General features: G+C 37.9%; 1 protein-coding gene and 1 pseudogene across 2 annotated transcripts; one reads left to right on the forward strand and one right to left on the reverse strand.

Annotated features, from left to right (window-relative positions):
• Positions 1-36,506: 36,506 nt before the first annotated feature.
• On the reverse strand, positions 36,507-242,540 carry ntrk3a (neurotrophic tyrosine kinase, receptor, type 3a). The gene is made up of 16 exons (XM_081355621.1): positions 242,018-242,540; positions 192,236-192,310; positions 189,448-189,519; positions 159,206-159,274; positions 136,655-136,809; positions 135,747-135,889; positions 135,220-135,361; positions 132,071-132,367; positions 129,132-129,193; positions 127,237-127,339; positions 78,663-78,851; positions 57,248-57,378; positions 53,180-53,352; positions 48,613-48,856; positions 39,713-39,871; positions 36,507-37,044 (listed from the first exon to the last, which is right to left on the reverse strand). Exons 1-16 carry the CDS (start codon positions 242,260-242,262, stop codon positions 36,859-36,861), a joined length of 2,445 nt encoding a protein of 814 aa, XP_081211747.1. The 5' UTR covers positions 242,263-242,540; the 3' UTR covers positions 36,507-36,858.
• LOC308684215 (olfactory receptor 52N5-like) lies at positions 193,288-194,097 on the forward strand (annotated as a pseudogene). Its single transcript has one exon. The product of its transcript is annotated as an olfactory receptor 52N5-like (transcript).
• Positions 242,541-243,793: the final 1,253 nt, after the last annotated feature.

Genomic DNA, 243,793 nt, shown 5'->3' on the forward strand with positions numbered 1-243,793 from the left:
AACCTTGGAAAAAAGGTTACAGGATGCACGGGACTGAATGGAATAGGGGTGTTATACATTGCAGAGACACCAGGTGGAGGTACTTGAGGTATCAGAGGTCGCACTGCTGGTGGCCATACTGGAGTTGCAATGTCTGGGGGTGACTCCATTTCTACAAAGGTAGATGGGGAATGAGGGGTTGCCGCCATATTTATTGTGTTCACGAGTGTGATTGAAGTGTTGCAGTGTTGGCAGAAAATCAGTAAATGTAAAATGTAAATCAGGAATAGTGTTTGTGTCAATTTTTCTCACACCATAGTTCACAGTTTTCACAAAACCACACAAAGTAATGTTTCACAAAATACTTTTCCCCAGTACAAGTAATTATCCCCTAGTTAGACCACTTAAACACAGTTTTCTGTCAAAACACGTCACAGGATTTGAGGGATTGAATTTTCAATTTGAATGTTCAACAAGTCACAATCACTTTTAAAATGTTAAAGATTTTGTAGCAGGTTCACACAAAGAAAACAAGAGGTTTTCCTTTTAAGGTACACACAACCTCAATCCGGAAATGTCTTTTAGGTTGCAATAATCCCGAGCAAAAAAAATAATAATAATTTTCACAAAAATACAATGTTCATGTTCAAGTCCCTGTTCGGGCGCCACTCTGTAACGGTGGTGACCACCCTGGCACAAAAAGTCTTTCAAAGAAATAATATATTCTTTCTGTTCGGGCGCCAGCCAGGAATTTCCTGACAAAGATGGTATTTTTCCCCGGATAGCAAAAACCACCGGTTACAATATTTACAAAAAAAAAAAAAAATTGTCAGCGACAACTGTTAGCAAAAAGAAGAAATTTATTTTTTAATGTCCCAAAAACAACACAAACAACCTTCAAGAACCAAAAAAATAAACAAAAAAAAAATAAAATAAAAAAAACTGTTCAACAATGCAATTCAAGGGTGAAAAGAAAAAGAAAAAATCCCTGTAGCAATCGCCGCGTCACCTGTGTCACGTTTCCAATAGGCAGATTCGCGTCCAGGACCATTCAAAAAAAAAAACATAGAATAAACATTCTGTTAATTAGTTCAAATTTACTAACATCAACAAACTTAAAAGGTACAATAATCAATAAACAATCACAGTAATACTTATAAACATATCAAAAGTGCGTGCGTGAATGTTTTGCGAGTGCGTGCATGAATGAATGAGTGGGTGTAATGGCGACGCACAGGTACTGACCAAGTTTGTTGCTTATGAAGGGATCTAGGGGGTGTTGTTGTCAGGCACCGTTTCGGCGGATTAAGCAGCCCATACTTGTCTTCAGCTTTATTAAAACCAGATGATCAGGATGTGCAACGCAGTGAAGTTGAGTGAACTCCGCGACGCACCAGACATCACTCACAGGAAACCTCAGCTCACAAGCGGCCGTCTCTCCCCTTCATACGGTAATACCAATCCAAACAAACACTCCCACAGCTTCAAACCTTCGGATGACGCGACCTCTCTCAGGTACGAACCCACATTTATATCCTCCTTGCCTCCTCCGTTAATTGAAAAACGCCTCCCCATACACGCAAAGTGAAAGTAAAAATAAAAGTAAACAAAACGAAGATGTGGCGTAAAGCTCCTTTTTTTTTTTTTTTTTTTTTAAATCGCCACAAAGGTATAATAACACAATGTATTATTACACTGTAATAAAGGTTTAATAGCACAATGTATTATCACACTGTAATAAAGGTATAATAACACAATGTATTATTACACTGTAATAAAGGTATAATAACACAATGTATTATTACACTGTAATAAAGGTATAATAAGACAATGTATTATTACACTGTAATAAAGGTATAATTCACAATGTATTATGGCACTGCAAAAAGGTAGAATCACAATGTATTATTACACTGCAATAAAGGTATAATAACACAATGTATTATTACACTGTAATAAAGGTATAATAGCACAATGTATTATTACACTGTAATAAAGGTATAATAACACAATGTATTATTACACTGTAATAAAGGTATAATAACACAATGTATTATTACACTGTAATAAAGGTATAATAACACAATGTATTATTACACTGTAATAAAGGTATAATTCACAATGTATTATGGCACTGCAAAAAGGTAGAATCACAATGTATTATTACACTGCAATAAAGGTATAATAACACAATGTATTATTACACTGTAATAAAGGTATAATAGCACAATGTATTATTACACTGTAATAAAGGTATAATAACACAATGTATTATTACACTGTAATAAAGGTATAATAGCACAATGTATTATTACACTGTAATAAAGGTATAATAACACAATGTATTATTACACTGTAATAAAGGTATAATAACACAATGTATTATTACACTGTAATAAAGGTATAATAAGACAATGTATTATTACACTGTAATAAAGGTATAATTCACAATGTATTATGGCACTGCAAAAAGGTAGAATCACAATGTATTATTACACTGCAATAAAGGTATAATAACACAATGTATTATTACACTGTAATAAAGGTATAATAACACAATGTGTTATTACACTGTAATAAAGGTATTATAACACAATGTGTTATTACACTGTAATAAAGGTATAATAACACAATGTATTATTACACTGTAATAAAGGTATAATAACACAATGTGTTATTACACTGTAATAAAGGTATTATAACACAATGTGTTATTACACTGTAATAAAGGTATAATAACACAATGTATTATTACACTGCAATAAAGGTATAATAACACAATGTATTATTACACTGTAATAAAGGTATAATAGCACAATGTATTATTACACTGTAATAAAGGTATAATAACACAATGTTTTATTACACTGTAATAAAGGTATTATAACACAATGTGTTATTACACTGTAATAAAGGTATAATAACACAATGTATTATTACACTGTAATAAAGGTATAATAACACAATGTATTATTACACTGTAATAAAGGTATTATAACACAATGTGTTATTACACTGTAATAAAGGTATAATTCACAATGTATTATGGCACTGCAAAAAGGTAGAATCACAATGTATTATTACACTGTAATAAAGGTATAATAACACAATGTATTAAACACTGTAATAAAGGTATTATAACACAATGTGTTATTACACTGTAATAAAGGTATAATAGCAAAGTGTATTATTACACTGTAATAAAGGTATAATAACACAATGTATTATTACACTGTAATAAAGGTATAATAACACAATGTATTATTACACTGTAATAAAGGTATTATAACACAATGTGTTATAACACTGTAATAAAGGTATAATAGCACAGTGTATTATAACATTGTAATAAAGGTATAATAACACAATGTATTATTACACTGTAATAAAGGTATTATAACACAATGTGTTATTACACTGTAATAAAGGTATTATAACACAATGTGTTATTACACTGTAATAAAGGTATAATAGCAAAGTGTATTATTACACTGTAATAAAGGTATAATAACACAATGTATTATTACACTGTAATAAAGGTATAATAACACAATGTATTATTACACTGTAATAAAGGTATTATAACACAATGTGTTATAACACTGTAATAAAGGTATAATAGCACAGTGTATTATAACATTGTAATAAGGTATAATAACACAATGTATTATTACACTGTAATAAAGGTATTATAACACAATGTGTTAGTACACTGTAATAAAGGTTTAATAGCACAGTGTATTATAACATTGTAATAAATGTATAATAACACAATGTATTATTACACTGTAATAAAGGTATAATAACACAATGTGTTATTACACTGTAATAAAGGTATAATTTCACAATGTATTAGTACATTGTAATAAATGTAAAATTTCACAATGTATTATTACACTGTAATAAAGGTATATTTCACAATATATTATGGCACTGTAAAAAGGTAGAATTACAAAATGTATTATGGGACTGTAATAAATGTATAATACCACAATGTGTTATTACACTGTAATAAAGGTATAATAGCACAGTGTATTATTACACTGTAATAATATAATTTCACAATGAATTATTATATTTTAAAGGGTACATAACATGCACAGTTTCACCTAATCTCATGTTAATCTTGAGTACCTATAGAGTAGTAGTGCATCCTTAATATCTCCAAAAAGTGTTTAGTTTTATTATATTTATAAAAGAAAAATACAGCTTTCCGATTCTCTCCGGAAAAAGCCAAGGTCCTGGAGGCGGAGCTATAGAGTCAAGCGGTAGCGCTGATTTCCAGCAAAAGACAGAAATCTGATCCAGTTGTACTTATATGAATGGGGTCTTTTATCACTGGGACCGCTTCACGTTTTAATAGCAAACGATTTGCAAATCCAGCGTCGACCTGGGCCTTGTTAATAAAATATTCGTCACTGAAATGACCAGAACACACAACCGCACTTGCTACACTCCGTTGCTGCCCCGGAAAAACAAACTGCATCCACTGTTCCTGTAACACTGGGTTCTTTGGGAAGCTGAACACGGTAAGCTTTCCCTCACATCCAAATACACACTTTTTTGGAGACATTCTTGAACAAATCCTATGCAGATTTCCTGTTGAAGCGCGTTGATGTGCGCGGTCTCGCTCTCCTCTGGTCGACGTGTGCGCGGGCGCGCTTTTCCGAGAGAAATGCTCATATAAGGAGTTCCACTCTCATCTACGTCATTAGATCCACGATCGAAAAAAAAAACAGTCGAAACTTGTACCAACCCGGAAGTAAGATTTTCGGCACAGAAATTCTCCTTTATTCGTCCAAAATATATTTTTTTAAACTTTGCCCATGTTTAGCATGAGAATCCATCTCTTTAACACTGTAAACAACTCTGAATACATGAAACCCCATTGTACCCCCACCCCCCCTTAATAAAAGTATAATTTCACAATGTATTACATTGTAATAAATGTATAATAACACAATGTATTATTACACTGCAATAAAGGTATAATAACACAATGCATCATTACATTGTAATAAAGGTATAAGGTGTAATGATGCACTGTGTTATTATACCTTTATTACAGTGTAATAATACATTGTGTTATTATACCTTTTTAAAATGTAATAATACATTGTGAAATTATACCTTTATGACAATGTAAAACATTGTGAAATTACACCTTTACACCTGTAATAAAGGTATAATTTCACAATTAATTATTATATTTTAATAAAAGTATAATAACACAATGTATTATTACACTGTAATAAAGGTATAATAACACAATGTATTATTACACTGTAATAAAGGCATAACGACACAATGTATTATTACATTGTAATAAATGTATAATTACACAATGTATTATTACACTGTAATAAAGGTATAATAACACATATTATTACATTGTATTAAATGTATAACACAATGTATTATTACATTGTAATAAAAGTATAATTTCACAATGTATTATTACACTGTAATAAAGGTATTACAAGACAATGTATTATTACACTGTGATAAATGTATAATAGCACAATGTATTATTACATTGTAATAAATGTATAATTACACAATGTATTATTACATTGTAATAAATGTATAATAACACAATGTATTATTACACTGTAATAAAGGTATAATTTCACAATGAATTATTATATTTTAATAAAAGTATAATTTCACAATGTATTACATTGTAATAAATGTATAATAACACAATGTATTATTACACTGTAATAAAGATATAATTACACAATGTATTATTACACTGTAATAAAGATATAATTACACAATGTATTATTACACTGTAATAAAGATATAATAACACAATGTATTATTACACTGTAATAAAGGTATAATAACACAATGTATTATTACACTGTAATAAAGGTATAAATACACTCTAATCAGAGGTAAAATTAGGCCAGGTCCACAGGTCCACAACACACCCTGCCGGAGCTCAGCTCCGTCTCGTTCAGCACCAAATATTTTTATTCCACTTGAATTATTTTTCATCTCCTGGCAACTACATGGCATATGATATTGAATAATTAGCAAGACTACACAGAGACACCCAGGCTACAGTATATGGAATTATCAGACGTCATAATGCATTAATCTCTGCGTTCCCTGGTTCAGCACCCCGCCCACAGTCATTACATTGCTCAGGCCCAATTTAAACTCTGATTACAGTTTATACTTTAATTACAGAGTAATAATAAATTGTGTAATTATACATTTATTAAAATGTAACAATAAATGTTTAATTATAACTTTATTACAGCGTGATAATACATTGTGTAATTATACCTTTATTACAGTCTAATAATAAAGTTATTACAGTGTAATTATAAATGTGCGATTATAACTTTATTACAGTGTAATTATACATGTATTACAGTGTAATAATACATTGTGTAACAATGCCTTTATTACGATGTAATAATGAATGTGTAATTATAACTTTATTACAGTGTAAGTATACATGTATTACAGTGTAATAATGCATTGTGTAATTATACCTTTATTACAATTTTATAATAAATATCTAATTATACTTTTATTACAGTGTAAAAATACATTGTGTAATTATACCTTTATAACAGTGTAATAATAAATGTGTAATTATACCTTTATTGCAATGTAATTATACCTTTATTGCAGTGTAATAATACATTGTTTAAATATACCTTTATTATGTCCTTCGGATGAGATGTTAAACCGAGGTCCTGACTCTCTGTGGTCATTAAAAATCCCAGGATGTCCTTCGAAAAAAAAGTAGGGGTGTAACCCCGGCATCCTGGCCAAATTTGCCTCTTGGCCTCTGTCCATCATGGCCTCCTAATCATCCCCATACTGTATACTGATTGGCTTTATCACTGTCTCCTCTCTAGTAAGTAAGCTGATGTGTGGTGGGCGTTCTGGCACAATATGGCTGCTGTCACATCATCCAGGTGGATGCTGCACATTGGTGGTGGTTGAGGAGATTCCCCCTTCCATGAAAAAGCACTTTGAGTACCTAGAAAAGCGCTATTCAAATGTAACAAATGATTATTATTATTATTATTATTATTATTATGAGCTTTTTATAAATGAGCTTTCATTTGACCCAGATATCAACAGTGACATCCCTTTTTTAACGCCTCTGTTTCCGAAGTGATTTCCCCCGTTCAATATGTCTGTTGACGTTTCATTAAACTGCTGATATAAAGAGTTTTAAGTCTGGAACCAAGGCAGCCAGCTACGAGATGAATCGTAACCATAAAACATTTGATTCGGACAAAAAAAAAAAAAAACTTTTGAAAACTGCAAAAAATAAAATAATTCAAGACTGTAAACAGAGGACTTCAGTGGTAGCTGCTCGATCGCTCTAGCTGTTTGCGGGTTTCCATGGTAATGTCGCTGTTACGCTTACAATTGTGACAGTTTTCCTTTGATGACTGTGGGCGGGGTGCTGAACCAGGGAACGCAGAGATTAATGCATTATGACGTCTGATAATTCCATATAGCCTGGGTGTCTCTGTGTAGTCTTGCTAATTATGCAGTCTCATATATGCCATGTATTTGCCAGGAGATGAAAAATAATTAAAGTGGAAAAACAATATTTGGTGCTGAAGGAGACGGAGCTGAGCTCTGTCAGGGTGTGTTGTGGACCTGACGAGGTGTGCTCCTGCCCAATTTAACCTCTGCATATGAGTATTGTGAACTTATATATATTGAGTCATCAATCGGTTTGAGTTGAGTTAACTGGTTGGGTTTTACATGGGCTTTAAATATATACTAATTCATGCAAAAATTGGCTTTGTAAAAATTGGTTGCAAGTCAACAGGAGAGAAGTCTCAGTCAGTGGATGGCAATGAAAAGTCAGAGTAACACATGCGTTCTGTAAAAAGAAACAAGTATTAATGTTAAATGTTAATGTTAACTAAAATGTTAATGTAACATAATGAGTAACACAATACTGTAGCGTTACTTTAAAAGTAACATTCCCCAACACTGCTTGTGAGATTATAACAAAATTGAATAGCTTTCAGTAAGTCATGTTGTTTTTTAGGATTGCGTGTTTTAACCACCCAGCATGTCCTCCGATGAACAGAAAGTCAACAATGTGGTTCTTTTTTCTGTTGTCTACAGACACAATCTGCAAACATAACAAGATCAGAAGCCTTTGCTGGTTCCCTGATCTACCGCAGGTGACCCTGAAATGGAAAACGCTGAAGTGTTACAGAGCTGGTTACCCACATTTGACTCGTTCACCTTGAACAAGGCTTACAATGTTCCTATGGTGAAAACAGACGAGTCTGCTATTGCCTGTGACCTTGGTAATGAAAGCCAGTGTCTCTCCACTACCCTGTTTAATAGGAATGATGCACATACAGAAGATTAGAGTGAAATTACCCTGGAGGAGCATTTACAGATAATTATATCTTATTAATTATTAAGGCAAGCATCACTGTTATTGCTCGTGCTTACCTGAGTCATACACTTGGGATGCAAATATCATAGAGACTTTGAGGGTGGGCAATAAGAAACCAACAAAAATGCCCCAGCAACCACATAGAACACCATTCCGATTAAAACGTGTAGAATGTATAATGGTGTCAATCTGCAGGCAAGTATTTCTTTTCATAATCTAGTTGGAGGGAGTTACAACTCATTTAATTAACGTTCCAGTGCATATGCGCCCAGGACCCAGTCGGTGCCAACAAACAAATTAATTACGTTGAAATGATCATCTGGGCTGGGCCACCATAAGTGTTAGATGCAGTATGAAATTACATTCTCAGTACCCTACAAATCCACCAATCAAGACACTCGTGTACAATCCTCTGGCGTATTAATACAGGCCGAACAATGACAACAAAGTACAAATGATATCAGTTTGACTGAAGAGTCGAAGGGGTTCAAATATTTGCATGCTGTCTTGAACTTTTTCTGTATTAAATAATAATCAATATCAATATTTTTTAATGAGTGTCTAGATATTTGTTCTTTAAAGTAATAAAACACACGCTAATGGAACCGTTAAGGTGAACTGAAACCTGAACTGGAATCATTTATGATTCTCATCCCTAATAAGTGATTCAGTTCTACTCTCTATATGACATCACAACGGATTTCATCACATCTCCAACCTGTGCTCTGGCAGTGATCTCTTTATTCATAGATGATTGAACTGCTGAGTACAGCAGACTGCAGTTTCTTCTGACAGCAACACTGTGACAGTGATAAAATCCTTTTCAAATAATTTAATAGCCTAGAGCATTCTCCTGTTTCTCAGCAAATATGATTTGGATAAAGACACAGTTAAAATAAAGAATATGATGTATTATATAGATAACTCACTCAGATCTCAGGGTTCATATCTTGATATATACCATTCCTGTAGTTGCCAGCACAGATTTTCCGGGAGAGATTTATCAGAGGTGGCAAGGAGGGTATTCATATTTCTTGGCTTCAAACATTATTTGCTGATGTTGAATCTCTTTGAACTGATAAATTAGCCCCTGAACCCATATGGCGACAAGATTGATGGAAAGCGAATGTCATTCACTTTTTCTTTCTCAATTACGGATCTTTAAAGAGGTTAGATTGAGGATCTCAGCTTTATGGCCTATATTTGTTCAACATTTTTAGTTTACATGTCAGTCAGTAGTCAAGTAAACTAGAAATTCACTGTAAAACCAGTGAGCATCAGACCTTCACTACCAGAAATGCCATCAGAAATAAAGCATGAGAGCAAGTTTATGCCAGTCAATTAACTGCTACAATGAAGCTGCACGATAAACAAACAAATGAGGTACGTTACACAGCAGTGTTGTTCATAAATACGGGCTACGTTTTAATGCACAGCCTCGTAATCCTGTCACAGTTAATTAAGTCATCAGTGTCCCAGTGTTTAGTGGATCAAGGCCCTTCTGTATATAGCCTTTCTAATAGTTATGTTCAGTTTAGTTTCATTGTCACTTGCCGCGTCCCAATTTGCCTACTTATACTATGCCCTGAAAATATGTTCTGTTTTTGTGAAGAAAAAGTACATACTTTTGAGTGTGTATCAGAAGAGTAGGCAAGCTTTGGGACGTAATACTTCCTCATAAGTGTATCTTTAACAGACAGCTCGGTCGCTTAGTTATGTGCATCCTGTCACCGTTTAAACTGTCCTGTCAATCATCTTGTCACAGTTAAAATCCTCCACATGTAATTGAATTCAATTTCCTACCGTTTCAGAGAGGAACGTAGTAGCAAGTCGAACTGCCTGTCGTGAGTCTTTCATGCAGAGAACTCCCCTCATGTGTTTGCAATTTGCATAATGATGCATATCTTTGCAAAAGTTCACAATGCTGTTGCAGATTACGTTTAATGTCGATACTGATTATCAATCACTCAAATCCCTTTTATCTAAACCCTTTCTACTTAACCGTTGGACTCGCACATCCACCATGTTTGTAGTTTTTTAACACTTTTTATTTGTGTTTGTAGTTCCAATTGAATCCTCATCCAACGCACAATGGGTTGAGGGCAATAGTAGCCATTAGAGTGTGCATGGGTCTGCACTTCATATTCTAACTGGAAAAAAAATAGACAATCCGGGTATCTTTGGAATACTCATTTCAAAATGCTATGCTTTGGGACACACTCATTCTGTTCCTGTTCAGCCTGTTTTAGCTCTCTAGTCAGTGTTCCTTTGTTCTCATTTTCCCGCCACTAGTCTCCTTGGTTACTCATTAATTAGATCACACCTGCTAGTATTCAGTTCGTTATCTCGTATAAGCCTTCCAGTTCAGGCTACGTTTACACATGGCTGGTTATTTTCATAAACGGACATTTCACCCTCTCCGTTTTCAAAAATAACATTGTGTACACCTGTCAGATTTCAGAAAAGTGTTCGTTTACACGAACCCGTGTATATATGCCGTCAAGAGCATGCCAAACCTGTAGGTGGCAGTGTAACGAGAAGCTCATGTCCACGTTAGCGGAAGTTAGAGAAGTTGTTGCAAAATTGCTGACCTCCTAGCACTCATTCGTCTCTCCTCCTCGACATAATAGCTGTATTTGCAAATGCAAACAGACGAAAAGGGTTTGCACCAACATAAATGCGACTGCTACTCTGAATGCATCCATGATCACCATAGCCAAATGAAAATGTAAACATAGGTCGCACTTTTGACGCAGGTGCAAGTTCTGTCGCATACTGTCACGTCGGCTGCCTAAAACAAACAAAGTTTTCCAAAAAGTTTTTAGAAAGAATCGCTTTCAGAGGCGAATTCTCCGTTTGTGTGTAAACGAAGGGCACAAACGAAGGGAAATAACCATGTACGTGTAAACAGGGCCTCATTCTGTTCCTTTGTCTGGTATTGTTTGGACATGGCACACTGTTTCGTTGAGTTTGTACTTTTGTGAATTTTGTGAGTTTGCTCATTTTAATAAATAGACTACCATTTCATCCTTTCATCCAAATCTTCATCATCATCGGATTGTGAATCTGCAAATCACACAGAAATGAATCGTTTATTTGACATGTGAATCATTTTTTAAATGAACTGATTCAATTAATTGTATTGGATTCTTTTCACTGCACAACTTGGATACAACAAAATGTAAGAAAAAATAACTTGTTATCCAAAGAAACTACTGGAAAGTACTGTAAGTTATTAGCATTGCTACTTTTAGTTAGTTAGCCTACTCCCCAAAACTGAGCACCAGCAGTGCAAGCAACATGCAGATAAACTAACATTCATGATTTTCTACCTGCATGGCCGTAACAGTCATTACCAGAACTAAACAGCAAGAAAACTCAGAGTTCTGATTTCAAAAGAGCCCAAGAGAGTGATGAATGGAAACAGGACAAAAATACAATATCTCTTCCCACAGTCACTCGCTGCCCTGGGTTCTACTAATCCAAGCAGAAATGGGCACAAATGCTCTTAAATTGCCATTCCACGTGTGCCAGTAAGCCCTCCAGAAAAGCACAGGATTTCTTAGGCCTCTTCAAAACTCTCAGTGCTGCCTATGGATATCCTGCAGTGGCAGGCGTTGAAAAGCAAGATGATAGACGCTGCACCTGTGGGTTTCTTCCCACGTGGGTCGGGTACCTCGGGGAGATTATTTTTTTTGACTGTCACTCTTATTACCTGTCAGCTTAATTTTTTCATCCAATTTCACTGGCCCAATTTTCCACCTCCACAGAAATAAACATCAGTAGACATACAGAGAGAAAAGCTGGAAGGTCCAGTAATTGATAAAGAATAATTTTTCGGCTTTTGAGTCAGACATTTTTAAAACTGGCCTCTCAAAGGGTTATGAGTAATGATGAGCTGAACTTGCCATTTGGCGTACAGAATGGGAGAAATAAATAGGGGATCGTATTACATCTGGGAATTACTATGCCCTACTCTTTCAGGTCCTGTCGTCCCAGCAATATCAGGCCACTTTGACACTCTAGGGAGGGCCATTGAAAAAAATATAGAAATAAGAGAACATCTGATATATATAAGATTAAGGGCTCAAAGTAATCCTTTCTCTCTCTTTCCTTCTCCCCAGCATGAGAAGTCTCAGTTTTGAGGTATCGGATTTTTATCTGAGGTCTTCTCGTATGCAGTCGCCGATGACATCATGACACCGGCCCTTAGACAAGATGGGGATCTTATTTGTCCTCATAAAACTTTCAGGGCCTTATCTGGGCTTCCAACTAGAAAATTATGACCAAGATGTGATGGTCACGAATGGAAAATTTAGTGTGTCTGTGGAAAAAAAAAAAAAGGTTATGAGATGAATTACCTGTCCAGCGGTCATGCATTCGGAGTGCTCCTAGATAAAAATGGTTGGAAAAGAAAGGCGAAGACAACCCTGAGAGCGATGTAGAGTACCTATTTTCATGCATAATTGATGCCTTATCAGTGTCTCCATCCCCAATGTACCAGCCTTTCTGATAAGTCTGGCAGCTTAGATGTGCCCATAGCCACACACCAGCTGCTCGGTCAGCCCTGAGATGGATCAAATGTTCGACATTGCACTCCGATTACCACACTGGTACTGTCAGTGTGTGTGTATGTGTGCGACACACTTTTGAAGCCAATGCTTAACTTGGTTCAGCTGTGAATTGCATTTGTCTGGACAACTTCAGACGCAATGAAGCAGAATTAGATGAGGTCTCCAGACTTGATTCACTTTGATAAGCAAACCCTGCTTTTGCTTCTTCCACGCACATGAAAGACACAAAGTCATTTCACAGTTGTTTCACGAAACATCGACTGTAGAAAAATGAAGCAGTAATGAGGAATGTTCAGATGTAAAGTTGAAATGCCTGTGCCTTTGTCTGCTTTGAATTAGGAGAAGGAAATAACAGCATGCCAGATATCCACAGTTTTCAGGTATCTAGTTAACTGCAATGTGTGATCATTTCGAGTCTCTCTGTTGGCCCGACTTACCATCTGAGATAATAGCAACTTTCATTCCCCTTGCTGTGTCGGTTAAAATCGTCTGAATGTCAGAATGTTAAATCAAGCAGTTAGAACATAAAATGCAGCAGTTTAATAACATTTTATTGATAATTGTTAGTGTAGTAATTGTTATTATTAGTAGGCAATTTATTTTATTGCATTATATTATATTATTATTAAATCAAAACCTTTTATATGTAACTCATCTCAAACCATTTGTGGACATGGACTTTAAAATAAATGCATTGATAATTATTAGGGATTTATTAGTTATTAGTAGTAGTTGGCAATTCATATTATTGCTTTCTACTTAAATATTTAAATTTATTATTATTATTATTATCCCAAACCATTTGTAGACATGAATTCATTCCTAAAATCATGCAACTTTTTGCGGAGAGGTTTTACTTTTCTAAATGATTAGAGGATTTTCACCTGACAAGTAATAATAATAATAAAAACCATTCATGACAGATTTTCCTTTTAAACTGACAGCGCAGCCTAATGGGATCCATTGGGTGTTTCTCCTTAAAGTATTATAATAGTTTTCACAAACTTTACACAGCAGGTGGCTACCCTTTTACACATTTTTTAAAATGGATTAAACACAATTACCTTGAACTTGCCATTATGTAATCAAAGGCAAATATGTCAAAATCTGTTAACTTAGATATAAAACATGGGCAAAATGTTGGCCACACGGTATGACGCGAAAATAAAAGAAAAAAATTACAGCGGAAATTTGAGGTTGGTAAAAAGGTCAGTCAGAGTGACAGATACACTCTCGTCCACAGCCTGTGCACTCCTAGCCTGGTAATACCAGACTCTGCTACTTTGCATTGCTTCGTAGAGAGAGTCTGGAGTTCTGTAATAGAAAAACGTTTTCTTTACCGCCTGGCAAGGGTGTAGATTTGGTTTGAACATTGGGGGGGTTGAAGTTTGGGTCTGCATATTTTTCATGTGATCACGGTATAAATATCGGGGGGGTTGTAATGCATAGATTTAAATATTGGGGGGGTTATCTCCCCCCCAACCCCCCCACAAACTACGCCCCTGCCGCCTGGGGGCGCTAGTCTGAAGCTTAAAATCATTGGTTACCCGTAAGCCAATCACATAACGTTGGGTTATGGCGTGTGTTATGCGCATGCTCAGCCGCATCTAACTTCCACTGTAAACACATGTATGATGCGAAAACAAAACCATCGAACGAAATTTCCGGAGTGAACATGGCTGTGAACGACTTTTGCAGATTATGTGAAGTAAATCTACGCATCCAGGGTACAATCAGCTCTCAGCCCGCCCTCTGTTCGTTGATTGGCCGGCTGTTTTCAGGCCGGAGGAAAACGGAAAGCTATGACGCGGTCTCAGACTGAGTACAGAAGCGAAATGAAATTGAGCGGAAGTACGAAGTCTGACTTAGTCAGGCTAGTGCACTCCAGCGAGTGAGGGAAAAAAGAAATAAAACACTAGAATATGGGGAAATTAAACTTCAAGCAAATAAATAAAAACCACATAAAACTTTACACTGCAATCACTGAATTTCTTAAAAATATATATGTATTTTTCTATTGAAAGATGAGTGAGGTCTTTTCACAGAATTTCATGCAAGTTCCTCTCAAGAACTGCTTTGAGTGTTGTAGACTCAGGAGATGCCCCCTCTTTGATTTCTATAGACACACTGTGAGCGTTGAAGAGGTTCGCTGCTTTGTTCTTGCCTGAGAATGCAGCGTGGGTGTCCTTTCTGCACGCATTAATGATATTCATGTAACCTCAAAGTCATCCTTTACCTTGAGTATATTGTGTATGTGTTAAGCATATGTAGGCTACCTTTTAAGAAAGCCTCATTCATCCATGTAGGCAATATCATCTTATGTAGATTTACTGTATCTAAAAGCAAGTGATAATGTTTAAAAGCTCATTAACAGTAAACTGTTATCGTATTATTCTAAGGTGCTGCAAAAACCTAGGCTGTAATAATTATAGTAATTAACCCTAACCCTTTTTTTGAATACCTAGTATAAAGATAAAAACTGGAAGTAACAATTTTGTGTTATCTACCGGTGTTTTAATTGTTAAGTATATCTTCCTTTTGCTCATATATTAAGTGGTACTGTCACTCTAATCATAGTATAATGCAGAGGACTTGCCACACAGTGTCCTCATCACTACATCCTTTATTGTACACATTTTTATTGATTTCTGTACGTTTAGAGCATTTAGCACGTATGAAAAGAAAAGGTGCACTTTTGAAGAGCATTTATGTGCAAGTGTTGTTCATCTGTGGATGGTAACTCATCTCATTGACAAGCAGAACTGCAGGTAGAACAATCTCAAGTGCTACGAAGATCTTGTGAGGTAAAGGAAGACACACTTACTGTAGAGATGGGAAGAAAGAAAGAAAGAAAGAAAGAAAGAAAGAAAGAAAGAAAGAAAGAAAGAAAGAAAGAAAGAAAGAAAGAAAGAAAGAAAGAAAGAAAGAAAGAAAGAAAGAAAGAAAGAAAGAAAGAAAGAAAGTCCAAAAAGGAAGAGAAGAAGGAAAAACCCAGGAAGGAAGAAAGTACACAGGAAGAAAGGAAGGAAGGACACAAAGGAAGGAAGGAACAAATGAATGAACAAAAGGACTGAAGTAAAGAATGAAAAAGGAGGAAGGGAAGGAAGAGAACAAAGGAAGGAAGGAAGGAAGGAAGGTAAACACAAGGAGGAAGAATGAAAGGGGGGAAATGAAGGAAGATTACAAAGGAAGGAAGGACACAAAGAAAGTAAAGAAAAACAGGAAGGAAGAATGAAAAAGAGGAAAGGAAGGAAGGAAGGAAGGAAGTGGTGAAAACAGGAAGGAAGAATGAAAAATTAAGGAAGGAAGGAAGAACATGAAGGAAGTGCAGAAAAACAGGAAGGAAGAATGAAAAATTAAGGAATGAAGGAAGAACATGAAGGAAGTGCAGAAAAACAGCAAGGAAGAATGAAAAAGGAAGGAAGGAAGAAGGAAGGAAGGAAGGAAGTGGTGAAAACCAGTAACAGTAAACTGTTATCGTATTATTCTAAGGTGCTGCAAAAACCTAGGCTGTAATAATTATAGTAATTAACCCTAACCCTTTTTTTGAATACCTAGTATAAAGATAAAAACTGGAAGTAACAATTTTGTGTTATCTACCGGTGTTTTAATTGTTAAGTATATCTTCCTTTTGCTCATATATTAAGTGGTACTGTCACTCTAATCATAGTATAATGCAGAGGACTTACCACACAGTGTCCTCATCACTACATCCTTTATTGTACACATTTTTATTGATTTCTGTACGTTTAGAGCATTTAGCACGTATGAAAAGAAAAGGTGCACTTTTGAAGAGCATTTATGTGCAAGTGTTGTTCATCTGTGGATGGTAACTCATCTCATTGACAAGCAGAACTGCAGGTAGAACAATCTCAAGTGCTACGAAGATCTTGTGAGGTAAAGGAAGACACACTTACTGTAGAGATGGTAAGAAAGAAAGAAAGAAAGAAAGAAAGAAAGAAAGAAAGAAAGAAAGAAAGAAAGAAAGAAAGAAAGAAAGAAAGAAAGAAAGAAAGAAAGTCCAAAAAGGAAGAGAAGAAGGAAAAACCCAGGAAGGAAGAAGGAAAGTACACAGGAAGAAAGGAAGGAATGACACAAAGGAAGGAAGGAACAAATGAATGAACAAAAGGACAAACGACTGAAGTAAAGAATGAAAAAGGAGGAAGGGAAGGAAGAGAACAAAGGAAGGAAGGAAGAAAGGAAGGAAGGAAGGAAGGAAGGAAGGAAGGAAGGTAGATAAACACAAGGAGGAAGAATGAAAGGGGGGAAATGAAGGAAGATTACAAAGGAAGGAAGGACAAAGAAAGTAAAGAAAAACAGGAAGGAAGAATGAAAAAAGAGGAAAGGAAGGAAGGAAGTGGTGAAAACACAGGAAGGAAGAATGAAAAAAGAGGAAAGGAAGGAAGGAAGGAAGGAAGGAAGGAAGTGGTGAAAACACGAAGGAAGAATGAAAAATTAAGGAATAAAGAACATGAAGGAAGTGCAGAAAAACAGGAAGGAAGAATGAAAAAGGAAGGAAGGAAGTAAGTGGTGAAAACACAGGAAGGAAGAATGAAACAAGAGGGAAGGAAGGATGGAAGGAAGAAAGTGGTGAAAACAGGAAGGAAGAACATGAAGGAAGTGCAGAAAAACAGGAAGGAAGAATGAAAAAGGAGTAAAGGAAGAAATATTACTAAGTAACTAAGGAAGGAAGGAAGTGCAGAAAAACAGGAAGGGATGAAGGAAGGAAGGAATAGGGAAAGAAAACACACGAGATGGAAAAAGGAAGGGAAAACAATAAAGAATTTTAGGAGTACACAAAAAGGAAGGGAAGACAAATAGAAGAACAAGGAGGCAGGAAAAGAAGAAAGATCACAACGGAAACAAGGAAGAAAAAAGAAAATAAGAAGGAGAGAACATAGGAAGGAAGGATGGATGAATTAATGAAGGAGGGAAGGAAGGAAGGAAGAACACAAAGGAAAGAAAAAAGCACGATGAAGGAATAAAAAAAACGTAAAGGTCACTTTGAGAAATTTGTCTGTTATTGTATGAATGGACGAATGGACAAATGATCTGATCTGAATATGAAGTAAGCGAATTAACATAAGATCAATCACAGTTTTTTTTTTTTTTTTTTTTTTTTCCATTGTTTAAAGTCACTTATCATGCATGATTGATGTGAAAGTTCCACCCATGTTGCAGCGAATAATCTTCTCTTACCATCTCACTCTGAGACCCTGCCGCTGAGGAACAGGGAGGTTTACATTCACTCCATGTTCTTAGCTGAAATCCTCAGTAAAAATCTCATGAATCATTTCTCATGTGTGAGTGTGGTGAGGTGAGTTAAGGATTTGTTAAAGCAAGCAAGATGCCTCCCCCCCCCCCCCCCCAAAAAAAAGACCTCCTGAGTTGCTATTCACAGTTTTGCACTTCTAACTGTCCTAGAAATGTTTTTCTACAACACATGCAAGTTACTATTTTTAATATTAATAATACACATATTGCATTTCCCACAAATATTGCAAGTAAGATTTCGAGGCAGCATAAAGTTAAATTAACATTAGGAAAGTTCATGGGAACGGGAGTCTTGGGAGACCAGCACGGAAGTCTTGCTGAGAGTCTTAATTAAAGATTGGTGTACTCAGGTGTGAGGCATCAACAGCTCAAGGAGAGTAAACAGCAAGCTAATACAGGCAAGGATTAAGAAGATCAGTTTCTTTATGGGAAAATGTCAGATATTTGCTATATGGACCATTCGCGGTTGCAAATCGCTCTGACTTTGTAGTTTTGTTTCCGCTTGAAGGCATATCGTATTGCTGGAGGCGAGCCAAACATACGAGGAATGAGTCCTCCACACCTGTTCGCTCCTGCTAAAACATACAAACAGATTTAGAGCAATATGTATCCACGTTGTACCTAGTGCAAATGTCTCTAGCGGAAGATCAATAAAGATTAACAATGTAGAGAGGTTGAAACAGCAAGTGTCCTCTTGGGAATAAAACGCAGCCGTGTTTTCTTTGCCAACGGACATGAGTTTAACAAGCTGGCGCCGTCATGCCATTGGGTTGTCGATACTCAGGGTATTGAGGCCAGCCAGGATGACCTCCTATGAGTTTTCCTTACATCATCTCACTCTCTCGCCTGGTTCACTGTCCATTCCGGCAATGAAACCGGACATAGCAACAACGACTCGAAAAATAACTACAGAGGAACCTCTCCAACCATATCAACTAATAGGGCTGGAGGAGAACAGAGGGCTCTGCTGTCTGATGAGGTCATATCAGACCGAAGCCGACACGCACTTGTGACATATCAAGAGACATCCAGATCAAAAGCAGAGATCTGCTCTGAAGCCACCAGTCTTCAATCTCGAGGGTTGTTTCAGGCAAGCTGCTGGTTTGGCAAAGCGACTGAAGCATATAGATGTTGTGGGACTTCAAGAATAGTCATTTTCCATTCTTTTTGTCACTATATAGTATACTGTCTTGCAGTCTTGCAGACGTGCTGTGTGTGGACAAGTGAGCAAGCTTAACCAGCCTTGCAGATGAGAAATGAAAAGTAAACATATTTCGGGAGGAGGTGTTTATCATTGTAAGCACATTTTAATCACATTTCAAATCTGCTATCGACCATGTTTTCCTGCTACATTATGAGGCTGAGCTTTGAGTTTACTCTCTCTATCTATATTTCATCAGATCCCTCTCCTGCCCTCCTGGGCTATAAAGTGGAGTTTATATATTACCCATGATGCACCTCACTAGAAACCTGTTATTAGATTTACGCCGTTTGAAGTGGCCTCCGGGAATGTAAATTAATAGAGTGAAGGGTGGTTTGCGTCTTATATCATACTTTTTCTTCAAGACCTCCTTGACATTCAAATATTGCACTTGCATTCCTGAGATGCCACCCTGTTCCTCCATGAAACACATTATAGCTAAATACATAATCCATAATCATCTAAAAACATCCACTTCAATTCTAGCAATTAAGGTGGAAGCTAGCAAAATAGCTTTTTTGAATACCAAGTCAACGTGGAAGATCACATTCTTATCCCAGAGAATAAGCAATTTGTGAGTAAATTTCCCTCAAAAAGTGTAAATATTGTGATACTTCTGTGTGTTTGAGTATCCAGACCAGCAACAAGCAACACTGGCTCATCCAATAGCTTGAGTTGGGGGTGTGGCTATCTGTTTGTCTCAACCAGTAGTAATCAAGGTGAATTTTGGTATGTTTTAGCTTACCTCAAGAGCATCCAAGATGTAGGTGTCTTTGTTTCCGCAGTAGTTTCAATTTTGATATTTTTAGGTCAAACCGTTCTTGTCTGTCAGTCATATAATGCAGGTCTATGGTCACCACCTCAAAGAGCATGCACAGAGAAGTCCAAGTTAAACAATTCCCCATCGTAAGTACACATTGATGGCCTAAGACACGAAACGAGCGGTTTGTGTGAGAAAACGAACAGTATTTATATCGTTTTTACCTCTTGTACACTTTCCGGCGCTTGCCCAGACTAAGCCAGAACGCGTGCACACGTCACACACCAGGAAGCGCGCGCGCCCTCAGATCACTTGGACGTAGTTGTGTTAAAGAGGTAAAAACGATATAAATACTGTTCGTTTTCTCACACAAACCGCTCGTTTCGTGTCTTAGGCCATCAATGTGTACTTACGATGGGGAATTGTTTAATTTGGACTTCTCTGTGCATGCTCTTTGAGACAGTGACCATAGACCTGCATTATATGACGGACAGACAAGAACGGTTTGACCTAAAAATATCAAAATTGAAACTACTGCGGAAACAAAGACACCTACATCTTGGATGCCCTTGAGGTAAGCTAAAACATACCAAAATTTAATTTCAAAGTGAACTATCCCTTTAAGCCATGCGTTTATCCAAAGCTGTTTTGAACCCCACTGACTATGATTGTATGGGCAAAAACAGTTGAAACATTCTACAAAATATCTTCTTGTGTGCGATACAGGGGAAAAAAGTGTCGTACAGGTTTTTAACAACATGAGGGTGAGTAATATTGACAGAATTTTCTTTTTTGCACTATTCTATTGATAGATCTTTAGTTTTTATTTTTTTTTTCTGGAAATCAAATAGAAAATACAGATGCACAAAGCCATTCCTTTGCAGGGTAGGAACTCTGTTAATGTACATGTAGGCCTGAACAAACACACTACCTCAGTGTAGCATTATGCAAGTAGTGAAGTGTCCTACCTTAGGTGGTAGAAATCCATGTTTAGGTTTGACTGCACCATCGCTAACAGTAAAAAGTGCTTTGTTTTCCCGTTGATATTGTGTGCCATGAACCCTTGGGGGACGTGCTGAAAAGGGACTGCTTTATAGTGGATGAGAAATGGCAGCCTCCCTAAGCGTATGCCGGGGGGCCATAACCAGATGCATTATGGTGCTGCTGTATTATTTTCCTGATATAAAAGCGTGGAGGACCCATATTGATCATGGCACTCAGACGAGCCTGCTGTCTCCCCCTGGGGAACTCCAGCGTCTCTCTTTTCCGTCGCTTCTGATAAGGGGAAGATGCTCTCACTTGTGAAACACAAGAAAGCCTAGAAACACAACAGCTCTGAGTAAGTGGCCCCATTTAGGTGTTGGACGCAATCCTGGCATGAAGGAACAATAAACGGAGAAGACGATGAGCCGTCTGGAGTTGAAACCAGAGCCTGCATTATTGGTGAGACCACTGTTTGATCAATTCACTGCGGTAATGCCATTGCATCCCTCATTAGTGAAACTAAGTGACCACTTGATTGAGTCAAAGACAATTATGAGGTTTTGTGTAACATCTTTAATTAATTTTCACTTGTTTGAATGGGAAAACAATCAATGCAGCAGTAGGTCATGGCACTTGTAATTTTGAAATGTACACCAAACAAGACATAGTTGTGCACAAAGAATCCAATTATTGAGCTAATCCATAGAACTTATCAGTCTATCCAGTCTTATTCGTAACTCAGGAATTTTGTGTTTTTGATACGCTTGTAATTTTAGTCGTCAACCTACCCATGTTTAATTCTCAGCCAATTGAGAAATGTATGGGGTTCAGCATGCTGTTTATAACACAAAAGCATAATGGGAGATTTAACAGCACAAGGGCCTAAATCAATTCAAAATCGCAATGCAACTTAAGCACCACAGTATAGCCTCTATTCAATTAAAATCCATTCTCCATGCTAGATTAATGCTAAGAAAGGGCAATGAGCTAAAATCACACAGAAAAGAAAATGTGTCAATACTGTATTATCCTCACGTAGACATGGAACTTTGGTTTTCATATAGTTTGACTGAATGAGGGCTGCCGTTCTAACCCGTAACACTTTTTATGTACCCAAAGGAGATTGCAGACTACATGCCCAGAGGAATATCCAACAATCCTGACACATTTCTAGCAGCCTGGTCTTATAGTGTCGGCAGATGTGTGAACGTCATGATGTGCCTGATCTCCGCCAGCACCTGGTAATCCCATGGATAAATGCGGTGCATTAAAAGGTACATTAAAGCAGTGGAGAAAATAGCTCACTTTCTGAAATGTTAATGGGACCTCAGGTTATGCGTTTTTAATAAATCATAAAGCAGCCGTGGTTTCGTAAAGAAAGCGAGCGCTAGGAATTGCCCTGGCCACCTTAATTTATAATTTAATTCTTGGAAAATAGCCTCTTTACTTACCGAAACCTGTCAGTGTAGTGTTAATTGAATGCTTTGATGCTGGCATTTCATAAATGAGGAGGAATGGAATGGAGGGAAAAACATTTACAGACTTTTATTTTATCCAGGCCATGAGAAATATGTGTCATGAACAGCCTTTTTCTTATCAGGGAAACCTTCAAGTCTTTCAGAACTTGTATTAAAGGAATAGTTCATGAATAGTCATTATTTACTCACCATCATGTTGTTCTTAACCTGTATGACACTATTTCTTCTGTAGAACTCTTTTCCATGCAATTACAATGAATTAGGACTAATAGTTTATGATTAACTAGTTCATGAAAGAAGTAGCAATGTCAGATTCATGAACGAATCATTCTTTTGAATCTTTCCAATGAATCGGTTGATCCAAACTGTACGGTTCATTCACAAATGGGACTGATCTGGTTCCTAATGAAGGGCAAGACTAGCAGTGAATAAAAACTTTATGATTTTTGTATGATTTGTTTAAAAAAATTGGACTGATCCGGTTCCATTGGAGATCAAGATTAGCTGTGAATAAAGACTTGAATTGGATCCATTCACATAAAGATGTCGTATCGCTTTTGCATTGTTTTTGAAGCCTGAAAGTTCCTAATTCATATCCTTTTGTGTTTCGTGGAAGAACCAAAGTCATGCAGGTTAGCAATGACAAAAGGATGGGTTAATAAGACTGGGCTGTTGGGTGAACTGTACCTTTAAGAAACTCAATTTTGTCTTTTGATTTTTGAATACTAAGTAAACATGTCTGGATTTCAACAAGGGGCAATGCAAATTACCCTCCTAAAGATTGCCACAGATATTATAAACAAAAACTATGATATGCTGTGGTAATAGATATAATAATGCAGTAATCATTGGGGGAATAATGCGTTAAATTAAACCATCATTGATGCTTTGCACATGCCTCCCCTGTCGCTCGCACACAACACCTCAGTTTCTATTGTGCAGTGTGTACCCGGGAGAAAGCCGACTTTCACCCTCCTTGCCAACCTTCAAAGGCTTGTCAACTCAACCTGTCTGCATAATTCATTACCAGTTTGACTTGCATGGTGTTTGTAATGTCTGATCTGTAAATTGCACCGACGCAGGTCTGGTCTGATTCACAGTTGCCTCTCATTGCACTGGGAGTTCCATGGTGAGATAAATTACCCAAAGTCTTGTTGGGAATCAGAAGTGGCTGTGAATGAAGAGTAAATTGAAAAACAGCAAAGGAATGAACATCAAACCAAAGATAAATGCCATGCAAAATTAACTTTCTGATTAACAACACTTTATAAAGGCCTTATTATGTTAAAGCTGTTTATTTATCACTGGTGCCACCAAACAGAATTGCAATGCATTAGCCTGAGCAGCCTGACTTTGTGTATTCATTCATGCTATAAGTGAAGCTTAGCAAATATGTTACATAAATGTTCTGTTCTCCACCACAGACTGCATTCAAGAGGTGAAAGCGAGGAACGGGGTCATTACGGATTTAGAGTGGCAGGTCGGCTTTATCTTATCTTCAGTCGCCTGGTGTGCAGCAAGAGAGAAGTGTCATGTTCATTCCTCAAGACGATCTCACACTGTCTTAATTAAAGACGAAGGGCTCCACGGCCTGCATGTAAATTAGAGATCTATTAAACTGCTGTCTCTCACTTTATGTTGGGTCAGAACGATGGCAGGAGATACTCAAAAAAAGATTTACAGCTATCAATCACACCATAACGCTTTGGATCAGAGGGCTGCAGGCAGAGGTGGAGATGAGAAGGGCGACCTCATTAACGACGAACTAATCAAGATTTGACAGGTACCATATTTTGGATGATTCATTAAAAAAAAAATGTTTTAACATTTTTTAGCATATTGTTCCTTTCGCAACATACAGGAGTTCAGCTATAGTGAATCTGCCATCACTCGATCTGGATCACAGTAGATAATTTACTGTCCTGGTTTTATTATTTTCTGTTTGGATCCACAGTAAATACATTTCAACTTCTAGGTACAATTAGCAACACTCAATCATATTAATAATTGCATCTTTGAACTGCAATTATCACTCTAGTCTTCCTATCTTGTTCGGGAAGCAGACACTCTCTGTCAGTTTTAAATCTAGACTAAAAACACATCTCTTTAACCTGGCAAACACATAACACATCAATTTCTATTATTCAAATCAGTTAAATGATTGTTAGGCTGCATAAATTTGGTCAATCGGAACCGGGAACACTTCCTATAACATCTGATGTACTTGTTACATCATAAGGAGAATGGCATCTATGCTAATATTAGTCTGTCTTGCTCATCCTTATCCTGAGGTTAGACAGATCTGGTCTATATCCAGATCAGATGGTGGACCTGCACCTAGACACGATCAAAACGCAGCCCTGAATGTCAGCAGAGATCCTGTCAATTGCACAATCCCCTGTGAAGGCCTCGTCGACATGACAGCCATTAGCATAGATCCTCAGCGAAGACCACAAGACCCAGACAGGTCCTCCGCACAGACCCTATGACCAGTTTCGGCTCCATACCGGCATGATGAATCAATCTTCAAGCAAAAGGAACTGGATGAATATTTGAATGCTACCGATCCCGAACTGAATTCTGACTTGTGATGCAGCCTGAATCATAATCACTGTGTTCGTTTGTTGGCCAGAGGAGAACTGGTCCCCTGACTGAGCCTGGTTTCTCCCAAGGTTTTTTCTCCAATCTGTCACCTGATGGAGTTTGGGTTGCTTGCCACTGTCGCCTCTGGCTTGCTTAGCTGGGGACACTTAATTTTCAACAATATTATTGATGGATGTGGTATAACAAACGTATAACCACAATCAAAGTGAAGCCACAATGTGGTCACGCTTTATTTCAAATCTGAGGATGATATCTCTAAAACTATGCATTTTATGAAACATTTTGTAAGACCATGTCATGTGAGTTTTTAGAGAATGCTGATAAGTTGCTTAAAGGAACACTCCGACTTTTTGGGACTTTAGCTTATTCACAGTATCCCCCAGAGTTAGATAAGTCCATACATACCTTTTTCATTTCTGTGCTTTCTGTAAGTGTTATTTGACGCACCCACCGCTAGCCTAGCTTAGCACAAAGACTGGATGTAAATGGATAAGGTAGCATACTAATCCCAATAAGTGACAAAATAATGCAAACATTTTCCTATTTACATGTTGTGATCTGTATAGTAACAGCGTGTGCAAATAACAAGGCTATATGAGACAGAGACCATTTTTAATCGTATAAATACTCGGAACTATATTCTCACTAGGCGTAGGAGCACAGCTACTTGGGCGGAGTGGCTACTTGGGCGGAGTGATTAGCGCAGCACACGAGACGCCCTGTTGATGGTTCCGTAAACAAAACAAACGTGACTAACTAGCTAGTAGCGAACGTGACTCGTGATCATGGCTGACTTTGAGGAATTGTCAGAGGAATTTTACTGGGTATCAAACCAAGATCCAGAACCATAAAGTTTTGAGCCAGAATACACAGACGAGGAGTTACAAACTTTGGAAGCTGTAAGACAAGATACAGCGAACACCCATGATTGTAAACTATAAATTCACTATCTAGTAATTGCTGACTCTATTACTCCAACTCTGAGCGAACTCTCTGCTCCTCACCACAGGGCGTCTCGTGTGCTGCGCTAATCACTCCGCCCAAGTAGCTGTGCTCCTACGCCTAGTGAGAATATAGTTCCCAGTATTTATACGATTAAAAATGGTCTCTGTCTCATATAGCCTTGTTATTTGTACACGCTGTGACTATACAGATCACAACATGTAAATAGGAAAATGTTTGCATTATTTTGTCACTTATTGGGATTAGTATGCTACCTTATCCATTTACATCCAGTCTTTGTGCTAAGCTAGGCTAGCGGTGGGTGCGTCAAATAACACTTACAGAACGCACAGAAATGAAAAAGGTATGTATGGACTTATCTAACTCTGGGGGATACTGTGAATAAGCTAAAGTCCCAAAAAGTCGGAGTGTTCCTTTAAAAAAATTGTTTACTACCCTGTAAACACCCATTTGCAATCTATTGTCTAAAGTATGGCAGGGAGAACTGCTCCATTCATGCTTCAATTGTTCTCACTCTACGTACATTTCACACCTCTGCCAGTATGATACTTAATCTTTATTATTCTTTTATCAATTCAGCCATTATTGGGATCAATAAATAAATACTGATACAAAAAGACATAAGAAATTGATTTGAGATGCACAACACTGGCTGACGCACACAACGGTGGGCTGTTTATGACAGGTTCATGTGAAAGAGCCACTAACAAATCATTTTTCACACAATGTTCCTGCTCTTAAAAACAAAACAAGTTTTGCCAGTGCAAAAAGCTTGTGGTTACCAAGGTGTTGCTAAGGTGTTCTGATTGGCTCTTACCTTTTATGCAGTTGCTAGGCTGTTCTGTGTCTTTGCCAGGGCATTGGTTTTCTAAGTGGATTTTAATGCATTGCTCTGTGGTCACTTGGGCGGTTGCCATGGCATTGCGAAGATGTTTTTAGTGTGTTTTAGCACATTACTAAGTGTTTTTAGCACATTGCTTGGGTGTTTTGAAGAAATAAGGGAATATTCCAGTACAAGTCTATGAATTTTTCCTCTAGTATGCAGTGCTCCAATGCAGCCCATATAAATAATTATGAAAAATAGACCCCAGGGTTCATATAAGGTCTAATTTGCTATTGTCTCTGAACCATGCTGCTGTAGAGGGTTCAAAGAGGACGGTGCTTTACACCGCGTTCTCTGGAAAGGTCACGACTAAAGAGGTTATCGCCACACTGCAGGTAGAAGAGCTTAATGCCTCCTCCTTCCTTCCCTGGAGACAGGCTGTCGTGGATGCAGAGTGATTTGGGTGCATATAATATATGGCTGTGATGGCAGCAGTGGCTATATCATGTTCTCCGGCCCACTGTGTGTGAATGAGGAGACCGTTATTTCTCTCAAGGTCAGATGGCAAAGCAGCTAAAGGGGTTTTAGGATCCAGAAAAGGTGCCCTGTTTGCTCAGATGACTTTAGGCTGTAATTCAGGTATTGTACAGCTTCAAGAGTGATGTTAAAATAAAAATATTGCCAAGAATCGGTGACAACAGTAAATATGGTCGCAGGTCTGTTCTGATGGTGTCAGCTTTTTTTCTTTTTTTTTTAAATAAAGAGTTTTCACTGTATTTTTGATCAAATAAATGCAGCCTTGGTGATTATAAGAGATTTCTCTCCAAAACATTCTCTTAATGAAATCAATTCATTATGAAACCTAATATTTAAATCCAGAAAAAAAAAAAAAATCACACAAAGGGAAGTATATTTTTTCTTTTTATTTATAGAATAAGTCTACATAAATCATCATAGGATACATAGTTAGTTACAGCTGTTTTTAGTTTATAGATGGATCAGTAAACGGAACACAGGTGGATTAACGATGAGTTACAAATAGAGGAACCGTGAGATTTTTTTTTCACACCTCGTTCCTTCGTCATTATAACGAGGGTTCGGACAAGATGATAGAAATACTCAAGAGAAATCGTAAAGTCAGCACTTCAGCTAGGACTTCTCAGATGGAAAATACATTACTGTGAATGCCAGAGGGTGTCACAAAGTTATTATATTGAAACCATACACAGCTCAGTGGCAATGAAAACACAAAATATCTGCACTCATCACACATAAATATTCAGACATTTGTACTCGACATTGCCCGACTGCTGTTCTTGCATTTGCCCAGATGAAAAAGACCACATATATAAACAGATGTGTAGCTTAAATGTCTCCCATAGTTGAATATTGCAATGGAATTTTCTGACACACAATTCACAGGAAGAGAAATATATTAGGTTGAAAGATGAATACTACAATGATAGTGACACACACACAGATATTGCTAATGAGTAATATGAGTTTCATTGAACATGGTTTTATGAATCGCTTAGCTTTGTTTACTGTATATACTGCCCATGTGACATCAATACCAAAGGCGTCAATGAACAAGCTGTTGAACAAAGCGTCCATTTAAAAAGACATGAAAAACTATGAAAACTTGTTGACATGGATTTGAGGCTAATGCAATACAGCCTCCCTGTAATATATTTCTCTTCCACCAATATCCACCAGTGTTGTGATTGTTACTGGAAACACATGATTAGGATTATATCCGCTATCCCTGCATTCCAGATCCCTGTCCGGCCTTTCCTCTAGAGCCCAGGCACCATGACAATAAGATCAGCTCAGACATCTACTTTTCAAGAGCATGTCCACTACCTGGAGGGCCAGGATGTTAGAGAGATGAAAAGATGGTCAAAACAATACATGGTGAGCCATATTGTTTGGACGAGAATCCTGTTGCCTGCAGAGTTTAATATAACTGAGGTTGGCTTTTAAAACGAGGTTGGAAATGTCAGTTCCTACTGTGGCTTTTTAGGCATCGATTGGATTTAGCACTACAAGAGTAGGGGGAGGACAACATTTCCTTTGCTTCCACTGCATTATCTTTTTTTTTTTATCTGTGTATCTGTATCTGTATTATATCCATTCCAGACCCTCAACAAATTTCCCAATAATTTTTCCCTGTTTCACAAACAATAAAGCTAACTGGTCCGATAGAACATAATTTAAGCACGTGCATATACTTCTAACGTGATTCCTATAACATACTTCCTCATATGGCTTTAAATACCAAATAGACTATCTATCTATGGCTTTCATTACAAGATTTACATTATTTAGCAAAAAAAGAATGTTTGATCTGAAATTCTTAAAAAAAAAAAAAACCTGTTTTACAAAGAAAGAATCCTCCGAATCTTAATATTAATTGTCATTCTTTAATCACCAGTCTTCATCTGAGAAACAGATTTAATAATAAAAATAAATTTGCCAAGAATTCAAATACTCTTATATCCAATGACTTGCATCAAAGATGACACTGCTGTATCACTATCTCTTCATATTATGATGGATTCTAAAAAGATTTAGTAAAAAGGCCAGAAATTATAAAGATTTTAGACAACGTTGCCAGACCTTTCGAGAAAAAGAAAGTGTAACTAAGAAAGCAGCTGTCACATTTCCACTAAAAGCTACTTAAGTTCCCATCAAAAACATCTAGCAAGTCTGATGATCGAAACACACAAAGCTTGAAACTTGATGCTAACATCTTAGCTTAGCAAGCTACAGTTAAAAAAGTCAAATCCCAGTGAGTCTTAAGCTAAATTTTTTGGTCCTCAGCAGCGACTATAACCAGAATATAGCGTCCGAAATACGTACTACGATGTTCGCTTAATATTTAAAGTTTATATTATCCCACTTTTATGAACAGAGCTATCCTCATACCAACTCTTCAACATACTGTACAAAAATGCTTCACTGATAAAATTGTCAGTTTCTAAAAGCATTTGATATCTAAAAACATCCCTGTGTAGAATAGCATGGTAGATGATTGTTACGCCGCCACAGAAAATAAAGCATATGTGTCCTACATTGCTACTACTTTGACCTAAGGCCAATTTATAATTAATTCTGACCTTCTTCTCTTGCTGTCGTTCAGCTATCAAACACTCTCTGATAGCAATGGCCTAAAATGCTAGTCTCTAGGGTCTGCTAGAGTAATAAATAACTGTTTGCATAATCGCATTAGCATTACGTGCATCAATAAAAGAATACGAGGAGACACTGACACAGATTTCACCACATTTCTATTTAGGTTGTGTCCTGATCTCATGAAAATACGCTAAATGTGTCATGAACTATAAAGTCAGCTCTATCATGATAGGTTTCATTGAAACTGATAGGCCATGATTTAAACGTATGGTGTTGTGGGTGGCAGTGCTAGTGCAGACGAGCTGTGATCTGAAATGTCACCCAAGTTCTGAGGCAAACGTGGGCAGCATGGAGTGAGTCACAAACTCGCCACCCCACTTCTGCTCTATTCATCCTTCTCACTATTTTTAGTCAGGTTATTGTATGGGTGGATCCCTGCTAGCACCCTCTTAACTCTACTGTTAGCCATGCCATTAAGGAAGACATTTAAAGCAATCTCTCAGCAGTTACTCCTCGAGTCAGAGAGCCCTGATTTGTTCATTGGCTCCATTAGTTAAAGGCAGTGTTTTGAACGGTGCTTTTACAATTACAACCATGCTTGCAACAACCTAAAGGAGGTATGCTGGTCTTAGTTGATCTCCCAGTTCAACTGAACCAGCTGATCGAAGATCAGTAGGGTTTAAGCTGTTGTTTTTAGCAGGACAATCTGCTAAACAACATCTTGGCAAGGCTGGGACTAGCTAAGACCAATTTCTTTCAGCAGCAAAACCCTTATACACAAGCATACTGCATCAAAGACGTTTGGAAAGGCTACAGCTAGAAAGAAAAAGTGACTTATTGGCTCCTTATTGAGTTGACAACTGGCAGTTTATTTTACAAACTTGGCCAACAAAAGGGTAACGACTAATCGTCATGCTGTTTAGATATTGAGCTTTGACCAACAAGGTTACAGTCATTATCTGGCACAAATGAAAAGAAACAATTACAAGCGAAATAACTTTTCACTCAGAGTTGGAACTGCCTTGTAGTAATCACCTCTGTAAAACATCTTTCTCCCACAGTTTGACCAGAGAGTGGAACGAGGTTGAATAATGCATTTAAGAGACTGAGCAAAGAGCTCAAAGAAGCTCAGTCCTTTTTTGTTCTGATTGACAAGTATTCTTCTGTGGAACAAAGGTCTCTATTAGGAAATAAAACAGTTCTGTACAAAAAGACAGAGAGAGAGAGAGAGAGAGAGAGAGCGAGAGAGAGAGAGACTTTCACCTAGACCCTTTGGCATATCTATACTTGCTGGTGGACTAGTAAACTCAGGGAAGGGTGGCAAGGCTGGGACAGATCGCCATTTGTTCAACATTTCCCACACGGACACACATACGGACCTCCCTTGGATCAGTGTGTATGTGCTGGCTCATGCTTCCCACTTTCCTTTTCACACAGGGAAAGAGGGGGCCAAGGTACCTTTGGAATAGAAGATCCGAGATGCTTCTTGCATCCTAATGAGAGCCGTCAGCACGCTCACAGCAGCAAGGTTAATCTAGATGTCAAAGTCTGCTGACAGTGCAGGAGATTGCTCTGGGGTGACATCCCCATCTGAAGTCTTAATGCCGCAGTCAATTTTAACCTCCCTTTTAAAGAAAACCGGAGTTGCATTTGGCCAGGCTTTTCCCGAGTTAAATGCACAACTGTCCTTGGAAGCGGGTTCAGCTTTTCCCACAGCTCAGGAGATCTGCGGCCTAAACTATAGATCACTTTAGCTTCTAAGTAACAAGATTCACATGCTTGTCCATGTGCCAGGAGTGTACAGCAACTGCAGCGTGAGCTGAGTCAGGCTCTCAAAATGCAGCTGGCCCTTTCTCAGGGATATCGCTACTTCAGATGTATAAAAACACTTCCATTGTTATATTCGTATCATCAGCAGAGTGTGACATGAATCGACCACAAGTTTGGAACGTCTTCTTTCCACAGTACATTAAGAGTACTTAAGCCGCAATGCACTGGAGGTAGATAAGGACTTGTTCTGGTAGTCTCATTTGTAATTTAGGAGTGGGGTTTCAAATCAGATAAGGATCTTTAATTAAATGTTTTGAAGGCAATGAAAATGAGTTTTATCCAGCAGGCAAAAAACGAATAGCATGTTTTATGTGAGTCACAGTAACAGCAGAAGATCTGCAGCGACAACAATTTGGGATAACAGATTCAATCAGTAAGATATTCAGCGTGACTGCATCTCTTGAAGATTAATGCTCCAGGTGGCCACATCAAGTGTCGGGTGGCTAAATGAGTTCTAAAACTGGTCGGCTAATTTGATCGGGTTGTTACTGGTTTTGAATGAAGCAAAGCTTGGATTAGTATTGCCTCCAAGTGCTCAAAACAGAATATATTAAAGGCATTAATTCGGGTAAAAAGTGAACACAATGACGTCTTAAAACGTTTTGCAGGCAAATCTAGACGTTGGATTTGAGCAGCATTGCCGGTGATTGGCCAATTACAGTTTTTCTTCTTCACTTTGTCCTAGTAAAGCAGTCTTGCATGCGCTAAATGCTTTGGTAAATCAGGCCCACAGAAGGTAGGATAAATGGATGAGGAGAGAGCTGATCTGAGATCAGCAGCGAAGCGTGACAGTGCCAAGGTTTCTGCAGCCCTTCTGCAGGGTTATGAAGTGCTGAAAGAGAGCTCATTCCAGACGTAATGTTCCAGCTTCCTGCCTCGCTTCTTCTCCTCATGATTAAGGTCTTAAACCTCTCATCAATCGCCCTGCGCCTGCTCGCTGCCATGGCGGCGGTAAGCGAGAGAGGGAGATTCTGCTTGCCTCACAGCTCTGAATGCTTAACTCAACTCCGTCAGTCTGCCAACAGACAGCGCTGTGGCACTTCTCTCCACTCTGTTAGCGTGTGACCTTCACTGATTCATCTCTCTTACCCCTCTCTTTCTCACACACACCTCTCTTCTCTGCCTCAGGGGGATTACCGGAAGACTGGCCATCATATTTAAGGGATATCTAAAAGCCCGGGCCAAAAACTCATTTCATTGGTAATTTCCACCCATTTCTGCAAGGTGAAGTCATTAGAGTCGCGGCAACCCCTGGAGCTGCCATATCATCACCCTGCTGTCACACTCTCTCTCTTCTGATCCCCCTCTCCAAACCAGCTGTGGCTTACACACTCGCGTCCTTTCATTTACAGAAACTACTAATTCAGTTCGCGCTAGTTCTCCGACGGCTTCAGGTGATAAAGATACAGCCTTCCCCACTCCCCGCAGCTAACGCCGCCCGACCCCTTCTCGCCACGTTTGTATAATCCACATTTCACAGGTCGTTGAGCCACGATCGGTCTCACCAAGTAAACCACAGAGAAATGTTTGACTCTTTCAACCCTGTTAGTCACAGTTATGTACTCAATGACTCAAATAATCTTCAGCAACCACCGCCGCAACAGTGAGCCACAACCTTTAGTCCTCTTCAGGAAACAGGTAGGAACTAAGTGCAGTTTATTTGTTAGAGATATATAGTATGATTTGGTTTCAGAAGTGGAAAATGCTGGCCAGTCATAAAACAAATGCCCAGACAATGTTCTAATGCATCATGATTAAATGAAACATTTAATATCGATTGTTAGCATTTAAAGGAATAGTTCACTTAAAAATTAAGTTGTTTCGAACCGGTATGAATTTATTTCTTCTGTGGAACACAATAAAGATAGAAAGATAGAAGAATATCGTTAACCAGACAGTTGATGGACCCCATTTACTTCCATAGTAGGAAAAAAAATACTATGGAAGTCAATGGGGTTCATCAACTGTTTGGTTATTATCAACATTCTTCAAAATATCTTCCTTTGTGTTCAGCAGAAGAAAGAAATTCATACAGGTTTGAAAGAACTTGAGGGTGAGTAAATGACAGAATTTTCATTTTTAAGTGAAGTATTCCTTTAATAACATTGCTAAACTTGCCACAGTGGAGATGAAGCATGCTAGTGCTGATACCATTTTCTTTTTTGAATAAACCAGCAATTTATTAAAGAGAAATGTGAGGTTGAAAAAGAAAAAGGGGTTGACCAAGGAATAAATAATAGCCTTTTCATGTTAACATATAATTTTCATATTTTGAACTCAGCCCCACGTGCATTCTCTAAGTCTAGTCTCTTTACGGGAAAGCTGGGAATTGCTTTCATTGCCAACAGTGACATTTTGTCTGTTTCCTTCCAATTAGAACCTAATTCAGCATGAATGCTCACTGCGTACTACAACTGACATGTAAAATCTGGTGTGCCACATCAATGAGAGATTTGCAGAAATTACAATGAGTAAAGAGGACTGTGTTTAAAATGCATTCCCAAACTGAGGGCTCATCCATGATGCAGTTGCTAGAGGAAACAGGCCTGATTACAAGTCTTTTCGAGCAAGCAGTTGGGTACCCATACCAGGGTAAATTTCCACTGTTACTTTTCTGCACAAAAGCTTGGTGTGCAAAATTGCAAAGTCAGTGTATATCTGCAGCAGGGCCCCGTAGCTGACGAGAATATCAAAATGAGGAGCATCTTATCACACATAAGCACATCGCTGACGGTGTTATTGAAAGACTTTTGCAATTTCCCCCTTGTCATAGATGTGGAGAGAATTATCTGCCCTCTGTGGGAAGCAGAAAGAAACAACACAACAAGATCAACAAATGTTCAAGTCACTTCCTCTGCGCCAGGAACTTTTCCTGATGTGAAGGGTGAGATTATGGTTGAGCTAAATGTGTTCTGTCGTTCTGTGATGGGCAGGTTGCCTTGAACAACAATTTAAGTTACGGTTCCTGATAGAGACCTGTGAAAAGCAGGAAAGTTTTTGACATTTTTCACTTTTGGTAATGGTTTAGTTGGGATAAAGTTGCGAGAATCAAAGCGAGCACTCGCACATAGAACACATAAAATGTTCCGCTGGGAAGGGTTAAGATAAATTCAGGATGAAGTTCTAAATCGTCACTTATTGTGTGCTCAAGAATCATTTGCACAGACAGGCACACAGCTGCAGCCGAACTAAAGATTACTTGGCTGATTTATTCCACGTGTAATGATTATAGATTTATCATTAGACAAACACTGCAGCTACAGATCACCTAGAATGAAAAGCATGAGCCAACAAAACTGAGAGAATATATTACAATAAAATCCAAATGTCACTTCAGAATAAATGAAGAATGTTTCAAAGAAGCCCTTTAGTATTAGGAAAGCTCCATCTCGATTATGCAATTATCGCAATATTGTGTATACAAGAAAAGAAGAATATTACTTGACTGAATCTACAATGCTGTTATGCATTCTCTTCCATTATATTTTGATGACTCTATTAGCAGCAACAATATTTACTAGAGGAAACTGGTTACGGAACTAGGAATGGACAGTGTTTTTTATGGAATTTAGCGCAGACATAATAAAAAACGTTGCTCATGCTAGTTCTTCCAGTTAGCGTAACCATCTCTCTTTTATTCATTAAACTATGGGAGAGGACGATATATTATGTTTGCAAAGAAGCATAATCACAGTTCATAAAAGCAATGAGGGCTAATGAATGGAATATGAGTATTTTCTGGGCATGATCTCACTTGGGAAACAATTCTACTGTTCCTGTTACATTCATTTCAGGAGCAAATGGTCTCTGGAATACAAGGAGCGAGGCAACATCTCATGATTTTCCTTTGTGGTGTGTTTCAGCTTGAAAACCCTAACTGTTCTTGAGCTCTAGGTCACATCCAAAACAAAAGAGAGAAAAAAAAATTAATTTAGAAATATCAACATACATTCTATGGACATGTGGAAAAATAAAAAAAAAAACATTAAAATATTATCAAAATATTTATAGAATTCACTCACCGTAACAGCACGCCAAGGAACTAAAATCATCTAATCAGGAAATGAAATAAGTTAACATACTGTTGCTTGTGACAGAAATTTACATTATATACATTCTTTTTTTTAAATAAACTCCTTTGTATTGATTGGTGGTTCCTTCAAGTTACTCCATTCACTAAAAAGCTCCTCAGAATATTTAAAAGCCCTGTTGGATACTTCCTGTAGAGTCAAAGAGAAGATCCGGCCAATCAGAGCGCAGTAAGGCTTTTTTCGGAAAAAAAGTCCTCGCCAATTATCTGACGCGGCAACCGTAAGCAGTCATATCCGAAAGGCGACCCTCAGCAAGAAACATGGCATACATCCACACTCGGAAGTGAAAAGAAAAATAAATAAAAAATATATATATTTATAAAATGAAAAACAAGTAACCACGGGGAGAATTGTCAGGCAGTCAGGAAACAACAACAACAAAACAAAAACTTTTTTTTTTTTTTTTCATATTTTAGGGGGAAATGAATAGTTTCCATTGTTCCTTTTTTAGAGTTTAAAAGTAGGCTGTTCTTACCAAAATGAAAAAAAAGAAAAAAAAAAAGAAATAGAGAAAGGAGACTCTTCTTCTTGCAGTAGAACTGTACATCTTTATATGCAGGTAAACAAAATGTAAAAGTGCTTTTTAAAGACTGTTTTCCAGTGTATCGAAAGGAGTAGCAGGCACTTAAGTCCATCCCATGTTGTAGTTGTCTGACAGTGGCGCAGTAAGGTACATGTTGTTTTGGGTAAATCCAAGGTTTTTCCGTTCCTCCGTTGGATAGACGCAGACAGACATCCAAACATATTCCCAACAAACATTAGCCCAGGATATCCAGGTAGACAGGTGTGGCTTTACCCAAGGCATAAAGAATTTTCTGGATGTCTTTGATGTTCAACCTCTGCTGCGGTTCCCTCTGCCAGCATCCCAGCATAATGTCGTACACTTCCTTGGGACAAAGCCGTGGCCGCTCCAGCACACGTCCTTGTGTGATGCATTCGATTACCTGTAAAGACCGAGAGAAAGGAGTCGGGAATTACTTGCTGATAAATATTCTATCGCAGGGGTCTTCAAACTTTACCAGGCCAAGGGCTCCTGTTACATATTGTATAAAATTGAGCATTGCATTTTAAGCCTGGCCTTTAAGTATGTACATACTTTATGATACCAACAATATTACAAAATAAAAAAAACTTATTAATGTAGGAGGGACAATAAAACATTTAGCTAAACTTTTTTGAGTAATGTTAGTTTTTTATTTTTATTTTATTTCAATCAATTATTCTAAGCCCTGAATCTGAATCTCCTGATTTCAAAATATTTAAATACAGTACCATTCATGATGCTGAAAATCCAGCTTCGCTACCATAGGAATACATATCTTTCAAAATCATTAAACACTTTTGAATGCAAGTTGTTTCAGACCAACAGCATGGGTACTGCAGTATTATTATTTTTTTGTACTGGGATATTTCACAGATTATTTTTTGTAATTCAAGTCACACAGACTTAAAGTCTTGTGCTATCAAAAATCAGAGCTTTATTTCTAAATTATTACATTTATACTCTATGAGGATTTTTGGAAGCATCTGAGGAAGCTTTGCTCTGAATTATAACACAAGTGTATTTCTGCAGCAGTCAGATGCGGCGAGAGGACTTGCTGACAGTCCTGACAACACGAGAACCGTCGAATGTTTTGTTTTTTTGTACAACAGACTTCATCTATCATTTAACAGTTCTCTGTTTCTGTAAAGAAACCATCTATGGCCTTTGTGTTATGATACGCAAAATAGGACCATCTCATGAAACTGAAGACATTTGCCTCTGTGGATGGCTTCGTATCGACTTTTAGAAAAGACAGATGATTGTTCGTGGTCCCTTGTGTCCACCGCACTGACTCCAGCTTGTGGATGTCTGTGTTCTATCGACTGATAGTTTGATTTAGTTTCATCCACCGGTAGAAATGACAGCATAAGTTCTGATGCAATACAGTAGCCACCGGTCCTCTGGCACCAGAATATGGAGCAGTGCATGTGATTAGCATTCAAGCCCCTTCAGTGCATAACACACATCTTTCTTGCATAAATCGCACAGCACCTATAGATTATGGTTCGCTGAGTTGATATTGATAATCTCAGTGTGAAGTAGTGCTCAAAACAGCTGCGAATAGAAGCTTCAAGAGAATCGCTGTCGCTTTTTCACTTTTCACAGCTTGGGAATCTGAAGTGGGGAATGAAGTATTTTCAGCACATCCAGCTCTGTTTGGTCAGCAGAGAAAACACTTTCTCACAAAGACTCTGCTTTAGTTTGTATTTGTTCAATTCGTGGCTGATTATATATATATATATGACCCTGGATCACAAAACCAGTCACAAGTCGCACGAGTATGTTTGTGGCAATAGCCAACAATACATTGTATGGGTCAAAATTTCTCTTTTATGCCAAAAATCATTAGGATATTAAGTAAAGATCATGTTCCATGAAGATCGTTTGTAAAATTCGTACCGTAAATGTATAAAACATTTATTTTTGTGAGTAAATGCAGCACAACGCGAACATAAATGGACAACTTTAAAGGGGATTTTCTCAATGTTTCGATTTTTTTGCAGCCTCAGATTCCAGATTTTCAAATATTTTGCATCTCGGACAAATATTGTCCTATCCTAACAAACCACACATCAATGGAAAACTTAGTTATTCAGCTTTCAGATGGTGTATAAATCTCAATTTCAAAAAATTGACCCATGTGACTGGTTTTGTGGTCCAGGATCACACATAGCTTAATTTCTAATATGCAAAACAATTTTCTTTTAATTTATGGGGGAGAAATATGGCCTAGATGCATTATTAGGTTTCATGAGATTCATCCTTAAACTTATATTATAACAATCTACATCCACTCTTCTATCTTCTTTTTTATTGCACAGAGAATCCCAGTAAACTTATGTGGATTTTTGCCCAGTTTAGTATCAGTACTGAAAACAACATTATAAGGCTCTTGTTTAACCATTACAACATTTAGTTCAATAGTGGTAATTATGAGATTTATGTGAGAAAGTAAATAATAATCTTTGCTATTCAGACACAATGGAATAGTTTGGGAGCAGCATCTCTATGTGTGTGTGGCTGTTTGGAGTTCATCCAAACCTTAGTTGCGAAACGTTACATGGAGAACAATAGCCGAAAATTAAGTGGCGATGTTCCTCATTAACTCGACACACGAGGGAGTATGTTTGAGACAAAAAATCCAACAACTTGACATTTCAACATGTGTACTCCCTGTTCATTTCATAGGAAGACGTCATGTTCGAGATGAGCTTGACTTACAGTCTATACCTGTCAAAAGCCTCATGACAACCGCCAGTGATTATGCTGTTTAATTTCGCTCCTTAGTCATCCTGTCTCAAGACTGAATGTGTCTCAGAATGCTACATTATTTTCACACTCCTGTACCAGCTTTTTTCGTCCAGTACAGACATTCTGTCTCCATTAAGCTTTTTATTATCATTTCATCTGGGCAATGAGTCTTTACACCTTGCTTTCACCTACGGCAGTCATACAGTTTACTAATAACGCGTGACCAAAGCTAGCCAGAGGGCTAGCAAACAGCTGAAAAAGAAGACTTCTTTCTGTCTGAGAGATTTTTCTTATGGAATCCGATAAAATGAACATACCTCATTATTTGCCAGCTGAAACCATGGCTGCTTGCCGTAGGTGAAGATTTCCCAGAGGATGACGCCGAAGCTCCAAACATCACTTTCCGTCGTGAACTTCCTGTACATGATGCTTTCTGGTGGCATCCAGCGAATGGGTAGCATGGTGTGTCCACCCACCTGTTGGAGCACCATATCCTGATTATCAAAGACAGTCAGAGACTAGTGAACTTCACAAACTCGCATTACTAAAGATTAACAACACTTTATGTTAAAATTATTACAAATTATTAAAAGTCTTGTAGGTGCATTTTGAGATTTTTTCTTTTTTTTACGTCCACATTTCATGACTTTTCATGAATTTTTCACAGTATTTTGTAATTTCTTAAAGGGTTAGTTCACCCAAAAATGAAAATTCTGTCAGTAATTACTCACCCTCTTTTTGTTCCAACCGCGTAAGACCTTCGTTCATCTTCGGAACACAAATTAAGATATTTTTGATTAAATCTGAGAGTTGTCTCACTCCTCCATAGGCTTTCAGAGGGACCGAAACTTGCTGGCCCAGAAAAGTTATTAAAGAGATCGTTAATATAGTCCAAGTGACCACAGTGGCTTAATCTTAAGTATATCAAGCGACGAGAATACTTTTTGTGCGCAAAAACAAACAAAAATAACGACTTTATTCCACTATTCATTTCCTTCTCTCTGGGCCTCTAGTTGGTTCACATAGTGTTTTTGCGCTGCGCGTCTGTGTTACACGTCACCACGTAGACTCACAATTGGCCGAAGCGGGTCATGTGTGTGATGCGTGATGACGTGCAACACAGACGCGCAGCGCAAAAACACTACGAGGCCCAGAGAGAAGGAAATGAATAGTGGAATAAAGTTGTTATTTTTGTTTGTTTTTGCGCACAAAAAGTATTATCGTCGCTTGATATACTTAGGATCAAGCCACTGTAGTCACTTGGACTATATTAACGATCTCTTTAATAACTTTTCTGGGCCAGCAAGTTTCGGTCCCTCTGAAAGCCCATGGAGGAGTGAGACAACTCTCAGATTTAATCAAAAATATCTTAATTTGTGTTCCGAAGATGAACGAAGGTCTTACGCGGTTGGAACAACATGAGGGTGAGTAATTACTGACACAGTTTTCATTTTTGGGTTAACTAACCCTTTAAGTATGTCACCAAGGACGATAACTATAACGTTTCAATAATGACGTTTCAGTAACGTTTTAAATCTATGAGAATGGAGACGTCCACACCACAACTACAGAGACTGATTCACACAAAGGACAATAACTAAAATGATAATGATACTTACAAAGTTTTAATAATCACATAATTCTTTGAAAAATAGAAACAATGACACCACAATTATATCAGAGAAACGATATCTTCAGAATAAATTTCTGATTTTTTTTTTCCCAGCTGATGAACAATAAACTGACAGCCAATGAGAATCCATTCTGAATTTAAAGAGCCAGATCATTAAAAGCAGCAGAATAAACAGAACATTATCGTGCACTGGTGTGGAGGCTAATATATAGTTATCATTATAGTCATTTTTGCTGGTAAATTGACCTTCCTGGTTGCTGTGAAAAATAACAGTATGATGTACAATTATATCTGGGCGATATAACCAAAATCTTATATCTAATATCACAATATGAGTTGTATAATAATATAGTGATTTTTGCATTAAATAAGGTTTTTATGACAGTTTTTGATACCATTGAAATTTCATAATTCTCATCACCAGTTTTAATATAACAAAAAAATAATACAAGCAAAAGTAAAAAAACAAACAAACAAGAACACCAAAAAAACTCTCAAGCTTATTGAAGACAACAGTTAACAAGCATTAGGACAAGACTACATTAGAAAAAAACCCTACCTGAAAAACTTCAAGCACTAAATTGAAAAGTAATTCAATAGAAATCCAAATTTAATCTCAATAAAGTAACAAAAGTGATTCAGTGAGTGATTTTCTCTGTCTTTTGTTGTTTGAGTAACATTCAGACAACGGGTTTATTAGGCTACTGTCACTTTAAGACTGAATAGACTGATCGAATATTGAAACACGTGCGATTTCTAAACTGTTTACATTCACTTAAGAATGTATTCTCATGACTGTGTTTATGAGAACATTCACTGGCCATTTTGACACATAAGTGTGTGTTTCTGACTGTTCAAATCCAATAAGGCGGCAAAAACAACTCAGTCTAGTATTTGCGCTGTATGAGTATCGGCTTCATGCACAACACGTGCGTATGCTGAAATTAGTTCCCTTTTGCCGCTTATTGTGCTAAATGGTTTGAATTCACTTGTTTTTAAATAGCAATGGTTAAAAACTTATGCAAATGAGCTTTTGTGACTGCGCAGCACGGGTGCAAAACCGCGATAAAGTCTACCAGTTAATTCGTGTCTATTGGTATATCTCCCACCCCTACTTACAATATCTGAAGAGCTTTGACATGGAAAACTGAGAAACCAGAAAAGATGGAGGAAGGGAAAACAAATGTATCCATTAAGGGTTTTTGACAGCTCCAAATCATCAAAGGCCATAAATAAAGTCTCCCTCCAGGCTTTCCCAATGTTAAGCGAGATATTAATCGATTAAAACAACAAGACATTAATCATCTCTGCCCTGGGCCGGCACCGGACTGGATTGGTTTAGAATCTATTTCCTCTTCGTGTCTGTTGCTTGTGTTAATTACAGCCATGCCAGGACAACTGAGAGTGACGTTTCAATGGCAGTTGCGTGGTTATTGCGGCTTTCAACTCGTAAGTGGCGACTGCGTATTAATTACAAGGCTCATTAGTGGTTTGCTCACATGGGGGTCAGGCTATTGACTGTGTGCAGGAATACAAAGCAGTCTGCGGCATACTGTACATCCACAGACTGCCTAATTTCTTCTTTGTAGGATGCTTATTGTGCTTTTATTTTTATCATAAATGCATTTAGGTACAAAATAGTTGTGTGTTAAAAATAATCACAAGAAAAACAACTATAAATGAGATTATGGTCAAATGTTCTTTGGCTCTATTGCTTTGTCATGAGTGTATCCTTGGCAACAGGACGTGTCTCTAAGCTCTGAGCACAACAACGACAATTTAGGAATTAGGAAAACGTCACAGTTTTCGATGCTTTGACGATGAATAAATTGCTGTTTATCAATAAACAACAAAAAATCATAGGTTGCACATCCGCGTAGCTCACAACTCATTTCAATTTGCAAACGGCAAATGACTTAGAATAATGAGTGCAAAAATATGAACGTCTCTGTGATTAGGAAACTATAGAGGCATTGAGATGTACTATAATTTAAGTCTGGGAGTTTTTTTTTCCTGGTGTAATGTCTTTAATGTAGGGAACGATAAGGCAGTAGAAGGCTGTGTATGTTAATCAGCTACGCTTCTGTGGTTCTCATTCGCAGCCAGTTCCTCACAGAGGAGGAAGCTGTCCCACAGGCTCCAGTGATGTGTGGCAAATATCCCTCCTCTCGCTGGCTCGCTCTTTCCCTCCCGCCTCTGCCCTTTAGGAGGTGTAAGCAATATGCCAGTCCTGCTGCGGTCAAACAACACTCCTCTTGTTCCGTGAGATGGAGTTCAGGGTACTACCGGGCCGCTGCTAACGCTCCCCATGCGTGGGCAGGAACTGCTCCCTATGGCCATACTGAGCTGCTCGCCTGGCTAACTCAGCCCACTTTAGCGTTAGCGCACAACATCCTTGCCAGGAAAAGTCAGCCAGGGATGAAGGTAATGAAGGTATGATCACCATAATGGACATAGATAGAGGGGAGAGAGACAGAACAATGTTTGGAGAGCTTGAAACAGTAAAATACGGCGCTAACTGTGTTAGCTGCAATGCTAGTGACTTTCTGCTGCCATGCCAGGTCCTTTCCCCCACAGCCTGACTAGAAATGATATAAAAAATAGCTTATGAAAACATGTTAATGTCATTTAAATGACACGTCACAAGCTAAAAATGGTTGAATGAAAGATTTATTTTCTTTGTGTTTTCAATAAGCCTTTGATTAAAAGTTAAGAACTTAGTCTATTAGCATAGCGCTAACTGCTTAAGACTGGTTAGCTATCTTTTGATTAGCTAGAACAAGATACTGCAATAACAGGCTACATTTTGGATTTGCATTTTCAATACATTTGCATTGAGAGGAATAGTATCTTGTATGACACAGTTAAATACAGAATACCATACTAGCATACTATTCTTACTCTCTCTGCCATTTTGGAGAAATAGTAGGAGTAGAATTTAGCTGCCAAAATAGCATACTATTTTTAGCATAGCCTACATTTCTATTATTATAGAGTACATTAGTGTCTAGATATAGTATAGATATAGAAAGAAAGAATATATTTCATATTTCGCAATTCTGACTTTATAACTTGCAATTCTGGCTTTTTTTCTCGCAATTGCGAATTTATATCCCACAATTCTGATTTTATAACACAATTCTGACTTTATATCACATAATTCTGACTTTATAACTCACAAATTCTGACTTTATAACTCGCAATTCTGGCTTTTTTTCTCGCAATTGCGAATTTATATCCCACAATTCTGACTTTATAACACAATTCTGACTTTAAATCATATAATTATGACTTTATAACTCACAATTCTGACTTTATAACTCACAATTCTGGCTTTTTTTCTAGCAATTGCGAGTTTATATCTCACAGTTCTGACTTTATAACACGCAATTTTTACTTTATAATTTGTAATTTCAAGTTTATATCTCACAATTCTGACAATAATCCACAATTGTTTATATCAAAAGTTTATATCACGCAATTCTAAAAAACTGCAACTGCAAGTAGAAAGACAATTCTAAGATGAAAAGTCACAAGTACCTTTTTTATTTTGTGGTGGAAACAAGCTTGCATTGTATATAGAACTTACTTTTTCTTTTAAAAAAAGTAAGTGAAACAGTATGCTAAATTACATGAACTCATTACATTCCAAGTGAGTGGCTGTTATTGCAGGTAACTTTTATTTTCCATTTTTTATTCAACATTTACAAGTCAGATCAAATGAGTTAAAAAAGATTACGGCTATAAGTAACAGTTCAGGTGTCACACTGGAAATGTAAGGTCAAGTCAAGTACACTGCACTGTGACATACAGTGTACTCTGTTTTATACTGCAATGTATGATAGAGAAAAGTGCACTAAGTAGACTACAGTATTTGTAGAATGTTAGGATGCTAATCCAAACACATACATATTTAGTGTTTTTGTTTAGTGAAACTATTTGTGCTCGAGTGTTTGGGAAATGGAATCGATAGTATTGATTGAACTTGCATTCATCTGAATAGCTTTCCCCAGATTGCTCCCCCCCCCCTTATCTGAGGTGGAACGACGAGACTGCAGATGCATGTAAATCAGTCTGCGGGGCTTCGTTGAGATCGGAATGAGAACTGGCAGGGTGGTGACAAAAATGCCAACGCAATCTGAAAGGGCACCAATGAAAGGCAACACAATTAGCGACTGGAGGGTGGAAGAATCATAGGCGAGGAGGATGGGAATCACATAGCGGTAATTAGTGCATATTAAAATCAATAGCATGTTTGTTTCAATGAGCAGCTGACGAGAGATGATGTCATTAAATGAGTTAAAGAGCGTTGAGGAAATAGACATATGCGGTTGGAATTTCCAGCAGTTTTCTGTCTCACTTTACTAGTTTCAGAAGAGATGTACAATGTACCAAACAAATGTGCATTAACAGATGGAAAAAGTAACAGTGCATAATGCAGAGTGAAGGTTTTCTGATCTGGCACTATTAACTTGGTTACCCATCAGTTAATGGAGTATTCAACCGCAACAAGTCCTTCATGCACATCATAGAACTGTCTAGCACCAGACACGAGTGGGTTTGAAGCAAGGTAACTCAGCTTTGCTTTGCCAGGTCTTGCTGGCAGGAAGTTGAGGTGTTTGGTTCCTACATCAAATTTACACTGACAAAGAAAACCTGAGCAACTTGAAATCGACCCCAGCTTCTCTAACTTCTGCAAGTGAGATTATACGGCGCAATCATTACATGGACGAGGAAGCCAAGCTGTTGATGAATACTGACTCTAGGCTAACTGACTGCGTTCAATCCCAGGAGACCACCTTGTAGAGGTTCTTTCTGGAGAATGAACACGTCAGAATGTCACCGGTGTCAGAGAAGACGGGCTGTTGGATGCCATTTTGGTTTATATCTGCTCTGAGATGAGAGGCGTATGTGCCTATTGCGGTTAGGAGCAACTAAGAGAGACCTTTTCAGATCAGGTTTAGGTTTATACTATAACAATTTGTGGAAATCAAGGATACTCAACTCTGAATATTGATAAAGGCTTTGTTTCTGAAACCTAATGATATGCTTCTCACATAGATAACTAACTTGAAATGCTCTACAATGGCGCATAAACAGAATTCTGCATGGCAGATTTGACTCAAAGGAATCCAATAGAGCTTAACAAAATAGCCCATTTTATTTGTTCATCAATAGTATTCTGTATTGAATTAAATGATTAAATAGATCTCATGCTGCTTATCTTTAGGAATCAATGCCAACTGCCTCGCAGACGCATGGACATTTAGGTTTGCTTTTGCAAAACAGTGATGGTTTGGGTCACTTCCTGTTTGTTAGGAACAGTAAATTGATTTCTGTCTCTTTTGTGCTGCAGAGTGCAATCAGCCATTTCACAGTGCCATTAAAATAAAGTAAGCCACAGAATATATTAAGTGAGATGAGATGCAATGGTCTATTTGACATTTACTGTTAATGTAACATATTTCCTCCATTGCATTTAGGACTGATTCTCTGAACAGCAACAACCCGTGTCTACTCAAGGATCTGCATTTAGAAATATGCTACTTTTGAGGCAAAAGTAGCTTCCGCTTTTCGATCATCAGGTTTATTTTTTTCTTTCAGTGTATTCAGAACAATGTCTTGCTTCCGGTCACTTTTGCACTGTCCACCTTGAGGTAAGCAAGGTTAGGCATTGTTTTAAGCATGAGATAGGCAATTTAAATATTGTATAATTCTAAAATAATGAATATATATATATATATATATATATATATATATATATATTCATAAACATCACAAAATAAATGTAAAAGAAATCAAATCAAATAAATAAATAAATAATAGGTTTATATTAATAATACTATATTATTATTATTATAGCAAAAAAAGTTCATTTTTTAATTTTTATTAAATTAATACTTTTTTCTATGTATGCAGTGATGTTAGCCAATCATAACAGTGGACGTTCAGTGACAAGCCTTAAAGGAGCTGCCCCTTATTTCCGACAGAAGTTCAGAATGAGGACTAAAAGTAATAATTTTTAATAACGCATTTGCCTTTTTGTGCGAAACACTTTGTTAACATTATTAAGTGAACCTCAAAGAACATTAAAATAAATAAATTCCATGTCATTACCCCTTTAAAAACATTAACACACAAAAGCATTAAAAAACAAAGAAAACACCTAAATAAACCAAACTTGATATTTGATGTGGCTTGTTTGAAATACATAGCATGGCATTTGTCTCCTCAGTTCAAAAGTCCACTACAAGCCACTGACAGAATCAGTACGAATGCTTATTGAGCTGTGCGCTTGTTTAGTTTGGCTCCTGAATAATTTCTTGACTTCTGACAGTGAGTAAAATTCTCATTTCACTTCAGTGCCCTAAAAATGCGAGATGAACAATCATGTTCAAATCAACTTAATCTAGTCGAGCGATAGAGAAAGCTCCGTAAATTCTGCGTCACCTCATTCATCCTCTTGTTGAGCGCTAAGTGAAGACATACATTTTAATTCATTTAGGGCCCTCATCTTGCAAATTGAGCCCTCTGTCATCTAGACCAAATCTACAGAGAGGCCCATGTCTGTGTCAGGCAAAGACAAGATTTTGATTGAGGATCTTCTGTAGAAGCACAAATGGGTCTGGAGCATGTAATTGAGCCAACCAGCTGGAATGAGTCAGAATTGTCTGAATTTATACTTGAAATTTTAAGAAATAGTTCATCCACAAATTCAAATTTCTATAATCATTTACTCACCCTTGTGTGGTTCCAATATCTAGCCAAGTGTCCAAGCTGCTATTTTCCCTACACTGTTTTCCCTTCTCTGCATGGTCCCCATTCACTTTCATAACACAGACAAACAGCAGCTTGCACATGTTTCGAAATCTCTCCTTTAGCGTTTCATGCAAGAATAAATAAAAGTCATATGAATTTGGATTGACAGGTGAGTAAATGATCACAGAATAAACATTTTTGGTGAAGTACTGTATCACTTTAAATATATACTCCTTTAATTCAAATCTAATATGGTTGTGAATCCACAAATTATGAATGTGAATTATCCTTGCAAAACATGAATATGATATTTGTGCTTTTTACATCTCAAATGTATTTTTAAAATACCCAATAAATGGTAACATATCATCAAGGCTTGTATTCAGAGCTCTGTGTATGATTTAGATGTTTAATGGGCTTTGTTAGTATGTTAATATCTTTAATACCAAATAACAAATATGGTGAATTTTTTTAACCTTGTCCTTAATTAACACTCAGTATGACTAATCTAATGACTGTAAATAAACAATATGATTAAGGTCTTTTAAAATAAAAGCAGCTGGATGTATAAATATTACAACTTTTCAGAAGTCATTCAAAATTAGTAATTATGCATTTAATTATGGATCCATCATACGCCACAATTGACAAAGGGTTAATTTGTGTTTTGTAGATATTTGATGACTAATCAATGAACTACATACAGGTTCAGACTGTCTCAGAGCTGAATGATTCAAGATCTTAAGAATGTTTTTTCCACCGACTTGCAATTTTTGACAAACATTTATATTGCTCAAGCATTTATGAATACAAAACCGCTCTTACCCGATAGTAGTCAGTGCTGTAGATGTCTCTTGACATTCCGAAGTCTCCGATTTTCACGAGCAGCCCGTTTCCCACCAGGCAGTTGCGTGTTGCCAGGTCACGGTGCACAAAGTGCTGAGACGCCAGGTAGACCATCCCTGATGCGATCTGAGTGGCTATGTGCAGCATCTGAGACAAACCCAGTTCCCCATTGGTCTGAAGTGGCTGTCCGTCAACCAGGATCATTGCATCTGGACCGTGAGCTCTGTAAGTATAAAACAGACAGAATGACCCAACTGAATTCAGTTCTGTCACTTTGGTCCCAACAAGTATTTGGATGCTTTCAACACACTTAAAGGAATAGTTCACCCAAAAATGAAAATTCTGTCATCATTTACAAACTCTCAAGTTGTTCCAAACCTGTATGAATTGATTTCATACGAGATACGCAGAGAATAAAATAAATTCATACAGGTTTGGAACAACTTGAGTGTGTGTAAATGATGACAGAATGTTCATTTTTGGGTGAACTATCCCCTTTAAAAAGTAAATGAATTCTGCAGTGCATTAGATAAGAATTAAAGTTATATTCATGAATGCAGAAGAAAACAAATCAATGGAAAATTTAAATAAACTAATGCGGCTATTCATGTCAATGCAAATTATCAACAGAGTACTTTCCTCTTCAAAGGAAACGAATACTGTACGATGCAATTTGCATCCCTGTCAGTTTTCTCAGCCTTTTCATGAATCTATCGCCTTATAGTGTCATTACGTATGAAGCAGTTTTGACGAAACCTGTTATCCCCTATAATCCTGCTAGCTGGAAAAAGAAAGCAATTTCTGCTCTTTCGACAGAGCCCTGTCAGAAACCATGTACACCTATGTATCCACCTTGTTCAATACCATTGTGGAAGGTTGTAACCTATCAGTCACGGTCAGATGGGCCCTGCTGACATCACAAAGCTGAATTTTACATCACAACGATAAGAAAACGGCACGCAACTGGTTTACCCAACATTCTAATGCAGGGGTTCCCAACCACTTTGTCATCTGAACCTAAACTCTCATTTAAACTAAAATATTACCTATATTGCTGTACAAATTGTAAAAAATGAATCACTACTCGATAAAATTTTTGAAATCTAGAGTGAAAAAAATAATTGTATTAAAAATTAACAATTCTTTTGTATTTTTGCACGCACATATTTCAAATAATTATATATTTTTTAGATACTTCTGAGAAAGTGTCCTGTGGTTAGACAAACATCTAAAATTATTTATTTATGTTGCAAATTATTTTATACTTGTGTATTTATGCAATTTTATGACCATATTAATTAAGAAACTATATGGAATAATAAAGTTTGTCTCACTGCAAGATCATTAAAAAAGGAAAAAGTCGTTATAACATTAGGGATCAGCTGATCACTTATAGGAGCTGAAATATTCATGTTAAGCATAAAGACTTTAGATATACAAAAATGGTGCACTCTTATTACTATGAATGGGAGACATTTTAAAGCGCAATAAGGCAGAATAGTCCCATCTTCAAAAAAAAAAGAGCCAATCTCCAATTGGTAAAGTCATTGTGTCACTGCAGTGCAACTATAGAAACAGCCAGCATTCTGAGACACGCACATTATGACTGCATATGCGCATTGGCTGGTCTAGCCTGAAAAAAATGCAGTGAATTTTGAATAAAAACAAAATTTATTCAAAGAGATAGGAGCTGTACTTGCATGACTGAAATAGCTGCCCAAGAGGTGTTTCAAAGATGGCTGTTGAGTGAAATGTCTTGCCTTAAAGGGGCTATTTGTAAGAATTTCCATGAATTAATCGCTTTTTGTATTGCCAGTGTATGAACAGACTGTAGCGAAAAATAGAGACTTACCCCATACTTCCTAGGTTATCTATGAAAGCCTGTATTTTTTATGTGAAGGACTTGGATCGATTTCGCCAGGAAAATACAAAGGATGTGACCGTTACGCTCGCTCCCGAAAGCCTCTCTTCCGAATGTCACATGGAATGAATGCTTATACAATGTTTATGATAAAGCCGAAAGGGCTATTCTGTACTGTAATGTCAATGTGTCATGCACATAAAAGGGATTAATTCATAGTCTCACATAGCCAGATGTATTAAAATGAGGCAGATATAAATGTAAATTTAAATATGTAAATTTAAGTCTGTTAAATAAACATTAAATTAAAAAAAGAGACCAAATACAGTTCTATTTTGTATTTTTGGCAATAGCTATGTATATTTCTATTTATTAAAATCAAGTATAAATTTCATCAAGATAGTTAACTAAACTATTAATAACTAAAGGTAGTAACATTTTGAACAATGTATATTTCTTGTGAACTAATGTTCAGCTTTTTTTTTTTATAGTCACTGAATTTCAACAGTCATCAACCTTGTACACACCACACAGTCATCATGTTTTCAGGCCCTGTTAAGTTTTATTTACTTACTTTTTAATTATTCTTCCCCCTAGACAGCAACATAGTGTTGGCCCAGATCCGGGCCACATCTGGTACATGTGGATTCCACGCGTACCAGATGTGGGCCGGATAAGGGCCAACACTATGTTGTTCTCTGGGCCATTATCTTCATTCAGGCTAATGAGTGGCGGAATTTATCACACGAACCAGTCATATTCAATCATAACTGATCATATCCAATCAAAGCACGATGGAGGCAATGCCTCCTCTCACGTGACTTTCCCACATTCATTCTCAATTACCCCCCACTAAACCTCATCTGTCGACACGATGCTAGTGAATCGCAGATCTGATGGTAACATATCCGCTATTATCAAATGCTTTCTTAACTGCTGCTTTCACACCGCTGTTATTTTCGTTGCGTGTTTATTTTGTTATTGAGACGAAAGTGCACAGCACATATTTACATATTCATCTAAAAGCCGCTCTCAGCAGCATGGACGTGTCGGGATGTTCACTGCAAAGGTATTTCCAATGTTTTACTTCTATGCGAAGAGCGAAAAAGAACTTCGCTGTGAGGGGCCTTAAATCATGTTCAGATTAAGTGTGTATGAGTGTGAGCACTAGGGGTGGGAAAAAAAATCGATATTGCAATATATTGTTGTGCTCTCTGTCGCAATAAATAATCGATACACTAACGCCCAATATCGATATTTTATTACAACACAAAATGATTAATTTACCCGTTGTCAGTGTCACTGTCACTACCCAATATCTACCATTCTGTTTGCGGGGGCGCTGTTAGAGTAAATAGGGGTAAAGTGGCGCAAACAGCGGCCGGTGAAGAACACAAGTTAACTAACAACAACAGAGAATTTCAGAAAAAAAGAGAAGCGAGAAGAATGGCGGAAAACAATAAACAAGTAATAAAAACTCAGTGAGTGTTTTAGCGCAATTTTCTCACGTCATGGGATCACAACACTAAGAGATAGTAAATCTTTTCCTGGATTTTTTTTGTGCGTTCCCGAGATTAGACCTTCCTTAACATACTGCCGAAAACCAGAAGTCTCTAGGTGGTCTGGTTGAGGAGTAGATAGAAGTACAAGATTGGTGCGCACAGACAGAACAGAAATCATGAGTTAACAATCGCAATTTTGTCCGGTGGAAAATTGCGCTAAAAACTAATCAAAGACCCACCCGCTAGTTTCCACTCTAAAGGGTTTTACGAGACAGTCGACGGAAAGGCACTGGATAAAGACTATGCAATCTGCAAGAACTGCTTTGCAAAGATAAAATATAACAGCAACACTACGAATCTGCAAATGCACCTCGTTCGCTACTGACGTTTCAGTATTATGGTTTACACATGTTAATGCTCATGTTGTTTTGTAATGTTCATGCACTTTTATCTGTCTAGATGTACAGTGTTTACATTTAAGACCAGGAGGCAGTTATTATGCAAGTGCATATTTCTTTGCACAATGTTGGAAATGTTGGCATTAATAAATGCATAAAATTTCCTTATTTCCTTATTCCTTCTTTTTCTTTTCAGTCACATATATCGTGATATATCGTTGATGAAATTTCTTCCAATATATTGAATATCGTAGATATCGCGAATCGTGATATTATCATATCGTGGACCACATATCGCCACAGAATTGAATCGTGAGGTACCTGTATCGTCCCACCCCTAGTGAGCACGTTGCTGGCTGCAGTTCACTTAACGGCCACAGGTGTCGCTAACAACAAGGGTTTCTGAATTCTACATATATACCTGTAGCCCCTTTAACGGGACTCAATTACTCATACAATATCACAGTCAAGTGTTATATTTTGTTTTTATTTAAAACATTTGTTTTAAAAAAATGTTTTACATTTTTTTTTTTTGCCATTTCTGTCATAACCCTGGCTCACTGCAACTCCTGAGGATGATTTGTATTCCCAGAGCATCACATTGGAATTCAGTGGGTGTATAATTATGTTCAAAAATGGTCTGTGACCTCAATCAATAATAACTGATTCCCTTTGTATTTGAGATCATTTTACAAGCAAAGCATAACGATTACTGTTTACATAACGATTAACGATTACACATCATGACATAATGTGTGTGTAGTGTGTTGATTCCATCCACACACCTGAGGAACTTGTTGAGGTCTCCGTGTTTCATGTACTCGAAGACCATGATAAGCGGGTCACCGTCCACGCAGACGCCGTAGAACTTCACGATGTGGTCGTGCTGAAGGTTGGTCAGCAGCTCGGCCTCCCGCTGGAAGTCTTTCCTCGCCGCAAGGGTGGGGTCCTTCAGGGTCTGAAGGAAGAAACAGAAGACAGACCGTTTATTGTCTAATGATCACAAAATTAGCTACTCAGCCAGGCACTTGAGCATTGTAGGCAAAAAAGGGAAAAGTTCAATTAAAATCCATATTTCAAAGACAAAACATTAATATTAGAGGATATCCAGGAATGAAATGTGCCTTTGTTTTTTGATCAAAAATTATTGTGGATTGCATAAGTCAAACTCATCTGCATAGTTTTGGACTTGGAGGAACCTAATGAGAAATGAGTTTGAGATCTCTGGAGACTTTATTATCTTGACTAATCAGAGACATTTTTGGGATTTATTCTGAAATTCTTTTGACAAATAAACATATTAAAAATGTTTTTGTAATGCATGTTTGAAATGTTTAATCACAAAAATATAATAATTAATATCTCTAACTCTTCAGCACAAACTCCCCCCCCCCCCCCGTTCATGCAGTCTAGCTGTCCCAAAGTCTCTCTCAAACATATGTACTCAAGAACACTATGATTCACAAAATACAATGATTACAAATGACTATTGATACAAAAAAGTAATTATACAGACACATAATACAACTGATTATGAATATTAATAAAAAGTAATAATAGTACTGAAAACAATATTAATGATGACATTTTTGTCTTCAAGAGGATATATTGTGGATATACAGGATTGAAATGTACCGTATAAAAAAACTAATAGCAAAGTCACAAGTAAATTAATTAAGGGAGCTTAAATGAGTCAGTCAGTAATAAATAATTCAAGTGAACAATTAATCAGGTTAACGGGACTAACCTCTCCAACTAATCTGTATACAAACGGATCCGTCTCTAATGGCTTATGAATCCTGAACAATTTAAAACCAATGGAGCATGCTGAGCTATTTTTGACTGTATATGTAAATGCATAATCAAAATGTAGATGAGTTGACACAAATGTTATTTTGTAGACGCCGAAAGTGCTTTAAATCATTCAGGTAACATCAGACTTTTTCACAACAGTTAAATGCATGGACTAAACCAAGGGATGCCAAGGAAGATGCTCAAACTGACCAGCATGACGTCTCTGATTTGCTCGTGCCCTTCTTTGTCTTTTCTGGAAGACTAAATAGTCGCCTGTACACATCCGTCTTTTTGTCATTTTATATCCCATCATTCACAGAAAAATAACCCCCCTTAGTGGCCTTGGCCGTGATATGTCAATTGGTTTCCCAGACACTCTAGCAGCCAGATGCAGCATCACGTTGTGTTTGTGAGGAATCGCTCCTTCAATTATGTTATAATTGCGTTTCGCCCTCAGAACTCGCAGTTTAATTTTAATTAGAGCTACCGTGGGTTAATCCATATCAGGAATTGCACAGAGGTTCATGCGTTCGAGATGGATGAGGGAACCAATTCGCAGATGGCGAGGTATCTATCCCTATCCATAATGCTTTATTACTCCTGTGTTGCAAAATTGGCCACCTGCACAGGGCTGGGAAGAGCAGAGGGGACGAATCCAGCAACACCTGGGAGGCTGTCACTTGTAATAAGGGTCTGGAGGTCTTGGGCATCAGGTGGAGATGAGGGAGAGCAAAGGTATGAGAGAGACGCTGGTAGCTCTTTGGCCAAAATACAAGGAAAAACTTGACCTCTCTGAATTTGAGTTGGACAGCTTTCAAACAACAGCTGCTGCGATGGAGCTCCATGAAGCAGACGAAGCCAAGCAGCTTCCCGGAGGAACGTTTTATTGCTCAGAGGTTGTTCTTTCAAAGCTGAAGAGACTCATTTAGATTTCAAAGTATCAACTTTGCCTCAGACTAGACGTTTCTCCTACAATTCCTAAATGAAAACTACACAATTGTTGAAATACAGTGGGGGTTTAGAGCTATACAATGAATGTGGGTTGTATAGCTCAAACTAGTGTCTCATTAGATTCTTCTAAGAACAGCATGGTTTGGTCTTGGAGGAACCTAATGAGAAAAGAGTTTATTGAGATCTCTGCCTTTTGATTTTAATATCTTGACTAATCAGAGAATTTTTTTTTTTGTGGTTAATCTCAGTGTACTTTGTGTGTCAAAGTTCATTGGCTGCTCGCATGTGAATAGTCCAATGACATTTTAACTTTGACAAATGGATAGAGAAATTGGCAAATGAATTAAGAAATGGATAAACATTAATTAAATAGAGGTTTTAATTTCTATTTATGCATCAATTTGGAAAGGGAGTTATTCATTTATGTCATAGTTACATTTAACTGTTTTAAAAATGTATTAATACATTTTATTTAGATTTCTTTTTAGATTCCTTAATTTTAAGTAGCCCTCTATTCTTTTTCTTAGGAAAAAAACTGAAGTCTCCTCTATTTGCTCTCCATGTAATTTAATTTCTGTTGAAAAGGAAAAAAAAATAGATATCAGAGAGATCATTTTTGATTTTCTTCCAATGGGTCAGAGGTAAAACAGGGCATGTGGCTGCTTGTGTTGTTCTTCACATGAGAATCTTCTTCAGACACCATCACAAGATTCTAAAAGACACTGTCAGCTCCATCACTCTTGATCACAGCATCTCCAGAATGATGTGCTTTGCTGGATGATAAACCGTCAGACAGTAGCAGACAGTGTTATTGCCCAGATTTATTCCTCCAACCATTTCGGACTAAAGTGCAACACCATGAAAGCCAACAAGATCTCACTGATAATAAAAAAAAAGAAAACGTGGGAGCTATATATAAAGTTAAATTAAAATCAAGTTAAATATATATATAGGTAGGTCGTAGGTGGATGGGTTAGGTGGTTTCCGAATTTACATGGGTGGGTAGGTAGGTAGTTTAAGTAGTTGGGTGGGTGGATGGATGGCTAGGTAGGTCGGTGTGGTGATGGATTAGGTGGTTTAGGTAGTTAGGTGGGTGGGTGGTTAGGTCGTTAAGTCGGTGTGGTGATGGATTAGGTGGTTTAGGTAGTTAGGTGGGTGGGTGGTTAGGTCGTTAAGTCGGTGGGTGGATGGGTTAGGTGGTTTAGGTAGTTAGGTGGGTGGGTGGTTAGGTCGTTAAGTCGGTGGGTGGATGGGTTAGGTGGTTTAGGTAGTTAGGTAGGTCGTGGGTGGATGGGTTAGGTGGTTTCCGAAGTTAGGTAGGTGGGTGGGTGGGTAGGTAGGTAGGTCGGTGGGTGGATGGGTTAGGTGGTTTAGGTAGTTAGATGGGTGGTTGGTTAGGTTAGTTTGTTAGGTGAGTGGGTGGTTAGGTAGGCTTATAATAGTATTTCTTAAATGATTAATATTATTTATAACATAATAAAGCTGATAATTCTTCTATTTTTTTCCTCATGTAAAAAACGTAACAAAATAAAAGTATATGTTTGACTTCATACTTCAACATGTCAGCATCTGTGAAACCTTGAAACTTTGACATTTCGAAACCGACAGACAAACTAGCGGACTTATAGATCAGCTCTGATCTGAAGACCTCCTTCAATAGACCGCCTCAACGCACTGGACGGTGAGTTCCTTGACCTTGGTGAATAGTCCCATGTGGTAAACCATGTTAAGGCATTATCCAGGAACTGTCTGCCCACAGCGATGACTCATTCCACTCCGTCTATGCCATGAAGACTAAACCACAGCACTGCAATATCTTAATACCCCCCCAAACCTTGTATCAATGCCAAATATTAAACGCTATTGTAGCTGATCTCTCCTCGGAGCACAGCAGAGCTCTTTCCATCATTGATCTTAGTTAACAAATCCTCCACCACCAAGACGTCTAGCGATCGTTCCCTGAAAGAAACCCCGCTCTAGTGGGCACAGGAGGATCAACTTTATATGTCATTCGAGGGGGGCTGGAAAAAGGGGCTTGACCTTTCGAATGAGTCCTGTGTAACTGGAGAGCGCTACGGCCCTGCTGGAATGGAGGGATCATCTCTTACCTTGACAGCCACCAGCATCTTGTCCTTAGTGGGGCTTAGGTTGTAGCACTCTGCCAGGAACACCTTCCCAAAGGCCCCTTCGCCCAGTTCCCTCTTGAGCACGATGTCTCTGCGCTTAATGTGCTGTACATCTGGAGGGGGAAAGAGAGAGAGAGAGATTGAAAGTATTGTGTGACAGTCTTCCTGCGGGTGGAGCTGCAAAACAGAGATTGAGAAATGTTTGAATTTCCTAAGTTGGATTGCTGTCACTCAGGCTGATCAGGTAACTTAAAGGAACGTAGCACCAGAAACCAAGTCTTTTATGACATATGGAGTGAAAGATAAATGAATTAAAATAAACTAGAAGAAATGAAGAACAATTCACACAGAAATTTGTAAAAATGGTACAGCGCATACATTTTGGGGAATATATATATATATATATATATATATATATATATATATATATATATATATATATATATATATATACACACACACACACTCACACAGACACAGACACAGACACACACACACACACACACACACACACACACACACACACACACACACACTAATTATAATCATTAAAAATGTATTTATTATCATTGTTATAATAATAGTTATAATAACAATAATAATAATAATATTAAATATAAATTAAATAAATTAATAATAATAAAATAATATAATTATTTATTTAAAAAAATAAAATTAAAAACCACCAATTACACCAATTCCTAAATATGTCACATAGAAGGCAAATGTATTGTACATACTATTTAATTTTGCGTTTACATTAAAGGGCAATGCGAGGTAATGTAACCTTGCAAAACATGATGCACTGAGGCAACCTTTTGATGTAATTTTGTTTTTCAGCATTCATGTACTTATCACTTTTAACCTAGAAAGTTTCTGTGATCTCTGAAACCATTTCATTTAACCCGACTGCTAAAACGTGTGCCTGTGGTGTATGTTTACGCAAAATACACACACATTTGCATTGTTTTACACCAGAATCTTTGTGCGAGCTCCCATTGGGAGCCTCAGTGCAAAATGATCTAAACACAAGGGATCAGGTGGATTTGCCACTGAAACAGAGACGAATGAAGTCACGCTTGGTCCACTGGGCAGGGTAATGGAGCAGATACCAGTATGCTGCCGGTTCATGTCCCCGCAGAGCCTTACTGCGGCTCTGCCCTTGAGAGAGGAATGTAACCTCAAACACCCTAATAAATATCGCCACAACATTAAAGACGGCAGGTGATAATCTGCAGATCATCTCCTGTCTGATTTTGATGTACAGATAATCACTGGATGTTATAAAGAAATTTATCTATAGAACAACATATAATGGGTCACCGTGAGAAATAAAAGCAACCAAGAAAAGCTTTCCAGAAAGTGGTTGTTTTTTAGAACACTGTCAATGGTGCTGAGGAAATGCCTCTACTTCAGACTACTTCAAGAAGACAAACTTGTCCACAGCAAAAGTAACCACTTTAGATATGTAAAATAAATAAAGAAATGTATAAAAAGACTTGCAAGCTTCCATTCTGAAACAATTAGAGCCTTGGCAAACTGACAATAACACAAAAGTAACTACTACTTTTACTTACAATAGGCTTCATTCATGAAACACAAGCAGAACCAAGTGTAAAAAAATAAATAAACACACATTCTTATGTAAATGGTCTGAATTAAAGCTCCAATATGTAACAATTTTGTAATAAAATTTCCGAAAATAACTTGCACAGTGTGATATATTTCCTCCAGTTGTGTACTTACAATATCTCAAAAGTCTCCAAAGATTTTTTATTTCAGAGAAATTCCGATTTTAAATAACTGTCCGTCCCGGAAAAGAAATGTCGCCTCTCAGTGATGCAATGTCCGCACTATTCTTTTTTTCCGGTGTGGACCATGTGATATTACACCACACCGGAATATCACATGGTCAAATGCGGAAGTGGTGGTTATACCGTTATAGCCATAGACTGTATGGTTATAGCTGTTATGGATCACGATTACTCTTTGGCGAGTATTGAAGTGCCAACAAAACGAAAGCGTCCATATTCGGATACACGCAGACTGTGTGACAAACGGAGGAATAAAACCCGGATAAATATCGGCCAGGCGTTTTCGAGATGGAGAGAGCTGCGTGACAATCTTAGACTTGACAGAGACTCTGCTCTCGCGAGTGTATTGATAGACAGGTAATCAAATGTTTTTTATTGTACAAGTAAAGTAATAGTTACAGTAAAGATGATTTTAATAGATATGAATTAATGACAAATAGCTGTAAGTTGTAACGGGATAATATAGCATAACATTTCACGTTCCTTGCAGTTCATTAATTATGATGACATAAAGTAATACGATCAGGTAATACAAAAACGAATAAATTACCTCATCCGTGATCATGATTCATTAATTCCATTTAGATACATCGCTAGATACATCTCCCATCGTCACCTCCTTCATAGCGTCATCAAGCTTCGCCTTTGTTATTGTTGGAAACTGCGCCCTCTTGTGGTGATTTTTTTTTTTTTACATATTGGAGCTTTAAATGTGACAGTAAGAATATCTTTACAAACAATTTACACAGAAATTTGTTAGAATGAGAAATTTGTATGAATATGTTTTTCAATAATATTTATCATTATAGTTTATTTGTATTGGAACAATCTTAGAAAAATGCATTGCACATAGACATTATAGCACAAGCCAATTTGTGAGCAAACACACACACACACACACACACACACACACACACACACACACACACACACACACACATTGTGTTTTCATGTTTTATGTGGACTTTCCATAGAGACAATGATTTTTGTACTGTACAAACTGTATATTATATCCTCATACTCTACCCCCATCACAGAAAACATTCTGCATTTTTATATTTTCAAAAAACATCATTTACACCAAAACCTTTGTGAACATCTTGGCAGAACGCAAAAGAATTAAAATATCCCATACATCCCATATTGTTTCCACCACAATGTCCCTTTAGTGGCTCCTTAGTAACACAATAATGCATTGCTCATAATTTTTCTGATTAGATGACCCATTTACAATACGAATAGAAACGTCAAAACGAGCAGATTTAAACGTGGCTACCGAAGCGCAAGTCGCCATGATGTAAGGCAGCCTGAGCGGGTCTTTAATCTCTGTACCTTCCACCTGTTTCCATTCCCAGCTCCCAGTCTGCTGCGAGGCAGCGAGCTCCATATGGCCGACCGAGACGGCATCTGGTATTTACTCCAAACAGGAGTTTTGGATAAGCCACCGTCCAACGTCAACACTTACTGGCCAAAGTTACGAGTCATTCTATTTTATTTTTTTTTCACCAGCAGAAAGGCTAATTTTGTGATGAAAAAACTAATATTGATGAATGGACAGCACTCAAGGATAGCCTTTTAAAACAAAAGCAGGCAAACGCCGCATTCTTCGTCTAAGCAGAACACCTAATCAGCAGAAACAAATTAGGGACAATTTCATTAGGGCTGCCGAGCCAATTGCACTTTGTGGCAGGCATCCAACGACGATGGTAAATATTTCAGCACACTCGATTGTACGAGTCTCCGTCGCAGAAGGTTTTTTTTCTTTAAGATTAAGACAAAGGACGGCGAATACATGCATTACTTCCAACTAATTAAAAAGCAATTATTTAATCAGGACAGAAAAAGACGATGGGAGAGAGGTTGAGACAAAGATGGAGGGAGAGAAAGGGCTTTGTTTTCTCCGTTTCCTGTCCTCCATTTTCTTGTGAGTGATAGGTTGACAATTAGCAGGTGACGGACGCACTGGAAACGTTTGCAGCTTGCAGCGCAATTAAGAAAGTTACAAATTGCGCGGGCTAATTGTCTTATTACACCAACTGTTGTGTTGCGTTCACCTCACAGGCTGCATTGTGAGAGGGCAGTCAGGAGAAGAGGTTACCCGCGCTAGACGTCGTCTGTCTAAACACAGCGAGCAGCTGGGAATACAGGACATCGACTTCATCCTAATTAGGCTGTTTTTCCCCCCACCGCTTTCCTGCAGATGTTTACTTGGTGTCACTGAAAATGACACAACAGACCAAACCAAAGCTGATTTGGGTTCAAATGCATGTAAAATGCATGTAAATCACTACTAGAAAACAAAAACAGGATTATACTGGACTTTCCCTAAAGCAACGCTAAATTAATCCGAGAGAGCACCTTTTCGTTTCCAGTCAGCCATAAAGTCATTTCCTCCTGCGTGATGACTTGATGCACTTACAACCGTTTTGTAAATGGCTCCTTTTTAAGATACTACACTCTCTGAAGTCTGAGGATGAATTTTTAAATAAACAAACAGACCAAAATAGTGTTGAGTACAGGGAAATGGGAAATCTGGAGCATTGTTGCTGAGAACCTGAGATGCTTTAAGAATAATTTTTTTGAATCGCTTCAAAATTGAGGCACCTGACCAATCCATCCCTAATTCCTGCTGGACATTTTTGGTTTAAAGCAGCACAATGCGGCTTTGGCGATTTCTTCGCTGTTTTCTTGCTTTTTGCTCGCGGGTTTCTCTATAGAGCTCCCCCTACAGCTTCGGAATAAATATTTGACAACACTGTCGTCAAAACTCGTTGGCGACTCTCCCCCCGTCCCATCTTCTCCCGCTGGTCATGTGCTTTTGTTTTCAAAGAACCCGGCGAACACACGAAGCCATGTCCACTGAGGTATGTATGATACACAGAAGGCTAGCATATAAATGTTTAGATGTGTATGTGTGCAGTGCTGTAAAGCAATTCATTACATCGCGAGACCTGATATCACGCGATACTTCCAATTCAATTAAAGCAATTCATTACATCGCGAGACCTGATATCACGCGATACTTCCAATTCAATTAAAGCAATTCATTACATCGCGAGACCTGATATCACGCGATACTTTCTGACGCTGAGGCTGACGGCCCGCCGGCCCAAAGTTGCAAGTGTGGTTTTTCCGCTCACAGGCGCTCGGGGAGTGCGAGACGACCACCATTCAACCCGAAAAATGTCATATAACCATTCCAATGACTCCGAAGCTGTTCGGTTTACGTAAAAAAGTTACTTAGTTCACCTTTAAACTAACATTTTGGGCCTATTTACACCTGATAACTTCATTTCTGTCATGACAACTCATGTATTTATGAGTTGTCATAAATACAAGGAGACCAAGGAGACTGGTATGGTAATAGAGATTGGCATGGTAATGGATATGACAATGCTAATGTATTTGGTATTTGTGTAATAGATCTGCTACGCTGCTGCAGAGCAAGTACAGAGACTTGCTACTGCCAATACGTTCACAGACATTGATGTGAGCATGTAAGACACACTGCTGCTGCTGCTGCTGCTGCTGCACATATAACATACATGATTTAACCCTCGTAGCAGATCTATACAGGTGGAGCTGGGGAAGGTGGAGGGTTTCTGAAAGCACGCTGCATACTGCTAACAGCAACACTACTTGTATTTGTTTGAATGTTGAGCCGCAGCTCATTGGCCACTGATGCAACAACAGCAACCAATCAGCTGTGCTATGTAGATAATGATGTGATTGCTACCAAATTAAAGACCTATTAGCCTGCACCATCTAGAGTTTCATGACAGAACTAGGTATGTGTTTTTACTGATTTGTCCATTTAATCAGGATAATCAGTTCCATTTACACACATAAATGTGTCTCCACAAATGAATATAAATCCGATCTTCGATTCCTGCACAACATCCCGCTTGCTGAAGAGATACTCATCTACGGCGGTGCGTGTTGCAGTAGCGCTGTCATATCTGGCTATAAACATATCTGGCATGTCATATAGCCTATAACATGCTTTTACAAAGATATTTTTTTTTACATTTTGGGAGGTAAAATTGACGTGGCTTCAACAACTAGATGCATTTATATTTGTCCAGTCTCAAACCACCTTCTGAATTGGGTTGAGTGATCAGATTTAAATCCATCTCAAAAGTGTTTCGGAGGGTATTTACACCTGATGATCAGACAGCTAAAAAAAATGAAAATAATTAAACCTATTTAAAATCCTAATTTTAAAATAACCAATATTTATTTATGCAATAATATGACCCGTACATTGTGGTAACATTTGGATAAATTATAACCCAGATATTATTATTTGTTCTGAGACTTAGAATGAGAATAAAAAAAGAATAATTGACTAATTGATTTATCACAAAATGAAAAAATAAACATGAAAGCCAAAAAGTAATGCATCAAGAGATATTGTTCGCCCAGTATTTTAACCTAATTAAAAATAACTTGTGCCTTGAGAGCAACACGCCCACATTAAATAGATCCCCGTGTGAGAAGGCCACAGTGTTTGCAAAGATGTTCAAGTGTTATTTTTTCACAGTCCCTGTTAAATGAGCACATGTACTATACAAGCGCCCTCAAGATACTATTAATAAAGCATGGGGGTGTGCAGCCATTTGCAGGCAAGGTTAATGCGAGCCTGTCTTCTGCGGTGTCCCTGGTTGCGTGTTTACATCCTTTGCTTACTATCGAGACTGGCTGTCAGAAGAAGGTCCGCTAGGATTGTCGGAGGGGGCCGTGGGACGTGTTCATGTCTGTAAATGCACACACACACCCTCTCCCTGTCCATCAGAAGACAGACTGCAGTGCATAGAAACGTCCACTTGACAACCATGTGTCCTACATCCTCACTCTCCTTCAAGAACACATAAAGCATCTCTAGTTCACAAATCAGGCCTGTTGTGAAAAAATCTCGGAGGGCTAAATGCAGGTAGGTTTATGTAATTGCCACAAATAAAGTATATGAAGAGCTATAGTATATGAAGAGCCTCTAAATAAGATTTTTATACATAGGATAAGAAAGTGTGTATATATATATATCGACCGATAGATACACAGTGTATAAGGGATACATTTTTTTCTCATTTTTGACCCCTAGCACATTTGTAATCTAAAATGTAATCTATATGTAATCTAAAAGCAGACATATGTAGGAAAATAAATATGGCTCGCAGCTCATGACTGTTAAAATCCAGGTGGAACGCATGCTCCGTGTGGCTATTCGCTGGCACAATACCACAGATATTGGGTACGCATTATTGTGATAAATATCTTTCCCCAGGTCTTTCCTACAGGGGCATTTCAAATACAACATGGTACGATAGATCTAAACACACCATTTTAAAGGCCTACATGTCAACTGAATAAAAAAACATACCTGCAAGATGAATTACCTGCTTCCTCTGTTCTCATGAGGAGAAGACAATTGTAATGCATAATGATTATATTGGCCCCTATTTTAACGATCTGAAACGCAAGTATCAAGCGCAAAACGCAAGTAACTTTGTGGGCATGTCTTGGGCGCTGTTGCTATTATACCGGCGGGATAAATGACTCTTGCGCCCGACGCAAATCTAAAATGGGTTGGTCTGAAGTAGCTTCATTATTCATAGGTGTGGTTTGGGCGTAACGTGAAATAAACCAATCAGAGCGTCATCTCACATTCCCTTTAAGAGCAGGCGTGTTTGTTCTATAGCGGATTCCTATTATAACGGCGGATCTATCTATCTATCTATCTATCTATCTATCTATCTATCTATCTATCTATCTATCTATCTATCTATCTATCTATCTATCTATCTATCTATCTATCTATCTATCTATCTATCTATCTATCTATCTATCTATCTATCTATCTATCGTAATAATGTATGATTTGCAAAAATGAAAACTGCTGCTTTTGTGTAGATGAGAGAATCAAAGTGTATGCGCGTTGTGCACACACTACATTGATTATTGCCAAGCATGCGCCCTTAAAATAGCATATGAATAACATGCGCAACGCGCCACTGACTTTAAACTAGGTTTTTTCGGTCAATGGCGGAATTGTTTTCTAAACCTGCAAAATAGCATGAGGGAACATTTGCGCCTGAACACGCCTCCTCTTTGCGCTGAACCGCACCGGGGAGCGCAAGTGTATTTCTTAGTTAACTGACGTGCGTCTGTGGAGGGAAAAGTCTGCTGTGCGCGGGTGCAAAATAGGAATGATACATGCGTCGGTGTACAAAGTCAATTACGCTGGGTGCAAGATAGGGCCCATTGTCTCGTACAATAAAAAAGGCATCATGCTAGAGGTAATGCTGGTATTGTCACATTTTAAACATTTCAGTACTGACTTAATACAGAAGTCAGTACTTTTGACAGCACTAGTTGCCGGTATTGGCAGCAATTATCTTGTCGCAAATGTTGCATTGCGCTCTGTTGGTATCGAGCCTGTTAAAATGTAGCCACACTTTTGATCTTTTCTACATCTTTTCCATCTATGGGGGTTGGTACGCTTACACACCACAGACTCGCTTGTGAGCCACGTCTCTGGGCAAAACTGCCATAAACTAGTATTTTTCCTTGATGCCATGCCACAGCCAATCATGCTGCATGCTTATTGGCTCACTGACGTTGACGAGATTAATACCTTAGGTATCGATATTTGGTAATTCGGTTGGTGACTAGGGATCGAAGTTTAAATAAACTAAAAAAAAATAAAAAAATAAAAACTAATATATAAATGTAAAAGCAGGATACTAAAATATAAATATAAAAGCAGGATAGTAAAATATAACATAAATGGATACTAAAATATAAATGTAAAAGCAGGAAGGGGTGGTTGTAAAAAAATAAAAGACTAAGCAATTCGAGACTGCGTCAGATTCCCAAACGACAAAAACAGGGTAAGCAAACATGACGATCACATGAATAAGAGATGAAGCTTAACCGCGGGCACTGGCGTGTGAAAAAGCTTGTTGATGATGTGTATGGAGAGAATGTGCTCAAGAACAAGATTTGAGCTTTGTGGTGGTGCCGTACATATAGGAGAGATGAAACGTGAACAATGACAGTCAGTTTGCCACTATGAGTTAGTCATTCATGCACTATGAGACAGGGAATAACAGACTAGGCTGGGATGTTTATACATGAGTGTCTATTGCCACTATATGAAGCAAAAAACTGCGAATGCATTCTGCGGCAACAATACTAATCAGTCTATTGTGACACTGAAATCGATGTATATGATGCCTACAAGATAGAGCTGTAATCATCTGCCAGGGCTGTGATGCTTTTCGAACAAAATAAGAGGAAATCAGGAAGTTTAAAAGAGGAAATAAATTAAATGGTGCAATGCTAGCATCAAACAATTGTTTTTAGATCTTTAGTTTATAAGTGTATATTGTTTGACAATTTTAGAAAATCATACAACAAAAAATTCCGGCTGTTGGGCGGAAGACTTACATCTCCAAAACCTTTATATATGTTCAGGCACTTGCATGTGTCATTTTCTTATTAACATTTTACCGAAATGCTCAAATGGAGTTATGAGGTTTTTGACCAGCAAATTTCGGAGAATTTCAGTACATGTGTCCGTTAATAGAATGGCCACATCTGGCAGGCAGTAAGTGCATCGCATTATGTTTTCATCAACTTACAGGTTTACTGCAGCTATGTGGGCGGCTGGGCGCTCAGTTTTGTTCTGTTATTTGGAAAAAATCTCATGTTATTAAAGATGAAATGCTATTCATAAGCTATTTAAGAAAATATTGTCTATGACTCAACAACAAATGCTAGACTAAGACACTCTTCTCCACTCCTCAAATACAAAACATTAGCCTTTATTTAACTGTATACTGTGTATATATATATATATATATATATATATATAAAACGCTGCAAGTTCAAACAAATAGTTCTTTATCTACTCTTGCATTGCAAACAAGCAGAGAAGGTACAAAATGTGTGCGATACTAGTTATAAGGTTTGACAGTTTGGGGATCCAATGGAGTTATAAGGTTTAGTCACAATCTCTTTTTAAAACTTTTCATTGGTTAAATATTTGCAAAACCCACAGACAGACGTAAAGGGTGACCAATAGTAATTATTTATGAAAAAAATTTCAAATATGGAGATATGAGGTTTCTGCCTAATGCAATACAACACAAGTAAATTATACAATTTTTAGTTTAAAAAACCTGCGAGTAGGACAGATTTATAACACTGCCTCAAAGGAGTTTACAAACATTCCAACTTGACTCTTATGTTCTGAAGCTTTCCCTGGAAGATTCACATTCATTAGATACGTCATCCCTTGTTGTGTATGCGTGAACGAGCACACGCGTATACACACACACGGGTCATTTAGACCCAGTGCTCTCATTTATCTTGTACCTGAGAGTACATTTGTGTACCGGGGTCTGTGATAGGCTTTTTCAGACGAGCTCTTGAGAGATGAAAAAGCTTGAGCCGTGTCTCCGAAAATAATGAATGCATTACTATTGAAAACACACCGGGCCAGAAGTCAACAAACATAATTCAACCAGATTTATATACAAACCAATTTATGTACCAAACCAGGATAATCCACAAAGCACGCATACCGTTCGATGTTTCGCCCCAGGTAATTGTGATTTAGTACATCGTCTCTCGGGCGACAGATGACGGAGGTCGATGCATAAAAGTTACAGCATCAAAACAGTGATGTCAGTCACATCCCTACCTTAATAGCTAGGCCTTTATTTATAGCTTTATTGGGTTAATTAATTAGGTTGCAGTGGCAGCAGGCTAATGATTTTATCATGCTGCATATTGTGGGAGAACGGACGGGGAAAGGGAAGGATGATGAGGAGACGTGATGAAGGTTATACATGGTTGGCAAATGACCGTTACGCCACTATGTTGCAATTAGAGTGTTTTAATGAGTTGGAGGGGGATGCATTAGCATTTATAGTGTGGTACAAGTTATCAACAGGGCAAACGACACAAGAGAGAGCATGACATGGCTAAAGATGTTTATATTAGCAGTTTTTTTTTTTTTAGGGGCAATTGTAGGAATTGTCTTTGGAAGGCTCAACCCCTTGTAGCTTTACTTAAATGCATAGTTTACTAAAAAATTGAAAGTCTGTCATCATATATCCACCCTTAAGTCATTTAAAATATGTATGACTGACTATCTTCTGTGGAAACACAAAAGAAGATATTTTGAGGAATGCCCATACAATGAAAGTCAATGGGATTCAAAACAACATTGGATCCCATTAAATTTAATTGTATGAATGGAAAATAATCATCTTCGCGTTCCACAGAAATAAGAACATCATACATGTTTGGAATGAAAAAAGCATGAGAAAATGTCCATACAATGAAAGTCAATGGGCTCCAAAAACTTGATCCCATTGACTTTCATTGTATGAACCAAAAAAAAATAAAAAATAGCATATTTTGTGTTCCACAAAAGAAAAGGTCGTACAGGTTTGGAAAGACATAAGCAAGAGAAAATGATAACAGTGATAAATATCCATTGTTCCTCTCAAGACATGAAAACGATTTTTTTTTTTTTTTGAAAAATTAAATAAATATAATTACATTTATTTTACTTGTAGAGAGTTCACTTTCAAGAAAAAAAAAAACATTTTAAATAATGCACTTACATAAGCGTTTCTCAAATGAGCATCTTGATTTCAAGCAAAGTAAAGGCTCTTTCTAAATATGCGATCATGTTAAACAATTTAGTGCTGTTTATTAGAATAAAGGGTTGACGCATCTTACCCCACTCTACCCACTATACAATCAAAATTTAAATATTTATATTTATTTAAAAAAAAAAAAAGCAACTTTGCAATTGATGTCACTGGATGTTGTAACTTTGGCACCACTTTGACTTTACATACAAATATAAGGCTGCTAATAAACTTTTCCATTTTAGTAGATGATTTTTTAATAATAATTAAGGAAAATCACATAAATCACAAATTTTGAGAGGTCTTAAGATGAAAGACTGTGGGCTGAAGTCCCCCTTAAGAAGGTCTCACATTGCCTTTGAAGTAACATTAACGAACTAAACTAAATTCAACATTCATCATGTTTGACAAACACAACTGCAGCCAACTGGATCCAGAACTGAGAACGTCATTACTGATGCAACTTAACACATCAGAAAGCCTCAAACTCTCCCAGTCTGCGTAAACATTTCATGCTATGACGACTGGGGCCCGAATGGAAGAGATTAAGACATAGATGGATGAGAGGAAGGGGGCATGACATCTGGAGATGGGGTAGAGCGCTCGGATTCAAGTCAATCTTTTGATATTGATTGCATCTGGGGCAAATTCATTTCCAGCACATGATCTGAGAGCAAAGAGCGGCGATTGCTTGCCGGTGGGATATGGGAGGGTGCGAGGAGGTACCATCCTATCAATTACCCTGAAGTGTGTGGCTTTTAAACAGAGATCCCGATGCTGCCTTGGATGGTCCTAATCATTGTATCCTTTCCTTTGATGATTTGGCATTTGGCTCTGGATGGGATGTTGTTATGGGTTCCTGGCTCCAAGAAAAAAGTGTGAGGGAAAGGATGAAGGGAGGCACACAGGGAGGGAGGGATGGAGGATCAAGATGAAAAGTGAGAGCAGACGGGGAGGACCGTGATGACCTCATCCAGAGGACCGAGCGAATCGAGTCTCAATCAGATATGGCTATAAAGATCTCATCTGTCATAGTTTCTCTGATCATTAAGCGATTTAAAACTCGATATCTCCTGCCAGCCCTCAGGACCAAGAGCTTTCTGACAGGTGGTACAGACGGCAAAGCTTAAACAGCATTTTGCCCGACAGCAAAAGCTTAATAAGCTCTGTGGAGAACAAATAGGTGTCTTTTGGTTATCACAGATTAGCTGTGTTTGAGCAACGCTAGAGACGCGGTGCAAATTGGTTTCTGAGGGCTTCCAGTTTTCAGGTGATGCATAGGTCTTAAAATAACAGATCAAAAAAGTCTGCAACTCTCATACCACAAGCGCAGAAATCTAACATCTCAAACTGTGTTAGGAAGAGTGACAAGATGGACTAGTAAAAAAAATAGGACTGGCAATCAGACAAAAATGATAAGTAATTACATAATATCACAAATAATTGCAATACTAGCTGAAAAAAATGTCTTTGAAAGTCAATATTTTATTTTTATCTCCATCGAGTTGAGAATTTTGTATTTAAATTCCTCTCAAAGTAAGAAGATCACTTTATGAAATATATGTAAATATTAAGTCAAGGGGCATAACAAAGAAATATTAAAATTGTATTGTAAATAAATAAGATAAGGAATAGCCATTAAAAATAATATATATATATATAGTATAAAAAAAATACTATTTTATTATTAAATTAACTTGTCAATTCAGTGCTATTTAAATATTTTCATGCACATACATAAAATATGTAGAATAAACTAAAGCTATATTAAAACTGTAAACTATGAAAAATAAAGATATAAACCTAATAAAAATTGTTTACACTTAAACTATATGAAGACTGGCGTCTGACCTTTTTCTTTTAAATTAGAATTTTTATGTTTTTAATTTTACTCTATCAGTGACATTTTAGAAAATAAGGTATTTCAATAACTGACTAATAAACTTTTCTCTGCCATTAAAGTGAAATTACTCAACCTAAACATAGGATAAAAAAGCTAATTTTAAAGAAAAATTTCAGACAGACAGATTAAAATGTACAATGTTATAGATTTGTGCATCTAACACTCTAATGCATAGTCCACTTACATTAGAGTCTTAAAGGGTTAGTTCACCTAAAAATCTAAATTCTGTCAGTAATTACTCACCCTCATGTTGTTCCAACCCCGTAAGACTTTCGTTCATCTTCAGAACACAAATTAAGATATTTTTGATGAAATCTGAGAGCTGTCTCACTCCTCCATAGGCTTCTATGGGATCGAAACTTGCGACTTTATTCAACTATTCATATTCTTCCGTGTTGGCCTCTGACGCGAGTTCACGTAGTGTAACAGTGCAGCATTTCTGGGTGGTACGTCACCTCACTATTGGCTGACGCTGGTCATGTGTGTGATGCGTGTGACCAACAACCCAGAAGCTCTGCGCTGTTACACTAGTGAATTCATTCAGGCCCACACAGAAGAAAATGAATAGTTGAATAAAGTATTGTTTTTTTTGCGCAAAAAAGTATTCTCGTCGCTTGATAAACTTATGGTTGAGCCACTGTAGTCACTTGGACTATGTCTTTTCTAACTTTCTAGGATGGCAAGTTTCGATCCCATAGAACCCTAACCCTATGGAGGAGTGATCCAGCTCTCAGATTTAATCAAAAATATCTTAATTTGTGTTCCGAAGATGAACGAAAGTCTTACGGGGTTGGAACAACATGAGGGTGAGTAATTACTGACATGATTTTCATTTTTGGGTGAACTAACCCTTCAAATACATCCATCAGCGCATAGAATGCAAATATCGGATTCCATCTGGATGACTCAGGCCTGCCATAACTACAGTACTGTCATTTAAAACAGCCCAGGGAAGCAGTTAAAAAGATAAAAACTTGAGGCCTCTCCAAACATTATGCAAAATGATTACCCTTGACTCAAGCAAAAAAGCCTAGCGCACTGGAAATCTGTTCCTTGAATGCTCGCATTCCATCATTCCTGCTGCACAGTGCTCTCCCATTACCAAACAGGCTCTCCGTTAATGTCCTGCAAGAAATCTAAAGCTATCATCTAATACAAACTGACAGATGATAAAAATACAGATTCATTAAAACGCCAGCTCCGGAGCGCCATGAGGCAGAGCCAGGGCTGAAGGAATAATAGGACCTCGGGCAGATATGTATCTGTCATTAGGCCAGCAGAACAGTCCAGAGTCTCACCCCCTTCAACGCTCCCTAATAAGGATTAATTTCCTGCAGTGGTTACACCTGCAGCTAATGGGACAAGGCCGACCACAAGGTGCGCACCATCAGCACGCTTATTGTCAGCCAAAGCTCCCCATGGTTCACCAGAGAAGGTCATCAGTCTTTTAGACGGGTTTGATTCTTTCAAGAGGGGAACGTCAGAGAGGAAAATATTAATAAAGTGCTGTGATTTAAAAATCATTTGATATGCATGGGGTTTTTAGAGAGCCCAGTTAACTCGCGTCAAATATCAATGTGCTAAAAGGAAAGGTTGTGATATGGCAGTGAGCATAAATGTGATTTACGTAAGCAGAACATTTACCAAGATCGACACCAATTTCAATCAACCAATCAGATTTTAGGACTAGGTTTAGGGTTTATACTGTAGAGACTGTTCAAAAGTTTGGGGTCGGTAATATTTCTTCTCTTATGCTCACCCAGGCTGGCTTTATTTGACCAAAATATAGTAAAAACAGCAATATTGAAATATTATTAACATTTAAATAACTGTTTTTTATTTGTAATAAACTGTAAAACATAAAAACATGTACGTAATAAAAAAATGTAATGTATTCCTGTGAAGGGAATTTTAGCAGCTTTCAGTGTCACATGATCCTTCAGAAATCATTCTAATATGTAAAAAAGAAAAAAAAAATTCATAGTAATAGCAATGTTCAAAACAGTTGCGCTCATTAATATTATTATGGAAACGTGATGTTTTTTTCCAGGATTCTTTGATGAATAGAAAGTTCAAGAAATAGCATTTATATCTTTTGGAATATTGTAATGTTTATGTCCTAATTTAATGCATCCATGCTAAACAAAAGTATTTTTTTTTTAAGTACTGACACCAAGCTTTTGGAATGGTAGTGCATATATACTGAGATATTGAGTTGTTGGCTTTCATTGTATGGATAAAACAATTGAAACTCTCTTCAAAATATCTTCTTCTTAAACACGCATCCACCGTAAAGACATCATAAAAGTGAAATCTATTTACAGCTATCTCCTGGTTCACCATGCTCAAGGAATAAAAACATATTCATCTCTATAAACAGCATTTGTTGCATCCTCAGAGCTGTTATTGAATCTATTGCTATGGTGCATCATGCTATTTCTACTGTAACAACACAGGATTGCTTCCAAGATAGACACTATTCTTTGTCCACCATGATTTATAATTCTATAAAGGTAAACCTCTGCCTCTGGATGTGAACAATCCCAAGGTTTATCATTCTTTTTTTGTGTCTGGAGCACAAAAGCGGAGAAAATAAGGACATATTTTTCAGTGCATTGTGTTTGTATTGAAGTTGCTTGAAGTAAATAAGTTTCTAAAAGGCCCTCAAGAGTGCCATTATACTCAGGCAATTTGGCAATTTCAGGCTGAAATGGTTTCTTTCTAAACTTTCTGAAGTTCTTTCATGGAAACAAGTGGAAGAAATAGTTTCTGGTATACCTCACTTATGTCACTTTGGTAGAAACATCACAGTGGTACTGGTTTAACACAGTTTTGCACTTGCTGACTGAGGTCAACACTTAACTGGATGTTTCTTGACATTTTTTGACTAAATGGTTGGAGATAAATGTCCCATGCTGATATATGCTTGAGGGCTTTCTTCTGGGCTGACAGGGCTGAAATATGCAACCCAGTAAAATGAGATGGAACGCAATTGGGGCATGAATTCCTTGACAGTTATTCCGCTGTTTTATAGGTAATTCTGGCTGTTCTTACATGCAGATCCAAGTGATTGCATGGGAAAATTACAAAATGGCTCCTGTTGAGCAACTGAGCTCTACTTTTCGCTTAAAAACACGATCACTTGATTTGGAAGCAAAACCAGTTGGGAAACCAATGTGTTTTGAAACCAAAAACCGATTTACTGCAAAAATCAGCTGAGATGAAATAAGCAAAGTCAGTCTACACAAAATTAGTCCACACAGACCTTCGCTTTGAACCTCTCTGCACCAAACCGACAGCAGCAAAGGGTCTGTAACTCTTTAAAGCACTCTTCTTCTCTTATCTTGCCAGGAAACAGAAGAGAAAGATCATCATCTTTAATGCTGTTTGAAAGAAAGGTGCTCTGTCAAAACCGATAAGGCTGTTCTTTTCTCTTTTCTTGGTTTCAGACAGTAAAAGCAATCCTTTATCATAAAAAAGATGGAAAAGAAGAATGAAAAACATATATCCTTTAGCCCTTGAATGTTCCATCCCATGTAACAAAATATTAAATCTGAATGTATTTTAAATGTTACCATGTACAAAAATGATGGATGGCTGGCTGGATGGATGGACGTTTCATTGCTCCACATGTATCTCAATGCTTTCAGTAGAGATCTGTGTGCCTTAAAACTGCTGCTAGCTAATGTATAGACTATATTCTTCAGTACTTGAAGTTTGTATTTTCAAATGTGCTGTGGAATTCTGTGGGGTCCTTTAATGGGTAATTGGGGTGGAATGAGTTGGCTGCTAAAATGCCAGAAGGTTCTGGGTTGAAGTCTAGAGAGAGATGATTACAGGGAAGAGGCTTGGGTAATTGACGGCCATTGAACAAAGGGATCACTGCTTCCACAGAGTTTGGCCAACATTTCCACAGGCCTTGCATTTAGCCAGCCTGTAATAATGAAGCTGTGTGTCTTTGTCCGTACTGTAGCCAATATATCTATCTCAATGCTTTTATAGCCCTGTTGACCTGACAAGTAGTCAAATGGTTTAACCTAGAGCTGAATTTAGTCTGGCAGTGGATTTGTGGATCTTCCTCTAAATTACTTCAGTTAAAGTTAAATATAAACGTAATAATACTAATATACCAACTTTCCGATGACACTTTTGTCAATCAAGACTAAGCGGCTGTCTGCACGACATAGTTTTCAATTAAAAACTGAAACTTTTTATGCGCTTGGGCTGTTCGTTTACACGACAACGCTGTTTTACGGGGGCTGAAAACGCACTTTTGAAAACGATAGCGTTATCGTCTCCATGTAAACTACATAAACGCGAATTTGTGAAAACAGTGGCGTCATGCGTATGCATATGACGTGTTCAGTCTATAGGCGTGTAGTGTTTCTTTACAAAGTGAGATCGCCAACTACTGGTCTGGAAGATGAATACAGCATTTTTAGTCGCTTAATTGTTACATTTTAAAGGTGTAGCTTAATGTCTGACAAAAGACTTTCATTAATAATGACTCATGCTTGCATTAATTCAGTTTTTCTATTCTCAGTTCCGGCTCATTTCAACCCCTTGCGTGTGAAAATGAAGAGGTACTGGACATAAATAATAATAATAAAGAAAAAGAACAGTATGCTATTAATCTATTACATTGCACATTCTCAAAACCCTTGCTGTAAACACACAAACACAAGCCTGGCAGATTATAAATCATGCATTTTGCCATTAAAGATTCATGCAGTTCATAAAGCATAACTCTGGGTGTTTATATATACATATGTTTTTCCACACTTAATATGATTTTTCTGGCTTACTGGGTTAGCCTGTGCATCGAATGGAGTATCTTTCAAGAGGGGTTTAGAGAAACACGGCCACTCATTATTTTGAGAACCATCTGCTAGTCGAGGTACAGACTGCAGAAGGATCTATTTCCTCTTCTACTCGATGATCTCCTGTAGCTGTTTGAACTTGAAATCTTTTGGTTATCAACCCAGCTTCCTAATCACTACGCCAACATAACAAAACATTCAGAAGAGGGAATGAATCTAATTAAATTAAACATTTCATGGTCTACCAACTAAGCTACACTGGCTCCAAAGTCACCATCCACAGCCAGTCATGCCTCATTCCCTTCACGTCCTCCACTCTCCAAGTACAAAATGACAAATCAAGCAGCTTTACAACCCATCCATGTGCTTCTCAATAGCCACCAGGCACTGTTTGATTGTGTATCAGCTTCATGGAGCAGCGGATATTGGCTTTGTTTGCCTACGGCTTTGTCGTTTTTCATCTGGGTCCCTTTTTTTTTTCCATTTGGTATTGGAGTTCACTGAAATGTGTACAATTAGGATCCCCGGAAAGACTAATAAACAAATTTGACAAATTGCCAGTGCTCAAAGTAGAATGAATATACAAAATGATAGAAATAAATCCATCCATTTTCCAATCATATATATATATATGTATATATGTATATATATACACACACACAAACACACACACACACACACATATATATATATATACACACACACACATACATATATATATAAAATTGCGGAAAGTATCCGCAATAAGGTTTTCCCAGATTAAAAAAAAAAAAAGGATAGAGAGTGAAAGATTCAGGATTCGGACACAACATTGACACCTTATGCAATCAGCTGTGTTGTTATTGCTTTGGCTTAGATGAATTAAATTAATCTTCTTGGTCGCCTCCAGGTGCTTCAAAAGCGATATCCTGCATGAGTTGCATTTCTCTGCCCACAAACAAATCTAATTTATTTGATTATTAGGCAACAAAGCAGCACAATATGACTGATGATATTCCATCGCTTTTTGGGGTTCAAAACAGGCTGGAGAATCAGAATTGCATCTTTAGAGGCCTGCAAAATTAAGCTGATTTAACAAAGCTTGCTTAGTTCGGGATTGTCTCCACATTGGAGACAGAACGGGCAAATCAGAGGCACACAGTGCCCGGAAACACAAGGTAGCGCCATTTCCCCACCCCCCATGCATGCCACTGAGAATCCAATTTTGGCTTGATTTGGAAGTCATGGAACCGCTCATAGGAAGTACAGAGAGAATAGAAAGGAGAGAAAGGATGCATTGAGGGAATACAGTCTGCCAGCTCCGGAATAATGTAAAATCCTAAAGACAGATAATTCACAGATTAGTCCGGATCAAGGCCGTGTGGAAGAGAAAACCCATCAGCGCCCCAAAAGGACTAGTGTGAATCCTTTTCTCAGGTGGAAATCAGAAGGTTTGCCAATTGTGCAAAATATTAAAATTACCATATGAATATGGAGTCTTTTTCATTCTGGTTAAAGCAGATTAAAATCTATTCGGGAAACTAATCATCAAAGTTCACAGCAAAAAGGCTATATTAAATTAAAATAGAAATATTTTAAATTTGTATAATCTTATAGATAACTATCATTTATAAGATTTAGAAAATCTAAAAAAAAAAATATATATATATTGATGCAGTAACTTTATTTTTCAAATGAGCATTACATAGTTCAAAATACTGAACAAAACATTCACTTCAAACCCCTTTGAGGGCGCACACAAATTCTTCTTAAATGTGAAGTTATCGACTCAATTTCACACCCTCGTGGATCATACTTCACATTTTCTTTCTCAAGCATATGCTTTTGTCTAGAATTCAATCTGTAAGGCACATGAGGGAATTTGCAGCCAACCTAAATTTAAACCAGAGTTCAATTTACTCTGGATATATGACAGTGATGTATCAAAATATGATGAGTATTGCTAAGATTTACACACTCCCTGAGCACACTAAAAATTTAGGCAAGGACAGAAACACCACAAATCACAGTTAATGTCGGTGTCACTCACTGTAATAAGTACGCTTTCATAAGCTTTAAAATGGCAGCAGTCTTCAGACTTTAATTGAATCAGTTCTGTTTGGAATGATACTCAAGGGGGCAATGAAGAGCTCGGGAATGTCTGCCACCTTCTGTGTGGAACAAAGTCGGATTACGAAAAATGTCTGTTGGTAGGCAGCAGGAATGGGAATTGTGAGAATGCAGTGAAAAAATGTGTATTCAAATTTTAAAGCAGAAATGGCAACATTACAGAGATCCATGATTGAAATGATTTATGATTCAATTCATGATTCATCAATTTACTGATTCACCAATTAATTGATTCACTGATTCTTTCAGCATAAAGGCCTGTTCACACCAAGAAAATTAACTATAAAGATAATTATACTGTTTTAAAAGTCATCACCACAGCAACGATAATAACACAATATAACACTCAAATCACTTTCAAAATAAAAATTTCCCAGCTGATGAATTATAAAAACATTGACAACCAATCAGAATCCATCCTGCTTTTAAGAGACCAGGCATTTAAATCAGCAGATGACAAAACTTCAGCGTGTGCTTTCGACATTAGTTAACTACCTTAGTTAGCATTAACTAATAAAGAACAATGCTTCTTCAGCATTTATTAATCTTAGTCAATATTAATTTCAACATTTACTAATATGTTATTAAAATCACGGGTTGTATTTGTTAACATTAGTTAATGCACTGTGAACTAAGATGAACAATTGAACAGCTGCATTTTTATTAACTAACATTAACAAAGATAAATACTGTAACAAATGTATTGCTCATTATTAGCTAATTTTATTTAATACATTAACTAATGAACCTTACTGTAAAGTGTCACCGTTATCATTATAGTTGTTAACGGTATGAACAGACCTTAACAGAACACAGTAACAATTCTTGTTTAAATGCATGTCAAACATGACAAAATGAATGACTTGCGGTTCAGTAAGTGAATCTGAATAATTCACTAACCTGTAATTCGGTTTGATCCGAACTGCCTCACAAGACTAATTTGTTTGGGAATCAAACTACACTGCTTTGTTTCATGCAAGAATGCATAATCAAGAAGCATTTTTACATTTTTTAGCATTAAAAAGCCCATTTGGTACTCACAAGTACTCACAAAAAATACATTGTTGTCTATTTGGTACTCACAAGTGGTGGGTTTGTTGCAGTTGTGCCCGTGCCGGAAATACTGTGGGTTCTCGATCACTGGGATACGGGTCATACCGATCACCACAGCGTCAGGTCCAGCGTCCAGGGTACACGGAGTTATGATGCCGTGATTGACGTGGTGGAGGGGGCTGGCGGAGTCTTCTTCACCGCTGATCACTGCCACGGGTCCTGCAGAGAGAAAAAGAGAGCCATCACACAAAATGACATTGGTTGCTTAATGGAAAATGAATGCAGCGTAATACATCTGAGAGGGAAAAGCGGGCAGGCTCATTTGTCAGAATAAACGTTATCTCTTAGAGCTGCGACTGGCCTCTGAGCTCTTCTCTGTCATTTGGTCACACATTAACCGCCTCGGCCCGATTCAACCCCAGAAGCCTCAGCTGCCGTGGCCCCGGGCCACGATAAATACTGACTCCCCAAGTTTCCCAAAGTCCCATCATCGGCTCATTTAGTGGCGTCAACAAAAATACGCCCACATTCAGTTTTGGGCCTCCAAGCTGGCAATAAATAAATGTCAGGCCTAGACAATAAAGAAGGCCTGACGGGTGCCATGAGAGAGTTTCAGGACAGCTGACTAAACCAGCACTTTCCCAATAGGGTCATTGCTGCATTTATGTTATCAATTTGTGCATCATTTCTTCCATCATTGTTCCTGATGAATAAAACAAAATAAACATGAATTATTTAATGTTTAAATACAAACAATGTTGTATATCTTTAAATGTGCAAGTTATAAATATTTAATATAGCAGACTGTTGAGCTCTGAATCAAGCTCCTTTCACACAGAGATTCCGGAAAATACACGGATAATGTGTCCCGGGATCGTTTGATTTTGGTTCATTCACACTGCCAGTGATTTTCCGGAATCTGTGAATGTGTTCACACACATCCCGTAAAGATCCCGTAAAGACTTCAGGATGTCAGATGTCAGTTCTGCTGATAACTCCTCTTCCAGGAGTCCATACTCCCCAGTAGCGCCACTAGGTTTGCCATGTCATCACTACGACACACCCCTTACGGCATTGGTCCAGGCTTTTGTTAACACAGGGCAAGGTTCCGGGACTGATCCCGGCATCGATCCCGGCATAAATCCCGGGACGTGTTTGCGTTCGCACAGAAGGCACTCTAGCAATTTTACTGTGTGAAAGGGGCTTAAGTGAGCTAACATTTGAATGCTTTGAATGTTCGACAACATGATATATTGTGAGAACATACAGTACAGAAACACTCAGGGTGTCATTCAAGGCTTTTTCTAAGAGAGTTTCAGGGTCGAACTGAAGATTCACAGGGCTATTTAGTTCATAAGGTCAGACATCTTGGCACAAGGCCAATGAGTGAACTGGATACAGACAGAAAGAGCCAGTTATTATTATTAATTGATATTTTAGTAGGTCATAGTACTCAAAGAAAGCTTAATATTACAAATAAGCATAGCTGCTTCAGTGTTAGAGACACAAAGACTGATGAAAAACATAGAATATTCATTGGAATTGTTTTTCCCCTCAGGGATTTTCCCCTTCTTTGCAAGGTATCATGACAGGAAGACAGTCGGTAAAGTAAGCCATACTAAAGGAAAACCAAGTAAACAAATATATAAATGAGCTGAATATTTTGAAATATATACCAAATGCTTCACTAATTTGAATGACTGCTTTATTAGGAAGCATACCAGTCGTCATTAAGGTTTCATTTGGAATTTAGTTGAACTGCAAAATGAAAAAGACTTTTATCTGATCTTATTCTGCTCTTTGTGAACTTCAATCAGAAATCCAAATGTAATGAGCAGCCGCAAATCGCATTTCTGGCTATAAATTGAGATTATTTTGAGACAATAACAGTGGTCTGCTGTGACATATTTAAGCGGAAATCTTGGGGAAAAGTCTTAATTAGTTTTAGCCTTTAAGACAGGAGACAACGTTCAATGTCAAATGACCCCTGCAGCTAATTGGGTCATTAAAATACTTTTCTTTTCTTTAATTGGAAAGTCTAAAAGCCCCAGAAGTACCATTCAAATAATTATTGTAAATAACAAAAGTCTTAGCAAGGTGAAAAAATAACTAACACGATTACTCCTGTTCTTTCAAACCATCACCCTGATAATAGTCATATGGTCATTACTATTATTATTATTATTTATATCATTATTATTCAATGGTCATCCATTCATTTTATTCTCAAAATGAATAGATGTTTTTCATTAGCTCAGTGTTTGCTTATCCGTGCATTAGTAATGTGACATATTAAGCCTAAAACTAAAAGCACTCCTTAAAATTCCTCCTTGGTATTTTCAGGTTATACTTAGAGATGTGCAAGGTCAAACGCAGCTGTTAATGCGCTTCAAAATAAATACATAAAGCATATCAAATGGCACTTTCAAAATCCTATTATACAGCTGGCACGGTGAATTGAAGATTGCATTCACTCGATGTTGCCTTTTGGCATTTTGAGTTAGAAACTCCATCAATAAAGTGCTGGAAACAATTTAGGTGGCCGAACAGAAAATGGGTAGCTTCCTCCTGTAGTCATCATCTCTATTGACCTAGACAACTGTGTTTTATCCATAAGTTTCCATTTATTTTAAAGGACATCATTCTCTGTCTGACAAAAAGACAAAAACATTTATTATTATCACTATATTCCAAAGGATACGTTTTCAGAAATCATAAAAATAACAAAAATACATATATGAAACAAGCGCATGTATTATCAAGCTGCTTTAAGTGTACTTTGAGCCCTCTGCTGGGACTGAGCACTACATAAAACACTTAAAAAAACACATTTCAGTGATGAATTATGTTTTTATTCCTTCCCGTACAATGAAAGCCTCAAGGCCAATATTATTTAGTGCCTACAAGGAGACATTATTTGATCTTTTCTTCTATTTATGCATCGGAAGAACAAAGTCAGTTTAATAAGATTGTGAGATGGGCGGAAGAGAACCAGCAAAACCTCCATAAAGACAGTTTCTATGGGGTGGGAGGGGCTAGAATGTAACTGGAAGTGCCTGAAATTAGATTGTTAACGGCGGCTGTAAGGATAGTATTCAAGAAATGATGTTATATTTTGGTGTGTTCCTCAAACCTATTAAATGCAGAAGAGAGCCCCCATTTCCATTTATATACATTATATGGAAAAGAGCAGCTTGAACATTCTCTGAAACATTTCTTTTTGTGCTTCACAAAAAAAAAAAAAAAGTTTTCTCACAGACATGAGAAAATAACGACAGACTTTTCATTTATGGCTGAAAACACTTTAAATCATTGTGAATATCTGCAGCCATGTGTATAAAAAAAAAAAAAAAAATGCTTGGCTTCCCTTGTTTTTAAAATGCAGATGATGTGCTTCCCATTTCTGGGCTGATTATCATACAGAATTCCACTTAGTTTCCACAAGTTTTCACACAGTTGTTAATTAGTGCTGAAAATAACTGCGGTAATCCTGCATGAGGACATGCATTACACATGCAAACTCGCACACAAATTATCCCCTTGCTGTATGTATCACAGCAACTTCACACAGTTTGTGCCATATGAGTGACAGCACTGCATGATAGACGTGTGTATTGTAACCCAGAATTACAGTGAACTCACTTTTTGTCATCGTAATGATTTTTCTGAAGTATGATAATAGTGGAGCTGTCTAACACATCTAAATGAGGCAGGAGGGACTCATCAAAACTGAGCGCTTTCTGGAACGTATGGAACCATTCTAACCAAAAATAACTGATTTGAAACCACAATGAAATTATATATATGTATATATATATATATATTACAACAATTATAAATAAGTATAAAAATAATAGTAATAATAATAATAGCAATGCTAATAATAATACAAATAGGCCTAATATTATGTTAATAATAATACAATAGTCCTATTTTTATTATTATTATTATCATTTTTTATTATTATTGAATATATGTACTTTATATCTGTAATTTATAAAAAAACAACAACAAAAAAACAATCAACAACCCAAATGAACAAAAAGCGAAAGGGTTCTGAACAGAATGAAATTTTGCTATTGGGTTTTGGAACAGGGCAAAAACAATATAAATCAGGTTTATCTTCTCACTCACGTTTCTGATATGATCGTGTTTACACATGCAAAACGCATAGTTAGCTAAACATTGGTTATCGTGACAAATCCAGAAGGAAACACGGTTTATCATGACTGAGAATCACACTGCACGCAGTTAGAGACGGGCATAATCAAAACTGATCTCAATCTCTCTGCTCTTTTTTTCGAACTTACACTTTAAAACACGCACACACCTGCTGGGACCGATTCTGCGCAAAAGGTGACAGGGACGATTGATCCTGGTTATAAAGGCATCTGAACCCTAGCTGTCTGAAAGCCATTTGCCTGGAGTTGATGTGGCTTCCTTTGATGTTGAAAGTCCACTAAGCACTGTATCTCAGGTAGCTATAAAAGATAAAACAGGCACTATCCATGCCCAATTCTCTCTTATGGCAATTGTGCGCTGATTGCAATGCAAAGCAACCATGCAAGACCAGCACGAATAAATTACTCACATTACTTCCTCTGATCTCACCAATGTGAATTGAAGTGTCTCCTTGACATCAAACCACCTCGTTCGAGAGGGAGAGACAGAGAGAGAGAGAGGTACAGACATGGGAAAAGGGGATGATTCATACTTTCCTTAGCATATGAGCCTGATTGGAAGTGGTAGAGCTGGAAAATCAGCCATATAAAAACACTCAAGCCACTTCCTATGGCCGTAATTGCACTGTCCCTTTTGCTCATGCCTGTGCAAACCACTGTAATGGCCTGAAGTCGGTTGCTTTTCTTGTTTTCCTGATCTGTGAATTGCCCAGATATATCTGTGGTGCCCCTTGGTGTCAGTGGCAATGACAAAACTCTTTTGTTGGGTAAACAGAGAATATGAACACAGTGAATCGGCTCCCCGGTGTTCTGACTGCCTGCAAGGCAGACAACAATGCAGTCTTCATCTCGCCACTTTTCTCTTCCAAAACACTCTTCAACTGCGTCTCGGTAAGCATGTCTGGACTCAACAGTTATTTACACAAAACATCCTCAAACATAAAGAAACTGGGTGTGAATTTGGGTTTTATTTTATTGTAGGAATCATTTTCAGTGGATTAGACATGAATAGGGAACAAATAAGGAAGTCTTTCAACAAATGACCAATTAACGGAGAAGCTTAACATTCAGAAGGTTGAGGGTTATATAGATAGATAGATAGATAGATAGATAGATAGATAGATAGATAGATAGATAGATAGATAGATAGATAGATAGATAGATAGATAGATAGATAGATAGATAGATAGATAGATAGATAGATAGATAGATAGATAGATAGATAGATAGATAGATAGATAGATAGATAGATAGATAGATAGATAGATAGATAGATAGATAGATAGATAGATAGATAGATGCAACTGTGGCAAAATATTACATGTTAAATTAATGTTATTGCTATTTTTATAGTAATATATTCATAAATTGAAATAAAATTATTATTATTATTATTGCAGGCTTTTAATTAACTGACTATGAATTGTCTGATACAGTTGAGAAGGTCTGTTGAGTATAGAAAACTATTTTACAGACATTTGATGCGTTTAGAAGAACCTACCATTCACGCAAGGCTGTTCTTAGGTTATCTAACATATCTAATATCTCTCTCGAAAAAACAAAACAAAAAAAACATGGGACTTAAGCCTCTTATGCTTTTTTATTTTAATGTAACTCAAGTGCACCGTACAGAAAGTGCCTAATAGACCTCATTTGCTGCTTATTTCCTCTTCAGTGAGGACAGCCCACTATACACTGACAAGCGCAGAGGAAAAATGGAACGATTATGAGGAGAAATTTTTCATAGAGTGCCTCCTTAAGTAATAAGCAGCTCATTCGCTCGGTATGAGAGATGAAAATGTGGAAACACTTTGAAAACAGCAGCTTACTAGTTATCACAATTTCATCTCTGTGAAACAGATTAATAGTACAGCAGCTCCTGGAGCCTCAGGTGTACTAAAGACTCACTGCCCTTTCTAATATGCATTTCAAATACACTTTCCTTGAACATTAGCTACATTTATTAGTGCTCATACTCCGGTTTAGATATTTTAGGGAGTGCAACGAATACTAATAATACCTCACATTGTGCCATTTGTTGAGGAATCTAGTGCTATTTCTTTTCAGACTTACAGTTTTACCCCAACCAGACTCGAATTTGCAAGCTAAACTCAAATGCTACATGCTAACCGCTAAGCTACAGTTCTGATGCTTTTATGCACCTATTTTAATTATTTTTTCCCCCTCACAGCTTGTCACAGTATACAGTATTCTTCCAGCACAAATCAACAACGGCATGATTAGCTCCCTATGTCATAAAACAATGTTAGCACCTTCGCTAGTCAACAAAACAGAGTCCTGGTACAGGAAACATTAATATCCCCTGCCAGCACCTCTGCAGTCGGGCCAAACAATGAAAAACCGGCTGGAACATAAAGGCAGTCAGTCATCTTTATGTTTCTTAACAAAGTAGGCCATAGTCACAACATTCGATGTGCATTTTGTTTATAGCTGTATAAACGCCCGTGGAGCTGGAGGGGAAGGACAGGACAGCCGCTTCGCCCTGAAGGGACAGATGAAGAAGCAAATAGTGACCAAATCTCCGCAAACATAAATCTGTCAGACACACACACACACACACATTAGCAAGATAAAGGACACTAGCACAAGACTGAAACCTCTTTGTATCTGAACAGCTAAAGGTTGGTTCTTATTATAAAGGAGAAAAACGATTCTTTGCAACTATGATGGCAGGCGCTATTTATAGGCCTTTATCTCATTTCCTGGTTTCGGAACGTTCGAAATCGCCAAGCAGTGTACTCGCACTTCCGGTGGTTACTTAGTTACACATTAAGATGAAAAGTAGGTCAGTAAACTTAAATAAAATCGCGATATAGACCAGTGTCTGTTTAAATAGGAATCGTGCTCTGTTCTGCGTGTCTCTGTGAATGAATGGCACCGACGCGTTTCATTTACCACACACACACACACACACACACACACACACTGAGGCACGAATGACGCTCGCGATTTTTTTCAGCCTTTCTTATTAACATTAATGCACTTCATCAACACAGCCGCTCTGAGAGTCACTTCAGCAGGATTTTTTAGCTTCATTTGAGAGAAACTATCATCATAAAACACAGAGAGAAGGTCTACACGGCAACCCGTCAAAATAAAAGTTTGGTTAACCTTTGAAGAAATTTTTGCTTAAATCATTACATTTTAAACAAATGGTTATAACAATTTAATTAAACCATTCAAATGGAATCAAGAAAACAAAAAAAAAATGAAACTTTTGGGAGATGCGAGAGTGAAGTAGTCCAGTGATAATTAACATGAAGCCATGGTGAATGCAATAACCGGAAGACGCTGTACACTGCTTCGCGGCTACTTCCGGCGTTCTATTGTGTTGTGATAAAGGCCTATTATTTTGATTTTAGCAAAAATAAGATTGTGAAGAATAGAAGTGCAGCTCAATACACTTTCTTAAAGTGATAGTTCACCCAAAATTGTAGCCCATACAAGACGTGCACAATCAATAGATTCTACATGTATTTTAATATACAAATAAATTGTAAATAAAAATAAATATAAAGTCATACATTTAAAGCCTGGGACGATGAAAAATAGATGCAATTTAATATAAAGTTCTATATTTAAATTCATAGACTATTATTATTATTTATGGATGGATGGATTGATGGATAGAAGTAGGACAGACAGGCAGATAGAACAATATATAGAAAGATAGATGGATGGATGGATGGATGGATGGATGGATGGATGGATGGATGGATGGATGGATGGATGGATGGATGGATGGATATTAAATGTTTGTCTACGCTTCACAGCTATGTTGTTGTTGTTCACGTCAAACAAATATTCTCTTTGCTTTTATGTTAACTCTCAAGGACACTGACATGTTTAGCTTTGTTCGCTCAAGGTCTACTGTTTAACCCTCTGGGGTCCTTCGGGTCCAAATGGACCCGAAGCGTTTAAATAAAAAAATGTAAAAAATCATAGCTTCATCGGAATGGTCCGAAATTTGGTGACTTTGTTGGTACTTGGTATATGAACACCCAAAAAAATTGGGGACAGGATTTGAATAGTCTAAGTGGTTGTAAAAAAAAAATAGTCACACTCAGGACCTTCGGGTCCAAATGGACCCGCCATAGGAAATGAATGGGAAATTGGCAAAAATGTGACAATACAGAGTTTTTTTGTGCGTACAATCTACAAATCAGCCACGATCCAGAAAAAAAGCACACAACAGTGAAGGGGTGAATCTATAAAACATCAAGAGTGCAAAACAGACACATCCACACACACACACACACACACACACAAACACACTTTTATACACATACACACTAATAAATTCAGATTACAAAGATCTGTTTAGAATTTTTTAAAATCACACCTTCATCGGAATGTTACGAAACTAGGTGACTTTTATGGTATTAGGTATGTGAACACACAAAAAATATTGAGGTCATGATCCAAGCATGCTAAGTGGTCATCACACTTCTGCTCTTTGGTTAAAAATGACCCCCATAGGAAATGAATGGGAAATTGTCAAAAATATGAAAACACAGTTTTTTTTTTGTGCATACAATCTACAAATCAGCCAGGATGCAGAAAAAAAGGACTCAACAGTGAAGGGGTGAATCTCTAAAACATCAAGAGTGCAAAACAGACAAATCCACACACACACACAAACACACTTTTATACACATACACACTAATAAATTCAGATTACAAAAATCTGTTTTGAATTTTTAAAAAGCACAGCTTCATCGGAATGTTACGAAACTAGGTGACTTTTATGGTATTAGGTATGTGAACACACAAAAAATATTGAGGTCATGATCCAAGCATGCTAAGTGGTCATCACACTTCTGCTCTTTGGTCAAAAATGACCCCCATAGGAAATGAATGGGAAATTGTCAAAAATATGAAAACACAGAGTTTTTTTGTGCATACAATCTACAAATCAGCCAGGATGCAGAAAAAAAGGACTCAACAGTGAAGGGGTGAATCTCTAAAACATCAAGAGTGCAAAACAGACTAAATCTGTTCAGGCAAAAATCACTAGATTCGCAAGCCTTTCTACAGAGAGCTGTAAATCCACTAGTGGTAAAAATGTGCTATTGCGTGATAAAAATGCTCAGTGTGTCCACCAGTTGGCGCCCATCTCATTTAAAAAATTGCTTTCATGAGGCCTAGGCTTGACTCTAAAATGAAATACAGCTTTAATAAAAATAAAATAAAAATTATGTATATATAAAAAAATTCTATTATATTCAATGGGAAAAAATGGGTCATAATTATTGCATAAATATTAATTATAAATTATAAAATTATCTCAAAACACCAAAAAAGAAAAGAAAAAATATTATAAAAAACAAGTAAAAAAAAAAATTATGATTTCTTTTTATATATATTAATTCCGCCCTCCGGGTCCATTTGGACCCGAAGGTCCCAAGTGTGACTGTTAAACGAAGGACCCCAGAGGGTTAAGATGCGATGTGAAGAACAGACAGAAGACGACATGGACTCAAAAACCATGTTAACACACCGGTGGCACATTTATGTGTAATGCTCACATGTACATTCACTACAAACCATGCAATATTTCGAACGTGCGAATCACAACAACGTGCAAAGGCTTACATACAGTACCGGCACTGCTGAAATGTTTCACGCTCAGTAAATTCCCTTGGTTAGGACACACAGTACAACGCTCTGTTTGAGACTCAAAGGATCCTCATAGCTTATGACTTTCTCTGACGTAATTATCGCTGAAAGTAATCAATTAGACAATCAAATCAAAGCAGTCAATATTTTGTCATGTATTATTAATTTGAAGTAAATATTTTAAATTAATAAAATTGTGCTAATGAAAATACAACCACAGAAAAAAAGAAAGAGAAAACAATCGCTGTCCCAAGTGACTAGCTGCTAGCATGAGCGCACATCTCTCCATCATATGAGTCACAGCATTGCTTTAAAATTCTGCCCACGGGTATCGCGGTTTCATTCTCGTTCATTATGTCAACTGGCAGTGTGTAATGGCACCCCTAGGGGACTGGAGGTCCTCGTCGCATGTAACCTTGTAGTGACCCTGTGACGTCTTGAGCATATCGCAATTGGCAACTGACCAGCTTGTGTCCTAAATGGAAAAATGAAATATAGCTATACGTTTGGCCCGGCAATATTCCTACAACTCCTGGAGCGATTTTGTAAAGTGACGCAATATCTGTGACAGTAAATCAGAGTGCGGTATCGCTCAAGTGCACCTGACGCCTCTATGCGGTATTTTACCCTCAGAGACCCCCTCTGGTGAATCTTAGATAGAGGAATAGAGGAACCGGAGGAAGGGAGGGAGAAAGAGAGCAAAGAACACATATCAACTGGAATGGTGACAGCCACACACATTCATCGCACAAGGAAAACATTTGGCTGATTGTGCGCACCGCAGTGAGGCTTCACATGGCTGGCAGGTGTTTGATTCCTGTGGAATGCTAATGACCCTGATCTCCCAGAAGAAGAGAGAGAGAGAGAGAGAGAGAGAGAGAGAGAGAGAGAGAGAGAGAGAGAGAGAGAGAGAGAGAGAGAGAGAGAGAGAGAGAGAGAGAGAGAGAGAGAGAGAGAGAGATTGTTGAAATGGAAATCTGACTTGAGAGATGAGCAATAATGTAACTACAGAAACCTGCCCACAATAAGTGCATTGCAATCTTTTGGCGTGTTAAGGTCGTGTCGGAATGATCTTATTTATGAGCTGAACGCACATGAGCTCCACCAAGTCGGCATGAAATGGAAATTCACCCAATCTATTTTTTAAATGCATGTCATTGATCTTATTGTAAATGATTCATCTATGCATACATTTCATTTTTATTATTTTTTTATCTTGTAATTTTTAATCAAAATGTCATGACTCAATCTTACTCAATCTTTGAAAGCGTTGTGAAATGTACAAGAAGCAACATAATATAATTTTGCAGCCTGGGTTGTACGTTATATCGCAACTTTTAAGTTACTACCACTGCGAAACCTGTTACTTTCTTTTCAAATAAAGATTTGTGGTGTAAACAAGTTGTATATTTTTAAGGTACCATTTAGTTTCTAACTTGACAGACATAACTCATATAGCTGGTTTATGAAAGACTTGACCAAACTACCTTTCCTATATGTGCATTTTGCATTAGGCTGCATTAGCATTAAATGCTAAACAGCTTCCTGTTTTTGTCAGGAAGAACGAACAAAAATAGAAGAACAAAACATTTGAAATTGTCCAGAGAACCAATTTTATTCAGACTAAAATCACAAAATTTGATATCTCAAGTGTCTTTAGAGTTAGAGTTTTAAGGGCCGAAGCAGAGCTAATTTCTCCGGTCTGCCTGCCTTTTGTACAGTTAAAACTCTGGTGGAAAGGTGTCTCTATACGAGGTGCGTTGTCGAAATGGAATCCTGCCGGTAAACTGCCTATTATATTTTAGTGAGAGAGAAGCTGAGACGGGTGCTGTAGACGGGTGTAGAGATAGGCAAACAGGAAGAGAGGCCACGGGGGAGTGGAGGGGACAAAGAGATGGACAGAAGGAAGATAAACTATCAGAAAGAGGAGAGCTGAGCGCCAGGAGGGACCACACGGGGCCAGAACCCTCATTTGTTAGCCACCCAGGCAGACGAGACTCCTGTGTGCTTTTATTGAACAGTGTCTTCCTGATAGATCTCTACTGCCCATGTAGAGGGGATGGGAGACAATGACCTTAACATCATCCTGTTCTGACTATGAGTCGTGCAATCCACTTCCTGTTTTGGTGCCTGTATTCTTTCTCTCCTACTGTTCGGAACGAACTGCTTACTCCACACTGTATATATTGACACACACACACACACATATATATATATATATATATATATATATATATATATATATATAAATAATCATAATATATGCATAAACCACAGTTAAAACTTAACCACTTTTTTTTTTTTTATTAAAATGACTTGGTTATGCAAACCATGATTGAGAATAGAATGTCTGCATGAATTACAGCGATGGAAATTTAGTGGGAAAAGGTGATTAATTATGAAAGCAAAAAGTGGTCCTAAAAAACATGCTTAATTTTCTTTATATGATTATAAAAAAATCTTATTTTTCTCTCTCTGATTTTTGAGTGAGCTGTGACCTGGATATTTTCTCATGAGATTCATCCATTTAGTTCACGGGGTATAGTCCACTAATTAAAAAAAAGAATTAAAAAATTAAGTTGCTGCATTAAATTTTTAAGTACAATCAACTTGTATGTTTAAGTAATTTCAACTTAAAGGAGAACTCCGGTCAATTTTAACATTGAGCTCATTTTTTTGTACATTTGGAGTGCTGTCAATACAGAGAACAACGACAAAAATCGGTGTTGCCTACACCGAGTTATTCTATTTTTAAAATTTGCACCCTGTTGACTTCAATGGGGCAAGTTTTAAACCTGCTTTTAGCCTCTTAACATCCTTGATGTGTCATTACAAGTGCACAGCCAATGTGAGTGATTCCTTCAGAGTGATTACGGGTGAATCTGACTGCAGTAGATGTGCAAGATATGAATAAAAATTATGTTTATTCAGCCAGCGCACATACCTGTATTTTCTTCCTGTTTTCGGTTGAAGTCCATAGTAATCGATTGTCGAGTTCACGCGCGTGATCATAGGTATTTAAACCTATGCGGGTGAACTCGACAATCGATTACTATGGACTTTGACCGAAAACAGGATGTAAATTACATTAAACTGACTTTAAAAAATGAGTAGAATCTTGGATAACTTTATTTAGCAATTTTACATTTTTAATTCAATTTAAAAAACAACAACATCTGATCATATAAGAAGTCAATAATAAGAAAAATCCTGATTGGCATTACTTTTAGTTCATTACTCTCACTGGAAATGGAAGGTTGAGTCAAGCATGTTGCATTATGGGATATACAGTACCTCAATATATTCTGTTGTTCACTGCAATTTACTAAATGGGTCATTCAGGTATTCAGAATATGCATGCATGCATAATATACACAGTGGACATGTTCTATACAGAAGAATAAAAAAAGTATTGTGGTAGTCAGCTATTTTGAACCAAGAAAAAGGAACATCTTCCTCTCACCTGTCTGTAAGACTCCCTGCCTTCCTCCCTCACTCACTCCCTATCATGCCCATTTCTCCCGTTTTCAAAAGCTCCTCTCCCTTTGCTTTAGATGGCAGGTGCATGACCAAATGAATACAGATTCTGTGGATGTCTCAGCATGACGGCGCCTAATCAGACGGCTCACAGGCAGTGTGAACACACTTAAACACACCTTTTCTTGCCCTCTATCAACTCCATCCTCTGCCATAAGCTGAATGTGAAAAGTGTGTATCTCCCCCATCAACCAGGAAGACGGAGAAAACAAGGCAGAGAAAAGAGGCATAGGTGATCCATGATAAAAATTAGTGTCGTGTCGCTCCGTTCTAGCTGGTTCATGGATCTGCACAGGGCTGGATTCTCAATTGTGTCTCTTGGGAATAATGCTGAATGTGACTGTGTCTAGCGATAAGAGAATGTGCAATGTCTTTTTGCTCGGAAACACTGATACTAGAATGTTCTTCAGCTGTGAAAATGCTTATCTGAAAGGCCTTAACAAACTTTCCTGACAAACTAAACAAAAACAAGTCTAGTGGAAATTGCTGCTGATATTATTATGGAACCTTTGACTTATACTTTTAATTTCACTGCTGGGCTAAACTCCGTCCCAAAGGGCAGAAAGTCTGCCTTCATTATTCCCCGCCAATTGTTGTTTTATCACCTAAAGGATTTTATACACCAGCTTATTGTGGTTTAAACAAAAAATATTAATGTTTTTCAGCAGCCAGGAGAGTCATAAGAGATATTTTAGGACTTTACACTTAAAATAGTTGAATGTTTCGTTGTTTGTGTATATTGCTGTTCACACCATTGTAATTCAGATAATTAAAGAAATCAGCAGTTTTCAGAGTACAGACTGTCCCGTCAGACTCTTTAGTCTGAGGCAAATAATATGGACATTACCTTTTCTCGGCAAATAAATAAATAAATAGAATAAAGGCAAAATGTATACATTTTTATGCTGTAACTTGTCAGCATTTTAATATTTTTATTTATTAAGTGTGACAATTTAATTTGATCAGATATTCAATTTAGTCTCACAATTAATATGATCAGCCATGAGTCTGTCATTGACCTAATAATAATAATAATAACAAATGTTATTTTAAAATATTATTAATATAAAAATATATAAATGTTCTACTGTAGAATTTTTTTTAATTATTATTATTATTGAAAATTATCATTATAATTAAATAAATAAACAATTAATAAATAAAAATGAAGAAATTAAATATGTTATGTTTTGTAGAAAATAATTCACAATATAATAATAATGATAATAATACATATTATTTGAAAAATATTAATAATAAATAAAAATAAGGATAATAAATAATACATATGTAAGAAAAAAAATGTTCTTCTGTAGAAATAATTCACAATATATAATGATTATTAAATAATAAAAAATATTATTGTTCTACTGTAGAAAATAATTCACAATATAATAATAATGTTATTACTATTATTACATTTAAAAACTATATATATTATTAGTAATCAATAAAAATAAGGATAATAAATAATAGAAAAAAATATGTTCTTCTGTAGAAAGAATTCACAATATATAATTATTATTAAATAATAAAAAAATATTATTGTTCTACTGTAGAAAATAATTCACAATATAATAATAATAATAATAATACATATTATTTGAAAAATATTAATAATAAATAAAAATAAGGATAATAAATAATACATATGTAAGAAAAAAAATCTTCTGTAGAAAGAATTCACAATATATAATTATTATTAAATAATAAAAAAATATTATTGTTCTACTGTAGAAAATAATTCACAATATAATAATGTTATTACTATTATTACATTTAAAAACTATATATATTATTAGTAATAAATAAAAATAAGGATAATAAATAATACACATGTAAGAAAAAAAGTTCTGTAGAAAGAATTCACAATATATAATTATTATTAAATAAAAAAATATTATTGTTCTACTGTAGAAAATAATTCACAATATAATAATAATGTTATTACTATTATTACATTTAAAAACTATATATATTATTAGTAATAAAACAAAAACAAATCACAAGAAATCACAAAAAAATGACAAACATAATAATAATAATAATAATAATAATAAGTCAATTTAGTTCACACTATATAATATATTATTAAAGTCACACTATAATAACAATAATATAATAACAAATATATACGTTATTAAATCATAAAAAGTGATATATTTAGTGTGTTGCACTCTAAGAATGTATTCTTCTTTATCCAAGGCTATAGTATACATCTCAATGATTACAATCCTAAATAGATGAGCATTGACTAAACACAATGAAATTGTTCATAGCCAATATGCGATCAACGTCTGCATAGTTAATTCATAGCCTGCTTGCACAATGAGCCACAAAAACTAGCCAATTTCAAGATAAGGTGGCACTATGAACCTGTTCCCTTCGGATTGCTTTTTCTTCCCACAATGCTTTGAGTGTCGATTAAAGCAACAGGGACAGATAAATGTGATTCATTATGCATCGTTAGATAAAGCCTGCTAATCCCAAGAAAAGCTGTGATAACATGTCCTTCCTCTTGTCAGCAGTAAAAAGGAAACAAAATTCAACCTTCATAAGGTGTTAGCGCTTATTTGTGTGTGTAGACGAGCTGGTGCTTTTCAAAAGTGGGAAAGCACAGATAGCCGCTTAAATTTGGTGTGTGAGGTGTTCCTCCTAAAGTTGCTCCTAAACTTATTCTAAGCAGTTCAATTAAGGAAAATAACTGAAAGAAGCATTGAAATGCTCGAAGAATATGTAACTTATCTACAGGTTATTAATAAAGTGTGTTTCCGAGCACGCATAAAGCAATCTGAGGTATGCCATGATGGCCAGACAGAAGAATCAAAAGCCGACACTAAACTGTTCAGACGGGTCAAGGTTTTTCATTTCAAAGCCATCAGGGTATTGAGATTGACATGACCTTTGTGGCGGCCCTCCTCTCTCCTCGTGTAATTGGTTTACATGCGAGTGTGGCGGTGAGTGATGTCAGCACTATGACAGAGCGAGGCGTTGAGGAGACATCAAACACACAAACAAACCACTCTACCTTCACATGTACTTCTCTTTCCTGTCTTTCTCTCAGCAGGGCCTTGATGTTATCCGTTTTGCTGTCTGGAACACTTTTGGATATTTACATCATGTTTTTTTTTTATAAAATGAATTCTTAATCATAATAGTAATAACAGTAGTACATTTCATTATTAAATAAAAGCATATTATTTTTATTATTATAATTTAAAATAAATTGTTATATGGTAATTGATAAACAACTATAATCAATACCAGTGGCGGCTGGTGAAAAATATCTTAGGTGGGGCTGTGTCATATTCGAACCATGGGAGTAGGCTATTAGGCCTACTTTCTGCGCTTGGTAATGTTATGTGTATTGTGCTTTGATGTTTATTTTGTTCTATTCCTTAACCCAGTCCCAGTGGTTCTCAAACTTTTTAGAGTTGTACCCCAAGATGCTTAATATCCTTCTGCGCACCCACACTCTTCAGTCACACCTTTTTTAGTAAGGGACAAAATTTGCCCCCTTAAATCGACCTTTATAAAATAAATAATGCTTTAAATTAAAAAAAAGTTAAATAGATAAATATGCAATGATGGTAAAACGAAGTGATGCTTTTAGTTTTTAAATTAAAACCGCCAGTGGTGAGTCATCCAGTAATGAAGCAAGTGGCAGTATTTATGAATTAATCATTGAATCATTGACTCTAATGATTCGTTCAAAGCCGCAGATTCGTTCACAAACACTGCTGTGTGCTGCAGTTCTGCTGTGGATTTCGTTGGAGCTATTATTTTATTGTAAAAATACTAGGTTGAAAATGAACATCACTTAATTTTAATATTTCGTTTGTTTAACTGTTGTATAAAATCAATGTGACATTTGCAATCGTGTGGATGTTCATATAATGTGATCAACATTAAACACAGGAACTCACACAGGGTATGACTTTGTCTCGAAGAGAGTTTGAATCTTATATCGATCTCCATGCACAGTCTGTGTCTATATTTGTTCTTTATGCTAGTAAGTGCTAAATCCCTACTTTTACAAAGGTAACGCGTGGTACATTGTCGAGAACGGCAGTATAGATTTGCCGAGGCAGCAATCTGCACGAGACCTGTCATATATAGCCTATACACGCTGCTTAAACGCATACAGTTTTGACCGCAAAAGATGAGGTAATTTGATCGGATGTCATGTATTTACAGCATTTAACCTGACAGAAATGCATGCTCAGTTTAAGGAACGGCAAAATTCAGCATTTTGTTCCCGTTCCTGTCACCTCACGGTTTAAGAACCACCACAAACCCAGTTTGAGAACCACTGCCTTTACATATCTTTGTAAAGCAAATAATAATAATAATAATAATATTACAAATAATTATTAGTATTAACCACCCAAACACATTTTAACACAAACTGCATGATACTAGTGCTCTGTGAAAAAGTCAGTAATTATTTAATGCCATATTACAACAAGACTGAGGCATTCTTACACAAAAACAAACAAATTGCATAAACTTTCCATTTGCATTTGAAGTTTAACTCAAACAGTTTAGTTACTTTCTCAGACAGGTCCCTCACTCCGGTAACTGTCCATGCTGGATCTGTCTGTCGCTGTTGTTTTAAAAAGTAATCACGGAAAGCAAAACAAGGCATTAGCATGACGCATCCAGCTAGCCAGCCCGACAGACCGCTGTCTGATAGAGATGGGCGCGCCTCGGCTCGGGCGCGCGCAGCTTGGGGCGCTAAACAGAAGCGCCCATAGCTGACTAGATTTGAGCTCGCTGATTGGCTACAGTTTATGTCAAACATGTATATATTAAATCAGCAATTGGCTAAGCTGCTCCACAGACCCGCCTCTCTGGGGCGCCTCTCTCCAGCGCCCCAGAGCTGATGAGACGTGCACGCAAGTGGAGGAAATGTGTAGAAAAAGCAGATATTTTATATTTCTATCATATTTTTCACATATACTGGGTGTATTTAATATCTCAAACACACAAATACTGACAATTTGTATGTATGTATTTACTTATTTATTTAATGAGTGTGGCTCATAAACTGTGGTCTGGCTCGTGGGGGGGGCGGCGCCCTAGCGCCCTCTATTGGCCAGCCGCCCCTGATCAATACTACTGCTATGAATAATAAAATGAAACAATAATAATAATAATACTAATTATTATCATTATTATAGCTGTTGTTAATTTCAGTTGTGTTATAACCATTTATTAAGAATAATATTACAATACAATATAACAATACAAATAATAATTATTTTTATGTTTTATTTGTGACACAGTTTTTATAAATATTATTCTTAATACATGGTTATAAATGGTAAATGAAAAGAACTGTATTATTATTATTACAATTACTATTATTATCATTAGTAGTAGTTGTAGTAATTACAATTGTTTAACATTTATGATTTAGAATCTTTATAATAATAATTATAATGATAATAATAACAACCATATGCTTATTTAATAATGAAATGTATTATTATTATTATTATTATCACTATTATAGGAGTAGTAGTAATTACAATTGTTTATCATTTACCATTTATTATTTAGAATATTTAGAATAATATAATATTTATAATGATTATTATTAATTAATTATTGTTACAATTATTATACTGTATATACATGCTATTCTTAATAAAAGGCTATAAATGGTCAATTATAAACAATACTATTATTATTAGTAGTAGTAGTATTTATAATATAATGATATTTATAATGATGATTATAACAATAATAATAATAATAACCATACTTTTATTTAATAATGAAATATATTATTATAGTAGTAACAATAGCTTTTTACCATTTATAATCCTTTTATTATTATTATTATCATTAAAGTCAGTTTGTACATGTATAATACAGAATTTTTAATCACATGTTAATGCCAGACGCAAAGAAATGCTATGTTTAATATTTTGTTATAGTGAAAAAGACATTTAAAAAATATGGCTTAAGTGTCCTAAAACTTTTTGGAGTCTCTGGAAAATCTGCAGGGATTAAATTTGAAGCGGGATAAAAAAATGAAGCGTTCTTATAATAGCGACAGTACATTTTCTTGACGAACCAGTGGCCGTGTGACAAGCCGTCCGCCCGCCAGTCAGAGCCAGACAGGACGTCCTGCTTTCCAGGACTTTACAGCCAAACGCAGACGGGATGGGGACGGACATTGCGGCAAACACACAGACAGGTTCCTTCTCCGTCTCCGTCATTAGCCTGCGAGGGATTCCGGCGAGACGGGAGGAAATGAAGGCTGGATGTTTGCGCTTCCACCTGAGGATGTTGCTGGAAATTAAACCTAGCAGTGAAATGAGATGAGTCGCAGTCCAGCTCAAATGAGAGTCCCAGTCACTGAGACGAAGTCTTATCCTTATTGAAATGCAACGAAAAATACTTGAAATTCATTTAACTTTCGCAATGTGACGTATTTCGTTTTACACAGTTCTGTACGACAGAGTACGATGCCACTGTCCTGAACACGCTGCCAAACACCAGATCCTATCGCAATGCAATTATCCCAAAATCAAGATGTTATGGGCAGGCAGATGGACAAATCTATATTCATAGCATTATGCAGTCCATCCCTGCGGTGCTTAAATGAATGGTAATGGATACCTCTGGCAGAAATGCATCAAAGTAGGGGACTGGTGAGGCACAGAGGTGCCGGCACTGGAGCCAAGTGACTGCATTAGATGTGTGTACATATAGCCATCTGACTCATGGGCTCATTGAGAGGCGGTGTGTGTTGTGTCCTTTCTCTCGACTGTGACAGGTTCACCGCTCTCATTTTGTCATATTTGTTGGGGCTGGTCTGGTGGCGGTCGTGTTTCATCAGTAATTGTGCAATGCTTCGGTCTAGGGTTTCACTTGGTTGCAGAACAATGTGTTTGACAATGACAAGGGACATGTTCAGATGGAAGTTGATTGACCACCCAAATAGGCCTACTATAAATAAATATAAATGCATTACACAGCAGACTGCAAATCATTTGTTTTAAAATAACAAGGCATGAAGCACAAACCTATTTCACAACATCAACAACTATGATAATAATAATAATAAACAACATTATTATGATTATGATTATTTATAAAATATTTTATTCATGTTTTGGTTCTGTTGTAATAATAATAGATGATGATAATGATAACAATAATAAATCATTATCATTAACATCATTATTATTATGAGAAAAGAACCAAAAGAATAAATATATATATATATATATATATATATTATTTATTATTTATTTATTGTTTATTATTATTATTATTATTATATTATAAAAACTGGTTTGTCAAGGAATTTACTGTAATAAGAATGCTTAATTTTCAAGTTTAATCCCTGTAGATTTTGTACAGACTCCAAAAAGTTGTAGGACACATTTTAAAATGTATTTTTCATTATAACAAAATATTAAACATAGCCTTTCTTTACATCTGGCATTAACATGTGATTATAAATATCATATTACACATATGTACATGACTTGAATAATTTGAATAATAATATTAAATATAAATAATAAATAATTATGTATTTTATTTTAATACAAATATTATATATATACACATTTAAATATAATATTTTGGTTATTTTGTAATAATAATAAAAAAAAACATTATTATTTAGAAAATAGCTTATTCATGTTTTGGTTCTGCTGTAATGATGATGATGATTATGATAAATCATTATTACTATTATGATAAAATGTATTATTTTGGTTATTTTATAATAATAATAATAATAATAAACAATTATTGTGGTTATTTTAATTTATAAAAAAAAATATTTGATGATATTGATGAATTTAAATGATAATGAAGATGATGATGATAAATCATTATTTATTATTAATATTATTATTACGACATAAGAACCAAAATAATAAATGTAATAATAATAATAAAATAATAATAAAAAACTCATTATATATTATTATTTATTATTATTATTATCATAAGTAGCAGTAGTACTATGACAACCGAACCAAAATAACAATATTTGAATTAAAAACACTTACAAGTACACATGGAGAATTTGACTACAGACCCTGGGAGCTGTGTACAAACTCTTTTGAATAATTTAGATGCCGTCTCGAAAGGGCATTATTGATAAATGCGGGGCATTTCTATTTCATAGGAGAGTATCCAAAACTCTGACCTTCTTTTGAAGTGATTGCAGCAACATTTCCTCTGCAACCCCTTAACCTATAATCATGGGCTTTTTGCTGCAAGGGACCATTTCAAAGCCTCTGCCAGAATTGGAAAAAAATTATATATGTCCTCTCCAAATGCCTTGTTATTCTGGGGTGATCCCTGTAGTCGAAACAGGCCACGCGGGAAGCCGGGAAGCCCGGGGGTTTCAACCGCCCCCGCACCCCAGTCAGCCCCGGAATATCGCACAGATAAAACGATTCTCCTTTTCCTGTTTCGAACAAAAGAAAAACAGATGAAGCAACAAATCTCCTATAATCCAGAGAAAATGGGCTTTCTCTGATTTGATCCTCTGTACTGTCTTTACAGCAAAGAGAGAGAGAGAGAGAGGAAATGCAAACCATCTCACTGCTTTTTCAGCATCCAGTGGGAGTCAACAGCCACTTAATTTATGCCCTGACCAGGACTCCCTGTCTGTTAGGAGGGCTGATCTTTTGGTTGTTTGTCCAGATCCCACAGGAACTTGGTAGTGCTGATAGTTCCCTGATATAAGTGGTTCCAGTCAACATGGAGCGGGGTCATTATATATCCTGTCCACCCACTGAGACCCGTCTGTCTTAAGTCACAGGAGGGGAAGGTTACGCTTTGAAAGATAGAACCTCCAGGAATCACAATGACTTTTTCCTCTCTCTCCTTCTCCTGTTGCTTCACTATCTTACTTCCTTCTCCTGACTTTTGCTGTCATCAGTATTACCGTTATGACATTGTAAAGCTAACTTTGAAAGATATAGTGTTCTAGCTGTCATAATCGCTTAAAAAAAAAAAAAAAAAAAAAAAAAAAAACACATAGCCAATGCTTCTCTTGCCCTTGGCTGGCACTTCCATAGCACTGTATGATGTCATTTTGACAATGATTCACAGCGAATGGTGAAGTTCCATCTTAAAATTGTTAAAAAGATCCAATGCTAATAATAATGCATATAAAAAGTTGCCATTCTTTCACCATGGACCATAAAATGTATTAAAGGGATGGTTCGGAGTAAAATCAACCTAGGGTCCTTTGCACCATGACCCTGAGCCAAACACCCCCCAGAAGCTTTATTCCCTTGGTCGAACCTTATTAAAGTTAGAGCTTATATCAGCCGGATGGCTTAGTGCAGGCTCTAATGGATCCAAGGATGTATCCTGTAAATTACCCCACTAATAATGCCCAGAGTGGTACCAAACTTCTACAGTAGTACAAGTAGATTCTGTACTCATAAAACGAGGCATTGGAAAGCTTGTAAGTATCAGGAGTTTATTTAAATAACACTTGCCTGATGGCTCATGCTACCGCTAACCCGGACGTCGACGTCACTTCAGTGACTTGGGAAAAGCACGTAAAAGTCCTGGCAGAGAGCGATGCATAAGGATGTAGTGTAATGACGCCCAATTCCAGGAATGCACTAATATTTTGCAGTTTGCAACAGTTATTAGTTAACACTAAGTTGTCAACACTTCGGAAAAAATAATAAAAATATTTGGACATACCAAAAAACGTTTTCAGCAACACGCTTTCATGCCAGGACTTTTACAGGCTTTTCCCAAATAAGTGACCTCGACGTCCGGGTTAGCGGTAGCATGAGCCGTCAGGCAAGTGTTATGAGTACAGAACCTATTTGTACTACTGTAGAAGTTTGGTACCACTCTGGGCATTATTAGTGGGGTAATTTACAGGATACATCCTTGGATCCATTAGCGCCTGCACTAATCCATACAGCTGATATCGAGCTGATTTTCGGCTGATATTTGGCTCGAGGTCATGGTCCCTTTAATACATGAATAAAATCCATCCATCAACCAATCAACTAATCCATACCAACAATAGATGTATCGATTAATATGTAATATTCCCACAATTCTAGTGGACATTCTGTCAACGTTATGGAAAATTATGAGGAAAGAAATGAGTTTTTCTTTGGAAAAATATGCACTGATGAATCACAATAAGCCCAAGAACTTGAACTAAACTGGATTCAATGGCCTCAAAGGCACGTTAAAATTCAAACGAAAAGACCCAATTGTGCCTTTTTTCTTATTTTGTAGCAAATGTTTCCTCAGAAATCAATGGCCTTTTAAAGAGGCTTTTATTTTTACCTCAGTTCTGTTTAACCAGAATCCTTTCAGCAGATGTTTTATGCTTCACATCTGGCGAGTGGCATGCAAACAGTGCAGTGAAAAGCAAAGAGGCAATTACGAGGGCGACTAGATCAATATCCTGCAGAGAGGGCTGTTTTTGAGCGGGTGTCTGTGTGCGCAGGTGTGAGAGTACGGCTCTTGCAGATGGGCTAAAGGCTAATGATGAGAACAAGAAGGACTTCCACTGTCAGTGAGAGAGAGAGAGAGAGAGAGAGAGAGAGAGAGAGAGAGAGAGAGAGAGAGAGAGAGAGAGAGAGAGAGAGAGAGAGAGAGAGAGAGAGAGAGAGAGAGAGAGAGCAACTGGTTCAAATCAGTGGTCCATGGGCAGGGTTTGTAACTGATATCTACTTACTTTTAAAGCTGATTACAGCAGAAAGCAAAAACTACAACCTGTAATGTTCTTCACACCACCACCCCCCCCCCCCCAAATTAATTGCAAAGTGTAACAAAAAGTACCAAAACGTGTACCAAAAATACATGCATCACAATTGTCATATGAAGGCTCTCTGCTATTGTATTACCACCTGTATGAGATGAGACATTGTTTTATCAATAGTGTTTTTGCAGCAAAACTGTTTGACATTTTTGTTGTGCTGTTTTGTGGAATTGACAGATTACAATTATTATCCAACAGCTGAGATCAAAGGCAGGCAAAACTCCTGACTTTTATTTTCTAACGAGTGTGCAAGGCTGATAAATTCCCCTCTGTGTGGGCCGCTATCTCTAGGCCTTGGGGCACTATAGAGATTGACAGAAGCAATGCTCTGCACCAGGCCTGATGCTTCTGCTTTCATAATGCTGATTTCCCCAACATTTAACAGACAAAACAATGGAATTCGCAGCTTTAAGCTGAAGGAAAGTCCTCCAGGGGCATTTGCAACTGTTGCTGGTGTCATATTCTTTTTCTTGAATTCGAGTGGGACTGCAGATAAGAGTTCAACTATTTTTTTTAGTTTTGTGGTTCATAGAATACACTGGAAAAAGTTTAATTACAGCATGTTTAAATAAATAGCCTGATATGTTACAGTATTTCCAGTTCTGTCTTGATAACTCTCGGGAGATTGGCATGGTAATAGATATGGCAATGCTAATCTATTTGCGTAATAGATCTGCTGCAGAACAAGCACAAAGACTTGCTACTGCCACTATGTTCACAGACATTGATGTGAGCATGTAAGACACACTGCTGCTGCTGCACATATAACATACATGATTTAACCCATGTAGCAGATCTATACAGGTGGAGCTGGGGAAGGTGGAGGGTTTCTGAAAGCACGCTATAGACTGCTAACAGCAACACTCAGGTATTTGTTTGAATGTTGAGCTGGATGGAATAATATCATCATCAAGAACAAGAATTACCAAAAATAATAAAATAATAATAAATAATTAAATAAAATAAAAATTGAAAGAGAAACAGAATAATCATTTGGAAATAATGTACGGTGGAAACAATTCAATTTCTAATATACAGTACAGTCTTGCACTATTTTCTGCATGATTACACTATTGACTGGCTGACTGTATTAATCCTGCTTAATACATTTATTATTCATCCACACATTAAATAAACACTTAAATGGACATGAAATACTGATTTATATAGTATTATGTTGTTTTATTATGTAAGAAAGAGCGTGAACGACACGACTAACAACTGTTACATCAGCAGGCATTTCAGAAGTGGAGAAAGTTGATGAATTTGATCTCATTTTACACAATGAAAGTTCACTATCTGAAGACTTCTTGCTTCCTGTGGCATATTGCATGAACTGCTTAGACTCGTCTAGTTAGTAATCACATTTTTTTCTTACATAAAAGAAAACATAAAAATGTAGATTGGTCGAAAAGTAAGACTGATTAGCACTAACTAATTTCTAGTTGGTCAGGCTAGTTTATAAGACGTGGTCTTAACTTAGCGGCAATGTTTATGCAACTGGCTACTGTAGCTCAACTGGTAGCATGGCACTAGTTATGCTAAGACCACATGCTTGACTGATAAAAATGTATATCTTGAATGCATGCCAAATACATATTTACATGAGGGGCAAAAAAGCAGCATGGGATACCCTGCTTGAAATATTCCCAATATTCCCAATATTCCCAATTGATCCCTGCTGCAGATAAGACCAAGATTAGAGAACATTCTCTCTGCATCCTTTTTACTCTCTCTCTCCCTTTATTTACGTCTTTGTTCAGCTGGAAGTGATAAAATCCGCCCGCCCGCACAGTCGTGCACCACCAGTCCCCACCAACTGTAACTCCAGCCATTCAAAATCAAGCATACACGCGCCCCCTCCTGCCCACACACACACGTCTTGGCAGATTTACAGCCATTTAGAATATACAAAATGCAGTGAGATGTACGCGAGGGCTGAGATGCCATCAAAATATGACAGAATTAGATTGCATTAACGCTAAGAATTTTTTAGAATAGATTAATAATGCATCATGAGTGCAAAAGCATCTTGTACCACAAAACAGTACTACAAATATTATAAAACAGATAGGTTAGAAATCTCTCTGGTCACAGTACGGCATATACCGTCATACCGCCCAGCCAGACATGAGAAGTATTTGTAAGCTGCTTCAGATCAGAGATCCTTTCAAAGATTTTCTCTGCCCTTTTCAAAGTCCTAATGAAAGTCTGTGTTCTAACGCTGGATCTCCCAAGCCTCATTACTCCAACCACACATCGCCTGCTGCACTACCAACCTCTCCGAGACAGAGAAATAAAGGAAGTAAAAGAGGAAGGATACAGATGTTGACAGTGATAGAGAGAGTGAGATAAATTGAGGTGTGAATCTCTCGAAGCCTGTCAAGAACATCTTCGGGATGCATTTCACCTTAAAAAATCAAAAGAAAGAAAGACGTTTTGCTTAAAAGTAAAGTGTGTAATTTCTGTGCCACAAGCGTCACTAGTCAGACATGCAATAACGACTGAATAACGACATTCGGACAGTCTTCAGTAGAGCTGCTGATTGCTGAGCTGAACTTATATCATGACAACTCTCGGAGAGACTGGCATGGTAATAGATATGGCAATGTTAATGTATTTGGTCTTGGCTGAATAGATCTGCTACGCTGCTGCAGAGCAAGAACCGAGACTTGCTACTGCCAATACATTCACAGATATTGATGTGAGCATGTAAGACACACTGCTGCCGCTGCACATATAACATCCATGAAATAACCCACGTAACAGATCTATACAGGTGGAGCTGGGGAAGGTGGAGGGTTTCTGAAGCGCGCTTGTACAAAGCGCAAATAAAATAAAGGTGTCTTGCAAAAATATTGATTTAACCCTCCTGTGGTGGTCAAAAATGACAGATTTTTTAAAATGAAATTAATGTACACTCTCAGAAAAAAAGGTACAAAGCTGTCACTGGGACAGTACCCTTCAAAAGGGTTCAAATATGTACCATTTAGGTACTAATATGTACACGTTTGGTACCAATATGTACCTTTGAGGGACTAAAATGCACTCTTTAGGTACAAAGGTGTACCTTTTGAAAAGGTACCGCCACAGTGACAGCTTTTGTACCTTTTTTTCTGAGAGTGTACTGTACTTTAGTTTGATAATGTTGTTTTGTGAGTGTTCACATTAGCTTCATAGCATAAGTTTCATACCATTCTGATGAAAAGGTTCTAAAGATGTCCAAGAAAGTCCAAAAATGACTGAAGAGAACCATGTTTTACAAGCACTCCCCCTATTGGCCTTGATAAACTCGCTCCATTGTTTGAGGCAGTAGCTGTGTCAAGATACATAAAAAAAAAAAAAAAAAAAAAAAAAAAACAGTATTATAATAATGAGAATCTAAACTATCAATGAATCATTGAGAATAAAAAGTCCCAAAAAATTCGGGACACAAAACAGTACTGAGAAATGTAAGGGGAATTAATTATTAATTATTAAAAAAAAACTTACTTCGTCTGATTTTGAGGTGAAAATGACCTCAGGAAAGGAAGAAAAAGAAATAAATCATAAATCTGCGTTACTCTCTCAAAGTCTTGAGTCTCTGTGCTAATTACCACCTCCCTATTTCTCCTCCTCCTCCCTATGCTCGAAACGTTCCTTTTCCGCATGACTGTCTGCGACGTGTTTATCCAGACGGCACCGCTGTGTGTAAAAACAACATATGTAGGTGCCACCGCAGGGTTCTCGTCCTGCTTTAACCTAGCGACTAGCATCAGGCTAGTTTCTTCCTCTCCCTTTCAAAGCCTTTTTTGTCATTGTACAGGTAGAACAAGCATTAAAGGTGCAGTATGTGAGATTGACCAACGCATTCTCATCCTAGGGCGTCATATACTGACGCTTTTGACATTTCGTCTAGATCGAACGCACATGGCACCCTTTAGCGTCAATATGACACGCACAGAGCTTTGTTCGGTTATGGGTAGGTTTAGGTCTGGTGTAGGGTTAGGGTTAGACCGCTAGGAGGCGCCTTCTGGCCCATTTCTATCTGCGTCTCATATTGACGCTAAAGGGTGCCATGTGCGTTCGATGTAGACGAAATGTCAAAAGCGTCAGTATATGACGCCTTGGGATGAAAACGGGCTGGATTGACAGCTAGTGGTTAAAATGGGTACTGTAGTCCAAATTCAAAATACTGGAGAGAGTTGTTTCCCCCACCCCCTCGTCCTCAGACTCGACGCTCACGCGGAGACTTACAGTTTTGATTCGATTTATGATGAGTTGATATCGCGTTCTAATATGCTTCCGTTCATAGAGATTTTTAGATAGTTGTGGAGGCTTTTTAGGTCGGGTTTTTTCGCTAGATTCCATGGCTGCAATATGCTGTGTTTGCAACCAACTGGCAACCTGTGGTGGCGAAATACTACTGGGTAAATTGGCAACGTGCGGTGTCGCACAGACAGAACAAAAACAGACATTCCGACATGGAATGTACATTTCAAAGTAAAATAACTGGCTGTAGAAGTGTTTTTCAGAGAAACGACTATGTGAACTCAGCAAGTTTCCAAAATATCTGCAAACATATTATGGTATTTTTTATGGTTTAGTACAGTGAAAAACTCACATACAGCACCTTTAAATTTTAATTTATAACCCTCTTAATGTCTGTAACATCTACACGTTCTCCTAAAATGTACAGCTCGACTCCAATTGGTCTCAGACTCTGATTAAGCGCTAACAGAAAAACAAAACAACTCTTTAAACACTACAATCCCACATCTTCAGCTTTCATTTCACACTTCAGTTTGATGCCGTTTTGTGATGTTCCACAGATAGAGTCTTAATCAGATTTGCTCCACGGCTGTCCTCTAGAGTCAGTGTCACACGTTTGGCTTCATCTCTTCCTCAACGTTCCCTCTTTCTCTAACCAAGAAGGGCTCTTTTGGAAATGAGGTCCTTCAAACCGCCACGAGAGAGCGTTTCCCTCCCTTCACAATGGGAAGCAGGATGTACTTCCTGCACTTGTCTTGGCTCATTTGCATCCCGGGCTAATTGGCAACATTTGCTCATCAAGGTTCCTTGAGTTTGTAAATGACTTGTACAATTGAAGCCAATTATCAAGCTCAATGCTTTAAAATCGACACGATCTGTCCCTGGCAGAGCAGGAAAACAGCAAAGAGGAAGGGAAAAAAACCCAAAATACTGGCAACACCAAGATCAATAGAAGGAGAAAGGTTTTTTTTAAGTTTGAAGAGAAAGGAAGGGGGAAAAAGGTGTTGGACAGTGTACAAAAATATCAAGAATAAAACTAGCATGATGTGAAGGTGTTAGGGAAGGTTGCTCTTCTTTGGTTGCTAGGTGGTTTCTTACTGGTCCAAGTCAAAACAGTCCAACTCAAAGTGTTTTGAAATTAATTATCTCCTACAATGTACTGTAAATATAATGGATTTTTCACTCGTTTTGCCATGAGAAAGAGCCCGAAGACGTACAAACGGTTACATTCAAAAGAATAATACTGTACTATAAAGTTTAGACATCTTTTTAAAGTGTGTGCTCTCATGTAACAATGTATTTGTACAATTATTTTAGTCTTGAATCTATAAAATGTTTCCTGTCTGATGTTAAGAACATTCAGCATATGTTTACACAACGTTTAAAGTTTAGAATACACATGAATGTGCTCATTTTAAGTTTTTAGACGTTTGTGCGCAAGTACGAAATATACCACAACGTTTAAAAATTATGACCTCATCCACGTCTTGCAATGTAGGCTATACTTGCAATTCTAATCTTAAAGGAGAACTCCGGTCAATTTTAACATTGAGCTCATTTTTTTGTAAATTTGGAGTGCTGTCAATACAGAGAACAACGACAAAAATCGGTGTTGCCTACACCATGTTATCCTCTTTTTAAAATTTGCACCCTGTTGACTTCAATGGGGCAAGTTTTAAACCTGCTTTTAGCCTCTTAATATCCTTGATGTGTCATTACAAGTGCTCAGCTAATGTGAGTGATTCCTTCAGAGTGATCACGAGTGAATCTGACTGCAGTAGATGTGAAAGATATGAATAAAAATTATGATATTTCAGCCAGCGCACATACCTGTATTTACATCCTGTTTTCGGTCAAAGTCCATAGTAATCGATTGTCGAGTTCACCCGCATAGGTTTAGTTACCTATGATCACGCGCGTGAACTCGACAATCGATTACTATGGACTTGTATCTTTAGATTCGGTCTTAAAAACGACAGTGTGAACACTACGCAAACCAGGGGCCGGTTGCATAAACCGCTGAGACTAGTCTTACAAGTTAGTCAATTTTTTTTCTTTAAGACTGTTCAGAACTTTTTTAAGTCAGTTACATAAAAACGTACATTAGCCTAATTTGATACCGAAAAGTAAGACTGACTGTCTCTTGATTAATTTCTAGTTGGTTATACTAGATCTTAAGACTTAACATAATAGTTATGTTTATGCAACTGGCTCCAGGAGTAAATGCATCATTTTCTTTTTTGGTCCGGACCAAAAGAACCAACAGAAAAACAGAACTACAAGTGTGAACATCTAAAACGTTGCCTAAACATTTGCTGAATGGTGTTCCAACTGAAAACTGAAAACTACTTAGAGATGTGCAAATGACAACAATTACAAATTCATTATAACTATTTTACTGGAAAGTAACTGAGACAACTGATTGATCCACTTACCCCACTTTTGCTTATCAGTCTATTTAATAAAAAAAATAAAAAAAAACTACAACCAAGACCTTGGGTACGTGGTAAATGAGAGTGAAACTACAGTATGTGAATGGCACACGTTGCCTGAACACGGTTCATTTACATTTTTCTGGTTGTTTCTGAGTATCGATGGGAAAAGATGACACTGATGAACAGTGGTGCGTCCTGTATGGATCCACGTGGACCCACACACCCACGAAAAAGCAACAGTCTCCCGGATCCAGAATCCTTATTTGAAATGGCCTCATTCTGTATAAAACATGATTGACAGGCAATTATCTTTCCTAAAGCCGATTCATATTTTTCCCTAGCTATCCTAAAGAACCTTTCCTTTTTTCATAATCTTAAGGTGTCTTCCGAATAACAAAGTTTCATCAGACAGCCAGCTTCACAAAGCTTCGGGTATCACATGTACGCGAGAGTGGGACTTTAAAAAACACTATGACGGTGAAAGTAGACCACAAAGTGACAGCTATCTCAGAGGGAACTGAGGGAACGCTGTGCACACACACATTTCTCATTCTAATTGCCGCCCATTTATTTATAGGATGTGATTGCCTGAAAGAATGATGGGCTTGTTTTGCCCGTCTGCTAGTCCTGATACCACAGGAGAGTTAAGACGGGAATTAGGCAAGACGTATTCCCCCGGTAAGTAGGTAAATAGCCCAGAGAGATGGAGGAGAGGCATCATTTTGCCTGAATTTTATTAGACAAAGAGTATGAACAAGGCTAGTTGAAAGCTATTGATTTAGCTCACAAAACTAACGAAGTAAATGCTGTGTGAGTGTGTGTGTGTGTGTGTGTGTGTGTGTGTGGTAATGTCACTGATCCAGAGTTGTTTTCTGATTTCATTGCTGCAGTCCAGCTGCCCTGAGGTCCCTAACTCATTCACTGGAGACAGGTGGACAGATAGTGCTTGTCACAGCCAAAGATGATTGGTGACCTTCCAACTTTGACCGTTGCGAAATCAATACGAGAATTTCTCACACACATAATTTCACCTGCCACTCCTGCAAACTGATGCACGTCAAATTTACGACACCTACAGAGGGATGCCTCTAGCTGGGACGAGAGGAAGCTGTTGGAATTGCCGTGCGGACAAATTGAATGGATAGTTTATTCAGAAATGATCACAATAGAAGCTTTGTTTCAACTGTTTTTTGTCCATGTAATGGAATATTTTTTGGCATTGATAGATTGACAAATGTAGAAAGACAAAATACACTATTCAAAAAAAAAATGAGCTTAATTCATAGCACACCATCCCCTGATTTCACAGACAAGTCTTATACTAGTCCCAGACTAAAATGTATGTTTGAGCTGTTAAAAGCTATTTAAATGTCCTAATTTAATTAAGGCCAAATCTTGGCTTAATCTAAGCCCTGTCTGTGAAACCAGGCTATACCGTGTAAAGTGAGAGAAATAGCAAGACTTAGCAAGCCCCGCTAAATATCCAGCATCTCTTGATGCCAACAGCCATTAAAATGCAATGTTACAGTTCTGCTGCTGCATTGTCAAAAACTCCATTATCAAACTAAATATTCTGCATGTTTTAACACAGGCTAAATGGAGAGCATGCGAACAATGGCAAGCAGCAATAAATGCGACAAACAATGCCAAAACAAAAGCACTTAATTACCGAGATTTCAATTTAAAAGGCTCTTTAGTTAAGGTATTATCCACTTTGTCCCCACAGCATTCTAGATTAAATGAATGCACGACGTGGCGAGAGGAAACTGCTCCAATGTGGTCTGCTGGCGGGCCGTGAAGAAGCACTTAGGGGCTTCTCAAATTCCACATCTAAAATGCAAACCATTTAAATCAACTGCAACAAGGTTAATCTGCAACTGCTCCAGTTACAGCATATGGGATTGCTTTGGATTTTGGCAGCTGTACTAGAGATGTGTTTGACATTATATAGAAATCGCATACTGGAACCACACAAGGCTAGTTAGGCTAACGTTCCCCAAGGAACGAAGCATATGTGACCTCTCATGGAAGCAACAGAACGTGCTGTACAAAGGATGCAGCGCGAATCCGGCTAAATGGAATGTCTGCAAATCGTGTACGTTCTTTGCATGCCTATGCACAGCCGCACAGGTGTCTAATTGCTGACAAGAGGCTAGGTCCTTCAAATGTGTGCCAGCTAGCCCATTAGAGAGAGGGAAAGCACAGGTGTTTTTCCACAAGCACAGCTCATGCTTGGACCAGAAACTGTTCCCCCAACTGCATCTGCAAAGACCAGCCTGAGTCCACGCCATTATTGCAACTCGGTTCCAGAAGCAGCTAGCATGGTGTGGATAGCTCTCAAAGGTTTCATGCTATGATATCACTTGTAATTTTCCCCTGAGCATCAAGTGTAACTGTGAGGAACCACTTTAGCTCCTCTTGTACCTTGACAGCTACAAAATACTGTAGTAAACAAACATTGTTGTTACAATTCCTTGGCCCAGTTACGTTTGTATGGGCCTCTAGAATATTAAAGCGTTAGAAATTGTATGACATATAAGAGGTCTTTGTACCATTAAAATATCCTGCAAGTGAGCATTTATTTAATCAAGATTTATTAGATATCTACGAATAGATATACATCATCCCACCAGGCCCCAGCTACTGGCATTCAGTTGCTTAGCGGCTGACATTCACCTACACTGGATGTGAGCGTTGCATCGAAAAGCAAATAGAACCCATTATAATCACTGAGGCTCTCAACACTGGATACAGTATACAGATGCACGTTCAGTTTCTGACATGCTCCACGAACTTGAGTCTGTCGACAACAGGACAAATGGAAGAGAGAAAGAACATTCGCTTTGAAGCGTCCAGTTTAAACAGCTCTTTTGCGTCTCTGTGCAGACTTCAGAAGGATCCCAGTGTCAGAAACAAGTAGATGGTTTATTTTAACGGCATCCTGGATCACGTTGGATAATGTTTATCAGAGCATTTTGTTTTGTAAACTAGGCACAGTGTATCAGAGTTCGCAAAGTAAAGCCCCGTTCACACCGCCAGCGACTTTGTCGCTGTATGTCGCTAGTCTCTGTACTGTGAAGTCGCTTGTGGGCGTTCGTAGTGCTGTCGCTCTAATGTTATTGGTAGACTGCACGTCTGGCCATATCTATACAAAATACCATCACAAGTGATATATACAACTATATCATTTTAATTTGTCTAGGAGTTAGGCTCAAAAGAAACAGTATGCTGTTGGGAGAGTGTTTTTATATTACCACAAAAGTGTTCAGTGGATTAAATCATATAGCCTACTGGATTAACGATCGATCAATCAACAGATTAACTCATGCTGTCATAAATTACTAAAACGTCATTCGAATTTGACAAATAATCAATTTTCTTGTCCCTAATAGTCAACATAATGCAGGGGAAACTGTAAAATGAACTGCAGCAGTGCTAAACTTAAACTTGCATCATAAAATTACAACACTCAAACTAAATGTGTGAATTAAACTCACTGAGACTGCCGACAGTTTCTTTTCCATGCATCATTTTATTATATCCATGTTTGTGGTTACAGTCAAATCATATAAAACAGTGAAATCGCCCTCGAACTCTTCTGTCTTGCCTACACTCGAGACGGTGACGTGAGCTGAGCTCCCCTGAAAGTCTTCTTTCCTATTGGTTGTCGCTCGCGAAAATCGCTTCTCATTTGCATAAAGTTGAAATTTCGGAACTTTTGTCGCGCGTCTCGTGTCGCTTGACACGCCCACATTCTGTCGCCAACGGTCACTGTCGCTCGTGTCGCCGGAAGTCGCCAGCGCTCCATTGAAATTAATGGGATCATTTGTCGCTGCGTGTCGCTGGCGGTGTGAACGGGGCTTAACTTTTGACAGCAACTACATCACAAACCATTAGTAAATTATTTGCTAAATGACGGTTTTTTTTGGAGGATGTTTTCACCTACTCACGTGCAATAGCAAGTGGGCTTTTTCTGTAGAAAATAGGTTGATGTGATACAACAAGGGTCAATGCCAAAACAAGAACATGTTGACTTTCAAAGGATATGCTTTATTTAGATTGCAGCTTTTTGCTCTATCTTACTTTAAGACGAAGATCTAAAACCTTAGTTTAAGACCCAATTAGTAAACAACATGCACACACAGCTGGAGTCGCCACTTCTACCCCAGAGATAGCTTAGTGTCCCCATAAAGAATGGGAAGGAATCTTTGCTCATTGACAACCTGCAGTGTCAAGCTTTAATAGGAAATCCAATAACGGGAAAAGTCCATAATTCCTTGCCAGGTTTAAAAATATAGCAAAAAAAGTTAACGGCCCCCTGGCTGGCTGGGGGCCATTAAAGACAGAGCTGTGAACTGAAGGCAGAGCACAGGAAGTGGCTCTCAGTGGATTCATTTATCCTTATCCATCAACCCGAAATTGCCACTTTTTCAATCCCTCTATTTTTTCCTGCCCTCCATCCCTTTCTTCACCAGCTCCTTTACTGTGCCTCTCTTGAACTTCACAAATGAATAATTAAGGAAAACGGCTTGTGATTACACAACAATTATTCCCAGCTAGTTAAAAATTGAAAGATCTCCTCATGAAACATTAAGAAGCCGGAGTTCTCATTTGCGAGGAGCCCCAGGGAAAGAACCATCCAGAGGCCCCATTCAATGAGGACACCGGCCCAGTGCGCAGGGCCAGCCACTGGAGAACTGAACTCCAACCTGAGGGCATCTACACACACTGATGAAAACACTGCAGCTAAAATATACTGATGATGGCAGAAAACTCTGCACACTTCTCTGCTGTTGCTACTTCAAAAGGATGGAGTTGGTAAGATGTTTTTGAAAGAAGTCACTTATGCTCACCACAGCTGCAATTATTTGATCAGAAATACAGTAAAAACAGTAATAATGTAAAATAATACACCTGTTTTCTATTTAAATATATTTTATTCCTGTAATGGCAAATCTGAAGTGAAACAAGATCTAGAAACTGTGTTTTTCAACAAATCGGTTGAGTAAGTGATTTAAAAAAAATCATTAATGAATTGATGCATTTCTGAATTAATTAGTTGAGTCAACAGTTCATTGAATAAAACGTATTATATATGTATATTGTATGTATGTAATGTAAAAAAAAAAAAAAACTGCTGTGGTCCAAATTCCATATTGCACATTAAGTTGTATATTAAATATGAATTGATTTAATATGATCTTAATACTTTATGGAATGCTTTGATTTCAGCAAGAAACATTACTCAATGCTGGACATGTTAAGCGGGTTAGACATAGTAATGGACATCCCTCATGTTACTCTCTTGGTTAAGTCGTCAATGTTTTTGCCTGAGGTAAGAGTGAACATAAGATGTACTTGTGTTATCAGCTGAATATCATTAAATACTACAGAAATCAACTCTCAAGTTTCAAAAAAAACTTTCAACCTCGCTGCACTTCCAAACACTTTCATTACCGTACATGATGAAACAGCATTAGCTCTAACTGAGGGGAGCTGTCTGAAAGTTTCCCCCAAAAAAAGCAAATGCACAGACCAATCCAACATGTGGAAGTTCCTTTGAATATAGCATAATTAGTTTCATCAGACATTTCTCCTAAATTTCCCATGTGCCCACCCCCACCACTGGTCTGCTGCGAAGCGGCACCATGTACAAGAAACCGAGCGGCCTGCAGAGAACTAGCATAAACACACCATCAAAGCAGCCATTGAACTTCCTTATGAGGGAAGTCCCACCCCTTTTTCTTCTTTAAACAACAGTCAGACATTAGCCAAGCTTGAGATATTCACCAATTAGCCTGCTGTCTTGACAGCTGAGGACTGTGGATTATTTTGGGTTGCTACAGGCCTGCCTGTTTGAAGCTTCCTAAAGCAGGGCTGAACAAAGCTCACCATCAGATCTCTCTACATAAGAAGAAACGTCTCTGGCCAAGGATCTACCATTTTAACTGTCACTGTCACAGGATTTTGAAACCATCTGAGGCTTTTACCTCGTCAATGTGGGACCAGACATCAACAGAGCCACTTTTATATAGTCGCATGTCACTGCGGTCCCAAGAAACCTTCATGGCTCATATGTCATAGTTGCAGCTCTATTTGTGGATTAAAAATATGAAGTAACTTACATTTAAAACACAATTTTGTACATTACTTTGCTTGAAACTATTTTTGAAAATAAATAGACAAAGCCACAGCAGAATTAATCCACATTAGTGGTGACAGACAGTCTGTCTGAAATGTGCACAAAAACCAACAACAATAACTATAATGTATCTGTGTGTGTATATGTATATATACATGCCAAAAATCATTATATACATACACAATACATAGTTATGCTGTAACAACAGCAAGGAAAAACTGTTTACTGATCTGCATGCTGAGAAAAGAAAAACATGCTTGATGCAGGCAAAAAAATAACAACCACAAATTATGACAAACAGCATATCAAATGCAGCAGCCACACTGCTTACACCATAAGTAAACTCAAGTGCCTCATTATCCACTACATTTTAGCATTGCAAAAATGTGCTGAATTTCCAAGGCCATTCATCTGTCCCAACTACCTGTTCCTGACTCAGCTTCAACTTTACATATAGCACCAGGGAACACTGATCGCCTAAGTACAAGTGGGTATACAGCCGTTTAGCACTACAAGACAGTACTTAAACATTCACTTTTCTGTGAGGGAACTTATAATTATGTATATCTTTAAGCATCCAATTAAAATGCTAATGAGCATTTGCTAAAGACTGCTTTCCTTAGGGGGAGCGAATAGAACAGCCTGTTTTATGCCCATATATTTGGGTGAAACTCTTAACGCATGGCCATTCGAAGCCTAGCGACACCGCAAATCTTAAGCCCGCCTTGAGCCTTGACTTTTTAAAACATAATTCTTTGAGCCAAACTAAATTAGTTTGAAATGAAAATCAATGCCATGCTTTGAGTTCAACTAAATAATTAACAGTGTTGGAGAAGCTACTTTGAAAGAGTAGCATTCTAAGCTAAAAGCTAATCATTTAGTCAAGCTACAAGCTACTGTTTTGTAGCAGCTACTTATGTAGAACTTAGCCTATTTTTAAACAGAACTATTACAAATATATACAATTATATCATTTATCATTTAATCATTTTGTACTTGAGCGGTTTTGAACAGAGGAACTTTAAGGTGATAGTATCAAACTTAAACAGGTAAAATGTATAGTAAATACAACAAAAACATCCTATTTACTGTACATAATCAAGTCACAATATAGTACAGGGAATCAAATACTGCAAATAGAATGAAAGAGAGAGGACTGCTTAGAATGAATTGATTCATTTAAATAAATCAACCTTTTTTATGTGCTGCAAATGAGAAAAAGGACCTTTAGGATGAACCGATTCCCTAGAATGAATCAAACATTCCAACACATGAAAGAGAGTACCATTTAGAACAAACCAATTCACTTCAATGAATCAATCTTTCATGTGCCACAAATGAGGAAGTAGACCTTTAGGATGAACCGATTCACTAGAATGAATCAAAAGCCGCTTTTCCACTGTTGAGCCAAACCGTTCAAAAAAATGATTTTAGCTCTTTGTTCAATTTCATTAATTAAAATGAGTATATACGACACAACTCTTCATAGAAATGATTCCAGCTTAATTTCATTAAATGTAATCAATGTAATTTTTACAAAATTTGTTTTACCAAATTTTTTTTAATTGAGTCAACATGAATATTTTTCGGTCGTCTTAACCGGATGTCACTCAAAAAAATAATTTTGGCCTCTTGTTAAAATAATTAATTAAAATAAGCAAAAGTAACACGATTGTTTAATATTGTCTCAACTTAATTTAATTGTGTTCAATCAACCTAATTCATTTGTGTGAAAACTACATGAATCATTGTTGTTGACATCTAACTGGGCAGTGGATCTGTAGTTCCCAGCATGCTTTGCAAGGGACTGCATTAAGAGGGTCAATTTAGGGAAAAAGTGTTATTTTATGTGTTTTTTAGTAAATGGAAAGATGTTGTTAGTTAATGTTAGTGTTTAATGTTCAGTTATGTAAGAAACTTAGAGGACTTTCTGTAATGTTTTTGAATTTTGTGGTTACCATTATGCAGAAGAGTGGCGACTGTGTTTAGGCTGTGGGCTCAGTATTATGCCTCGTGTTCAGGCTGTGGGTACTCAGTATACACTATGTGTAAACCTCACTTGCAGTCTTGCAGACCTGCACAAGTAACACTATATTACTGTGTAAAAAATGGTTTTAATTCAATTGAACAGTGACCGTAGAGTCAAATTAACTTAAATTATAATGTTGCTGATTTAAGGCAGGACAAAAACTAAATGTAGTTAACCTAACAAAACTTTATCTAGCAGGAATGACTAAATTAATTTAAGTTCATACAACTAGATTACAACAAATTATTTCAAACTAATTCGATTTTGTTGGAAAAATGTAATTAAATTTCGTGGAAAACCTTTCCTTAATTTAATTAAGTTCGTTCAACAGATTATTTTTTTGAGTGTGGTTGCTTAACCATTCCATTCTTTGCCGATCTGGCCCAAAAATTTCCAACAGTATTTTCTAATACAGTTTAGGACTGATCAATTTACTTCTAACAAACTACATCACTAATTGGTAGAAAAGTAAATAGTCTTGCAAATGTACTTTGCAACTGCTGATGCAATTCCCTCGTCTGCGAATTTTAATGGGGTCGAAAAAACCCGCCACGGTTGGCATCCATCAATGTTCCAAATCTGTTTTGTTGTTGTATGGATGTACTAAGATGTAACAAGCATTCAAGCCCTGCGAAAGTCAACACATTCCCATGACGACCCTGGCAGAAGCTCAGATGGAGTAGCTTGCCCGAGGAGTCCCATAAGCCTCCTCGGTCGGCCTTCTTTTCATTAGGGTCCTGTCTTTGATACTGCAGCGATTATGAAGGCTCTGCCCCTTCATCGCTCTGTTCTATTTCTAGGACAGTGACAGTGGAGGGGAGCCAGATTCTCCAGGGTTCTTCTCATCTATCTTTAACTGCCATACAGTAAATAAATAAAAGGGTCTGAGGGGCTCCTGTTTTGTTTCAGAGCAAAGAAACAATGGCAGATGGGAACGAGGCCTGTGGGCGATGGAAAACAGTGCCATTTTCTCCTTCTTAAGCCCTGCACATAGAGATAGAAAAGAAGTTGATCTGAATGCAGAATTTTTCATGTTTCGTACAAATGTACGTCTGGCTTTGAGGAGCTTTTCGCAGTGATGTATAAAACAGGATATGTCTGGTTTAACACATAGATTCTTGGCAGCATGCTATCAATGTTGGCTAGCTGACTTGTACGTCTGGGTAGATAAATCCATTCTGTTGTGCATTCTATTGAATAAAACATGGATTATGCATTTGTTTGGCCACTATGACATGTTCATTGATTTTAAAATATGATATAAAGGCATTTCAATCTTTAATAGGCTGTTAAATATACAGTAGATGGCCATTAAACTGCATTAAGTTGGCTGCCAAAACAATATGAATGCCTTATAAATAAGCAAAACAATTTAATATAAGTATATTATACACACACACAAACACACATACACACACACACGTCAATATACATTCACATTTGTTTATTTCATATACAGTACAGGCCAGAAATTAAGCTCTTTTTTTTTAAATACAGTAAAGAACAATATTGTGAAATATTATTACAATTTAAAGTGTTTTCTAGTTTTATATATTTTAAAATGTAATTTATTCCTGTGATGGCAAAGCTGAATTTTCAGCATCATTACTTCAGTGTCACATGATCATTCAGAAATAATTATAATATGCTGATTTGGTGCTCAGTTATTATTAGTACTCAATTATTAATAATGGTTCTTATTATTGTCAAATGTTGAAAATGTTTTTGTTACTCAATATTTTTGTAGAAACTGAGATACATTTTTTTCAGGATTCTTTGAATAGAATAGAAATAAACAATACACAAATATAATTTTCAATGATCAAATGTAAAATATTCATAAATTAAAACCAAACGTATTAAATAAACTTTTCAAATAACATACATCCTAAAAAATGCAGGGTTGTTTTAACCCAAATTTGGATCAAATGTGGACGAACCCAACCGTTGTGTTAAAAAATCTAATAAAATAAATTAACCAAAGGCTGGGTTTGTCCACTTTTGACCCGAATTTGGGTTGAAACAACCCAGCATTTTTTTTGTGTGGGTTAGGGTTAAGGTTAGGGTTAGAGTGGGTTAGGGTTAGGGTTAGGGTGAAACTCTCATGAAATCTTTGTGGTTCTTTATACTTTCATCAGAATAGAGGACTACATGAGCACTCTGAGCAGTGCTGCTCCTCCCTCCTCTGGTTCCATGGCTGAGAGCCAGTCAGGAGTGATATACTTTGTTTCACTGGTGTGTGCTAATCGCCCTTCGTCGCTACACAGGTAATGGTGCACAAAGGAAAGGAAAAACCCCTGTGACAGACGTTTGGGAAGGTGGATGTGGGGAGAGGGGAAGAGAGTGCACCCAGCACCAGGAAGCTGAAGGGAAAGTGTCAGGGTGACAGAGCTCGGGATAGACTGAAGGCGACCGAAGCGGACAGGGTGGAGGTGCTCGGGGCTGAAAGCGGTTGGTTAGTCACAGAGGAGACGGGAGAGAGTCGTGGTGTGAGTGTCAGAGTTTAATACGATGCCTGTCAGGCCCCGCCCCAGCAGTTCACTGGCTGACACGTGGATGCCGGTTCTCGGAGCGCAGGTGCCTGCTCTCATGCGGCGGGGGTCATGGGAGGTAGAGGTAGACACCGCGGAAAAATGGACAGTGACAAATGACAGTGCAGTTCAGGCCATCACTGGCAACTCCAATCAACTGTGGAGAGAGTGAGATCCCGACTCTGTAAGCCGGCTAAGCGGCAGGTAGAGATGGCAGTGGATTGAATGTTGTGTGTTATTGATCTTGATTTTTAAGTAGTCCGGCACAATTAGTCCCGTGATGCTCTCATCAAATCCAGCATGTAAAGTAAAAACAAGCCACCACTGATTAAAAATGGAGCAAGTATTGGTACCCAGGTGCAGGCCATAGCATTGCTTTTTGCACCCGAATAGTCCAATGGAGTCAACTGTGACAAACCTATGCAAATGTCAATACTAGTAGTTTTAATTACTAATTATATAGAGTAAAAACTTCAGAATGTGTTTAGTGACCATGTTGTAGAGAAATAGTGCAAAGTGTAAGAGATAATCTGTTTCTGTTTTGGGTGTGTTTTGCACGTTTAGTTCAGTTTCCAGTTTGTTTCCATTGTTTTTTTATTGATTGTGTGTAATTGTCCAATTTCATTGTTTGCCTGGTTACTTAAGCCCTGTGTTTCTTTCTGTTTATTGTCTGTCCTGGTCAGATATTGTTTGGTTGTTCTGTTCGAGTTGTTCTAGTATTCTGAGTATTTTGTTATTTTTAATTTGTGTCCCATAAAATAATTGTTGATCCTACCTTTTTTATCACTGCTGAGACCACACGCTGACACAAAGTGTGTGTGTGTATATATATATATATATATATATATATAGTACATTCTTGTTTAACCTTTATTCTGAAGAAAAGCCAAGCACATCACACTCAGTGCTCTGGAAAACATTGCCTTTGCTTTATAATTTCATAATGCTAATATTGTTATGTTGTCCTGGTTCAAAGTTAAGCATCACCTAAAGCTTCCTGGGCAAAGAATGAGATTGTATTTAGATACAAGGCCACTGCTAAGAGGTAAAAAAAAAAAAAGAATTTTATTCCATTCGCCCTTTTGGCAGGGAATCTATCGTTGAAGGACGACAAGCAGCGGATGCTTAATAGAATCATTTGTTCTCTTGTCCTGTTCTTTTTGTTTTAAAAGCCTCTTTTTCCTCTCTTCTTCTTCCGATGTTATATCACCAGATGAATCTCTGCATTCCCTAAAGGGAAGGTGCTGAACTCTGAAATAGCACAGCCAGTTTCTTTACATCAGATAAAAATGGACACAAGTAAAATATGAATGTGGTTCCAAGCCCACCAAGAATCACAAACAAATGGATGAGACCTGTAGTCTTTGTAGTCTCCACTGTGCAACCATAAATCAAGTAGTTTTCATGTGCTTGTGCAAAATGCAAGTAGGTTTATAGTGAAAAAAATGAAGGAAAACAAAGAAAGGAGGGAAGGGGGGGGGGAACGCAAAAGCTGATAGAGAGTAAGTTACTAGGAGGGTGGAAGGAAAAAAGAAAGTAGTAAGGAAGGAGGATGGGAGAAAAATGGAAAAATGGAAGAGAGAAGGAAGGAAAAAAGAAAAAGTAGGAAGAGAGTACAGAAGGAAGGAAGGAAGACAAAGAAAGAAGAAACAATAAAGGAAGTAGGAAGCACATTAACTAAAAAATCGGGAAGGAAAAAAGAAGGAAAGAACTGAACAAAGGAAGGGGAGGATGAAAGAAAGAAAAAAGGAATGAAAGTAGAAGACAAAAAACACAGGAATACAGAAAAGTTCCAAGTAGGAAGGAAGGAAAAAGAAAGAAAGAAAGTAGTAAAGTAGGAGGAAGGAAGGAAGGAAGGAAGGAAGGAAGGAAGGAAGGAAGGAAGGAAGGAAGGAAGGAAGGAAGGAAGGAAGGAAGGAAGGAAGGAAGGAAGGAAGGAAGGAAGGAAAAAAGGAGGAAAGAACTGAACAAAGGAAGGGGAGGATGAAAGAAAGAAAAAAGGAATGAAAGTAGAAGACAAAAAACACAGGAATACAGAAAAGTTCCAAGTAGGAAGGAAGGAAAAAGAAAGAAAGAAAGTAGTAAAGTAGGAGGAAGGAAGGAAGGAAGGAAGGAAGGAAGGAAGGAAGGAAGGAAGGAAGGAAGGAAGGAAGGAAGGAAGGAAGGAAGGAAGGAAGGAAGGAAGGAAGGAAGGAAGGAAGGAAGGAAAAAAGGAGGAAAGAACTGAACAAAGGAAGGGGAGGATGAAAGAAAGAAAAAAGGAATGAAAGAAGTAGACAAAAAACATAGGAATACAGAAAAGTTCCAAGTAAGAAGGAAGGAAGAAAGAAAGAAAGAAAGAAAGAAAGAAAGAAAGAAAGAAAGAAAGAAAGAAAGAAAGAAAGAAAGAAAGAAAGAAAGAAAGAAAGAAAGAAAGAAAGAAAGAAAGAAAGAAAGTAGTAAAGTAGGAGGAAGGAAGGAAGGAAGGAAGGAAGGAAGGAAGGAAGGAAGGAAGGAAGGAAGGAAGGAAGGAAGGAAGGAAGGAAGGAAGGAAGGAAGGAAGGAAGGAAGGAAGGAAGGAAGGAAGGAAGGAAGGAAGATATATCAAAAATGGAAGGGGAAGGAGGGGAAAGATAGAAAAAAATGGAAGAGGAAGGAAGGGGAAAAATAAAGTAGGAAGGAAGACACACAGAAAGTAGAGAGACAGAAGCTCAAGAGAGAACCTAGAGAAAGACATTTGTTTGACGATGCAACAATAAAATGGGTCATTTCCAGCTACAAAGACAGAAACATAAAAAAAAAAAATTGCTTTATATGGGAGATTTCACAGTAAAGCAAACTCAGCAGACTACACCTGCTGAGGTCAGAATCAAATCACTTCTGCGAAGCAGCGAGGCCAGAACTGAGGAAAGCTGAAGAGAGAGTGTGTGTGTGTGTGTTGGGTGGATGTATCCACTGCAGGTTGGCCATCTATAATCGATCACCGATTACCACCCTTGTCAATGACAACAAATGAGGTCGCACATGGGTCCTCTTTCCTCATCTCCTCTTCATTATGCTGTTCAAAAAGATCGGTAATTATAACCCGAAACCTCAACACAGAAATAAATCAAGCATGCGGCGCGTTAGATGTAAAAATCCAGAATGAACACTATCCAACTGGTGTCACACTAGCCTTGCTGGAGTTTAATCAGGGTCCTGTTAGCACACAATCTCTCATTAGATGCACTGGAGCATTATAGATGAGGGAAAAGAAACTAGGAAACAACCTAAGGAGGATTTCTATGGGTTAATCTCTGCAACAACTAACAACTAAAGCTTGAGATGAAGGTACTTGGCTTGCTTTGTATCTCAGTGATGCTAGCATGAATGCTAAAATGTTTTAAAAGGGACCAAACAACTGAAGAAACCACTTTGAACTATTTCTCGCAAATGTAACAGAACCCATGACCAAATAAGATAATCATCCTCTATCTATCTATCTATCTATCTATCTATCTATCTATCTATCTATCTATCTATCTATCTATCTATCTATCTATCTATCTATCTATCTATCTATCTATCTATCTATCTATCTATCTATCTATCTATCTATCTATCTATCTATCTATCTATCTATCTATCTATCTATCTATCTATCTATCTATCTATCTATCTATCTATCTATCTATCTACATAATACTGTAGCTCCCATTACCATTATTGCTGCACAACAATTAAGCATCTCAAGGATGAACTTCCAAATCATTCATTACAAGAGATAATAATCTATGGCTCATGAATTCATGCCTTAGACTCGTAAAAGAGGTCTTTTGGGGTTAAGTAAATCATTCTTTACTGTGTAGTGGAACGGCATCTGTTTTAAACACACTTTTAATTGACTGGCACACCATGGAAGTCTTTGAGGAAAAAACAACAACAAAGAGTTAAAAAAAAGTGACAAAAACAATCAGATATAAGTAAATCACAGGAAGTGTGATGTGCTATTGATGTTTTCAGATCATTTATTCTTTAATGAGCAATATGCTCCGAGTCGATTAAATAGACTGCCACGAGTAACCTGAAGTCGAGCTCCATATCCGCAGAAATGAAGTCTGGGAGTGGAGAACTACTACGGCTGTCTATTTTATTGAACCAGAAGGATGAATGCAGGCACTGGAGCCACAGATCTCTCATACACACACACATATATTTTACACACATATTCTCTCTCAGATGTAAGGACTTTAAAGAGAGAAAAAAAAGATTTTTCCATTTGTGTGAGAGCCCTGCTGTCAGATTTAAGATGGTAATAATGGGATCTCACTGCGAGCCCTCAGAGAAAGTTTAACTCAGATGTAAGATGCAGGCTGGAATAAGAATCAGGAGACGGGGTGCTTTAAACACCCTGTGGTCCTGCTATAGAGAGCCGGTGGAGCCAGGTAGCACTTGCAGATGAACAAAGACTGGACCAAGATCTCTTAAGATATCTCTTCTGGTCTCCAACAGGAAGCATTTGAGGAGACATAGAAAGTGATGTACCTCCAAAAACATCTAAAATGGAGACAAAAAGCGCTATCTGCCTGAACAGCTTGATCTACAAGTACTTCAGAGAAATACTAATGTTTTTTAAAGGACTTTTGTGCGTCCCCTGGACCAAATTTCTTTCTCTCACCACAGGAGTAGATTAAGATTATGTACGCCTCAGTTCATATGAACAACTCTCATTCATCGCACTGGATGAGAACCAAAAGAATCATGTAAAGTCTCAATACCAGAGCAAAAACAGCTTTTTCTACAGCTCTCAGCCGAGACAGTCGGACAGAAAGGACTACTGTTTGATTTTGAATAAAGGAATAATAAAATCGCTGAATAGGGTGACAGAAGGCCACATTTTATCCCCAGGCGCTTACGGCTCTGAGGTCAAACTTGAGGGCCAAAGTAGAAACAAGGCCAGGAAACGAAGTCTGATACTATAGCAGCATTTAGAGGAATGCGGGAACTGTGCCTTCAAGAAACTAAACATTTTAAAAAGTGAAACGCATTTATTCAACAACAACAACAAAAATCAACAAATATAAATAGCAAAAAATGTGTGCATGTGTGTAATGTTAATTTGTGTGTGTATATAAATATAAATACAGTATAATTATAAATATAAAATGCTATTGTTTTCAGGCTGTTTTATTGACTATCTTTCCGCGGTTGAAACACTGATTGTTGAGCGACTGCACGAGATACGTTTAAGCAAGTTGTACTGTATCTTTCAACATGCCTTCAGATGTTCATTGACGTTTATTCTATAACTAGCATTTAAGAGGAAGAGATGACCGTGTTCATTCGCGCTCCTCTATAAATGGGGCGTCTATACAGCGATCAGTCATGCCACGTCAAAGAGCGTCAAAACGGCATTTATTGTCTGAATTTTGTGATGAAATGGACAGAATTTGAGAGATTCTCAAAGCACTCACTGTCATGTTTGTTACACAACAATTAAGCAATTTATAACACTATAAAAAGTGCTAAATGCAAATTATTCATCTAATATTCACAAGTTCCCAATAATAAGCCATAGCTCATGAATTTACCCAATACATTCTTTTACTAGAGTATATGGATGTTCTTTCTTCCATACTTTCTTTCTAGAGTCTGAATAACAGGGTACAAGAAAACCAAAGCACAACAATCATCTTCCTGTAATTTGCTGGAGACCCAAACAGCCGGAACAAGTCGGATCGAGCCGGAACAGGCTGCCGGACTTCTTCCAGCGCCATCCAGAGCTCTCCTCCCTCCTCCATTCTCTTGCTTAATTCCACATCCGTTTAAGTTATCGGCTTAATCTCCAATTAATTAGCTTAGTTAAAAAAGGATTGAGAGTTCTCGCTTTCTGTCAACAAGAGTGGGGGGTAACAGACGGAAGAGGGTTCGAGGGTATAAAGGGATTGGTGGAGAGAAGAGACAAGGGTAGCGGTTGTAAAACACTGTAGAAAGAGAGGAGGGGGGGGGGGGGAAAGAATGTCCCCGTGGGAACCAAAGTGCAACGGAGAAAGTCAATGAACGTGGCATTGTGCCAAGGCAAGAGTCAGCCAACACGGTACACATTCATTTAGAGCTCTGTCTGTGCCGTAGCAGGGACTTATGGGTACTCTGACACCGCTACCACCAGACAGAGCCAATGATTAGATCCCAGTTGATGTTGAATGAAAAATATAACATGGCAAGAGGCTCCAGGGACTGAAAGCATCACATTAATTATCCCTTTGATACATGAGCATTTTGTTGGTTGTATTGTAATTGGTGTTGCATGGTTCCACACGAGCCTACATGTCACATGCAATGTTCATTGCGAAGCCATTATATGACGTCTGGATGACTCATATTTACAATGACTGAGGTGTCAAGGGGAAAATGTGAAATTTATGGTTTTTATGTCAGAGCTGGGATACAAAACAGGGTTGTTTCCCACTACTCTGGCTAAAAAAGTAGCCAAAATGCATCATGGGTTGCCAAACCGATCATGCTTTGGAGGATTCTGAGAGAAGAGAGGAAAACAACAACACTGCCAAACCCATTGGAGAATCAGGAAAGCATGACTGAGCCTAGCATCCCGCCATCCCAGCACGTAACCAAGGCGATGGCTAACTACGGCGTCCTCTAACTGCTCGCCAGCAACGCATAGGCTTTGGAACTTGGACAAACCCAAGGGTCCATCCAGCACAGTGACATATGAATCCTATTTAGGGACTAAAAGCGTGGCTGAAACTCCATCAGGCTCATTATTTCTTGAAATCGGTAAACACGACACCCATTTTGGCTCAGTTTAATGAACTAAAAATGTATATACACGAACTCCCACAAATAAACATTTGCAAAATACAACCTGCTTAGCTGAACACGCTTAAAATGTAAAATATCCAGAGACGCTCAACTCAACAGTTTGAGTCAGAACAAACGGCTAAAATAGAAAGCATAATAATTAGCATATCATTTTTCTTCTTCATACAAACCACAGTTGTTGGTACAAAAAAAATTAGTCAGTTGATGTCACACTTATTCACTAATAAAGCAACATGCCAAGTTTCCCGCTGAATAGTTTACACTGGCTTACCTTTCATGCCAAACTTTGAACGTCTGCCATATTTGTTGATTAGCACAAACATAACGACTAGGAGAACGCAGGCAAAGCCAGCCAAGCCAACCGCAATTGACACCTAGAGAAGCAGGAGACACAACATTTCCTTTATTTAAAATTTAAAAGCGCTTAGCTTTAACAGGTTTAAAGTGAAACAGGATCATTTTTAGAACATAAAACTAGCATACAGCTTACTGCACAGTATAAACTGTTTACTACCTACTGATTAAAATAAAATTGTGTAATACTACTCAATATGGAAGGATAAAACTAACATTAGCATGCTACATTGTTGTCACGTGTTGTCTCTTAACACTGCATGTTAAATTCACACAGTACATTTTGACTTTGTAATTAAAGTTTGTAAATTCTTAACTTGTGACAGTTGGATCAAAATAATGGGTAGCATTTACTAAGTGTGCGCGCACGCATTTGTGTGTGAAAACTGTTTATGAACAAATCCTGACAACTTTCCTTCTAAATTTTATTCTAAATGTATGAAAAAATGTAGGAACAACAAACAACGTGTACAAAAATCACATATTCTGAGTGGCCTTATAATCATGTGATGAAATTATAAAGGAAAACCCTTATATGGAGACAGGTCGCGTGTGAACTATGCAAATTACTAACCTTGGGCACAAGGTTGCTCATTTATTAGAATACTCCAAATTAGATTAGAACGAGGTTAAGAACAAATTTTTCATGAGAAGTTCTCTTGTGCGTACCAATACTAAATACACACACTTATTAGTGAATGAGACACATTGAGTCTGGTAAGAGATAGATATTAGGTTGTTTCCGGCTCATTAATCACACCGGAATGAAAGGTCAAGTCAAGCGCAATGCATTGTGGTATGCTCAGTTGCACATTTTTGCAAACATAGCAGGTCATCTGGGTATTCTACATGTACGCACAGGGCAAATTTGCATGCTGTTTACATTCTACACACTGCAGAAATAGTACTATTAGCATGCTAGCTATGACATTAGCTTCATTCTCAAAACATGTCTTTAGCATGCTTGATTCTAAAAACATGTGTCAATATAATTTAACCCTGCCTGTGCGCATGTTTTAAAAGCTTTTTATGAGAAAACTACAATCCAGGAATGGCATAACTAGCAACCTAAAACGTGTCAAATAAATATTTCTGTCTAATCTCGTGTGTCTCGCACAGGAGGAAAAATAGCAATTTTACAGCAAACCTATGAAGCGTGTCTTGACTTGTTTATATGATTTATTTTGATGTTGATGTTGTAATCATGAGAGGTTTATATAATTGGAGTCTTAAATTGCATATGCCAGCAGTAGCTTTGATAAATTCCATGAAAAGGGAAGAGAAAAGCGTATAAAAGAAAAAAATTATGATAATAATAATTCATGTTAGGTATTCTAGGAGAGTGATAGTGGTTAACTTACAGCCAAGATACACTTTCTTTTGGGAAATACAAAGCGTACAACTTAATATAATGTCTAAATGCTCCAGATAAACAAAATATAGACAATAAACAATAAATCAAAGCAGTCAAAGTGCTGGAATAAAGCTATTTGAAGCAAAAAGCTTTCCCCCGTAATTAGGAAATCCAAACAATCGAGGACCAAGCTTATTCTTTGTGCCGTCGCCCAAGTCCCTATTGAAATCTTCAGATGAGAAAATAATCTCTATTCAGTCAATTACAGAACGAAAGTACTTTTTAAAAGAAGCTGTAATACACGCAAGCCACAAGGGAACCTGAAGATAGGATGTACAATGTGAGAAGGAAAATGAACGAAAATGGGGTTTGTTTTCAACCTTTACCATGTGTTCTTGTGAAACCTCATTATACTTCAAATAGGTGCTTTCGATCTCAGGAGAGAAAACAACACTCACGCCAAACGTGTCCTCTTCAGGCCGATGTGTCATGGTGGGAATGGCGGTCGGAGTAGGACTCACTAGGAAACAAACAAGAGCTTAGTAGTCTTCAGAGAAAACATTTCTGAAACTTCTGGAAAATAAAAAGACCACATAGAGATACAGGACTGTGACCCCAACAGAGACTTTGGGGTAATTGACATAAACATGTCCAAATGTTCAAATTTTGTTCAATTATGTTAATTTTACGTTAAAATGTATATAGGTGTAAAATATATCTTTTTTCACCATCCCAACTGACATTTGACAACAGATAAAGTGTCAAAATGCTCTTTATCTTTATTTTTGAACAGTATATGTATATGCATTATATAACATTAGAACATGTATAGAACATTATATGTTCACTCTGAGTAAGTATTTTAATTGTGCATTCAAATCATTTCGGAAAGATTGTATTTATGAATTTAACGATATTCAGTTACAAAACACAAAGTCACTCCAAAGGGATTTATTCTCCATATCAGTAAGCAGTTTCTGAACTCCTTGAAACACGCCCTGATGGTCCATCCAACCAATCAGAGCACCTTGCGCTTTTCAGAAGGAGGGGCTTCATAGAGAACGAAACAGGGGTGTGTTTCCCAAAAGCATCATTAGCCAACTATGGTTGAAAGTTCCGTCGTTATCAAAATAGTTCAACGAGTCTGTATTTCCCGGTGTTTTCCCAACAACGCAACAAGTTCCCAACAAGTTGTGTGGTTGAAACTACCACTCTTGACCTGTGGTTAGAAGCATTCATTCCACATGTTTGCATGACATGTGGAATGAATAAATCCTTATCTTGACCAAAATAAGCAAGCTGACACTTTCATTTAAGTATTTTTGGCCTGCTTTCTCAGACAGGGCTTAGATTAAGCCAGGATTTGGCTTATCAATCAGGACATTTAAGTAGCTTTTATAAATTACAACTTCCCAACTCGTTAATACAAACTTCCCAGGAGGACTTGAACACACCATAAGACAGGGGTGTAAAATCCTGCACATGGATGACCAATGTCCCGCAGAGTTTAGCTGCGTTTAACACCTGTCTGGAAGATTCTAGTGTTTGAAGACCTCGATTTTCTGGTTCAGGCATGTTTAATTAGAGTTGCAGCTACAGTAGACTCTCCTGCAAGGTGGCCCTCCAGGAACAGGAATAGACAACCCTGGTTTTAAGAGAACTGTTAGGCATTATTCACTAAACATGTCTTGGGGCAAATACTGTTTTATTAGACCCGTTTTTTTGCAAGGATATTGCCATTTCGACAGGGAGTCTGCTCCTAGATTAATCTGCCACTATTATTCATGTAGTATTGAACAAAAGCCTTAATATTGTTTTTACCTCGAAAGAGGACCCGTGTGGAAAACCTGATATTCTACACTACAGGCATCTTCATTCCAACTTCATTCAGAGCTCTGACAGTAACAATCTGTCATTCGCAGAGTTTCCATGCATCAACTTTATTAAATATGGTAAATTAGGGTGGTATTAGAGTAAGAAATGTTCTTGTGAAGGTAAGGGACTGTCCTCTGGACACTGTCCTTGATCCACATTAAATACATTTCTTGTGGAAAAGGATCTGATTTTTCCCACATACTGACAGATATCGGTCACTTTAAGCCAAAAATACAAAACAGGTCTAATAACAGCATGCCCAACTATGGCGGCCAGCCATTTGAAAATAAGGCCAAGGTAATTGTTTGGAGGATATTTGTTTGTTCAGTGCACAAACTAAATTGCTTCTTTCTAAATCATCATTTGTTTTATGATAAACAAAACTAATGAATAAGTTACAAAAATTCATGCAGCATCCAATTAAAGGGAGAAACTCACCATTATCGATGTAGTCTACAGAGAAAAGGAGGAAAAAAAACACACATATATAATTACCAAATATGAATACTGTATGTCGAGATCAGCTCTAAGGACTCATGTAAACACATTTTAAAATGATCAGCATGCACCCTTCAGTGCATTTCTTGTGCAATTATGGTAATGTTCAAATTAGTCTTTAAGAATATAATATGGGACAATAATTAAAATATGTATAATATATATAATATTAAATTAATGTGGAATCATCTAATATAATCAGCAAAAAAATAAATTATATATATATATATATATGTGTGTATACATATATACATACATACACACACAAAACATATATATATATATATATATATATATATATATATATATATATATATATATATACAGTGCATATATACACATTAACAGTGCAGTGAGGTTCAAAATTCATGAGACCTCTAGTGTAAATATATTTCACACATATTTTACTGTATATACATTTTTTCCAGCTTTAAACGAAAGCAGACAGACAGACAGATAGACTGATAGACTGATATAACCTAACTCTACATATACATACCTATTTAAGCACAGACTGAACCTAGGTTTCTAGAATACACTCTTATGCCTGCTATAGCATCACACCAAGAAATGAGCACTTTTCAAGTGAGGGTCTGTATCTATATTTATCTATAATCCTGGTTGATTCTCACCTCAGGCGTTAATAAGTTATTCAGGCGGGGCCTTTGAACGACATCCAGTCGATTCTGTTTCTCAACATGGCGTCTGCAACCTAACAGCTCAAATCACAGAAACCCTCCTCGTGTGCTCTTTAGAGGACACACCAGTCCCAGAGAATTTGACTACTTTTGCACAAGCATTTAAAGTAAGATTTGCTGGTGCACTAAACGTTATACTGTATGTTGTTTCCTTTTGCATCCCACTCTTATGAGAAAAAGAGATCTTTATATGTATTTGACAGTTAATTAATTAAATTGAAAATGTGTATATTACTCATTGGGGGAAAAAAAACATGTAACTATTGATTTCAGGCTGACATGGACCTGAAATGTGCGATTTAATTGAGTATAAGTCAGTCACGTACCATCAAAAGGTGGTTGGAGGAAGTGGGCGTACACAGTTTTGACAGCCACGCCCAGGAAGTTGCTGGCCTCCAGCGTGTAATTGCCATTGTTGTGGTGTGTTGGGTTTCTGAACTTGAGGCATCCCTCCAGGCTGTCCTGATAGTCCACCACATCTGGATAAACGTAATCGTTGGTCTTGATCTCCTTGCCCTTATAGTACCACCTCAGGGTGGGCAGGGGGTGCGCACGAACCGTGACCATCATGCATGTGTCGTGCAATTTCTGCGGCTCCTCAAACTTAATGATGACGGGAGGGACTGCAGGAGAGAAACAAATGACTTTTTTACAGAAAGGATTAACTACCTTGTGCTACCGTCCAACATAAATCCATAGACCAATGAGCACGGATAACCATAAACCACGTTTATGCATGAGTGGGACTTAGGCTGCTGTGGCACAGGTGGTCCGTATACGGATGTTTGTTTGATCCACTATCCTGCCTCTTGGACAGAAGATCCCAAGTTAACTGCCTGGCTGGCCATCAAGCATGTGTGCGAGCGGACATTTCCTGGAATGGAGGCGCAGAGCCAAAGGTGGGAAACAACTGCAGTTTCCATTATCTTCTCCACCCACCATGTGTTAGTTAGACGGTAGCTGTCAGCAATTATAAGGTTTTGCGATTGAACGCAGAAGCATCGTCTTATTTTCTCTCCCATTTTTTTTCCACACACCATGTCCCTTTAGCGGCTCCGTAGTTCTCAACATTGATAATAAGAAAAACTGTTTCAATCAAATACATGTATCCTTGGTGAGAATAAGAGACTTCTCCCCAAAACAGTTTTAACATCCCTTAATTTCTGTGACTTTTCTCCAGTCTCGAGAGAGAGAGAGAGAGAGAGAGAGAGAGAGAGAGAGAGAGAGAGAGAGAGAGAGAGAGAGAGAGAGAGAGAGAGAGAGAGAGAGAGAGAGAGAGAGAGAGAGAGAGAGAGAGAGAGAGAGAGAGAGAGAGAGAGAGAGAGAGAGAGAGAGAGAGAGAGAGAGAGAGAGAGAGAGAGAGTGACTTACTCTTATTTCCACAGAATTTGCCGCTCTAAGCAAATCTCATGCGGTCAATAGATATTGAGTGTGGGAAGAATCATCTTACATTGTTGTTGGCCAACACCATTCAGTATAAATGTAAATACATATTCAACACGGCAACCTCACATTACGTTGTAACTGTAGCTGTATTCATATAAGGAAATCTATAATTGCCTTACTTCAATCCAAGTGGGCGAAAACAACTGTTGTTTGATGGTGTGATGTTGCATACTGTGATTTTTTTATTTTTCAATTTATTTTAATTAATGGCAATGGTGGAATTAATATTTAAATCACTTTATTCTCTGATTGTGACCATTTATGCCGTTAACTCAAATAGTTTTAACCATGCACAACAGAAAAGCACATTCAAATGGTCTTCATTAAGTATACTAGCATATACTTAAGGAAGCACACTTCTAGTTAGTCATTACATCACCTAGTTAGTCAGTTCTGGAGTAATTTTTTCATGCATTGGTTTCATTTAATTAGATCAACTAAAGTTTTATTACTGGATGTCAAAATGTGATGGGTAGAGCCACGTCTTTACATATGGATACGTATTTGAGGCAGATTATGTCTTTGTTCTTGGCTTTTTCTTTGTCTTTTTGTTATTGTTTCTCAGGGGTAGGATTTATATGTTTGATTAGAGGCATAGTTTCTTTTTGCCAATTTTCATGAGTTGCTTATTGCCTCAGGATTGTTGTTTCTTTCATTTTATTTTTCATTTGGGACATTATTTTTTGCATTCGTACCCCTATATGGGAAAAATAAACTTAATGCCAAAAATGCAGGATGCATTGATTTTTTTCCAAGTGTAATATAAAGCAAAAACACATTTTAAGTGAACAAAAACTGGAACATTTCCAAGTTTCTAAGACCCCGGCATATCCTTGCCAACACACAAACACAGAAAATACACCACCTAACTGCCACAAAGCAATCACGTGTAGCCTTCTACACACTGAAACATGATAACATTGATAAATCTCTCTAATATTTCACTTACAGCCTTTTTTTGTGTGAAAAGTCCAGATGAAAAACAGCTCTCGCTTTCATAGATCAATAAACTACACAAATGACTTTCCTACAACACATAGGGTTGTGTAGTACCCGAGTTTTTTTTTTTTTTTTTTTTTTTTTTTGTAGGATTGTTTCTGATGAACCAATTTCTCAAGACTTCATAACCCATTTAAATAGCCTCACTGTGATTTATAGAATTTGATTTGACAAAGAGAGACAATATAAAAAATATTTAAAAGGTGAAGTGTGAACTAACATCACCAAACAAAAACGATCTGAAACAATCCAACCTGATCTCATGAGAAAATGTTACTATTTTACAAGTTGGTGATTTCACATGAATTTGCATGATGTGATCTGTATGTTTTTTTTTAGACAAAGAAAAAAACGCAAATCAAATGAGATTGTACAAATTCATACCAATTAGCCACCAATTCACCAAAACGTAATTATGTCAAAACAATTTGTTGTCAAACAGGTTTTCATGACACTCTCTCTCTCTCTATGTCATTGGTCAATCAATCAGATAGCCCCGCCCGAAACAAATCCCATTGGCTGTGCCAGCTGCTATACTGTGCTGGTCAGAATGCTTAATCAAACAGTAATGCTTTGAAATCACCAGAGCCACACTGGTTACACTTTTCAGCAACATCAACCGACATAACGACTTACTCAGAGTTGCCTTCATGTTAAGATGAAATAATAGTAAGTATTTTAATAACAAAAAATTACACACTTCACCCCTACCTTGTTCTAGCATTGATTCTGCATTCCCCAGAGCTAGTTCAATCAATAATACTCACTACTTCAAAGAAGAAAAAAGAAAGCAAGCTTTTTGGTGATCTTCCCTCCCTAAATGCCTACCCTTTAAAACAAAAGGCAATACAAATTAAGAGTTGGTAGCCGTGAGGTACAGAAGCAATTGACGTTATCAAGCTAAAGAGGCAGACACAGCCAGGTTCGGTGAGCTACTCTGAGGCAGAAAGGTAGAATTGGCGCGTTAGAGGAAGTGAGGCTGAATGTAAAGACATTCGAGAGGCACAGAAGCAAAAAAAGAGGCACTTACACTGCACTGAAAGCTGTATTGAGGCATTAGTCATCCCAACTATATTCTCTGCAATGCAGGTCAGCATGAAGCTGTTATCGTCTCGGCTGACATTGACCAGAGTTAAGTTGATGGAGTGGACATTCGGTGGATATTGATTGGACTGGAAGAGAGGAGGACACAATAGCTTCTGAAAACACAACCAAGCTTACACAGATTCAACAAATGGTTTATGGTCTAACTAGTCACTGTAAGGCTCAAGTGGATCATTTAATAGATTTGATTCGTGGTAGACGCCATATTTTATTTGGAAAGGAATAAAACCAGGCTGTAAGGGATAAGTAGTAAAGTCCTTTTAAGGCTGTACTGCCCATCCAGCAGAGAGAAAAAACACACAGCTTAAGCACAGTTTACTAGTTTTAAGCTGGTTTAACTGGCCTCCAAAAGATTTTGGCGACTAAATAAAATATGCCATCTACCGTGACTAAAATACATATAAGCTACAAAAAAGTGCATGTTTATTTCTAGTTAGCAAAAGTCTGCCTTACTTGGTGTGTGTTAATTGAGTGCAGGTCACCGACGGTCCAATCCACTTCCGGTACAGGAATCGCTGACCCATTGCAGGTGATTGTGACCCTGTCACCTTCTATCACCGTCAGGTTACTGTGACTTACGCTGATTTCTGGCAAATCTTGGTTGGAAACAGACAAGCAGTCATTGGTATGAAAAATAAACAGTAGGTAATTTATTGTTTTTAATATAAATATGTATAAGGTAATCTAAATAAGTGAAATAGCTGAATTCTATTGACAGCATTTGTGACAAGAATTCCATTGTGTCATCAATGTGGGCACAGAAAATAATCTTGACATCCATTATTTTAAAAACAATAATAATATTTCAGTTTACCAGCTTTTTAAGATAAATGGCAATACATGACAGGGTATAATTTTACACAAACAACATCAGGAAGCAATTTTACCACACTAGACCCATGCTAACATTTATAATTGTTTAAGTTTTAAAGCTATATTTTTTAGCCTTTTTTTTTTTTTTTTCACTTCAAAAATTAAGAAGAACAACAATGCTGTGGTAATCGCCATTGCCTTAAATTATGTTGAAGTACTTAAAGGATTTTACCCAACAATTCTGTGATTCTTTACTCACTCGCAATTTGATTCAAACCTGTATGACTATCTTCTGCAGAACATAAAAGAGGATATTTTGAAAATGCTTGTTTTTGTCCATTCAATGATAGTCAATGGGGTCCAAAACAACATTTGACCATTTGAGTTCTACAGAAGAAAAAAAGTCATGCCGGTTAGATGACATGAGGGTGAGTAAATAATGACAGAACTGAGAATTGTAATTTTGGGGTGAAATATCCCTTTTAACTTCTATTGAACCCAAACCGTTCTTTTCATGACAACCACACTTAGCAGAAAGTGTCACATACCACACTGAGAGATGTTCATGAGCTGTAGAGGGATCTTGGAGACTCCGTTGTTGCAGAACAGCTGCTGGTTATGGAGTCCGGCCTCGCCTCGCTGCTGCCACAGCTGGATCCAGCGGATACTGCAGCTGCAGTTAAACACCACTCCTTCCAGTTTCCTGCCACAACACAATAGAGTTCTTAGTGAGGACTCACAAAAATGCACACAATGCCAAGTAGGTCCATTCAGAGAACCAGTAGCAAACTAGGTGAAGGACACCGTTATTCAAAACATCAACTTTTCCAGCACCCATCAGTCAACCACAGTCCAGAGAGCTGCTGGCATTCATCCCATTTTGCAGCCAGAACGAGTTCTGTGCCCAGGGCTTTGTGTACGAATGCTTTCTGGACTGCAGCCCTTTCCTGGCCACGTCTGTCCAGCTATTCGGCGTGCCAAATTCACCACTGGTGCCCAGGGCGATCAGAATCCCGCAAACGAAGTCAAACAAAACATGAGCTTCTGGATTAAGGCAAAAACTAAGCTGCAAGATGTGATATAAATGTGGCATTGTATTTTGATACGGTCTAAAATGAATTCTCGCAAAATAATGACATCATATAATGCAACAAATTGTAAGAACTTGCTGATGTAAATGCCGTGAGCAAATTGAATCAAAGACAGTGAATTGAAGAATAAACTCATCTCAGTTCATGTATAACAACTTTTACCTCAATCTTGAATCATCTTTTATGACAAACAAAATCACAATGTGTGTTCCCGTTTTTGTCCAAGATAGAGAAACGAAGATGGACTCATCTTGCATATACCTGCGCTGTTTGTCACATTTGCAATTTTGATTTGGCAGATGTTTTTATCCGAAATGACTTAAAATGCAATCAAGGTTCACATTTTGTTACTTTAATCAAATTGAACCCAAAAAATTTGCTTTGCTAGATGTAAAAATGCATGTAAAAGACTGCAAAATAATGTGTTTCATCGTCAAGATAAATATTTAAATATCAGAAAATATAAATTATAAATATTTGTCTGTAATTTTTCTTAACTAAGCCTAAATTAGCAAGAAGTTGGACCTTCTGTGTGAGTAAAACATATTAGGCTTTCTAAAAGGATCTTCTCGGTGCTCAGTGATTATAATTGCATACGTTTAACTGGACAGACGGAAGGGTGTGAGGTCAATCCCACATAAAACCTCCACCCACAACTACATCACTTGGTCCAATGAAGGGCTTCCTTTCGGAACCATCTTGATGCCAATGACTCCAACACCTACTCCCAGAGCAGCAATATCACTGCGAACAACAACCATCTCTAGCCCTCTCAGTATCGCATTTCACGCTCTTTCAAACAACCTTTGAGCGCAGCCACCCCCACTCCTGCACCAAAAACAGACATCATCTACATCAACCTCCTCCAAATGTCTAAATGTCAACTCTGACAGATCTGCCCGTGATCATGAAGGCTCCACTGAGAGTTTAGAGGGTCTTCAACTTCCTGGAAATGTTGAGTCAGGGGCATCATTCCAGTACTTGACACTATCCTCTTTCCCTTCTTATATCTTCTCTTTCACTCCTTCACTTCTCCTTCAGTGGTTCACAATCTTTTTCACTTCAAGGTCCTCATTTGACATTATTCAAAGGCCCTTATTTCTAAGCGGATATGTACCTCCGGTGATAATATAGTAAACAAAACAAAACATATAAAAGATCAACTAGGAGATAAATTAAAAAAAATCTATATATATATATATATATTTTAGTGCATTTTATCTCCTAGTTGATCTTTTATATGGGCTTTTATATGGGCTATATATATATATATATATATATATATATATATATATATATATATATATATATATATATATATATATATATATATATATATATATATATATATATATATATATATATATATATAAGTTTATATTATATTTAATTTTTAATATAATTTTATATAAATATTTTATATTTAAATGCCATTTGTTTCTTAAATATATACATGCATGTTTGTGTTTTTATATATACACAAAATATACACAGTACACACAAACACAAACTTTTATTTGCATACAATTAATCACGATTAATCGTTGCCCAGCACATAACACATAACACAACAACATAACAAAACATAACATAACATAACATAACATAACATAACATAACATAACATAACATAACATAACATAACATAACATAACATAACATAACATAACATAACATAACATAACATAACATAACATAACATAACATAACATAACATAACATAACATAACATAACATAACATAACATAACATAACATAACATAACATAACATAACATAACATAACATAACATAACATAACATAACATAACATAACATAACATAACATAACATAACATAACATAACATAACATAACATAACATAACATAACATAATAGATAAAAGATCTAGAAAAAAAAGTACACCAACACACAACACTATATTGCAATTTAGGCTTTGATTAATTATGTAGGCCAAAAACAGTGTAATCCACGTTCAAATGCTCCCAAAAAGAATATAATGGATTAATAAAAAAAAAAAATCTAGCTTTAATATATAACATTAACTGTTAGAATAATCCTTAATTACACTTTTTAATTTGTAATTTGCTAATTTGCCTCTGCAGTCCCCAATTGTAATGATTTAGTAAATTGTATGACAACTGCTTTTATACTTTTATCTACCATAGTTATTACTGAGAGCAAAGAACCGGGTATAATCGCCTTTGTTCCGTTTTACGCTCACTCCTCGCTTAAAGGGCTTCCAGCCGGCAGGATCCTGCAGCGCTGCGGAAGGTTCTGGATCTGATCTCAGTGGGAGTCTCTCTCCTTTAAGAGTATGAAATATTAAAACCCGCAGGATGTGTCTCACCTGGCCTGCAGCCTGGCGGACCATGACGGCCTAAACCTTTGCACGCTCATTCATTCATCAATTGGTGCGAGCGAGATAACCTTTCTCATTTGCAAGATAGGGCAGGAGATAGAGGCATACGAGCTGAATCCCATGCATATGAAATTGGCCCAAACTGTAAGCTCTGGGAAACGGCATTGTTGCTCATTTGCACAAATGAGGGGGAAATTTTTCTCGTGAATCTTTAAACACTTTTGTCGGCACGTTCCGCGCAAGGACAAGCGCAACCTGCTCGCGCATTTTGGAGCTTTGATCAATAATGATCAAAGGAGAGTCTAAGTAGTTTCTCCACCCTTTAAAAACTAAATTAACATGTCTAATGAGAAGAGTTCACATTTCCTTTATACTAAGCAGTGTCATGAACAGTTCATAATGGAGAAAGAACATGCACGACATGTTTAATTTATAGCCCACGTTTTACAGACAATATGATAATCTAGATTAGGGGTTCTAAACTAGTGGGTCACAACCTAAAAAATAGGTCGCAACAGGCCAGTTCTAATGGACCACAGTTCTAAAAGAACGCTAAACGATAACAATAAAATACAACTAAATATAATCTATAACTAGGATTAAAAAAATATAAACCGCATGCAAAACCTCTCTGCACCTACAAAACAAGCAAACTAAAAAATAATAACAAACCAGCCTAAGAAGGTTTATTGGTTTTACCTGGTTTAGCAAGTCAGACCAGCTGACAAGTGCCCCAAAACTCTCTAAAACCATCTAAACAGACCATCTTAACTGGTTTGACCAGACTGAGAGAACAGCTAACCAAATTAGGCTGGTTTACCTGCTACAAAAATTCAACTAAGGTGGTATTGCTGGTTTTATCTGGTTGGGCTGATCTTTCTTACCCATCCAAATGTTTTTTTGTTTTGTTTTTTGGTTTCCCAATATGGCCAAGCTGGCCTTTAGTTGCTTTATCTGGTAATTCAGTCCAAAACATGTTCTAAAAACATGTCAAATCAATAAAGATCAACCTAGGGTAGACAACCTAACCATCTTAGGCTGATTTAACTGGTCTCATAGCATGGCCAAGCTGGTCTTTAAATGGTTTCCCAGCCAGACCAACTGACAAGTGCCAAAATCCATCTAAACAGACCAGCTTAACTGGTTTGGCCAGGCTAAGACACCATCTTATCATATTAGGCTGATGTAAATGCTACAGAAATTCAACTATTGCTGGTTTTACCCGGTTTTCCCGCCTATCCAAGATGATGTTCAGCTCATTTTCTGGTTTCCCAATGTGGTAAATCTGGTCTTTAGCTGGCTTAGCTGATCTTAACCAGCCTGACTAAGTGTCGAAAGTTAATCTAAAATAGTCCAAATAGATCAAACTAACCAATCTTGCTAAGGTAGATTAGCTAACATCAAGATTTAAAGGTCCCGTATTATGCCCCTTTTCACAAGATGCAAAATAAGTCTCTGATGTCCCCAGAGTGTGTATGTGAAGTTTCAGCTCAAAATACCCAACAGATCATTTTTTACAGCATGTTTAAATTGTCATTTTTTGGGGCTCAGAAAAACGTGCTGTTTTAGTGTGTGCCCTTTAAATGCAAATGAGCTGCTGCTGGACGACCCAGGGGGCAGAGCTTCATGAGCTCGCTCAGTCTCTCAGGACAATTTCATCTCACGGAATGATGATAATATCAGAAACTCTCAGTAACGGTGTTCATTTCGAGTCGGACAATAATGCCTACAGAGTCAGAGTGCTGTATAGAGATGAAACAGGTATGGTTTAGTAGTTTAATTACGGTTATTATAACGTATTTGTCATCTGCTTGTATGTATCCATTATTTATTAACAGCCTACAAGTCTGCTGTTTCGGACCAGGTCCGAATGATGATCAAACATGTACTGATGAGTTTAATAAAGTTTATTGTACATCACACAAAAGATGAAGCGTCAGTTTTACTTCAGAAAATCACCGTAAGAGCTGAGTAAACACAGTAGCCTAAGTTATAAGAAGTGCGCAAGTAGCCAGTAGAGTTGAGGGAGTATTCCTGTGGGCGGAGGTTAGTCTAAACACGGTTCTGGTGATGTCACTAAAGCAGGATGTAGAGGGATGTAGTCCAATCAAGCCGTTTTATGTAGTCAACTTCTGTTAAATAAAATATCTCGCTTGGCATTGAACTTTGAGCTTTATAATTTTACAGATATTATTTATACTCTAACAACAACATTACACACTAACTAAAGTTTGAAACATGGGATCACGTAGAACGGGACCTTTAAAGACCAGCTGACAAGTGCACTATTACATACGACTAGTTAAAGCTATTTTTTCATCAGGGTGCTCTTAGGAGAGCTAATTTACAGCTAGAGAGAGTAACTATTTTCATAACTTGCTAACTTGAATAAAATATCAAATTAACCTTTCAAAATGTCAAGGTGACTGCTAGCTGGGGAAGAAAAAGAAAAAAACACAGGGGGCATTGATGCATCGAGCCTGGGTGCTTGAAAAAAATGCCAAAATAACGTGGTCTGAAGTACATCTGCATAGTAGCCATACATTATGCATGTGCTTCTGTATCCGCACAGTCAAACGATGGGACACCATTGAATAAATCCACTAGAGCATTGAACAGTGGGCCAAGGAACGCACATACTGATAAATAAATGGTAATATACACACATCTCATGCCTTAATGAAAAGTGTCATTGCAATGGAGGTGACAAACAGCGGTTAGCTTCCTAGCTAAGACGGAGAGTATAATTGAGCCTTTATAATATGAATCAATTCAAAAGCACTCAAAAAATGCTTTATTCATTCTTCCTCTTATAAATTGTTCATCTGCATACAGTAGCGCACACAACATGAGCAGAATTTATACATAAATAATCAGAAGGCGGCGTTAGCGTATGTTCAGGGAGCTCTCAAGACATGCTGGGTAAATATCAAATTTGCATTGTTAGATGAGTTAAACCCATATGTACTAACTCAACTAACTCTCTCCCTGGAAACACTTTTCCAATAAGAGGAAACATGGAGGACGAGAAAGACGGCATAATCCAGATTTAATGACAATTGAGAAATAGGCTATACCTGCTGCAAGGTCGATTATTTTGGTGCCGATTAGACTCGAAAGCAAAGTGAAGCAAGGCAGCAAATAAAAGGTTAAAGCCAACGACAACGAGTGCAAATAAAGTGTAGCAGAGGGCAGCTAGGTACACCCGTAATGTTAGAAAGCACTTTCCCTTAGGATAAAATGGCTGACAGAACCAGCTCTAACGCTAGGCCTGGATGTAGACTGACAGATCCATTCAGATTCATTATATGGAGCCAATGAAAGGTTAAGCTGGGGGACACGGCTCTGACTGGGTGCTCTACAGTTTCAAGCTGCTGGGGTCATACGTTATGACATATTACAGTGGGCGGCAGTTTAAGCTCCAGCCATTGAGGTCCTAACCTGAGCATCGAATGCTTTCAGAGAAGACAATTTCATGTACATGCATTTGACTAAACATTTAGGCCATATCGCTCCAGGTGACGGCATCCCAGTGCGTATGGAAGAGGAGGAGAAGTTGACAACACACAGAACAAAAAACTCTAATACATTCTCAGAAAAAAAAGGTACAAAAGATGTCACTGGGACGGTACCCTTAATATGTACCATTTAGGTACTAATATGTACACTTTAGGTATCAATATGTACCTCTGAAGTACTAACACACACTCTTTAGATAGAAAAGGTGTACCTTTTGAAATGGTACCATCCCAGTGACAGCTTTTGTGCCTTTTTTTCTGTTTAAATAAATAAATGCATTTACATATACAGTATATAAAGTCAAACAGATCAAATAAATGATATCAATTATTATATATTATATTAAAATTACACACAATTTTACAAAATTACATTTATTAGTTTATAAAATTATTTCTTAATAATAATAATAAATCTTAGTATGTATACATGTATATTAAAATATAAATGAATACATACCAAATTAACAGTAACACTTTTAAAAATAAATATAAAATAAATACATACATAAATAATAAACAGATTCATATATAATAAAAATTATAAAAATAACAATAATAAGAATGTTTATATAAAGTGTGTAAACAAAAAATATAATTAAATAATTTAGAGTATACACATAAATAAACAAATAACACATTTGCAAAAATGTGTGTGTGTTTGTGCTCGCATGTGCATTTTTACATGGAAAAAATAGCAACTGCAGTTTAGACAAAATATGTCTCCACAAAAATGTTCCAAATGAGCCAAATAAAGACAATAATTAGCCTACCCATTGTCTAAAAAAGCAGTAAGCTTAGGGCAGAATTATCTGAAACACTTAGAAACAGTAAATGATTCTATGAACCAAATTGGATGTCAAAAAAGTGACATCCAAAATGTGCAGTGTTGGGGGCCATTACCTTTTATTAGGAGCAATGAATGTAAAAGAGAAAGTTTCCCATTCAAGTGTGTGTGTGGTGACAACTGCTCGCAGGGAGACCGAGCCTCATGCGGCGGATATTAGGGTTCTCTCTGCAAGCTCTCATTACCGTTCCTGTGATGCTCAGAGTCATTCTTACAGGGATTAAATTGGCTTTCCTGCATCGTTAGCCTGATCTGTGAGGGGGGCATTGTTTAATCATATTATAATTAAAGTTATAAGTCCCTCCAGTCATCACAACCTAATTATCAATCAAACAGGGTGTCATATACAATCCCACGGTACCTGACGGAGGCGAAAAATGGAAGAAAAAAAAGACAAATTGTTTGCTTAACTCTCCATTAAAAGACAATGAAAGCCATTTCTTGCCTAACTTTCTCAAACAAATCCGCAAATAAATTCTCACGTAGACACTGAGACAAACTTGGTGAAAAGCGAACCGGTATTTGTAGGGCTCTCACACCTTCGGCATCATTACCTTCACAATATGCCTGCACTGCCAGCTTCAAAGTATGGAAATCCACATTCGTCTCAATCCATATGGATTTTCTGGATGAGCTCCAAACAGCAGGTATCACTTCCCAACCTGCACTTCTCCACCACATCTTGGGACTGCCTGACATTACCATTTACGGTGGCAGTAGGCAGTTTCCATTAAGCAGTTTTGGTGTTTTTCATAAGCTCTAGACTGGAAGCTGTCAGCGGGCAGTGGGAGCGAAGGGAGTGATAAAGACTCGTCATTGACCACAGCTCTAAATGACACACGTCAATATGGATTGGATGGGAGCGAAACATGCAACGCTGCTCTGTCAGGCATGAGTAGTGTTTGCACAACAGAGAGCGAGCGAAGGGGAACGACAGAGATTGATTGTGGTCTGCCGTGACCCGAGAAAGCGTGAGTGATGCTTGAATATGCCTACGAGTGGGCAGGGAAGTATGAGATTGTGTTACTGGATGACCCGGTGACATCAGATAACAACACACACGCTGGTAACTTCCATTTTCTGGCATGGAAAAATCTGGAAATGACAGACAAGTTTGTGTATGTGTGTAAAATTTAAAAGTATTAATTTCATTAATCAAAAAATATATAAATATATATATATATATATATAAAATCATAAGTATATGTGTGTTTAGCAACATGACTTGATTAATTACTGTAATAGAGTATTTTACTGTATTTTAATTCTTAAATTTAACACTTTTCTTTTTTTTTTTTCAATAAAAAAAAAGCCATTTCAGACCTAACAAAGAACCAAATTATAAAAAAATAAACAATTAATAAAAAATATTCTTATCTGCATCACCCAGCCCTGAACAGCTCCCTCACTTTCTGCCTGCTCTTGTAACCCACAACCCTTTGCGTTGAGTATTCCATTGAAAATCCATATTTCATAGAAATATATTGCCCCCATCAGTCTTGGATTAACATCTTGATAAAAAACGCATTAGGCAAATTGTGAAGGATGGACATTGATATTGCAATAGATACATGGCGCAAAAAAGACTGAATAAATGTTTTAGCTTTTTAAACTGAATTTCATTAAATATGTAAACTAATCGCCGGGGTAAGTGGGAAGTAATAATCAATACAGGGGGACATCATTACCAGTGCATGAACATTTTGCCAGGCATCAGTCATGTCCCTCTCCATAGTTCTCTACTGAGCTTATTATCTTCATCTTCTGAGTGATTACCTCATGCTAACAATCAATATGAAAGCATCGTTCCTATTATTCCACACATAAAGGGCCTAACACCGCAAAAGAAAGAAAGAGATTGGCAGAGGGAAAGAGAAAGAGATAAATAAATAGAATGCAAGAAAGAGGTAGCATGCGTTTTCTCCTCTTTCAAACGTTAGATTTTCAAAGCATTAAAATCAACGTGACACCAATTTAATTCTATTTAGCCATTTACAATCAAATCAAATCAAATCAAATCAAAATAAAATAGTATTCTCATACACAAACACATGGCATATATATTATATCATATTATGTAAAACAAAACATTAAAAAGTGTGTGCAATCAGTATGACCGCTGATCAGATTTTTTCTACCATTTATGAACTGCAGATGTAAAAACCAACAAAACTATTCATAACTAAAATACCATAACTAACCCTAATTATTTTCTATATATATATATATTTTCTTATAACTAATCAGTGTTGGGGGGTAAGGCATTACAAGTAATGTGAGGTGCACAGGTGTGAATTTGCATACCCTTCAGCCTGAGGCTTATTCCTTTCACATTTAAAGGTACGCAGCCCCTAAAGGGACCTTTGCAAAAATAAAAATATACAGACTTTCACATGCTCACAAGAAACTTATCTCGTGCTCACGCGTTACATTTCCGGTTTGCGTACAATTTGCGTCACTGCCATCTTACTATGAAGAAAACAAGAGCATGGATGTGGATGCGCATGAATTAATCGTAATCTATTTAAAACTAGGACTTCAATACAAAGACATTATTTCTGTTTTTGAATTTCGACAGTGAGCGACATTTAAAACGCATTTTAAGGTCTAGAAGTCTGTTTCGATGAAAAGAGTACTCAAGTATTGAAGACATTCAGCATCGAACTTGGTGAAATTCTCGTTTGTGAAAATGAAGCCACCCGATTTCCAGTCGTCTGGTCTCTTTAGATGCATGTTTATTGCCGATTCCTGAAAGTTTGTTTAATAAAACCCCGTCATTTGCAGATGTACTGACACCTTTTTGCATCTTGTCTCGTATATGTATTACAGTGGACTTGGTGGTTTCACATGCCGCAAGTCTTTGACGGCAAAATGCTCTAACTGCAAGACGAACCCCATATCTGACCATATACTTTGCCAGATCGTCTTCAGTCATGATCGCAATGAAAGAGGTCAGCTATAAATACATTTGCAACAAACGTATGCATATGAGTGTCATGACAAGGCCTTGTAGATAATTATATAATTACTGTTACACAATTTACCTTATCGTGAGTTTCTAAGTTTATACGTTTCTCGTGAGCACCTGAAAGCCTGAGAATTTTTATTTTTGCAAAGGTCCCTTTAGGGGTTCCGTAAAAACTGTACATTTAAATATAACTTTTTTATTATTATTACAAAAACAAGCAAGCAAGCCCAGCCCTGGAAAGAAAAAGTGTAACAAAAGTCTTACTTTGTTAAGTTACTCAAAATGAATGTACTTTGTTTTTTAGGGAGTAACGCGATATTGTCACACGTTACTTTTAAAAGTAACTCTGCAGCCAATACTTAGGGTTAATATTTGGTATAGTGCGTAAATTCTTAAAGGGTACATAACATACACAGTTTCACCTAATCTCATGTTAATCTTGAGTACCTATAGAGTAGTAGTGCATCCTTAATATCTCCAAAAAGTGTTTAGTTTTATTATATTTATAAAAGAAAAATACAGCTTTCCGATTCTCTCCGGAAAAAGCCAAGGTCCTGGAGGCGGAGCTATAGAGTCAAGCGGCAGCGCTGATTTCCAGCAAAAGACAGAAATCTGATCCAGTTGTACTTACATGAATGGGGTCTTTTATCACTGGGACCGCTTCACGTTTTAATAGCAAACGATTTGCAAATCCAGCGTCGACCTGGGCCTTGTTAATAAAACATTCGTCACTGAAATGACCAGAACACACAACCGCACTTGCTACACTCCGTTGCTGCCCCGGAAAAACAAACTGCATCCACTGTTCCTGTAACACTGGGTTCTTTGGGAAGCTGAACACGGTAAGCTTTCCCTCACATCCAAATACACACTTTTTTGGAGACATTCTTGAACAAATCCTATGCAGCGCTGGCTGCCGATGATTTCCTGTTGAAGCGCGTTAATGTGCGCGGTCTCGCTCTCCTCTGGTCGACGTGTGCGCGGGCGCGCTTTTCCGAGAGAAATGCTCATATAAGGAGTTCCACTCTCATCTACGTCATTAGATCCAAGATCGAAAAAAAACAGCCGAAACTTGTACCAACCCGGAAGTAAGATTTTCGGCACAGAAATTCTCTGTTATTCGTCCAAAATATTTTTTTTAAACTTTGCCCATGTTTAGCATGAGAATCCATCTCTTTAACACTGTAAACAACTCTGAATACATGAAACACCATTGTACCCCCCCTTTAAATTTTGTTTTCATATCTGCATTTCTGTTAGGCACTGCAATGAACTAAATTTCCATACTGTTCCATGATTCAAGGATTTTGTTTGGTCTGCATCCAAAGTATATAGCAATGCACACAGAGCTTTGAAGTAGCACAGCCATGGCATACCGATGACTTTTTAGCTTATGAATTGCTTATGACTGATTTTCATCTGTAAAACTTTCAGAGTGCTAGTATATGCAGGTCTGTGTTCCTCAGAGAAGCGTGTTGGTCAGGAAATTACAGACAGATTTCTGTCAAGCATCTCTGTTTTCTTCTCACACTTTCACTAGTTGGTGTAACAAAAGCTTGGCCTTGTCTTGATAGATAGACAAGATCACGTGTAGTCATGGTAACAGGTGGGGTCAGAAGTCAACGCGAGAGACAAAAAGTACCTCTATACCCGCTAAAATTGCTCAGCTCGGTTTAAAACTGTCAAAACACGTTCTTCACAGTCCTATCTTGCTGTTATATTCTTGTGAAAAATCACAGCTTTTTTCATGCGTCAAATATTTTGTTGAGTATACCACTAAAAGCAGTGCAGATATGCAGTGTTTTTTTTCTTCTGTGATGCTAATTAGCATGTACGACATTAAACAAGCCGTCTTTAAAGCGTCACAAATGCTGCCAGGTTTGATAGGAATCAGAAATGTTTGTAAGAAGTGAAGGGAACTGTGAAAAATGGATTCTCAGCAATATTGCCAAGTTCTGTTTAACAGTCCCAAGACTAATGAATATATGCATTTTAATCTTTTTCCACATGCATAATGACTTAAGCATCCTTATAAACCGAGGATTAATGTACGATCTCCCTCCACAATGTGTCACCAGGCTTAACAGTTTTCTCCCAGTCAGTAATCTCATTATGTTGCAGACAAACAAGATGAGTGAGTATGTGGTGTTTTTTTTACCGCACTTTTTTTGTGTCATGTTTGACAGAGATTTAAAAGTGAACTCGAGCCAGGATCTTTACCTGCACAATAAATTGGCATTTGTTAGATGGCTGGGCATGGTTCCACTCAGCGGATGGACACTACCTGCAGTGCAATCACTACTAAAACGGGCACCGATTCCACAGGTTGCGACGCTGGAGTCGAGGGAGGTCAGGTCCCTTCAGAGAAAACTTTCAAATTATACCATAGACTTTCATCTAACTTCAAAACTATTTTTTCCAAAAACGGTCAGTTCCTGCACCATTTCTGACCCTGTTCTGCAGAATAAAACAAGGATAACAGTTCATTCACAATTCCCTGCCCCCATTGTCACTTGAGATGGCTGGAAATTTTATTAGAGCTGACTTCTGATAGACTGATGAACTTAAAGGGATAGTTCACTTTGAAATTAAATTTTGGTATGTTTTAGCTTACCTCAAGGGCATCCAAGATGTATATGTATCTTTTTTTTCGCAGTAGTTTCAATTTTGATATTTTTAGGTCAAACTGTTCTTGTCTGTCAGTCATATAATGCAGGTCTATGGTCACTGTCTCAAAGAGCATGCACAGAGTCAAAATTAAAACAATTCCCCATCGTCCAAATTAAACAATTCCCCATCGTAAGTACACATTGATGGCCTAAGACACGAAACGAGCGGTTTGTGTGAGAAAACGAACAGTATTTATATCGTTTTTAGCTCTTATACACAGCCACGTCCAAGTGATCTGAGGGCGCGCGCGCATCCTGGTGTGTGACGTGTACGCAGACTGGTGCATAGATGTATACACTAGATGTAGACTTGGCTACGGCAGTTCATTGGAACGAATGTCTTTAAGGAGACATCTAGTGTATATATCTATGCACCAGTCTGCGTACACGTCACACAGCAGGAAGCGCGCGAGCCCTCAGATCACTTGGACGTGGCTGTGTATAAGAGCTAAAAACGATATAAATACTGTTCGTTTTCTCACACAAACCGCTCGTTTCGTGTCTTAGGCCATCAATGTGTACTTACGATGGGGAATTGTTTAATTTGGACGATGGGGAATTGTTTTAATTTGGACTCTGTGCATGCTCTTTGAGACCGTGACCATAGACCTGCATTATATGACTGACAGACAAGAACGGTTTGACCTAAAAATATCAAAATTGAAACTACTGCGGAAAAAAAGAAACCTACATCTTGGATGCCCTTGAGGTAAGCTAAAACATACCAAAATTTAATTTCAAAGTGAACTATCCCTTTAAAGGGATACTTCACCGAAACCTGGTAGTATTTTCAAATGACTGTGCTTCCCTCCCTCATGTCCCCTTGAGACAAGAGATTTCTATATTGTGTGTCTGGGAAAAAAAACCTCAGATGACGCAAAAATCATCATTTTGCGTCATCGGAGGCTTTTTTGGCCAGAGGCGAGAGACTACAGCCAGTAGTAGGAGCTCATCCCGCATGTTTTCAACCCACCCATGGGGGGGGGGGATCTCATGATAAAACGACGTCTTTTCAGTTAAGTCAACTAGTAGCCTAGTTGTATAATTTCTTCCGATACTGCCCTCTGTGACCGGTAGGCGTGGCTTGGGAGTGGCCTCGTAGGGCAGCGAAGCAAATGCATTCTGGGAGTTGTTGTCTTTCTGGCTTTTCTCAGTCTAGAAAGCAGTTCTCTACAAGATTTCTATTTTAAAATGATAACATTCTAAACTGTTTTACATTAATTTAATATTCAAGCTCAACCCTGATAATTAGCATTCTCTCATCAATTGTTTACATAACTTTTTATCCATGCAATTAAAGCTTACATTGGGTCATTCATACATCCTGGAAAACATAATTACTTTGTTATATTATTTAACTACCTTGGCTCATTGACAACACTAGGCCTGTTAAATAATCTGATTAAATTGTTAGCCCGGCTCCCTGGCTAAAAACCAAATTGCAGTGTTTTGTTTCAGTTTCATTTTTTTTAATACTTTTTAGACAGCTGTAAATGTGGGAAATAAATGCCTTAAAATAGAGTCTCCCCGCAGCTTGTTTACTGTCACTATTACTCTTAGTCCTTTTTTTTAAACGGTGATGATCCTTCGAGCGATGAGCCAGACATGAAGTTCGTGTCTGTGGGAGCCGCTTTATACAGACTGAGATTAGAGAAAGGTCAACAGAATAAAACGGATTGATGGTGCTCGCAGCTGCTAGCCGGGAGGCTGAAAGCGGCGGCTGAGTGACTGAGTCTGCGGAGTGTGGCGAATGCGCTTTTGTGCTTTGGCCGTAAATAGGCTTGTATCATATCATCATCCTCCGAGCGGGTACAGAAGATTTACCATTTGTCGCCTCACTCGCACTTGAAAATCCTCAGAAACAAGGAGGCTAGCTAAAGTCGCTAGGTTCCGCACCACAAACCAGCTAACTTAAGGTAAAGAGGAAAAAGTGAAAAATGGGATAAAAGCAGCTGTTCTTAACTAGTTTTGTCCTTTTTGAGGATGAGGGCATGTCACACAACCGGTCTGTTAGCATCCTGCTAATCTGACTAGTTGCTACCAAGTGACCATGAATTTGCACCAAAATACAGCAGTTTGTTATATATATATATATATATATATATATATATATATATATATATATATATATATATATATATATATATATATATATATATATATATATATCTCAACACCAAAAGATAAGGAAAGAGTCAACTCGTCTCTTGTTATTTTGCTATCAATACGCATTAATATGGCTAATTTTATTTAATTATTAGCATTTAGCATAGTTTTACCCTGAGTGTGTCAGATAAAACCTGCTGACTCATTATTAGCCTGTATCCTACTAAAAACATAAAAGGCTTACAGTGTGTACCGTGGTCTTCAAGGAATATTAATTTTTTTAAATCATTTCCGCTAAGCAGGGTAATCTAGAAAATTCTCAGAATCCTGGCTAGATACAGTAAAAGGCACTAGCTTGCACTGCTAACCAGCTATCTTCAAGTAATGGTGAACAATTTGGTAAAAGAGGCTGTTCTTAACTAGTTTTGTAGTTTTTGAGAATGACGGCAAGCCACACAACCGGTCTATATTAGCATCTGGATAATTTGACTAGCCGCTACTTAATAGTGACCAATGAATTTTTACCAAAATACCATATATATATATACACTCACCTAAAGGATTATTAGGAACACCTGTTCAATTTCTCATTAATGCAATTATCTAATCAACCAATCACATGGCAGTTGCTTCAATGCATTTAGGGGTGTGGTCCTGGTCAAGACGATCTCCTGAACTCTAAACTGAATGTCAGAATGGGAAAGAAAGGTGATTTAAGCAATTTTGAGCGTGGCATGGTTGTTGGTGCCAGACGGGCCAGTCTGAGTATTTCACAATCTGCTCAGTTACTGGGATTTTCACGCACAACCATTTCTAGGGTTTACAAAGAATGGTGTGAAAAGGGAAAAACATCCAGTATGCGGCAGTCCTGTGGGCGAAAATGCCTTGTTGATGCTAGAGGTCAGAGGAGAATGGGCCGACTGATTCAAGCTGATAGAAGAGCAACTTTGACTGAAATAACCACTCGTTACAACCGAGGTATGCAGCAAAGCATTTGTGAAGCCACAACACGCACAACCTTGAGGCGGATGGGCTACAACAGCAGAAGACCCCACCGGGTACCACTCATCTCCACTACAAATAGGAAAAAGAGGCTACAATTTGCACGAGCTCACCAAAATTGGACAGTTGAAGACTGGAAAAATGTTGCCTGGTCTGATGAGTCTCGATTTCTGTTCAGATGGTAGAGTCAGAATTTGGCGTAAACAGAATGAGAACATGGATCCATCATGCCTTGTTACCACTGTGCAGGCTGGTGGTGGTGGTGGTGTAATGGTGTGGGGGATGTTTTCTTGGCACACTTTAGGCCCCTTAGAGCCAATTGGGCATCGTTTAAATGCCACGGCCTACCTGAGCATTGTTTCTGACCATGTCCATCCCTTTATGACCACCATGTACCCATCCTCTGATGGCTACTTCCAGCAGGATAATGCACCATGTCACAAAGCTCGAATCATTTCAAATTGGTTTCTTGAACATGACAATGAGTTCACTGTACTAAAATGGCCCCCACAGTCACCAGATCTCAACCCAATAGAGCATCTTTGGGATGTGGTGGAACGGGAGCTTCGTGCCCTGGATGTGCATCCCACAAATCTCCATCAACTGCAAGATGCTATCCTATCAATATGGGCCAACATTTCTAAAGAATGCTTTCAGCACCTTGTTGAATCAATGCCACGTAGAATTAAGGCAGTTCTGAAGGCGAAAGGGGGTCAAACACAGTATTAGTATGGTGTTCCTAATAATCCTTTAGCTGAGTGTATATAAACAATAAAACGTATAGAGTATTTATTCCTCTCTTGTTATATTGCTATCTGGTTAATTTCACATAGCATTTAGCATTGTTTTAACCCAGTTGCCCATGATTGTGTCGATCAAACCTGCTGTAACCCATTTCTGAGCAGAAACCAACCAGTTGAGAAGTTTATCTTTATGAGAAAAATAAATAAAATGACATACAGTGTGCATACAGAGGTCTATATGAACTATGATAAGAAAATCCCTCCTGTTAGACCCGCTTATCGTTTTGATCTGAGTCTGTAATGTGTCAAGCCCCAGCCACGTGACTGCATGAGATACTTTCTGCTTTGATTTGCCCAACAATGACTCTCCATGTCAATAAAATTCTGACAATGCGAGAGATATCAAGGACTTGTCGTGAAGGATCAGCGGACATCTTTAAAATCAAGATCACCTCAAGGGCAAGCTGACAAACATCCAGGCATACTTCACGCTTGCCTTGAGATTGTAAAATAACAACAAAAAAGGGGGGGATGGGAGTGAGAGGTTAAGGTATATTCTGTCAGAGAAATGTTCAATCCAACAATGACATCCCTGTTACAGTCGAAAGGCCTCAATCTCTTCGGTTCTGCTGTAAAAAAGCAAAAATGTCAGAAAATAGATAACTGAGAAAACGGAAAAACTACAGCCCTTCCCGCTGTTCCTCTTCAAGCTTATTTACGATAAATGGATTTGCAGCAAATAAACATAAATGAGACACTTGGCCTACATCTGCACCTCAGATTAGGCTACTCCAGTGTCCTCCGCTGTGTTATTGTACAAAGCAGACTAATTATGGTCATTCACTCTGTACAATATAGTCTGCGTGAGATATCTGATTTCAGGCCACAATTTTCCTGCTGAATGCAGTTTTCTCCATCTCACTCTATGTCTGTCTTGATTACTGCAGTCCTTACTGTTTTTCTTCATCCTTTTTGGGACAGCTAGTGCTCGAGGAGAATGAAAATGTAAATTACGAAGAGTATGTACGTAAAATGCAATTTTTGCCACAATTTTGTTATCTAAGACGAAATTTCAGGGATCATAAAAAAGACATCAAAATCAGTCTTTCGCCAATCCTTTCATTTTCTAGTAATATCTAATAGAAGTAGTAATGTTTTAATTTCACAATGTTTATTTTGTAATTTGCATGTCTAATTCGTTTTAGTGAATCTTTTGGTTTAGATGGTTCAAGTAAAACGAATCAATAGTTTAAATTCCCTTTTATTTCCTTTTTAAAGGAGAAAATTAAAAGAGTTTTAGGGGTCGTTTACACGATACAGTTCAATTCACATTTATTTGTATAGCGCTTTTCACAATATTGTTTCAAAGCAGCTTTAAAGAAAATGCATGACAATTACAATTTAGAGTGTTCTGCTATCAGGGGTGACTGTGTCTAAGTTATGCACTTTAGAAATGTACAAATCATGCAGTTAGCTAACATTATATTAAACGATACTGTTTTTTAACTAAAACTGTACACTTTTTATGCGATTTGGTCGTTCATTTGCACGACAACAGCGTTTCGGGGGTCTGAAAAAGCAAACTTTTGAAAAAAAATTCAAAGTGCAAGTTTCTGAAAATGAAAAACTTCTGTGTAAACAAAAATTTTGTGAAAAAGGTGACATCATGCGCATGCATATTACGTGTTCAGTCTATAGGCGTGCCGTGTTTCTTTATAAAGTGACATCGCCAACTACTGGCCTGGCAGCATTATACAGTGTTTTTAATCGTTTTCATGGACAATCGTTTTTATTTTGCCAATGCTGTCACAAAGGAAGAACTTTTCCATTTTTAACATATCGTTGTCATCATGTAAACTAACCCTTGGTTGCATTCAGAGGTGTACTATTACTGATCACACAATTCTTTGTTGATGATTAAACAGATGTCTACAGACTAGGAGGGATCTACAGACAAGATTGGGAGACTTGATGGGGCTCTTTTGACTTGGACTAGCAAGTACACACTTGACAACCACTCAAAACACCTTAGCAACACCTTGGCAACCACACACAATTGATTAAAAAACAAAACAAATTAATTACATAATATACCAATTAAGGACCAAATGAATTGACAATTCAGACCTTGCATTCTTGTGGCATGGGTTTCCATAAAAGGTATGGGTAATTGGCACATTTCCTACATGCTACTGCAGTGATAAATAAGTTTCAGTGTGGGCTGGCTTTTCTGCATGGGTCGTTCCACTACACGGTGATTATACCCTCGGTCCTGAGCCACACACACTACGCCCCTATCACCTCCCGGCCGTCAAGAAGAAAAACTGACAGCAATTACATGTGTGAGCACACTTGAGCGTGGGTGTGGACAAACACTCACATTCGCGCTAAGACGTTTTTACAGTTGTTCGCATCAGTTCTTATAGAGTGACAGTGCTGGCACTGACTGCAGACATTATGTGTGATTCCCACAGCCTGCGTCTCAAATTTTGGCAGCACTGTGGCAGGTGCATCAGAGTCTTCCAAGAGTGCATATAAAAGTAAAGCAGTAATGTGCTTAAACCATTATGCTAGTTATACCTTTGTACATGTAGTGAGGACTGCTTAGTAGCACTGAATGTGCTTCATATACCAAAACCATGGTTGAAATCACACTGGCAGACATATTTATTGCTTAAAGAACAGGCCATTTTAGAGGACAAAACGGTATTTAAGGATTAGCTTCCCATTCTTGATATAGTGTGCAACAGTGCCCACCCCCTTTTTCCGTGACGCTGGTTCCAGAAGTGTTTTTTTCCATTAATTTACCCATTGGGATAGGGATTTTTTTTTAAAGTCTTTGTTAAAGAGTTATAAGCCATGAACCAAGCCAATCAGCTACGAGGTGAATCATAACATTCCAAAGTTTGTTCAAATTTCAAAATACAGTATTAAAAAAAAGAAACTTTTCTTACTTCATGAGATTGTAGCTCTTTCCATCCCTAAAGCCATTAAGCATTGCAAACGGAATAATCAAATTAAAAACAATGGCGAAATATAAAACTACTCATTTACAAATGTTGATTATATAAAAATATATTTTAAGTTTATTGCACAATATGCATACAGTATGTACCAACATTTAAGTATTTTGAGAGCGTAGAGAGACCGACTCGATTATGTCATTCGCAGTGCTTCATGGGAGTGGGCGAAGTTTAAGAGCTTTTTTGGTGCGCGTTGCTTTTTTTGACTCTGATTGGTGGAATTTTCTCTACAGCATCATTGGTAATGTAGTTTTTCGATCAGGAATTCTGCTGTTAAACACAATTAGTTGAAATAATGCAAGCTGATGGCTTCAGCAGAAGCCAATACCATCGATTAACAACCTCGTAGCTCACAGTTGGGCTGTCTTTAAAGGTTTATAAGTTATCGTTCAAAATCAATTTCCCTATGGAGTATTTTTACTTCCGGAACCCGACTGTTGCTCTCTATTTAAGCTTCAGTGAAATCAGCCAGTGTCCAATTACACTATTTTTAATGTGCTAAAAAAAAAATGATGCATGTATATTAAGTTGTTACATGGCATTATACAAAATAATATACACAATAAAATATTTGAAAATATGATAAAATTTCAAGATCATAATGTTGGAACACAGATTTTTTTAAACATAAGTAAAAAGTCTTTATCTAATTTAATCTAATTCCCAGTTTGTATTATGTGAAAAAGATCAAGTACAACTAAAACAAGTACAAAAAGAGCAGAAAACAGTGTCCTCTTTTAAAGAATGATGATTTCGGCTCCATGCTGGTTGAAGGACAGGAACCGTCTTTCAGCTTATCCATTTTTAATCAACAGTTGTGTCCCCAAGTGGAGCAGCTCCATGACGACCAACTGTCTGTCACAAGCTGATAATAGAAGCACCCAAAGTGCATCAGAAATCAAGTAAAAGTGTATCATCACAGGGGTTGCACGTGTGCGTTGGGGGGTGTACCCGTTTTCTCATCCTGGACATTTATGGTAGGTTCTACTTCATTTAAAGGGAGATGGTTTGCTCAGTACTTGGCCATAAAAAATATGACTTCATTTCATGGCACTTTGCTCAGGTTCCAGAAGTCAAAATCTCATTCATTTTCTCCATAAAGACAATTGATTTTTAAAGATACCCAATAAACCTTTCAAGAAAAGCTGACCATGAGCTCAGAAATTGCAAATCAATCCACTATGTATCCGTTAAAGCAACAAGTTGGTGTGATTTCAAATTCATTTTTTTAAATCACTGATATTTGCCAAACTCCTAGGGAAGAACTACACTGACTATAAATCTGAAGACCCTCTCCACCAATTAGAGAAATAAAAGAAAATACGTTTAGAAGAGCTGAAAAATGTAAATAATAATGAATATTTAAGAAATTATTAATATATATATATAACAAATAGATAAATACAATTTAAATATTCTTCAAGCTAGAAAATACTAAATACTAGATACAATAGACAGCTTTCCGAATGTGTCAAAATTCACTCTGATGCTTGTAGGGATATTTTTAACAGAGGGATTAGTCCACACAAAACCAACGAGAAATTATTAAAACATCAAGAGACTTGCAGATGGCATCCGTGCTAGTATTACGTAACAGTACACATATGTAAAATGGTTGTGTTGTCCTTTTGGAGAGGGTGTCTCACAATCATTATCGCTTCATGGCTCTGGTATTACCCATATGACCTGCGTTATGTCACACAAAATTAATTTACCCTTAGTCTAATCACATGACTTGCCCAAAGCACAGCTGTGAATGCTAGAATGGAAGTGGAATGCTAGAATTTGAATGAACCAAGAAGCTAAATGCCATAATATGATGTTATCTGCACATTTAAATGACAAACAAGAACATATTTAACCTAAGGTTCACTGGAAACGCCACTAGACCTAAAGGGCGAAGCTAAACATGCTAACTAGAAGGCTGTCTCTTGAATCTGTAGCTAAATTAGGATGGTTACCCACCAAGATAGAGGAAAGTACATGCTCGCATGCTTTTGTTAGCACTTTCCTTTTTCTAAGGACAACACATGTTCGATATATCTCCCAGGAAATCCAAAAGTACTCCTCTCCTTGGAGGATCTCCAAAGGACGTGCTAACCCTGCAGAGAAGATGGGCCACCTCAGAGGAGCTGTCCTGCTTCCCTGGCTTAAAATATCACATTTAGTCATGCGCACACGAATACACACAGACGCAGATGCCTGTATGGATAAAGCCCTATGCACTCAGCTGATTAGTGTTTGCTTGTTGGACAGGACTGAGATGACACCTCCGCTATAATTATGAAATTGATTTACTTGATTTGCCATAATCCTGAGACAAAGGCCCAACGACTTTCTAACACTGATTTCACCTAATAGGCAAATAAACAGGTAAACACGTTAAAAATGATCATAATAGAGAGGATAGAGCAATATATATATATAAATATATACATACATACATACATACATACATATATATATATATATATATACATACAAAGCCAAAACTATGATAAGCAACAATAATTAGCTCATTATAAAAGGTTTTTCTCCCATTTTGAAAGTCAAATATACTGGAGAGCGAAATTAGCTTAATGTGCTTTTATCACCTGATTAAAGAACATTCAATGTGTCACAACAAACGCATCACGGTGCATCCTTGGTTGCTTATGGTGTTAGGTATGAAATTCAACCATGCAGGGTATCTGTACGTGGTGTGAACCACAGCTAAAATCAATAGAGGCTTGAGAGAATAAAGAAAGAAAGAAAAAACACATTTAACTTACAGCTCGAAAAGTTGGAGATTCTGAAAGAGTTGCCATGAGAGAGTTGTCAGAGGGTTCCCAGACAAGTTTCTGCAGGGGAGAGAAAACAGAGAGAGAGAGAGTTTAATGATTTAACACTGATTATTTGTGATAAGGTGATAAAGGAAACACAGGGAAGCCAAACAACGGCAGTGCGGCGACCAGCCCAAAGTTACGAGAATAAGTGCAACAGTACGGTACCTTGCAGCCTGGCAATTCAATAAACGGAGACTTGGTCATTTTGAAGACAACAAATTAAATCGAGGAGGAGGCCTGGAGCCTTTAAAGCCACTAAACTCAATACAATGCGAAATGACTGTGAAGCAAATAAGCCATGTTTTCAGAACAGAGCTTTCAGATGTGGGAGGCCGAGATGAAAGCATTACTCCAAAACAGAAGGGAGGGTCTCTAAGAACCTTGTTTACACCTCGTATTAAGATGCGTTTTGGTCAATCGGATCACAAGTGGATGACGCTAATTACAGCTGTAAACGGGGTCTAAAATGTTTTGAGCTTGTCCACTTTCGACCACTTCCAGAGGTAGTCGAAAACGCAATAGACCAGATTGCTTTCGTAGTGGTTGGTTTGAAGACGAAAAATGTACCAAGCACAATGTTCTCTCACCATTCTTGATTTCTCTCACACACACTCGGCATGATTTTGTGGCTGTCAGAGCAGAAACCAAAGCTGCTGCTCTTCGTGTGTTTTTTGTCATCTCCAGCTGCGTTAAAAAAAAAACATACATTTACGCGCCCATAAACCCTCCCCTCAAAGAAATCAGGACAGAAGTGGTTGAAAGTGGACAAAAGTCATATCCCCTGATATGATTGTAAAGCACTTTGGGTGTATGTAGAACATATGAAAGCTCTATATAAATGCCTCATTCATTCATTCATTTAAAAGAGACAGATTCAAATACCAGGTGTAAATGGGTATGTGTCTCCCTCGTCTACTTGTGATCCGATCAACCAAAACGCATCTCAGGTGTAAACAGGGCTTAAATGATGTTTGTGTCAAGTCCAGTAACTAATACAGTAGGATGGCACAGAAATGAAAGGTATTATGCATATGTAACCCGTCCAACTCGACCTGCTCCAAACGGGATTCGAACCGGCGTCACCGGCGTGGGAGGCGGGCACGCTAACAAGGACGCTAAATACCCCATGCAGGTCACGGCACCAAATGTAACCGGTCCTACTCAACCCAGGTAAAAAGGTAAAATATTAGTATTTTTCTTAGACACACCTATCATTATCTGGGGTCGTTTGGATTACTGTCACAATTGTTGTGTGGCTTTTCACGAGTCAACCGAACAGCACCTATTCATTTGGATGAACATCCCTTTAAACTAAAAGAAAACATCACTTCAGCTCTTAGATCTTTCCTCTTGCATACTTACATGCACAACTACACAACGCATTGTGGGACGGCAGCAAGCAATGCCTCTCCTGGGGCTGAAACAAAAACCCTGGAGTCTCACTAACAGGCCTTCATTATCAATATTTATTGAATACTTCAGATCACTTAATACCCCCAACACTGGCCCGCTCAGATCCTATCAGGAGCAGTTGACAGATAATCAATGCACCCATATCCATCCTTTCGCCCCAGTGCTGCCCATGGGACCGGAGCGTGCAGGCTACCCGTCCCTGACCCGTCCCTTCACCTGCCTTTTCTTTCAGCATCTACTGACAGCAAAACAAAAGATCATTAAAGCTAACTAGGACAACTGTTCATAGAACAATGGAAGTCGAGCCATTTCAGCCTATAGATCTATGCACACACATACATTCAAAGATTTGGGGTCAGTTATTTTAATTTTATCTTTTGAAAAAGTGTTTTTTGAAAAAAAGTGATTTTTTTTTAGATAACAGCTGTTCTTTCATTATATTTCATAATATTACTGTTTTACTTTTACTGAGATTGCTTCCAAAAAAAAAAAAAAAAAAATCTTACCAACCAGACCACAAACTTTTGAATGTGCATGTGTGTGTGTGTGTGTGTGTGTGTGTGTGTGTGTGTGTGTGTGTGTGTGTGTGTGTGTGTGTGTGTGTAATACATAATCCAATGTGAATACAATATTCAAATATGGATGTTCAAATGTTAATGAGCATTTATTAAATCTCATGATTATGATGTCAGAGTTATTAGCAGAAGAATGTTTTTACCAAAGGTTTACCAAAATGCCTTTTAAACTGAGCCAAGTACTAAATAGCAGCTGTCTATTAAGTAGTGAATTTGGCCTAGAATAAAGAAATGATATTAGCTAGAAATAAAGATATTTTAAATTTAATTAATTTTATTCTGCAGCTAACATGTGTGTTAATGGTTCTTCAAATATGTCAACATTGTTTAGCAACCCCAGCATGCATATTTTTGCAGCTAAAAGTCATGACAGAAAAAAAAAACAAAAAAAAAAAACACCTTAAAGGGCCCCTTTGGCACATCATGGAAGAAAGTTGTAAGTGCCGCTGAAAACAAGTTGTGCTTCCTGGAGAGCTCTTGAAAGGAACCAAGTGAAACGAAAACACCCACTTGTTAGATATTTTCAAGACAAAGTCGCTTCAACATGCTAATGTGCCTAATCTGAATCTGCTTAGCCGGCCCCTAGTGTGGTGCTTAAGGAATCTCCAGCAGCAAAAAATAAATAAATAAAATAAAAATGTGCTTGCTGCTCTGACTTGTTGCCATAGCAACTTCTGCCTGTGAATCCTCACACTTTCTTTTCTTCCCATTTCCTGTGTCGCAGGATGGGAGGCAGGGAACCAGCTAACCAGTTAAGAAAAGCGTCCTGACACCCACCGTAGACACGAGAAGGTGACGGGTGAAAAAAAAAAAAAAGACTGATAAAAATGTACAAATTGACAAACAAAATAACCTTCGGTTCCTCAAACGAAAGTTTCTCGGTAATGCGCCCACTCCTGCTCCGCTTGCCCTCGGCATTCTAATCACCTCATTAAACTGATAATGAGATTATTAAGGTGGCCTCCACAGGGACACACAAGGGCTCCGGATTTTGGCGAGGACATTATTATTCTCTGCACACAGAAGAGTTCATCTGGACAGTGGGCTTTAAAGGAAAGGGGTCTGGGGGATCAGGACAACTAAATAACCCGGAGTGCTGTCCATCAAGGCTTGATTCCTTCTAGACCCTCACGCAATAACAAAGCTTCAATGGAAAAAAAACTTTCAAGGACTTCAACAGCTAGGGGAATTAGATCATGACAAACAGAAGATTCTGAATATTGCATATTGACGGAGAGAGAGAGAGAGAGAGAGAGAGAGAGAGAGAGAGAGAGAGAGAGAGAGAGAGAGAGAGAGAGAGAGAGAGAGAGAGAGAGAGAGAGAGAGAGAGAGAGAGAGAGAGAGAGAGAGAGAGAGAGAGAGAGAGAGAGAGAGAGAGAGAGAGAGAGAGAGAGAGAGAGAGAGAGACCATTACAGGCATAAAAGTTAAGATGTTTCACTAAATCGCCAATACTAAATATGCCAAAAATCCTTAGAAATATTCATATAATATATAACGTATAATCAAGCATGGCAGAAAGACAGTAAACAATCAAGAAAGTAAATAATCTCATAAAATGTTTCAGTTTTTACACAAAATTGCATTGTTACCAACAATAGTCAAACTCAGCCAGTCAACATTTTAGCAAAGTTGTGTTCAAAAAATAAATCAAAGAAGTTTTGTTTCCCTTGTAATTTATAAAAAAATGCAAGTCTATCAAGACCTACAAACAAACATGCGTTTTGGCTGACAAAAGAGTAAATAAATAAATAATGTATTATTTCTTTAATTATTATAATTAAATGAACTCAAATCAGATTTGTTTTTAACCAGTAGGCCTATAGTATTTCATATAAAAATTATCAATCTTTTTTTTTTTAAATACAACACCAAAAATATGACTTAATGACTAAAAACCTTGTGTAATATTTAGTTATATTGTCTTGAAGGTTATGCACCTACTTTCACTGACAGAAAATAATAATAATAATAATAATTCCAGGCTCTATTTTGGATACTATTCATAGATAATTACACGTATTCATAAGCAGAATAACTCACCTCTGTGTTCATGATTTTATTCTCATAAATTGTAATTCAATGAGAATACAAAAGTAGATTTTCAAAGAACGGAAAATAATCAAACCCGCCGCTAGTTTGAAAATTGAGCACAACAAACAAAGGTGTGTGTGAACCGTCTTACTCCCTTGAGGGAGTTTAGCTCCTAAACAAACCTTTTCAGATTGTCGCAGACTATCAATTACGGTAATGACTTTCAGAGAAGAACGTGGTATGCGCGAGTGGTGAAAGAGAACAGGAGTGCCTTTAAACACTTCCTGTTAGCCGGATAATGGCTGTGCGCGTATATGTTTACACGTCCGTTAGCAGGCCTACATGTGCTTGATGCGCGTGTTAAGGCGGAGGGGTCTCGATGTGTGCCCTTGCATACGAATGATGTCATTACCGTGTCATCCATTCAGAGTCAGGCACATGTGGGACGTGGGAAGGAGGGTTAAGGGCCTTATTGAGACAGATCATTCACCCGCATTAGCATAGAGAAAGAGGAATTATTGAGTCCCTCTGAAAGCTTCATTAGCTCCTAACCAGACATTTGCACTCGCCTCTGTGCACTCGCTTCTGCTGTTCTCAGGGTGTGTGACGGTCAGCCTCGGAGATGGTGATGACGATAAAAACGTCAACAGAAGCACAGACAGCTTCGAAATATAGGCCTTCCCATCAAGCAGCGCAAACACATGAAAGCGTAATCGGGCCTTCACCCGTCTGCTGCGTAGCAAAGCTGCCCAAACCGCCGTCCGGCGCAGGAAGTGTCCTTTTCAAAGGTCATACTTCGTTACAGTCAGAAGAAATGTCAGCTAAAATTGGATTTTGAGAAGAGGCAATAAAGAAATAAATAATCAAATCACACATCAAACGTGACGTGCAACCTCAATACAAAAGCTGAGATCATTATTACAGACAGAAATAGACAATATTTCTGAGAGTACTTTCAGAAAGTCAACTTAACAGGTGATATTTACCGTGATAGCAGCAAATTAATTCCTATGATAAACGGACATGGTTTACAACCGTTCTAAGGCAAGCTACTCAAAAAAAAAAAAAAAAGTTATCAACTTCTATACAGAAAAATGAACTGGGCTAATTATTATTATTATTATTATTCAATAATGTATTATTAAGGGCAAGCTACTAAAAAATAGCTTAGATGCTAATCTACCAACTACTGTACAGTAAATAAGCTAAGCTGAAGGCTAGCCTTTAGAGAAGCTACAGTACAAGGCTAAAGTAGCTTGCTACATATAAAACACATGAAAATAGTCAGCTGTAATCTGAAAACAAAAATGTATAATAAAGGAAAAAACATACCCATGATACAGAAATGTATGCTATCATCAAAAAAAAGAAAAAAAAAAGAAGTTAACTTCTAATTATTTAATTGATTTTAAAATAGTCAATACCAAATTGATAGATGTCGCCTTAAAGACATTCGTTCCAATGAACTGCCGTAGACAAGGCGACATCTAATGTATATATCTATGCACCAGTCTGCGTACACGTCACACACCAGGATGCGCGTGCGCCCTCAGATCACTTGGACGTGGCTGTGTATAAGAGCTAAAAACGATATAAATACTGTTCGTTTTCTCACACAAACCGCTCGTTTCCTGTCTTAGGCCATCAATGTGTACTTACGATGGGGAATTGTTTAATTTGGACGATGGGGAATTGTTTTAATTTGGACTCTGTGCATGCTCTTTGAGACAGTGACCACAGACCTGCATTATATGACTGACAGACAAAAACGGTTTGACCTAAAAATATCAAAATTGAAACTACTGTGGAAAAAAAGACACCTACATCCTGGATGCCCTTGAGGTAAGCTAAAACATACCAAAATTTAATTTCAAAGTGAACTATCCCTTTAAACATTGTTATAAGTATTTCACAATTTTTGGTCCCCATGAAAACAGCCCATAAATCATACGAAATTACGTTTTTTGAAAATGAACATAGTTTGTACAGTTTAAAAATCATTATGTTAATGGAAAGTCCCCATAAAACATGTAAACCTCAAACTGTGTGTGTGTGTCAGACACTTATCTTGCTTAATTGCAGTCAGAGAAAATGTAATGCTGTAGTAAGTGCAAAGCCACTCTTAAACTTAGTCATACTTAACCTTCAACCCTTTTACCCAAGTTAATCTAAAAAAAAAAAAAACACCAGCCCAGACTAGGCTAAATTTGTACTACTTAACAATTAGCTATGCTACAATTCTTTTATGATGCTACTGCTCAGTTCCACCTCTAACATCGTATATATACTTGATCAATTATTAATTTCCTATTTCTTAGAAATCCAGTGACCAAATGGAGTCAGAAAATAAAGAAATAAAAGTATGTATGTCCCCACTGCACAAACCTCAGTAATTAAATTCCAAATCTCTGATTAACACCTCAATTAAATGAGAGCATCTTTGTGAAGTTGGAAAAGGGAGCAGACACAATGGAGAGCAGCAAAAAAAGACATATTATTTTACCTCGTTTTCCATACGCATATCGCTGCGGCACAGCTGTGTCTAATTAGCCTCCATATTCACGACAACCGTGTTGTTCGTGAACGGCCACGCTGTGGTTTTGGCATTTACACATTTGGAGACGCATGAGCCTCACAATGACGTGACACAGAGCTGTGCTTTCAATGCCCCAAAGCATTTGGTGAGCTGCTCTGGGATGGCAGCGTCTCATCAATAATACACGCCGAAGAAGTTACGGGGAAGGCAAGGGCTAAACGGTCATAAAATGACAATTAGATACATAGCCTGCAGTCCCGGGTAAGGTAACTATGCATGAAGGGGTAACCCGAGGGCCAGGGGCAGGCCCCGAGCTTCCCTCAGCCAGCCAGCGGACCATGGGAAAGGCTTTCTACCTGTAAACAACAGACAACAGGTGTCACTCCCTCAGGAGGACAGTGTTATCTGTGGGACACCGCGGACGCTAGACAGGCACCAGAACGGACTGGCAGCTCTGATGAGAAAACATATTTTATATTTGACACCTGCAAGACAGTAATTGCCGCTGTGGAGTTCTTGGGGGACCGTGATGCCTTTTGCGACCTCAAATAAACCTTGAAAATCATTAAAGGCAGATTTTGTAGCTCTACAGAGTATTTTCCGTATTTTGTGCAGTCAGAGGTCCGGTTTTGAAGGATAACCGGGCATTTGGCTTCATATACGACTTAGTTGCATGGAAATGAGCTGCAGACATGCACAAGCAAAACCCACACCTACTGTACACCAAAGTCCCATCAAAAATAAATCCATATGAATATTTCACCAGCTTCTCTGTGACTATTCGACCAATACACATTCATCAAATGCATCTTCAAGGTCAGAGTTACTTCTCCAAGGCAAGGCTGGCCTTCCTTCCCACACATGGATATTCGAATCCCCTCTGTCAGCAATGTATCGCTCCGTTTGCTTTGTTCAGACTCGTTTCTACGGCTGCCTCATCCCCTACGCTTGTCTGCTTTCAACAGCTGTCAGTTATTCATGGCTTTTTGCACTGTCCCAGATACTGTAAGCCTGCTTTAAATGCTAATTCACCCAGACTTAAACCTCGGCAATAAAAATAAATTAAAAGATAAATAAATAAATAGCCTACATACAGTTAAATGGGGATACATGCATAGCGAAACACTCTTTGGGGATTTAGAGTTTTGAAATAACAGATTTCTCTGCATACAGATATCAAAAATATAACAAAAAAATGCTTTCTCATTATATACACTGCAGCATCACCCCTGTTCTCACAGTATCTGAAATGGTTTGATAAAGAATTCGGTCTTCCTAAACATGCATGTAAAGTGAACTTGCTTTTGCAGCACAAAAAAAAAAAAGTCTTCTCGATGTCGACAACACAAACAAAACTCTTCCAGGCCTCGGCTACGACTACAGTGTTTGAGGGCTGGTCAAAAAACACGTTGTTAACGGGCAGCCAATGAAGGCAGGTGTACAAACAGTATGCAAATTTGTTGAAAACCTACATAGGTTCGTCCAAGATGTAAGACCGGAATTTCATTTAGGAGACAATAACTCCATTTGTCGTGCACTTTGATATTTGAAATTTGCAGACCTTTTACATTCAAACAGCTACTATATTACCAGCCCGTTCTCATCCTAGGGCGTCATATATTGACGCTTTTGACATTTCCTCGACATCGAATGCACATGGCACCCTTTAGCGTCAATATGAGACGCAGATAGAAATGGGCCAGAAGGCGCCTCCTGGCGGTCTAACCCTAACCCTACACCAGACCTAAACCTACCCATAACCGAACAAAGCTCTGTGCGTCTCATATTGACGCTAAAGGGTGCCATGTGCGTTCGATGTCGACGAAATGTCAAAAGCGTCAGTATATGACGCCCAAGGATGAGAATGCGTTGATATTACACACGACATGAAAGATTATATCCGAAAAAGAATAATAGGGGTACTAAAAAATTTCTACTGTACTCTTATGAAATTCCCCTTTAAGACCACTACTCAATAACATACAGGAACCAAAGGAATGTTGTTGCTACACAAATGACCATAGTATTATGCTAATAATAAGTTAAACTCAAAAAGGAGAGATGAGTTTCATCAGTTCATATCGAAGCCGAACAATTGGTCAATAATATTAGCCGTTACATAGAGCACACTATAATGGAAACAGGTTTTATATAGAACCCACATCATGTGGGCTATTCTCATGAGACGGCTAGCCTACCACCCTAGGTCATTACCGCTGCACTGCAGTCACATCCATGATACATCGCAAATCCCTTCCCACAATGCCGCAGAGGCCTGAAGGTGCTTGTGACACCACTGTCCTTACCTTGGCCTTCAAGGACTGAGGAGAAGGACAGTAGACAGAGGGACACGAAAGACAAATCTTCTTCTCCACTCAGTAGGGAGCAATTAATCAGTCCAAATATGTATTAGCGCCCCAGAGATGGCCTATGATACTACACATATAGCTGTCACAGTAGCGGATAGAAGAACGAAAACAGAAAACTATATACACTCGTGCCGAGCAGTGGGCCTCGGGTCTGTGCGCTAAGTGTCTTTTTAATGATCTCTGACCAGTGCTTGTCTCAGATTCGCACTTCACAGTGAAAGATTTATGACTTTTCAGGAATAATCCATTCAGTGCGTTTCTAGCGCAAGGAGTGTGAGATTGGGAATTCTCCTTTGGGTCTTGGGCAAGGGGCATCAATTAGTGTTGTCAGTGTTCAGAACTGTGAAACAGTGGGTTATGGTTTACTATGGTGTTTTGACATATTAAATTTATAATTACGGGATAATTGGTGCTACAGGAACTAAAAAAAAAGGAAAACAGTTGCTCACAGGAGACATAACCCGACAGAATATGAGCACTGCGGTGAAAATGAATGTGTGGACGTATCACACACACAGACCCACAAGGATGTTCTCATAATGAACAGTTAGTATGAATAAGATAGCACTTAGCCACAGGCTAACAGGAATTTGTGTGTGTGTGTGTGCGCGCGCACATGTCAGAAGAGAAACCAAGGAAGAAATTGACAATAAGCAGCTGGTAAAATGCCAGCAGCACCCCGTTTCTCTTGCCCTTCTCTCTTGGTCCGTTGGGAACAGTTGGCAGCTCAGAACATTATATATAAAAACACTGATCTGGAAAAACGAGGATTACGGTAAATAAATCACCAGCAGCAACGATTGTTTGTGCTGAGAGGCTAGACACAAAAATACACAGTTTAAAGGGATAGTTCAACCAAAATGTAAAATATTGCCATTATTTACTTGCACTTATGATGGCATGAAATAAAGTCTTGTAGTCATGGACTTCATATACAAAAGTTTGAACTGGCTTGACTGAATATATTTAGAGATTAAAAACACTTTGATCTGGCTTATGCTGAAAAGTTAGTTAATTAAATATGTTTCAAAACTTTTTACTGACATTCTATAGCTATAGCCATCCATATTTGAGTGTATTCCTACACTCCAAAGAAAAGAAAAAAGACTAAAATAGTTTTCTAGACTGTGAAAATGGACCGAATATATTGCTGACTCATCCTGGATGCAGGGGCGTAATGCACATTTTCGTCTAATCAAATACTCAAATGTATCCACCATTACCACCTACAAACAACTAGCAATAGCAAGTAGAAGGTCATGAAATTCTGGGCTATGACATACAGACTACTGACTTTAAAAAAAAAAAAGACATTTTCATTCGTATTGTGATGTATATACGAGTGAAATGGATTACCGAAATGTGTTGTTTGAACGGAGGCAGATCTCAATGCAAGTTTGCAGTCGATTGTATTAAAGGAATGGGGTTTATGCAGATGAAATGAAGAAGCGCAACATACAGTGCATCACAAGAGAGAAGTTTGTTGATTCACCGGAGGATCGAGTTTTAATTAAGAATTACAGTATGATGTCAAAAAAACACATGCATGGATAAATTATTCACAAGATCAATAATATGCATTTAGAAAATTGATTGGGTGAATCTCGATGGTTTAATTTACTGTTAGTGAATCAAAGCAAAAATGTAAGTCCGGTTGGATCACCGGGTCTTGTTTACAGGCCAGATTTGGGCTTCAACGTAACGCCCATTCAGATCTCTATTCTTCTCTTCCAAATGTGTGTGTCTGCACATTTGTTTTGGTAGTGAAATGGTCTTTTGAGCAACATAAGCTTAAGTGAAGCACAGTCACGTACAGCCTGGCTCCCACTCGCTCATATCTCTCAAAACAATGAGCTGTCTGGCCTGGCAATGCCCCAGACAATGGACATTTGGGTCAGGGGAAATACAGTCTTCCAATGTGTCCAATGCGAGACCAGTGGAGCCATCCACTACCACAGCTGTTTTGGGCTGGAAGCAGGCAGAATAACACGTCTCCATTGCTTCCTTCTCCTCCAGTGCCACGCTATCTCTGCTAGCAGACCCGAAAGGTATTGTAGGACGATGGGGCCTAGTGTCTCTCAGGAGCACACTTGACGTTATTGGCTCCTTCTGAAGGTATCAGATAAAAAGATTGATGGAGCGTTCAAGAATTTGTGAGATCCTAAACTGCAGGGTGAAGTCTGAGGCTGAATGCCCACAATCAACATTCACAGGGAACCAATCAAAGAATGGTATCCAAGCGAACAAAGTAAACAAATATGCTTCTTTCTCATTCAAAGCCACCATCTTTTTTGTTTTTGTTTTTAAATCCCTGTTTCCATGGCACGGGCCGCCACAATCAGAGTGGCAGGAGATGAGATGCATTTAATTAGGACTTAATGAGATGACAGAGAAGGGATATGAGTCAGTTGCGGGGAACAACACGGCGGTATCACACTCCTCAGGTGACTGACAGGCTTGCGGCAAACAGGGGCAGTGAGGGCAGCCATGCCGAACCACAACACTCTTGAATCGCAGGCCTTAATAAACAAGGATGCAAATCACGGCCGCCTAGCTGGAGTGGCTCTGCCTTGGGGCATTTCCTGATAAATACAGTGTTACTGAGAGAGGTTACACGTGTGCCCTGTCAATCAGTATCGTGAGTAACGATATGGCTAATGTTAGTATAGCACAGGCAAAAACGTGATGTAAATGCAATTTCACCTAGCGCATCCTGATTCAGTATATAATTGCAGTATAATTTGTAAAGTGCAAAGCAGGTCATGTAGGCAGGCGAAGGTAGAGTATAATTAGCTATTAATTGGTACTTCCTGTTTATACAGACAGGAGAACTGAAACATTAAAGGAATATTTCATGTTATGTTTAATCAACAGCATTTGTGGCATGAATGTTGATTACCGTTTTAATCATAAAAAGAATTGCGGTTGATTTAATAGCAATGCTCTCCGCTTCTGATATTAAAAAAGTGAATATTGTTTCGGACAAGGGGGGCCTATGAGACAACATTTTTTGGAAACCACTGCTTTAAAGAAATAGTTTACCAGTTTGTTAATTTAATAAAAGTCAAAGGGGTCCAAAACAACACTGATGACTTTCACTGTATGGACAAAAACTTCACAGAGACATACAGTAATTGAAAATAAAAATAGATTTTCATTTGTGTCTGAACTACCCCTTTAAAAGCAGCAGATAAACTGGATGTTACAAGGAAACCAATTGACACTGTCCTCGAAAAAAAAATCATGCTTAATAAGAGATCTGACGGAAGATGCAACCTGGCAAATTCATAATCAAACGCATGTAAGGACTGCAGCACATGCGCCAAAGTCAGAAAAATAATGAGTTGACTGAAGCAGAAACCATTTCTCACGGTAAAGGTGAGAGAGGTGTGCTTTGCGAAGATTTATAAAGAACAAAAGGGAAGAAATGGTGGAAAAGACAAAAAAACGGATGGAGAGACGGAAAAAAGAGGGACATAAAGGTGGATAAATTGAGTTATCATTTAGATATAGGCCATTACCATCTCTTTGAGGTTACAGAGTGACCGTGACATTAGTCTGGAAGGAATATATACAGTATGTCATCTACTTCTCCAGGAGATGGGCAGCACCCATTTGACCGTCCAATCAGAACTCTAGGTTTCAGGTGACCTTCCAGCTGCTGTGCAGAGCAAATCAGTCATTGACAGTCAAGGAAGCCCCAAAACATTCTTGCGAATTTCAGAAACAAGGTGAGCATGTTCGTCCCAGTCTAAAATCATGGCTTTTACCTAAGTGAAGCAAATGTGGGCTGATTGATTATTTTAAAGCACTTTCAGGAACTCTGTCAATCTGACCTCCTGTCTGTCTACCTTTTGATCTTTCTCAACATCCTACTTTCGAAGAAAGAGCAAAAGCAGGAAAATCAAACACTCAGGCACTTACTGACAGCCGCAGACTGTGTACGCGAGGCTGGTGTAAGTGGTATAATCTTGATTGAACGATCCAATCCACAGAAGGCACAACAGGGCCCCACTTACAGGCTGTGTTCTATTCTAGTGCTACACAATTGTTGGTAATTACTTAAACAAGCCGCATTATTCAGAGTAAGAATAGTCCATAAGAGTCCTTTTTCATGCACAATAACTGCAGATTACAACTCTGTGTTCCACCTTCTTCTGTCACCGCCAACCAAAAGGGCACTACACAAGCAACAATAAATAGTTTAATAGTTTTTAAGTGCGTTTCCTCATTTTGCTGATGCTTTTTTATCTTCTCAAATCAATAAGTTAGTATTTAGGGGAGTATTCTGGGATTTTTTGGGTTGATGCTGTGCCACAGAGTGAGACATGAATGGGGGCAGGTTATGTGAAAACAGACCAGCCTAGAAGGAACAGAGATTTTAATGGGTAAGTACTAGTACCTTTCTATCTGTCCATCCATCCATCCATTCATCCATCTATCATGCAGTTTATTTTTCATTTGGGTTCATTTTCTGTATGTTTGAAGGCAGGATTATTCATTAAGCTGTATCAGGAAGGTCGAAAGTTTGGCCTGAGGATCCATTCACATGTGTGTCCCTGTGAGACTGGGTTATATGTGGCATATGTCATCCAGGCAGGTGGCTCGAACTAGTGCAACATAACAACTCCAACTGGAGGAGACTGTCACTTCCATGACCTCCCTTCATCCTCACACCCTTGATTGACTGCATGTAACATGAGTCCTCAGCATGATGTGTCAGGATGGCAAAGCCCACACCACATGTAATTCGCAGCACTGGTCCGGGACCAAGCATCCTGTCGGGCTCAGTAATGAAACAGCGGCTGACATGAGTAAACGGGGTGTAGAGGAACTACGCAAGATGGTCATGCCTGCAGCTTTCACATCTGATGCCGACATGTGGGACTCTTTCTTTTGCCAACATCAAACACAGTGAAGAGGTTGCCCTGACTCTAGACAGCATGAAGATTTTTGTCTAAGAGCCTGTTCTTGAAAGGAAGTCCTGTCATCTCGTCCCAAATGTGCTGGAGTTTTATTTAGTTATTCTTTTATACATATTATATATAAATTATAATTTCATTTAAACTTACATATACACAATCCATCCTCTACTAGCAATGACCCTCATCACACAAACCCACATTTACACCTTTATTATACACCTTTATATATAATCGCTTATTTATCTCACAGCGAGACAAATTTATCATGGGAATTTGATAAACGATCTGTCACAACAAAACGTCTACTTGTGCAAGCAGCCATTTACTGGCCTACGGTCCGCCCACTCTATTAAAAGCAGGATTTTCAAAGCTGTTCGGTTCACAGCTGATTAAGGTCATTAAATAAGTGGGCTGGTTTACAGACACGCCGTGGAGAGCGTTTAGGTAGAACAACATCTCTTGCTGAGCAACGAATGTTCAGTGAAGATGCAAACCTCTCTCATTAACGCCGCTGTATATTCATTGGTGTTCTCGGTTAGATTGTGCTGTTCTGAACCCCCCTGAATGAGAGGAATTTTAATGGCTATACTACCTCTGATGGCATGAGGCATTAACTTCCTGCCAACTGGCCACCTTGGTTTTTTAGTAGATGCTTTACTATTGCATCCGAGGCAACAGGCCAGAAGGGAAAAAACAGCAGGTCCGAGCACACGTTGGAGGAGGAAGGGGCCATCTTGAACTGTTTCCGAGCTGATACATCCTGAGCGGTAGGCACAGATGGTATCTTGAAACTGGCATGTGTGACCGTTTAAAGGCGTAGCGCCAGAAACAACATCGGGGAACACCTCTGTCGCTGACGGGACCAGGGAACTGGTATACTTGGCTACCTCTTCCTCAAGCAGAGGTGAATCTGGCTTAAATCATGGAACGCACTGCATAGACTTTGGTAATATGAATGAATGAATGAATAATTTTAAGTATTCACTGGTTGGATTTAAATAGGGATTAAAATGCTTAAGAGTCTTTGATTGGATCATTATTGCAGTGATTATTATCTTTGTATCATGTTATATCGTTGGCAACAGTTCTTCTAACCCTAATTGATGGAGTGTGTAGCTTTTCATTTTCTTTTCATCATGGCCATATTCCAGGATGACAATGTCAACATTCATCACGCTCAAACTATGAAAGAATGGTTTAGAGGGAGCATGAAGAATCATTTTCACACATGAATTGGCACATCTGAGTCCAGACCTTAAATTTATTGAAAGTTTTTGGGATGTCCTGGAGGAGACTTTACAGAGTGCTCGACTTTTGCATTGTCAATACAAGATCTTGACTAAAAATGGATGCACAACATTTATTTCCATCAAGAGGTGCATCATTTTTTGGTAGTAAGGATAGAGATGACTAACTGGACAATTTCGGAGGATTTGGTGCGCAACAGATCCTGAGCGTCACTGACAAATATCTTATCTTTTAAAATGTGTGGTACATATACATAAAGTCCACATGATCGCGACTTGTAAAGCGAAAGTAGAAAATTAGCGTGCGTTTAAAAGTGATTTTAATACCCCACATATATTGATATTGGCTCCCTGATACCCGCAAATTATAACCAATATAATTACCCAACTACATAATTGTGAGAGAATGAAAAAGCACTGAAATATATATTTTTCCTCCCAAAATTTTCTTAAATCTTCTAGTGTCCTGAGTAGTTTGTCATTTTGATTTTGCTATTACACACTACTTGAGTTTGAGCAATAACTGTGTTGTTTAAAAAATAGGTCATCTGGAAAATATTTACTTTGTTTTAAACTTGACAAGTGTGTCTATTGTCCATGCATTATTAATGAAAGACTATTAATGTAATTTAAGAAACATATTCAATGAAAAAAAAAATCAGCACTTTTTAGAAATACCAATGTTCTAAGTTTAAAAAATGTGCAGACCCATGGCACTATTAAACTTATGTTATACAAATAATAATTAAATGTAATAAAATGTCATTAAAAATGTCTCTCTAAAAGTTAATGTCTAATATTATCAAAATGGGTAAAATGATAAAAACTTATGCACTCTCAACTTACAAAGTAAATATTTTACAAATAATAATTTGTTTTGGCTTCAGCACAATGAATAAAATATATAGAGAGAGATATAATTACATTTATAAAATGTATCAATATTATAAATTAAAATGATATAATCCTATAAATAATGTCCATTATTTATTTTTACACTTTTACCTTCCCACATATTTAATACTTTTCAAACACAGTATTTTTCCTCACACAGTATAAATGTATAAAGTATAAACCTCTGCTTTCCCTGTTTAAAAGATGTTGTGGCTTTGGATGTCGGTACTTGTTTTTTTAACTGTTTTAATCAGCAAGACCATGCTTTTTGAGTAATTTTTTTTTTGCTGGTGAACAATATGTCTACAGCTAGACCAGCGCTAACCAGCATGGGACTAAGTTGGTCTTTCAGCAGGTTAATGACTTATTAGTGGGCCTAACTGGGACACTTCAAAATGGTGAAGACATTTTCTCAGACTTGCACTGCCAGCTATCTTCTCTGTACAGAGTATTGTAATGAACTGTGAGATGGAGGCTTCCTCCAAGCTCATATGGCCTGGCAGCTTTTGACAGAACCCAAAGGGACGTCTTTCTGCACGCCAAGCACAAGAGCACACAGCCCTGACCTAATACTCCATTTTTCCCCACCCTTTTTCCCCGCTCTTTTCATTTTTCAACCCAAACATGTTTTGTAAGATAAGCCTCCTTAACCACGGCAGATTCTGCATGCTTTTTGTCTGTGTGAAAACGGATTAGAAGAGGAAAGCAGAGCGGGAAAAGCCATACAAAGTGAGGGAATGAACAACTGACTTTTCTTTTTTTCCACCAAGTTCTTTCAGAGATTTGAGCCCGATGACGCGCCCAATGGGCCCCAAACCAAGGGAACGGTCTGTATCGCGGTTTGTCGAGGCCACGAGAGAGGACAGCGGACTCCAGTGCCAGAGTTCTCCAGCCTTCCGTGCCATTACTTAATGAAAGTGCCGTAGTCCTTTCTTCAACTTCCTGTGGGTTTTAATTAGATCATTAGCAGAACAGATTTAATTATAGCACAGGCAAGTGCAAGGCATATTAGAGGTACACCTGGCAAACTTGGTCCATCATCAAAATACTGTGAGGCTTTCCAAGGGTTGGCAGCAAGTTGGGATGCAGTGGTCTACTGGGATTGCGGAATCATAATGAAGTATTATATTCATACCTTGCTAGGAGCTAAACATTTTCCTGAGAGCAGTAATGGGATGCTAATCTTGGACCTAACTGGTCTGCTTTACTTGGCTGGATTTGACCTGAACCGACATTATTGTGCTTTTACGTTATTTTTTGGCCTTTTGACACTTAGGGCCCTATCTTGCACCCAGCGCAATTGACTTTGTACGCCGACGCATGTATCATTCCTATTTTGCACCCACGCAAAGCGGACTTTTCCCTCCACAGAAGCACGTCGGTAAACTAAGAAATACACTTGCGCTCCCTGGGGCGGTTCAGTGCAAAAAGGAGGCGTGTTCCGGCGCAAACGTTCCTTCATGCTATTTTGCAGGTTTAGAAAACAGTTGCGCCACTAACCAGGAAAAAATTGTTTAAAGTCAGTGGCGCGTTGCGCATGTTATTCATATGCTATTTTAAGGGCACATGCTTGGCCATAATCAATGTAGCGTGTGCACAACGCGCATACACTTTGATTCTCTCATCTACACAGAAGCAGCAGTTTTCTTTTTTGCTAATCATAAATTATTACGATAGATAGATAGATAGATAGATAGATAGATAGATAGATAGATAGATAGATAGATAGATAGATAGATAGATAGATAGATAGATAGATAGATAGATAGATAGATAGATAGATAGATAGATAGATAGATAGATAGATAGATAGATAGATAGATAGATAGATAGATAGATAGATAGATAGATAAGATAGATAAGATAGATAAGATAGATAAGATAGATAAGATAGATAGATAGATAGATAGATAGATAGATAGATAGATAGATAGATAGATAATTTATTATAAAAGCATACATATAGCTTACACATTTACCCAAATTATCATACGCCTGTTCAACCGAAGTTAATTTGGGTGGGTTTCTCCATTTCAATGTAACTTCTCTCTCTTTTACGGCCGTGACGAGAGCGTTGCTCTCCTTGGCTGTGAACCGCTCCTGGCGCGCGCCTGGCAAATCCGCCGTTACAATAGCAATCCACCATGGAAAAAGTGTGTCTGCTCTTAAAGGGAACGTGAGATGACTCTCTGATTGGTTTATTTCACGTTACGCCCAAACCACACCTATGAATAATGAAGCTACTTCAGACCAACCCCTTTTAGATTTGCACCGGGCGCAAGAGTCATTTATCCCGCCGGGAAAATAGCAACAGCGCCAATACCCGCCCACAAAGTTACTTGCGCTTTGCGCTTGACACTTGCGTTTCAGATCGTTATAATAGGGCCCTAATTCTTGTAGGCACATTAGAGAGATGGCAGGAAATAATGGGGGGAAAAGGGACAAAAAGAACTGACATAACCCATATTTAAACTTGCATTGAGCAAACACAGCTCAGTTTTGAAAAGTATTGTTTTTTTCTTGCAAACCAATTCCTGTGTTCAGCACCATTTCATGCTACTATGCTAACCACTAGAGCACAGCTCTGTAAGTTTCTTTTAGACCAGGGGTTAAAGACTTCTTTTATGCCAAAGACGCCCAAATTTGATGATCCCTGAGGGACTCCCTTGCTAAAATATGGAGGCATATAGAAAGACCCATTTGTAGACATTTTACTAACTATAAGTAACTTTGCAACTACATGTCAACTACTGGTCAATAGAGTATTAGTAGAACATCTGCTAACACTTTATTTGGTTTCACTTTATTTTGATGGTCCCTTTAATACTTTCTGTTGACATTAAGTAACGTTGCACCAACATGTCTACTAACTCTCATTAGAGTGTTAGTAGAGTATGAGTATACTGGTAGGGTTAGGGTTAGAATTAGTTGACATGTAGTTGCAAAGTTACTGATAGTCAGTAGAATGTCTGTTGGAGGTCCATAACAATAGAGTTAGCAGATATTACGCAGACAGTCTACTAATACTCTAATTACTGACAGCTGACATGTAGTTGCAGTTACTTAAATCACCCTTTATTTTAATGGTCACCCAAAACACATTCAACTGACTATAAGTAATTCTGCAACTACATGTCAACTTATTCTACTATCCCAAATCCTAACACCAAACCCTAACCTAACAGTCTTCTAATACTCTAATAATTGTCAGTCGACATGTAGTTGCAAAGTTACTTATAGTTAGTAGAATGTATCGAAATAAAGTGTAACCCAATAATGCTCGCATTTTAATATCCAAAATTCACTATCATGTTTTCGTCAGGCAGATGTGCTGGCATATTAGTTTTGCTCTGATGTTTTTCATTAACTTTGCAGGCTGTCGTAGTCTATTTACCAAATGAATACACACGGTTTACAATGAAGATGCAAATGGAGGAGAGGGGTGTTTGACTTTCCACCCTGGCACCAAACTAATGTGAATTGCGCATTCTGAACATGGCAGACAGAGAGGAACAAACAAACTCACGCAAACAGTGATATTTGTGTACGCAGAGCTGTCAGTTCCTCTGTCAAGTGACGGTGTTTGTATGCATTTGCGTCTCTCTTTCTGTCGCTCCCTCTCGCAATTCTCTCCATCGCTGTGCTCCTAACTTCATTCTCTCGTCCTCCATCATCTTTTCTTTGCATCATTTATTCCAAGCCACTGTAAAATGCTAAACCATCTCCCTCTGTATTTCGATTACTGTTGATTTTTATACCTTGTGCTCACGACAGCTTGTGTGGATGCCAAAAAAGGCTGCACTGACATTCCTTAGGATTGGTTTGCAGGAGGTAACAGCTCAGCGGCCGCAACAGAGGTATTGATCCGTACAGTGTCAGCAGGGTTGGCGTGACCTCCCAGGGGAGAGCACAGGCTGTGCCCGGCGCATCTGAGCATCACAGCCCATTAGCCCGGCTGATATAGGGAGCACCGCTCTACCGGAAAAGGAACGTAAGAGGCCATTCGCTACAGTTTTTACGTAGTTTTTTTTTTTTTTAGTCCAGTGACAAGATTGAGATATGCATACTTACATCCACTCACTTACAAACATTCACAGAATTTGAAAAATTCTGATTGTTTTCATACTGGTTTCCTCCAACCAGTTTCAACTGATCAACACACAGAGAGTCCCGCCCCAAACTCACACCATTGGTTGAGGCAATGTTGAAATGTTAAGCTGCTCAAACAAATGCTTGCAATGTTTGGATAACACATTGGCTCGTTGGTTGGCTCATTTACAGTTGGCTCTGCAATAACTTTGGAAGTCTGACTTTGGGGAAAATTGAATGCATTACATAATATAATTGAATTAATACAAGTAAATTATAATCAAAATATAAAAAATATATAAAAATAAAAATAATTAATTCAAATAAATTATTTAAATGTATTATAATTTGCAATAAATTAGAAAGTAAGTAAGTAAGTAAATAAATAAAGTGGGGGGAGAGAATTTCAATAAACAAATTATTATATAATTTATTTGTTTGGGAGGAAAAAATGATGGATGGATGGATGGATGGATGGATGGATGGATGGATGGATGGATGGATGGATGGATGGATGGATGGATGGATGGATGGATGGATGGATGGATGGATGGATGGATGGATGGATGGATGGATGGATGGATGGATGGAAAGAAAGAAAGAAAGAAAGAAAGAAAGAAAGAAAGAAAGAAAGAAAGAAAGAAAGAAAGAAAGAAAGAAAGAAAGAAAGAAAGAAAGAAAGAAAGAAAGAGTTACAATGATCTAAAGTACCAACATAATATTGTGGGGAGAAAACGAACTGCAAGATATGATAACATACAGTATAAGATCCCAAAGCTACATGAAATTGAAATTGTCAGGAAAACAGAAGGGGAATCTGTTTGGTATATGTTGCAAATCTTATTTAAACCTTTCTCTCCTGCATGAGTGCCACAGTTAATATTATTCCAGTAAAACACTTTCTCTCTCTTCACCCTGAACTTCTAGCCACCTGAGAGGGAAAACCTCAGACAAAAGGATGACAAACCACCAAACAGCATATAATGCCGTGCAAGTCAATACTGTGGTTTTGACATACAGCACAAAGCAGCCAGACGGTGATACGAAGAAAGTTACTGACAGCTCAAAATGGGGAGGACAGACCCCAGCTTCACAACTAACTCTCCTTGTATGATTGACAGATTTAATCGGTGTCACACCGCTCCGTCACATAGACCCCAATCTATTTTAGTCAAAAAAAGACACCTCTGACAACTGAACAACGTTTCATGTTTTATAAAGGCAAGAAAAGCATGGTCAGGTGTGACATGCATGCTGATAAGTTCAAGACGGTTAAAGGCACAATATGTAACTTTTTTGCTTTAAAAATAGCAAAAATCACTATATCTATGTTATATATATTTTTTAGTTGTGTACTTACATTATCCCGACTGTTTCCAACAACTTTCAAACCAGGAGAAATTTGTAATTTAATTCGAGAAACGTCTCGTTTCTTTATTTCCGTTTTGTCGCCGCCAATGGCGTCATATCCGCGTTGTCCCTGGTTTCCGCTCGTGCTGCCATGGCAACCAGAGCTATGAACCAAAGCGACTGACGCGGACAACTTTGTAGTTCGCAATGTCTATTTGCACGCTGTTGTTGTTTCGTTCAAACATTATGGACCATGGCAAGCAGACTTTGGATAAAAAAAGGAGAACTAAAACGAGAATCAATATCAGCGCGGTGTTTTCGAGATGCCGAGAGCTCCCATAGACAGTAACGTTATATAAACGAGAGCTCCACGTCCGAGACTTCGATCGCTCCTACATGTACTTTATTAAACAGGTGAGCACATTTCCATAAAACTAATCAATGTTTTATAGTTTAACAATGATAAAATGTTATAATATGATCTGTATGTTATTCTAATGTTGATCTAGCTTACTGCTAGTCTCATACAGACAAACTAACACATACATTTCAACACATTCAAATGCAGTTTAGTGTGATAGTGTAATGTTAGACCAGGTGAAACAGTGCTGCGTAACCTCAAGTTAAATTTGTCTAATAAACTGACCTGTGAGTAGTAATTCTGCGTGTAGCTCGGTAGAATGAAATGTCCGTATTCCTTTTATATCCGCGGGATTCGCGTCGTGTTTGGAGTTGATAGCTGTCTCTTAGCAATCCCGAACTGCGTCATATCAGTCATGATAAAAACATTGATGTATTTACTCATCTATAAACATTATTAGATCGGTCGGCTTGACGTTGACGACAAGATCCATAATTCTTAGCAAATGTTGCGTCATCAATCTACGCCTTTGTTATTGTAAATAGGTTAGCGACCCCTAGCGGCGAAAAATGCCAAACTGTACGTTTAAGTGATTTGTTTCACGCCATTAGACAAGTCAAGATTTAAACGGAAATAACAATTGAAATAGAAAATATTGGTAGACTTTGTGTTAAATTAAACTGGAAAAATAACCTCCCTTTCAATCAACAAATCACTATCAGAGTAGAGAGACTTTAGTACCTAAAGCATCAATGCAATCCTATGAAAAGTGATTGTATATGATTGTATTGCCACATCCCAAAGGGACAAGATATTGGGAAAAAAAAAAGAGAGAAAAGGATCAAAACATGTTGCAGGCAGAATTTACACATGCAACAGATTTTTAAGTTTAGAATAGAATAGAATAGAATAGAATAGAATAGAATAGAATAGAATAGAATAGAATAGAATAGAATAGAATAGAAGGATTAAACTGACTGGCTTTAAATATATCTTGTGAAGCTGTTTCTTTACTTTCACTTTTGTTCAATTTAATGCATGCTTGCTGAATTCAAGTATTAATTTATTTTTAAAAAAAAATCTTACTAAACCCAAACTTTTGAGGGGTAGAATTTATGGCAGGACGTTTAATCTGATTGTGAAAATAAATAAATAAATAAATAATAAAAATTTGGATGAGGACAAAAATTGTGCGATTGGCGGCGCTAAAAAAAAATCTGGTCAAATAAATGTTTGATAGTAATACATATTAAAGTACATGTTTTACAGGTGACAGATTATTTTTTTTTGAGCAATGAAAATAAATATATAAAATGCTGTTTTAATTTTCAAACAATGATGTTATTTTCCAGCCGCTCCAGAGTGGGTCACACGGCATTAAAAAAATCTAAATAAAATAAATAAATAAATTTATGACATATAGAAGACATGACATTGTGTTTGGTTTTACTTGTAGTTCGGTACGAGTAAAAAACAACACACATTTAGCCCTAGTTCGCTTACTATTCGCCCTGCCATTTTTAACACCGAAACTAAAGATACAAAACAAACAGAAAAAATTGTTCTGGTACATATGATGGTATATGATGGCGCTGACTACTAGTGAAGAGCTTATGAAACACAGCGGCAGGAATCCCTCCGTCACACACACAAATACAGATCTGCTGCGAGGAGTCGCGGTTCTGATGCCTGTACCAAACTGTGATAGGCAACATCGCGACTATGACGAGAAAAAACAGATATGCTTGAGCAGTCTGTCCTTTTTAGGGACTCGTCTTGTGACATCATGTCCTGTTTTTTGGTTTATTTACATGTCTGGTCCATGTTGCATTCATATATCATTCGAACCGCACCAGAGGTTGTTTTGAGCGGTCTCGGTCCGACTGTTTGGTGCGCATCAGCGTTCAGATGGCAGAGTTCACACAAATGAACCGCACTAACAGAGCAATCGCACCAGGGTTCACTTTAATCCAACCAAGCATGCCAAGTGTCAACACACTAAATGTTGTGTTATTCAACCAGAGTGGTCCGCTCTTGACTTCAGAGTGGAATCAAATGCATGAAAGCTAGTATATAATAAATCTTAGCCAGTCCTTTTTGTAAGCTTGTAATTATTAAAGCTTCCTTCTGGCTTTTTGCTTAAGATCAATGCTGAAATCTGTGAGTCAGCTGCCATCAGACCTAGCTTGTCACCACAACATGCTCTTTCTCTCACATGTGTCACAGGGACACTATCAGAAGCCTTGGCTATCAAAAAAAGAAACATCCTCCGTTGACATCTCTGACAAAGAAGCCAATTAGTAAGCCCTCTCATGGCGCAGACCTGTTCTGGTGTATGCCAGAGAGAGCTTTTATTCTGCTGTACAAGGACATCTCCCCATGGAGAGATGACGTTGATGCTGAGAGCTAGTGGCGCGAGGGTGTGAGTTTCACGAGGGCGAGCGGAGGTTGGTGTGATGGACCTTTTTGTGTGTCTTTGAACACCGATCTATACTGAAAAAGCAACAAAACAGGAAGTTATAAAAAGGATAACCTGCCTGTCCACTCCTACACAGTTTTTCCTGCACTGCAACGTGACTCTGAGAGATGATTCAAGGAGGCTGGTTCAGTCTGTCAGTGAGCAACACATTCCCTCATCATTCACTGAATAGTAGTACACCACCATTTAAAAGATTTGAATGTTTTTAAATAAGTCTCTTATGCTCAAGAAGTATTTGCTCAAGTCTTATTATAACTGTTTTCTATTTAAACATGCAAGCAAAATCAACGCATTCTCATCCTTGGGCGTCACATACTGACGCTTTTGACATTTCGTCTACATCGAACGCACATGGCACCCTTTAGCGTCAATATGACACGCACAGAGCTTTGTTCGGTTATGGGTAGGTTTAGGTCTGGTGTAGGGTTAGGGTTAAACTGCTAGGAGGCGCCTTCTGGCCCATTTCTATCTGCGTCTCATATTGACGCTAAAGGGTGCCATGTGCGTTCGATGTAGACGAAATGTCGAAAGCATCAGTATATGACGCCCTAGGATGAGAACGGGCTGGCAAAATCACCATATTGGAATGATTTCTGAAGGATCACATGACACTGAAGACTGGAGTAATGATGCTGAAAATTCAGCTTTGCATCACAGGAATAAATTACATTTTAAAATATATTCAAATAGAAAACAGATATTTTAAATTATAATAATATTTCACAATATTACTGTATTTTGGATCCTTGGTGAGACTTCCTTTTAAAAAACAATTAAAAAATCTTACCAACAGTCTCAGTAGTCTGCTACCAAATGAAGAGATCATGTCAGATTTCTATAGAACAGACATAAGTCAAATATTTAAAAATTATTTTAAAAGTTAGGAAGCCTTTAAAGTGACAACTGCAAGGAGGTAAAAACTTTCCATTAAGCACTAAAACTCTACATACAAAATAGTTGATTCTTTTTGAGCCAGCCAAATCCAAATTGGGAAACCCTTTGCTATCTTTGCGTGAATTTCAGGAAGAACTACCAAAGCACCCTACTGCGACCTGTGGCCTGTTCTCCTGAAGAGCGAGTGTGAAACCAAGTACATAAAACAGTGAGGAATGACAGCAAGTGACACAGAGAAAGTATTAGAAAGAGAATGACTGGTGCAGTGACAGGAGAAAATGCGAGATTTGGGGCCAGTCTGTACCCCACATATTTAAGAACATAACTTTACGACCTCTATAGACAACTGACTTCATCTGGTGCCACTCTGCTGCTCTGAGTTTTATGGAAGCTGTCTTTCAGAACTTTGTAATGTGGCATTGCAATGCATCATGGGTCATGAGTGAGCGATGGTCTCATTGCCTGGATTCATTGGCTGGATTCATTCTGCAGGCGCAGTTTCAATCACGATCCATGATGCATGGTAATGTACTGTAGCTGAGGCATTTGGCGATATCCAGTCCTAAAAATTTACTCAATTTGTATAGCAATCATGTCAGACATTAGCTTTGGCTCAGCCAACCGCATTCCATAAGCTTTACATTTCACCTGACACAAATGAATAATGCAAATATGCAAATAATGTCTCCCGGAAATGCGATTAGTCATTCCGCTCTGATGTCAACATTTCATAAAGGTCATCAAAATCATCACCAGGCATTATCATTAATATCCAATTCATATTTCAATGAGCGAAGAGGACGCGTCAACACATTTAATGTGTTCTCTCAAAGCCCTCAACTTTCATCAAGCCAAATAAAGCTCTCGTTGGGGCTCAGGGGCCTTCGGAGCCCGCGGAGACATCGGAGCGCCTCTCCTTTACTGATGAGCATCCTATCAAATTTCAGAGAGGGAGACATGGCTGACTGACTAACCACAAAGTCAAAGGCTCATTTTGGAGTTCTTTCACAGAGAAGGAAAAGATGTAAGCTGTTTTAGCGCGCTCCTCCCGTTGCGAGGGGAATAAAACAGCAGCCACATCAACGGTGGCATGAATAATAAATAATGTCATCTCAGAAACAAAGAGATGGATGGAGCCAGAGAGAATGATGGAGGAAGATGAAAAATCGGAGTTTGCATGCAAAGGCCAGAAAAAAAAAGTAAAGAGAGAGAGAGAAAAGAGGGGGACGTCTATGAGAGAGGGGGACAAAGACTGAGAGAGGGCGCAAGAGAATGACAAAGAGAAAATTCAAGAAAAATTGTCATAATGTATGAATTAAGAAAGAGACGACCACCAAAACTATCGTCAAGTCAGCGTTGTCCTCCTAAATAACATTAAACACAAAAATCCTAAAACCAAAGCAAACCAAAACAAAATAATAGTTGGTTTGTCTGACAAGGGAGTAACTTCTAAAAAGTAGTTCATGTTTCAGCTTAGTTGGCATTAGCCATTTATTAATATTTTACAGTATTTACAGTTTTCATATTTTTTATATTAGTACAGTGCGAGTAATCATATTTGTCTTATGCAATTGTTTTGGGGACCTTTTTCTTACATTAGTTAACCTTGTATTAGTTTTTGCTGAAGTATCTATAATTGTGAAAATTCACTGATATTTAAAATACCTCATTTTGTGAAATACACCTTTGATCATATACCAATACACATATTAAATAATCATGATTTCAATATTGACCGGAAATAATCGCGATTATGATTTTAGCCATAATCGAGAATATTTCATACTTGATGAAATAACTAAGTTTAACTATGTTTCTGAGTAAAATTGACTAAATATAACAAAATATAACATGTCGTTATATTTTATAAATGTTCATCAAAAGGCAACAAAAAGAAAAACTGACAAATGACAGAATGCAAGTGGTCCATATAAAGGAAAAGTGACATTTTCTTGCAAGGTGATGCAGTGAGGGACTGGGAGGTTTTAATGAGAGTTACTCTCTGCTCTCCCTCTGCCATTCCTCATGGGAATAACCTTTACAGGATACCTATTCCTAGATATATTGAGTCCTCTCTCCATTGCCCAGTGAAAAAAAGATGCTCTTGTGGAAATCCAGAAGGCAACATTTCATTTTGCCACACATGGCCAGTAGACACATGAAAGCAAATGCCCCTCTTCAAAAAGCAGGTCGACCAAAGCAATGGACCCTCGTATTGATTTCTTTGTCTTTTATCTAAAGCTGCTGAAAACAGATTTCGTTTGCCGGTTGGGGTATGAAAACAAGGAATAAACACAAGGAAACAGGCCCCTCGAAACCTAAACTCTTCCTGCAAGGGTCACAAAGCTTGGTGAGTCTCCAAAACAAGAGGCTGCCAAAAATGATGAAAAAATAAGACAATAAAAATTCACAATTCACACTATTTAGTTGGATGTTCATGTTCTTGGGTTTTATCGTGTACGATTCACCAAAATAATAATAATAATAATAAAAGTTTTCTGATCTTTCATCAATATATAATTACTTGCTTCACTGAAAATAAAAACTGAAAATAAACTGTCAGTGGGGTAAGACTAATGCCATTTTCAGCATGTTTAGATGTAAAAAAACACAAGAACTGACAATAAAAAATGTAAAATTGAGTTTGTTGATCCAGAACAGCAATGGTGCATTTCTTAACACTCGAGTTCCCTGTGAGAACAGTGATGTATGAATTATCTACGTCAAATGTTTGGGTCATAAAACAGAAATGGGAAACTGATTAGAACACTGCCACTTTATTCCCGGGCCCTGACCTTGTGTGTGTTGTGAATGGCATGTCCGGAAATCTCTGGGATTTTTTCGCTCATAAAAGTCAGAGCTCTCTGAAGACCACACATGGGATGGAGAATAAAAAAGGGCCCAAAAAGAGACACTGGCATTACTGTACTTCTCTGCCTGCCTGATGACTCTCAATCAAACACACACTGACATTGTGTTAAATGTGTTCTCAAGGGAAAAACACACTGATATCTGTCTCGGTCACCATTGTTCAATCACTAGTATTTAATAGGTTAAACTAAACAGGGCTGTGTTTCCCAAAAGCATCGTTAGCCTAAGTTGATCGTAGAGAGCATTGGTGGCAATTGTTCTACGATCAACTTAAGCTTGCAATGCTTTTGGTTTCAATTCTGTGGCAGTTCAGACTAGATTTATAGTGGCACCTCACTTATGCATACATAGTATATACTGCATTCTGCCTCCTATTTTGAAAAAAAACCATCATACTATTTCCTGTTTATTAGTCACACTAGAAATACAAATTCAACGTTGAGTGCATTATAGTAATAAGATTTCCAAAATATGATTCGTATGGCCATAATGTGCTAATTATCAATATCCTTGATATTCTATTTTGGCTCATTTAAAAATTATTTGGCTACTAATAAAAGTGTCTAAAACTTTTGGCCATTTTATGTCCAATGGATTATTAAATTCCATAAAAATATACTATATTGCATTTAAAAAAGAACTTTCAAATGTCTTTTTATTTACAGAATGTATTTTTCCCTTGTTTGAAATCCAGAATTTCAATCCTAAACTATGAAAATCCATAATAAAAACGTAAATTATACGTTTAAAACTATGATGATCTAAAACAAAAATTTAAATCAACCTAAATATCTTAAAAAATATCCAAGTGATGTGCATCAGTTTGTTCCTCATTTCTTCCACAACTAACAATTTTGCCCCTAATAGTTACTTTAAGAGACAAAATAATCAGGGAAAACTGAAATACAAGACGCGATGTGTGAAAGTAAAAAAAAAAAAAAAAGTCACTTCCAATCAAGTTGTGTTTATTCAGGATGCTCTATGAAAATAGATTTAGAAAGACAAATGAGTTTGCTATTTTGTTCCAAAAAAAAGTTCAACAATTCAATGTGGTGGAAATGACACTGTGGCGGTAATGTTTCAGAAGAATTACAAAAATGTGCACAAAAGTGTGCTCTAAGCCAAAGTCTACACATAGTTTGAGCTGGAACAGACTGCTACTGTCCAGGTCGTACCTGAAGCTTGACAAGTAAAAAATTATATCGCACACCCTACTGAAGTGCTTACAATGGACATATGTAGTGACAAATACCTGAACATTCTATACAGAAGACATTCACCGGGCGCTCACCAACACAAAATCGCATAGGCGTCAGTTTATGACAGAGAAAAAAATAAGTGTATTTTCAGGCTGTGATGGACAGCACAAATTGTGTGTGGAGGTGACTGTGTGATTCCATGTCCTTTCCACCGCTCACTGCAGGAAATTGGGAAATAACAGTCCTGTCACACTCGTCCAATTCAGCCTTCATTAAGCAAATCATCTCTCTCTCTCTCTCTCTGCCCACATTCTCCACCATCTTCTTCCCAGCAACTCAGGCAGCTCTACCTCAAACAAACTTTGTTTATTTAGAACACACAACCGAGGGTATTTGCTGACTGTCGGAACGAGGAAGTGAGCGTGCAATCTAACACAGAGAATTTCAAAAGGCACACATAGACGCTTTATGGCACAGACTGTTAAGCCAATTATCGAAAGGAGTCATTTCGGTCAAGCAATTTTAAACCATCAAACGACTAAAGACAAAGACGATATGTTAACAAGCGCAATGCAAAGCTGCTCTTTAGAGATTAAAACCAACGTATGTGTCTGCAGGCCTCCTTGCAAAGCTCACTTTTGAGAAATAGCTGCGGGTGGTGCTCAGCAACACATTGAGGAGAACTTTATCATCATAAATTATGCACGGGGTCCGAGGCATCTCTCGATTAAGAGCAGCCATGATACCGTGAGAGTAGCCAAAGATGGAAAATGCATTGTCCCAATTTGCTAAACATGGCCTACTTAAGAAGATCTATTGCGCGGCGTAGATGAACGAGTGAACCCAACTTCACGATCCATCTCCAACAATACGAGTCTCGAGGAACAAACAATTGACTTTCAAATGAGGTGTTTAATCAGATGGTGCGAGAACATTCTCGAACACAGGACTCACATGTAGTGCAGGTTTGGGTTCTGAGCGAAGGCTCGTGGCTGAATCACATGTAAGTTGCAGTTCGCAATGGTCCTGAAATGGAAAGGACAAACAAACAGGTATTAGTAGTTTCCCAACTATTTTGACATACTTTTTTTTCTTGCTGGGCATTTTTTCAAAGTTGAAACAGTTTTAAAAGTTGACATAAAATTTTGAAACATGCAAAATGCTGAAAAATGGTCTTTAAAGACGCCTTGGACAGACTGACAAACATGATTGCAAAATAAATTGCTGTAGATCGTAGGTCACCGAATGGCTTATCATTAATCACATGCAAATAAAACAATATATTGCCTTCTAAAGCCACTTTTTGTGATGATTATTCAATTTTGTTTATATTTGAATTATATCTAATTAATATAAAGAACATATGTATGTGTTACCGGTCCTACTCAACCCGCTAAAGACCACAGCCTCTAGTGTCAGTCGCTAGCGTGCCTCTTGAGACCAGGGGAGTGAGGTTTACACGCACAACTCTTATTGCTACGTTCCTTTCACAAAATACACTCACTATGTATTTCTATTAAATAAATACACATACTGGAAAACCACTCATTTATCTCTGATTCTAGCTTTTTCCACACACAATTTTTTCATCTGCATGGGAGCAACATCAAAAGTGTGCAGCCACGCACACCACGCTTAGCTTAGAGAAAATGTTTGTCATGACAAATATGTAAAATGAGTGCAAGATATGTGATGGTATCTTGGGAAATCTTGGTATACTTGCGCTACAAAAAGACATTAACCACCTGCGGCAAAGGACAATTAGGTTATGCTAATGTCAAATGCTGCACTAAGTAAAAAAAATATCTTATTTGAGCAAATCATAGGTATAAGAGGAGGTGAGCTGGTAAAAGAAAAGTGAAAGACCAGTTCACGTTCTTCATTTTAAATGGATCTGACAGCAGCTAGGGGCTAAACGGGCTGCTAATTGTCTAGCCGTCTCGCAGCAGTGTCAAAAGGGGAAATGTGGATGTAAAAGGAAAAAAAAAACATCATCTAATCTTCGCTTCCAGTCTGTCTCCTCTCCTCAAGTAACATCATTAAGGGCAGAATATCATCAAGAGCCTGCATCCTTGCTTCTGGAGTTATTTACGCTGGCAGCTGGAATCAATTATGTATATTGAATAAAAAAAATTTCATTGGCATTTGTGAGATTATTTGCACGAAGCACTCTCAGCTCTTGTTATTAGGGGCTTTTGCGGGGCCGATTGCAGCAAAGTATTTCTTTTTGCATGAGGTTGGAGACTTAAGCCCGATGAACACAATGCTTAATATGGATGATTATCAACTGCTAATTTTGAATCACGAATGGTGGCCCAAATGGATGTCTCATATCAGACTGATTCTGAGGAGGGTGATTTTAAGACACAAGATTGCTGAGCATTTTATTTAGAGGATAGGAGTTTTTAACATGCATGCCCAAATCCTGTTTGCTCCTTAAAATGCTGATATTCGACTGCAACATACAAATGCTGATTCATTTCCTATGTCATTTCATTAATTACTGCTACCTTGATCACTAGAAAAAAAAACAATAAAAGATGATAAAAACATTAGAATCCACTAGAATTTGAAGAGACTGAACATTTAAAGAACGTTATTGTGCGTTGGTGTGAAAGCTTATATACCGGTAGTCATCGTTCTTGGTGTGAACGGTAAATGTTCATATGATAATCCTCTTGTTGTTCTAATCCGATCTGATTTTCTTATGTTTTGAAAAAAAGTGGTGGTCTAAACAATGTTGACAGAATATTCATCTATGGGTGAACTATTCCTTTAAAAAAGTATGTTCACTGCCTGCTTTACACGGGCGGAAATAGTGCAATGTGTCTAACAAATATCGCTTTTTTTTACGGATAAGGTGCAATAAGCCAAATTTGCATCAAAAGTTCAAATAATGACAATGACTAAATTTACTAAATTGGGTGAAAATGACGCAAGTTTTTGCATTAAAATAGTGTGCTAAATGTTTGATGAACCTGCATTTGTATTAGAATGCAGGAACAGCAAGAGCGCAAGCATATGCAAATTTCATGCCCGTACCAAACTTTAAGTTTCAAATTTTGGGCTGCAAATTTAAAAAATGAAAAAAAATTCAGCATCTGAAATATCGGAGACTGACTTCTTGACTCAATGCGAAGAAGTCCTAGGAGTAGTTACTTATGCATTTGAAATGTTTTATATGTTATTTATTAAAAACACAAGCCCCAGTGTGTGACTCATGTTGTGGACTCTGACATAAATTCGCATGCTAAAAGCCTAGAGTGATCACACATTCACTGTGGGGGAGGAAAAAAAAACCTGAATCTTCTCAGCTCCTGTGCCAGACCGTGACCAGGTTCTGCCACGTCACCTTAATAGTGCGGGTTACAGTTAACTGCTAATGAGAACCTTATTAATCATTTCTCCATTAACCAGTAGAGCTGTAATAGGAAGTAAGAGGAGGTTTGAGTGGCTCTAGTGAGGGAGGAAGCCCTACTTATGAAGAGCCAAATAAAGATATGTGCATCACCGTACTGAACGAGGTAAAGCAAGTCTTGACCAGATGGAGAGTGTTGGGGGATGTAATTAAATTTTCTGGCTACTTCAGCAGCATTATTTGATCATTTTAAAGCAGGCCTTGGGGAGACACTTTTTATGTGGGACTGGCTAGAATAAGCCACTGTGAAACTCGCCCATGCAAGATTGCAATCGCTAGCAATACGTTCCTGCAGATGTCAGATCAAAAAGATGTGGTACTCACAGTCTCTGAAGCCCATTGTACAACTCCATGTCAACGCCCCTCAACTCCTGCAAGCCCGACCAGTTCTCAATGTGTCTGCAATAACAAATCCAGAATATAGAATTAGAAGATATGCATCTAGAAATTCTCATTAGCCTGCAGAGAAAGGGAAGATGTTGTAATTTGTTAAAAGAACGAAAACTAATCAAATTTTCAATTTATCATACGGTACAAGTGGATTTAGCACATCAAGTGTATTACATCATCATGATAAATGCACAATATGTAAAACAGATTATCTTTTTTAGATTTGCTAAAGACTACATTGTTGCAGTGTTATTAAATTCTTTTATTTATTTATTTATTTATTTAAAGTATTTTATTCAATTAAGAGAGTGTTAGTTCAAGGAAAAAGTAAATGTAAAAATAGTATAAATGAGCATGCACAATTATCCACTGAGAAATAAAATAAAAACTCCAACTGATGAAGAACGTCTGATAAAGGCATAAAACGTTTTATTAGATCCCGAAGAACAAAAATAGACAGTGTTCATGATTTTTATCAGTACTGGTGCCAGTAGTTGACTGAAATAACTAGACCTCTTCAGCGCAGCTGCGACAAGAGCCAGCTGGCATCATCACTTTGTGAATTAGCACCCATTAAAACACAAGCCTCTGATTAATAAATGTTTTCAGAAGTTTCACCAACGCCATAACTATGTTTCTAGAAGTTCCCCCAGCTTGAACACTTTGGGCATCCGCTGATAAACGCTGATAAACACAGCCGCTCAAAAGACAACGAGGGCATGCCGGCGAGTAGACGCAAATCAAAGTTCTGTGTATCACATTTTAATGAAATATTAAAATCTTAAAACCAGTTAACTATAACTATTAATTTCATTACGTAGACAACAAAATATCAAACAAAGAGGTATCTGCAAACAGACAACCTTTGCTTGACCAGGCTGTTTAATGGCAATACAGGCGGTCATTTCCCATTCACATGGGACTGAAAGTTACACCTCAGTCTTCCTATCCTATTTTCATCCTGATTCTCTTGGTTTATATTCACAATGGCATGTAACATTACACTTATAATCCTGATCTCAACTGAGAAGAATCTACATCATCCTATGCATTTTCTGTAACCTTCCAGTAAATGATATACTAGGGACCTCTGTCATGTTGCCACGCTTATTGCAGGACATTTTAAGGGAAGCCTCAGAGTGTTACATTACATATGTGGAGTGTGTTGTTCAAGCATATTTTGGGAACATATTTGCAGCTGCATGCCACTATGTGCTGATGATCATGGCCTTTGACAGATATGTGGCTATATGTAATCCATTGCAATACATGACTATAATGACCAATAAAATGATTATTAAACTATCAGCATCAGTTTTCATGGTGTCTATCATGTTAGGTCTCACTATACGCCTGTCTCGCTGCAGAACTAAAATTGAAAACCTTTTCTGTGACAATGCCTCACTGTTTAAACTGTCTTGTAAAAAAATGTGGTCATAAATAATGTGTTTGGAATAATTTATACTGTTATTGTCTTTACCTTCTCACTTGGGTCGGTGTTTATAACATATACCAAGATTGCTTCTGTATGCATAACCAGCAAAAACAAAGCACTCAACACCAAAGCCATAAAAACATGTAGTACTCATATAGCTGTTTATATCATCATGTTTGTTTCTTGTGCCACTGTGGTATTTCTCCATCGTTTTCCAGAATACTCTGACAGCAGGAAATTAGCTAGTATGTTTCACATTGTACCACCAGGACTAAATCCTTTAGTATATGGTCTACAAACCAAAGAAATAAGACAAAAGTTTGTAAAGTTTTGGTACAGAAATAAAGTTAATCTGAAGTAAATTAATTATAAAGAAAAAAAATCCATTATAAAATGCCATTTTCTCTGGATGAAAACGAGAATATCAATAATATTGTAAAAGTGCTACTGAGAAAATTATTTAGCCCATACTTTTTCTCCACAAAATAATCATGATCAATAATCATATACACCCCCAAAACGCTTTTGATAACTTTTAATCAGCCTGGTATAAAAAGATGATCTGAGCCAAATCTGGTGAAGATATTGCAAATATTGCAGAAAGACACAGTATATGTGAACAATTTTTGTCGTTGATGGAACATGTTCTGTTAAAATGAGTTATTGTCTGCTTCATATCTGTAAAATCAGCTTGAGTAGTTTGAACTGATGATTGTTTTTGATAATGCAAAACATAAAAGCTGTGCATAGCATATTTAGTTCATTCAATGAAGCGTATGCAGTTTTTTGTTTACTTGTTTGTGTAATCGTGCGTGTGTGTGTGTGTGTCTGTGTGTGTGTGTGTGTGTACTCGTCTACCTATCTAAGTGGGGACCTTGGTGTCGTTACACATTCACCAACAGGGGACCGCCGAGCCAAGTGGGGACATTTTTCAAGTGCCCTGTTGGTCGTGCTTTAAAACATGTTTTTTTTTACATTTTTGACCAAGTGGGGACCTACATGTGTGTGTGTGTTTAAGTCCTTACTCAGCAGCGCTCCTGTAGGCTGGAGCAGGAACTGCAATGGCCCCTTAACACACGTCGTTCACACTTCTCTATTGTTTGAATGGCTTGCTGTCCTAGAGAGGCTCTGAGACTGTAGAGCTGCTGTTTAACTGGCTGCTTAGTTGAGGAACTTTCAGTAACACTTTATAATATATCCATGCTATTAATCAGACATATTAATAGACATTAATAAGCAGTTTATAAATACAGCTAAAAATGCTTTATTCTTGTTTTATAAGCATATCTATAATGTGTTTAATAAATGTATTTTCATACTTTGTTAATGATCAATTTATCATTTCTAAATGAAATATAGCTTTATTTACAAACCAGTTGTTTAAGAGTTGTCAGTGGTTCATAAGATCACTTAGAAAGTGATCGTTATTACTACTTTATTACTGATCTATACTAACTTTAATAACAAGTCTGTGTGTGTCGGCACTTCTGTTGGAAGCTCTCCCAGTGCTGACGTTACAGCGTGAGGCAGCGGTGATCACAAGCTTATGAATCTCTTAACTGCTGTTCTCACAGCAACCTTTGTGTTTGTTGGCTGACGGTTGGTTTAAGGGCGAGGAAAGTGAGTGCTTCACTGACGGGGTTTCACATCAGTGTAGCCGCGGACATCCCTGTGTGCTCCAGCACTGGTGAAGGGCGTTATTCCAAGGAAGTAAACACGAGTTTTTCATCTTTCTTCTCCGGAAGGATGTCTTTCCACCTGTACGCTGCTGGATGTGGTCATTCCCTAGCCCTCTGTGATGGTCACAATTTCTGTGTCCCGTGTTTGGGCATACAACACGCTGAGGCAGCTTTTGTGGATGGTGCATGTTTTCTGTGTGAATCTCGGTGTTGAGATCTAGACTCTCGTTCGCTCGCGAATGTAGAGTCCCTGATTTGGTGCCACTCTCTCGCGGGTGGTGTGAGTCAGGTGATCGAAAGAGTTGTGTTTGAGGCTCCGCCAGGAGATTATTCCCTGTGGACTCATCACAACTCCTTTACATTGATACCTTTGGATTCTAGTGTTGAGCGCACTGATTCATCTGTAATGGGTGAATTAGACGTTCCATTGGAAATTCACCAGGGGGATAGGATGCCGACCACTACATTTGAGGGCGAGCTGTATACTGTCTGGGGACGATTCCCCCATGCTGTCCCCCCTGGGTTGTACAGCATGGCCTGAGTCAGATCCACAGTCGTTAGCTATGCTGAAACGGGCCGCCGAGGCTGTCGGGCTCGAGTGGAATCCTCCGCCCGGGCCTGCTCAGTCTCGGCTGGATGATTGGTTTCTTGGAGCGGATCGGGCTCTGCCCACCAATCCAGTACCTTTCTTTCCCGAGATGCATGGGGAGCTAATCAGGTCATGGAAGGCACCCTTTACAGCTTTAAGTGACCAGGATGGCTCCTCCCCCCTCGCTACCCTTGAGTGCGGCGTGACGAGTGGTTATACGGCGATCCCTCCGGTGGAGCGGTCTGTTCTGGCACACCTGTGTCCGACGGCCGCTACATCCAGCTCTGGAGAACTGTGTTTCCCTTCACAGGCTCTGGAGTTGTTGTCTGCTTTGTTAGACACGGCTTATGGAGCCTGTGGGCAAGCCGCCGCCTCTATGCACGCCTTGGCCTTGTTACAACTTTTTCAGGCTAAAACACTCCAGGACGTGCAAAAAGGGTGGGCCAGACTGTCAGCTCATGGGTGAACTCTGTAAGGCAACTGACTTGGCTCTTGTCAGATCTTGCCAGTCCAGGAGGCAAGAGTAAGCGTCCCTGATACAGGCTAAAGTCTCAGGGACGAAAGTTTCTCTGGTGGTTGTTGTTCCACCATTGTCTCTCCGGAGTACAGTGGTGTCCGAATCGCCAAAAGGACAGAAATTCTCAACCCTGGGTTTCAAGAGGTTTAGATTATCAGACACCCCAGATCAGTCTGGCCTGCCTCAATCCCCTCTTGTGTCGCCAGTTGGCAGACGAGTACAGTTCAAGGACCCAGGTTTGCCTCCTCCCGTACTCAGTGCCACCAAGTAGAGGCAGGTTCGTGTGATACGAACACAGACCCCCCTCCGCACCACCTTAGGGCCCTCCGGGTTGGGTCCCTGCCCTCCATTTCGCTGCCCTCCTCCTGGTACGTCAGTGGTGCCACGAGCCCCCCTGGCCAACCAGTCATTTGCAAACCAAAAATTAGCCTGGATAGATCCAGGAACAGAACATCTGTGGAGATTTCCAGAGATCAAGGAGAATGAAAAAAGAGACTTATTTCAGTGTAATTCTATGTGGAAGTTGCATGTCTTGTAATGGTGATGTTCAAAGCAGGCACACATTTACAAATGTTTCAAATCGCTAAACAACTTTTCTAGTTGGGGGAGAGACCGGAACGCAGAGAAAAACTGTTTTCCTAATCAATGGCGTACTGTGAAATGTGGTTTTTGGAAGCCCTTGGGTTTGAAGGACCCTCTTGGCTGCAGGAGAGTGTTTTCCAGTGTCAGTGACGGAGGGTTTTAGATGAACAGCAGGAGGCTTCTGCCTCACCAGCATCTGTCTTCAGCTGGCTCATGTGCCATAGAGGACAGCCTGGAGACATATGTGGATATACTGTACCAGAACCTCATTATAACAGTAAACAAATATCAATGAGATAAAAAATTACAAAGAGAAGAAGTGGTGCACTAATGGAATAAAATAAATACAATGATAAATAATAAATAAAAGAGTAAAGAAACATTCATGGTTCTTTTGTTATTGGCAAGAGATGCAGGCAGGAATTTACTACAGTCAGTGTTAAACGGATCACAATTATCCCCCGGTTTCACAAAACAGTCTTATACTAGTGCAAAATATTACTATATGCAAAATGATGAAAACCTCTCAACGGTACAAACTTTTAGAGAATATTAAAAACACTTAGAAAATGCAGAATTTATAACATTATAGAATTTGTATATTACAAACTATTATTTCTGTTATGACAACTCTTGAAATGTTTGGCATGATAATGGATATGACAATGTTGATATGTTTGGTCTTGGCAGAATAGATCTGCTACACTGCTGTTATTGCTGCTTCATAGCAAGTACAGCACTTACTTCAAATATATATTTCTATAGTATTTTTTATAAAATGAATCGCAGTCTTGGTAAGCATAGACAAAAAATTGTCTATTTTGTTTTCATTATTATTGATTAACCCAAAAGAAACTTTCATCAACAAACATTTCTAATTTCATTGACTGTAGTTCACCATTACTCGTTGTCTGGTGCTCCCAAACGACTAGTTTAAATTACCCACAATGCAATTACATCTAAGCTAATGACAAAGCGTTTAATTGAGGAGAAAGCTGCCACATCCCCTGAAGCATTTGGCTCGTCAGCGATGCAAATTCGCGCACTTGTAGTTTGCTGTCATGGAAATGCGATTCCCAGAGGTCTCCCCTCTCGTCCGCTGACAGGAAGTGCCGCTTGGCATCTGGTGGCGAGCGAATCGAACGGTGTAGGCCATTTTGCCGCACTCCTAAAGGAATCCCGAGTCTTAATCGCTTATTTATCTCTGGCACTTAACGACAAATGATTTAAAACTTCTGGGATTTGCCACGGTGTCATGCTCTCGATACTGTCAGTTCAATCATTCAGTGACTTAGGCGCTTCTCTCTCCAGATCACTCATTCGCTCACACATACACACACCCAGATGCTGTTTTTCTTGACACCGCGGTAAGCAGCTGCATGACACACATCTCGGATAGATGTGCCCGGGAAATTACGAGCTGCTCTCCATCTGTTGCTAGCATCAGGTTTTCTGAGCTCGGCTTGCACATATTTACATCAGCCGTAGAAATTTAACAATGTCCATCTCCGGTCTGAACATGCCGACCATCTACACTTGATCTGTGTCTGTATGAGTGGGCGAGTGTGGGTGCATTTATGAGAAAAACAGACCAAAACCGGCACAGAAATGGCTCGACGCACATCCCGATTGGTTACTACGCATGATTCTGCTCGTAAGTGATATTTATGGCAAGTTGGACTGTGGCTCTTTGAGCTTTGAGAAGATTGAGGGGCTGTCTTTTCATTGCATGGATCTTATGATATGGCAATCGTACTATAACAATTCTACAAATGTGCTGATCTCAAAATTTTACCCCATCATTTACTTTACATTTATTTAATTTTGAAGAATGTTAAACTGACCATAGTATAACGTCAAACACCGTTGTTAACTAAAACTGCTTAAGTTTTTTAATTGAAATATATTTCATGCATTAAAATAAATAAAATGTACAAATTGGATGAAAAAAACTTCAACTAAAATTAAAATGAAAAGACTATGTAAAAATAAAATCAATCATAAATAATAATAGAATTGCCAATAATAAAAAGCACCATATTTTAAAGGCATAGTTTCCACATAAATAAAAATTCTATCATCATTTACTCACCATGATCTGCATGCATGCAATTCTTCAGCAGAAAACACAAGATATTTTGAAGAATGTTGGTAGTTTTGGTGAAAATTGACTTCCAAAATTTGTTTCAAAGAAGTCGTCTTCATACAGATTCGGAACATCTTGGGGTGAGTAAATGAAATGACACCATTTTTGTGTGAACTATCCCTTTAAAACATAGGGCACAGGTCATGTTGGACTACATTTTTGGTGCTTTTACAGCAAATTTCTGGTACTTTTTGGAGCTTCACAGCCTCAGTACCCATTCAAGTTCATTACATTCTGAGTGAACAGTATCGCACAGAAGAAAATCATACAGGTTTGGAACAACATGAGTGCAAGTCACACCTGGCTATCAGGATGATTTTTCACAGTTCTTTGAGTAATCATCAGCATTTCTTTAAACGCTGACTAGATTTTGCAGATTGCGCTTAAATTGAGAGTTGAAGACATGGAGAAATCGAAAGGTGAAGTTGGCGGATGGACTAGACAGATCCAAAAGTGTGAGCTGGGTTTTTGCCCCTGTGATTAACTGACACATCGACTAATTGATGGGTCCATTGATTGTACTGTGCAGTTTCTAAATGACCAGTAATGAATAAAAGAGCAGACCCCAGGTGTCTAAAGAACAAGTATCTAAAGTAGACACGACTTCCTGCGAATCCTCTGTACATTTCCAGACCGATTTGGCCTTCTTCAGTCATATTATAATGGATTCATAAATCTTTCTAGTAAGCATACATAAAACAATCTTAACAAGCATTCCTGTGAGGACTCATTAAATATGTGCAACGGTTTTCCACAATAAACATTCATGAGAGCTAAAAGCTTCTGCAGAAGGCCACAGAATGACTTGAATTAATCACAATTCGGTTTATTGTAGAGATGTAAGCATTACTTTTATGGTGAAACTCTTTTGACACTTCAAGACTGCCTTAAAAAAAACATGCTGCCATAAAACTTTTCAAATTCACTCAAAATGCTATGGCTTATATTGCTGTCATATAAAGAAATCGTTATTGTAAAAGAAACCATCAAACTTGAATTTCCTCCATCCATAAAATTTCCAACCATAAAATAAAGGATGTTTTCTATATTCCAGACAAAAACATTATATCTCCATAACACTGTCACCTCAGCTATGTTCTGTACGACACAAAAGGAGATATTTAGTAGAGTGTCCAAGCTGCTCTTTTTCATCCAAGAAAAATAAAGGTCATTTGGGTTTGCAAAGATGTGAGGGTGAGTAAATGATGACCATATAAATACACATCCATTCTGTGAACAACAGCAAAAAAAGCTGTTATCTAAGACAGGTCCCTTCAGTGAAAGAGAAGCCCTACCTTTTGCATTCTCCCCACATCAAAAACCAATATAAGATATCAGTTTTTTTGTGAAAACCAATGCAGAGCTGCAGGTAACAAGATAAGCATGTCTTGTTTTAAGTCCCAAGTTAGCATTCAAAAACTTGAAGCAATGTGAAGCGGAAGTCAGACATGAGCATATTGCTTTAAATTTGCATCTATCACTATCTACACAAATTCAAGTATGACATAGCATTTATACATTAATTAATAGTACAATCCCATCAAATTGACTTGAATAATCCTTACAAATTAAGAATTTTAAATGAGTAAAAAAAACTAGAGTGTAATAAAACATTTTGTTTAAATCTTATTTTTTTTTTTTTATGAATACAGATGATATAAGAAATGGCCCTATTCCCTTGTTCCATTAAGATTTATACAAATGTTTAATTAAGCTCTAGTATTTGTACTTATTTAAAATTCTTGATTCATAATATGGATCATATGTAAGGATTATTCAATTAAATTTGATGGAATTTTATTAATTCAAATGCGTAAATCTTGAAATCTTATGACTTCGATAGGATACCTGACTAAAATATCTCGATGCTACTACTGAACCGATACCATGACAAAAAACAGGAAAAGTTAATGAAATAATAGATGACCCACATGGAACTTTAGTGGAGCGGCTAAGTGCTTATGTTTGGCAGAATCGTTCAGTTTATGATACAAGCGTGAAAATTGGCATGAGCAGTGTCCATGGGTCACTTGACAAGAAAATTGTCCGAGCCACTTGAAATTTCAAGATGGCGGCCATTTTTCAAGATGGCCGACACCTTAGTGGAGCAGTTAAACGTACAGTATGGCATTTTTCGCCACTAGGGGTCGCTAACCTATTTACAATAACAAAGGCGTAGATTGATGACACAACATTTGCTAAGAATTATGGATCTTGTCGTCAACGTCAAGCCGACCGATCTAATAATGTTTATGGATGACTGAATACATCAATGCTTTTATCATGACTGTGATATGAAGCAGTTCGGGATTGCTAAGAGACAGCTATCAGCTCCAAACGCGACGCAAGTCCCGCGGATATAAAAGGAATACGGACATTTCATTCTACCGAACTACACGCAGAATTACTACTCACAGGTCAGTTTATTAGACAAATTTAACTTGTGAGGTAACGCAGCGCTGTTTCACCTGGTCTAACATTACACTATCACACTAAACTGCATTTGAATGTGTTGAAATGTATGTGTTAGTTTGTCTGTATGAGACTAGCAGTAAACTAGATCAACATTAGAATAACATACAGATCATATTTTGACATTTTATCATTGTTGAACGTTATAAAACATTGATTCGTTTTATGTAAATGTGCTCACCTGTTTAATAAAGTACATGTAGGAGCGATCGAAGTCTCGGACGTGTAGCTCTCGTTTATATAACGTTACTGTCTATGGGAGCTCTCGGCATCTCGAAAACACCGCGCTGATATTGATTCTCGTTTTAGTTCTCCTTTTTTTTATCCAAAGTCTGCTTGCCATGGTCCATAATGTTTGAACGAAACAACAACAGCGTGCAAATAGACATTGCGAACTACAAAGTTGTCCGCGTCAGTCGCTTTGGGATGGCTCTGGTTCATAGCTCTGGTTGCCATGGCAGCACGAGCGGAAACCAGGGACAACGTGGATATGACGCCATTGGCGGCGACAAAACGGAAATGAAGAAACGGGACGTTTCTCAAATTAAATGACAAATTTCTCCTGGTTTGAAGGTTGTTGGAAACAGTCGGGATAATGTAAGTACACATTACACAACAAAAAAAAAATATAACAGATATAGTGATTTTTGCTATTTTTAAAGCAAAAAAGTTACATTTTGTGCCTTTAAGTGATATAGTGGTTTATTTGGTGATACAAGCATGAAAATTGGCATGAGCAGTCTCTGTGGGTCACTTGACAATAAGCCACCTACAGCTACTTGAAATTTCAAGATGGCGGCCATTTTTCAAGATAGCCACCACCTTAGTGGAGCAATTAGGCTCATGGCAATTTTATGTTACAAAAACAGCATTTTTTATGTTACAAAAACAGCCTTTTTCCACCTTAGAAACATTGCTAAGCTACGTAATATCCTATCAGTTTCTGATGCGGAAAAGCTAGTTGCATTCATGACCTCGAGACTAGATTACTGTAATGCTTTATTAGCTGGTTGTCCTGCATCCTCAATATCAAGCTACAGTTAGTCCAAAATGCAGCCGCTAGAGTTCTTACTAGATCAAGAAAATATGATCATATAACACCGATTTTATCATCACTGCATTGGTTACCTATAAAGTTCCGTATTATTTACAAGGTATTGCTACTGACTTATAAAGCCCTAAACGGCTTAGCTCCAGTCTATTTAACGGATCTTCTATCGCCCTATAATCCATCGCGCTCTTTAAGATCAATAAATTCGAGGCTTTTGGTCATACCTAGGATATCCAGATCAACCACAGGAGGGAGATCATTTTCATATTTAGCTCCAAAACTCAGGAATAGCCTTCCTGATACTGTTCGTTGCTCAGACTAGCTCTCCCAGTTTAAAACTAGATTAAAGACGCATCTTTTCGGCCAAGCATTCATATAATATTTTATTTTTAATCTTACAGTTCAAACTACAATCCGGCCTCTAGTTCATAAACGCCAGAGGAGAACTGGCCCCCGACTGAGCCTGGGTTCTCCCAAGGTTTTTTTTTTTTCCTAAAAAGGAGTTTTAGGACACCATTAGGTCACTTGATGGAGTTTTTCGGTTTCTTGCCACTGTTGCCTTTGGCTTGCTCAGTTGGGGATATTTAATTTTATTTTATCAATCAATAAATTCCACTAGAAACAAACCTTGTTGTATTATTTTAATTTAATACTGTGAAGCTGCTTTGATACAATCTGTATTGTGAAAAGCGCTATACAAATATACTTGACTTGACTATTTTAATAGACAATAAAAATTATATTTAAGAGCAATAAAAAAAAAAAAACGAATTGCTGTAATGTTGTCAAAGTTCTCAGCTTGGGAAATGTGCATGTATGACCTCTGATCCAGTTCATAACAAAATGCTGATGCTCATGAGAAAGATTTTCATCAGGCAAGCCCTTTCTTGTTTCACACAGGAGAATTTCTTATGACATTAAATTTCACAGAAACAAAATTACCGCTGACCGCTGGTGCGTTCTCTGCCAAGAGCAGATTGCTCTATGAAGTACATCATCACATCCCAAACCTCCAAAAACTTCTAGTTCCATCTCCGAAATGGCGTCGCAACAGGAGGGATTGGTCTGCGTTTCATAAATATTCCAGTATTGGAGATCTGCATATGTGCTCTGTTTGATGTAGGGAACCTGAGAGACGGAAAGAAACGCTGGGAGACTGCCAGCTCTAAATCTTTCCTTCACTTCAGCTTTAGGTGAAGAATGAATACAAAGTCATGGTGAGTTACTGAACCATTCCAATAATTAACTTCATGTAGCAACACGCTGGCGTAGCGAGATCTGACAACCCAACAAAACTTCATTTCTCTTTCTATTGTTGTTCCTTCCCTTCTTTCCTTTCGGTCGTCAACATGACAGATGCACAGCCAAAGCTATAGGAGTCCAGATCATTTATTTTACACATCAATGATCCAACTTCTTTGCACTCTGAAAGGGAATGCTAAAAAATAAACAAGGAGCTAGAAATCAAACACCAAGCAAGCATATTCCAGTAACCACGGATGCTGATGCGTCTGGGACCAGCCTTTGATGAAATATAGGACTATAATAGACTTGTTGACATTACATAAGCAAAGGTAAAAAAATATAAAAAATAGGTACAATTTTAAATATTACCAAAGCCAAGTCTAAAAAGCTTCCACTAACCTTTAAAACACTACTTTTTTTACATCGACTCACAGAGTGTTCTTTTATTTTCATTTAGATGTTATAAAAATGAGTGCTTCCTATAAAGCTGGATTGTGTCAAGGTTTGCATGGTTCATACATCACGCCTTTCTAAAAGAGTTTAGCATGAACCTGAAATGGCCAGACTCATGTCTTTCCAACGAATCCCTCAAATAGAACTGAAATTTTCAGTACTATGACATATACAGAGGGAAACTCTGACCACAAGGTCAAAAAAACAGTTTTAGCTAAGCTGACCTTCCATTTTGTTGCAGAATTCGCTATATAAAGCGCCAGACTTTATGCCCCCAGACAGTCAAAAGTCTTGCTTGAATTTCAATCATACAGCAGAATGTTTTACATTTATGCATTCCACAGATATTTTAAGGTATATTAATCAGTACGTACAACTCCAGGGAATCAGTATCATTATCTTTCATAAAAACTAAATAGACTGAAACTAAATTTAAAGAAACACTATGTAACTTTTTTTTTTGTTTAAACTAATCCGCAGTCACACAGGGCCGAAGCACAACCAAAACAATGTTCTTCTGCAAAATGCTTGCAGTTTTGTTTTTTAACTGCTAGGGGGTCAGTGGCAATGTTCCTTAAAAAGTAGAAAATAAAAACTGAACTAAAATAAATTATTACTCTAAAACTAACTACAATTAAATTAAAATTGTCCAAAAATTATTTTGGAGTTTACTGGAGTTTACAAAAAAAGTTGAGAAAACTTAAAAGTTTAAGGCAACCAGCTGCAGGACATTTTTGAGTTTTCTCAACTTACGTGTTTGAGTTATCTCAACTTTTCTCAACTTTTTTCATGTTAAATAGTTGAATAAACTTTAAAAACTGAATTTGTCATACAAAACGTAAGTTGGATTTTTTACAGTGTGGTATATGGTATATAAAACTCAAAACCTTTACAACCCATCTGTACATTACATTACAGTGTTAATTTAGCATTTTTATATATTATAGCATTTAATAATATTTTAAATTAGCTTTTTTTAAATCATTTTTCCCTTTTGTAATAATGTTTATGTATTTTTGTATTTTATATATATATATTTCTATATATTTTTAAGTCAGTCATTCATTTTAATCAGTTTTAATTTTAGTCATTTTAGTGCTTAAACTTTTCAGTTAGTTGCCCAGGCAACATTTTTTTCACCTACTTTATATCTCATTTATCTTTATTTCGATTACAGAAAAAATATTTATTTCTATAAACAAAAAATTAAAACTGAAAATAAAAACTAAAACTAACAATGATAGACTGAAAACTAAATTGAAATTAAAATATAAATATAAAAAACTTTAAAACCCCTGTTGGGAACTGAACCTATGACCTTCGCTATCCATTAAAAAATGGAGTAGGGTTTACTTTGAAACAATTTTCACTCAGAAATTGCGAGTAAATTTAACAAAAAGTATCACATTGAATTAAACATGAGATTATGAAGTAGAAAGAACGACTTAATAATAACATCATGCTAAAGCCACAGGAACAGGCTACACAGGAATTAGAGCTTTAAATATAGTTAACAATGACAAAAATGACCACGTATGGAAACATAGTGGTGAAAAAGATTCAGGGATTGAATCCCAGAATCCCAGCCCTGGTTCAAAGAGTAGCGACAGTGCAATGACCTTAACTCAACTGGGTGCAGAAATTACAGGGGTGACACTGAGGATCTAAAAGCCATCAGACAAACTTGCACTGCTTCTCAAAGCCTCATTTATTGGCTTGAAAGAAACACAGAATGCTTTTTTGCGGCCGGACCCCTGTGGCAATCCGTGAGGCTAAGCCGATGACTGCGCTCTAGCCAGAGATGGAAGAGAAGGCACAGGGAGGTGCAGAAGAGCCGAGGGAGGTCGTTTGGCCTTTTCTTTTTACTCCCTCCATCTCTGCCGCCCCTGATCTCAGCGGTGAAGCCGCCCACTCCCTCAGCTGTTCTCTGGAAGCCGCAGGCCGCAGCTTTCAAGACCGGTTTTGCAACCACCTACAGAACCAGCCTACATGAAGACAAAAAAACCAACACCCCAATTGCTCAAAAAAGCAATTTAATCATAATAGTTCTATACTGTAGTCCAAACACACCTGATGATCGAAAGCAGGAAGGTGGTATGTGCTGCAAATATCACAGGAATCAGTTCACATGAACACGAACGCTAGGCATATTAGCATACTGCTTTTATCCCAGCGCCGCTATTCTGGATCAACAAGCCCTCAGCAGCATGAGGTACGGCCATACTGTGCTGAGTCTGCAATTTATTCCGGCCCGGGTTGTAAAAACAAGCACATATCGGAAAGCAATGATGCAATTCCAGCTCGTGCTACACCAAACATATTCATGCTTTAAGGTAAGAGGGACAAAGTACAAAGACGGGTTTACCAGATGCACACGACTGACACTTGATTTTCAAATGTGTCTTGATTCAAAAGGTTAAATGTTCACTAGCAAAAGTGCTTTGTACTGATGTATTGTAGTTACCATAACACTGTAAATAAACCTTAATGTTCATATTTTGGTAGAATTTTACAATAAGGTTCAATTTGTTTTTCTGTTAAAATACATTTTTAACACTAATCTACAATATTGTTCAAATGTTTGGGGTCAGTAAGTTTTTTTTTAAAAGATGGATGCTTAAATTGATCAAAAGTAACTGTAAAAACATGTAAAATGTTACGAAATATTTCTATTTTAAATAAATGGTGTTCTTTTGAACTTTCCATTCATCAAAGAATAAAATGTATCAACATGTATTTTGTTTCCACAAAAATATTAAAGGAGAACTCCGGTCAATTTTAACATTGAGCTCATTTTTTGTACATTTGAGTGCTGTCAATACAGAGAACAACAACAAAAATCGGTGTTGCCTACACCATGTTATTAAACCTGCTTTTAGCCTCTTAACATCCTTGATGTGTCATTACAAGTGCACAGAAAATGTGAGTGATTCCTTCTGAGTGAACACGAGTGAATCTGACTGCAGTAGATGTGAAAGATATGTATAAAAATGATGTTATTTAAGCCAGCGCAAATACCTGTGTTTACATCCTGTTTTCGGTGGAAGTCCAAAGTATTCGATTGCCGAGTTCACGCGCGTGATCATAGGTAACTAAACCCATGCGCGTGAACTCGACAATCGATTACTCTGGACTTCCACCGAAAACAGGATGTAAACACAGGTATTTGCGCTGGCTTAAATAACATCATTTTTATACATTACTATCACATCTACTGCAGTCAGATTCACTCGTGTTCACTCTGAAGGAATCACTCACATGACCTGTGCACTTGTAATGACACATCAAGGATGTTAAGAGGCTAAAAGCAGGTTTAGTACTTGCCCCATTGAAGTCAACAGGGTGCAAATTTTAAAAATAGAATAACTCGGTGTAGGCAACACCGATTTTTGTCATTGTTCTCTGTATTGACAGCACTCCAAATGTACAAAAAAATTAGCTCAATGTTAAAATTGACCGGAGTTCTCCTTTGAGATTGCTAGCTCAACATTTAAATAGTCCTAAACATTTAAAGAGTTCCTCTGATCCCCTCCACCTCCCCCAGCTCCACCTGCCTAGATCTGCAACAGGATTTATGTATGTCTATTTATGCAGAAGCAGCAGCATATCTTACATGCTCACAGCAGTGATCTATCAGTTCAGAGAGCTGTCAATTGAAATAATGTTCATTGTTTCATTATGATGACTTTATGATGATTAACAAATGCAAACAAATAGAACCTTATTTTCTTCTTGATCATTTAAAGCAGCACTCAGTAGCTTTGGGATTTCTTCGCTGTATTCTCGCTTTTTGCTCGCAGGTTTCTCTCTAGAGCTCCCCCCACAGCTTCGGAATAGATATTTGACAACACTGTTGTAAAAACTCGTTAGTGATTCTCAGACAACAGAGGCTATAGATCAACGACATCAAAGCAGATGGGACATTCTTTAAAACGTCTTCTTCATTCGGGTTCGGACAGGGTGAGGGAGCGCAATAATGACAGCATTTTAGCAGATTTCTTTTGGCCGTAAAGCAATTGTTTACATCGCGAGACTTCCTGACGCGGCGGCCGGCGGCCCGCCGGCTCAAAGTTGCAAGTGCGTATTTTCCGCTCAGAGGCACCAGGGGGGTGCGAAACGACCACCATTCAACCCGAAATAAGTAATATAACCATTCCATTGACTCCGAAGCTGTTCAGTTAAGGTAAAAAAAGTTACTTAGTTCACCTTTAAAATGAGCTGAAATAGTCCAAAGGCTGAAACACGCAGTTTCCAATTTATACTGGAAATGAGTAGATTGAAAAAACACCCATAATTTCACACATTATACAAAATATTAAAAGATTTAAACAATAGCACTGCTGAAAGTCATGTCACATGTCTGAAGAACGTGAAAGCATTCTCCCTTGTGAGTGACGCTATGCTAATTTGTGCCAGTGCTTTGTACATGTGGTAAAAATGAATCCATCAAAACATGCTGAGAAAATAGGATTCACCTGTGAATACAGCTGCATCCTCAAAACCAGAAATGGGAAACTATCTCATTCATTGAGTTCCATTAAACGCTCAGGGTCACTGTGGACAGAGAATACTGAAAGAAGGTTTCCATGGAAACACTCCTTTTGTTTGAATATTAGCATGCTATTAGATCTTGCTAAACAGGATACAAACTTCAGCTCGCTCTGGTAAAGGTGCATCAACAAAAATATGCTTTATTTAGGACTCTCAATCAATAAAAACAATAAATTACATATTACAATTACAATATCTTGACTAATTTTTTGTTATGTTATATTATGGCATCAGAAAAGAATACCTAACGCCCATCACGTCGGCGTAAAAGATTGCATCGGAGCAAGAAAATCCTCCTCCTGCTTGCTTTTGGATCCTCAGGTGGCTGAAATGACCAGTTGGGTGGGTCGGCTATAGTTCAGTCAGCGCAGGCTACAGGTCTGAGCCAAATGAAGATGCAAACAGGATTAAGATGGCCTCATGTTGTCATCAGCTTTTCTGTTAACGCTGAAATAGTCCAGAGCATGGCATGCCACTAGAGCCGTTCTGTCAGGAGAAAATAGGGGATCATATCCTTCTGGCGCCAGGCCACATGAGCCCAGCAGAAAGAAAATAAAGGGGCAGCCACTGCTTAGTGTAAAATAATGGGTTTTAAGTGCCTCCCATCTGCGAGGCCCAGATAAATAGCCATTGAAAGAGAAACTTAAGTCAGCCCTGCTGAGGGAAGTTATTGCTGTATCCTTTAAAAATTAGACTTTATAGCTTCATGATTGGGCTTTATATTTTATCTCCAGGTCTCACATCTTTTGGGTCTTTTATGAGATTTGTATCACACACGCATGTTAGCGTGCAAGCCCGAGTCGGTTATCTTGGAACCTCAATGTAACAAAGCTTTTAAAGCAAAGCTAATCATAACGCTTGAAATAACACTTTCATGTTTATACGCGAGTGTATTCTGGAAGTTACTGGCTAATCTTTGGCCCTGTTTACACCTGGTATAAAGATGCGTTTTGGTCGACTGGGTCACAAGTAGACGAGGTAGATAACGGAAAGATGACATACATAAATGAAGATATTTTGAAGAATGTCGGTAACCAGACAGTTGATGGACCACATTGACTTCCATATCAACTATTTAGTTACCGACATTCTTCAAAATATCTTCGTTCGTGTTCAGCAGAAGATATAAATTCATACAGGTTTGAAACAACTTGAGGGTGAGTAAATGATGACAGAATTTTAATTTTTTAGTGAACTATTCCTTTAACTCTGTCAAATAGAGACTTGCTGCTAAGGTTATTTTATGCTTAAAAGCTGTCTTATCTCAGTTTTCATATTCATATTATGTATTGTCTCAGGAGAAAGTGAACTGCAATATCTAAGATAAAAACTAAAATAACACCTAAGGCGAGACACTACAGGTGAATAGGGTAAAAATTTTAAATAATAGATATCACCATGAAACCTCCTCAGTTGATTACTTACACAAGTATATAAAAAAATGTATTACAAGTTTTAGAAATGTGTATGTTTAATTATGCAAATTAGGCATTATCTCATTAAATATGCACGATTTTGCATATATTTTCGGTAGTTAGATCTGAACATATGATAAAGCCAGATGCAAAATTATTTTTTCATTTTGTTTACACACAAGATGAAAATAAAAAAAATTCAGGATATATGCTTTCATTACCTAGGAAATCAAAATATACTGTCCATAGCCATAAAAAAATCGATTTTCACCATTTTTTTTTTTTATTAAAATGTCACAGAAATCAGGCCAGGAATGATTTATTAACAAATCCCTCTGAAAATATCTTAAGAATACTGCTAAGTGTATAACTGGAAAGTTTGGTGTACATAGGTGCTACATAGGCTGAGATGTTTTTTACTGGAGAATGACAAAAAACTAATTTTGAGAAAACGGCAGTTAAAATTTTAAATGGCTCTAAATGAGAAATCGTGGTTAGCTTTAAATCCCCCTTTGGACATTCACGATTGGTTACTGATAGAAAGGAAATGGCCATATTTGGGTTACATAGCGTTGTGCAGGAGACTCAGAGCTTTACAGCGATACCGGTCATGACAGACTTCAGTGAACAGACGGATCTCGGCGCGTCGCGTTGGAATACTGACTTCCTGGTAAATTCGGGAGAAACTTACTGCCGCAAGTAAACAAAATGTAATAAAATAATCATATTAATGTATATTTTCAACGTTTTCTTTATAGCAGCTTGAAAGAACACATATTAAAGGAGTAAACTAGCCCAAAATCTCTAAATTGACCACTGCATGAAAATCAATGTTTTTGCCTGCCGTGTCTCGCCTTAAGACTTATACTGTAGGTACACAGGACACACACACAGACTTTTACAGATTTGGGTTTGAAATAAAGAAAACTGGCTTGACAATGATTACAAACCTTCCTTTTTCCCCCATCTACTGTACTGTATGTACAGTAATGCACCATACTCACAGAAATCTAGCATGTAGGCACACTGACGCTACACTGCTGTGCTAAGCTAAAACAGCCCAGCTAAAAAGCACACTAGCCTACTGTTTTTCACTTTCTCTCCAATTTCCGAGATAGTTTTGTCACTGCTAACAAAGCTGCTCTTTAGTCACTTTTAAGTCTAATAACGTGTCAGACACCATAGTCGTACTTGTTGGTTGTCTATGTGCCTAGCGGGCCGTGATTTATTTGAAGTCCCACTTCAAACAATGGCTAGCCTCTGGTGAAGCTAATATATGCAATGTCCAACGTCACTGTGATTTTTACAGATTGGAAATGAGAGCTGGCATTAGCATTCTCCTGGCCGAAGAGCCCCGTTCGGCTGTAGCTAATGTTTTAGATTAACACTAAACCCAATTACCATTTCAGGCCAGAGAAATCAAAGAAAAGTGTAAAAATGCTCTCATTAGTCAGAGCATATGACATTGTTTAATCCTCATTAAAGACTCGGGCCTCTTAGAGCTGTTAAAAAAAATAAATTATGGTGAGATGTACCGAGCCAGCCTAAGAAGCACATTTACCGCAGTATGTCACAAATCTCCATGAGTTTATTAACCGCTGAAGACCAGCTGCCGTAATAGGAAATGAGAGGGCACCGATCATCGAACAGCACTCAAAACACTCAATTGTCTTTTTATGAGGTTCAAAAGGCCTTTGAAATTAATAAACGTCACTTTTAATGAGTTCAACGGATCAGTGATGTGTGCATGTTGCAAACACAGACGCGCACACTCCTTCTGTTGTCGTACTCGCGGCCAAATTCGCCCCATCTCTGCCAGCGAATCCCACCCGAGTCTCAAACTGCTTAATTAGATCTGCAATAAAAGCGCAAGCTGATCTTATTGATTTGATCTTGTTTAATAAATGTGACGGAGCTGATTGGAACAAATCAACCCAGGCTTTGATATGGCATTGCTTCTTGCACATATTGCAACAAATTCAAAGTGAATTTTCCAGTGAGGGGCGCTAAAAGCGTGCTTCATTGTTATTAGTTAACTAAAACGAAAAAGAAAAACATGAAATAAAATGAAGATAACTGAAATAAAATACACCAAAACTCACCAATTTCAACGATGCTAATATAACGCCATGTTCAGTTTATCCGAAACAGATGAACCTGAATCTGGCGACTCTTTCAAAGGACTCGTATCCAAGCACTCCGCATCACAATTGCAATGTGTACCAGTTGAGCTTCAAAACAAGTTTACTACATCAAAAATGCTGTGCATATGGAGCTGGTTATGTGAATGTCAAATGTCAAAATGTATTAGTTTATAAATCATGCATGGTAAAAGCGTTTTGGGGTCATAACATTTTGCAAGGAACTGCCCCATAAGCATAATGTATGTGAATAGGAGTTAAAGTTGTTGGTGTGTTACTGCCTCTAGTGTTCATTTCAGCTGGAAAATGCAGTGAACTGCATGTATAGATACGTTTATGGAGATTTGAAAACATGTAGATAGAGGCCCTTTTTTCCAGTGGACCCTTTTCACATTTCCAGGGTTCTCAGAAGCAGAAGTCATCATAGTTGGGTAAACCTCTATAGTAGTGAACAGAAAATACAACAAATATTTTTTTTTGTTCCATATACTCCAAATACAAAAAAAAAAAAAAAAAAAAAAAACATGATAGCATTACTGTTGTGGCTGCAGGACATTGGAAAAAACTAACATTTTGATATTTAGTTTGTCTGCGATATGAAAACAATTTCACCAGATAATATGAATAAAGAATTAATCATTCTAGGATGATTGAGGTGATTTGGGATAGTGCATCTGCATAGAAAATAATAAACAAATTAAAAGCATAGATAAATAGAACAAAGATGCAAATAAAATAAGCAGTGCTTTATGTTTTTCAACTGTATTCAGGTACAGACATTGAATAGCCTAATCAAATGTGAAATAACGCGTAGTCTTCACTGTATAAATTAAATATAAATCAATTAATTAGTTAATTCAGTTTACCTTTGTTAAAGCTACAAAAGTTATTTTTTCTTTCTCTTTTGTTGTTTGATTAAAATTGGTGACAGACAGCAGCAGGAATATTAGCCTGCTGTCACTTTAAGACAAATGAACGCATCCTATATAATGATACACATCCTTTTATTTCTCTGTTGTTTACAACACATAGCCTAACTGACTGTGTTTGAGAGGGTACTCGCCGAGATGGGCATTTTGACTTGATCTTGCATGCACGTGTCCGTTCAAGCTCAAAGAGGAGGAGACCTGAATTTGGTGCTCACGTGCTGTCTGTGCCAGTCTTCTTGCGCTTGATGTTTAAAGGTGCATTGCGCAACATTTCATGTTGAAAAAACCCGTTTTTCTAACCCATACATGCTTAAACAATTGCCTGATGGGCTGAATGAGCCCTTCTCTGTTCACTGCGATTGCCTCTATAATCCTGTACAGTAAAATAAATAAGAGGGATTCGGGTCGGAATTTGAGACTGGGCGTGACGTCAAGCGCGTTCAGTTGCAGTGTTGCAGTTTCGCTTGTCGCCAGAGGGGGCATAGTTCTGCAAAAACTCAGAGACTTGCGCAATGCACCTTTAAACTGACAGGACTTAAAACACATGTAAATGATAAACTTTCACTCTATGAGGGTTAAACTTTGCAATTAATCAGAGAATCACAAGTGAGTCTGAACCGGAACCGATCAACTACGATCCCTATATTTGACACCACACATCCTGTGATGTGACTATCCATGTTCCTATGACTTTCCAAAAGAGGGAAACAATGATGAGAGATTGATTACAGTGGACAGAAGAGAAAAATCTGTCAAATTAGCCTCAGCCTTTGTATTGCAAACACCCAAACAACAGCGTTAACTAGTTTTCTGTAACTGAATGCACAACCCAAAGTGTAGTGTTATAAATGCATGTTACATTTTTTAAAAAAAAATGCTAGATTTACGATGTTAATAACTGTGGAAACACATCATCACAGTCTGTGAAAAGGTTCCATGAGCCTATGTTGGAATGGCGTGAAACACATGGTCAGCGAGTATGGATGAGCGCCTCCGCTGTGAGGTGGCCAATCAATGTCACGCAATTCAAGTTCCGACAGGGCTTGGCAGGAGAGGAGGCGTAAGATCGTAGCATTGAAAATGACGGTTTTCACAAAACCGTCTGCATTCTCCGCCTCGGAGGTCAGACCTGTCTGTGTCACAAAGCAAGCTATAAACAGCAAGCAAACATAAGGCATCACGACCGCTTTTATTTCATCCGTCGCAGAAGCCTTAAGCACCTTGCAGTTTGTGTCCAATATCATCAGTATTTTCCCCTCACCAAGGCCGCGCGCTTCCTGCCTCCAGAGCGCGGCGAGGGGGAGAGCGATTGTGCGCCTCGTGTGTGTGTGTGTGTTTTTGGAGTGGTGGGAGGACGGGGATGAGTCATAAGAGCAGACATGATCGCGGCAAGAAATGTAAAAGAACCCATCTGGAGGATCTTATGATCGCACATGCATATAAGTTGTTGAAATAGGCTGGCTGAGAGCGCGTGATTGAGAAGCTCCCCGGGTCTGCTCGTAGCTGCGTGTGCGAGGCGTGATTGAAAGCTCTCTGACAGCGCACAGGCACCTTTAAATGATTGATTGTGCATCCAGACTAACAAGAGGACCTCGTCAGCAGCGCTGCGTAAGCTTGGCTTTGACTGACCGCTTTCACACCACCTCACTCCCACCCTTGTCCACCCCTGCCTGCATGACCGTGGCCACACCGTTCATTACCTTTATGCTGCGAGTAGGCGAACTGGTTGCACTTTAGAAGATGAGGAGAGACCGGTGTGCCGAATTCTGACTCCAGCCAGATTATTATTACCACACACCCCCACCCTCCCAGTCCTCAATATAGGTAGGTTTAGGATTAGGCATGGAGGTGGGGTTTAGTTATTATGATGTTTCTAGCATGTTATGTTTGGCAACAGTTCTACTAACCCTAATTGATGGAGTGTGTATTGATACTTTGCAGTCACGTGATATCTGGCGGGCAACAAACGCGGTTAGTGCATCCAATCGCACAACAACTATCTGGCATGTCGTGTACACCTCAAAACACCAACTTTTGTATATTAAAACTGTCAACGTCCTGGCAAGATCCTTGATTAGTTTACTGGTTTTCGTTGCTAGAGAATGACGTTCTTGCCCGCCAGCCAGTACAACTGTGCAAAGTATCAATAGCTTTTCATTTATTAAACAACCATGTAGGAAGACACATAATGGCCATATTCTTGACCAAAGATTTATGCACCACTTGATGGAAATAAAAGTTGTGATGTTATTTCCATCAAGAGGTGCATCAATTTTTGGTCAAGATCTTGTATTGACAATGCAAGAGCACTCCTCCAGCACATCCCAAAGACTTTCAATGAATTGAAGGTCTGGACTCAGAGGTGCCAATTCATGTGTGAAAATTATTCTTCATGCTTCCTCCCAACAGTCTGATTAATCTTGACATTGTGATCCTGGAATATGGCCATGATGTGTCTTCCCACATGGCTGTTTAAGAGGAGCTACACACTCCATTAATTAGGACTGTTGCCAAACATATAACATGCAAGAAACATAATAATCACAGATCCAATCATAGGCTCTCAAGCATTTGCCTATTTAAATTCAAACAACGACTGTTTGCTTTTTTTGTTTTTTTGGCCACGCAGTGTACACTCTCTCTCTCACACAAACACACACTATAATTATATGTTGTTTTAGTCCAGGTAAAATTGCCTAAAAGGCTATTTTCTTTTTCAAAAGACAAAAACTATGATTTTAAACCAACAAAAAACAATACTGACTTGTCTGACTGGGTTACAACCCCCCTAAACTAGACTGGCTTCTTCCAGTTGCTTGATCAACTGCTGCACTTTCAGCGTCAAACACTTACATTCCATTGAACGAGGATCAAAACACACTGATTACATCCCCCACGCATAAATACACACACACACTAAACCCTGGCAATGCAATCACCCTTGTTAGTGGCCACTGCAGAGATATGGCATGCATTTCAGCGTAAGACATTCTTTTCTACGCACAGCTCCAGAAAGCAGAATGAAAAATTGCATTTCATAAACTCAATCTGCCCTGTTTATTGCTTTATGGCGTGTGCACTAAATCGTCTATTATGTGGATCTTAAGGTGGCACATAAATTCCATACATTACAGCGTGTTATTTTAGATTAGGGTGACTGCAATAACGCATCCTCAGGGCTGTCGGAGACAACACGCTTCTCATTTCCCATCTTTTATCAACATGTGGCTCTATGAGAAAGACATACAAGATTTAATTCTCCTGAATGGAGACACAGGCCCAATATTATCTGTTCACATTATGTAAAACATGTCTAAGTGATCGACATGGGAAAGATATGATTATGTTCAGAACATTTCTAGGTCCCGATTCAACAGGAAAATAAAAAGCTGGAGCATAAAAGCGGTCAGAGCAGAGTCTGCGCTTTTTCTTATGTAATATCTTTCGTGATTGGCCAGATCTGCATTCTACGCCCCTTTCTTTGTTCTTTCAGCGTGGGCATAGTGCTTCTTCTCTTTCCCCACAGTCGTCTCATTGTTGGGTCTTGGGTGGAGTTGTTTGGAGGGGGTTTAGGAATTGATGGGGGTCCCAGCTCTTTAAACTAGATTAAGCTGTACTGACGACATTATCTGAAGACTCTGTAAACATGGGAGAATTGTAACGGCCGCAAAAACCCAGTCACAGAGACTTAAAACATAAATAAAAGGAGTAGAGTGCGGATTTGGGGATTAGGGGACCAGTGAGCCGTGTGAGGGTTTGTTGATAAAAGCAGCCTGTGTGAAACAGAGAACTTCTACACACTCACTCAATGTTAATGTTTGTGTTGCAGGCCAAATGGTGTACAGGATTTGTGCTTTTCTGTTGTTATTTAGCGACTACCTTATGCTAAATGTGCCAGGAGTCTGTTTTAGCCAAGTTTTCTGACATGGCCACTTGTACTGTACATTATGGTATCGTGGACTGAAACCTGAATAACTGGAGCTGGATACAATAGTAGCTCCAGTTGCAATATTTATTTGCGCATGACCATGATAATTGATTGATTTATGGATCTGATCTGACATTATCGAGTATGTCCCTCACTTTACAAAAACACACTCATTGAGAGTTACATTGAGAGCACATTTAGAGTCTATTAAAATACATTTAGAGTGCCCCCAGATTCAAGATAAGGGGCAAAAATGCCCCTGTATGTCTTATATATTTACATATTTTAATATAGTTAACCAATATTTCACAACGTGTGCCGTTTTTCTCCTAATATAAGCATGATTACAAATGTGACACTGATTTTATACAACGTAGCCTACAGTTTAGTAAACAAGTTTATATTAAGTGACTTACATTTTAGACATCAAATCGCCTGTTTTGCTCTATTCCGCCAACGAAAAATGGTTCCAAACAAAGTCTCCAGCACTGTTTTGCGCCTGAGCAACACACGATGGTGCATCTTTACTGGATGAATCAGCTTTTTGAACGAATAAGCTGAATCAATGATTCAATGACTCATTAAGACTTTAAAATGCTTCGTTCCGGAGTGAATCAGCCATTTGAATGAATCGGTTGAATCTCAATGACTCAATCATTAACAGTGACTTGCTGCCACCTCCTGGCGAGTTTAATTTCATATATATATATATATATATGGGTCATTCCTGGGATTCGGTAATATTTCAGTCCCTTAGATTTTTGAAAGTGGTGGTTCACCAAAATGAAATGTTAAAAGCTTTTCACAATACTTTGGAATGTCCTTTATAATGAATACAAATAATTATTGCATTTAAATAATTTTTATCATTAAAAAAAATCTTATTTCTGTCTTACAGCAAGCATTTTGTCATGTCCCTGAGGTTCTTCGCTGAATTTGTACTTGGAAAATAATTAATAAAATGTGCACAGTGTTTATAATTTTCGGCAATAATGCAAGTATTTATTTGTGTTCTTTGCTTTTGAAGAGAAAAAAATTTAAAAAATGCAAGATATTTTATAAAAAACAACTTTTAAAGTTACGTCCCTCAGTCTGAACTCAACCCCATCACGCCAACCATTCTATAATATTTATATATATATATATATATATATATATATAGCCCATAATAATTTAGACTCCACCCATATGTGACATCATTCACAGGAAGTTGCATCATTCAGCTCTTTTCAACAGCATGGTGCAGAAGAAGATGAGTGATATCACACTTTTTATTCATTTTTTGAGGTGTATTATAGTCAGGGAGGTTACTGTCAAGCTTAACAACTCAACCCCATCACATACAATTAAGATGGAAAATTATGACTTTTCAAAATTTAATTTTAATCCATAAAAATCTAAAATATACTTATTTCATTGACTGCCATGTGGCCCACTCTTCTATATCACATGAAGAGCAGTGGCCATTTTGAGCAAAAAAACTCAACCCCATCACACTCAACCCCGTTACATATGTCATTGTTTTGGGGTTGTAACCTTTGTGACAGGGTTGAGTTATTCATTTAATTTAATCAATGATTTCAGTTTAGAAAATTAATTTCAGTAAATATTATTACCAAATTATTACCAAAATCAGAACTAATAAGTTGAGAGTAGAAAATTAGTTTAGAGCATGTACCATACCATACCATCTTCTTCCGCTTATCCGGGGCTGGGTCGCGGGGGTAGCAGTCTAAGCAGAGATACCCAGACTTCCCTCTCCCTAGACACTTCCTCCAGCTCTTCCGGGGGGACACCGAGGCATTCCTAGGCCAGCCGGAAGACTCCTCCCAGTGGGACTCGCCGGGAACACCTTCCCGGGAAGGCGTCCAGGAGGCAACCGGAAAAGATGCCCGAGCCACCTCAGCTGGCCCTTCTCGATGTGGAGAAGCAGTGGCTCTACTCTGAGCTCCTCCCAAGTGACCGAGCTCCTCACCCTATCTCTAAGGGATCGCCCAGCCACCCTGCGGAGAAAGCTCATTTCGGCCGCCTGTATCCGGGATCTTGTCCTTTCAGTCATGACCCAAAGCTCTTAACCATAGGTGAGAGTAGGAACGTAGATTGACCGGTAAATCGAGAGCTTCGCCTTGCGGCTCAGCTCCTTCTTCACCACGACAGACCGGTACAGTGACCGCATTACTGCAGAAGCTGCTCTGATCCGTCTGTCAATCTCCCGTTCCATCCTTCCCTCACTCGTGAACAAGACCCCAAGATACTTGAACTCCTCCACTTGAGGCAGGAACTCTCCTCCAACCTGAAGTGGGCAAGCCACCCTTTTCCGACTGAGGACCATGGCCTCGGATTTAGAGGTGCCGATTCTCATCCCAGCCGCTTCACACTCAGCTGCAAAGCGTCCCAGTGCATGCTGAAGGTCCTGGTTTGATGAGGCCAGCACGACAACATCATCCGCAAAGAGGCCAGCACGACAACATCATCCGCAAAGAGCAGAGGGGAAATTGTGTTGTCCCCAAACCTGACCCCCTCCGGCCCCTGGCTGCACCTAGAAATTCTATCCATAAAAATTATGAACAGAACCAGCGACAAAGGGCAGCCCTGCCGGAGTCCAACATGCACCGGGAACAAGTCTGACTTACTGCCGGCAATGCGAACCAAACTCCTGCTCCGGTCGTATAGGGACCGGACCAAAGGACCCCGGACCCCATACTCCCCTGGCATCTTCCACAGGCCACCGCGAGGGACAAAGTCGAATGCCTTCTCCAAATCCACAAAGCACATGTGGACTGGTTGGGCAAACTCCCATGAACCTTCCAGCACCCTGTAGAGGGTATAGAGCTGGTCCAGTGTTCCACGACCGGGACGAAAACCACACTGTTCCTCCTGAATCCGAGGTTCTACTATCGGCCGTATTCTCCTCTCCAGTACCCTGGCATAGACTTTCCCAGGGAGGCTGAGAAGTGTGATCCCCCTGTAGTTGGAACACTACAGCACCACCGTTCCCCCTTCTTAAAAAGAGGAAGCACCACCCCGGTCTGCCAATCCAAAGGCACTGTCCCCGACCGCCACGTGATGCTGCAGAGGCGTGTCAGCCAAGACAGCTCCACAACATCCAGAGACTTGAGGTACTCACGGCGGATCTCATCCACCCCCGGTGCCTTGCCACCGAGGAGTTTCTTGACTACATCTGTGACTTCAGCTTTGGTGATGGACGAGTCCACCTCTGACTCTGAGCCCTCAGCCTCTGCTTCCTCAATGGAAGAAGTGACGGCGGGATTGAGGAGATCCTCGAAGTATTCCTTCCACCGTCCAACGACATCCCCAGTTGAGGTCAACAGCTCCCCACCTCCACTGTAGACAGCGTTGGTACGGCACTGCTTCCCTCTCCTGAGGCGCCGGATAGTTTGCCAGAATCTCTATTACCCCTTTTCCACCAAGGCAGTGCTGGTGCCGTTTCGGAGCCGGTGCCTACTCGCGAACCAGTTCTTTGTGTTTCGACAGCCAAAGAACCGGTTCTCGGCCAGGAAAATTGGTTCCAAAGCGGCACCAACTCTTTGCTGGACTAGAACCGTTCTTTATCCACGTCATGCTGGAGGCGGGGTTATTGTTGAACTTCTTCTCGAACGTAACCTCCGTCCGAACAGCACAAATGTGTTCTAAACGTCTTGTTCTGACCCCAATATAGGATTGCAAAGCAAGGAGAAACATTTGCAGAAAGACGATGTATTCCGCCATTGTAATTGTTATGTTTGAATTTGGCGCAAGTGTTTCTAGGAAAGCTAAAGGGGGTCGCACACCGGACGCGCAGCTCAGCTCAGCGACGCGGCGCGTCTTTTAAATTTGAACGCATTATTCTCTAGAAGTGTACACACACCGGCGGTGCCTTTCGGCATCTGTCCGCGGTGCCCAGCAACGGCTCAAGACCGTGTTCAAAATCCTGCCGCGCAACAGAGCGCCATTGAACCGACGTTACATAGTTTTATATTAAATTTGCATGTGTCTCATATCGTAGTTAATGTATACTGACTTCACCCTGTGCTGCAAGTTTTATATTCATTTACAGAAATCAGAAAATTGCTGATGTTATTGGATTTTCAGGTGGTGTACACCCCCTTAAGACGTAGCCTATGGCAACGTACACAGTGATGACGTCGTTCGCTGGGCTCTCTAGTCAGTGGAAAAACAAACAGGTTCTGAGAAGGTTCGCAAGTTGAACCAACTTTGAACCAGCACCAGTTCCGAACCAGTTCTTTTTTGGTGGAAAAGGGGTATATGAGGCCAGCTGGAAGAGATTGACCTTCCAATTGGCCGTTGTTGATGCTGCTGCAGTTTTGTTTTATGTTCTAGCACTGAGGAAAGTTTTAGACACTAGTAAATTTACCTATTGTGCCCATTTGATAAAAGAATGTTTGGTAAGCAATTTTTGTTTTTTCTTAGCAAAAATATTTGAAAGTTACTAACGACCGTACTGTCTGCAGTAGTTTTCTTTGTTTAAATTCTCACTGCAGTTCAGATAATAAAGTAAAAACGAAAAAAACTAAATATGACTGTCTTTATTACATGGTTGCCAAAAATAAAATAGTTTTGTTTGAGTCTCCAAGAGGGATTTTCGTATTAAACAAATACAAATTAAAAGTAGGCCAATGTGTCCTTTCAACCCTGTAACAGTATTCAACCCCATCACAGTATTCTCAACCCTGTCACATTAATATTTTTGGAAAATTAAATAAGGAAGACAATTAAAAATTAAAGCATTTCTTGCTGATTACCACCCAACATGTTAAGGGCTAACACAGTAAAATTGTGGTTTTAGTGAAACATCAAAATTACATTTTTTCTTACTAAAATAAAGAGACCACGGACAAACAATTTGGATATTTTTAACTTCTATCACATAAAAATGTGAAAATTATCATAAATGTTACATTTGAAGTCATTGAATTGGTATGAGGGACACATGAGCAGTAGGTAATATGTTTGTTTTATAACAAGTTTTGTGTAAAATCCTGTTTAAACTAATTCAATTTTGTCCGTTACGGGGTTGAGAATAAAAGGTGTACAAATCTGAAAAAAAAACTGAAAATAATAAAAAGTCTTTAATGCCTGAGATGGGAAAATATGATTTTTTGAAGGTTTGATATGTGCCTAATAATGTGGGATATTTAGAAATGTAATCATATGTAGTTCAAAAATGAAAAAAGTCCAAGTTGAAATATTACCGAATCCCAGGAATGACCCATATATATATATATATATATATATATATATATATATATATATATATATATATATATATATATATATATATATATATATATTCATATTTATATATGCATTTTAACTGCTCTTCACTGATTAACTTCAATTCTAGTTAGGCTGATCTATAGTTATACATTAGATTACAATTTCTGTACCTGAAAATCCTGTTTAAACCTACATGAAAAACCTGAAAAGTACTGTTTATTTCATTTATATGTTAGTTCTGTTGTATTTATTTGTGCTATTGCTCATAATTTGATTATGTGTTCCTATTTTATTACTTTCAATTAGTTAATATAGTAGCTAGTAGTAGTAGTAGTAGTAGTAGTAGTAGGTGTGTGTGTGTGTGTGTGTGTGTGTGTGTGTGTGTGTGTGTGTGTGTGTGTGTGTGTGTGTGTGTGTGTGTGTGTGTGTGTGTGTGTGTGTGTGTGTGTGTGTGTGTATATATAGACAACTGGCTCCCTCAGCCCTTGCAGAGTCACAGTTCTTCAAGTCTACTATTTGGCATTAAATCCTGATTCTGGAGTGGCTATTCGGATCACAATCTCAACCTGGGCTTCATTCTCCTCTTCGAATGTGACGAGATAGAGCACAACACCATGCCCTGTCAATAGCACTCGCCAGAAATAACTTTATGAATAATGCAACACAGGGTCTGCTCTCTCCTAGCGCAAAGGCACCCAAGAGAGAAGGGGCTTTGACTCTTCTCTTTCCCACTGGGGTGCACATACATATACACACACATACTATACTAGACATACCTTTGGGACAAAAAGCAGCAACAAAAGGCAGAAGACACGCAGAACCATGAGTCTACACCACCACCACCACCACATGTAGTTCTCTCTACATGCCCACAAGCACGCGCTCTTCAATTATTCCACAGACAGCTGTGAAATCATCATGAACCGCTCCGCCCCTGACGTCTCCTCGCAGAGCAGCTACACAAGGAACTGCTCTCTCTCCGTCTTCCTAACTAATTCTGAAAGGTAAAAGAAGAGATAAGACGGGCAGGGAGCACATCAGGGTTCCGCCATCAAACCCCATGTGTTCTTCACCCACTGATGGGAAATAAAGCAAGCAGGCTTTCTGGCAGACGGATCTTCGAATTTTACGGAATTCAATTAGGTGGGATAGACAGATATGGGGTCGGACAAAGACGTGATCCAGTGGCTCGACTCATTCTAAAGGGTATTCGTAACAAGTGGGGGGTGGTACGTCTTTCAGCAAGGAGAATTAAGGAAGGATACATGCTCAATCCCTGAATTCATCCACTCTCGAGAGATGATTGTTGAAATCTGTCATCTTTCTTTCTCGCAGCCTCTCACTGTCGACAGATCTGCAATTAAAGCTTTGGAACAAGAGACTCCATCAGCAAAGGCTTTATAATTTAAGCTAGAAACGGCTAAGTCCTTACAGACAGAGACACAAAAGTCTGGCATTCAGAAGTTCAGAACAAATGTCAATCAACAATTCTAGCATGTCTTTATGTTGCTTATGGTGCGTTCATGTGGGAAAGATCATATTTATTTAGTTGAATGAACATGAACATCACCAAAAAGTCATAAATATGAGTGGGAAAGCCTCAATGGCAGTATGAAATTCATGCAGTGGGAAATCTGTTGAAAAGAAAGAAATTGCTATTCATCTTCTTTTAGGAAAATTAACCATGGTTTTACTACAAATAAAACAAAAACAAAACATGGTTAATATATATATATATATATATATATATATATATATATATATATATATAAATAAATGAACCATGGTTTTGCTACACTAACTAGAGTTTAACCATGGCATTTGGTTATACAAGTTGTAATCAATCCGCCGAAAAGAGATGGTTACTACACTTTTACTATATTAAAACCATGGTTAATTTTTTCATAAGGGTAACATTATATAAGTATGTAAAATAAATGATCATATTGTACAATTAGAATAATATTAATATGATTCGAATACATAACGATCCAGTTATGCGGCACCTTCAAACTGTAAATGAGTAACAACAAAAAAAGTAACACACCAGAGTAAAAAAGAACCTGCTGTATTATTTGTCGAAAAGATACATCATCTTGCTCGCACCAAAGTAATTTGAATGCACTTAATATGATTATGACTTCCCAACTTGTAAATACAATCTTCAATGCACCATCATTTGACTGTACACTTTGCAACCTAGCATAGCACAGCATAGACTACATTAGCTTCTCACGCTAAAGTAGTTCAACTGCAGTCAAGCTAATTTCAAAGTACTTTTGTAGTTATTTTTTGTGATGCTACACTCTTACTTGCTAAAACATAGCTTACACAGGAACACCTATAGTAGACTGATTTGAAAATAGCTGAGCTGAAGTGGCGCTACTTAGAAATGCAGATGAGTTAGCAGTGTCGCTAATTTTCAGTTGGTTACTCTCCAACACTGGAATAGGCCTATACTTTTATTGATGCTAATTACTTGCAATATATATATATATATATATATAGGCTATATATATATATATATATATATTTATTTTTATTTTTTTATTTATTTTTTTTTTAACCAAAACAACTTTTAATTTGATGTTTATGCTAGCAAAATGTACTACAGTTACTAGCATACACTTTTCCAAACAAGTTAAAAAATCCACCACACAGCCAATTCAGACGATTTCATCAGTCATGTCAATCACAGTGCAATTTTCTACACAACACTGAAACAATTACTAACCTTAACCTCAGTGAAGTGATAGTCGGACTCGGTTGATAGCATTACTGTTTGTTGCAATTACTGCGTGATTGATTTGACCAATTAAATCGTCAGCTGGGTGGGATTTGACTTGTTTGGGAAGCATAAAAAACAAAATCACACACAGTTACTGCTGTAACTCGCATAAACAACAGCTTCAAAAAATGCTTTCCGACAGCATTTCGGCATTTGAACATTTCCCAGCCTGGTTAGATGGCAAAGATCTGACCACATCAAAAGCAATTTCCAAGCAACAGCAAATGTCTAAATGGTTTTACGTTCCCGCAGGAAATGCAGGAAGCTCTGATATACCACCGCACAGAATGTGTCATACACATCCGCACTGCCTGTGGCCGGTAAAGATAAACCAAACCTATTTCCATTGTTATTAGTCTTCTTATTACTCCACACCAATATTGGCAAATCAAATTTAACACTCCCCATAATTGCTCAGACCTACCAGGGTATTAAATGTTCAGTCTTTTTAAATGTTCTATTACGTTTTATTCTTTGGGCTTGAAATATTTAAAAAGTCACTTAAATCAAATTCCAATTACCAATCTAAAACATCCCATTGGGTGACATGGTTGTAATTATTTAGGGAAAAGTAACGGTGGTGAGCTCTCCAAGTTTCCAAAGCAATTATGAATTAATTAAAACAAGATATCCTCATAAATTAGTGATGAATGTACGTGAACTACATCTCCTTTGTTGATGTTCTTTGCTCATATCAATTTTCAAGCTTTAATTATAGCAAATTATGGTCATATAATTGCACGTTTTTACTTAAAAGCATGACCTGCCGAGGCCATTTGTGCTCGACAGATAAAAATACACTAGAGGTTTTAAAATGAGCCACCCTGCAATCCATGCTAACAATATAAAGACCTGAATAGAAAGGAATTACGTGTAAAGCAGTCTCCTTATTCTCTCTCTCTCTTTTCGTAGGTGTCTTAGCTTGATGAAAGCTATGCGAGACAGGAAAGTATCTGATGTGCTGGAAAGAATACAAAGCAAGGTAATAAAACACTAGCATGAGAAGGAAAAGAAAGAAGAAGAAGAAAATCAATGAACCTTACGAAAATGCTACAAACACAAATTTCAATCTGAAGCATGAGCAAACCCAAAATTTCTATCCCAATCTATTATTCGGTAGCACCCAAATGAAACCGTATATCTATCATGACAACTCTCAGAATAGTTTTAGCGGATTGGAGGTGAAGGGTTTCATAGGAAATTGGCTTTAGGGGTCTGGATTTTAATAAAATATGGTGAAATAAGTCATAAGAACATTTTCAAGTGATCATCTCCGATTTATTTAAAAATATAAATAACAGGATGTACAAGATGTGGCACATGATTTATCCCATGTCTCAAGTTTAAACTTCACATTTACCTTTCTTGAAAAGTTCAAGCGGGTTAAATATCCATCCTCAGTGCGGACATGCGTTTAGGTTGAGCATGGATAATTCTGTTAAATGTCAGAGTGACATGCGCCAGGCAGCGAAGGAACTCCTTGTTCCCTCTGTGGGTTGATGTTACTGTTTTACAACGTTTGCTCGATTTTGATACCAGCACCGTGGGCCGGTGGATGGAGGATGAAGGGAGTTTGACGGGGGTGGAGAGCTATTTATGAATGCGCAGGACATGCATCGGCTGTGCGCTCATTAAAACTCCTCTCACGGTGGAGGAGGAATACGGCCCACACCCTCTGCGAGGCTTTCCTCCTCTGCAGTCTAGGCCAGAATTCACAAACCAAACACGACTGGGAGCGCCGATCCAGGATCAGGCTGTCTCTTATTGTGCGTATAAGCAAATAAAACCATTCCAAAGCGGTCAAGCTACTGATATGAACTAGAGCTGTACGATTCTGGTTAAATTGAGAATCACATTTTTTTTTTTGTTTCAAACTGAGATCACGACTCTGAACAGACAACTAAACAAAATAAGTATTCACTAGAGGTTCTGACAAAATGTTAATCGCTGCAGTCTATTTAAAATGTTCAGCTAATCTGAATGAATTACTTTAAAATCGGTTTGAATGAATGATTCAATGACTCAATACTTGTTTCATAACTCGAAGAATCAGCGTTTTTGAACAAATCTCAATGAATGATTCAATGACATACATTTTTAAAGGTCCCGTATTATGCCCCTTTTCACAAGATGTAAAATAAGTCTCTGATGTCCCCAGAGTTTGTATGTGAAGTTTCAGCTCAAAATACCCAACAGATCATTTTTTACAGCATGTTTAAATTGTCATTTTTTGGGGCTCAGAAAAACGCGCTGTTTTAGTGTGTGCCCTTTAAATGCAAATAAGCTGCTGCTGGACGACCCAGGGGGCGGAGCTTCATGAGATCGCGCTCAGTCTCTCAGGACAATTTCATCTCACGAAATGATGATAGTATCAGAAACTCTCAGTAACGGTGTTCAGTTCGAGTCGGACAATAATGCGTACAGAGTCAGAGTGCTGTATAGAGGTGAAACAGGTATAGTTTAGTACTGGTAGTTTAATTACGGTTATTATAACGTATTTGTCATCTGCTTGTATGTATCCATTATTTATTAATAGCCTACAAGTCTGCTGTCTGAATGATGATCAAACATATACTGATGAGTTTAATAAAGTTTATTGTACATCACATAAAAGATGAAGCGTCAGTTTTACTTCAGAAAATCACTGTAAGAGCTGAGTAAACACAGTAAGTTATAAGAAGAGCGCAAGTACATAAAAGAATTTCGGTAGAGTTAAGGGGGCATTCCTGTGGGCGGAGGTTAGTCAAAAAACTGTTCTACTGACGTCATTAAAGAAGGAAGTAGAGGGATGTAGTCCAAACGGGCCGTTCGATGTAGGCGACTTCTGTTAAATAAAATATCTCGCTTGGCATTGAACTTTGAGCTTTATAATTTTACAGATATTATTTATACTCTAACAACAACATTACACACTAACTAAAGTTTGAAACATGGGATCACGAAGAACGGGACCTTTAAGTCACTTGTCGCCACCTGGTGGCGTAACAATATAATCTGTACAATCGTTATTTGAAGCGTCATGTTAGGTGATTTACTCTATTTTGATCGCTACTGTTTATGTCCGAACTATAAACTTTTATCTCAGTACTTCTGTGATAATATGAACATTTGTAACACAGAAATAACAAAACTGTGTGGTTGAAAAGCTGTTGCACACCTATACCGAACATGACAACTGCTCTCTCTGGCTCAACCCAGATTTGAATGTTCGTCAAAGGTTTAGCAGACACAAGCGAATCATTGTCATTTAGGAATGAGATTGCGTGGGGTGTTTGAATCGAGATCGCAATCTTTTAACGATTATTTGAGCAGCTCTGAAATGAACTGTGATTTCACATAGACAACTACTCCAAATCTTTGGTCAATCATGTTGAGGAAAGGCAGTGAATAAAGCCTCTGAATGACAGATGGAAAACACAGATTTGCCATTAAAAACAGGTGCAGGAATGTTACAATCTTTTTCAGTAATAGGAAATTAAAAAATCTTCAGCGGCAGCTGGGTAATTAGGCCTGTAGATCTTGGATCTTGGCCACCTTTCCACTGCTTGCCACAAACTGATTCTCATAAATGAGATCGCCAGGTCAGAGCACCTGTTAGACAGATTGAAAACTTTTCGTTATCAAAGAAAACAGCTTGGCAACATCTTTTCAACAGCAGGACGCCGGCTCAGGCCTCTAACATGTGGTCAGGAAAATGACCATTTGAATCTGAAACGATGATAATGAATCTACAGTCTTTTTCTTCTTTTCTACACAGCAGGCATAAATACTTGTTTTCCACACAATTATATGACATTAGCCAATTAATCATGAGTGTTTGCTAACAAGCTGTACCTATTATGCACACATTGGGTTATTATTACACTTCAAATCATCTGACTTGTTGGAGATGTTATTTTTTGTTTGTTTTTCAAAGTGATCTGAATCTCAGTATTTCACTTTGTAGATCATAAAAAGGGAAGGGGGGGAAAACTTAATACAGACTTAATGTGCGGTCATATTACTGAAATTTCACAAGCAAAAGGTAAAGTATATTGTGAATAGTCTAGGCTAGCTACAGTATGTCTGAAGCACAGCTCACACAGAAGTCAATTTTAAACCAAGCAGCTTTCTGTTGGACAATGTGGCAAATTAGTGTGAGCAATTGAATCTGTTGAAATATTGTGTGGATTCCTATTGAAATGACTGGATTGAAATGAGGAAATCTGCTAAATATGACACGTGAGACTTATATTACATCTTGTAAAAATTGGCATAATAGCTCCCCTTAAGAAACAAAGAAAAGAAACCTCCACATTATCATTTTTACAATCCCCTTCAAGTTTAAGATTTACCACTCTTTGGTTGGGTTACTTCACATCTAAGAACAAGCCTGATGCGAGCTTGGCGGAAGAGGAGGTCCATTTATCCCATCGACTTGGATCCAAAACAAGTTTTCAAGACACCATCACAATGACCTTATAGACTCAGCCACACGCAGTTGAGGAGTAACATTTCATTACACAGAGAAATGCCCGAGATAGGAGGCAAAATCCCACTTAGCCTTTCATCACAGAAAAGCTCCCCTGGAATCCTAAACAGCCCCCCCCCAAAAAAAACAATGCGCTCTCAAGGCAACAGAGATACGCAGCTAAACCCAACCTGCATCCGCCTGGCGCAGGTGCCCTCTAAGACGCTCAATCCTATTCTTGACGCCCACTCTTGTTTTCCTATCGCTGCGGCTCCCTGTGAATAGCAATGAGTTATCAGAGAGAACTAGGACCCTCTGGCACCATGGAAGCCCTTAGCCTTATAAGGCTCTAGCCGCTATAGCCTCTTTAGCTTTACAGCGTCAGTCAAAGTAAAAATGTGTTGAGTCTGCCTGCACGGGCTTACCTGCTATAAACTCTACAGGTGTAAAGCTTAGTAGAGAGATTTAAAACATGGTGGAGGAAGTGCTGAGGATCTTCAGATACGTTTAAAGGGGTGGTTGATTATGATTTCACTTTCCTAACTTTAGTTAGTGTGTAATGTTGCTGTTTGAGCATAAACAACATCTGCAAAGTTACAACGCTCAAAGTTCAAAGCAAAGGGAGATATTTTCTTTTACAGAAATTGCTTTTTAAGGTCTACAACAAATGGCTGGTAGGGACTACAATGAGCTTCTTCACATTTAGTGACATCACTAACCCTAAAATTTACATAAACCCCACCCCTGGAAACACGATTTATAGATTATCATGACGGAATATGCTAATCAAAGACTAGAAGATAGTTAACTCCACATCAGCTACATAAATTCATCAACTAACCATTCAGAAATGTCCTGTTGGTTTCTACATGTTGTCACTTCTTTTTAAATCTCTCCATCTTTGTCCGACTCCGGTTTGAACATAAAAGGCAATTTTTTTTTTTTAATTTTCAGTGTGTGTCTGTGTGAGGTAATCGGAGCTGCTAACACACACACACACCAGCTCTTGAAGCTCCGCCCTCTGTGCCGGGAGCAGCAGCTCATTTGCATTTAAAGGGACACGCACAAAAACGGCGCGTTTTTGCTCACCCTCGAAAAGTGACAATTTTAACATGCTATAAAAAATATCTATTTTGAGCTAAAACTTCACATGCACACCCTGAGGACATCAGAGACTTATTTTACATCTTGTGAAAAGGGCATTATAGGACTGCTTTAATGACACATGGTGGGAAAAAAATCAGTGCACCTATGTTATGTTAAAAAGTTTGGGATTGGTAAGGTTTTCAATGTTTTCATCAAGTCTCAAAAAAAAAATAGAAGACTCAAGTATCCAAACCTTTAATAACCAGCACCTTAAACTAGTCAATAAACTACCACTTAGGGTGCTTTCACACTTTGGTTTGAGTTGCTCAGGGTTCTGATGGCAGCTTTCACACTTATTCAAATGAACCGCACTAACAGAGCAATCACACTACAGATTGTTTTAAGCCAATCCCAGTTTTTAATACATCTTCTATCTTTCAAAGAATAAATAACCTTGAAAACTTAAAAGTGCTTACTATATAAATAGGGTACCTTGTGTTACACAACTTGTAGTACAAGAGGACTGATTACATAAACAAAAATAAATAAATGTGTGCTCTTACTCCTGGATGTTGTGCATTAGCCAGCCAATCAGATTAGAGTTAACCAGACTGAGAAGACTGTGGGCGTGCAGTCAGAGACTAATTCTGTCTTTCAATGCGGTCAAGTGCTATCTGATGAGATCTCATCAACGGAAATGCATGTTACTATCAGGTGTAAAGGGTCTGGTATTCTTTCTTTCAAAATGAAAAAGAAAATATCTAGTATAAAAGTCCTTTGTAAAGGCAGGCAAGCATGAAATCTGCAGGGTATGCGGTTAAAGATGCCGCTACTGCCTACCTGTGGACGCCTCTCATCTGCTCTCTGCCAGCTATAGCAGGGAAATAAACTGCTGTGGATCATCCACACTGTTCTACAGTCTATCAGGCGCTTCATTAGCCATGCAATGAATAAAAGATCAGCAGCAAGGAGGAGGGATAAAAAAAAATAATGAAGGCGAGGATGAGAGAGCGAGAGGAATAAGAGAAAATGAAAACGAAGGAAAAACAGCAGCGGACGAAATTACCTCCAATATGTCCATTATTGAAGCCCAAAGCTCCCTCCTTTGTATTTCCCGCTATCTATAGTGGTGAATATGTTTGATTGGAATGTCAGTGTCGCTGTCATTCCATTACTTTCAGCACAATCAATAATTTTCTATTAAATTAGGGAAAAAAATTGTGTATCATTAACTTTCATCATCGATAGTGGCTAAAAATTGCCTCACTGGCACACAAAAAGAGCTGCAAAAATGGTCCATTTACAATTTTCCTAGTCATAAAGAGATGGAACTTTCTTTTTCTGTCTTCTAAAGAGGCAAGGAGGTAAAAGGCTTTATCATGTGCTGAAAGGAGAGAGTGATCAATATTTTATCGTAGTCTACGGTCACTACGAAACCTCTCTGGATGTCAGGACGATGGCATTAAGACGGAAAAGTTCCATCATATTAAACCAGAAATAAATAAAATAAAATAAAATAAAATAAAATAAAATAAAATAAAATAAAATAAAATAAAATAAAATAAAATAAAATAAAATAAAATAAAATAAAATAAAATAAAATAAAATAAAATAAAATAAAATAAAATAAAATAAAATAAAATAAAATAAAATAAAATAAAATAAAAGTTTCATGGCCTGATTACCCAAAATATCTACAAACCTACATTTAGCAACAGCCATGAGACCTTGAGACCTACTATTTTTGCTGCCAAATTTTGAGTGCATTCAGCTAAATTTAGGGAGTGATTACCCATCAAACACGCAAACATTAGTGTTCACAGTGTGGGGTCTGAAAAAGCATTGTGCAACTTATTTGTAGAAGCAGCAGGAGTTGGGGTGGCATGGACATATTTTTGCACCACACTGTTTCGACGCAACAGCGGCAATCATTTTGCCTCAACTTCCTACTGTTATTTAGTGTCCCATATAGCCAGAAGCTAGAACTACATTCTTGTGAATTGCACTGATAAACTTGCTCATGTCTCATCATGACTTTGTTTAATACAATAACAAGAGAATAATATATGACACTGTACATTTAGTACCTGAGATGCATCATGTTATAAAGGTGATTTGTGTTTATTATTATTATTATTATTATTATTAGAATAAATAAAAAATATTATTGTTATCTTTATTTATTTATTTATTTTTACTACTGCTATTACTACTATATTATTACTACTACTACTACTAATAATAATAATAACTATAACTATCATAATAATAAACAAATATTTATTTATTTATTTATTTATTTGTTATTTTGTTTATTTATTTAAGTGCTTCTCCATTTCAATTACAAATATAACTAAACTACCTGAAAACGCTTAATTTCAGAAAACCAAAAGGATTTAATACAGGTCCACTGGTGTCAGTGTATGCAGGTCCATTCACCAGATCTCCACGTCAACCCCGCATAACAAAAACTGGCCATTTCAATTTTACGGAATGAATCTCCTATCGATACCACACGGTAAACGCTGCCCCATTACAAATGACACGCTGGAATTATTTATGACTGAAGGCAGCCACCCAATACAACATGTAAAATGGAAAAAAGCAAACAAACCCGTTATTGGGACAGTCTCCCGATATGTCACACATTCATATCTGCATCCACACCATGAGGGTCTTTGAGGTTAGGCCGTTCTCTATTGATCTTTCTGCCATTATGGTTATCATAAAGAGGGCCTCCAGACACATTATGAACATCGGGGGTCACACAAATGGACACTTCCCATTACTTGATTAGGGACATAGCGGGTCAGTCCATACAGCGTGCCCCGAGATCCATCATGTGCTCATTCAAAATCCATAATTTGCACATTAGCAAGAGCTTTGCATACTTCAGCTGTTTTCGTGAGTTATTAAAAGGGTGTTGTGTCTAAAATATTATTGAAAATAATAATGTACATGACATGCTCATTCATGCGTGTGCTTATGTCACCAATATCATAGCGTAATGATAAACAAAAAGCTTTTTAAGCTCTGAAGGTCAAAGAATAGGTCATAAAAAGAGCTTTTAATAATAATGCATGCTACACTGGCAGAGTTTTCTAGATTAAGAATGTCAAACACAACCATTTCTGAACAGACAGGCTGCAGTTTCCTTTTGATCCGACACCCAAGGCTCTCAAAATTGTCAAATTGCACATGTGCTTTGTGTAAATAAATAGACAGTAAATGAAAGGGAGACTTTGTTTCAACTTCACAAGGCCCATAACTAGCAAACAAGAGTGAATGGGTTTTTTGTTTTTATCATTGAAAAGGCCTTTAAGCTAATAAGCCTGTCTTCCAAATAGTTTTCAAACAGCAGTAGTTTTGTTATGCATGAGGTCAGTTTGATTTTCTTGCAAAGAAGACAGAGCTAACAATTACTAAACCTAAAGCAATAGAATAGAAGAGGCAATGCTGATGCTATTGGATTTTATACGCCTCTTCGAAGATGTCTAGCTTCTAGTTGTTAAATCATGTAAAATGAGCTTCAGGTAATTAGGATAAAAGAAATAGGATAGCGGATTTCCAAATCAATGGGTGCTTGTTGTTTAACCATCCCTCACCCTTTTTTTAATATCCGTTTTGTTAAGAATGACTGTAAATAATGTATGCTTGGGGGCTAAGAAAGTCCAATGTTGTATATGTGCCACACATTATTAACAATAATAATAATAATAATAAACTTTTATAAATAAAATTAAACTAACAATTGAACTGGAAATGAATCTAGAATTGTCCTTTAAATTGAAGATATTCACCCTTTCATAAATAAATAAATGCTGAAATTAACCCAATTTGAATTTTAAATTATTGTAATGTTCCTCTGACCAAATACAAATCCAGTGGATTGAAATTAAAGATATTATTATTATTAACCCTTAAAGACATAATTATTAACCCCTTTGACGGACGGACAGACGGACAGACGGACAGACGGACAGACGGATAGACGGATAGACGGATAGACGGATAGATGGATAGATGGATAGATGGATAGATGGATAGATAGATAGATAGATAGATCACATCTGTTTGGAAAGGGTTGACGCTTGCTTACTCTGACATGTTCATGTGACGTCTACAAACCCAATGAATATTCCATGCATTTCACAAAGCCCACAGTAAGCATTTCCATAGCATCCCTATCTCCATGACCTGTCCCACACGGATACTACAACCAGGGCACGAGACAATAAAAAAACGCTGATGCGAATTAGATTCCACTGCATTTCCTTAGATACGCCACTCTGATAACAACCCTTCTCACCTCTCTCAGCCTCTCCTAGCACAACATATGCCATGGATGATTTCACAGCTTCCAACATGGTCTCCAGCAGCCACTGCCAGACAGACTGTGCTGAAATGAGCTGGCCTTGCACATAACCACACCTGCCAGAACAAAAGGCGTCTTAGGAGTCACAGATCGTGAAGTATAAGAAACCAAAAAACTGAGTATCGATGGTCCACAAATGCGTAGTCAACGTTTTGCCAAGTGAAAAAAGGCAACAAACTTTCCCTTCTCGGTTCCTGCTCAAGGAAGAAAGTTAAGGAGCGTCACATAACCTCTCATCATGTGGAGTGTACAGTAATTATGAATCCATTTGTGCCCTGAAGCTATTGTTTGATTACCTGAAAGCATCAATCAAGCAGGCAGGCGAGAGAAGTAAAACGAAGAGAAAAACGCATCCTCCTTACGCACAGCGACGAGCTCAACACATCAGTATACAGCGTTTGAATTTCCATTAAAATGTTCTTCAATGAGCAACCTATTTTTCATACCTTTTCCATCTATCAGCAGGTACGTGACATTGCTGATGGCTTTTATGGGTGCCGATTTGCAATGGGCACTTTACACCAGAAATCGTTTTCAAAGTAATCTTTGCAAAGTACCGCCATTTAGATTTCGGGGAGTCATTTCGGGGAGTCATTTTCCCAATCTGAGACTGTTGCTAATCCACTCTTTTTTAATCACACATGAAATTAGGCTCTCAGACGCCGGTCTATAGACACAGAAACCCTTGGGATGGCTAAATGGAGACTGAATGGTCAATCAACAATAGCGAGTGCGCTGTGCGTCTTGTTTTCTAGTGCTAGACAAATTCCCCTGTCCCATTACTGACACTGCACTCAGAATTATTAATAAATCTCAGCTTTTGAGGTGTAAAAATCATCTGTTTTTAAAGAGGATATTATGCCTTTTTACATTTTCAACTTTCTTTAGTGTGTAATGTTGCTGTTTGAGCATGAAAAACATCTGCAAAGTTACACTCCAAAGGGACTTATTCTCTATATCAGCACTGTTTCGGAACTCCCTGAAACGGCTTGATTGTAGTCTTGAGTTTTCTTCCAGGAATGTTCAAATCACAATATTCCTCATTTAAATAATTCCCACCCAAGGCACATGCAAAAAAGGGGCGGGGTCTGGCTGAGTTGCGTTAGCAGCATAGACTGTAAAAAATATGGACAAAGCGTCTGTGACGTCACCCATAGACTTTCTGAAGAACGGGTTTGAAGCCGTTTATGGGGGGTATGGGCGGCGCCATCTTGGAAAATCTTGGGAAATCCTAACCCCGCCCACCTTCTGACGCAGCGCACGTCACTCAGCTCGCTCTGCTACTTCGGTTATCTCTGTGTATATTTTAGGCAACGAAATATGTTATAAAACACCATACTAACTCTTTTCGTTTTCATTTAAAGAAATCTTAAACATTATAGCCACACAAATGTGGTTCAGGCAACGCGTATTGATTATATTCACTGCATATAACGATTGCCTATTTATAAAACAAAACAAAATATAAAACAAACCTGCCTCTTTTCGTTTTAAATATAATATAAAAATATTAAACATTTTAATATGGTCCAGGCAATATGTGCATTTGTACTAAACAACAGATGTTGCAGGCAAACCTCAGAACGACTAGCCGAGGAAAGGCTGTTCCAGGCGGGGTACGTGAACTCCGAGCGCCCGGTCATCGCTGGATCTCACAACTGGATACAATTTTCATAAATCTTTATAAATAAACCACAGATTTGAGCTTTAAACAACTACATTCTCGCCTGAAAAACTCTTAAAACTACATTTCATGATACAGAAACAGTAGTATTATATGTCAACTGTATTAAAAAAATGGCGCTTCTTATGTTATCATTCTCCATGGCGCTGCCTTGTCAGCTGTCAATCAAGCTGTCAATCAAAGTTAACCACGCCCTTATTGTCATACATTTTATATCTAAATACGATCTAAACTAACGAGTTAGAAAAAAATTCACAGCCCTCATGGTTGTCAGGCACTCGGAACCTATCGAAAAATACAATAAAAGTCCATGGGACCAACCTGTAAAAACATGAATTTATGCTGTGAAAACGGACATTTTAACATGGGGGCTATGGACATTTGCTCCCTTTTGGGACCTCGCCCTAGTGGATTTTCGATGTATTGCAGTTTTTCGCACTTCCGGGTAGGCTTCATTTTTCAGATCAGAATGTTGCCGCTTGGTTAGCAGTGTTGTGGTACCGTTATGGTAAGGGGTGTGACATTTCTGAAACACGCTCAAATCGGTTGACCAATCAGAGCACACTGCGCTTTTCAGAGGGAGGGGCTTCACAGAGGAACTAAACAGGGGTGCGTTTCCCGTACAACGACATAACTCGCTGCTTAACTACCATGGAATGATGCATCGTTGAAGAAATCAACTAGCTAGTCATGACTGTTTCCCTAAACCCTATTGTCGCAAATTGGTCGTTCAACCACGTTGGTTAATGAGGTCACGCAGGTGGTGGAGTAATAACTACTTTTAATGAATCTGTTTGAGATCGAATTAATGTTAGATGTTTTGCTATAAATTACGGACATGGCATCTAAGGGCTTTTTCTCAGTTTTCACAGTTATTATACTCATTTGGCTCGTTCATACGTACCAGAGCACGTTCGCACATGCACACTCGTCAAAAACGGTGCTTTAAATCTCTTGACAAACTAAAAGTCGTAAATGACATTTGTATGTATTCTAAATAAAAGATACAGATTGCACTGAATGTCAGCTTGCTTATTTTGCTCAAAGATAAGGATTTATTGAATCCACGTCACGCAAACAAGAAACTATGCTTCTAACCACAGGCCGAGAGCTGTCGTTCAAACCACTCAACTTTGCGATGCTGTTCGCGAATGTTTGTTAGAACGATGGTTTCGGGAAACACAGATTTGTTGAACTATGCTGATAACGACGACACTTGCGACCGTAGCTGGCTAATGATGCTTTAGGGAAACGCACCCCAGAGCGTTACTGACAGACTGGAAAGAGAGGTGATGCAAGCATGTAAAATATGTGAAAAACAGTGTTTTTTGAACATTCACGAAAAAAAAAAAAACCTATTCTTGTAGACCTCAAAAACAAAATCAATCATTTGTACAAGCACATAATAGGTCCCTATTAAAAATACTAAGCAATTATAAATGCAATGATAAAATAGCAGTCTAGTTGCTTTGTTATAGTCTTCATAAGCATTTTTGCTGTAGCATAAAGAGTTAAAATAAGAAGGATCTGGTATGCTGTTCATATTCTGGCCATGCATTATGACATTCCATTAGCAAAATAAAAGAATAGTGCAGCTAATACAGAAATACCATTATTGAGAGTACCAAAAAAAAGACAATTAGTGTAATGGATAGGCTTGATGCAAACAAATGATCAACACTAAAGGGTCCTCGATTACTCTGATGCACAACAAAACAGAAGACTACAGCAAAGCTGGGGGGGAAAGGACAAAACTGTAAAAGCTGCGAGCACATGCGAGCATGACAATCTCTACTTCAGGTTATTCTCTCTCAGAATTCAAAAACCCACTCAAAAATGTGCAAAACTGCAAAAATGGATGGCACTCAACTAGCTGTGATGCCAACAAATACTAATCCACATTAGTTATATATACAGTAGCCCCCAAAAAGTATTTTGTACAGATTACAAAACATTTTTTGGTGGATGTATGAAATCAGTTTCCCTCAAGTGTCATACCAGAATCTAAACAGTTGTTTAAGCTTAAAAGTTAAAATGAAATGAAACGTTAAATGTGTCTTTCTAAAAAATAAATGCAGCTTGCTTTGATATTATACATGTAACACAATGATTTCCATACCCGTTTAAGTGTGGTTAAGGTTTCCAAACACCTTTTTGGGGCCATTGTAAAATCTAAAAAGTACTAATATTCTAAACACTAGATGCTTAATAATAATACACATGCATTTAGCCACTGCTAAATGAAAAAGCACCTGTATTAAAGCTACACTACCACAGCAAAACCAAATTAACTTGTGTTTAAGCTGTAGTCCCTGTATGCAGGAAAAATTTATTGTTTGCATATAATTAAATCATTTCTGTCCTGGAGTTTTCTGCATTGCACAAAGCATGGTGGTGATACTAGCACTTTTCAATAAGTAGAAGATGCCGGGGATAGTTGTCACACTTTTTAGTCTAGTGAATATTTCCTAAAAAGTTAGTTAATTTCTGTATAGATATACAAGTAAAAGTTTTGCTTAAATAGCTATTGAATATGTTTCTTCAACAACAATGTATTAAATCATTCAAAATTGACAGTAAAGACTTTTACATTATAACAAAGTTCTATCTCAAATAAACTATGTTCCCTTGAACTTTTTATTCATTAAAGAATCCTGACAAAAGGTAATGGTTTCCACAAAAACATTAAGCAGGTGAATGATGAAAATACTGTTTTCAACATTGATGATAGGAAATATTTCCAATAAAATCAGTGTGATTTTCAAAAATCAATATGACACTGAAGCTTTGTCATCACAGGAATAAACTACATTTTATGTATTTTTGGCCAAATAAATGCAAAATAAACAAATCCATCCCCCAATATCACACTACTGTATATGGGGTAAGTTGTCACAATGGAAACCTGCATTTAAAGAGCCTATATAACGGGCAATTGAACTGCTTTCAAGCTAAATTTAAACATTTAAACAATTGTGAAGTACATGAAATGGCAAAAAAAGTCAAATTTAAAAGTATATATATTGGGGGGGGGGGTTAATTAATGAACCGCATTAATTAATATAAAACCTGTCCTGACTTGATATTTATGTACAATTTTACATTTCTTTTAACTCAAAAGCTAAATGCAATGCTTATTTCAACTTCCCGTGTGACAGCTTGCCCCACGTCTCCTCTAAATGCCCTCGAACTTCAGAAAGGTTTCAGTTGGCCTTTCTTTAGCTCTAATAGAAACATTGAAGCTAGTTGGCCTGAAGGAGAAATCACCATAATTTGTAAATTGGTCAAGGTCGAGCGAATACAATAAAAGTGGGTTGATGACTCGTCAGGGAATGCCAAATAAAAATGTAGGCCTCTTTTTCAGGAAAGCTCTCAATCCTGCTCCTGAAGTACCCCATATCACATTTTGGATGTTGGACATTTTAATTTATATCATAAATTCATTAGTAGAAGCTCCAAGACCAGAATTGGGTGTCAAATAAGAAAAACCTCCAAAATGTGCAGTGCAAGACAGCAAACTGAGTTACAGGAGCTGTCCAGCATCAGGGGGTGCTGAACTCTCTACAGCTTCTGCACAAAATGAAATCTTTAAAGCAAACAACTAGTCAAAAGCAAACAAGCGAGAAAGGACATGCACACTTTCGAGACATGTTCCCTGATCGGTGCACGCTGGCTTTCCAGTTTAGATGTTGGAAAAGGTTACCACTATCCCCTCTAGTGGTCTTACAAAGTGACTGGAGACTGGGCTGTAAAAACGTCTCCCTGAGAAACTGTTGAGCTCATACATCAGTTTGCACACACTATTGTGCAGTTCGCCTGATAGAATGCGGTGGGAAAAAAGTGAATCCGTCACAAAGCGCTATAGGGTTGTCATGGCATCCCTTTGTAGGCAATTCCCAACAAAGAATCAATCATCAATCGGGTTTTTGTTCCACCAAAATGCACTCTTCTGTTCTCAGTGCGGCACTAGCATTGAAATTATTTCAAAGGGAATACGATCGGTCTTGCTTTTTGCACATTTGTAGCCTTAAATTATTGCTATTGCATAATGAAAACATCATCCAGACTGGTGTCGTGTCCAGGAGAACCAGTGCTGAACCACAAGATGGCCCATACGAGAAAAACTTTGAGAGAGAGAGAACTATTGTCTAAATATGGCAAAACTAATAGCTTTTCAAATGCAAAATGTCATTATTTGGCATCCAAAGCCGGTTGAAGACAACAACGTTAATGTTTTCTTTGCTCCAGGCATTATTATTTATTTGCTCGGATCAGTTGAGGGCCATTACAGAGCTCTCTTATTTATCCAAAAACCATCAGAGACCAAAAAGACCATCATATAGCTATTACAGCATTAATGTTTCTGTCTTCTATTACTTATTCGACTTGCCATGCACTGAAACATCAGCCTAGAATCGAATGCAAAAATGAGAAATCTCAATGCACTTATTGATGCACGCTGCTATGTGACTTCATTCTCACGCAAACCTTTTTTCCTCCCTCTCTCTCTCTAAATCTCTCTTTAATAGCACAATGCACCTTTCACGAAGCTCACGAATGTGACAAAATTCCTTTAGGGATTCCTGTCTTGAATACAGAGCAGCCTCAATAAAGACTCCTCTCTGTGAAGCCAAAAAAACAGATGCATTTAAGCTCAGATGTAGAAATTAATTGTCCCCAATTCACTTGAGATTTTTTAGCATGGACTGTATACTTTGTGTAAATGGAGTAGCAAATATCCAACAGCTTTCTTTTCATTCCTGGTTTTAATATGGACATTCAATTCATGCATAATTAATCTTCTATATCCATTTAAGATCGTTTTAAGCTACTGCCCATCATCAAAACCCTTCTAATCATCCCACACACCAACACAACGCCTGGAGTGAGTGGGAGGCTGAGAGTTGATCTCAATGCACACATGGACTCAACATGTGATGGACACTTGTGCGCTTGACTTACATGGAGGAGATGTTCTCAAACAGGTCCGGAAGGCTGTTAGTGGTATTCCCATCGCTCACGGTGTCCTGTAGTGCCAAGAGGGGAAGGAAATTCCCTTGGTAAGACTTATTGCAAAAGATGTCAGTGGTAGAACAAGTGCAGGTCGGTGGGCAGTCCAGCATGGAGCTCATGTAATTTTGGAAGATGCTGAGGAGAAACAGAATCCTCCACCAGCAAACGCGAGGTGGGATGGATAATAAATCCATGTTTCCAGGTGTTTCCCTTAATGTTTTAGCTCCTTGAGGGGGGTTAGTGTTCAACGGCAACAGAATGGAAAGCGCTCCGGGTATCCGTACAGTGATGCGAGAGCGCGCGCGGGTGCGTGGATGAGAGTAAAGGTATGTTAGATCAATGAGATCGCAATAATGTCCCCAAGAAAAGAGGGGGGAAATACTCCGTCAATGTAGAAAGGGCTCAAAAATCAACGGTCCCAGTCTGTCCTCCTCTACGGGCTGCATGGCACAAGCTTTCCCGTCTCCACGGTGCTGTTTGTCGCGCAGTTCCAGGTTGTTGGAGCTCCGGCTTGAAGACTAAAGCGTCAGAGCAAAGTCGAGAGAGAGAGAGAGAGAGAGAGAGAGAGAGAGAGAGAGAGAGAGAGAGAGAGAGAGAGAGAGAGAGGTCCATGATCCGAGCATCAAGTCCCACCTACTGGGCAGATTAAAAACTGACGCACCTGCATAACAGCAAAAGCTATCAATTCGCCACTGGAAAATAACGCATTTTGCAACAGTCAAAACACCGTTGACAAACACAGTGTTTGCACATCGTCTGCAAAGCAATAAATATAACCATTATTTAAAAAATACTGATGTCCAAGATTATAAAAACGGTCAAATTTTCGGAAAAACAAGTTCTTAACATAGCTAATCTACACATTGATGAACATTTTATAGCCTATTTTCTACTGTACGAAATAAAAATATACACCTTCTGACTAAAATCTGCTGTCACGTAAAATAAGGAGGCATACTAAATCCTTTCCTTGCACCGGTGTATTTACTATATATTAAACTATTTTACTGATTTTGTGACTGCCTTTTTTTTAAAAAAGATTGTGTGATATTAAAATAAAATTGCAATTTCACCAAAATAAATAAATCTGTAACTCCTTACAATAAGTCTCCTTACTCTCCAAATAATATTATATTACACAACAGATTAGTTAATTTACACTAAATGCATTGAGCTCTTGTCATGTATATTATTTTAGTAGAGACTGGGGGCAAATTCTAATCGGAAGTGAGCATCCCTATGCCCTATTCACTCCGAAGGGACCAACACCATAAATAACTTCCTTGAAGTGACCATTGCATGTTCCCTTCGCTAACGGACCTGTGGAAGGGCCCTTCGTAAAAGGGATTCAGTTGTTCGCTTCCTTTGGAACACTCCCAAATGGCGTCCCCTTCCCAAAGTGCCCTTCAAGGGTGCAAAAAAGCCGCTTGGAATGTGCTGTGGGGCTAGTTGTCTTAAAAGGAAGTTGGCACAAGGACTAAATCTCAATAACACACACACATCATGAGTCATAAGTCCAATTAATGTATTTCTGCTGTTTCAGGAACTATGTTCTAAAGCATTTTATTGCCATCAAAAATACATTGTCATTTTTTTTTTTTCACACACACGCACACGCCTATGTTTTAAAGTCTTGATGCGGAAACCCATTCTGAGATATACTGAGGTAAAAAGTGTCCCAGTTTCCAATACATTCATTTGCCTTCATGAACTATTGATCGGTTA

The sequence above is a fragment of the Scardinius erythrophthalmus genome (genome assembly GCF_964197995.2).
Source record: "Scardinius erythrophthalmus genome assembly, chromosome: 24".
In the NCBI taxonomy this organism is placed as follows: Eukaryota; Metazoa; Chordata; class Actinopteri; order Cypriniformes; family Leuciscidae; genus Scardinius; species Scardinius erythrophthalmus.

Bases quoted from the DNA above. Each gene is read 5' to 3' on its own strand.
- ntrk3a (XM_081355621.1), bottom strand. From the start codon at position 242,262: ATGGATTTATTATCCATCCCACCTCGCGTTTGCTGGTGGAGGATTCTG. The intron at 189,520-192,235 runs GTGAGTACCACA...TTTCCATTTCAG, and splicing joins TACAATGGGCTTCAGAGACT to GACCATTGCGAACTGCAACT. The intron at 57,379-78,662 runs GTGAGTACCAAA...TTCCCCCTCCAG, and splicing joins CTGCAACAAACCCACCACTT to ATGTACAGCACATTAAGCGC.